Source organism: Rhea pennata, chromosome 26 (assembly GCF_028389875.1).
Source record: "Rhea pennata isolate bPtePen1 chromosome 26, bPtePen1.pri, whole genome shotgun sequence".
NCBI lineage: Eukaryota > Metazoa > Chordata > Aves > Rheiformes > Rheidae > Rhea > Rhea pennata.
The window spans coordinates 1,369,400-1,626,443 of record NC_084688.1 but is presented as its reverse complement, the minus strand read 5'-3'; the positions used below and the strand labels follow the sequence as shown (position 1 = coordinate 1,626,443).

Below are 257,044 nucleotides of genomic sequence, written 5' to 3'. Positions count from 1 at the left end.
GCCGGCATCGGGCAAAGGCACCCCGGGGCGCCGGCCTTCGCGCCCGGCGAGGAGCACGAGGAGGAGGAGGAGGAGGAGGAGGAAGGCCGGGTGCTCGCGGCAGCCCTCGAGGGCCGTGCCGCCCGCGCCAGCCCTGAGCGCCGGACGAGACCGGGGGCGTTCCGGGCGTTTTCCCAAGCCCGCGCGCTGCCTCGCCGGCGCGGGGAGGCACCTGGGGTTACCGTGCCCGGCCGCCGCGGCAGCACCGGGGCCGAGGCCCAGGGTCGCCCAGCGCCGCCAGCCCCAGCACGCTTCCCCCTGGCTGCCGTCGTGCCGGCTGCCCCGCGGTGCCCGGCGCTGCGCTCGCGCCAGCGGGATCCTGCACCCAAGGGCCGTGGGGAAACTGAGGCACGGGGCTGCAGCCATGTCCCCCTGTCCCCGTGTCCTCGTGCTGGCCCGTGCGGGGCTTCGGCGGTGCCAGGCGCCGCGGCGGCGTGGTCGCCTCCCCGCTCCTTTGCGCCCCGCCGGCCCCGGCACAGATGTTCCCGCGGGCAGCGGGGGGGCCACGGCAGAGCGCCCGGATGCCCCGGGAGCGGGGCGGCAGCGCGGCGCGCGCGGGCGCCTGGCGCGGCCCCCGGCTCGCGCCGCAGCTGCGCCCGCCCGGGGGGAAGGGCCCGCGCCTGCACGTCCTCACCTGCCATTTAATTGGATGTATTTTTAATTAATGGTGCCTCTGGGAGCAGCATGAGACAACATGATCTCTGAAGAGGGGCAGGGGAGGAATTGGGGAAGGAGCAGGATTGGACCGCGGGGTGCACTTACCAGGCAAGCGCTGCCATCAATCACCCGCTACTTTCGGCGCTGGACTTCTGCCCGGCGCCCGAGGAGGCAGAGCCGGGGCGGCGGCGGGCAGGCGAGCGCCGAGCAGCGCGGCCGCGGCGGCGGCTTCGCACCGGCGCCGCCGGCCGCCTCCCGGCCCCGCCGCGGCCGGCGGCTCCGCGGGCTGGGCCCCGCGCCCCGGCCTGTGCCGGCAGCGCTTCCCGCCCGGCCGCGGCCGCCGCGGCGCCGGACCGAGGGCGGCACAGCTGGCTCGGCCGCCGCAGCCCCCGGGGGTGCCCGGCCGGGCTCCCCGGCGCGGGGGCAGCTGCCCGGCCGGCGGGGGGGCCGCGGGGCGCCGGCGCGCCCGCGCCAGGTGCCGGCTGCGCAATGTAGGGCAGGCATTAATATTTAGTGCTGCCGGGGGGCTGCGGCGGCGCCGCAGCTGCCTCCTGCGCTGGAATGCGACCCGCGGGCCCCGGCCACCGCCGCTGCCACCGCACGCCCCACAGCCGCCCCACGGCGCAGGGCTGCGGGCACCTGGCTGGGGCACCGGCGGGGCACGGGAACGGGGTGCAGCCGGGGCGCGGGAACGGGGTGCAGCCGGGGCGCAGGAACGGGGTGCAGCTGGGGCGCAGGAACGGGGTGCAGCCGGGGCGCAGGAACGCGGCACCATCCGGGCGCGGGAACGGGGTGCAGCCGGGGCGCGGGAACGGGGTGCAGGCGGGGCGTGGGAACAGGGTGCGGCCCGGGTGCGGGAACGGGGCACCATCTGGGCACAGGAACAGGGTGCAGCCAAAGCGCGGGAACGGGGCACCGCAGCCGCTCTCGCACCCGGCAGGAGCCGCGAGGCGCCCCCGGCGTCGCTCCGCGGCCCGGCACGTGCCCCCGCGCGCAGCTCTGGGCGGTTCCGTCGGGAAAGGCGGCGCTGCCTCGAGGCCGGCGCCGCGCCGAGCGGCGACCTCGCGCCCTCCTGCTGCCGCGGCCCCGGCCGGCGCAGCGGGCGCCGCGGCTCCTTGCAATTTCAGCGTGTTTCAGCTTCCCTAGGAGGGTTTTTCCTGCGCGGGGGCCCGGCGGTGCCGGGCGGCGGCGGAGCCCGCTGCTGACATCCCCTCGGCCCCGCTCCGGGGCTGCGGATTTGCATTTCTGCGAGGCGGGAGCCCGGCGCCAGCCCGGCCCGGCCGGCGACGCCGCCGCTCTGCGGCCGCCCGGCCTCGCCGCGGCCCGTGGCCCGGCCGGCCGGCGGCGGCGCGCCCCCCGGCCCGGGGCGTGCGGTGCCCGCGCGCGTGTGGGTTTATTAGCGTTATTTCAGCATTGTGATGCAGAGAGAGTAAGTGTAACAGCTGCTCCTTGCTCGCAGTGTTTATTGTTACCTAGAGACAGCCCGCTGGCTGCGGCCCAGCTTCCCCCCGCAGCCCCGCGCTCCCCGCACTCTGATGCAAAATTTATAGCACGCCTGTCCCACCGCTTTAACTCTCTGCCTCCCAGCCGGCGAGGGAGCGGGCGCCGGACCCCGCGCCGGCGCCGCCCTCGGGGCTCGCGCCGCGGGCCGGGCCGTGCTGAGGGCCGAGTCGGGCTTCGTGCAGCGCCACGGCGTGCCCCACCGCGGGCCGGGCGACGCCACGCCGTGCAACGCCGCGCCGTGCCATGCCGCGCCGTGCCGCGCAAGGCTGTGCAACGGTGCGCCATGCAGAGCCACGTCGTGGCGTGCAGTGCCGCACTGTGCAGCGCTGCACCACATGCCATGCTGTGCAACGCTGTGCCGTGCAATGCCGTGCCGTGCAATGCCGTGCCATGCAATGCCGTGCCATGCAATTGTGTGCCGTGCAATGCTGTGCCATGCAATGCTGTGCCGTGCAGTATTGTGCCATACAACAACATGCCATGCCATGCAACGCCATGCCATGCAATGCCATGCCGTGCAATACCGTGCCATGCAGTACTGTGCTGAACAAGAACATGCCATGCCGTGCAATGCCATGCCGCGCAATGCCGTGCCCTGCAATGCCACGCTGTGCTGTGCTGTCACGCAGTGCTGTGTTGTGCAACAGCACACCATGCTTTGCAATGCCGTGCCGTGCCGTGCCATGCCACGGTGTGCTGTGCCATGCAACACCGTGCTGTACCACACCATGGGGGCTGCCAAAGCAGCCCGGGGAGAGCGGGGCCGTCACCGGGGAGTCTGTATCCATGGCACGGCTAATCCGGCAGCCGGGCACCTCGCCAGCCGAGCTGCCACCCGTCCCCAGCGCCAGCCCGAGCTTCCAGCCCGGCTGCCTGCGGGAGGGGACGCAGCCCCGGCTGCCCCGTGCCTCGGTTTCCCCTCTCTGTGTGCACCAGGTGAGCGGCCCCAGCCCAGCACCGGGGGCTCAGCACCGTCCCATCCCTTCCCAGTGGGGGTTTTCCCGGGACATGACTCCCCAGCTGAGGCGGCGGTGGCTGGATGCTGCACCCTGGGGTGCCTGCCAGGACGGGTCCCCTGCACCCCAGGGTGCTGCGTGTCCCCTCCTTCGTCCCCAGCCCCCAGCGTGAGGGGACATGAGCGATTTCACGCAAAACACGGAGGATTCGGGTTCGCGGCCGCCGGCGGAGCCGAGCCGAGGCCGCGCGGGCCTGCGGCGGGGCCGCTCCTCCGCTCCCGCGCTCCTTCCTTCCTCGGCCTCCCTCCTCCCCGCCGCTCTCCCTCTATCTCTCAGCAAGTTTTTTATGTGATTACAGGCACTGCATGGTAATTAGTGCTAAACTCATTTGCACAACTACAGTTAATTGGCTACAACAATTAATTAATGTGTTGGAAATTTGGCACTGGAAAAAAAAAGTTTGTCATCAGGAGAGCGGGGGGGCCGGGGGCGGCGGGAAGCGCGGGGCCGCGCCGCCCCGCCTGCCGCCACCCCGGCTCCCCGCCGCCCCAAACTTTCCTGCTCGCCGCAAACCCTCCCGCTTCCTCCTCTCTCCTCCGCTTTGTTTTTGCCTTTTCTTCTCCCCTTTATTTCTTTTTTTTTTTTTGCATCTTCCTTTTCCTTTCTTTCTTTCTTTTTTTTACAACTTAAGCAAACTCATTTCCCTGATAAAATATAGCATGACTAATGACTGAAGCATGTAAAAATCATTGGGAAAATGTCCTTGGAAGACGAATGCATTTTCAGCAGAATAATTAACTTAATTAACAAATTCACATGCATATTCATCAGGCTATTAATGTCTTCTCAGCTCAGCTTGACGAACATTGCGGTAATAACCATCTCATTTGCATACTGCATTCTACTGCTATCCAAAAAAAAAAAAAAAGGGAGGAAAAAAGGGGAAGAGCCACGCGGAGCCCCCGTGTTGCGCCCGTTCCCGCACCCGTTCCCGCGCCCGGCCCCACGCCCGGGCCGGCGGTGCCCCCCGCGCCCCCCGCGCCGCCGCCACCTTCCGCGGCTCCCCCCCCCCTCCGCCGCCGCCGCCAGGCTGCATCAGCGCCGAGTTGCCGGTTCCCCCCCGCGCTCTGCGGAGCAATCGCTGGAAGCAGCAAGGTGTGACGCCGGCGCCAGGCAGGCCTGGCAGCGCGCAGCCTGCGGAAACGGCGCGGCGCGGGCAGATGAAGAGGGATGGAGCGGAGGGTGCCGGCGCTGCGAGCGCGGCGGCGCGGCGAGAGGGAGGGAGCGAAACCCGCAGCAGCTGTCGGCCTAATTCCGCTAACGCTCTGCTTGTGGTCGTATTAGAAAAACAGATTAGGCACCTCGGCGACAGTCATTTATTCCTGACATACGTTAATATCCTATATCTTAATCCGCCCGGCAGGTGGACGGCGGCGCCGGGCGGCGGTGCCGGGGGCGCCGGGCCCGGAGGGCTGCGGGAGGGGCCCAGGCGTCCGGGCTGCCCCCTCCGGCCCCCGCGAGACTCGGGTGTCCCCACTGCTGCCTCTCTGCCCAGCGCAGGCTCCGCCCACCCGGCCACACCCCACCTTGCTCCACCCACCCGGCCACGCCCCTCCCACCTGGCAGCCCCCGTTTGGCTCCACCCACTTATGCCACGCCCTTTCAGGCTCCACCCAGTTCTGTCCTGTCTGGCCCCACCCAGTCTGGCTCCGCCCACTCTGCCTGGCTCCACCCAGCCCTGCTCCACCCTGCCTAGCCCCGCCCACCCATACACTTGGCCCCATCCTGTTTGGCTCCACCCCCCTATGCTACGCCCTGTGAGGCCCCACCCACTTCTGCCCTGGCTGGCTCCACCCAACCTGGCCCCACCCAGTCTGCCTCCACCACCTGCCTGACCCCGCCCACCCCGGCCCCCCTCAGATTGGCTCCACCCCCCACCCACCCCACCTGACTCCACCCAACCTGGCTCCGCCCACCCTCCTATGACTCCGCCCAGTCCTGCCCCACCCGGCAAGGCTCTGCCCACTTCTGCCTGCCCCGCCCCCTGCCCCGCCCCTCGCCGGGTGCCGGATTTGGGAGGTGGTGCCCCACGTTCCCGGGGTGCAGCCCTGCGCGTGTGCAACGGGCAGGCGGTGGGCGAGCACATGTGTGCAAGGGCACGCGTGGCGGGTGAGCGTGCACACGCGCGGCGGGAGAGCGTGCACGCGTGAGCATTCATGCCTCCGCGAGCGTGCACACACCCACAAGCACACACATCCCTGTGAGCGTGCACACCTCCATGAGCATGCACACACCTGCCAAGCACACACACCCGCAAGCATGCACATCCCTGTGAGCGTGCACACCTCCATGAGCGTGCACACACCTGCCAAGCACACACACCCGCAAGCATGCACACCCCTGCGAGCGTGCACACCTCCACGAGCGTGCACATACCCCAAGCACACACACCCCTGTGAGCGTGCATACTTCCATGAGCGTGCACACACCCACAAGCATGCACACACCCGCAAGCATACACACCCCTGCAAGCGTGCACACCCCTGCAAGCACGCACACCCCTGCGAGCGTGCACGCTTCCGCGAGTGCGCGCTCTCCACACACACCCCTGCCAAGTGCGCCAGCCCCGCGCGCGTGCAGGCGCTGGGAGTGTGCACACACCAGCCGTCCACACCCCGTGCGAGCACGCGCGCCGTTTCCAGCCCGGGCCAGCACGCGCACGCTGCGAGCGTGCACGCGGCCGCCCACGCGCCGAGGCCCCGTGTGCCGCCCGCCGCCGCCGGCCCCGCTGCCAGGGCTCCTGACTTTCTTTTATTCATTTGTTGTTTTTTGCTGGCAAAAAAGCTGTCGGAGGATGGCTGCTGCCAAAAACATCCCCACATCTTGGCCTGCCACCCAGCCGCATGCTAATGTGGAAATTTAAAGCGGCTCTTCGGCTGAAATCGGAATTTTAAATGAGAGCGAGTGCACAGAAGGGAGGCAGGCGGGAGCCCGCGGCGGCCCCGGCGCACCACCCCGCCAGCCTGGGGCCCCACGGGTGCCCCCGCACCAGGGCCGCGGCTCCCCGGGGGCGCCAGGCCTCGCGGGCCTGGGAGGGGGCCGCCCTGACCCACCACTGCCACGGGGCCGGGCCCTGAGGACACCCGAGGGTGTTCTAGGTCACCCAACAGGGGCTTCGAGATCACCCTGTGGGTGCTTGGGGTCACCAAGGGAGGAAGGTGTCACCCAATGGGGGTCACACATGAGGAGGGTCTAGGTCCCCCAATGGGGTTCTAGGTGGCCTAATGGCTATGTTACATAGAGGGTCCCTAGGTCACACAGTGGGGCTCTAGGTCACACAAGGGGTGTTCTAGGTCACACAAGGGGTGTTCTAGGTCCCCCAGCAGGGGTTGTTCCAGAGCACACTGTGGGCAATGCTTTCTAGGTTGGGCTACGAAAGGCCTTAGCTCGCCGTGCCCAAAGGTGGGTCCTAGCCCCGTTCACGGAGGAGCAGGTCCGTGGTGATGTTTCGGACGGATGGACAGAGACTGATGGACAAATTCATGGACAGATGGATGGACAGAAGGAAGGATAGATAGATGGAATGGATAGATGGATGGGAAGATGGATGGATGCATGGATGGACAGACAGATGGAAGGATGGACGGACGCTTCTATGGATACATGGATGGACAGGCGGATGGCTGGGCGAATGGACGGATAGATGGAAGGACACATGCATGGACGGACAGACGGACGGATGAACACGCCCACGGCTGGGCAGGTGCCGGGAGGGGCAGACGCAGGGACGCACGGACGGGCCGGCGGCGTTCCTTGGCCGGGGGCCAGCAGAAGCGGCCTTGGGCCACCCGGCCCGGCGCTGGGGGGGGACAGTCCCAGCCGCAGCCCCAGGCACCAGGGACGGACCTCAGCCAATCCCGCGCTGCCCCTACGGCCGGCCAATCCCTGGGCAGGGCTCATGCCGTAGCCAATCTCACCTCACGGCAGGTGCTGCTGACCAATCAGAGATGGCCCCGCCCCCTGCCCCGCCCACTCCGGGGTATTTAGCCCCTCCCCAGCCGGGAGCCCTGCCGGGGGGGGGGCAGTGGGAGGCTGGGGGGTGGCGGCGGTGGCGGCCGAGCGGTGGCTCCGGGGCTGCTGTCGCCCGCGGGATCCGGGCTCCGTTTTCGGGCAAACCCCGGCGGAGGGGTGACGTGTCGGCCGGGCTTTTCCCCGGGTCGCGGGGATCCCCCAGCGCCTTTGCTCGCGGCTTGGAGGTGCAGCCGGGACCCGCGGCCCCGGGCGCCGGCTCGGGGACCGCGACCGGGCGTGCGGACGAAAGCTGAGCTCTTCCCCCATGCAGCAACGGGGAAACTGAGGCACGGAGCCGTGTGCCGTCGCAGAGCCTGCTGCAGGCCGGGGGGCGAGGGGCCCCTGCCCCATCCCCAGGAGCAGCCAGCAGCATCCTCGGATGCTCGCCCCACGGCGGGAATAGAAAAATGCCCAAAAGAGGGGAAATCTGCTGGGAAGGGGGGGGCTGCAGGGTGAAGGTCGGGTGAAGGGCGCCGGCGGGTGCCGGCACGCGGAGGGGTGGCCGCGGAGCTGCGCGGGGCGGGGGATAACGCAGCGCGACGTGCCAGCTGCATCCGGAGAAAGGCAAATAATTCAGCAGCACAAACCGGAGAGAAACCAGCCCTCGGAGCCACGTGCCAAAATACCAGCAGTAAAGTAGTTAAATTAATCCAGCGCGCGAGCGAGGGAGCCTGCGAGAGCCGGCTTGGGCCCCAATCCAAAGGAGTTAATGTCCCACAGTATGATCGATTAGTTGTCAGATGTGATTTCAAACCAATACAAGATGAATAGCATAATTTTCCTTCTCTCATTTTAGACAGAATTAAGAATCCATTAGCTAACACAAATTTTTGGCAACTTTAATAAAAAGCTCCAATATACATTTGTAGCAAACGCTCCCCAAGGTATCTGCGAGGATGCAAATAACTTCGCTCACCCCCCGCCGGCGGCGGCTCGCGCTCGCCCCGGCCGCCGCGGCGATGCCCGTGCCCAGGGCGCTGCCGCCTGCGCCCGCCGCCGCAGGAGGGGCTTCTTCAGCAGGAGGGAGCAGAGCGCCGACCCCCCTCCCCGGCCCTGAGCCCCGCCAGGGCTTGGCGCCACACGTGCAACGAGCCGGGCGGTCTCAGCGGGCAGCGAGGGCTCGGGCGGCGAGCGGGGGGCGCCGGGGCGGGCGCCGGGGTGGGCTCGGGCGGCCGCGGCAGGCAGGGCCGGCCGCGCCGGGGACTAGTCAAGGACAAACGGCGCACAAGCTGCCGCCGCCCGCGTGCCCGCAGGCGCCGGGGCCGCCTTGCCAGCCGAGCCGTGGCCATTACGGCTGCGCGCGCCAGCTGGGGCCGCCCGAGCCCCCGTCCCCGGGGAGCCCGCGGGGAGGCTCGGGGGGGGGGGGCCTGGGCACCGAGCCACCGCCGGCGCCGGGAAGGGGTCGGGGGGCCGGGCTGCCTGGCAGGTCGCGGCGGGGAGGAAGGTCCCGGCCGCGCTGGGAGTCGGCGGCCGGGCAGAGGGACCCTCCGGAGCAGCCGCAGGGAGCTCGGCGCCGGCTGAGCCCCCCGAGGGCACCGGGAGGGTCCCCAGGGCTGCCCCGGCCCAGCGCGGCGGGGCGAAGGCGAGCACGAGCTCCCCGCTGCGCCGCGGCCGGCAGCCCCCCGCAGCACGGCCGGCTCGGAGGCCGCCGCCACCGATGGATCTGGAAAGAGCAGGCAAATTCCTGGTGGACGAGCCCAGGGATGGCCCCAGGCCGGTGCCGGAGGCCGGGACGCCGTCGCCAGGGGCCCGCCAGCCCCGACGTGCCACTTTCTGTCTCAGGCCCTGCTCCGGGTGCTGGTGGGGCCGGGGGCTCGGGGCAGTGGGATTTTGGCGAGCCCCAGCGATGGCCGTGTCCCCCCCGGCCTCGGGCCCTGCTGCGACCCGAGCCAGGGAGCACCCACACGCACCGGAGGCACCTCGCAGCCCCCTTGTCCCAGGAGAAACGGGCCAGACTCCATTTGTTTTCCCCATTTTGGAGGCTCGAGGCCACCCCTCCTCCCCGCTTTCACTGCCGGATCTCTGGATTTTAGGCACCAAATGGGGCTGAATTAGGATTATTATCACAGCTGTTCTAAATGTAATTAGTTTTGCTCTGAACTTGTTTGCTTTGCCGGGATTATGGTGCAATCCAGCCGATCTGCCCGGCACTAACTTGAGAAAGGCTTTAATTACTCTAATAAAGCGGATGCTGGGTTAATTTGATGATTCCAAAGGTGTGTTTTTCAATTACATTTAACAAAAAGATTTATAGTGGAGTAAAATTTAATTAGGAGCGTGCAAGAGGGCCAGGCCAGCCATGCTGCCGCTCGTGGCCGGCGGCCGCGGCGCTGGAGCCCCGGCCCTGGGTGCAGGCAGCCGCGGCACAGGGCGACGGCTCTGCCCGGCAGCTGAGCTCCCTGCTCCGGGCACCCGCGCCAGCTCCATCCTCGGGCACGGGAGCCTCGAGCCTGGCTGGCAGACAAGCCCACTCTACCATCCCGTGGACGTGGGGGAGTTTTCACCTTGCTGGGGCGGTGCAAACCTGCCCGGACGCTGCTGCCAGAGCGACGTGCCGGGACGGGATGGCCCTGTGCTCGCCCCAGGCACCTGCACAGCTCGCCCAGCCTCGCCAGGAGGCGGATCGAGAAGTTTCTCCTCTCTGAATTTCCTCTTCCTCCTTCCTTTTTTTCCTCCAAGGTGGCACAGGAGGCTCCAGGATGGGGAAACATCCACACTGGGCTGGGCCCCTGGGCAGGCACCCGCTGCCAGGCTCGCTGGGCTGAGCCACGGCACCAGCCCCTGGGGACGGGGACGGGACTGGTGCCCCTGGGGACGGGGACGGGACGGGGACAGGGACAGGGCCACGGGAACGGCCACCCCTGCCGGAGGGGGGATGGTGGCGACAGGGAGCTGCTTCCGCTGTGCTCAGCTCCGGGGCTGGATCCGACCCCGCTCATCCCCCCACCCCACCCTGGAGCAGAGCTTTCCCCACCTGCCTGTTCCCTGCCCTGACCATCCCCGCAGTGACAACCCCATCCACCTCCTTTGCCCAGGACACAGGGGCAGGAGCCCTGGTGTCCTCTTGTCCCGGGCAGGGGCCTGGCAGCCCTGCTGCACCCCGGGGCGGGCGGTTCGGGGGCAGCTTGGGGGCCGCAGGGCCCCTCCGTCCTGCCGCAGCCGTGCCGGGCGCGCGGGATGCATCAACCAGAGCTCCTGTCTCATCACTGTCAGGATCCAATCAAAGCAGATGGGTTACAGCTGTGAGTACCAGCATGAGGAACAGGCTGTCGGAGTCGCTGGGGAGGGAGAGGGGGGACAGGGAGAGGAGGGGACGGGGGGGGCAGCACGCAGGAGCTCCTTCCACCGAATCCAGACCTCCACCGAGCCCGGCCGTACCGGAGCTGCCAAGAGAAATGGGCAGATTATGGGATGAACGCAGGCCAAGCTAGGGCTGCCGATGCAGCGGCTGTAAATCAGCTTTTAAGTAGCAACAAAATGGACATTTCCCATATGAAATGCGCGCTGCCTGCCACGGAGCGGGAGGGGATGGGCGCCGGCGCCGGGGGATTGCCGGGCAGCGGGCCGGCGTGGCATCTCCGAAGGGGCTGCACAGCCGGCGCCGGGCTCGGGGCACGCGCCGGAGGGGCGCGAGGAGGGCTTTGATCCTTCCCTCCAGCAAGAGAAACCCTCCAGGCCAGGGCCTGATCCAGAGTGGCCTCAGAGCACGTTTACACTGCCAGGAGCTGGAGCAAGGGGCGGCTCTTTCCAACCCGGAGTGACGGCAGGTGGGAGGAGGGTGGCAGGATGAGGCAGAAGGAGGGAAGGGGCCTCGGGGGCTGTGCAAGCCCCGGCGTGGCGAGCTGGCAGCCCAGGCACCCGGGTGCCGCGGGAATCCATGGAGCAGCGGGACCCGGCTGCCGCCGGATGCTCAGGTGGAGACCACCTGCCTCCCGCGCTCCTGGCCGGGGCGGCGCTGGCTCTGCGGACCCGGCCGTCCTGGGTTGGGCCCTAGCTGGGTTTTGCCCCTCTCTGTCCCCAGGGCTTGGGGAGGGCTAGGCAGGAGGTGTCCCCATCTGCTGGTGTCGGGGCCGCAGCCCCCAGCCCCCCAGGCTGCTCCGAATCAGAGCCAGGTGAGGGGGCATCAGGGGGACCCAAGGGTGCATGTGTGCGTGTGCCTGCATGCACACACCGGAGTAGCCCAGCCCGGAGCAGAGATTGGACCCCAGCCCTGGGCAGCCCCCATTCTGCTGGGGGGTCTCTGCCTGCCCCCCGTGTCGTGCTCTCCCGTCTCTCAGCCCGGGGGTCCCGTGCCAGGTGCGAGAGTGAGCACACCGGGGGGGGGGGGGGGGGAGGGGTTGTGCATGTGTGTTTAAGCCTTTATCCAAATGAAACTGGTAATGGCGAGGCCACCCAGTAACCAGATCTGGTGGCTGCAAGCCCCATCCACTAACCTTCAGGGCACCTGCCAAGCGTGCGCGTGTGCGCGTGCCTGTGTGTGCAGCAATCCTCCCCTCTGCACACACACAGCCTCGCACCCCCACACACACCTCCACAGATTTCCGTCCATCTATGCATCCTTCCCCCAGCCCCGGCCTGGCCCAGCGGGGTGCGGGCTCCCCCTCTCGCCCCCGGCCTCGGCCTGGCCCCCATCCCCACGGGGACCCCATGGCCCAGCGCGCTGCCCTGGTGGGTTCAGTGCCGGTGCCTGGCGCAGTATCTCCTTCAAGAGCAGATGTCCTGGAATCCGCGATGTGCCACCGTGCCCATCCTGCTCGGTCCGGCCATGGACGGGGGCGGATGTGGCCTCCGAGGGATCAAGCCTGTGCCCAGGGCTGGAGATAAACGGGAAAGGGGCTCCTACCCCCAGCGAGTGGGGATAAATGGGGTCTGGGACTGCTGCATGGTGCAGGCAGGCAGGTGTCGTGTCCCCCCCCCCCCCCCCCGGGGGCTCTGGGCACGGGGATGTGGCAGGGAGATGACAGCACCCTGCTAAAACACATGGCACTGTGCGCCCACCAGGAGCAGCGACATTGGGCCACATGGAGCAGGACAGAGGGGCCAGACTGGGCCGAACTGGGTTGAGACACGACACCAGGCCGTGTCCTTGGTCCCTGCAGAGCGGCAGGCACTTGGCTGAATAGAGCCACACACAGGGGTGCAGAGCTGGGGCTGTGTGATGGCCACCCCCCTCCACCGAGCCGAGCTGAGCCGGGCCGAGCTGGGCCAGTCCTACCCCCCCACACACACCCCGGCCCACACCGTGAAGCCGGGCCAAGCCCCCTCCCCACTGCACCGGGCCAGCCGCCTCCTGCCCAGGGCCGGGCCGGGCCGGGCCGGGCCGGGGTTTTTCCGGGCAAGGCTGCCAGGCTGTGCAGCATTCCGGAGTACCAGGCATTTGCTCGGCGCTCCGTGCCAGCAGGCATTGGCAGGTTTGGAGCTTCACAGCGATTCCAGGCACAGATGTCCTTGTTTTAACTCCTCTGCGATGAATCCTGTCAGGCCGCGGCTGGGGGAGGGGGCGGCTCCGCATCCCCGGTGCGGCGGCAACACCCGCTGCCAGCCCGGCCCGCCCCAGCCCCGGCCCCAGCCCCGGCCCCGGCCCCGGCCCCGGCCCGCCCCGCAGGGACCCCGGCAAGGGAAAAAAGAAATAAAATAAAATAAAAATAAAATAAAATAAAATAAAATATATAACAAAAATAAAATAAGATAAAATAAAATTAAATTAAATTAAATTAAATTAAATACAGGAAGTTTTCCCGTTCAAACAAAGCCAGGCGCAGCCCCGCCGCCCCAGCCGCACGGGTCGGGTCTCCACACACACGTCCCGGGTCCCCCCGGGGCTCCCCCTGCCCCGGCTCCAGCCCCAGGCCGAGCTGGCCTGGCCACGGCGGCAGAACCGGGCCGGGATCTGCAGCGCGGCGAGCTCCCAGCGCCGGGAGCATCCGTTTTTTATGGTATCTGCAATTTTGGCAGAAATCTGTCTTTAATTTAGCTGTCCATATAAAAATCCGCACTGTATAATAATGAACAGATGCCATGAAATTTAAACTGAAGCAATGACTCCTCCTCCCCCCCCCGGGCTGGCACTCGCCGGTGGCAGAGGCGACCCGGCGCCTGGCGCTCGCCCCTCGCCCCCGCCGCGCTCCGCCCGCGCCGGCAGCGGGGCGGGGGGGGGCCGGGAGCCGGAGATCGGGCCCGGGCGGAGCGGGGCGGCTCGATCCCGGGACCGAAGGGGACATGGGGGGAGAAATCGCCCCCCTTCTCCCGCTCCGATCCTGCCTGGAAATTGCTGGGCTGAGCCCAGCCATTTGGGAGGCGAAATGTGCCGGTGCGCGGTGCCCTCAGCCCGCGCTCCCCGCCCCGGCCCTGCCGCCCTCCGCCGCTGCGGCCAGCGCCTTCACCCATCCCTTGTCCCCCCGTCCCCGCGTCCCTCCGTCCCCGACTCTCTGCGCACCCGGCCCCTCCCGAGCCGCCCGGTTTCATACGAATCCTCCCTGCCCTGCGGCGACTTTGACCCCACGATCACACGAAATCTCAGCGGCTCCCGGCGGGGTAGCGGTGGCAGTTCCCCACCGCCTGCCTTCCCCCGGCGGCGACGAGCGCACGGCTGCTGCGCACCATGCCCGCGGGTGCGGGCTGGGCACCGGAGCCGCGCACCGGGGCCGTACAAACAGAGCCGGGCAAGGGAGCTTTGCACCGGAGCCGGGCACCGGGGCCGTGCTAACAGAGCCGGGCACGGGAGCTTTGCACCGGAGCCGGGCACCGGGGCCGTGCAAACAGAGCCGGGCACGGGAGCTTTGCACCGGAGCCGCGCACCGGGGCCGTGCTAACAGAGCCGGGCACGGGAGCTTTACACCGGAGCCGGGCACCGGGGCCGTGCTAACAGAGCCGGGCACGGGAGCTTCGCACCGGAGCCGGGCACCGGAGCCGTGCAAACAGAGCCGGGCACGGGAGCTTTGCGCCGGAGCCGGGCACCGGGGCCGTGCAAACGGAGCCGGGCACGGGAGCTTTGCGCCGGGGCCTTGCCCCGTGTGCGGGTCCGCATTGCGGGGCCGTCTCGTCCCCGTTGCACTCGGGCAAACGTTTGCAGCGTCTCGCTTCGGCGGAGCCGGGCGGGCGCTGGGGAACCAAAATAACAGGAATTTAAAATATGACCTAACGCCGCGAAATCGCGGCGTTAAAGCGGGACAAACCCGTTGCCCGTTCCGCGAGGCAGCGGGCGGGGAGCGCGGCTCCGCCGGTACCGAGCCCTTCCCGAGCGAGGCGCCGGTGGCGAGCAGATGTCTCCGGCTCGGCGGGGGCCGCCAGCCCTGCCCGCACGGCTCCGCCGCCTGGCAGCCGGCCTGGCACGGCCTCCCCGAAGACGGCGCGCTCCCCTCCGCTCCTCTCCCCCTTCGTCCTTCCTTTCTCCCTCCATCTCATCCCCATAGCGGAGACTGACCCGTCCTTCGCCGCCGTCTCTCCGGGTCACGTTCCCGGTGCCACCAGCCGCGGATCCCGGGCGAGGGGCCGCGCTTCGCCCCCTTCCTCTTCCCCCTGAAAAAGCCCCAGACACCAGAGGCTTTTTCCCCAGAGAAATCGTTCCCTTCCCGGGGAAGGAGACTCGGGCTGGCGCCGTCGGAAGAGGCAGTTTCGCCCCTTTGCGGAAAGGGCGAGTGCTTGGACAGGGCGACCCGGCGGGGCAGAGACCGCCGCGACTCGGTCTCGATCCCGATCTCGGTCCCGACCGCGGCCTCGATTAGGCCGAGCGGGCCCCGGCCCCGAGGGGCCTGATCCCGCCGCCGCGGCTCGGCGGCGTCCGCGGGGCCAGGGTGACCGCGGGCCCGGCTCCTTCTCCCTGTACCTGCTCTCCCTTCCCGGGGCCGAGCCCCGCGCGTCGGGGCAGAGCTGGAGCGATTTTCCGACGGGCCTTTTTCAGCCATGCCGCCGAGGCGGCCTGCAGCCCGCTCCGTGCCGCCCGACGACACCGGCCCCCGGGCCTGGCCGGGCTGCGGTGGGCGACCCTGTCCCAATCCGCGCTCCCAAACAATTGTGTTTTTCCCCCAAAGCTCTTCCCGGTGCTCCGGCGAGGGCGGACCGGACCGGGGTGTGGGGCACCACGTACACTCCAGGCCCGCGCAGCTCCGGTGCCCGCAGCCCTCGGTGAACCGGAGGCTAGAGTGGGGGGCTCGGGCGGGGGGGGGGACGGGCCCGGGGCTTGGCGAGCCCCGGCGGCGGGGAGCGAGCCCCGGCGGGAGGCGGCGGGGCCGCGCGGCCGCTCAGCACCGCGCGCGGCGGACAGCTCCGCCCGGCCGGCGGCACCGGGGCGCGGCCGCCGCCGCGGCTCCGGTCCCGGTGCCTTTATGGGCGGGGGGCGAAGGGGGGGGACACGCCGCCTCCGCCGTCCCCGGGGGGACACCCGTGGGGCAGCGCCGCGTTATATCAGCGCCGCCGCAGCGCGGGCCGCGCACTCGGCGGCGGCGGGCGCGGAGCCGCCGGCGGGACGCCCCGGCGCCGCGGGGGGCTGCGGCGGGCGGCAGCGGCGCCCGGCGCAGGGCGCGGGTCGGGCCGGCCGCCCCCGGGGCCCCGGCGAGCGGGTCGCAAGGAAAGCGGAGAACACGGCGGAGTCAACATTTAATATTTATTAATCGCCGTCGTAGGACGCTCGTTAATTACAGGTTTGACTCAAATCACAACCGACCGCGGCTCGTAGCACGTCCGAGAAGTCCTGGCGGTGCCTTGCGCTGCCGGGGCCGCCCCGGCGGAGACCGCCGCCGCGGGGGGCTGCGAGCGTCCAGCGGGCCGGGCCGGCCCCGGGGGACCGATGCATGCAGTGTCGCCGGGCCTCCCGGCCCAGCGCGCCCGCGCTCCGCGCACCGGCGCCGCCGCCAAGCAGTGTCCGCGACGGCGGGGACGGCGCGCCCGGGCGCGGCTCCCGGCGCGGCCCCGCCGGGGCGCGGGGGGGGCTCTTGCATATCGTTGGCCATAAATATTTATTAATCGAAATGAAACGGAACAGAAACACGAAAGCACTTCTGGTGTCGGACAGGCGGGTCCCCTTTGCTACAACTGTTTTTTTTTTTTGTTTTTGTTTTTTTCAGGTTTTTTGCAAAACTTTTTTTTTTTCGTTTTTAAAACATTTCTCAGAAATTCTCCTCCTCCCTGTTCTCTAAAAATGCTGGTTTGTCTAAGGTGGTGCGGGCAGGTTCAAAAATAACGTTATCTCTGGTTTACCGGCGTCTCCTGACCGAAGGAATGCATCAAAACTGGGACAAATACAAACGAAACTGGCTCGGCCCGCCCGCCGGGGCCCGGGAGCCTAGCCGGGCCGGGGCGTCCCGGGCCGCCCCGCCGGGAGCCCGCCAGGCCCGGGGCCGCGGCCCCGCTCCCGCTTGCATAGCTGCGGGCTGCCCTGCCGTGCACGGCCCCGGCTCCGCCAGCTCGGGAAAACCGGGGCAGTTCTGCAATTTTTTTTCTTTTTTTTTTCTTTTTTTTTTTTCCGTTTCAAGTTTTTAAAACAGGTAAAAAATGTCCTGACACACGCGCTGCGAGAGGAGCTCCCGGGCACCGGGGGCGGAGAGCCCCGGCGCCGGGGGACCGGGAGCGGGGCCGGGGCCGGGGCCCCCCAAAGCAAAGTGCATCTCTGAGCGTCCGCCGGGCCGTGCCTGCTTGCATAGATAGAAATATTGGTATCTCCGTTTCGCCTCTTTATTGCTTCGGAAAGTTTCGCTCCGCGCCGCAGCGCGGGTCTCCTCTCGCTCCCACGGGCCGGGGGCAGCGGGTCTCCAATGCTCGGGGGGGGGGCTCACGGCGCCGAAAGGAAGAAACGGCCCCCAAACGGTGGGGAATTTAAAAAATAAAATAAAATAAATAAAATAAAAAGCAAACGACGCGGCCCGACCCAGCGCCCCGGGCCGGACGGGGCTCCCGGGCGCGTCACCACTGGGCCCCGCCGCTGGCCGGGAGGAGCCGAGGGCAGCGCTCGGCGCGACTCCCCCCTCGGAGAGAAAAATAAAAATAATTTTTTTAAAAAAAGCACTTTGTCCCCACGGGGCCCGGGGACCCGCCGCCGGGGCCGGGTCCCCATATTGCACCAAAGCCCGCGGCGGAGTCCCGGGGGCCCGGCGGGGGCGGCGGGGCGGGGGCGGCCGCGTGTGCCGGCGGCGGGGGGTTAATTGTGGAAGAAGGCGTTGAGCTCCTCGTACATGGGGCCCCGCTCGTGCGGGAGGTGCATGTCGTAGGGGAAGATGTTCTCGGAGTGGACCCCCCCGCGCATCCCCGACGAGCCGAAGACCAGGTTGTGGCCGGAGGGCCGGGAGCCGGGCAGGGCCGAGTAGTGCATAGAGTAGTGGTAGCTTTTCTCGTGGTCGGGGGAAGAGTCTTGCTTGAGGGAGAAGTTGCCGTTAATGCACAGCGGGGGGCTGAGCCCGCCGTCGTACTCCGAGCTGTTGTAGTCGGGGGACGCGTTGCCGTAGAGGCTCTCGTAGGCGGAGGCGCAGTAGGCGTGTGTCCTTAGCCCGTGGGAGCCGGGCCCGGCGGCGGGCGGGCACTGCGCCGCGGCCAGCCGCGAGCAGGGGTAGGGGTAGGGGTGCACGGCGAAGGAGGCGTTGGGGCCGTGGTAGCGACCCGCCTCCTGGCCCTGCTCCGTGAGGAAGTTGCGGGAGTTGAGCTGCAGGCAGCCGGCCACCAGGTTGGTGGTGGGCTGCGAGAGCCCCTTGCACAGAGTCTGCACGTAGGAGACCAGGTCGGGCCGCTTGCCCGAGCGCAGGATCTCGGAGAGGGCCCAGATGTAGTTCTTGGCCAGGCGCAGCGTCTCGATCTTGGAGAGCTTCTGGGTCTTGGAGTAGCAGGGCACGACCTTGCGCAGGTTGTCCAGGGCCGCGTTGAGGTCGTGCATGCGGTTGCGCTCCCGGGCGTTCGCCTTCTGCCGCCGCAGCTTGGAGCGCTCCAGCCGCGCCTTGGTCATCTTGCGCTTCTTGGGGCCGCGCTTCTTGGGCCGGTCGCCCTCCGCCTCCTCCAGGCCTTCCTCCTCCTCCTCCTCCTCCTCCTCGTCCCCTCCTAGCTCCCCTTCCTCCTTGCTCTCCCCCAGGGAGCCCTCGGGCTGCTCCTCCGGCAGGGCGCAGCCCTTACCCTTCCTCTCCTCCTTGTCACTCCGGGCATCGTCCTCGCACTCCTCGGCCCAGCTGGAGAATTTCTGAACTTCGGGGATGAGGCTGGGCTCGCTGAAAAGTCGCGTCAACATGATGGCTGGAGCGGGGGCAAAGAGCGCAGCGTTACCCGCGGCGGACGGCGCCCGGCCCGGCCCGGCCCCGCTCGCCCCGGCCCCGGAGCGGCTCTGCGGGGCTGCGGGCGCCGCGGCCCCGGGGTCCCTCCTGGCGGGGGCGGTGCTCCCGGGCTCCGAACGGCGGCCCTGGCGGCCCCTCGCCCCGGGGAAGCCGCGGGGGCCGATGGCCTCGCCGCTGCGCCGCCGGCTCGGCCCGGGGGCCGTTTCCCCGGGCGGCGGCAGGGCCCCGCGGCCCCGGAGCGGTGGAGAGCCGGGGGCGGCGCGGGCAGAGCCGCCGCTCTCGTTTTCCCAAGAAAACGGGATGCGCCGTTCCCAAAATGCGACGAAAACGAATTGGCCGCGGCGCCGCCCGCCGCCGCGGCCCGCCCGGGCTCGCCGGCCCGGGGGGCGCCGGGGCACCCTCGGGGCAGGGCGCCGCGGCCCCCCCACCCCGGGCTCCCCGCGGCCGCGACCCCCGCCCCGCTCCTCCTCGCAGGTTTCAGGCCGCGCTCCCGCAGCTCCAGCCCCCCCACTCCGCCGCCGCTCGGGCTCCGGCCCGGCTCGGCGCCCCCGCCCCGGTGCCCATCGGGCCGGGCCCGGCGCCGCGGGCCCCTCTTGGACACCTCCAACTTTTCCCCGCCGCGGGCGCGGATCGGCCCCGGCCGCGGCTCCGCCAGCGCCGTCCCGGGGCCGGGGCAGCGAGCAGCGGCCGTCGCCCCCGCCGCCGCCCCGGCGCGGTCAGCGCAGCCCCCCCCACCCCCCACCCCCGCCGCCCCGGCGGCGGCGGAGCGCGGCCCGCGGGATGCGGCGGCAGCAAAGGGCGGCGGCGGCGGCCGGGGACCCCGCCGGGCGCGGCGGCGGCGGGGTCGCCCCCGGGGCTGGGCGCCGCGGCGGGGCCGGGGCAGGGGGCTCCGCCCGGGGCGGCGGCCGGGGGCGCCGCGGGGGCGCGGGGAGGCGGCTCGACCGGGCCGGGGCCCCCGGCGGCGGCGGCGCCGCGGCTCCGCGCCGATTTCGTTGGTGTGGAGCGGCCGGCGCTGCCCGCTCCGGCCCGCCGGGACCGCGCCTCTGCGGGCGCCCCCGGCGCGGCCAGGCGCGGGGGGGCCGGGGCAGCCCCGGGCGCCGCGGGGCTGCGCAGGGAAAAGCGCTTCGCGGGGCCGGGCGGCACTGGGGGAAGCCGGGGAGGCAGAGGAGCAAGAGAAGGGGAAAAAAGGGCGAGACATGGAGGAGAAACAAAATCAACATGGAAGTTGCTTTTTCTCCATTCAAGTTTCCTTCGCTGCCCTCCCCAGCCCTCCACTTCTTACATAACTCACCTTCGGCGCTGACTGGAGGAATTCTTATTTCATTGTTCCCAGCATCTTCTGGGACTAGGACGCGGCTCCTTGAGGTGCTCCAGCCTCCTGCAGTCCTCTATCCAAAAGGAGGCGAGAGTGGCATCTCTACCCAGCAAAGGGGGTACCAGCTCTGCTGCCAGTGCCATATGGTTGGCACGTCATGCGCGAGAGCTATCACATGAGAGCTAATGATTGACATGCGCTTGCATTCAGGGAGATTTGTCTCTCTGGGGAAGGAGGACTCGCCATCTGTCACTCTGTACTCAAAAAAAAAAAAAACCCTTCCAAATCTACAGATCTGCCTACACGCCGCAAAATGGGACCTGGGCGAGATGAACACGATAGCAGGGCTCGGGCTGAACAATGGAGCGAGCGGGCAGGGCGGCGGGGGAGCCGTGCCACCCTGGGCCGGCCTGCACGTGCCGGGGGCAGCCGGGGCAGGCGCTGGGGCATGGGGGGGGACGCCGCGGGGACCTCGCCGCGAGCTGGCATCTGCGCCACGCTGAAAAATAGCACAGCAGCTCACCCGAGTCCTTCCCCACCCTTCGGCACCAGCCAAGTGGGGCTGGCTGCAGCGTGGAGGGCCTGGCGTGGGCTGGGGTCCGGCTGGGGCCCAGCCGGGGCAGGGGCTGGTGGGTGCCTGGGAGGTGGCAGTGGCTTTGGCAGAGCCTGCCAGGGCTGCGTTTGCACATACAGGGTCGGCGATAGCTCCCCAGTGGCTCAGGGGAGGGTGGGTGGCTGCAGGGCCCCCGGTTCACACCGCGAGGAAGGCACAGGGCCCCCTTGGTCTCCCAGAGGCATGATTCACGGACACCGTCCCTTTCCTGCTCCCCCTCGCTGGCACAGTCACGCCAGCCTTTCTCTGCAAACCCACCCAGCACAGCCCTGCACACACAAGCGCATCCCAGCCCTTGGCACGCCTGTACATGCGCGCGCGCGCATGCACGCCCTCTCCCTGGCGCACGCAGCAGTCCAAGCTGAGACCCCGAGAGCGCGGGTCCAGCAACGGTCTTGTCCCTGAAGAAGAGGCCAGGCGATGCCAGTGTGGCCGGCACGCTGCCACCCTGCTCCGCCGCCCGGGAGGCCTTTGTCTGCCGGGCGCATCCCTCGCCCGCTGGCCCCGCACACCCACGGTTACCCGCTGTACCCAGGTGAGCCTCCCCATCCCCCTGCTCACTCCGGCTCGCCCGCTGAGCCGAGTGTGCCAGCCAGACTTACTGCTGCTGCAATTTCGGTTGTGTTTGCAAACTTGCAGTGGGTAATAGCAGGATAAGAAGAAAGCCCTTAATGGGGCCACATTAGCATGCGGCTCGCTCCAGCCCTGTCATTCCAGCAGGGGAAGAGCCCCCGGTGCAGGCCCAGGGCCCAGCCGCATGCAGGGATGGGCCTGGCATGGCGCTGGGTGCCCACATGGGCCTTGCTCCTTGGCCAGGTGGGAGCTTGTGAGCCCTCTACACATTTCGTCGGGGTCTGCATGTCGTGTTTAGGCTCAGAGCCACCCCTTTCTCATGCACCAAGTGTGGGAAGCAGCTCAGCTGGATAGGTGCAACTGGGTTAACTGGGCAGAGGCTTGGAGGGACCTGTGCCTTCTCCCACCCTCCCAGGATGAGCTCCTCTTGGCTCGGATGCTTGACATATCCCAGGAGAGCAGTGGGAGCTGGAAGCCCTCTATCCTGTGCAGAGCAGCTCCTGTCTGGGCGGCCCTGCGCACTGCTCCTGGCTGCAGCCAGCCTGCCCTCTGCAACAGAGACATTCCTGGTTTTCTGGCCATGTCGGGTCTCCCGTGGATTCTATCCCATTGCATGGAGCCCTCCCCTGGGGCCAGCTCTGGGATGCATACAGGAAAAGGAGCAGCTGGGTGCAGAGGCCACATGCATGGCTCTGTGCCCCCAACATGTCCAGGTACAGGTCGCGGGCAGCCCAGGGCTGGCGGAGGGTGATGGCGGTGTGGCATTGGCACAGCCACGACAGCGACACTGGCCAGAGCCCCTCCGTTGAAGGGCTCTGCCTGCACGCAGACAAAGGGCTCACCTCGCCCCGCCGCCGGGTCGTTTGCCAGCGGCAGTGTCTCCTGCTCCCTCGGTGCAGGTGACAGGGCCGGCACGTGACAGAGGGACCTCCGCCGAGGGCGAGCTGTCCCCCACCGTGTGCACACTCCCACTGCCGAAATCTCGGGCTGTCACTCAAGCCTGTGGCCAAGCAGATGGCACCTGGGCTGGCACCAGGCTGCAGGAGGCAGGGCCCACCCTGGCAGCCCTGGCGCCTGGCCGGGGCAGCCCCGACCTCCCCCCCATGCCTGCCACCCCTGTGTGGTGCCTGGCTGAGGGGACTGCTGGTAAAATCACTGCTCGGGCATCGTTTCCTGGGAAATCTCCCAGCACGGCACAGCCCTTCCCCAGCAACATGAATTCAGCTCCCTCTGTTGTTATCGTCTTCATTTTGCAGGCGGATCATCTCTGGGCAGCACCGTGCCCTTGTGGAGCCGGGAGGAGCCCGGGCACCCTGCCTGTGGGCCCTCACCTGAATACCTCCAGCCCCTGGAGGAGCCCCGGGGGTCTCCCACCAGTGCTCTGGGTAAGTCTCCTCTCCCTGGAACCGCTGTCACCCTCCAGCTGGCTCTGTGCTGGCTGCGGGGAGCACAAGCCCTTCGCAGCGAGGATGGGCACAGCCTGGCAGGGCCGCACTGGCCAGGCAACACTGCTGGCAACAGGGGAAGCAAAACCCCCAGCTTGGGCCCTGACAGGACAGCGATGGCCTGGGTGGCCTTGAAGCAGCAGGAAACAAAATGGAAAAGCGAGAGGGAAGCTAACAGTCCAGCGGGGTGCAGGACGGAGTGAGGGCCAGGACCCGAGCTGTGCATGCAGGCAGGTTACGTGGGAATGGGGGAACTGGAGCCAAGGGCCGCTGCTGGGGTAGCATGGCTGCCCGAGTCTGGGCAGCAAGACATGCAGGCCCGCATGGGGATGAGAGGATGGGGACGAGAGGAACCTGCGCACCCTGAAACAGGCACATCTTTTAAAGCCTAATTAGCAGCAGGCGGGTGGCAAGGGCTGGGAGCTGGGCTTGCGCCTCATCAGCATGCACAGCCGCTTGGAGAGAGAAGAAAGTGGAGACATGAAAAAGGAAGAGCAGATGAAAGGGGAGTAGGGAGATGAAAACCAAAACTGCCTGCTTAATTGTGCCGGGGCCAGTGCGGCGCTGGAGGCCCCGGGCCCGGTCTGCGCTGGGACACAGCCCTCTGTGCCAGCGGTGCAGGCACTGCCAGAGAGAAGGAGGGATCCCTGATGCTGATGGGTGCCGAGGCCACTCTGAGGCTAGTGAAGGTGGCAGAGCCGAGCCAAGTGCCCAACATCCAGCATGCTCCCAAAGGCTCTGCAGCATGGCCACAGTGCTGGATCGGTGCGAGCAGGATCCAGCCTCACGTGCTGTGCAAGTGGGGCAGCTGGGGATGGCAAGGTGGGGATTAATCCCGGTACTGATGTGGCTGCAGCTGGGGCTGTGCCCAAGCAGGGCTAAAGCAGCAGGCCCAGGCAGAGGAGCTGGGTGCTCTGGGTGCAGGTGAGTGGTTTGGAGTGTTTCTCCGTCTAGGGTGCCTGGGAGGAGCTGGGTGCGTTTCTCTCCCCACTGGGAGTCTGGAGTGGCTGGGTGCTCTGTGGGGCTGGTGCTGTGGCTGGGGCTCCCTGAGCCCACTGAGCTGGTCCCTGCAGTGGCTGCGGCATGGCCAGTGCGCGGTCGCCCTGGCTGCATCGCCACCGAGGCCAGCAGCTTGTCAGCAGGGAGTTTTGCTAGTGAATGGGGCTCTTTCCTCCCCCGAAAGGCAACCTCCATGTCCCTTACCCTGCCTCCTGCAGCATGGCACCCCTCCGCAGGGGGAGGGCTGCTCCTGTTGTCCCCTTCCCGCAGGGCCTGGCTGCAGCAGCCAGGTGTCTCGGCCCCCACGCTCCGGAGATGCTCAGCCAGGGAAGCCAGCTGGTGGGGGGGGATGTGCAGGGAGCAGGAGGGACCAAAACAGGGTGGGGGGGGGGGCAGAGCTGGGATGCAAGTGGGTGCTGGAGGTGGGAGCTGGGCGTGGGGTCACGCCAGCGCCTGGGAGCCAGCTGGGCTCAGAGCCACTGCCAGGGGGCCTGAATGAGCTGAGTTTGCCGGGGCTCAGCCAGCTGCCATGTCCCCAGCATGGTGCCTGCTCATGGCTCTTGAGCTGGCTGCTTTCAAGAGGCTGTGCAGCCCTGTGGTTTGGGGTGGGTTGTGGGTCACGGGTTGTGGGTCGTTGAGCCCCATGGGCAACCTGAGGCCCAAGTGGAGCCGGCTCAGGGCCTGCCCTGCCGCATCTCCTGGCAAGCGGTGGGGGGGGGAGGTGGGGGCCGCGCTGCCAGATGGAGCCGGCGCCATGCTGCAATATTTCTGGGAGGTGAAGGCTGGGGAGAGATGGATGCAGCAATGTGCACGCCAGAGCCACCGCCAGGGAAAATGTCAGCGGCAGGGAGGAGAGCACAGGGGAGCAGCAGTGAGCACATGCTGGCACCTCCAGCGAGTGTACCCGGCCACGAGCACCGGCACCCGGAGTGGTCGTCCAGCACGGGATCTGTCCCATTAAACTCCGCTGTTCCTGGCCACCTCTGAAATCACTGGGTGAGCAGGTGCCAGTCTCAGGGACGGGGGCAGCAATCAGGGACAGGGACATAGGGTCTCTGGTCTGCCTTGCCCCATCCCTGGTCCCTGTGGCCATGTCCCTGATGGGCTCCATGGTGGGGACTGCAGGGCCCTGGGATGGCTAGAGAGCAGAGGACAAGGAAGCTGATGGTGGAGGGAAACAGAGGCACAGAGGGAGGGAGCAGTGCTGAGTCAGATGGGGTTAGGGCTCAGCTGGAGCCCACTCTGGGTGCTGGGGGGCTTTTAGCAAATTCCCTTTCCTTTTGCAAAGAAAGAGGCTCTGATTGCAGTGCCCATCCCTGCCCCAGCAGCATGGGCTGCCTGGATGCTGTTCCCGGGATATGAGTGCAAACAGGGTCCAGCGGGGACGGGGCAGGAGTGCGACGGGATGCTGGGGCCACACGAAGCCCTGGCTGCTACGTCAGTGAGAACGAAGCTCCCTCCTCTTCCTCCGCGCCAGGGCCTGGTGTCCCGCTCCCCTCCCACCCACGCTGCCAATCACAGCCCGCCCCGCAGATTGGGAAACACTTTCTAAGAGCTTGAATTAGGCAGAGAACAGCTGGGAAGTGTCCGATGGCAAACTCTGCCGGTGCCGCCCGCGGGGCTGCGGGCGGAGGGCTGCGGGGCAGCCAGGGCCCCCAGCACTGCCCCGTACCTGGCCGAGGGGAGGGGCGGGGGCAGCCCCTCTCCCAGAGGGGCGCAGGGTGGCTCTGCTCTGCGGAGTGGGAGGTGCCAGAGGGCATGTTGCTGTCACTTGTGAGGTCATAAGGTGCCCCTGTGATGTCACAGCGGGCTGCGACATCACAGCAGCTGGGCTGTGACGTCATAGAGCAGCCGGTCGGCCCAGCGTGGGGGCGAAGGGGAGGGGGGAGAAGGGCGGGATGTGGAGCTGTGGGGCCCTCGAGGGGCCGTGGGGTCAGTCCTGGGCCGTGGGGCTGACGGGGGCTGCCGCTCCCTGCCAGCCCGGGGCATGCTGGGGACCCCCTCCCCCGCTGCTGGGGGGCTTTGGGGACCCCCCACACCAAGGCCTTTGGGACCCTCCATCTAGCATCCCAGGGTTGCTAGATCTTTGGGGACTCGTCATCCTGGGGTGCTTTGGGGGTCCTGTCTCCTGTCGTGGAGTGCTTTGGGGACCCCCATCCAGCATCGTGGGGTGCTTTGGGGACCCCCATGCTGAGGTACATGGGGGGGTCCCACATACCAGTACCCCACGCCATCGAGGGGCACCTGGCTTTGGGATGGAGAGGGTGAGGATGGAGGGGGAGTCGCCATGGCGACATGGCGCCGATGACAACAGTCGCCATGGCGAGGCTGCGTGGCCCGGCCCGTTGCCATGGCAATGCGCCTGGCACGGTGAGTCGCCATGGAGATGGCCCGTGGTTGGAGCGGTCCCCACGGCGGGGCCGCGGGGCGGGCAGGCCCAGGCGCCCGCGGCCACAGCAGCCACAGTGGCCGCGCGGTGGCCGCGCCAGAGCTGCTGCTGCCGCGTGCCCGCCGCGTGCCCGCCACCGCCGCGCCGGGGAAGTTCATTTGCACGAGGCTTTTCCACTCCAGTTCACACTAACATCTGACAAGCCCAACTTCTCATTTTCAGAGTAATCACTCCACTGCACTAATTGCACATGCAAATATGCAAATTCGTATTAATTAATTACTATACTAATTAGTTCTGTGGTATTTGCGAGTAATAAATCATTCGGAGGGAGCGGGAAGCTGGAGACCTGGCCCATTTACACTTCGCATAAAATTTTAATAGGCGCTCCGGCTGATCCGGGACAGCCGCGCCGCGCCGCGCTTAAAGGGCCAGTGCTGTGCGGCACGGCCTGGCCACACTCCCGGCCTCGGCAGCACCAGCGCCAGCGAGGGGGAAAGGAGAAAGAGGGCAGAGCAGGGCTGGGGAAGGAGCAGAGAAAAGGGAAATGAGAGTGATGGAAAGTTAAAAAAAGCAAATATAGAGAAGCTGGAGGAGGGCGGTTTGGAGGTGCCCAGTGTCATCGGTCCCCAGTGCTGGTGCTGGTGGGGCAAAGCAGCCCCAGGTCTTTAAGCAAGAGCCTCTGCCTGCAACAGCACCTATGAGCACCGTGGGGAAACCAAGGCACGGAGCAAAGCTCCTGGCACTGGCTGCTGACCCGGGAGTCCTGGCCGTGGGCAGTGCCTCGGTTTCCCTGCCAGGCCCTGCCTGCCAGCTCCTGCCCCCACGGCGCCTCTCCCAGCACCACTGCAGCCATTCCCCCACCACCACCTTTGGGGATTTTGCAAGCCTTTAATTGTCGTAAGCACAGATTAATTAAGCAGCGATAAACACAAACCCATGCATTATTGATGAATAAGGGTGAGTTCAGGTTGGTGCAAACGTTGTAATTAAATATAAACCTCAAGCTGCCCATTGTTAACTTACAAATTACATTACTATTGCGACATGTGTTGGTGCACCCGCTGCCAGGCAGGGGTGCATGCCCAAGGACTGTGGCCCTGCTTGCGGGGCGCTGGGACACACAGCGGGGAGAGGGGCATCCGGCCACCCACGCTCTGGGGCTCTGTGCTCTCTGCATCCCATCATCGGGGCCAGGCCCTTCCCCTCTGCGGCCGGCCCAGAGCTGCACTGCCTTGAGGATGCTCTGCTGGGCAGGACCATCGGCAGCACCTGCCAGTCCCTGTCTCCAGGGAATGGTGTCATCACAACCTCTCCTTGGCCCCGTCCCAACATCATCCCTTGGTCTCCGTTAGGGGAGGCAATGGGCCCTGTGCTGGCCACAGGCTTCAGGTCCTGCGAGCCCCGCTGTGATGGGGACACACACACAGCCTGTGCATGCACACACCATGCACACCTCCAGGCACACGCATGCACTGTGCATGTGAACACACACCCCCTGTGCATGCACACACCTCGCACGGCACCAGGCACACATATGCACACACATGCACACGTCCTAGACATGCCAGCCTTGCTGCACACATGAGCACACACACTGCTGTGCACACGCATACCATGCACACCTCCAGGTACACGTACACACTGTACACACCTCTGGGCATGCATGCACACCTCCCTCCCCCACCCTGGGTGCGCACACACTGTGCACAGCTCTGGGCACATGCACAGCCCCACGCACACGTGTGCAGGTTCCCACAGCACAAGCACCTGCTGAAACATCTTTTGCTGTGCCAGGGCAGCTTCCCACCCCAGGGGCTCATGGCCCCACATCTCTGCAGTGGCTGGACTGGCTCAGGGGCTGAAGCCTGGGCTTGGGTGCCCTGTTGAGGCCAGCCCTGGTCCAGGGCTGCAGGTTTCCCTAGCACCCCACGGGCACCGAGCCACCCAGCCCGGGGAACCTTCCCAGGCGCCTGCCAGCCCATATGTTCTTCACTTTATAGATTTGCATTTGAAAGTCCCTTCACTGGGATCCCTCCTGCCACCAGAGGGAAGTGCCACCCCCTCCTGCAGGGATAGGGATGGCATCAGCAAACCCCTTCCCTCACCTGCACCTGGCTCAGCGCCACTGAGGATACTGTGGCCCAGCCTTGTGCTGCAGCCACTGTGTGCCCTGCACACAGCTGGGGATGCCTGGCATGGCCACCCACGTCCATGGGATGGCAACGGCCCTGGCCCCTGCCCATGACATGGGAAAAGCCACAACAATAGTCCCGAAATCACAGAGATGCTGGAGGAGAGAGATCGCGAGAGCCGCGAGCCCGGCTCGATTAATCTGCTCGTATCCGTGATCCCAGAGTGCCCCTCTCCTGAGCGGAGGGGTAGTGGATTTGGCAGCTGTTAGCTATTTATTAACCAGTCATGGTTAAATTGGTTTATAAATTAACAGATGTTTTAACTTTATTCTTTCTTCTGGGAATGGAGGCAGCAAACTGGTCTGTGCTGGCGGCTCGGCGCAAGCTGGGCGCGGAGCCGGCCGCCCACCCTGGGAAGGTTTCAGCATGGAGGGATGGGGTGGCCATGGCCATGGGGCCCCTCACATGCCCAGGGGGTGCTGGGGGTCAGCATGTCCTGTCGGGAACCATGGACCCCACCACAGGTCCCCTGGGATCGCCCCCGGGCGGGCAGGACCTGGGCTTCGGGCCGCTGGCAGGGTGTGTGCGGTGGGTGGGTAAACTGAGGCATAGCTGGCACCCAGTGACATCCCCCAGCAAAGGGGTTATCCTTCCTTTCCTGCTCCCCTGCACCCCACTCCCTCCTCGGGACCCAGGTGTCCAGGTTTGCCCCCTCCTATAGCCACACACTTCCCTCACCCCAGTTTTAACCTCCCACACCCTGCACCCTCCGCATGGCCTGGATGAGCCAGGCATCTGGGACCCCCCAGGCCAACGTGGTGCCCGGGACGGGGCGCATCGTCCCCGGGGTCTGCAGCCCCCACGCTGGCACTGCCTGGCACGGGGCTTGGAGTGAGCCGGCGGCTGTGGTGTGCCAAGCCGCGGCAGCTCCAGCCCGGCTTGGCTCCGTCGCCCCGTGCCAAGGGCAGGAGCCGCCGGCCAGGCCGGGGCGGCCGCGCGGGGCCGTGCCAAGCCGGGCGCCGCCGTGCCAAGCCGGGCGCCGCCGTGCCAGCCGGGCTGGGGCTGACATCTGCCGGCGGCGCGCTGCAACGCCGGCCGCCCCGGCGGGTGGCACCGGGCACGGGCGCTGCCAGGCCCCGGCCGGCCGGGGGCTCGGGCACGCCGCCCCCCGCCCGTCCTGCTGCCTCACGGGGCCCCCCGGGGCGGGGGGGGGAACAGGGACATGGAGCCCCATTGCACAGGGCACATGGGGAAGCCCACCCCCCCCCCACGGTGTGCCAGGCGTATAGGGACATGTCCCCCAATCCTGCTGGGGGGGGCAGAGACAGGGCCCCCCGTGCCACGTTGTGTCAGGGGTCCATGTCCATGGATCCCCCCCATCCTGCCAGGGACATGGGGACACAGAGCCTCCTCCCCATTCTCTAGGGAGACAGACACATGCTGGGGTACAGGGACAGGCCCCCAGGATGCTCCAAGGACAGGGAGAAAGCTCCCTCCCATCCTGGGGGGGGGGTCAGAGCCCCCCATCCCGCGGGACCGGAGCCAGGACGTGCCCCCCCCCCCCCCCGCCGCGCGCTGCTCGGTGCCTCAATTTCCCCGTTGCACGGAGAGGGGGTGCAGGGGCCCACGCTGCCGGGGGCCTGGCAGCAGGGCTGTGCGGGGCACTGTGCCAGCCGGGGGGGGGGCAGGCCTCCCCAGAGCTCCCCCTTCGGCTCCTTTAGGAGAGGGGGTAGCCCCCAGCTCCGCCTTCCCTGCCGCAGCCCCCCGGGCTCGTCGCTGGAGGAGGCTCCTGGCTGGGAAGGGGTTAAACGCGCCCCCGCCGCTCCCGCGCGCGCCCCCGCGCTCGCCCCCGCGGCACCGCCTCGGCTCCCGCGGGAGCACCCGCCCCGGGGCCTGCCACCGCCCCCCCCAGTGACCCCCGCGGCAGGGGACCCAGGCGTCCGGGCCTCCCCCTGCACCCTGCCCGGTGAGGAGGAAGGTGATGGCTGGGAGGAAGGCGGTGTCCAGGTTGGGGGGCACCGGGGGGGCCTTTGCCCCCCCCTTGCGGAGCCCCCCCCATCCAAGCCACGCCGCCCATGACCCCACCCACCTCTGCCCAGGCCCCGCCCCTGCCCCAGGCCCCGCCCACCTAGCACTCACCTGTGGGACCGGGCCACCGCGTCCCCGCACCCTCCGTCCCCGTGGTGCCCTGGCCCCAGGGTGCCCCCTCCCCACGGTGCTTTGTCCCCGTGGTGCCCTGGCCCCACGACACTGCATCCCCTCAGCGCCCCATCCCCGTGGTGACCTGGGGATGGTATCTCGTCCCCACGCTGCCCCGTGGCCATGCCACCCTGTCCCTGCAGCGTCCCATCCCCGTGCTGCCCCGTGCCCACGGTGCCCCATCCCCGTGCTGCCCCATGCCCATGCCACCCTGTCCCTGCAGCGTCCCATCCCCGTGCTGCCCCGTGCCCACGGTGCCCCATCCCTGTGCTGCCCCACGCCCATGCCACCCTGTCCCTGCAGCATCCCATCCCCGTGCTGCCCCGTGCCCATGGTGCCCCGTCCCCGTGCTGCCCCATGCCCATGCCACCCTGTCCCTGAAGCATCCCACCCCCTGCTGCCCCGTGCCCACGGTGCCCCATCCCCGTGCTGCCCCATGCCCATGCCACCCTGTCCCTGCAGCGTCCCACCCCCTGCTGCCCGGTGCTCATGGTGCCCCGGCGCACGGGGCCCGGCCCAGAGGCCCCATCCTCTCTCCGGCAGCAGGCTCCCAGCTCCGCGGCGCGCGCTGGCGGGGGGCGAGGCAGTGAGCGCCGCTCCCCCAAACTGCGCTGCTATTTTTACTCTCTCTGCAGGAGGATTCGCCTGCCGCGCAGAGCTGCAGCCCCCGCGGCACGGGCACGGGCACGGGCGCCTCTGCCCCCGCATGCGTGGCACGCGGGGCTCCGCAGCGGGCTGGCCCCAGCCGGGGGCATGGGAAGGCAGCCCCGACCTCTTCCTGTGCACTGCTAGTGTGCCGCACACGCGTGCAACATGCTGGTGCACATGGGTGCAACATGCAACATGTGTGCAACAGGCATGTGCCAAGGATGGGGCTCAGGCGCATCTGCCTGTGCCGTGATGGGATACAGGGTCCTGTGGGGCGCTGGGCCTCGCGCGGAGGCAGCAGCGGCACTGGGGGGCCGCGGGCGGGAGGCTGCTGGGGCTGCTCGGCTGCCGCAGCATGGGGAGGGGGCCGCGGCCACCCCCTTGCACGGCGCCCTTGCGAGAAGCACAGGAAGGCGCCTGGCAGCGCCAACCAGCCCGGGAACCTGTTGCCATAACAACCCCGGGCCCCGCACGCGGGGGCGGCACTGGGAGCCCCCCTCCCCGCCTGCCAGGACCCCCTGGCTCCCAGGGGGTCCTCGAGGATGGAGGCTCCCCTTGCAGCCCCTTGCACAGCCTGGCACGGGGGTGTGCACTGCTGCGCGGCGCCGTGCAGAGCTGCGCACGGCCCCGTGGAGTCATGCGGAGCCGCGGAGGGCTGTGTTCTGCCGTGCAGAGCCATGCTCTGCCGTGTGCACCCGTGCTTTGCCATGCACCACTGTGCTTTGCCGTGCACGGGCAGGCTTTCCTGGGCTTTGCCATGCAGAGCTGTGTTTTGCCATGCAGACGCCATGCAGAGCTGGGCTTTGCCATGCAGACCCGTGCTTTGCCGTGCAGAGCTGTGTTTTGCCACGCAGACGCCGTGCAGAGCTGGGCTTTGCCATGCAGACCTGTGCTTTGCCGTGCAGAGCTGTGTTTTGCCACGCAGACGCCGTGCAGAGCTGGGCTTTGCCATGCAGACCCGTGCTTTGCCGTGCAGAGCTGTGTTTTGCCATGCAGACGCCGTGCAGAGCCATGCAGACCTGTGCTTTGCCGTGCAGAGCTGTGTTTTGCCACACAGACGCCGTGCAGAGCCGGGCTTTGCCATGTGGAGCCACGTTTTGCCCTGCGCAGTGGTGCTTTGCCACGTGCAGCCGTGCAAAGCCGTGCAGAGCGGTGCTTTGCCGTGTTTTCCCATGCAGAGCCGTGCAGACCTGTGCTTCTCCGTGCTTTGCTCTGCCGGGCTGAACGGGCCCAGTGGCATGGTGCCACTCAGGTAAATATTTTGCTGGAACCGTGGCTTCTGGCCCGGGGCCACCCGCAGCCGTTGGAGCACCCGAGGATCCGGGGGCTGGTGCCGGCCCCTGCCCCCTTGTCCGTGCGGCTCCTGGCGGCCTAACGACACTGCTGGGGTTGGTGTCCCCTCCAGTGGGGACAACCCAGTGGGGGGACACGGGGCAGCGCCCGGCCTCCTGCCGCCGCTGACATGCACAGCGCCGTGCACTGGGGCCGCGTCGGGCTCGGTGCTGGCGGCTGGAGTGGTGCCAGGACGGGGCGGGCACTCGCCTTCTGCTCCCACAGCTCTGCCAAAGTCGGCAAAGTTTTAAAAGCAGAGTTGGAGGTGCCACCCACCGCCTGCTCCCACCGGGGCTGGGCCGATCCCCTCCCGTACGCTCCTCCAGTGAGAAAGTTTGCTTTCGGTGGAAATTTCCACGGGGAAAATCGCAGAGACGGGAGCGCGCCTCGAGGTGGCCGCACGGTGCCCGGCCACCGGGACACCCCGTGCTCCCGGCAGCCCAAGGACAGCAGGACATTTGGGGGACCTCGTGCCTGCAGGTCTGTCCCCACAAACGTCCGCTGTGTCCCTGCGCGGGCAGGCGGGCTGGCCTGGCCGACACCGGGGGCAGGAGCAGGGGCTCGAGGGCCCCGAGCCAGCTGGGGGGTTTCTCCCAGCTGTTCCCCCCCCCCCCCCAGGGTCCCATGCACCAGCACGAACTGCCCGGACATGGCCCAAAAGCAGGAGCTTGCCCCCAGCCTGCCCTGCCGGTCCCTGCCGGGGAATCCGGGGCCCGGAGGTGGCTGCGGAGCCCAGCGCCCCGCGTCCCGGGCGGCTGCGCCGTCCTGCCTGCTGCCACCACCGCGCGGGCGCCCGCCTGCCCAGCGGGGAAGGGGTTAACGGGGGCCCGGCAGGTTCGTTCAAAACCCCCCTAATCAGCTCCCCGAGGGCTCATTAGCGAGGCCTCAGCCCCCCTGCCCGCGGGATGAATAATTCAGCGCGCCCGTAGGAGACGTGTCCTCCCTCCCTCTCCTTCCTCCTCCTCCTCCTCCTCCTCACCGGCGCTGCTTTCCCCAGCTCCCTGCGCTCAGTCCGCGCCGTGCCGAGCCCGGGCGCTGCCGAACTCCGCAGGGCGCGCGGTAGGTAGGAGCGCAGCGAGCCCGGCCCCGCCGAGCCCCCGCCATGGACCCCAAGGACCGCAAGAAGATCCAGTTCTCGGTGCCGGCGCCCCCCAGTCAGCTGGACCCCCGCGCTGTGGAGCTGGTGAGGGCGGCCGTCGGGGTGGCCGTCGGGGCAGCCCCCGGCCCCCTGGGCACCACCGGTACCCGCCTGCGCCCTGCGGGGATGGGACAGGGGACGGGGGACAGCAGGGAGGGATGTGGCAGGGAACAGAAGGGAGGGAGGACAGAGGGGACAGGGCTGGACAGTGGGACAGGATGGGACAGGGACAGACAGGGACAGGGCAGGGGTACTCCAAGGTCCCCGTGCGAGCTGCGGTCCCATGGCAAAGGTGAGTCATGCGGGGAAAGGACAAGACAGAGGGACAGGAGGTGACAGGACAGGGGGACAGCAGGGAAAAGCACGGGGGGGGCAGGACAGAGGGACGGGAGGGAAGGGATGGGGCAGTGCAGGATGGGGGGACGGTGCCAATGCACCGCAGCGGAGCTGCCTCTGCCCAGCCTGGGGCTGCGGCTGCCCACGGCGGACCAGGGGCTGGGGGGAGCCGGGGTCCGGCCGCGGCCGCCCCACGGGGCGCTGCGCCTTTCGGCAGCGCTCGCCCCGTCCCTGCCGGTGCACCCGCACGCCCGTGCACCCGGCGCCCGGGAAGGGCTGGGGCAGCCTGGCCCCGGGCGCGCGGTGACGTCCCGCTCGCGCAGATCCGCCGGCGGAGGCCCACGCCGGCCATGCTCTTCCAGCTTTCCGAGCACTCGTCCCCAGGTGAGCCACCCGTGCCGTGCAGGACGGGACATGGTGGAAGGGATGGGACACGGTGGCAGGGGACGTGCTGGCAACATGACTTGGTGCTGGGGTGGGACATGGTGACAGGGATGTGCCAGGGACGGGAGATGGTGTCAGAGGTGGGACATGGTGGCAGAGCCAGGATGTGGTGGCAGGGACGGGACATGGTGGCAGGGGATGCGCTGGCGATGGGACTTGGTGCTGGGGTGGGACATGGTGATGGGGATGTGCCAGGGATGGGACACGATGGCAGAGCCAGGATGTGGTGGCAGGGACGGGAAGTCACAGCAGGGACAGGACATGGTGGCAGGGATGGAACATGGGGGCAGGGAGGGGACATGGTGGCAGGGACAGGAGGTCCCAACAGGGATGGGACATGGTGGCAGGGATGGGACGCAGTGGCACCTCCTGGAGGGTGGGGTAAATCCCTGGGGATGGTGTTGGTGGGGATTTGCCTGGCCCTCGGGCACCCATGGGTGCCCACGGTTGCCCTCGGGGCCCCGATCCTGCTCACTTGCTCTCTCCCCCGCCGGCACCGCGGCCCACAGAGGAGGAGTCCCTGCCCTACCAGGTGAGCGGGCGTCGGGGGCCGGCACTGCCGCCGGGACGGGCACCGGGGTGCCGCCGCCATGGTTATCGGGTGGCCCCGGCCCGGCCTGGCCCTGGCGCTTATCGGTTTTCCCTGTCTCCTCCCTGCCCTGGGGCACCAGCACCATGGGGACAGAGATGGGGACGGGGACATGGACGGGCGGTGGGATTTGGTGGCGGTGCAAGCCCCCTCGGGACGGGGGGACGGTGACGGTGGGCACGGGGCTCAGCCGCCCCACCCTCGTCCCGAACCAGCCCCAGCCCCAGGGATCCCCTCCCCGAGTGCAGCCCCACGGGGTCCCTGTCACGGGGTCCCCATCACAGGGACGTCTCCGGAGGGTCCACCAGGCTGGGGCCCCATTGCAGGGTCCCCATCACGGGGACGTCCTCGGGGAGTCCCAAGGCTGGGTCCCCATCCCGGCACCCCCATTCCTGGACCCAGGGGTGCCGGGCCCCGTCTCCGCGGAGCCAGACCCAGTCACCCCGGGGGCCGCGGTCGCCGCCCCGTGCGGGGGGATGCCCGGGACCCCCGGCCGCGGGCACGGCCCGACCTCCGCGCCCTCCTCCGCAGCGAGCGTCCGGCGAGGGCTGCCTGCTTAAACCAAAGAGGACCAACCCGTGTGCCTACACGCCGCCCTCGCTCAAAGGTACCGGCCGGGCCGGCTGCACCCGCCGCGCGGCGCCCATGCGGGGGGCCGGGAGCCCCCCGTGCGCGGCGCGTGGGGAAGCTGGGGCCGGGCGGGCGCTGAGCCTGCAGCAGGGCCCGGCGCTGACGGCACCGCGCGGCGCAGCCGTGCAGCGCATCGTGCAGTCCCACCTGGAGAGCGGCCTGGCCGGCGGCGACAGCTCCGACGGCGAGGCCGACGACGGCGAGCACGACCTGGCCCGCGCCTGCGACCCCGACAGCGCCCTCGAGCCCGGTGAGAGCGACGGGCGCTGGGGGCCGGGGCTGCCGGAGCCTGGAGCCACGGGGCCGGGGCTGCCAGAGCCCGGGGACACGGGGACGTGGGGAGGGGGCTGCCAGAGCCCAGGGACACAGGGAAGGGGCTGCCAGAGCCCGGGGACACGGGGACGTGGGGAGGGGGCTGCTGGAGCCTGGGGACACGGGGACGTGGGGAGGGGGCTGCCGGAGCCTGGAGCCACGGGGCCGGGGCTGCCAGAGCCCAGGGACACGGGGACGTAGGGAGGGGGCTGCCGGAGCCCAGGGACACAGAGAAGGGGCTGCCAGAGCCCGGGGACACGGGGACGTGGGGAGGGGGCTGCTAAAGCCTGGGGACACGGGGACGTGGGGAGGGGGCTGCCGGAGCCTGGGAAACAAGGACGTAGGGAGGGGGCTGCTGGAGCCTGGGGGACGTGGGGACATGGGGATGGGCTGCCTAGGGACATGGAGGACAGGGGTGCTGGAGCCCAGGGGACACGGGGACACAGGGAGGGGGCTGCCGGAGCCCAGGGGACATGGGGACGTAGGGAGGGGGCTGCCGGAGCCCGGGGGACACGGGGACACAGGGAGGGGGCTGCCGGAGCCCAGGGGACATGGGGACGTGGGGAGGGGGCTGCTGGAGCCCGGGGGACACGGGGACACAGGGAGGGGGCTGCCGGAGCCCGGGGGACACGGGGACACGGGAAAGGGCTGCTGCAGCCCAGAGGACACAGGGATGGGCTGCCAGCGCGTGGGGGGGGGGGGGCGCAGAGGCGGGTGCCAGCGCTGCCAGCCCCCCCCCCCCCCCGGTGCCGCGGGGGGTCCCGGGGGTGCCGCCGCCGCCGCCGCCTCACCACCGCCTCCCGCGAAGCCCCCGGGAGCCAGGCCCGGGCCGAGCCGCGGCTCTTCCCCGCCGCCGCCAAGGCGCACAAGCGGAGAGGTAACGGGGGGGGGGCCGGGCCGGGGGGCGGCGGCGGCGGGGTCGCCCCCCGGGCCCGTCCCCACGGCGCCCACGCCGCCAGGGGGGCAGAAGGTGTCCTTCGTCGGCGGCATAGACGAGCGCGACGAGGACGTGAAGGCGCTGACGGGGTCGGAGACCCCCGAGGGCGGCGCCGAGCAGGAGCCGGGCCGGGAGCCGGAGGAGCCCCGCGGCGGCGGTACGGGCCCGGGCCGCCCCGACGGGCCCCGGCGGCGCCGCGGCTGCAGCCCCACGAGGCGGCCGAGTCCGGCGCGCGTCCGCCCGTCCGTCCGCCCGCTGAGCGTGTCCGTCCGCCCGCAGAGCGCAGCAAGGAGCGCAGACACGTCGGCTTCGCCGAGGCGCCGCCGCGCCCCGGGGGCGCCTTCCCGCTGGGCACCAGCTAGCCGCGACGGGGCCCCGGGAGGGCCCGGCCGGCCCGGCCCGCCCCGTCCAGCCCCGCCGCCCGCCGCAGCCCCGCTTCGCCCGGCTCCGTGTGTGTGTGCGTGTGCATGGGCCCCCGCGCCCCCCGGGCCGCCCCGCGCCCCCCCGGCCCCGCATCCAGCATCGCCGCGCAATAAACCGCTGTACAGAGAGGCTCGGCCGCTGTCGGGGGGCGGGGCCGGGGCCCAGGCGTCCGGGGGTGGCAGGGGGCGCGGGTGGGGCAGGCGGGGGCTGTGGGGTGCGACACAGGTGCCTGGGGGCTAGAGCCGGGGCAGAGGGCTGTGACCCCCATGTCCGGGAGGTGGCAGCCGGGGAGACGTGGGGCAGGGGCTGTGGGGCGGGACCCCATGTCCGGGAGGTGGCAGCCGGGGAGACGTGGGGCAGGGGCTGTGGGGCAGGACCCCCATGTCCGGGAGGTGGCAGCCGGGGAGATGTGGGGCAGAGGCTGTGGGGCGGGACCCCCATGTCCGGGAGGTGGCAGCCGGGGAGACGTGGGGCAGGGGCTGTGGGGTGGGACCCCCATGTCCGGGAGGTGGCAGCCGGGGAGACGTGGGGCAGGGGCTGTGGGGTGGGACCCCCATGTCCGGGAGGTGGCAGCTGGGGAGATGTGGGGCAGAGGCTGTGGGGTGGAACCCCCATGTCCGGGAGGTGGCAGCCGGGGAGATGTGGGGCAGAGGCTGTGGGGTGGGACCCCCATGTTCAGGAGGTGCTAGCCGGGGAGATGTGGGGCAGAGGCTGTGGGGTGGGACCCCCATGTCCGGGAGGTGGCAGCCGGGGAGACGTGGGGCAGGGGCTGTGGGGTGGGACCCCCATGTCTGGGAGGAGGTAGCTGGGGAGATGTGGGGCAGAGGCTGTGGGGTGGAACCCCCATGTCCGGGAGGTGACAGCCGGGGAGACGTGGGGCAGGGGCTGTGGGGTGGGACCCCCATGTCCGGGAGGAGGTAGCTGGGGAGATGTGGGGCAGGGGCTGTGGGGTGGGACCCCCATGTCCAGGAGGTGGCAGCCGGGGAGACGTGGGGCAGAGGCTGTGGGGTGGAACCCCCATGTTCGGGAGGTGGCAGCCGGGGAGATGTGGGGCAGAGGCTGTGGGGTGGGACCCCCATGTCTGGGAGGAGGTAGCTGGGGAGATGTGGGGCAGAGGCTGTGGGGTGGGACCCCCATGTCTGGGAGGAGGTAGCTGGGGAGATGTGGGGCAGAGGCTGTGGGGTGGAACCCCCATGTCCGGGAGGAGGTAGCTGGGGAGATGTGGGGCAGAGGCTGTGGGGTGGAACCCCCATGTCCGGGAGGAGGTAGCTGGGGAGACGTGGGGCAGAGGCTGTGGGGTGGAACCCCCATGTCCGGGAGGTGGCAGCCGGGGAGACGTGGGGCAGAGGCTGTGGGGTGGAACCCCCATGTCCGGGAGGTGGCAGCCGGGGAGATGTGGGGCAGGGGCTGTGGGGTGGGACCGCCATGTCCGGGAGGTGGCAGCCGGGGAGATGTGGGGCAGGGGCTGTGGGGTGGAACCCCCATGTTCGGGAGGTGGCAGCCGGGGAGATGTGGGGCAGGGGCTGTGGGGTGGGACCCCCATGTCTGGGAGGAGGTAGCTGGGGAGATGTGGGGCAGAGGCTGTGGGGTGGAACCTCCATGTTCAGGAGGTGCTAGCCGGGGAGATGTGGGGCAGGGGCTGTGGGGTGGGACCCCTATGTCCAGGAGGTGGCAGCTGGGGAGATGTGGGGCAGGGGCTGTGGGGTGGGACCCCCATGTCCGGGAGGTGGCAGCCGGGGAGACGTGGGGCAGGGGCTGTGGGGTGGAACCCACACATCATCCCCCCCGCCATGAGTAACAGTCTCTCCCAGCCCCACATTTCCCCCCTCCCTGCTGTGGGGAACGGTTTCTCCCTTCACCCCACATCACCCCCTTTGGGGGGAATGGCCTCTTACAGCCCCACATCACCCGCCCCCCCCCAGTGGGGAATTTTCCCTCCAAGCCCCACATTTCCCCCATGAGGAAGGGTCTCTTCCAGCCCCACATTCCCCCCTCCATGTGGAATAGTCCCTCCCAGTCCCCTCCATGGGGAATGGTCTCTTCCAGCCCCACATTACCTCCCCCCGGTGGGGAATGGTCCCTCCCAGCCCCACATTTCCCCCTCCCAGCAATGGTTTTTCCCTTCGCCCCCCCCCCCCCCCCCCCCCCCCCACGGGGGGGCTCCAATGGTCGGTGCCAGGCTCAGCCGCGCTCCGGAGTTTCGCTTCCGGTGTCAGAGGTGGCGGCGGGGCCGGAAGCGGCTCGCGCCGGGGTCTACTTCCGGCGGGGACCTGGCCCCGGGGCCGCCAGCAGGTACCGCGGGCCGCGCCGGGGCCGGGGAGGCGGCGGCGGCGGCGGCAGCGGCCGCCTGGGTGCGGGCCCGAGGGGGCCCGGGCTGCCGCGGGCGGGGGGGTCCCGGCGGCAACCGGGCACGGCCGGGACCGCGGCGGGGTGGCTGCGCGGCGAGGCGCGGCCCCCCCGGGCCTGCCCTGCCCTGCGGAGCCGGCGAGGCCGCGGCGGGCGCAGCATCCGCGCGGGGACTCGGCTGCGCTTCGTGCTCGGCCGCTCGGGCGTCCGCGCCGACGGTTTTGCCCGACGGTGGGGTTTGGGGTCGGGGGCAGGAAGCGGCTGCTGATAGCACCGAGGCCCTGGTTTAAATCAGGGCTCCCTGCGGCTGCCTTATGCCCTAATTCGCCACGGGCACCGCTGCCTTTAAATGGTTTAGGACTATCTGATGGGCACTGCAGGCGCTGGTGACGATGAGCAGGAGTCCGGCTCGCTGGGGGCAAGGCAAATGCGCTGCGCGGGCGGCAAACGCCCGTTAGGAGCTTACAGAGATACGCGCAGCTAAAAGCTTTGCCTCGGTTTAATAGCAATAATAATACTTTTCCGTTCAGGGTGCTTTGGTGAATGTTAACCAATTAAGCCTTGCAGCCCTTCCTGGGAAGAGGTGCTGTCTGTTTATAGCTGGAAACGTGAAGGCACACAGGGACAGAGAGATTTGCTTAAGGTCACGGCGGATTATCTGGGGGCGTGGGACTAGCTCTCTGCTCGATGCGTTTGCAAACACTGACCTGAATGGCCAAGTCCAGAATATCCTCAGGGCCCACCGTGACTTCCAGTACTCATAAAGCTGTGCTGTAAACTTCCCTTTATAACTTGGAGGGCTGCTGGCCGCGCAACCTTGGATGGGTTACTGAATTATGCTATTTTTAGAGGCTCATGTTGCAAAACATTTTAAGACCCTGAACTATGCAGACGGACGAGAGGGTGAGCGCCAGCTCTGCAGGGCCAGCCGCTGAGGCCTGGGTGCTCTTTCTTTGCTCTCTGTCTTCCTGGACAGCAGCAGCACGAGGATGGTCGCTCTTGGGTGGCGGTAGAAAGCGTGCGTTTTGGGCTGGCAGCTGCAGGGTGCTGCGTGCACCGCGGTTACGGCTGACGTACCCTGCCTGCACAGGGCACTCGCTGCCTATGGAGTCGAGCGCGTCGCCTCTGAGGATGCTCTTAACTGCAAAGTCTCTTCCTTCCTTTTCTCCGCGCTGTAGGTAACTGTCATCTTTCAAGTTGCGGCTTGAGCAATAATAAGATCCCAGCTCCAGGCCTTGCCCCCATCTGCCCTCATCATCCTGCCTGCGTGCTCCGTGCACGTAATTGTCACAAATACACCCCCACGCCTGCGCTGCTGGGGTCTCTGCAGAGACCTCGAATGTTATTTTTTTCCTTTGAGTGGGCTGACTGCCCGGCGAGCTCGTGTGCGGCGCTGAGGAGCCGTCACCTCTGCGGTTTGAGCTGAGGCCAGCCCTGCCCTTTGCGGACGGGCGCGAGGCAGGATGCTCCTTGAACCGTGGCGCAGCAGTGCTGCGATGCTGGCAGCGGTCACTGCCCTCTGCAAGCTGTTATCTCTGCTCTGATAAAAGCGGTATGAAGTTTTTCATGTGGTTGTAAATCTGTTTTGTCTGGAGCACATATGTCCTGTTCCTCACTGCGGCACCTCAGAAAACCCCTTGGCACTTGCTGTGCAGGAACTAAGTGAGAATTTGCTGAGATTTAAGTGACAGTACAATGAGATTGGGCCAGAGTTTAGTACTTTATTAATACAGTTCTGAGGGTAGCAGAGAGATCAAAGGCTCTCAAAAGAGCAGCACGTAAAGTAAACCCGCAGTCTTGGCTGGGCTGTGAGTAAGAATCTGTGATTACAGTTAGATGAAAGGAAAAGGGACCGTGCATAATGTGGGATCAGCCCAGGGTGTGCGCAGTCCCTGGGACCTGGCATCGGATCCTCTGTTTTCCTTCATGGCTGCCTGATCCTTGTGGTTTTACAGTACCTGCTGCGTCCCTTTCTCTGCCCAAACTCCTTAGGGCAGCAGCAGACCAAAGTGGGGGAAACCATCCTTCCCTGGCAACATGTTGTTTTGAAGGCCAGAAGCTTTCTGTGGTGACATTTCCTGTGCTTCACTCAGGACAAACTTTTCTTCTGATCTTTGCACAAGGCCCTGAGAATCTCCCTATTACGACTGCTTTATAAACCTGAGCTGGCAGCTGCTGGTGACTGCTAATAAAAACAGTGACTAATTACATCAGACCTCGAGCCTTCCTCGCACGCTTGTGAGACCCTGAGTTGCCAGCCTGCGTGCCGGAGTCTCGCAGCTGCTCTCGGGGGCAGGAGGCTTCCTGAATATTCAGGCAGGCAGTGCTTTTCGCTGGCTTCCCAGGCACGGGGATGGCAGACGATGTCTGACACCAGCCGTGGGCTCCATGGTGGGGTGCGTGTGGAAAAGAGGGGCTGAGGAGGGAGAGGGACGGGCCCAGAGATGCCATGTGGCTGTGGGGCAGGGGCTGGAAGATGGGGTGAATCAGGGGTTTGGGTAACTGGGTCATTGCCAAAGTGTTCTGAAAATTACTTTGATGGTGTGAAGTGCTAATAAGGAGGACGTTTTGGTGGGAGCGTTAGCCTGGGTGGCCGTGGCTGTAACCTGGATGCAGAGAGGTGGCGACTGTGGGTGAAGATGGCGCGTGGGTCTGGCTCCCTTGCAGTGTGGGGTGTGCTCTGCCAGCTGTGGGGCCGCTCCCTGGGCCCCTCACAGCAGGGGTTGTTCATCTGAGCTGTGCTGAGCTGCTGCCCTTGCACCTGGGGAAGGCAGGATGTGGCTCTGGGCAGTCCTGGGCAGCAGCTGAGCTGTGCCAGCGCTCACGGCTTGGGGCGAGTGGGGCTGGGAAGGTCCCACAGCACAGGAGGGGAAATGCAGGGCATTGCAGTGATCCATATCACTTTGAGAGATGCTTGCAGACTGCTCCACTGCATCCCAAAGTCCCCAAAATATCCTTGAGATGCCTACTGGCCTTGTGGTTTGGATCAGTTCCTAACGTAGCCTGGGCAGGACGGACGCTGGCACTGCTGGGAATGCCAGGGCTGTTCTGCTTTGTCACCTGGGCTCAACTGTAGGAGGAAGCTGGGGCTTGGAGGAGTGGAAATGACCCCTCTATGGCAGCACTACTCAGAAGAGCAGCTGAGTTGGCATGTGACCCAACCACAACTGGATTTTTTTGAACGCCCTCTGACAGAGAGTGGGAGCGCACAGCTCAGCGGTCCCTCGGGAGTGCTTTCTCCAGCCTGACACATCGCACGAGAGCGAGCAGAAGAGCAGCTCAGAGAAGAGAAGGCTTAACGCTGCCTGCTTCCCGGGATGCAGCGAGCTTGCAGCTGAACTGCTCCTGCCCTCGGCATACCAAATGTCAAGTCGCTCCAAAGCCAAGAGCCCGCTTCCCTCTGACTCCCGAGGGCACAGTTTACAAATGGAAAGGCTGGGAGGGGGCAAAGGGATTGCAATGAAAATAGCCATGTGGCTGGGAGCAGTCTGCGCAGGGTGGGAGGAGAAGCTGGGGCTGGGGGAGAGCCAGGGCACTGCTCGGGAGCAAGCAGGGTAGCAAAGCTGGGGCGTGCTGCCTTTTTGGGGCCGTGCGAGGAGGCAGGGACGAGTGAAAACACGATCGAACTGGGACCTGTATGTGATCTGAGCACGCTGACGGGGTCCTGCAGCGATCCGGCTTCTAACCACCATGAAACTGGCTGACACAGATGGCCCTGCCCAACGCAGGGGGAACAAGCAAGCGTCCGAAGGGTGCTGTGAGCTGGCAGTGGGAGAGGAGCAGTTAGGGGGAAAAGCACCCTCTGCCCAAACTGAAATCGCAGGAAGATTGGCCTAGGGACCACTCACCACCTGCTGTTGTTCCGTGTCCTTGTTGGCTCAAAGGAAGTGTTGCCCTTTCCACACAGCTGTCCAAGAAGCAGAATTTCCCTGTTTCTGCCTCGGGAAGTGGAGAGGGAGGTGAGCTTCCCTGGGCTTTCCGCAGACACACCTTATAACCGCTCTCGCTTGGGTACAGTATTTGGGCAGTGGGTTGTTCTCGGCAAGTCTCCCGCCAGACCATTTGAAAGAGGAGCAGTTCAGTCCTCCTCTGCGTTGTGGCTGTTTTATAACAGCCTCTGCCTTTCAGCCCACTTCGTCTGTTTGCTTTGTCATTTGGGGGCAAGGCCTGGCGTGCCGTGGGCGCTGCCAGAAGCCACCGTGTAATGTGGCCAGGACGGTGACCTTTCTAAGTGTAGGCATGGGCTTGAATTAGCCCTGGAAGGTGCTTTAAGGAAAGCTACAAACTGGCACTCTTCAAATTGCTCCCAGACTGTGCAGGGAAAAAATCACGCTGCGGAGGTCTGCGCCGTGCCTTTGTAATGGAGAGCGTGGCTTAAAGCAGTGTTTGTGAAGTGCTGCGCTGCTTATGGTGATCAGAAATGCAACTGCTGTATGTTAACAAAACTACTTCGCCATGGTGCTGAAAGGTGCCGGTTGTGAATGTTATAGAGCCTGTTGAGCCCTTTGCTAAAGAAGTTGGAGTTACTTCATATTTTTAGTGAGATCTAACGTCTAATTGAGTATTTACCTTCTCGCTTTAAAGGTGCCTCTGCCCTCTAGGAAACTCGGACATGTGCTAGCAGCTGGCAAAACATCTGTAGCTGGTGCCTTTAAAAGGATCCTTCTCTAATATTCTCTAGGCATTTTATCTTCTGATGCGGCATTTGGTGCAAAGCCTGTAACTATCAAAAGAGGTGACATGAGAATTAACTGTTAAAGTAATCGTATGATCTGAGAAGACGCATTAATAGGAAGTCGGGGGCGCGGGAGACAAGGAGAAGCTATGTCACAAGATGGAAAGGCTTCTTACTGTAAGACATGTCATTAACATGCAAACGTGTGCTAATGAGAAGCCTGTGATCTGAATCCGTAAGAAGAGTGGAAGGAGAGGACGCTGCTGGCGTTGTGCAGGCTGGCCTGGCCTTCTGCAGGGGTGGCTCGCGCCTCAGCGCCGGTCCCGGCTCTGTTTTGACACCAGCGTCCTTTGGGATGGGGCTGCGTGGGGCGCGCTTCGCCGCCCGGACCTGGGCGGCAGCGCGCGCTGCGTGTTTGCACTTGGCGTTCTCTCAGGATTTCATCCCATACTTAGCCTGCTTCTTTACGTGTTTGCTTCCCACTCGGCTTCTCGGGCCTGCTCGCTGCCGGGGGGAGAGCGAGGCGTAAGCGCGGTGCGCTGCCTCGTGGCGCCGCTCCTCGCGCCGGGCCCTGCCAGGCGAGCTCGGGAGCGGGAGCTGCGGTCGCCGAGGGGGCAGGCGAGACGCTGCCTTTTCTCCCGGCAGTCTGTCCGTCTCTGTCGGCCCTCCTGGAGCTGTTAGGCAGCTCCGAGCAGCCCTGGGCGGTGGGTGCGCCGGCGCGGTGGGGACAGTCCTGCCCTGCGGCGGGGTGGCAGCCGCGGTGCCTTCGCGGGCGCTCCGAGGCCTTCTCGTGCCTTGGGGCTGCAGTGTGCCCAGCGCAAGAGCTGCTTTGTGGGCATGACGGTGCCGGGGTCTCAGTAGCAGGGGAGAGGCCAGGCAGGGAGAGCTGTCGGGGAGCGCACAGACGCATCATCTGCTGATAGGGAGCCTCTTAGCTGCATCCCCTCTAGGGGACAAGGTTAAGGGAGAGCCAGTGACCAGTTCATGCTCAAAACAGGGAGCTTAAGCAGCAAGAAGAAATCAAATATTCCCTCAGAGACTTCAGAGGTCCCTTTTTCAATCAGAAGAGCCCTGGTGGGTCCCTGGTGTGGGTGCCCCCCAGATGGTGTTATCACTGTCCCGGGACTCCCTGCAGGCAGCGTGCGCTGCTGCCTCGTCCCTGCTGAACTCTGCGCTTCCCCCGTCGGTCGTGTCCAGCCTTGGAGCAGCAGCGCTCCAGGGCCCCCGAAAGCAGAGCAGCGGCCCAGCCACAGGCTGCAGAGGATGTCTGAATGCATAATACAACACCAGGATGCTCAATAATTTATCTATCACCCAGAAAAAGGCATGTTCAAACACGCTCGGGCCCAGCCACTGCTCTTTCTGCTCTGACCTTCTCCCTGTCTGGTGGAGCAGTCCCGGCCCACAGGGCGCCCCGGGAGGCCGGGCCTGCCTGCAGGGCTGCTGAGCTCGCTCCCTGGTAGGGATCTGAGATTTCCTTTCTAAAAGGAACTGAGCAAAGTTGGGCATTTCGTGTTTCAGAACTAACATCCAGGTAGCTCCCAAGGCATGAAGCAATCCAATCTCTCCGTATCTCTTTCCACCTAGGCTTAAAATGTTTCTGTAAAATCCCCACTCTGTCCCACTGTACCTCTCTCTTACTACTCTGAAGGCAAAATCCGTCTCACTAGTTCTTTCCCAGAAGTTGCTTATCAACATGTTTGTTCCAGGACAGGCACACTACTGAAACACCATTAAATTTCATCCGGAAATTTGGATTTTAATAACCGATTGTTTTAGCTGTGCCATGGGAGCTGTGCACTTCGTAAGTGCTCGCACTGAGCACCCCGGCTGGCTGCTTCCCACCCCGTATCCCTGCCGCCGCGGAGCAGCGTTAGTGCCATTTCAGCAGCTGTCTGGGGAATGGGGCCGGGCAGTCTTGCAGGGTGATTTTAAAGCGCTCTGAAGTTGTGGGGGGCTGTGTAAGTGCAAAGTGGTGTTTGAGTGAAGAACGCGGTGACACTCTGCCGGAGAGAAGGAGGCAGCGTGTGCGTGAGGTGATGCATTATTCAGTGCTCACAGATGTCTTCAACTTTTCTCAGTTTGAGACGGGCCGCTCGCGCAGAGCAGCGAAGGGCCGTGGTCGTTGCTGCTTATCCAAAGTGACATGTCTTCCAGCTCCTTCCGAAGTGCCTCCGAGAAAGAGTAGCAGTGATTTGACAGGAGTCCAGCTTTGTTCCCTTTCCAGCCCCGGCGCTCCCCAGGGACTGGCATGCAGAGCCGCTTACGCAGGGACACAAAATTGTGGTTACGGATCGAGCTGCGGTCAGGGCCAGTTCTTGCAATTGCTCAGAGCTGGAAAGGACTCGGCAGCATCTCTGGCCTCCCCTGGCCCTGTGGGCTCCCCCTTCCTGCAGGTCTGGCTGCAGTCTCGGGGCTTTTTTTCCTCAAGACGGGGCTTGGCTGCAGCCTCTGGGTTTCAAGTGAGATTTGCCTTAGACAAACCTAATCTCACTCAGATCCTGGAGGAAGCAGAATTGCTGGGACAGTGGCAGTGGTTAATACAGCAATGAGTCCAGCTCCTTGAAAGCAGTATGTCCTTGAGCATGAGTATTTTGGAAAGAGTATGTTCATAATTATGCATTTGCTGTGGGTCAGTCGGAGATGGCAAAGCCTGGGACCGACAAATCCCTGGTTTGACCTGTTCTGGCATCCTCCTTCCTTGTTCGTCTCGTGTGTGTGTGCCTGGTTGCACGGTTCATTAGCAGAGTTGCCTCTGTGTGTGTTGCTGACGGAGGGGAAATTTTTAATACAATGACTGGCAAGGCTGCTTGAAAGCAAGCTTCAGACCTTAACACCTCGTTCACACCCGACCTGCTCACGTGGCTGCCCAAATTCCCGGTACTGCCAGCCCACAGTGGCTGTGACAAAAAGCAGCAGTTTCCCTTTCTGCTTTCCCGTTGCACCACTTGGCATTTGGCTGGAGCTGGGCAGCTCGGAGAGGGTGTAAGAACCCGCTCCCTGTCGGTGAAGGGAGCAGACTCTGCTCTCGGCTGCGTGGGTGGAGAAGAGGTTGCTCCACAGCACAGGATGATCAGATCCTGGTATTTTGTGGTTTGAATGATGCAAAGTGTCGAGCCCCTGTGAAGTTCGCATCCATCCCTATAGATGAGGCTGTTGCAGGGAGGGGAAGTGCCAAAGGCTCCAGTGATCCCAAGAACAGCTCCTTTTTGATACTTGGACCTCTGCAAAAACACCCTGAGGCCCCTTTCCCTGCTGCCATGGCATCTCCGTGGGGTTTGCCATCTGCTGCTTTGACCGCTGGCTGTAGCTGCCAGCTTGGCTTTCCATGCTGAGAGCATGTTCTGGGTGACTGACTTTGGATTGAAATGACACTTTCTAGCAACTTCATGGACCCTCCTGCACCTCTGAGCCTTTTGTGGCCCATTCTTCTTTGCCTGCAGCAAGCGTGAGGGAAGGGAGTCTGTGCCTGTGCTGATGAACATGGTGTACAGGAGGAAGATGGGGCAGGAGGGAGAGCCCTAGATGCGTTTACTTCTGAGAGGAGGTTCTCTGGTAACCTAAGGGACAGTGTTAGCCATTTCCCCCAGCATTTATTTAGAATAGACAGGATTTGGCTGATTTGGTAATAGGAATATTTGCCCTCAAAGGCGAGAGGAGGAGAATGGATACTGAGTGCCTGCTTCCTTTTTGCACTTACATGCTTCTAGCTGACAAGAGTAGTGGTCAGTTGGGGTTGGGTGTTTCGGTCAAGCGAGACGTAAGGATTTGTCTCTGCTAATTTTGATGTCTGAGGGTCCCCTTCATGTCTCCTCACAGGTGATGCACTGATCAGCTCACAGATGTTGCCCCAATTGATGTAGGACCCAAGTTGCTTGGGCCAAGGATGAGCAAGCCGACAGACTTGCAGCACAACTTGGAACGAAGCCTCCCAGCCATAGCATCCATCAGCACTTCATTTTCGCAGAGCCAAGGCTTTTCTCCGTATTGTTATTTCTCTCCAGAGAAGAGGAAAGCCATCTCAGACGTAAGGAGGACCTTCTGCCTCTTCGTCACCTTTGATCTGCTCTTCATCTCTCTGCTGTGGATAATTGAACTGAATGTAAGTCAGGGGAAGCAAATGCATGGTGTCTTTCCCTTCTTAACATTACGCTTTTTGAATTCAAGTCCATCTGCACTAATGGCTCTGTTTTAGAAGTCCTGGGCCCAGTCGTTGTGTGTTCTTCTTAATGTTCTGCTGATTTGCACCAGCTGAGAAAACAGTGCACAGTTAGTATGAACTGAAGTCCGGCTCATTTCCTGCAACCAGGCTGTGTTGTGGCTGTCCAGAGTCGTTAACAGCATTACATGTAACGTTTTATGTCAATAGTGTAACAAGATCTATGGCCAGTGGAATCCTTATGTTGAACAGTTGGCAAAATTTCTCTCCTGCTCCCCTGGCCTTAAGTGAAGCTTCCTTCTGCATTTGCCAAGCAGCTGCCAGCTTTGCTGGAGTTTCTTGCTCTCAGAGAATTGGTGGAGTGAGGTGGGATGCATAGATAGACCTTCCTCTCAGCCACCCAGCTGCTGGCCAAAACCAAAAATGAATTTGAGTTTTGGTCCCAACATACTGTTACTAATCTCAGCTTCTGAAAACCAGTGATGCAGCTCAGCTGTCAGGGTGGACTAGCAAAGGACAACCCCAAGTGGTTTTGGTCCTCTCTGATGCTGCTGTCACACCTGTGCTGGGGTGCTGCATTTGCTCAGTGTGTGAACTCTTGCAGTGAACAGGGAAGTCCACTTTATTCACTTCTATCCCATCAGGTTACTCCCCGGACTGTTTGTGTGTGGGGGCGGGGGGGATTTTTTGTTTATTTGGGTTTTTTTTCCTGATCCGGTCCTGGCTAGTTCCAGCTGTGTTGATGACGGGTTTCAGGCTGCAGGTACTGCATGTCCTACAATGAAAGAACCTGAGCAGAAAGGCAAGATGAACAGATAGACCCCACCGCTTCTGCATGCAGCCTTCCTGGTGTCTGGCCTTTATTTATCAGAACTGGATCCTGTGCTCGCTTTAGCGGCTGTTATCTCTATCCTGTTTATCTCATGCAGTGTCTGCACTTAATAGATTGTCTCAGCCAGCAGTTTGCTTGCCTTGCCCATTGCAAACAGCAGCACAGCGTCGAGAGTTTGAAGAGACCCCCACCCCCTTTGCAGCTAGGAAAAAGCAGCTCTCAGCCAGCATTCCAGCGATGCCGATGGTGTCGTGCACACCCAGCTTGGACCCCAGCCTCATGCTCTTGTCTCTGTTGTTCTCTGGCAGGGTACTTGTCTACAAATCAGAAAATCCAGCCCTAGAGAAATAACGTAGTAGCTTGGTCACCAGGGTAATTTTGAGCGTAGGTCTTGCAGGTAACCATTAATAAGTGACTAACGAGTGATATTTGGGCCTTAAGCAGAGATGTTGCATGTTTAAGGCTTTTAGGACAGCTTATTTGCCTAGTTAAGAAGAGCAACAAGTTTATGTCGTGACTAATGCTTTTTTTTTTATCTAATGGCTCCCTTTGCTGCAAGATAAGCTGAGCAAATCAGCCCTTGTTAAATGCCTGCTGCCTGCAAACTATAATTCTGTGAGCTTGCTCCTCTCAGAGATAGAGATGCCTCAGACAGTTCTTGCTCATTCAGGGTAATGACATTTGTTTAAACTGAAATGCAGCCCAGAAATTTTAATCCAAAGCCCTCGTTGTGCTCATTCCTCGGGTAACATCTCATATTGGGAAGACCTTTTCAGTGGCAGCTCAGCAAAGCTGGCTGGCTTGAGTCCTGTTGCCACAGATCAGATAAAGCAATAGTGCAGAACTGCTTTGCCCCCCTCTCCCTGAATATTAAGCACCAGCCCTGACCTAGAGGGACCACTTCCTGATGGCTGCCTCTTCTGTCCTTGGACTGTCTGACAAGAGGGTGCCAGGACACCAGGCTGCCAAGAACTGGCCTGAGATCCACCAACTTGTTTCTCACAGATCATCAAACAGCTGTCAGCATATACCAGCTTCCATGCCAGCTGGGCTGTGTTCAAACCAATAGCCTAAAGGTGAAACATTTGTTCCAGTTACCTGAGCCATCCACTTCCTCATAAACGGCAGTTCCAAGCTCCAGAGAACAGGATTTATGGTGTCAAAAGTACCAGGGCTGTCAGACCCCACGTTTTTTAGGGGTGATGCAAGAGAGCACTTCTGTGAGCCTTTTCCACACTCCCATACAGTATGTGATTTTGCCTCTTTTAGATTTCCTTGCAGTCTCTGTGTATGTGTGCAGGTCTCTAGTCTTCCTCTGCTCCCTGTTCCCCTTTGCCAATACTTTCAAACCTGCTGATTGACTTCCTCTGTTAGATTTCCCGGAGGCGATTCAGTACTGCTGTGTTCCTGCTAGCTGTAGGGAGCCAGCTGGCCTGGAAGAAAGGTGAGGGGACCCCTTAGTGCCTTGTGCAAAGAGGATGATTGCAGCTTAAATTCCACCGTGTTGTTGAGTGACCTCTTGAGAATCTGTGCAGGAGAGATGTTTTGAATGTCCAGCTCTGGGAGAAGCTTTGCTCAGCGGCTGCATTACTGAAGTTGCTAAAGAAGCTATTTCCTACGGCTTTTTTTGCTCTGCGTTTCTTCCCATATAGCTTCACTCTGGTGCCTGAAACTACTTGTGAAAGTGGTGGGCACAGGTGGGAGATGTTGTCTGACCGACCTGCAAGGAATCAAGGGCCTTAGACTGTGAGGGTTGAGATCCAATGGCAGTGGGTGTGCCGGGCCAAAGGAGTTGTTTTCAGTGTTAGAAAGCCTCCACGTAGAGGTGTTTAGTGTACCTATGTGCTGCTGCAGCTCTAGCTTCCTGATTCGTACTCTTTTGTGTGAAACAGAGGGTGAAATGGACTGTGGTATCCTCCCATGGCTCTGTGTTTGCAGATGAGCCCACGTCATGCTTGCAGCAGGCATTTATAAGCCTGATGCATAACCTGACCTGAGAGTAACCTTTGGACACTGTTTGGTCAGGTTTTTCCTTTCATTAGTTTCTTATCATTGCACTCAATGGCATTTTCTCATTTCCTGTCTCCCATTCAGACCAAGGATGGCATTCAGAAGAACCTGGAGAATGAAATCATCGAGTACAGTTTTAAGACTTCTTTCTTTGATATATTTGTGAGTATCCCAGATTGCCACAGGTGAGGAAATAGCCCTTAAGTAAAGAGTGGTGCAGCAGTAGCAGTGCAGGGAGAGTGCAGGCCCCAGAGAGCTGGGGCCTTCCTGCAGCCTTGCTGCTGGCCAGGCTCAGTGAAATTGGGCAGGTCACAGCCCATGCTGTTGCACTGTTGACCTGGTCTGTCTGGGTGGAGAGATCTCATGTCTCTGTCCACACAGCACCTGGCCCAAGGGCAAGCATAGTGACTAGTATCAATGGCTTTTGTTTTCAAAGGTCTTGGCTTTCTTTCGATTTTTTGTGCTGCTGCTGGCCTATGCAATCCTGAAACTGCGCCACTGGTGGGTCATAGCGGTAAGAGGGCAAATTTCTGCTGTTCTGTTTTTAGTTCTCTCTCTCTGCCTAGAGTTTTCAGGGGTCTGAGATATGTAATTTTATTTTTCAGGTCACTACATTGGTATCCAGTGCCTTCCTGATTGTGAAGGTCATCCTCTCCGAGGTTGGTTTCCTTGAGCTCACAGGGGATTGCTTTGTGATTACTTGATGCTGTTATTTTCCATTTTGCGTAAACTCCCTGTGGTTTTTGCTCTCTTCCACCCAGCTTCTGACCAAAGGGGCTTTCGGCTATTTACTTCCTATCGTCTCGTTTGTCATTGCTTGGCTGGAGACTTGGTTCCTGGATTTTAAAGTCCTAACTCAGGAAGCTGAAGAGGAACGGTGTAAGTACTTTGCTCCTCTCTGGTAGGAGTTGGCAGATTAAACTACCAGGCCTGGGGTTTCCGCTGCTTTGGCAGCACCTTGACAGATATGACATTTATGGGGAAGTGATCTCCATGCTGGCTGTGACGGTAAGTGCCTGACTCAATTTTGTTATGGTATATAAGTCCCTTCAGGGGAAGAAAATACCAGATTATAAAAAGCATCTTTTAATTGAGTGGAGAAAAGCATGCCAAATTCCCCAATGTCTGAATACTGAAGCCAGACATATTGGAAATAGAGCTCACCTCCGCATCAGGGAGAATTTTGAAACATTGGGACTAGTGCCAACAGGACTGTTGAACTCTCCATCTCTTGATATCTGTCTTTGGATTTGAGTTGGAGACCTTTAAGAAAGGTGTGCTTTAGTCAAAAGCATATTAAAGGGGCTCAGTGTGGGTTATGATGGGTGAAATTTTACGGTCCTTGATTGTTGAGGTCACACTAAAGGGAGGTTGAGTCTTTCTGACCTTATGCTTTATGAATTACAGTGAATTTCTGAGCACCTGTAACTTCCAAGATCCTTCTGGGGAGTTGATGCTCAGCCTGGACTAACACAACTGCCCATTCCTAAAGCAGAAGTGCTTATTACAGGCAAAGGAGTTTTTCTTTCTCCTAGTCTTAACTGACAAAAGAAAACTGGGAAATAGCACATAAACTAAGAAGTATTTGTCAAATGAGACTCGATCAAAAATGCATTGACTGAGTGGAAAACACCAGAGGATGTTTGGGTCTTGCAAGGAGGCTTTAAGATGAAAAATGATCAAGTGTTTAATGCCTCTATTGGATTAGGCTCAGGTTCCAAATTGCTTCCAGGGGAAGCTCTTATTTAATTAGATGCTTAATCGCTTTTGGATTTGACAGGCAAAAGAGCCCATTGATCTCCATGCAGATAAAATGTCTCAAACAAAAGATGAGGCAATAGGAGCTGAAAAGCTTGTGGGTTGGCTGGTGTTAGTGTGGAAAGACCAGCTGTGTCTGGAAGAAAGTGGCTGTGAGGGTGGTTAGATTGGCATGGATTTGGTGGAGAAAAGGACAGAGACCGCAGGACCTCGTGGTGTTGAGGTGTTGGACATTGTGTATGTGAAACTCTCGTGCTTTGGTTCTCAGGGTACCTGGCAGCCCAGGCTGCAGCAGCTCGAGGCCCCCTGCTCTACCCTGGAGCCCTTTCGGATGGGCAGTTTTACTCCCCACCAGAGTCCTTCGCAGGTAACGAGTTTTTGTTTCCCTTCTGCCATAACCTTTCTGAGAGCTGGGCTGAGTTGTCTGCCGAGCTTGTTCCCCTTACAACCTTCCTGCAGGGTCTCCTCACCCCTGTTATTGCCTCCTCTCTGAGCTCTATCTCGTTAGCCGAGCCCTTGGCAGCAGCGGGTGGCAGAGCCTCCAAGAACTGACACTGCAAAACAAGCTCCCTGCTCCTTGTATGGCGTGTGTGCCTGGGCAGAGGAGGCAAGACCGTGCTGTCTCACCACTTCTGTGCCATCTGCAGAGTGGAATCAAACTTAGCTCTACGTGCCCAGCTTCAGCCAAGTGGGAAAACTGGAGCATTTTGTGGTTTTAAGATTAAAACCGCTTAGTTGTGGCTAAAGTTCTTGAAAAGTGTTGCCCTCGGAGGAGGGCACAGGGACAAGTCACCACAAGCAAGTAAGGATAAGAGTTGGCAGTGTGCCACTGCCCTGTAATACTGCCTCCTGCATGCTCCAGAGATCTCCCCAACTCAAGAGTGGGGAGACATCGGCTGGAGCAGTTGTCTTGGAGTAGCTGATGCGCAGTTTGTCCCCAGCTGGGGAGCAGAGCAGTGGGTGTCAGCCTGCTGTGGAGCAGAGGTGTGTGGGGCAGCGTTTGGGGTGTCAGGCCTTTGGATGAGTTGGAGTCACCCCTGCTGACAGTCTTCCCATCAGATAAGGTGCAGGGATCTGATGTTGTCCGTCCCCCACGAGAAGGTCAAAGAAAGACTGGACAAGCAGGATCCTCAGCTCCCTCCATTAATTGTGTGCTTCCCCTAGGATCGGACGAGTCGGATGAGGAGGGCACAGGAAGGAAAGCGTTGACAGCACAGGTAAACAGCACAGGCAGATGCTGCCTATCCCTGTCCCATCTGGCTGATCCAACGCTGTGGGCTGTTGAGGGTACCTGACAATCCTGTGGCCCCATTGGGGTGTTGTATCTGCAAAGGGACAGAAGTCTGTGTCCCTTGTTTCACAACCTTTTGTCCTGAGGGAACCTGGCTGATGTGCTCTGCCTTGGCCCTCAGCACCGGGCTGTTCTCTACATCCTGGGACCAATGGCTAGTTGTGGCTGCAGCAGGAGGAGGCCATTTGGGGGCCTTAATCTACTTCTTCAGGGTCTTGGGCCCTCCTCTGCAACATCCCACAGAGATGCGATTCTGGCTCTATCTCCTGCCTGTCTTCTTCCTCCCCTTCCCTCTTCGGTTCCTGGTTATGTGGTCGCGTACCTAAAGGGGTATCGTCTCAATCATCCTAGCCGAATTCTAGCAAGTGAGGCAGTCTTTCATCGCTCTGAGGTCTGGCTGGGCTCAGGCTTCTTTGTGCTGTTTTCCAAGTGGTTCTGTTGCTGTACAGCTCCAGATCTGACGCTTCAACAGAAAGAAGCTCAGCACATATCATAGCCCTTTTCCTGCTGGAAACCCTTACACGAAGGCAGGAGAAACACTGGTAGACACAGCTGGTGTGTGGATACAAGCCAGGGCGGGGAGCATGACTTCAAGCTCCAAAATGAGGCCTCTGTGACCTGAATTAAGAGATTTCTGCAGCGTGGTGGTGGGAGTTATCCCTTTTTCTCTGCCAGCCCTGGGCGGGAGAGCAAGTCTTGCACACTTCAGGCTTACAGCGAATCCAGCTAGTGAAATGCTCCTTTCTCTCCTAGGAGAAGGAATATGTCCGACAAGGCAAAGAAGCAATGGAAGTTGTGGACCAAATCCTAGCCCAGGAAGAGAACTGGAAGTTTGAGAAAAACAATGCAAGTGTGCCCCCACCCCACCTCACCGGCAGCACTGCCTGCAGAAAGCACGGATGGCTTAGCAAAAACTGGAGGACGAATGAGGCTTTTGAAACCTCCTTGCGACATGAAAAATTAACAAGCGTTACAATTACCTGATTGAATTAGGAATCTATTCCAGTTCAGATAAATGTAAAATCCCCTCTTATTTAATTAGACATTTAATTACCTTCCTGTTTGACAGGAGAGAGCCCATCACTCCTCCCTCTAGGCAGCAGGTGGGCAGGGTGGACAGCTCACCTTGGGTAGCTGTTAGGATGGGGAGCTGCACTTGATGGCGTGGGGAGGAGTGGAGGCACGCTGGCCAGTGCAGCAGCGCGGGAGAGCCCCACTGCTGCAGCTTTTGTCCGTCCTCCACAGCAAGAAGCTTTTGAGCGTGCTCAGGTCTGGGGAGACTCCGGCCAAGTTGGAGTCTGGCCTCTTCGGTCTGTTTTGGTCCACATGGGAGCCAGAGTGTGCAGGGCACAGGCTGTTCCTCCCGTCCCATCCCAGAAAGCTGCTCATATGTCCCCTTTCTCAGGAAAGGGACCTTGTGGGTGGTGGAGTGTGAATGGGGACATCACCCTGCATTGCAGCCTCCAACTGTCATTTTGCAGGTGGCACCTCTTTCTTCGGAAGGCATAGAGGTGCACAAAGCAAAGCAGGCACTGCACTGCCTCTCTCCTCATTCCACTGCCCGTTCCCTGAGCTGCAGTAGAGTTTTCAGGGGGTAGGGGAGTGTCTAGAGCTCCTTTCTCTCTCTGAAGGGTGGAGAAAGGGGCAGTCTCTCTGCCCCCTAGAACCAATTTTGCTTTCTGCTTGGGGGCCCACAGCATGATTGAGGTGAGAGTCCTGCAAACTGCAGTCTCATCTGGTGTTTAAAATTCCCCTGTCAAGTGATCCATTGTTTGATGCCAAACTATCTGGGCAGATTGTTTTCTTTATCCAAAGGGGGATGGATTTAAATAGACTAATCAGAGTTTAACACAGGGCTAATGATGAAAGGTTATCATCTGTCCATCCCTAACCCCTCCAGGGAGTCTTCTCTCAGATGTAGGTAACAACAGCAGTGCTGGCAAACTATCCCCTCTCTCTTATGGTGATGTTGGTAGCTTGCTACAAAGAGAGTTTGACCTTGAAAGGAGTTTGAGGCTGGCTTGAGATAGATTCTTTCCCTGTCTCATCACACTGCTACCTCTCTCAGTGTTGTTTTGTTTATGGAAATTTGTGCATGTGCGTCTGAAATGTGTTCAGTGCAGTTCCAGGACTGGGGCTTGCTGACTTGTATGGGGGAACTGGGAACAGTTCAGGGCTGAAGATGGTCCTTCAGAATGACATGTGAGGCAGTCTGGCTCCTGAAGCCGTAGCACAGTGTTTGAAGACTAGCAGACTTTATCCTGGAGAGGAGCATTTAATTTTCTTTTGCCAGAATAAAAGTAACCCTCTCATTTCTTGCACAGGAGTTTGGTGATGTTGTTTACACTTTTGAAATACCTTTCCATGGCAAGACCTTTATTTTAAAGGTAAGAACCTTTCTGAATCAATTCTTTAATCTGTGTGTAACAGGCCAAAACAGACTGCTCTGCCTGGAACCACAATTCAGTTGAGGTTTCACACGCTCTCCTGGCTCTGTCAGGACAGGTCAGTCTGCAGAGCACATTCTGTTTACTTGAGGCAGATGAACTACACTGCACGCTCTAGGGAATCTCTCCAGGAAAACCCTTTGGCTGGCGGACAACCTCCCCAGCAAATATGCTGGGCCCCTGTCTCTGCTGGTAGAAGTGGGAGCAGGTGATTGCAAGACTCGCTTCCAACCCCAGCATCTAGGACTAATCTGACCAAGGAGGCTAATTGCAACTAATTGCCAGCAAGACCAGGGCTGAGAGTGCGTCTGCTGCTGCCTGGCATTGAGAAGAGCTTCTCGAAAGTGCCTCGCTCTGTGCCCTCTCGCTGGAGTGGCTTGGCTGTAAACCATGCTTTAATGAAGCATTGGTGCTGCGGTGGCTTTTCTTTGTTCCAGTGCATATGTTGCCTTGCTGGCAGGAGCTGCCGATGGAGCAGCTCTGTATTCGAGAGGAAAAGCTGGATGGTCCCACTTTACTGCATTAACCATTTGCCTCTGAAGATCCTCTGTCCCACGGGGATGTGGAGGAATGAATGTTGCCTATGCTGAAGCTCAGAGTAGCTTTTCAACCGCTTACCAGACCAATTGCACACACACCAGAACTACTGATAAACTGGGATGAGGGTGGAAGAACAGCCAGCCTGGGTCAGCCCCAAGGTCTGTCTGACTCGGCACGTTGCAGCCTGATGCTTACTCCTTCTTATACCTGGTGTAACAACCCTTCCACCCAGCACACTGCACAGATCACAGCAGGCAGCAATTTAGCGGTCGCCTAAACCTGAGGTCCAGTCTGTCTTTTCTGACTCCCCGTTTGCCCTCTCAGCTCTTGGGAACGAGGCCGCTGTGGCAGTGGGGCAGCTGAGCTCAGGGTAAAGATGTGCTGAGGAAGCAACCTTGGCTTTGCATGCGCTCGAGCCGGGCCAGCCTCGCTGCTCCCCACCTCTTTTATCCCAGTTGTTCTTTGTGATCTGTCCTGCGCTCCTTAATAATAATCTTACCAAAGGGGAGCAGGGGACTAGTTAACTGCTCTGGCTCTGTCCTCAGGCTTTCCTGCAGTGCTCTGCTGAAACAGTTTACCAGGAGGTTATTCTCCAGCCTGAGAAGATGATCCTGTGGAACAGAACAGTGGCAGCTTGCCAGGTGAGCGTGCTGGACAAAGATGGCTTAATCACAGGAGCTCCTTGAAGCGGAGAGTTGGAGCTTCCAGGTCCAACACCGGCTGTCAGTGGTGCCCAGGCCCTACTGGAGCTTAGCTGGATCTGAATCACTGAGGCGTTAAATCTCTGCCATTCATCCGTACGATCCGAGTGCTCTACGGTAGCCAGCTGCGTGGATGTGCCCATCCAAAAGCCCATGAGGTGGGCAGGGAGATGGGCCAGCGGCTGAGCCAAGCCTGCTTTTGCTCAGTACAGTTTGGGCGTTGTGTGCTGTTGGTGTGGCAAGGATCCGAAGGCAGCGCCTGTGCCCTCCTCAGAGGGGCCAGCGCCGGGCCGGGAGACAAACCCGTGTGTGTGCTCGAGGAGAGCTCTCCCTCCAGCCCCAGAGCCTCAGATCAGCTATTAAAGATGCTCTGGCTGCTTTGAGCCCTGGTGCTGTTTTAAGGGAGGGGCTTTATCTCCATGCTGAGCTGCAGGTACAGCAGTCTGAGGAAATCTCTTTCAGATCCTGCAGCGGGTTGAAGACAATACGATCGTTTCGTACGACGTAGCAGCTGGGGCCGCAGGCGGCGTTGTTTCTCCCAGGTCAGTTTGTTCCACTGTCTATTTTGTAGTGAGTCCCTGAGTATCATCCTAAAATATGGAGAGAAACATCAGACTGTCGTGGGAACGCTCTGCCCCAGCAGTGCCACTGTTTGCTCTGTGGGCTGTCCCAGTATCAAAGAGGCAGGGCGGGCTAGTGGTGTGGGTAACGCTCCCGGAGGCAGTGAGCCCCCAGAGTGACCTCCAGAGGTTTCTGGCAGGAGTCTCGGAACTCAGGATCCGTCAGGGTCAGTTAGTCCGTCTCCCTGACAGCGGTGCTACGCTCCGTTTTGTCCATGTGCTGACATACAAAGGTACAGCCTTTCCCGGCAGTCCGGAGTGTCTGATCTGCTCCATCAAAGTCCTCTGCACATTTTAAAGCTGTCAGTATTCTTCCTTTGCTTAGGGACTTCGTGAACGTGCGTCGTATCGAGAGAAGAAGAGACAGGTACATTTCCTCAGGGATATCGACCACGCACAGCCTGAAGCCTCCACTCTCCAAATATGTCAGGTAAGAGGTAGATTCTATTTTTCAGCTGGTATTTGACACACACACTTTGCTTAAGTTTAGGGCAAAGAGCCACTTAAATGAAAACCCTGCTGCCTTTCTGGCACGGTTTGGAGGAAGCTGATCTATTTGTGGAACTAAACCTTGCTTCTCTTGTTCTTCTTCCTTTGTTAGAGAAACTCTCTGTGCTGTTAAGTGTTGCTCGGGCGTTTCCCAGCTCTCTGCTCAGGGGAGTGGAGGTGCCAACCAATAACAGCACAAACCCTAACCGAATCCGCATCCTGTTTATGTAACAGTTAATTCCCAAACAGGGACGGTTGCCATTTCTGAGGGGCAGTAAACAGCTGACTCTGTCTTTCTCTGAGCCTCTCAAATGCCTTTTGCTTCTCGTAAGCCAGTCACTTACTGATTTTAAAGGCTGAGGACATGGAGAGATGGTCCCATGGGTGAAACAAGCAACTTTAAGATGGACTGACCAAAAGTATTGTCAGGTCTTTGGCCTCTCCCCTTCCAAAGGGACAATCAGTCGATGCTGGATCTCTGATGGATCTCATCAAACAAGGACTCCTTGTTACTGTCTGCTCCGGTGCCTGGGGCTCAGCTGTGCCACTTCTCTCACTGACTTTGTTTTTCCTAATAATCTGGTTAAAGTAATTGACATTTTAACTCAGAGCCGTTATAGCTGCCTCAGTCTATTTAGGAGCTGGGGACTTCAGGGTCTAGAAAATCTTTTTACAAATGTATGCAGCAAAAATAGTTTGTGTTCCTGAACAGGGAAGGGAAATCTGTATTTGGGCTGTGTGTGTGAGCAGAGCTTTTGTCTCTGAAACACATCAGATGGTGCCAGTAAGAATCTGGGGGATGTGAGGACAAGGCTTTCTGTGCTGAGCCAGTCCTGACTGCCAAAGCTTTCCTTGGGCGCTCGGCATTCCTGCGACCTTCTACCAGGCAGGGCCTTGGAAGCCCCCCCTTAGTGAGGAGCTGGTGTTGGCTGGACTGGCACAATTCGGAGGCAGAGGCTGCTTTGTGCCCTGCGGCAGCCCTGGCACCTCCATTGCCAAGGCACCTGTGGGAAACCTGCCTTGCCATGTTTGCTCGTGTGTCTGCAGCCAAACCAGATACCTTCCTGGGCACTCTGCACATCTGTTCTTACCCTGCTGGGCTCCAGCCCTTGCTGCCAGGCAGTGGGGATGGCTGTTACAAGAGCTAATGCGGGATCGATGCGATGCACCCCAAAGTGTTAGAGAATCGCTTTTCAGCCAGCCTGCCAGCCCCTAGTCAGACTTTGTGCTGCTGTTTCTCTGTAGGGGTGAGAATGGGCCTGGAGGATTCATCGTGCTGAAGTGTCCAAGCAACCCCAGGGTCTGCACCTTCATCTGGATTCTCAACACGGACCTGAAGGTAAATTGACTTCCTTGCTGAGCGCTGTGGCTGTGTCCTCCCCGTAGCAGAGCTGCTTGCAGCACAGGCAGAGTTAATCAGCATGCTCTGAAGTCCCCCACGTAGCATAGGACGCGTGCTGAGGACCTGCTCTGTACCCCTGGGTGGACAGTACAGGGGCTGCAATCCTGTTGGCCACTTCCGAAAGCAGCCAGCGATTAGTCACGGTCATTATCAAAAGCAGCCCTAAAGGGACTAGAGTTTTGCTGGTAGATGTTAAGCAGTATCTGAAAATCATCCTCATTCCCCATGGAGTTACTGCAGTTTGAGGTCTGGAAACTGTTCCTTACCTGGCAGAGATCTTGGTTATGGGTTTCACATCTCTGTGTACAGGGCTAGGGGAGAGGCGATTTTTATCCTCTCTGGGGACCAAAAATAGTTGGGCATGTGAGGCTGGCTGGCTGTTTGCTGCTCCTAGGAACCTGCTGAAGGGATGATTCACTCGCCCTTGCACGCCCTGCTACTCGCCCTGTACCTCAGTACAAACACAGCCACCCGAGGAGCGCGCGGGGCTGGTGCCTGCTTGCAGGGAAAGGCGCTTTGGCTGTAAAGATGACCCAGATCCGGAGTTATTTGTGGAGCTGCATGTTGAGTCCTTGCTGGTGGCCTGGACAAGGCAGTGTACGACGGGAGCCGGGGTCAGGCGGATCGGATTGGGGTAGAGGCGCTGGGTAGAGCTGGCCTGTTTTCTTCCTCCGCTGAATTGCGCCGAGGTTGACGTGGAAACCGTGCTGCAGCAGCGAGCACAAAGGCTCCATTCATCAGCTCTGCCTGCAAAGCTGCGCGGCCCCCTCCCCTCCCACGTCCCTCCCCTCCCACAAGGAGATCAAGCTACTGCGTTGCTTGTAAAATGGTTTGAAAAGGATTTGCAAAAGCTCTTGCCTTGGCAGCCCCTCGACTGGGAACTGAAAGTACGGGAAGAGCAGAGAGCAGCCGCACCTCGGCCTCGCTGCCCCTTGTGCTGCTTGGCGCGGGGCTTCGCAGCGGAGGTGGTCTTCCTTCGTGGATCCGGCTCCGATGCCTCTTCTGCCCCTCCACTAACCGGCTGGTTCAGAGGGATAGGGAGCCCCTTTGGTTGTGCTAGGTGGGGCTCGGAAAGGTACTACCTTCCCTCCGCTTCCCAGGCCGGAGAGCGCTCGCCCACTGCCTGCCTTCTGCTGCTGGAAGAAATGCCGTAGCAGACGAGCTATTAATAACCTGCCTGTTAGCTGCTTCCACCATCTTCCTGAAGTGCTCTGCTAGTGCCCAGACCCCTCTTATGTGCTGTCCTGCTATTTCCTTTGGCCCTGAAGAAATATTTATAGCACATGGCTCATCCCTTCCTGCAACGAAAGGCGAGAATTACGCTCGTGTGTGTATTTGTGTCTGTGCTGCAGCTTCACCCCGGGGTTGCTTCAGAGAGACATCTGAAATGGCCCCTGGACCAACAGTTTCCCAGTCTCCCACCCGCGTATTGCAGAGGAAAGCCCCCTCCGGGAGAGGCCTTTGCCTTGGGCCCTGCTGAAGGGGGCCGGGGAGACCCTGGGGTCGGACCCAGGCCCTGCTCTGCTGCAGCCAGGGACCGATCTCCTCCCACCCTGAGTCCAAGAGGGATTTTGTCATGTGCCTGCTGGTCTTGTGTCCTGGGGCAGGGGCAGCCGGCCAGCCCGGCCCTCCCTGCCTGAGCTAAATGCTGTGACCTGGGAATTTATTTCTGCCGCGGGACCCTGTGCAAACCCCATGAACGTACTCCCAGCCCTGCGTGCACGCTCTTCCCCCACGGAGGGAAGAAGTGTGGGGGGGTTATGCATCTTGTGTAATAGAGCACGGGATGAGGTGGTTCAGGTTGAGGCGTGCAGGGTTTTCTAGAGAAATTAAAACGTGTTGCAGTTACTCCCCCGGAGCAAGCAGAAGCTCCTCAAAAGCTGCCGCTCCCCGCCGCGGCGCTCTCGCATCCCTCGGCCGGGCCTGTCCCCTCCGCGCGGACACCGCGGGGTCGGGAAGGCGGCCAGCCCTGCGCTGTTCGCAGCGAACGCGGGCTGGGGAGCGGAGGGCCCGGCTCTGGGAGTGAAAGCCGAGCAGCCCTGGGCAGGCTGCCCGGGGCAGAGGCTGGGCTCGCGCGTGGTTTCGTGCGTGGGCCTCGGTGCAGCTGCGTTCAGGAAACCCCCGCTGGAGGTGAAGGCGTTAGTACGCTTGTGGCAAGCTTCAGCAGCTCTGGCGTGTAATTGAGGGGGGCTGCGCGCACCCACCGCGCCCGGCCGCTGCTGCGGGGGTGACGCCTCTGCGCTGCGGTGCGACGAGCGCTGCCTCGGTCTGCTACGTCTCTGTGCCTCTCCGCAGGGTCGCCTTCCCCGTTACCTTATCCACCAGAGCCTGGCGGCCACCATGTTCGAGTTCGCCTTCCACCTCCGCCAGCGCGTCGGCGAGCTCTCGAGCAAACCGTGAGCAGCGGGGAGCTGCCCTGGCCGGACATTCCTCTGCCCTACGTCTGCGGCGGCCGGAGACCAGGGAGCAGCCTCGTGCGGGCCGGGGAGAGCCTCGCCGAGACCCCGCGGCGGCGGCTGCCCCGTGCTAACCGAGCCGAGGCCGCGGCGCCCGCGGGCGCCCGCCTCCCTCTCCTGCTGTGGCTCCACCGAACCGGGGCCCCGGAAACCACTGACACTGTGCTGCGTGCCAAACCCCTGCCCTCCCGGGGCGCCGGGCTCTGCCCCCCACCGGCGTCCGGCCTCTCCCCTTCCCCTCGCGATGAGCCATGAACCGGGGGCCGAGCCGAGGAGCAGGTGAGGGGGTGGCATCCGTCCTGCCGTCACAGTCGGTCCCGCAGCGTCACAGCTGCCCTGGGCGTCCCCCAGGGTGGGCTCCAGCCAAGGCAAGGGCAGCCCCCCCCTCGTCGGGGCCTGGCCCAGCACCTCCTTCCTCTGCGGTCGCAGGATGGGCAGCTGGGGCTGATACCCCTCCCTGAGCCCCCCAGCCCACCCGATCCCCCGGCGCGGGGTGCAGCGCCGAGGACCGTGCCGCGGGCACAGCGGCTCCCCGCGGAGGCAGAGCGCAGTTCGCCTTAAGCAGAGACTTTTCTCCTCTTTTTTTTTTTTTTTTTTTTTTTTTGGAGGGAGGGGGGAAGGGGGCTGCGGGGGCGGCTGCAGCTTCTTTCTACCTGTGTGCGCCAGTGCCGTGTTCTGCGCTATAAAGGGAAGCAGCGCGAAGCCGCCCGCACGCGGGGGCCCGCGCCGGCAGCGCTGCCGGGAGGCGGGGGGAGCGCCCGCGGCGGCCCTGCGGCCTGGGGTCCGCCCGCCCGCCCCCCGGGGGAATAAAAAGCCTCGTGCTCCTCGCGGCCTCTTGCTTTCCGTGTGCGACCTTTGTAACCCGATCGAATAAAAGCAGCGGGGGGAGCGAGCCCGGCCGGCGCGGGCCCCCCTGCGCCCTCCGGCCCGCGTGGGCCACGCGAGCCCTCTCCCCTCGGGCTGCCTCCGAAGCATCCCGGGGGCGCCCCGAAGATCCCCCTCTCCCCCCAGTTCAGAGAAGCGGGGTGCGAGCCCGGGGCTCGGCCAGCTCCGAGGACGAAGTTTGGGCGCTGGGTGCCCGAGCGCCGGGGCCACGTGAGCCCTGGCCCTGCGGGCGCCCGTCTGTCCGCAGCCCCCATCTGTCGGGGCCGGTCCTGCCAGAAAGGCCCCGAGCGCCCCGGCCCCGCGGGACCCTGCTGGCTGCCAGCTCGCCCGCTCCGGCCCGGCCCCGCGTGGGCCCTGGTGGCGGGGGCTCGGCAGGGCCGGGGGGGGACGCACGTGTGTGTCCCCCCCGCCTGCCCCGAGAGGGCCCTTGGCACCCGGCGGTGCCAGCGACACGTCCCAAAAATAGCGGCGGCGGAGGCCATATAAGCGGGGCAGGCGGCAGCGGGGCAGGCGACGCCGGAGCCGAGCCGCGGGCCGGGGGCATGTGGGGGCCCAGCGTGGTGGTGCGCAGCGGGGGGCTGCTCTCGGGCGCCCACCTGGGCTGCCGCGTGCGGGAGGAGGACGTGGGGCGCCACGAGTCCTTCAGCGCAGATTGGCTCGACCTGGTGCTCAGCACCCGGCCTGAGGAGGGGTGAGCGGCGGTGGCGGCGGGGGGCCAGGGGGGTCCCGGGGCTGGGAGAGGGTCCCCATAGGTTAGACGCACTGAGGGGGGCTCTGGGGCTTTCCCAAGGGTCCCATGGGGCTCTGGGGTTGTGGGAAGGGTCATGGGGCTGGGGGTCGGGGGAGGTCCCCAAGGGTCCCCGTGGGGCTGGGTGAGCTGTGCGAGTCTCTGACGTTCCCGTGGGGGGTCCCTGTGGGGCTGTGCAGCGTGTGGGAGTCTCCAGGGTCCCCGTGGGGCAGTGGCAGGATGTGTTGGGGGGGGATCTTTGGGGTCTCCATGGGTCAATGAGGGGTGGAGGAGTCCCCATGGGGTGGTGTGGGATATGGGGGTCTCTAGGGTCCCCATGGGGCTGGGGGGGAAGTGGGGATGCGTGGGTCCTATGGCGCTGTGTGGGATATGGGGGTCTCTAGGGTCCCCATGGGGCTGGGGGGGAAGTGGGGATGCGTGGGTCCTATGGCGCTGTGTGGGATATGGCGTGGGAATCTCTGGGGTCTCCAGGGGGCTGTGGGGTCCCTTTGGGGCAATGTGGGATGCGGGGGTCTTTGGGGTCCCCATGGGGTGGTGTGGGATGTGGGGGTCTCCGGGGTCCCCATGGGGTGGTGCGGGATGCGGGGGTCTCCGGGGTCCCCATGGGGCAGGAGGGGACTTTGAGGATCCCCGTGGGCCAGTGAGGGACAGGGGAGGATCTCTGGGTCCCTGCGGGGCAGTGCAGGACGCGGGGGGCTCGGGGGGCTCCGAGCCCCCCCGAGCAGCCCCCCGAGCTGCCTGCGCGCAGGTGGTGCCGGCGGGAGGTGGACGAGCAGCGCCGGGAGACGCTGGAGCAGCGCGGGGAGACGCGGGTGCTGGAGCAGCGCTCGCCCTGGGGGCTGGTGCGCGCCGGGCACCTGGGGCAGCCGCTGGCCCAGCACCTCCTGCCCTACGCCCGCACCCTGCCGCTGCCCCTCTTCGCGCCCCCCGACCTGCGCGGCGCCAAGCCCGGCGTCCCCCGCACCCTCTCCCGCTCCCTCTCGCACGAGGCCCAGCGGGGCTGAGGGGCCCCGGCGTCCGGGCCGCGGGCAGGGGGCTGCAGCAGGCGCTGGGCTGGGCTCTAGTTTGCTAGCAGGGGGGTGAGCAGGTCGGCGACGGAGGCGGGGGGCAGAGGGGGCCCGGACTCCTGGGCCCGTTCTGCAGCCCCGGAGAAGCAACGCGGGTGGATGGAGAGCAGTGGGCGGGGGGAGGCCGGGGGGGGGGGGACTCCTGGGTCGTCCCCCCCCGGGGCAGCGATGGCGGGGGCTGGGAGGGGGACGAGGCGCCGGGGGCAGAGCCGTGCCCGACCGTGACTCTGCTCCCCGGCGGGCGCCGGCGGGGGGGGGTCCCGGGGCCCGTGGGGGCCGAGGCGGGTTTCTGTGCGTGGATTTTTTTACTGATTTGACGTTCTTTGTACTGCAATAAACCGTCCAGCCTTGCCCTGCGGCTCCGCAGCTCCCAGGGGCTCTGGGGGGGGGGGGGGGGTGCCAGCGCGCCCGGGCTGCCCCAGCCCACCCCATCCCCCCTCACCAGGGCTGCGGGGGGGGGCACCATGCTCGGGACAGGGGCAGGATTTAGGGGGTGAGGGTGGGTTTGACAACCCCCCCCGCACCCAGGCACCCCATTGGGCTTTGAACTGGGGAAACTGAGGCACAGCCTGTTGCCTGCAGCTGGAGGGACCCAGGAGCCCCGGGGGGGATTTGGAAAGGGGGGGGTATTTGCCCGAGGGGGGCGGAATTTGCTTATATAATGCCCCCCCCCCCCTTGCCAGCCTGACCTGTCCCTGTGCCCGGGGTGGCCCCAGTGCCAGCACCCAGATTAGCTGTTCCCTCCTGGCCGGATCCCGCTGTCCCTGGGTCCCCGCCAGCCCCTGTCCCCTCCCTGTCCCCGGCCTTGTCCCACTCCCCATCCCCATCCCCACATGCTGCCCATGAGGCCTCGGCACCTTCATCCCAGTGTCAGGGGCTAAATCTGACCCACCGTGTCCCCACTGGTGTCGGACGTGGCTTTGGGGGCCCTTAGCCCCTTCCCCGTGCCCAGCCCGAGTGGGTCCCATCCTGCTCCCAGCAGGTGGTGCCAGGCCCTGCCGCGGGCTGAGGCCCAACACGCTCAGCTCATTGGTGACATCTGCACAAGGGAGCAGTGATGGGGGGTGTCATTCCCCCCCCCCCAAATCTATGGGGCCAGACCCACGGCTCAGCCGGGAGCCGCCAGCGCTGCTCAGCACAGAGCGGCCGCGTGGGGCCGGATCCGGCGCCGCCGGAGCCCAGCCCGCGCCCCCGGCCCCGGGGCTGACGCTAACCAGGTTAGCCGGGATGGACGGCCGCGATCGCGGCGGCGCCGGGCTCGGCCGTGCCTCCCCGCCGGCCCCCCCCCCGGCCCCGGCCGCGGCTATAAGGCAGCGGCGGTGGCTGCGGCGGGACCCGCAGCCCCTCGCCATGAGCAGCCTGGCCGCGGTGCGCGCGGGCTACGAGGGCTTCGACCCCCGCGCCTACCTGCAGAACAACTACGTGCCGCCGCGCGCCGACTTCTCCTCGGAGGCGAGCGTGGTGCCCTGGAAGCTGCGGTGCCTGGCCGAGACCTTCGCCGGCGGTGAGGGAGGCGCCGACGGGCTGGGCGAGACCCCGGGCACCCGGCTCCCCCCTGCCCACCCTGCTGCTCCCCACCTGGGTGTCTGGCTCCCCTCTTCCCTCCCCCCCCCCCCCCCCGCAATGGGACCCTGGCGTCCGGACCCCCCCCCCTCCCCAGGGTGCCCGGCTGGGTGAGGGACCCCGGCGTCCTGCCCCCCCCCCAGGTGAGATCCGCGGGCGGACGCTCATCGACGTGGGCTCGGGCCCCACCATCTACCAGCTGCTCAGCGCCTGCGACCACTTCGAGGAGATCGTGGCCACCGACTACCTGGCGGTGAACCGGGAGGAGCTGCGGCGCTGGGCGCGGGGCGAGCCCGGCACCTTCGACTGGAGCCCCTTCATCCGGCACGTCTGCAAGATCGAGGGCCGAGGGTAGGCACGGCGCGGGCACGGGACCCCCAGCCCAGCCCCTGCCCACACATCCCGGGGGGCTCCTGACCCCACATCCCTGCAGAGCATAACCCTGCATCCCGGGGGGGGGGGGGGGGGGTCCCGGTCCCACATCCTCGTAGGTGCTGGGCTGATCCCTGCAGGGACCCAGCCCACATCCCCCTGGGACTGCAGCCCAAATCCCATGGGTGCTGGGCTGAACCCCATGGGATCCCAGCCCCACATCCCCCTGGGACTGCAGCCCAAATCCCATGGGTGCTGGGCTGAACCCCATGGGATCCCAGCCCCACATCCCCCTGGGACTGCAGCCCAAATCCCATGGGAGCTGGGCTGAACCCCATGGGATCCCAGCCCCACATCCCCCTGGGACTGCAGCCCAAATCCCATGGGTGCTGGGCTGAACCCCATGGGATCCCAGCCCCACATCCCTGCACGACTGCAGCCCCACAGCCTCCCAGATGCCGGGCTGTCCCCTGCAGGATTGCAGCCCCACATCCCTGTGCAATCCCAGCCCCACATCCTGTGGGTGCCAGGCTGACCCCCATGGGACCACTGCCTCACCCTGCTGCAGGACCACAGCCCCACGGGTGCCAGGCCGGTCCCCACGGGATCGCCTCCCCGCGGGCGCAGGCCGAGCCCCAGGGCTGACGCCCGCGTCCCCGCAGGGAGCACTGGCAGGACAAGGAGCGGCGGCTGCGGGGGCGGCTCCGCCGGATCCTGCCCATCGACGTGCACCAGCCGGACCCGCTGGGCGCCCCGCTGCGCCCGCCGGCCGACGCGCTGCTCTCCGCCTTCTGCCTGGAGGCCGTGAGCCCCGATCGGGCCAGCTTCGCCCGGGCGCTGGCCCACGTGGGCTCGCTGCTGCGCCCGGGCGGCCACGCGCTGCTGCTGGGCGCCCTCGGCGAGTCCTTCTACCTGGCGGGCGCCGCGCGCCTGCCCGTGGTGCCGCTGGCCGAGGACGACGTCCGCGGCGCCCTGGCCGGGGCCGGCTTCGCCCTCCGCGATTTCCGCTCCTACCTCATGCCGCCCGCCCTCAAGACCGGCGTGGACGACGTGGCCGGCGTCTTCTTCGCCCACGCGCAGAAGCCGCCGGAGGCCTGAGCCCCCCCCGGCCTGTCCCTGAGCCCCCGGCCAGCCCCGATGGCGCCCTGCCAAAGCTGGATTTCGGAAAGCTGCTCCTGAGCCCCCCCCACCCCATCCCCAGTGCCCCCCACGCTGCCCCCCAATAAACCTTGAGCTGCAGAGCACGGTGTGAGGCGGCTGCAGGCGGCGCGGTGAGCCGGGCCCGGGGGAGAGGGGAGGCGCACGGCAGGGCAGGCACGGGGCACACAGTGGGGCAGCACGGTGGGCATGCAGAGAGGGTGGGGGCACACCAAGGGTGGGTGTGGGGCACGCCCTGGGGCATGATGTGCGTGGGCTACCCCCCAGGGTGGATATGGGGCAGCCAGTGGGGCAGGCGTGGGGTGCAGTGCAGGGTGGATATGGGGCACACTGTGGGGTGACAGCAGGGGGTCTGGGGCACAGTGCATGTGCAGGCATTGCGTGGCAGGGGGGTGTAAGGGGCCTGGGCGCGCAGTGGGGCTGGGCGAGGGTGCCCCACGGCAGGGCCGCGGAGCGAGGCGGTGGCAGGGCAGTGGCCAGGCACTGGCGTAGATTAAAAACCAGCTTTATTCAGAGCCCACGACACACAGGGGTGAAGGGGGGGTTGTGGGGGGTCCTGGGGGGCACAGCCCCTCCCCAGGGCGCCCCAGGGACCATGGATGAGCAAAAGCACCCTGTCAGCCCCACACATTACACCAACAGCCCGGACCCCACGTCAGGCAGGGGCTGAGCCCCCGAAGGCGGAGCAGCACCCACCCACACGGGCACCCCGAGCACCCCCGGGCGCGTACGCGGCGCACGCGTGTGCCGGGGCGCAGGCACCATCGGGCACAAGCACTGCGCAGCCCCGTGGGGCACACACCCGCCCCCCGCCCCGTCCCCCCGCTGCGCCGCCGGCCCCGACAGCCATTGCCACCTCGCGGGCTGTGGGGCTCCGCGGCAGCGGCGGCCGCCGGCGCGGCGCGGGCAGCAAGCCGGGGCGGGCCGGGGATGCCCAGCGAGAGCAAAGTCAACCTCGGAAGGCAGCGGAAGGCAGGAGCCCGCGGCCCGGGGACCGAGGGGGCCGGGCGGCGGGGCTCCGCTTGGCACACGGCGGGGCGGCGCCCCAGGGAGGCCTCCGCGGGCAGCGGCCGGGGGGCTGCTCTTCCCCCCGCGCCGCTAGTCTGCTTTGAAGAGGTCCGAGTTGGCCTTCAGGAGGTAGAGGCTGTCGTCCACGAGGAAGCTGCGGAGAGGAGGGGGAGAGGCGGGCGGCTGCCAGGGGCTGCGAGGAGGGTCGGGGGTGCCGGGGCTGCGGCTCGGCCCCAGCCCGCTGCCCCCCGCGGCCGTGGGGAAAAGCCCCGGAGCCGGGGCTGGAGGCCGGGATGTGCCCTGGCAGGGCACGGCTGCACCCTCCGGCCCCAGCGCCGGCTGCAGGGGCTTCAGTAGCGACACGGGGGTCCCCCAACTCCCCCCAGGGAACACGGCCAAATCTCAGGGCTTTCTGGCTCCCAGGGATCGGCAGCAGGGTGCCCCAGCACCCCATGGGCAAGAGAGGGGCACCCATCTGGGAGAGAGGGGGGTCCAGTCCCCCGCGAAGGGGGTGGGCCAGGGCACTGACCTGTAGAAGAGCACGTTGAGGGGGATGGTGCTGATGTGCCACATGGCGTGGGCGTCCAGCACCCAGAAGAGCGGGGGGAAGTCGAGGAGCTCGAGCAGGGCGAGGGCCTGCAGGAGCAGCACCACCACGGCGCACTTCCAGACGTGGGGCAGGCGCGGGCGGTTCTGCACGCACCACCACAGCCACCAGAAGAGGTTGAGGAGGCCTGGGGAGCACCGGGGAGACAGGAGCACCCGCTTGGCACAGGCTGGACCCGCTGGCACGGCCCTCCCACGCCGGCTCCCGGGATCACCCTCTGACCCACAGCCACCACCGTCTTCTCCCCACCGCAGGCGGACGGATGCGCGTCGGGGCCTCACCGATCGTCACGTTCGCGGCCATGTTGTAGCCGTAGTCAAACTGGACGAGCGTCAGGTAGGAGATGTGGCAGGTGAGGAAGAGGAGGAGGAAGGCCCTGAAGATGCTGATTAAGGCTGGCCGCTTCAGGCCCAGCGTCCTGGGGGACAAGGAGGAAGTTTGGGGTTTGTGCAGCTCCGGGCAGGGCTGGGGACGCAATGGGCACAGCGCCCGGCCTGCCCCACGGCGAGGCTCCTCGCCGGCCCCAGCAGCGTCCCCCGGAGCCGGGACGCGAGCGGGGCGCTGGCTGCGGAGGGTGAGCGGAGCACGGGCACAAGCCCGGCGCCACAGCTCACCTGACACAGCACAGGTAGATGGAGTGCAGGACGACGGCCGAAGCGCAGAAGTAATCCAGCTTCTGCGAGACACGAGGCCAGGTTGGGAGTGCAGAGAGCAGGGATAACACAGACGGCGTCCAGAGGGTCAAGAGCTTTCAGGACAAACTCAGCAAGGTCCAGAGGTGAGAAAGTCCCTCCAGACCCAGGCAGGAACAACCAGACCCCAGGGCAGGTGTGGGGACAGAGGGTGACGAAGCCGCAGGACACGCTGCGGCACGTCAGGAAGGGGCAGCCCCACAGCCACCGGCGCCAGCTCCGCAGGGTGACACTCACCTCCGTTACAGCTGTGTCCTTCGTATGGAAAACAGTGGACCAGAACCAGGCGTTTAAGGAGACCTAGGGGAGGAGGTGGCTGGTTAGACAGGGAAATCTCAGGCTGGGGCAATCACGACCTGGGAGTCTCGAGAGAAGAACCAGAGCGGCAGCATCCTCTCAATCCCCACTTAAACCCCGCAAGCCCTTTGCTCAGCGGAGGCTCTCCTGGGGCACGCACGGCATCCCAGGACCCCTCGCTGCTCGCTGCCCCGTTGCCAACAGCTTTGATCGACTCCCTGCCCGACCGGCAAACGTCAGGCTCAGCCGGCGACAGCAGCGCAGCTCGCGGCACCCACCGAGAGCGGGTACGCTCCGACGCCAAAGCCCGGCCGCAGGGCCGCGAGAATCGGTGTGGCTACACTTAATCACCTTGTTAACCGCGGCACGCTGCGCGGCGAAAGATTAAACAGCCAATGCTATTAGCTAAGTGCCAATTACTAGTTTCAATCACGTTCCCCCTAACCAGCTTGTCAGTCTCATTATCAAACAAGAGTGCCCCGAAAATTGGATCTGCAGACGCGAGCTGCCGGGGCAGGCGGCAGCTAATGGAGCTGTGCAGGGTTTGCTGATCAGCTGTTTATTTAAAAGCCCCTGAGACTGCTCTCTGGCAGAGGATGCCCAGGCAAGCGCTGCCTGCCCAGCGCCGCGCTCAGCGCAGAACCTCCTCCTCCGCCACTCGCGCACCGGCTGCGGCTGCTCGGGCAGTTGCACCGCTGCCGGCACCAACTGGGAACCGGCGTCAGCTCTCTCACGTAGCCGACCCGGGCGGGAAGACAACACGCCGTGGTGGGGTCACAGGGCTCGTTTTGTGCCTGGGTGGTTTTATAAGCAGCAACACCCCTGACAACGACCTGAGCAGCAAGCAGCCAAACCCCGCGCCCCAAGGCTCCAGACAGCTCCTGCGGGGCGAGGAAAGCGGCTCCCACCCACGCACAGGTCTGTATTGAGCGGCAGCGATTTCCCCCTGCCCTGGCACAGGGAGTTTACTGCAGGCAAGAGGCACTGAACGCTCACGGCCCAGCGAGAAGCCCCTGCACAAAGCCTGTCCCCTCGGCCTGCCGAAGCCAGCAAGGGCAGTGAAGGAGGGAGGCTGTCCCCCAGAAGGACAGCTCTGTGGAGCGCAGGGACGGTGCCGTCCATGGGGAGGGCAGAGACGAGGCAGCTCCGGGAGCAAGGGCAGGAGCAGAGGGCAATCGCACAACTCACATCAACCAGCCCCAGACCCCTGTGGGCAGGAAGCCGGGCAGCAAACGTGAACCAAGACTGGGGGGTCCAGCCACCCCCCTACACAGGCTGGCTGAGAGCCAGAGCCACAGCAGATGGGAACAGGGCCACGAGACAGGGCTCCCCCGCAGCCCTCCGGGACCCCACGGAGCACATCCTGCTGCTCCGGGGCACCCAAGCTGGCTCAGAGGACTGATCCCTCTCGCGGGAGCAACGTATCAGTCACCACTGACCAGAGAGCCCCTCAGCTTGCTGGACCCTGAAATAACCCCGGAGGGTCCCTGGGAGAAGGGGGCGATGGCACAGGCTAACAGGGGACCCCCGGAGCAGCAGTGAGAGAGCAGGGAACGGCTCCTCGCTGCAGCCCTGCCCTCCCTGGGCAGCCCCACAGCGAAGGCGCCTGTGCGAGCGCAGCTCACCCAGGCGAAGGTGATGCACGTGTGGTACATGGGCGAGGAGGGCGGGACGGAGGCTTTGTAGCGGTGCAGCATCACAAAGCTGGCGAGTCCGTTGAGGAAGGAGGCGAAGGCAGACGCGGGCTCCTGGAAGAACAGGAAGCGAGAGAAGGGCCACTAGAACAGAAAACAGGAAGGAGACGGATGACAGACACGTTAGCTGCGTGGACCGCACCGTTCTGCTGGACACGGCGCCCAGCAGTTGCTGGGCACAGCCCTCACGGACGGAGGAGCCGGGTGCTGGCTGGGTGTTAGCACCCTCGTCGCGGGGCTCTGCCCGGGGGGCTCAGGCAGCCGCTGCCGGAATGGCCCGAGGCGGCTGGAGCGTGCCTGGCACCCTGGGCAGAGGGAGGACCGGGCAGCTCAGAGGCCAAAGGGATGGGGCAGGGGAGGACAGGCCGGTGCGCGGGGCCGCCCCAGGCCTCGGGGACACGTCTCCCTCACAAGCACACGGTGCTGGGTGCCGACCCGGCTCACCTTGCCGTGGAACTGAGGCACTTTGTAGCCGCCCTGGACGTAGGCCCGCACCGTGAGCCACATGCACTCGTACTTGCAGTCATCTCGGCAGGTCCAGCCTGCAGCGGAGGGAGAGGAGCTGGCGGCCAGCACAGGCCTCCGAGGATGGGCAGGGGTCTCTCAGGGGCTCGGCACTTCCTGGGTGCCCCATCCCCAGTCACAGAGCCCACTCCAGTCAATCCCAGTGCAGACCCCGGTGTTTCCATTAGGCAGAACAGTCTGAACACCCCAGCACCTAGGGGTGCTGGGGCCCAGATCGGGGCAAAGAGGAGCCCACTAGGGTTTGCCCTGCCCAGTTGGGGGGATGTCCACTGTGCTGGGCACAGGCAGGGCCAGTGCCTGGGCTCCAGTCTTCCCCAGTGTCCCCCAGCATGGCCCCGCACCCCCCTATACAGCTGAGTGTCCTTCCAGAGCGGCGGTTCAGCTCAGCCCAGCACAGCCCCAGTACAGCCCATTAACACCTACCAGGGCACAGAACTCCTCAGCATGGCCCAGTGTCCCTCAGCATGGCCCAGTTACCTCCAGTACGGCCCAGTGTCCCGCACAGGGGCCTAGCGAACCCAGCATGCTTCCAGTATGGTCCAGTGATACCCAGTATGGCCCCATGACCCCCAGCATGCTTCCAGTACAGTCCAGTGATATCCAGTATGGCCCCATGATCCCCAGCATGCCTCCAGGATGGCCCAGTGTCTCCCAGCATGGCCCAGTGTTCCCCAGAATGGCCCAGTACGGCCGCAGCACGATCCAGAGCCCTCCCAGTACGGCCTGGTCCGGCCCCAGAGCCCCGGGGCCGCTCACCCGCCCGGGGCGGTGTTGTAGGCGGGGCTCCAGAGGGGCGTGGCCTCGTCAGGGGGCGTGGCCTCCCCGCGCCCAGCCAACGGGTGCGCGGGGCGGGCCCGGCCGTACCTGTGAGGCTCATGTAGAGCGGCTGGCGGGCGCGGAAGTGCCGCAGCGCCGCCCCCGAGCAGTTGCGCCGCTCGCAGCGGGCCAGGCAGTCCCGGTACAGGGGCTCCCGGTCGCCCTGCGAGCCGCGAGCAGGGCCCGGCGCCGCCGCCGCCCCCAGCAGCAGCAGGAGCGCGGCCCGAGCGGCGCCCCGAGCCGCCATCGCCGCCCGGCCCCGCTTCCGGCCGCTGCCCCGGAAACGCCACTGCGCCGCGGAGCACCACGGGATATAGCGCCCCCGCCGGCCGGGGAGCATAAGGGATACAGCGCCCCCAGTGGCCGAGGAGCATCACGGGATATAGCGCCCCCCAATGGCCGGGGAGCATAAGGGATACAGCGCCCCCAGTGCATCACGGGATATCGCTCCCCTCAGTGGTCGAGGGGCATCAGGGGCTATAGCGCCCCACTGCGGCCGAGGAGGATCACGGGATATAGCGCCCCCCCCCCCTCAATGGCCCGGGGAGCATCACGGGATATAACGTCCCACCCAGAGGCTCATGGGACGGCGCCGGGGGTCAGAGGAGCCCTGGGCCTGGTGGCACCCGCCGCCCCCTCAGCGAGGGCCCTTCCCCGGGAGCCCCTTCCCCGGGAGCCCCTTCCCCGGGAGCCCCTTCCCCGGGAGCCCCTTCCCGCGCAGCTCCGGGGGCTCGGCGCCCTGAATGGCGCCCCTCCTCCAGCCCGCCGGGCCGGGCCGCCCCCTCGGCCCAGAGCTCCGCCCGCGGCCCACCACCGACCCGACGTGCTGGGGCCGCCCCCTGCCCCAGGGCCGCCCCCTGCCCCACACCCCCGCGCTGTCCCTGCGCTGCAGCCCTGCCCCACGCCCCAGCGCTGCCCCAGAGCTCGGCGCTGTCCCCGTACCCCTGCGCTGCCCCATAGCTCGGCGCTGTCCCCGTACCCCAGCGCTGCCCCATAGCTCGACGCTGACCCCGTACCCCTGCGCTGCCCCATAGCTCGACGCTGTCCCCGTACCCCAGCGCTGCCCCATAGCTCGGCGCTGTCCCCGTACCCCTGCGCTGCCCCATAGCTCGGCGCTGTCCCCGTACCCCAGCGCTGCCCCATAGCTCGACGCTGTCCCCGTACCCCTGCGCTGCCCCATAGCTCGACGCTGTCCCCGTACCCCAGCGCTGCCCCATAGCTCGGCGCTGTCCCCGTACCCCTGCGCTGCCCCATAGCTCGACGCTGTCCCCGTACCCCAGCGCTGCCCCATAGCTCGGCGCTGTCCCCGTACCCCTGCGCTGCCCCATAGCTCGACGCTGTCCCCGTACCCCTGCGCTGCCCCATAGCTCGGCGCTGTTCCCGTACCCCAGCGCTGTCCCATAGCTCGGCGCTGTTCCCGTACCCCTGCGCTGCCCCATAGCTCGACGCTGTCCCCGTACCCCTGCGCTGCCCCATAGCTCGGCGCTGTCCCCGTACCCCTGCGCTGCCCCATAGCTCGGCGCTGTCCCCGTACCCCTGCGCTGTCCCCGTACCCCAGCGCTGCCCCATAGCTCCGCGCTGTCCCCGTACCCCAGCGCTGTCCCCGTACCCCTGCGCTGCCCCATAGCTCGGCGCTGTCCCCGTACCCCAGCGCTGTCCCCGTACCCCAGCGCTGCCCCATAGCTCCGCGCTGTTCCCGTACCCCAGCGCTGTCCCCGTACCCCTGCGCTGCCCCATAGCTCGGCTCTGTCCCCGTACCCCAGCGCTGCCCCATAGCTCGGCGCTGTCCCCGTTCCCCGGCGCTGTCCCCGTACCCCTGCGCTGCCCCATAGCTCGGCGCTGTCCCCGTACCCCAGCGCCGTCCCCGCGTCCCACTCCCCCCGCCCTGCCCCACACTCCCGCGCCCCCCCCCCACTCCGGGCGGGGGGTCCCGGCGGGACCCGCGGCGGCGGCGGCGGGAGCGCGCGCGGGGGCGGCGGGAGCGCGCGGCGCGCCCTGGCCCGGGGCCGGGGCCGGGAGCGCGGCGCGGCCCCGCGAGGCGGAGCCCGGGAGCGCGGCGGGCGGCGGCGGCTCCGCGCCGCAAACTTTCCCGGAGCGGCCGGCGCGGGGCCATGGGCCGCGGCCCGCGCTGAGCACCATGATCGCCGCGGGCGGCGGCTGCTGCCTCGGCACCGGGCTGCTCCTGGCCGCCCTCTGCTCCGCCGCCGCCGCCGAAGGTGGGTGCCGGGGCCGCCGGGGCCCCCTCCCCGCCCCCCCCCCCCCCCGCCCCGGGTGGCACCGGGACTGGGCGCAAAGTTGCGGAGGGATCGGGGGCACCGCGGGGCCGCTCGGTTTGTGCGGGGGGTTCCCGGTAGGGGGGGGGGGGCGAAAACCCCCCGCCCCGGGGGGAGGGGGGCGAGACCGGAGCCCTCCCCCCGCCGGTACCACCGCCCTCCCCGGGGGGGGGGGGGGGCGAGACCAGACTCACCCCCGACGGTACCAACCCCCACCCCGGGGGGGGGGGAGGGCGAAGCTGGACCCCCCCCCCCGCCGGTACCACCCCCATCCCCGTCTCCCCCCCCCCCCTTCGAGGGTCCCGGGGCCGAAGCTCGGGCGCAGCGGCGGGGGGGGCTCGGGGGCCCCCTCGGCGCGGGCACGTGGCGGCGGCGGGCGTCGAGGGGCGCAGGCGGGAGCCGCCCGGCAGCCCCGGGCCGCCCTTCGCCCCCGCCCGCCGCGGGGCCTTGAGCTTCGTCCTCCCGGAGCGGGGAGGCCGCGGCGGGGGGGGGGACACGACGACGCCGACGCCGGGGGCAGGTGGCCGCTGGCGGGCAGCTGCCGGGCACCGGGCGGCTGTCAGTCAGCCGCGGCGGCGGCGGCGGCGGGGACGCCGGCGGGGAGCTCCCCACGGCCGCCGCCGGGCCTCGGCTTCCCCACGCGGGGCGGACGGGGGCCCATGCCGGTGCCCCGGGCCGGTGCCCCGGGCCGGGCGGTTGCTAGGAGACGGCAGCGGCCATGGCGGGCCTGCGGCCTGGCCGGGTCGGACGGCCCCCCCCTACCCCGCCGCTGCCGCGCCGCACCGGGGAAACCGAGGCACGGCGGCGGCGGCCCTGCGTCAGCTCCCCAAACACGCCCGACCTGAAAAGTCGGTTCCTGGCGGGCCGGGCCGCGGCCGCGGGGCCCCCCGTGCCGCCCCGCCGGCCGTGACTCACCCGCCCGGCCCAGGGCGGGCACCCGTGACACGACGGCGCCAGGTCTCAGCTCGCCCCCGGCGCCGTTGCCCTTGGCGGTGGTGCTGGGGGAGGATCCCCCCAGCCGTTCCCCCCGCCTCGCGCACGCACGCCAATCCGTGGGGCTGTGTGTGGCAGGAATCCCGGCTGGCTCGGGGAGGGGGCTGGCGGCCTCCGGCGAGGCCGTCCGGGGGCTCCTGGCATCCGCCGCCGCTCAACAATCGGGTCTTGTCTCGGCGCTCCCCCCTCCCGCCGGCGTGGGCAGAGCCTTGCCGCTCCCGCCCGGCCCCCGGCGAATCCCGGGATCCGCGGGAACGCCGGCGCGGGCGGCCTGGGGGACGCCAACCGCAGCCCGGCCCCCGCCAGGGCTTGGGTGCGCGCCGCGGCGGCCTCCCGCCTCGCCGTCCCCACCTTCCCAGGCCGGTTTCCCAGGCTGGCCCAGCCCCAGGGTGGTGCCAGGGGCCGCCCCAGGGTGCTGTGGCCCCGCGCTCGCCCTGGGGCCGGGCCGGGCCGCCCCACGCGGCCCCGGGGACGCGCGAAGGGGCCGGAGGCGCGACGGACGGCCCGCCTGCCCCACGCCGCCGTGCGAGCGGCCCCGCCGGAAGCCCATAGGAAGCTGTTGGAAGCAGCTCCGGAGGTTCTCGGCGGTGGCGGCCTCCGCGGCATTTCCTGCGGAGGCCGGCGCTCCGGGCTCGGCTTCCCGCGGGGCTGCTTCGGGGTGTCCCCCCGCCAACAGTGCCAGCGCCGCGCTGACGTCCCGCTCTGTCCCCGCAGTGTGCACCGGCACCGACATGAAGCTGCTGCGTCCCTCCAGCCCCGAGAGCCACTACGAGACCCTGCGGCACCTCTACCAGGGCTGCCGCGTGGTGCAGGGCAACCTGGAGCTCACCTACCTGGCCCCCGATGCTGACACCACCTTCCTCAAGGTGAGCGGGCTGGGGACACCCCGAGGTGGCCGGGGACGCCCCGAGGCAGTGGCACGGCCGGGGACCCCCCCGGGGGGCCACGCCGGAGGCCCTCACGCGCCGCCCCTCCGTCCCCAGGACATCAAGGAGGTGCAGGGTTACGTGCTCATCGCCGAGAACCAGGTGAGCCGCCTGGAGCTGCAGAGCCTGCGCATCATCCGGGGCACGCAGCTCTTCGAGGAGCGCTACGCCCTGGCCGTGCTGGGCAACGCCGGCCCCGCGGGCGCTCCGGGGCTCCGCCAGCTCGGCATGAGGCACCTCACAGGTGGGTGCTGGGTGCCTCACCGGGCCTGGGTGCTTGGGGGTGCCGGGGGGTGCTGGTCCCTGCTTGGGGCTGAATGCTCGGGCTGGGCATCCCTGCCTGAGACTGGGTGTCCCCATGGGGCTACCAGTCCCCTCTGGTCCCTTGTCCAGGATTGAGTGTCCCCGTGGAGCTGCGGGTCCCCACCTGGGGCTGGGTATCCCCGTTGGCCCCTGCCCAGGGATGGGTTTCCCCATGGGGCTGCCAGCCGCCCGGTGGTCCCTGTCCGGAACAGTGAGTGTCCCCACAAAGATGCTCGTCCCCCCTGGTCCTTGCTGATCCCTGTGTGGGGCTAGGTGTCCCTGTAGGGCTGGGTTTCCCCACGGGGATAGGTGTCCCCTCTGGGTCGCCTGGGCTGGGTCTCCCCATGAAGCTGATGGTCCCCGGGTGTCCCCACGGCGCTGTCAGTACCCCGCTGGTCCCTGCCCAGGGCTGGGTGTCCCCGCAGGGCTGGCTGCCCCTGCGGGGCGGGCGCTGGGGCCGGGTGCTCACGCCGGTGGCGGTGCCCGCACAGAGATCCTGAAGGGTGGGGTGCGCATCGAGAGGAACCCCCAGCTCTGCTTCCAGGAGACCATCCTCTGGGCCGACATCCTGCACCGGCACAACGAGCTCCGTGGCGAGACCCACGTGGAGAGCACCCGCAGCCGCAGCTGTGAGCCCCACGCCGGGCCGGGAGGGGGGGAACGGGGCGGGCAGGGGTCCTACCTGCTGGGAGCTGCGGCATCGCCGGGGTGCTGTTCCCACGGGGTGCCTGGGGCAGGATGCGGAGGCCGCTCATGTTCCCCCGCCTCGGCCAGGTCCTGACTGCCGGGAGCTGTGCACGGAGGGGCACTGCTGGGGCGATGGGCCGCAGGACTGCCAGACACGTGAGTATGGCGCCTGGAGCCAGCCCTGGCTGCGGGAACCCCCAAAATCCCTGCCCCTGGGACCCTCCACTCAGCTGAACCGAATCCCTGCCCTGTGCATCCCTAAAACCTCTGCCTTGGGGATCCCCACCTTCCTCCACAAATCCCTGCCACAGAGACCCCCGAATTCCCTGCCCCATGAGTGCCCCATTTACCCCCCAAAGATTTCAGGGCCCCCCACTGATCCCTGAGCCCAGGACCCCCCTTCCCCCCCAGGTCCCTGTGCCCCCCAGCTCCAACATGGCGGGGCAGGGGAATCCCTGGGCCGGGGTGGGTCTGGCAGACCAGCACCTAGGGTGAGGCTGGGGTGGGGGATCCAGTCCTATGGCCTCAACTCCTGGCAAAGGGTGGAGGGCCCCCAACGTCCCTCCTCTCACTAGGGGAAGCCCAAGGGGGTCCCTGTCCCCACCGTGTCCTTCTTCTCCCCCCTAGTGACCAACAGCATCTGCCACGGGTGCCCCCGCTGCAAGGGCACGAAGCCGACGGACTGCTGCCACGAGCAGTGTGCCGCAGGCTGCACCGGCCCCAAGCACTCCGACTGCCTGGTGGGCACCGGGGCTGGGGGGGCGCGGGGCTGGCAGGGGGCTCCTGGGGAGCAGGCTGGGGGTTATTAGAGGTCTCTGGGGCAAAAGGTCTCACTGTAGCCCCTCATGCCCCAGGCTTGCCTGAACTTCAACCGGAGCGGGATCTGCGAGCTGCACTGTCCCCCCCTTGTCATCTACAACTCGGACACCTTCGAGTCGGTGCCCAACCGCGACGGGCGCTACACCTTCGGCGCCAGCTGCGTGAGCCAGTGCCCCTGTGAGTCCTGCACCGCGCCGGGCGCCGAGCGTGGCTGCGCCGGCCCCCAGCCCTGACCGCCAAGCCCTCCCGCCTTGCCCTAGATAACTACCTGGCGACGGAGGTGGGCTCCTGCACCCTCGTGTGCCCCCAGAACAGCCAGGAGGTGAGCGTCAACAACGTGCAGAAGTGCGAGAAGTGCAGCAAGCCCTGCCCGGAAGGTAAACAGCCTGCGGGGCGCCTGGGCACGGCTCAGGGGACAGCCCCAGGGGTCTGCCTGCATTAACCTGGGGGGCTCTAGGCTCCCTGAGAGGTCCGGGGAATCCCTGGGGGGCCCAGAAGTGCTGGGAAGGTCCCCTGTGTCCCTGTAGTGCCAAGGGTTGGGCTCTCCAGAAGGAGCAGGGATTCAGCCTTGGGAGGGTCCCTGCAGGGTGTCCCCCACCCTGGGGTGTCCCGTCCCCCACCCAGCCCTGCTCTGCCCCCAGTGTGCTACGGGCTGGGCGTGGATTTCCTCAAGGGCGTCCGGGCCGTGAACGCCTCCAACATCCAGCACTTCGCTGGCTGCACCAAGATCTTCGGCAGCCTGGCCTTCCTGCCCGAGACCTTCGCTGGGTAAGCACCCCGCACCCCGCCGCGTCTCCCTGCGGGGTCTGCCGGGACCCACACCAGGACCTGCCCCCCTCCAACCTCCATCCCATCTCCGCCAGCGATCCCAGTACCAACACGGCGCCCTTGGACCCCAAGCTGCTCTGGACCTTCGAGAGCCTGGAGGAGCTGACAGGTGAGAGTGACAGCACTAAGGACAGGGGCAGCCCGGCACAGGGGGGACGCCCTGGGCAGGCTCAGGGGCGCCCCACCGTGCTGTGACACCGCTCTGCTCCTCACAGGTTTCCTGTACATCGCGGCCTGGCCTCCGAGCCTGCCGGACCTGCGCGTCTTCCAAAACCTGCGCATCATCCGGGGCCGCGTGCTGCACAAGTGAGTGGGCGCAGGGCCGCGCGGGCCCGGGGAGTGAGCGAGCGTGGCCGTGCCCGCTCACCCGGCCCGTGTCTCGCAGTGGGGCCTACTCGCTGACGCTGCAGGACCTGGCCGTGACGGCGCTGGGGCTCCGCTCCCTGCAGGAGATCAGCAGCGGGATGGTGCTCGTCCACCACAACCCCCAGCTCTGCTTCCTCCAGAAGGTTCCCTGGGATAGCATCTTCCGCAACCCCCGCCAGCGCCTCTTCCAGACCCACAACAAACCCCCAGAGCAGTGCGGTAAGGGGGCTGTCCTCCCTCCACTGCGGCCCCGCACGCTGCCCTGCAACCCCTCTGCGCCGCTGGCCCCCAACCTCGGCACCCAGCACCAGAGGAGGGAGTTGAGGGAGAGCCAGCAGCCCCATGGCCCCGGGCAGTAACAGTGCCCCCCTCCAGAGAGCGAGGGGCTGGTTTGCTTCCAGCTCTGTGCCAACGGGCACTGCTGGGGCCCTGGCCCAACCCAGTGCGTCTCCTGCGAGCGGTTCATGCGCGGCCAGGAGTGCGTCGCCTCCTGCAACCTCCTGGATGGGTGAGTACGGGGCTCAGCCTGGCCGGCGGGGAGAAGGGCAGGCCCCCTTCCACCTCCCCGTTGCAGCTGGAGGGGCTGAAGGACTCGTTCCTCGTGCAGAACGGTGCACACTCCTGTCTCCGCACAGAGCTGTCCGGGAACACGCCAATGGGACGCGGTGCCTCCCCTGCCACCCTGAGTGCCAGCCCCAGAACGGCACCGAGACCTGCTTCGGATCAGTGAGGACATGGGCACGGGCTGGGGGCGTCCCCTGTGCAGGGAGGGGCGGCCGTGGCCCCTCTGTGGACGCCAGCGTCCCTCACCGTCCCTCTGCGCAGGAGGCGGACCAGTGCGTGGCCTGCGCCCACTACAAGGACGCCCAGAACTGCGTGCGCAAGTGCCCGAGCGGGGTGAAGGCCGATGCCTCCTTCGTGCCCATCTGGAAGTACCCAGACGAAGACGGCGTCTGCCAGTTCTGCCCCACCAACTGCACGCATTCGTGAGTGCAGGGCCGGCCAAACGCCAGGCACGAGGAGGGAGGCACGGGCAGCTGCTCAGGGGGGCTCTCTGTGTCCCTAGGTGCACGATCCGGGATGAGGATGGCTGCCCTATGGACCAGAAGCCAAGGTACGTGCCCACCTGCCCTGAACCCCACGTCCCACACGTCTTGGATGCTAGGGGGCTCCTCCAGCCAGGAGCCTGCCCCAGACGGGGCAATAGCACAAACAGCATCGTGTCCCCAGGCACCATCCTGGTGCCAGGGGATAGGGCAGGCCAGGCTGCCCCCGTAGCCGCTGTCCCCCTGTCACCTGCTGTCCTGCAGCCAGGTGACATCCATCATTGCTGGCGTGGTGGGGGCCCTGCTGGTTGTCGTCCTCCTGCTCATCACTGTCGTCTGCGTCAAGCGCCGGCGGCAGCAGGAGAGGAAGCACACCATGCGGCGGCTGCTGCAGGAGACGGAGGTGGGGCGCGCAGAGCCGGAGCCCGCAGCTCTCGCAGCGTGGCCTGACCCTGGGACGGCCGGAGCTGGGCGCTGGGGGGAGCCCAGCAGCAGCACCCCTCACCCATCTGTGCCCCACAGCTGGTGGAGCCACTGACACCCAGCGGGGCCCTGCCTAACCAGGCCCAGATGCGGATCCTCAAAGAGACGGAGCTCAAGAAAGTGAAGGTTTTGGGCTCCGGTGCCTTCGGCACCGTCTACAAGGTGAGGGGCAGGTGGCACCGCCTGTCCATCCCCATCTTCATCCCTGCTCTGCACTCCCTTACCAGCTCCCCCCCTCCAGGGCATCTGGATCCCTGATGGGGAGAGCGTGAAGATCCCCGTGGCCATCAAGGTGTTGCGGGAGAACACGTCACCCAAAGCCAACAAAGAGATCCTGGACGTGAGTGGTGCAGGCGGGTGGGCAGCGGCAGCCAGCGCTGTCCTCGCAGCTCCCCACCCAGCCCAGTCTCCCTTGCCGCTTGCAGGAGGCCTATGTGATGGCGGGGGTGGGCAGCCCCTACGTGTCCCGGCTGCTGGGCATCTGCCTCACCTCCACGGTGCAGCTGGTGACGCAGCTGATGCCCTACGGCTGCCTCCTGGACTACGTGCGGGAGAACAAGGACCGCATCGGCTCCCAGGACCTGCTCAACTGGTGTGTGCAGATCGCCAAGGTAGGATGGGGGATCCAGAGGGACCTGGTGGGGGGGATACGGCCTGGGCACCAGGGGCCTGGGCCAGCCTGATGCCTGTTGCCCCCAGGGGATGAGCTACCTGGAGGAGGTGCGGCTGGTGCACCGGGACCTGGCTGCTCGCAACGTCCTTGTCAAGAGCCCCAACCACGTCAAAATCACCGACTTTGGGCTGGCCCGGCTGCTCGACATCGACGAGACCGAGTACCACGCCGACGGCGGCAAGGTGGGGGGCCGGGGGATGCGGGGACCATGCCCTGGGGGGCAAAGTGGTGGGGACCAGGGACCGCGTCTCCCCTGGAGCTGCGTCCCCTGGGGATGGCCAGACCCCGCACGCCTGCTCACCTGTCTCTGTCCACCCAGGTCCCCATCAAGTGGATGGCGCTGGAGTCCATCCTCCGCCGGCGGTTCACGCACCAGAGCGACGTCTGGAGCTACGGTACGTCGAGCTGGCCCCAGCCCTGGGCATGGTGCCGAGGGCAGCACGCTGCGGGGCCAAAGGCATCGCTCACCCCCAGCTTCCCCCCCGGCAGGCGTCACCGTGTGGGAGCTGATGACGTTTGGGGCGAAGCCGTACGATGGGATCCCTGCCCGGGAGATCCCCGACCTGCTGGAGAAGGGCGAGAGGCTGCCGCAGCCGCCCATCTGCACCATCGACGTCTACATGATCATGGTGAAATGTACGGGGCGGGGGGGGACGCGGCCCGGGGCCCCGGGACGGGGCACCACAGGGACATTCATCCCAGCAGGGAGGGGCCGGTGCCTGGGGGCACCAGCCCTCACAGCACCCGCTTCTGCCCTAGGCTGGATGATCGACTCCGAGTGCCGGCCCAAGTTTCGCGAGCTGGTCACCGAGTTCTCCCGCATGGCCCGGGACCCCCAGCGCTTCGTGGTCATCCAGGTACGCGGGTCCTCAGGGTGGGGGGCCTGCCCCTCACCGGCTCCTCGGGGCAGGACACGGGCACTGACTGCTCCCCTCGCCCCCAGAACGACATGATCGGGCTGCCCAGCTCCATTGATAGCACCTTCTACCGAGCCCTGCTCGAGGAGGAGGACATGGACGACTTGGTGGATGCTGAGGAGTACCTGGTCCCTCACCAAGGCTTCTTCAGCGCCGAGACCTCCACCACCTACCGCAGCCGCATCTCCTCTACCCGCGTACGTGCTCCCTTGCTGGGCAGGGGCCGGGTGCTGGCACGGGGACGGGCTGTCCCGAGCCCTTGTTCCTGGCAGAGGGTTTGGGTAACCTGCTGCCAACGGTGCCAGGGCACCTCTGGTGCACAAGGGCACGAGCCAGGGCCAGGCAAGGCTGCAGCCATGTGCGTGCTTGGGGAACACTGGGCGCAAAGTCTCTCACGCTGCCCCGAGGGCCCAGCCCGCCTGCAGACCGCAGACCTCCAGCGTCAGCACCGTGGCCTGGGTGGAAACGGCCCTGGCCCTGGCGCCGTGCCTGACTCCTGTACCCTGTCCCGCACCCAGAGCACCGCAGAGAGCCCGGCAGACGGAGAGAGCGAGGACTTGGCCGCCTTCCCCTTCCCACCCCAGAGCGCGGCGGAGGGGCCGGAGAGCCCCGCTCCGGAGGCGCTGGAGGGGGAAGCCGCAGCCAAGGCAGCCTTGCAGAGCCCGCCAGCGCGGGAGCCCAGCACGCCGCAGCGATACAGCGAGGATCCCACGGGGCTGCCGAGCGACGAGAACGAGGGCCTGGAAAACGATGGCTTTGCCCCCCTGTCCCCCTGCGCTGCCATGCCAGGTAGGAAGGGGTGGGAGGGGGCGGCTGAGGGCTCCTCCGGGGGCTGCGCATGTTGGACCAGCCCCTGACGCTCCCCTCGTGCCCACAGAGTACGTGAACCAGGCTGGGGAGCCCCGGTCTCCTCCCCGGCACCCCTGTGCACCACCGTCCCCGCCAGATAAGCCCAAGGGCCACCAAGGCAAGAACGGGCTCATCAAGGAACCAAAGCACCCCTTCGGGGGGCCCTTTGGCCACGCCGTGGAGAACCCCGAGTACCTGGCGCCCCCCTGCCTGCCCGGCCCCGGCCCCTTCAGCCAGGCCTTCGACAACCCCTACTACTGGAACCAGGACCCCTCCAAGGCCGGCGGTGCCGAGGCCAGCACCGACGTGACGCCCACAGCCGAGAACCCCGAGTACCTCGGCCTCGCCGACGCCGTCACACGGCCCACGGACGCGGCCGTGTAGGGCCGGGCCACGGCGACCCCCCTTCACTGAGGCAGCTCGGGGAGGGATGGTGTGCAGCGGCCCACGAACACAGGGCTGGGCTGGGCTGGGCGGCGCCCGCGCCAGCGCGGCGGGGCTGGCAGAGCCCAGGACCTGCGGGACGGAGCGCGGCAGTGCCTGCGGGGCCGAATGCCCCCCGTGAGCCGGGGGATGGAGCTCAGGCTGTGAGGGGGAGCAGCACAGGGCGCTCTGCCCTGCAGCCAGGACCAGGGCCAGCCCCGCTCCAGCACAGCCTTCCCTTGCCGCCTGCAAGCGCTGAAAAGCTTCAAGCCCACAGGGCCCAGGACCCTTCACACCTGTGCAGCGCGCGTGTCCCGGAGAAGGACAAGGGAAGCCAGAGGCAGCAACGTCCCAGGACACAGCTGAGCAGCCCTCCGCCGGGGCTCCGGAGCTGCCTCTGCCGACGGGAGCCAGTGCTCACAGCACCAGCAGCCGGGGAGCAGCGACCCAGCAGGAGCTGGCTGGGTACACACACACCTCCTCGCCGCTGTGCTATTTATTGCTGTTTTCTACACCTGCTGCTTCCCTCCCCAGCCCCTTTGGGCTCCCTATCTAGCTAACAGCACACATCCCCCTGCCCCAGCAGCACCCCAAAGACTTCATTACTGCTCACATCTCCAGACCTGTCCCAGTTGGATCCGTGCCGGGAACCTTGCTCACATCACCCTCCCCACCCCGGAGCCCGGGCCAGGCCGGGACACACAGACTTGCACTGAGACCAGGGTGACACAGCCGCCAGGCCTCTGCGTTGGCCCAGACACCTGCTGGATTATTTTGAAGCCGACTGTATCACACCTAGGTGTATATTTGATAATTGTACATTGTTTTTCTACTTTGCTTGTCTGCCTGGTTCCCCCCATTCTCCGGCGTCTGCCCTTTCCCATCGGCAGCTGACATGGGACTGGGGAGCCGTTCCCGTTTCCCAGGGACCAGAGCTTCCCTTCGCCCTGGCCCCACTGGGCTCAGCTCCCACCCAGGGAGGTAAGAGAGGGCAGGACCCACTTACCTGGTGGTAAAGTAAGAGTCTTAAACCCGCCCAGCTGCTGGCCCAGTGCAGGGCAGCTGGGAGACAGGGCCTGATGTAACCCTGCTTGTACCCGCCTCCCCTCCCCCCCCCGCCCGGGGGACACAGCCGAAGGAGGGCCATGTTCTCCTCTGTCCTTTATTCAGCACCAGGTCACTGGGTTTATACACAGTATAGAATAAATAGGGTGCCCCACCCTCAGCTTGGCACGCAGGCTCCGCGCCAGGGGAGCGGCACCGCCAGCCCCCCCACGCTGGCACTCCCCTGGCACAGCCACACTCCCCCCAGGCTTGGCTGCCCCGTGGCAAAGGGCAGGGTCACAACAGGCGGAGAGCAAGAGCTGAGTGCGAGCGCCTGAGAAAGGGGAGGAGGGGGAAGTGTACGGCTGGTAAATAAACCTCTCGGCTCTGGGGACAGAGCCAAGCAGGGGTTCCCAGGCCCAGACGGGGCAGCCAGTCCCCACTGCCTTTGCACCAGTTTAAACAGTGACAGGAGGGACTTTAATCATTAACAAATCATGCCAAAGTTTACAGAAAGTAAGTGGTTTTCCTCTGCATTAATCTCCTGGAAGGTCTGAATCTGCAAAACCCCCTGCGTACACCACACTTGGCTCCCCTGAGGGCTGTGCAGAGCGTTCACGGGCCCCACGGCACAGGGGGCACGCGAGGGTTTGTTGAACTCCCTCAAGACTCCAGCAGTTATGGGAGGAAAACCCTTCCGTGCGCCCGCCCTGCCCCGCTGGGCCCTCTAAGGAGCCCGAGCCCGGAGAGAGGAAAGGGAATGGCAAAGGCAGGCAGGGAAGCGCTCTCCCCGCCTCGGGGGAAGCTAAGCGGTACCACGGTTACACCCTTCAGCGGGCCAGGACTGATGGGGACGCGCCACCCCGGTGCTGCGCCTGGCTACAGCCACGCGGCTGTAACCACCGCGGTCAGCAAGAGCTGCCGCCTGAGGCGACGGCTGCCACGGCAGGGCTGGCCCGGCCCCCCCAGGCAGCGGCCTTCCCGGGGGGCTCCCCACGTGCCCGCGTTCCCCGACGACGTCCCCAGCCGCGCAGGGAGCTAAGGGAGGCGGAGAGGAGCGAAACGTGGGAGGGTCCGGGGGGGCCGGCAGGCACTGGGAGGTCCCAGCTTAGCACAGGGACGTGGCCAGGGCTACAGGATGACGCACGGCGGGCGGCTGTTGGTGATTTTCTCGAGCGGTTCCCCATTCCTCGCTCTGCGAATCGCTTCGATCAGCTGAGGAGACAGAGGCGAAGGGGTCGCGCCCACCAGCGCGGGCCGCGTCGCGGTCCGGCGCCGTGCGGGGCGCCGCGCCGCTCTGCAGCGCTCACACGTAACAAGGGTGAAGGCGAGACAGCGCCACGGGCCCGAAGCACAGCGACGCCCCATCAGCCACGGCACTGACAGCCAGGCTTTAAGGAGAGGAGCGGAGCCCCCAGAACCTGCCCCGCTTCCCCCGCGCGAGCGGCAGGCCAGGCTCGCGCTGAGGGCGGCTGCTGCCCGGGGAAGGCAGGTGGGACCGAAGCGTGGCAGGAGCACGACGCTTCCCCACCCCCCGAGCTCTGCAGAACTCGTGGGCGATGAAACAGAGACACTGAGAAGCCTCAACGGGGAAAAAAAAAAAAACGGCCACAGGAGACCTGGCTGCCAAAACAAGCCTCCCTCTAGGGCCTGTCGAACCCGGCTGACACAAGGACCTGGCTGGGCCCCGGTACTTACGTCTTTCTCGTAGGGAAAGCCTCCATTCTCCAGCTTGGAGAAGACCAGCTGCCCATTAATTTCAATCTCGAAGGCACCTTAAAAATATGCAAAGCCAAGCTGTAAACCCTGCTGCTGCCCGTGCCATGCTGTTAAATCCCAAACCAGCCACGCAATCATTCCTGTCATGGCAACGAGCGCCGGAGAGGCGGAAACACGGCGGCTGGGTCCGGGTTATCTCCAGAGCTGCCCGAACGTAGCCTGTGTGGCACGACTGGGCCAGCAGGCACTCGGAGCACGGCCAGAAGAGATGCGGAGGCTTCTGGAGGCTTCTGCCCTGCTCTTGGCAGACTCTAAAAGCCTCTGTGTCCGCAAAGACGCCGGTGAGGGGCTGGGACAGCCCTTGTGACGTGCAGCTGTCACACAAGCAACGCACAAACTGCCCCAGGAGCCTCGATGCACAGCCCAAAATCACAGACTCATCCAGACCGCGAGCTTTAAACCCGCTCAGCCCCTCCACCCTCCCTGCACGTTCCTGAGGAACGGCGCTGAGTTTCCCCATGCTGCAACGGGGCCAGGCCCGGGCCTCACCTGTGCCCCCGAGCCTGGACTCGATCTCAATGTCGGGATACTCCTCCTTCACCGCGCTCGCCAGCTCCTGGTACGTTGCCTCGAACCCACAGGGCTCGCTGGATGCAGGGGGAGAAGCAGGTCAGGAATAGGGGCAGGCAGGTCACTGGGGGGCCAAGGGGTGAGATAGCACCCCTCACCCTGACACCCCCAGACCCAACACCCTCCTTCCAGCCCCCTCAACCAACGCGGCCCCCCAGCACTGCCGGTTCCCCCCACATCCCTGTGTCCCCTCCCCAAATGCCTCCACCTTCTCAGCCTCTCCCCACTCCTAAAACACCTCTCAGCCCCCAAGTCCCTCTGCGCTCCCTCACCCGCCCTCCTCCAGCCCGGCTACCGGCTCCCCGCCGCCTCTCCTGCACCCTCCAGCCCCCCGAAAAGCCCTGCGGTCGCCTGCAGGCCCCGTCCCCGCCCAGCTCCCCCGGTTCCTGCCCCGAAAGGCCCCTCTCCGCCCCGGCCTGCCCCGCCGCCGGCGCCAGCCCCGGGGGAAGGTGGCCGCGGGCCCCGACAGGGCGCACGGCACGGCACGGCCCTCACCAGTACTCTACCACGATGCGGACCCGGTGCTCGGGCCCGGCGGCAGCCGCCGCCGCCGCCTCGGCCTCGGGCCCGGGCCCGGCCCCGGCCCCGGCCCCGCCGCTCATCGCCACCGGCCGCCCGCTGCCGGCTGCCGCTCGCTTCCGGGTGCCGCCCACGTGAGCGCGGCGCTTCCGGCCCCGCTGCCCCGCCGCCTCGTCTGCTCGGCGCCCGCCGCGCCCGCCCCCTGCCGGCGGGAGGAGCGCGCAGCAGCGGCGCCGCCGCGCCGGCCGACGGGGACCCCGCGGGGGCGCCGCGGCACCCACGGGAGCCCCGTAGCGCCCGTGCGAGTCCCACGGCACCCGCGGGAGCGCCACAGCACCCGTGCGAGCCCTGTAACACCCAAAGGAGCCCCACGGCACCTGTGGGAGCCCCACAGCATCCGTTGGAGCCCCACAGCATCCGTTGGAGCCCCACAGTACCCATGGGAGCCCCATGGCACCCACGAGTGTCCCATAGCACCCATGGGAGCCCCACAGCACATGTGGAAGCTCCATAGCCCACATGGGAGCCCTGCAGCACCTATGGAACCCCCATAGCACTTGTGAGAGCTCTGTAGCACCCACGGGAGCCCCACAGCACCCATGGGACCCCCATAGCACTTGTCGGAGCCCCATAGCACCCACAGGAGCCCCACAGCACCTGCTGGAGCCCCATGGCACCTGGCACCTTATGGGGCCCCCACGTCCCTGGTGGGAACCTCACAGGCAGCCCCATGCCTGCCCCGCGGCCCCCCACCTCACAGCCCCCCACATCTCCAGCCTCCCCACTGCATGGCACCCCACATGCCATGGGGCCTGCCCCAGCCCCGGACTGTCCCCAGGGCCCCTCCAGCTGCACCCACACTCCCCCCACCCGCCCAGCACCCCGGGGCGCCTGGACACCTGGGTCCCCCCTCAGCTTCCCCGTGGGCCCTGCTGCCCCGGGGCATTGTGGGAAACTCCCCATCGCCCGGCGGGGCTGCGAGGCCGTGGGGCCAGGGTGGGCAGGGGCCCCTAGCGTGGTGCCCCACGGCGGGCGCCCCACGGCGCGGCGGCCGCAGCGTGATGTCAGGCGGGGGCGGGAGCTGGCACAGGTAGATAAAGGCCGGGGAAAACAGGAATCCCCGGCGCGGCGCGGCACGGCACGGCACGGCACGGCGGGCGTCTGCAGGTAGGAGCCAGGCCGGGGGGGCCCTGCGTGGGGCTGCAGCGCCCCCAACACCCCCGACACCGGGGCCCCGCTCTGCCAGCCTCCCGTCCCTGACGCTCCTTGCTCCCTGCTCTTCCTCCTCTTCCTCCTCCTCCTCTTCCACCTGGCTCGGCCTTGCTGCCGCCGTGCCCTGGCACCGCGACGCCCCCCGGCCCCATCGCTCCCACGGCCCTGAACCCCCGGCATGGGGCCTCACTGGCTCCTGAACTCTGCCCCATAACCCCATGGCTTGGTCCCTGCCCCATAGCTCCACGGCCTGGTCCCCTGCCCCATGACCCTGAGAGCCCTGGTCCCCCGCCACCCTACGGTCCTGGTCCCCTGCCCCGTAACTCCGTGGCCCTGGTCCCTTGTCCCATAGTCCTAACAGCCCTGGTTTCCTGCCCTACAACTGTGGTGACCCTGGTCCCCTGCCCCATGGCCCTGGTGGCCCCTGGGCCATCATTAACCCGATAACCCCATGGCCTGGGCCCCTGCCCCACGGCCGTGGTGGCCCTGGTCCCTTACCCCATAGCCCCATTGGCCCTGGTCCCCTGTGTGTCCCAACCCCAGGGTGCCCCGTGTCCCCCCACCGACACCACCGTCACAGCTGTACGGCCAGGGCCGGCATCCAGGTGGCCCGAGGCCACGGTGAGGGGCTGGCAGGTCAGCAGCAGGACAGTGCCACTCCCTGCGGGGTCTCCCCCCGCCCTGCACCCTGACCCCCCGGCTCAGCCAGGGCACCCCCAGCACCGAGGGCCAGCGGGCGCCGTCAGCCCGGCCGGGACAGGCCGGGGCCGGGGGCATCGCCCCGTCGTCCCCAGCGCGGCCCTGCCGTGTGCACCAGCCCCGGCCGCCTCGGCCCCCGCGGACTTGGACCCGAGCTCGCGGCGCCGTGGGGCCCGCGGGAGGCGGCGGCCGTGGGGCCGCCTGCGGGCGTGAATGATTAAACTGGCAGCCAGGCCTGCGGTGCGGGGCCAGAGGAGCCCTTCGGGACGGGACGGGACGGGACGGGACGGGGGTCCGTGACCGCCTGGTGCCGCAGCCCGGCGGTGGCTCGGTGCCGACACCTGCGCCTGCACCCGCTGCCGGAAAGAGTCTGCCTGGTTTGGGGCCAAAACGACGGGAGCGTCGGGATGGAGCCGCGGGGCCCCGGCAGCCAGCCCGGGCAGGGGCCGCGTGGGCGGCGCGGACGCGGGCGAGGGTGCTGGCGCGGCGCGCTGCGGCGCGGGAGGTCTGCGCCCCGCGGGGCCGGCGCGGCCGCCCGGCCGGCTCGGGGCCGTTCCCACGGCGGGCGCCGGCTCCGCGCCCCCAGCCCCGCGGCGCTGCCGGCCCCGGCCCGGATGCCAGCGCGGTGAGGTGGAGCTGGGAGCGGCCGCCAGAACTGGTTTGGCCGGTGAGGAGGTGTCTGGGCTGGGCTCCGAGACGCTCCGCTTCCTCCTGCCGCCACCGCCCGCCTGGCACCGCTCCGCTCCGCACGGCTCGGCTCCGCTCGGCTCGGCTCGGCTCTGCCTGGCACCGCTCCGCTCAGCTGCACTGGTACCGCTCCACTCCACTTAGTTTGGCTCGGCTCAGCCCAGCCCGGCTCAGCCCAGCTCGGCTCAGCTTAGTACTGCTGTGCTCTGCTTGGCCCGGCTCGGCTTGACTCGGCTCCACCTGGCTCAGCCCAGCTCGGCTTCACCTGGCACCGCTCCGCTCGGCTCAGCCCGGCCCCACTCTGCTTGGCTCGGCTCAGCCCGGCTCGGCTCAGCCCAGTTGAGCTCGGCTCAGCCCAGTGCAGCGTGGCTCAGCTCTCCTCGGTCTGGCTCAGCCAGGCACAGTTCAGCCCGGCTCGGCTCAGCCCAGTTGAGCTCGGCTCAGCCCAGTGCAGCGCGGCTCAGCTCCCCTCGGTCTGGCTCAGCCAGGCACAGTTCAGCCCGGCTCGGCTCAGCCCAGTTGAGCTCGGCTCAGCCCCAGTTCGGCTCAGCCCGGCTCGGGCCGGTGCCGGAGCCGGAGGCACTGGGGCTCTCGGCGGCGGTGTGGGGGGACGCGTGCCGCGGGGCCGGGCCGGGCGAGGCGCGGGCGGGCGGGCGGGCGGGCGGCGAGGCTCCGGGCTCTCGCAGCGCAGCCGCCCCCCCGGGGCCGCCGGGCTCCATTCCCAGCGCCCCGATCCAGACCAGGGTTTCCCGGCCGCCCAGCCAGGTGCTCCGCGTCCACCCAGGCACCTGGGCGCGGGGCACCCGCAGCCCGCAAGAGCCAGCCTGGATCGCTGCAGCGCGGCGGGAGCGGGCTCCCCCGGGCAGGCCCACTCCTGCCACGAGCTGGCTGGGTCTCAGCTGGGATGGGGATGTGCTGGGCAAGGGGTGGGGGCGGTCGCCCTGCCCCTCTGCTCCCCCATTTGCTATGGGGGGCCTGATCCAGAGACCGAGTCACAGCGTAGGAGCCGGCAGGCTGACCCTGGAGCACAGGGGGGGCAGATCTCTGCCGCCTGCCACGGCGCCGGGGCACAGCGCCACGGACACCCCCAGCCTCAGCCTCCCGCGCCGCCCCCGGGCGCCCTGCCTGGGTGCAGAGCCGGGAACATGGGCCCGAGCGGGCTGGGGGCACCGGTGCCCATTGCAGCCAGGGCAGGAACGAGCTGCGGGGGGCAGGAGGGGCCGTGCTGAGTCACCTCGCCGCGCGCTGACTCACCGCTTGTCTGGGCCCAGGCGGGGGCCGGGGTGGGCTGCCCGGGGCAGCGGCGGGGCCGGCACGGGGGCCAGCGGCGTGGCGGGGCCCCCGCCAGCTCCTGGGGTGCCTGTGGCCTCCATGCACGCAGCCCCAAACCCCAGAGCCTGCCCCCCCCGCCCCCCAAAGCTGGCACGAGGACCCAGGTGTCCGGGCCCAGGCAGGGCTGGGGGCAGCGTTCAGCTGCAGGACCCCCCCCCTCTGCCCACAGATAATGCCATGGATGAGGGGGCTCAGCCGAGCAGCCCCCTGGAGCCCCCCGGGGCGGGCAGCGAGGAGGAGGAGGGGGCCGCCGGCCCGCCCCCCACGCACGGCCTCTGCCCCGGCGAGCGGGACGCGGGCGAGGGGCCGCCCGCCGCCGACGTCAAGCGCTCCCAGCCCCTCTTCATCCACGCCGGCAGGTGGGTGGGGGGTCCCGGATGCCTGGGTCCACCCAGGGGCATGGGAGGGGGTGAGCGGGGGGGGGTGAGCAGGGCGAGGGGGCAGGCGCGGGTCGGGGGGCCGGGAGCCGCCGCGGCCGGGGCGCTCTCAGCCCCTCTGTGCCCGCAGCCGGAAGCCGGCGCCGGAGGAGCCGCGCGCCTCGTCGCTGCCCTGCATCCCCAACCCCTTCCCCGAGCTCTGCAGCCCCTCCAACTCCCCCATCCTCAGCAGCCCCACCGGGGGGCAGGGGCCCCCCCGTGAAGGCGCCTCCCACGTGAGTGTCCCGGGCACCCTGCGGACGGGGCTGGGGGGGGGGGTTTGGCTGTGTCGGGGTCCTCCGACAGCCCAGCACCGGGTCCCCTCCCGGCTGCGATCTGGGGGAGGCCGGCGCTGGGGCTGAGGCCTGGCGCACTCGTCACAGTGGCCCCAGGCCTTGCCGTGGCGGGGATGGACCATGGGGGAGCTGGGGGAGGGATTGGGCGCCCCCCCCCAGTGCTGCTGGCACTGGGCACATCCTGGCTCCCATTTTCACCCTCGGGAAGGGGTGGGAAATGGGGAAGGGGGGCCCTGGCGTCCTGGGGACAAAACCAGTCCTGGTGCCACCCATGGCCCACAGAAGGGCTGTGCCCATGTGACCCCCCCCCGGGACCCCCCGGCTGTGCCGTCCCCGCAGGAGAGGGGCTGGGAGGAGGCGGCTGGGGGGGGCGCTGGGGGCGGGGGTCCGCGGCCGAGGCCGCGGGGGTCGCTGAGGACGCCCCCGGCGCGGGCGCGCAGGTGGTGAAGGTGTTCAGCGAGGATGGCGCGTGCCGCTCGCTGGAGGCGGCGGCGGGCACGACGGCGCGGCAGCTCTGCGAGACGCTGGTGCGGCGGGCGCACGCGCTGCAGGACCACAGCTGGGCCCTGGTGGAGCTGCACCCGCACCTGGCCCTGGGTGAGCACGGCGGCGGCGGCGGCGGGCGCCGCGCGAGCCCCCCGGCCCGGCCCGGCCCGGCCCGGCCCGGCCCGGCCGCCGGCGCTGAGCCCCGCGCCGTGCCCCGCAGAGCGGTGCCTGGAGGACCACGAGTCGGTGGTGGAGGTGCAGGGCGCCTGGCCCCCGGGCGCCGAGAGCCGCCTCGTCTTCCGCAAGAACTTCGCCAAGTACGAGCTCTTCAAGAGCAACGGGGTAAGCGGCCGCAGGAGCGGACGCCGCGGGCACCGGAGGGGGGTCTGGACCCCCCCCCCCGGGGACCTGGACACCCTACGGGCACCTGGGCGCCCCACCAAGACCAGGTCGCCCAACAGGCACCCAGGCACCCCATGGGGAGAGGGACACCCGACGGGGACTAGGATGCCCCATGGGAACTGGGATGCCCCACGGGGACCTGGCCACCCCGGGGGGCCCAGGGCGCCCCATGGAGACTCTGAGGCCCATGCGGGCTGGGACACCCCATGAGGAGCAGAGTGTCCCGGGGGGACCTGGAGAACCCCCCGGAACCTGGGCATCCCGCAGGGACCAGGATGCCCCATGGGGACCGGGCTCCCCGCAGGGACCCCAAATGCCCCGTCCGTCTCCGCTGACGCCCCTGCCCCCCCCAGCAGTCCCTCTTCCCCGAGGTGATGGTGGCCGGCTGCCTGGAGGTGAACAAGAGCATGGCGCACTCGGAGCTCATCCAGGTACGGGGCTGCGGCGCCGCGGGGCACCCCGGGGAGCCGCGCGCAGGCCGCGCCGTCACCCCTCGTCCCTCCCCAGAACTTCCTCAACTCCGGGAGCTGCCCCGAGGTCCAGGGCTTCCTGCACCTGCGGGAGGCCGGCCGCAAGGTCTGGAAGCGATTCCACTTCTCCCTGCGCCGCTCGGGGCTCTACTACTCCACCAAGGGCACGTCCAAGGTGAGGCGGCGGCGCGGCGCGGCCCGGCACGGCCCGGCACGGCCCGGCACGGCGCGGCACGGCCCGGCCCGGGGGGCTGCGCTGCCCGCGGCGCCCGCCCGACGCCCCCTCCCCGGCCCCCCAGGACCCCCGGCACCTGCAGTACTTCGCCGACCTCACCGAGTCCAACGTCTACTACGTGACGCAGGGCAAGAAGCGCTACGGGACGCCCACCGAGTTCGGCTTCTGCATCAAGGTGGGGCTCGCTCTGCCCCCCGGGGCGCCGGGCCCCCCCCCGCCTGCCCGGCTCCCCTCCGCGCCCCGGGAGCTGGCACGAGGCGCCGGCCCCGGCCCCGGCCCCGGCTCCGGCCCCGGCGGGTTTCGGCCCAGCTCCTCCGGGGGGTCGCGGGTGCGCCCACGCCGGGGGACGGGGCCCCCCGTGACGCCGCCGGCCCTTTCGGCAGCCCTGCAAGGCGCGGAGCGGCACCAAGGGCCTGAAGCTGCTGTGCAGCGAGGACGAGCAGAGCCGGACGTGCTGGATGGCGGCTTTCCGCCTCTTCAAGGTGCGCCCGGCGCCGGGCCGGCCGGAGCCGCCGCCGGCCCCGCGCCGGGAAGGGCCCCGTCCCCGCGGGGCGCCGGGCGGCCGTCCCCGCGCCGTCCCCGAGCGATGCGGCCAGGCGTCCCCGTCCCTGCTGCGGGGGGACCTGGCTGCGTGTCCCCATCCCCGTCCCTGGGGGATGCCGGACAGGAGCCCCGGTGCCCGTGCGGGGCAGAACCCCCCCGCGGGGACGCCCCGGCCCACGGCGCTCTCCCCCCCCCCCCCCCCCCCCCCGCAGTACGGCATGCAGCTCTACCGCAACTACCAGCAGGCGCAGGCCCGGCTCGGCCAGCCCCCCTGGACCGGCCCCACGCCCCTGGTGAGTGCCCGGCCCGGCCCGCGGCGCCGCCGGCCCCCCCGGCGCCAACGCCCCCCCCCCCCCCCCCCCCGGGTGCTGCCCCCGCCCCCGGCGCTGCCGGACCCCCCGGCGCTGCCGGCGCGGCTCCCCGCCGCCCCCCCCCAGCTCTCCCGCCGCCCCGCAGCGGAGCGTGTCGGACAATGCGCTGGTGGCCATGGACTTCTCGGGGTGCACGGGCCGGGTGATCGAGAACCCCAGCGAGGTGCTGACGGCCGCCCTGGAGGAGGCGCAAGCCTGGAGGGTGAGTGCGGGGCGACGAGGGGGACCCCCCCCCGCCCCCGGCGCGTGCGGCGGCCCCCGCGCCCCCGCTGACGCCCGCTCCTTGCTTTGCACGGCCAGAAGAAGACGACGCACCGGCACAGCCTGCCGGCGGCCTGCCAGACCTCCCCGCTCAGCACCGGTGAGCAGCGCCCGGCCCCGGCGGCCCCGGCGGCCGCGGGCGCCCGTGCCGGGGCGCCGGGCTGCGCCGAGGCCCCCGCGCGTAAAGCCCATCTCCCCGCAGCCATCCACCGCACCCAGCCCTGGTTCCACGGGCGCATCTCCCGCGAGGACACCCAGCGGCTCATCGGCCGGCAGGGCCTGGTGGATGGGTACGAAGCCGGGGGGCTACGGGACCCTGGGGGCTAGGGGACCCTGGGGGCTACGGGACCCTGGGACTCCCAGGGATATGGGGCCCCTGGGGGCTACGGGACGCTGGGGCTTGCCAGGGGATTCGGGACCCCGGGGGGGGGGTATGCAATGGCCGAGGCTGCAGGGGGACGTCGGACCCTCCCTGGGGCTCAGGGCCGGGGGTACTGGACCCCAGGGTTGGGGTCTGGGGCTCGCAGGGGACCCCCTGGGGACAGGACGAGCCAGGAGACGCCCCAACACCCAACAACGAGCGCAACCCCGGCCGCACTCGCAGCCCGCCGGAGGCACCCAGGGGGCGTCCCGGCCTGGCCGGGGGGCTCGGTGGGCGCCCGGGGACGGGGGACGCGCGGTGACGCCGCTCTGGGGCTCGCAGCGTCTTCCTGGTGCGGGAGAGCCAGCGCAACCCCAAGGGCTTCGTGCTGTCCCTGTGCCACCTGCAGAAGGTCAAGCACTATCTCATCCTGCCGGTGAGTGGCCGTGGCCGGGCTGGGGGTCCGGGGGCCGGGCCGGGGGTCCGGGGGCCTGGCCGGCGGTGCGGCCTGACGCCCGCCGTCCCTGCAGAGCGAGGAGGAGGGCCGGCTCTACTTCACCATGGATGACGGGCAGACCCGCTTCGCCGACCTCATCCAGCTGGTGGAGTTTCACCAGATCAACCGGGGCATCCTGCCCTGCAAGCTCCGGCACTACTGCACCTGCGTGGCCCTCTGAGCCTGGCATGGCACGGCACGGCTAGAACGGCATGGCCGGCACGGCATGGCCAACGTGACATGGTCCTGCATGGACGGTGTGGGCCTGCACAGCATGGCCAGCACGGCATGGCCAATGTGACATGGTCCTGCATGGATGGCATGGGCCTGTATGAATGGCATGGTCCTGCACAGCATGACCGGCACGGCATGGCCAACGTGACATGGTCCTGCGTGGGTGTCATGGGCCTGCACAGATGGCATGGTCCTGCATGGCATGGCCGGCACGGCATGGCCAACGTGACATGGTCCTGCATGGATGGCATGGTCCTGCATGGCATGGCCGGCACGGCATGGCCAACGTGACATGGTCCTGCATGGATGGCATGGGCCTGCATGGATGGCATGGTCCTGCATGGCATGGCCAGCATGGCATGGCCAACGTGACATGGTCCTGCATGGATGGCATGGGCCTGCACGGATGGCATGGTCCTGCATGGTATGGCCGGCACAGCATGGCCAACGTGACATGGTCCTGCGTGGGTGTCATGGGCCTGCACAGATGGCATGGTCCTGCATGGCATGGCCGGCACGGCATGGCCAACGTGACATGGTCCTGCATGGATGGCATGGGCCTGCATGGATGGCATGGTCCTGCATGGCATGGCCAGCATGGCATGGCCAACGTGACATGGTCCTGCATGGATGGCATGGGCCTGCACGGATGGCATGGTCCTGCACGGTATGGCCGGCACAGCATGGCCAACGTGACATGGGCCTGCACGGATGGCATGGGCCTGCACGGCATGGCCAACATGACATGGTCCTGCATGGATGGCATGGGCTTGCACAGATGGCATGGTCCTGCACGGCATGGCCAACGTGAAATGGTCCTGCACGGATGGCATGGGCCTGCACGGCATGGCCAACATGACATGGTCCTGCATGGATGACATGGGCCTGCACGGCATGGCCAACATGACATGGTCCTGCATGGATGGCATGGGCCTGCACGGATGGCATGGTCCTGCACGGCATGGCCAACATGACATGGTCCTGCATGGATGGCATGGGCTTGCACAGATGGCATGGTCCTGCACAGCATGGCCGGCACGGCATGGCCAACGTGACATGGTCCTGCATGGATGGCGTGGGCCTGCACGGCATGGCCAGCACGGCATGGCCAATGTGACATGGTCCTGCATGGATGGCATGGGCCTGCACGGATGGCATGGTCCTGCACAGCATGGCTGGCACGGCATGGCCAACGTGACATGGTCCTTTACGGATGGCATGGGCCTGCACGGCATGGCCAATGTGACATGGTCCTGCATGGATGGCGTGGGACAGCGTGGGCAGCACGACGTGGCAGAGCAGGGCCAGCATGGCACAGCCAGCACAGCATGGCTGGGCATGGTCCTGCACGGCACAGCCAGCATGGTCCTGCGTGGTCCTGCAGAGCACAACTGGGCACAGCCAGCACGGCTCAGCCGCACGGGTTGGCACAGCCGGCACGGCGGAGGGTGGGGGGCACCGGCCACCGCGTCCCCTGCCCGGCCTGCGCGCCCCCCCGGGGCCGCTCCAACTGTGACGTGTTTTATACGAGCGAGAATAAAGGTTATTTTTGCAGAGCTCCCCGTTCGGCGCCATCCGGAGCCAGGGAAAGGCCGGACGGCGCCCTGGGGGCGGGAGGGCGCCCGGCCCCAGCCCCGGCCCGGCCGAGCGGGCGCCGCGCTGCTCCCGGCCGCGGGTGCCCCGGCGGCCCCGGTGCCCCCTCCCCGCCGAGCCGGGGCCGCGTGGCAGCGTCCCCGTGTCCCCGCCGTGTCCCCGCGCAAAGGCGCCTCCGTGCGCCCCACGCAGCCCCGCCGCCCCCCGGCACCCCGTGGCCGTGAAGCCGGCGCGGGAACACGCCGCGGCGCTTCGGGGTGAGCGGGGCCGGGGCGCGGTGCGGCGCGGTGCAGCCTCACGGGCACCCACTTCTTCGGCCTCGCCGAGGAGGTGCTGCCCGACATGAAGCGGCGCCGCGGCGGCCACATCGTGGTCAGCAGCAGCAGCATGGGGCTGCAGGGTGCGGCGGCCCGTCCGCCTGTCCGCCCGTCCGCCCGTCCGTCCGTCCTCGGCGCCACCTCGGCTCACCGCCCCCGCCGCTCGCCCAGGCGTCGTCTTCACCGACCTCTACGCCGCCTCCAAGTTCGCCGTGGAGGGTTTCTGCGAGAGCCTGGTGGTGCGAGCCCTGCGCCCCAGCACGGCGCGAGCCCCGCGGGCGCCACGGCCCGCCGCGCCGGGCTCCCAGCGCCGCCGCCGGCGGCAGGATCAGCCCGGCGGGGCCGGGGCCGGTGACGACGGCGTTCGAGGCGAAGGTCCGCGCGGAGGCCGAGCGCGCCGGCCCCTCGCAGGCCGACGCCGAGACGGCCGACAGCTTCACCCGGCTCTACCCGGCGCGCGCCCGCGCCGCCGTCGCCAGCCTGGGCCAGAGCGCCGCGGAGGTGGCCGCGGTGCCGGCCCCGGCGCCCTCGCTGGCCGAGGAGCCCGTCAGCCCTCACGACGGGGCACGTCCCCAGCGGCCGCCCGCCCGCCGGCGTTCCCCCTCGCAGGCTGCGACGGGCCGGGGCCGAGCCCTGCTGGGGACGGGGACGGGGACGGGGATGGAATGGGGATGGGGATGGGATGAGATGGGGATGGGATGGGGACAGGGATGGGGATGGGCGTGGAATGGAATGGGGATGGGGACAAGGATGGGAACGGGATGGGGACGGGGACAGGGATGGGGACGGGGACAGGGATGGGGATGGGATGGGGATGGGGACAGGGATGGGGATGGGGATGGGGATGAGATGGGGATGGGATGGGGACAGGGATAAGGATGGGGAAGGGATGGGGACGGGGATGGGAATGGGGATGGGGATGGAGATGGGTGAGGAGGGGGATGGGGACAGGATGGGGATGGGGATGGGGATGGGGATGAGGATGAGGATGAGGATGGGAATGGGATGGGATGGGAATGGGCATGGAGAAAGTGATGGACGGGCAAGGAAAGGATGTGGATGGGAACGGGGACAGGGCTGGAGATTGAGATGCGATGGGGATGGGGATAAGGCCAGGGATGGGGATGGGGGGGACAGGGTGAGGGATGGGGCTGGGAACGGGGACAGGGATGGAGAAGGGGATGGAGGGAGGGGGACAGGGCTGGGGGTCGGCAGTGGGGCTGGAGGCTGGGACCGGCTGGGGATGGGGACAGCGGCTGGGATGGGGATGGAGAAGGGGACGGGAACAGGGATGGGCAAAGAGATGGGGAAGAGGACGGGGGCGGCAGTGGGGACGGAGACGGGAAGGGGGTTGGGGCCGGGGCCGGGGCGGTGACGGCCCCGTTTGCAGCACACGCTGCGGGTGATCGAGGCGCCCCGGCCGCCCTTCCGGCACCGGACCGGCGCGGCGTGCGCGCCGGCCGCCTGCTCCGCTGGGAAGCCCGCACGGCGCAGCAGGGCGCCCGGCTCCTCGGCCTCCGGTAGCGGCCGCCCGCCGCGCCGGCGCCGCCGGCGGCACCGCTGCAGCCGCCCCGCCGCTCCGGGCGCCTCTGCCGCCCCCCGCCCGGACGCCTGGGCCCCTCTCGCAGCGGGAGGGCGGGGGGTGCAAGGGGAGGATCCTGGGGTCCCCCCCCCCACCCCGCACTGGGCCGGGTCCCCGGGGAGGCCGGCGTGGGAGCGGGCGCTTGGAGGCGAGCGGGACCCGCGTGGGGTTTCACTTCCTGCTCCCGGCCCGAAATAGCGCCGGCGGCGGGCTGCATTAAAATCGGGAGGGGTATTTTTAACCAGCACCGGGTGAAAAGGTGCAGCGGCTTCCTCCGAGAGCGCGGCGGCCGTGACGGGGCTGGGAAGGGCTGGCAGCTGCCCCCGCGCCCCCCCGCGCCGCCCCGGCCCCCACGCGCCCGCAGCAGCCCCGGCGGGTGCGCAGGGGGCCGGAGCCGGGGGCAGGGCGCAAAGGGTGCACGGTGGGGTCAAGGAGTGCGTGGTGGGTGCAGGGGGCTGGTGCAGGGCGCGGGGGCCGGTGCAGGATGGGTGCAGAGGGCACAGGGATCGCCGCAGGGCGGACGGCGGGTGCAGCCGGCGCGGCGAGCGCTGGGTGCAGGGATAGAGGCAGGATGCAGGGGCGGGAGGTGTGGGGCGGGTGCTGGGTGCAGGGACAGACGCAGGGTGGGTGCAGGGTGCATAGCGGGTGCTCAGTGCGAGGATTGATGCAGGGTGCAGGCTGCTGGGCGCAGGGATCAGTGCAGGGATCAGCGCACGTGGCGCGCCGGGCAGGAGGGATCTTCTTGCAAAAATCTCCCCCCCCGCCTCGCCGCCCCGGCACGAGTTACTGCCAACGTGGGGCCGACGGCCCTCGTGGGCATGGCAACGGCGCGGCACCTGCGGCCGCGCGGGGCCGACATCAAAGCGCCGCGCGCAGACGCGGCCTCCCCCCCGCTGCGGTTTCTGCCGATTTGACTAACTTTCTCCGCTCCGGGGGGCAGGCGAGGGGGGCGGCGGGGCCCGGCGAGCCGCCGCCGAGCCGGGGGGGGGGCCCCTGCCGCTGGCTGCAAAGCGGAGACCCCCCCCCCCGGGGCGGCCGCTCAGCGGGGTGGGGGGGGGGGGCCGGGCCCCGGTGGCCCCCACAGCCCCACTGGCGCCCCGCCGCCCCCCTGCCGCACCCCGGAGCGGCGGCCTCGGCAGCGCCGCGGCCAAGCCAAGCACCAAGCTGGCCCGGGCCAGCCGCGGGGCTCCCGCCGGGCCACCGCCGGGGCTCGCAGGCGGCGGGCTGCCACCTGGGCCACGCTGGCGGCCCCGACATCAGCTCCGGCCAAAAAGCATCGCCGCCCGGCCCAGGAGCACCAGCTCCGGCCAAGGTTGTCTCTGGCCAAGGAGCATCACTGCACGGCCCAGGAGCATCGTTCCCAGGCCACGAGCATCGTTCCCGGGCCACGAGCATCGTTCCTGGGCCACAAGCATCGTTCCCGGGCCACGAGCATCGTTCCCAGGCCACGAGCATCATTCCTGGGCCACAAGCATCGTTCCCGGGCCACGAGCATCGTTCCCGGGCCACGAGCATCGTTCCTGGCCTGGAAGCTCCAGCTCTGGCCTGGGAGCATCATCCCCGGCTCAGGAGCGTCGTCTCCGGCCCGGGAGCGTCGGCTGCAAGGAGGGCGCCGGGCCGGAGGCTCTGCCCACGGGGCCGGAGGCGCCGCCGGCTCTGCGGCGGTTCCGCCGAGCCCGAGCGGCTGCAGGGACTTTCCTTCCCCGGCGAGCCTGCGGGGCCCCTCGGCGGGCGCGCGCCGCGCTCTCGCTCCCCGGAGGGTTTCGCTAGCGGCCCAGGTGCGCGGCGCTGCCGCTATGCAAATGGGAGGCCAGATATAACCCCGCCGCGGGGAACGTCTCGGCGGCGCAGCCGGCCGGGCGGCGGCGCCCCGCTCCCCGGGGCGCTCGCTTCCGCGCGGCCAAGCGCGGCGGAGGCGGCACCAGGCGTGACCTGCACCCGCTGCCCCCGGCGCGGCGGCAGCCAGCCCGGCCCGGCCCGGCCCGGCCCGGCCTCGGGCCGCCTGCGTGAGCCGCCGGGCCCGGCGCCCTCCTCGCGCGGCGGCGGGAGCCCCGCGGAGCCGCCCGCGCAGGAGCCCCGCGGCACGGCGCGCCGCGGCGTGACTCAGGCGCCGGTGGGGAACGGGGACGACGAGGAGGTGGTGACGGTGACTCAGTTCTCCCTCGCCCGCTTTTCTCGCCGCAGCCGCTCGCCCGCGGCCCCGCCGGCCTCGGAGGAGACGGCGGCTCCGGACGGCGCCCGAGCCGCTCAGCGGCGCAGCTTAGCGCCGGGCGGCTTTGCGGGAACGTTCGCGCCTCGCAGGAGGCGTCTCAACGCGACGGGCGAAGCGAGCTCCTCCGCGCCGTCGCAGCCTGCCGGGAGACAAGAATCTCCCCGTCATAACACGCCCCGAACCCTCCTGCGAGGCCGACGCGCGAAGGGTTTCTGGTCCCAAGCACAGGAATGCCGAGCGCCCGCAGCCAGGGACGGGGCTCGCCCCCGGCACCCTCCTCCGGCACCCAGCGGGTTAACCCGCTCCAGGCCCTGGCAGCGGGGCAGAGTGGTTAAAACAATTCTTCCCAAGTTTCACAGCAAGGGGGAAAATAATTTTTGCTGCTTGTCTTTAATCGAGAGGCTAGGAAGGAAACGAAGGCAAAAGGAAAAGAACAGGGATCCTCCCTTTTTGTGCTGTTTTCTGCCGCTGGCTCCCACCTCGGAGGGCCCGGCCCGGGCGCACCGACCCCTCCGGGGAGGGCCCGTGGAGCGGGCGCCCGCGCTGCCGAAGCGCTGCCGCGCTGCCGAAGCGCCGCCGCGTCGCCCTGCCGAGCGCTCCTCCGCCCGGAGCCGCCGGCGCGCGGCCCGGGGCAGCGCCCCGCCGGCGAGGACGCGCTGCGTTTCTAAGAGCCGTGTCATTCGGACGCGCCAGGCATCCCCACCGACGCCGGGAATCCCGGCTGCGAACGCAGCCACGAGCGTTCCCCGCCGCCGCGTCTCAGCACGCAGCCAAGGCCGCCACGAGCTCACACCTCGGGGCTCCCTGCTCCCCCGCGCTTCTGCCAAAGCCTGGTTTCGCTATTACTGCTTTCAGCAACACCAAGCCGAAGAGGACGGCGTATCTCGGCGCGCCGCAGCGAGCGAGCGAGCGCCACGGTCCGACCCCGGCGCCTCCCGGCCCGTCCGTGCAGGCTCCCCGGGGCGCCGAGGGGAAGCGCCTCCGCCTCCGGCGGGCGGCCGGGGCTGGACGCCTGCCCCCGGCTCGCAGGGGGCCGAGGAAGGCGCCCTGCCGCCCCCGGGGCGGAGGAGGACCGTATCGTTCATCTATTAACCAGAGCTGAACGCTGATACCACTTCTCAGCAGTTAGAAGAGCAGACCATGTTATCTCCAAATCTCGGAGTGCAGCAGCGCTCCACCAAGAAACTAGCTGGTGTTCTGCTAACCACAGCCGCCGTGATCAGCTCGGCAGCTCTGAGTGGAGCAGCTACATGCTGGTCACAGGTTTCATCACATCTTTTTGATTTACAGATCTAAAAAGTGATAGATTCAAGCCTAAGGAACAGCAGCTCCCAGTCCCTGGAATTCAGGGTCTTCTCTGAACATGTTTCTGTCAAATAAACAGAATTTGCCGTTCACTTTTCAGACCTGAGCATTATCAGCATCTGTGTGTTTCGAGCTTTAAGGAACAAGCTTTGGCCTTGCAAGAGCAGTGAAGCACAGCACATCAACACAGCAGCTGAGATTCCTGTAACAATTACGTACATGAAATAATTTACTGAAATTCAAAGAATTTCAAAAAGGATTTCAAATAAATTTCAAAGGAAATAGATATTTCAAGAAGATTTTAACACAAAAGACTTGTTTCTTAACGCTAAAACCCAGTCTCCTAAGTGTCATCTGAGTTGCACAGTCTGAATATAATTCATCAATAAATAAATAAACGAAGTGAAACAGAAGAAACAGGTGGCTAGAGCGCGTTTAAGAGAAAGACCTAAACAGAAGTTTGTTCCATATCAAAAATCAGCCGATTCAGGAGCGGAATAAATCAGACCAACGGCAATTAGTGAGGGGCTTCGTTTTCCTTTTTCCTGACCAGATTGGCAAAGCCCTTCGCCCGAGCCCCCAGAGCCGGCGGGCCCGACGGGCCCCAGACCGCACACGGTACGCGTTAGACGAAGGGGCGCTGCCAAACCGGCCTCCCGCCGCCCACCGCGGCGCCGCTGCGGTTTGGTCCAGGAGGAAGGCTGCTCGCTCCCCGGGGAGCGCTGCAAGCTCCAGCCTCTCCCCCAGGACTCAAAGGGAGGCGAGCGGCCACCAGCGTGAAAGGGGCTGGTCCCGGCCCACGAGATCCCGGCACTGCGGGGGGCTGGCGCGCCTGACTCGCCATCCCTGCTCCCAAGGCAGGATTAAGACAGTCCCCGGCCCCGGTTTGGGTAGCTGCTGGCACACGCTCGTGAAATGTTTTGTGAGCATTACACAGCACATAAACAGCACACATATAAACACATTGTTTTAATAAACGACTGGGTTGAAATTCAACAACGTGATTATTCTACAGCAGGGCTGTAACAGCGTGATCACTCATTAACTCCAGACAGTACTTTCGGTTCAGCATGTCTTAAAAACATTACTTTGCCCAAGCTGTGGTGGGAAAACGGTGCCTTCTAGGGCAGATGCTGTGAAAACCTTGATCTTTCCTTTCAAAAACCTGGCAGTATTGCTCACATTGAACTTTCTGGAGGCTCAGTGGTTGACTGCTCACTTTATCTGGGAAGCAATAGCAGTAGGTGGCTGAAACCCTGCCTGGCATTAAGTGAAGAGTGGGAGAGCAAACGCTGAAGAGTATTTTCAAGGATTCGGTAGTGGTGTGAGAAAGAAACTGGTGGTGTTGCACAACATGTATTCAGCAATCTGAGGAGCTTCCTGTGCAAACAACAGTTACATTTTACTATGTGCAATTTTATTAATTTCTGTTGAACCATGAGGAGCATTTTCACCAATCACGATGCATACATAACTCAGTTGCTTTCCCCAAGAAAATGCAGCGCTCTTTCTATGAGACATGGAATTATTTAACAATTTACACTAAATGAAACAGGAAACTGGCTTAAGCCACTCCAGGTCTAGACTATTGCTCAAAAGATCCTCAGATGATCGGGTTAAACCATTTGTGAAGCTGCAACCTCAGAAGTCACTCAAAAGAAGGATTTTTTTGTCATGCTGTGGCAATGGGTATTTATTAGGGAGAAGAACAAACATCTAACTAATATGTGCCTCATCGTGAGAAAACGGCCATTGGAAAAGATTTTAAAACTATTTTATACCTATGCACATAATAATGAACAAGTTAGCAAAATAATTTTCCTTACTCACCTCCCAAAGATAAGCAGAATCTAGCACTTCTATAGTACTTTAGATATCAAAGCACTTTTGTAAACTAATTTATCCTTCTTCATATTCCTACCAGAAAAATGAATGAAATTCTACCTTAAAAAAAATCAAGGAGAGAGAAAGTGTCTGGTCTAAGGTAAAAAAAAGAGCCCAAGTCTGAAGCAGAAATGGAATTCAGTATCCCTTGCCACTTCATTCAGATCTTTATGCCCCAGCCTTACTTCAAAGAAACATATTGAACACTATGAATATTGGCTGGCACAATAACATTCAAAAAGTACAAAACAAATGTTGATATCAAAATATACAATGGATGCAAAAAGTCCATCAAAATACACCTAACTCTACATTACAAAAAAAAAACAAAAAAAAAAAAAACAAAACAAAAAAAAAAACTTGTAAAGAATAAACATACACTCAGCAAAATTGTTATCAAATTCATATCTTCAGCACAGTGACTAATAATACAGCTGCAGAACAATGATTAGATTAAAAGAACTATTTTTAAAACCAGCTTCAAAGTAATTGTAAATACTCATTTTGCAAAACAGCACATTTCACTCAGAGGGATATCCCCGCGTAAAACCAGACAGCGTGATTGAATTGTCAGCTCCCACACATTCACCTATGAAGATTCTCACGGTATCTACTGCCAGGACATGGTGACTCCTGCTCCGAGTCCAACACATGCTCTACTCTGCCAACGGGCACTTCGCTTTCACATTGCCATTTTAGAGCTGATCACGGACTGGATGGAACAACTGCACGTTCTGCTGCTTAACTTGAGCAAGAGCCAGGCAGGGACACAAGTCACAGCACAGTCTCGTTCTCTTACTAAGCACCCATTAGAAAGAAGCACTTCCCATCAACAAAAATCAGGATTTTCCCCAGACTGCTGGACAAGTCAACCAATGAGTTCATTGGGTATTCCAAAATGTATACAATTTAAAACCCCACCCCCCAAATAGGTCTTATTTCTTATTTTGCTTATATTACTAAGATGTTTGTGGGGAATGACTTTTAAGAAAGTGAACAGAGAGGTAAGAAAAATGAAAGTGTGGTGGGACCACATGCTCTTTAAGGCTCAGGGGAAAACCATTAAAAATGAGTTAATACACCCTCCCCAAATATATGTTTTCTGTGTTTCAGTGATTAGCCATTTTAAGACCATAGGAATCGAAACAGTGAGAAAACGCTCTTCCTATGCACTTCTGACTATACATCTGCTCAACCAGACAAAATGGCAGTAGAGAATAAAACACTTCCGTGCTGAATTAAAGCAAACACTATAGAAACAAACGCGTGTTAAAAATTAAAAACATCTTAAATTGCTATTAATTTTCACAAAAATAAGTTCATATAAAATCTCTCTCTCTACTTCTGGTACTTATACAGTACCACTCACCACAGCAGCTAGACATAGATGCTACAGAACAATGAATTATTTGTAAAACACAAAAAAAAAACAAAAAAAACCAAGAAAAACAACAAAACCATCCCTCTGACATTGATCGTTTAAAAACTGACATAGAAAAATATTCAAGAAATTTCTTTATACTAATTAAACAAACAACCCTCCCCCCAATCTAAAACAAATCCTTTGATCTCAGAAAAATCAATCCTTTTATTTCAGTACTACTCTGTGTTCTCCTCGCGCTATATGTGAGGAAAACTCGTATCGGTCATGGCTTCTGTACCCACACATGTTGCACTCGAAAGGATCACGGAATCCATGGCAGCCCATATGGATGGTGAACATCACATAATCCAAAAAGAGGACGCGACAATGGTCGCACCGGTAGACCCCGATAGCTTCCCCTTCCTTATTGATGACCTTAAAGGCATCACGTGGGCATATGGCAGGTGGCTTGATTATGTCATACGGCCTTGGAAAATCCTTCAAGGATTGGAGGCCATTACGGGCTTGAGGGGGGATCATTTGGCTTTGATGGAAGGTGTGATTCTGCCGTTCCTCATGGTTGCTGTCAGTATCTGTGGAGTCTTGGCCACTGTTGTTTGGGGAAAGGCCTCTATCAGAAGACAAACTTTTGTCTCTTAGGTGGGTATGGCTCTTTTCTGCATCTTGTGAGTTGCCGTTTGGCATTTCAGAGCGGGTCAGTGGTATGGGATACAAACTGCTTATGACAGGGACCATTTCCGAAGTGGGAGCTGGCGGTGTCTGCACAAGAGGACGCAAGGCTTCGGCCCCAAGGTAGGTGATTGCATTATTTATGGCCTGGTCCATCATGCGTCCTTGCATTATGTCACTCTCCTTTTCATACATGAAACTTGAATTATAATTAACATCAAAATTATGTCGTTTCTCACCTGCAAGAGAGCAAAAGTATTAAATTATCAAGTTGGTTAAAGAAGTATTTAAATTCTGTGATGTTCTTCCAGTAGTCTGGTGGTAGTTTCTGGAAAGTAGAAAGATATGGAATGTTCTCTGTGGAAAATAAGCCATTTGTACATTTTTTTAAAGCCCAAGACTGCTGAAAACAAAAAAATCTAATAGACAAGGTAGTGACTACTTATTGGCCAAACCATCATTAATTTTTCTTATTACTGTGAGATCTAAGAGAAAGATTATCATCAAGAAAAGCTTCCATAGATTAATTTCTCTCATCCTTTTTTCTAGGAAAAGGTAAATGATCCTTAATGAAAAAAGAAGAGCAAAACATATTTCTCTTTGGGTGTGCCAGGACTGAATATTCTAGATGAGACAGAGTGGGAGGAGAGCTAAGAAACTGCACATTCTGCACATGTCTCTTCAAACAAGGGATAAGGCAAGGAAGGGTACTGAATGTAGCACACTGGAACTAGTTTTCTACATGCCAGGTCCAAGGAGGAAAAAAAAAATGCACCCCAAAAGGGCCAAAGTCACTTTTTTTTGCGAATGTCTAGAAATAAATAACTGAATTCTGTGGTTACAAAAAACTTAAAATTGTTCATAGCTTAAAAAAAAAATCAGAACAACTGTTCCACGTGCAAGTGACTTACAAACATCAGATCCACTAATCTTTTAGTTACGGTAACTTGAGTAGTACAGATGTTTATCAGTCACCTGTCAACACCATGACTCAATGTATATGAAACTCATCAAGTTTCACTGTAGAGGCAGAAAACCAGGAGCTCACGTTTCTTTCTTCTAAAACACTCAAAAAGGTTAGTGAACCACAAAAGTGTAACTGCTTCCAACCCTCAACAAAACTTGTGATCCAGCCTTACACAGAAGGAAACAACGATATAGCATATTTGAATGACTCGTAAAACCAGCTCCAGGCAAGTGAAAGATGCAATCAAATTTGAAATTTTAAAAAATGTAACAAAAGCAAAAATATACAGGAAGCCCTGTACATTTTGGGTTAAAACTCAGGGGTTACTAAGATAAGACACAAAACCCACAATCTGTAATCACCAAGGATCTCAAACTATTTTTCCCACTATCTTGGTGGCTTTTTAAAATCCCCACTATAGCTTATTCCGTCTCCCTTAAATTATCAGCTATATCAAGTTCAACGCAAATACCCCTTTTCACTCTCCTGACATACATTAATGTGTCACATTGCTGTATCCCTTTAAAAGGCCACTACATTGCACATCAGAAGCAGACTCATTTTAAGAGAGGGCAAGCAACCATGTTTTAAAGCAGACTGTGAAATTTCCAAGATACTTTGAGAAGAAAGAAGTATTAAAGAATGACATCTTTCTCTCTCCATTGTCTCAGTAGAGAGCTCAGGGTAAATAGGCTTCCAATTCAGATACCTTAAGTTGCCCATATTTAGGCAGAATGAGCCTGCATGCAAGTGTCACAGAAAGTTCTAAGGATAAGACCAGAATGTCTAACTACAGAGTGGTATCATGATCAGGTGGAAAAGGGGCTGTTTTTGATTCCCACCTCCCCACCGTAAGTCAAACACTGCAAAGTTTTCCATGGAAAAAGATTAAAAGTCAGATCAGTACTTCACTCAATAAACACAGCAATCAATGATTTAGAGGAAGGGAGCATATAGGGACTGGGGAATGAATAAGATGTGCCCCAAGCAGTTGATGATGTTTTATCTTTGTAGCTGGCAGGACAATGATTACATGAGTATGTTCTACTCTGAATTATAGACCATTCAGAGTTAAGCTACTATCTGTAGCACAGGAAGCACCACAAAGTTATTGCAAAACACTAAATTAAGAACTTAAGTTACAGAATCTTCTACTGTTCACTTACAAAGCAGTCCACTGGTTAGCTGAAACATCTTTTCTCTCCAGTTTCTTTTTTTGGTCTCAACGCAATGCAAGAGCGCTCCCCTTCAAAATTCACACATGAGTCCTAGCGTATGACACATACTCATGTGCTGCTCAGTGATGCTTCACTTACTCTAAAATGTATGCAGACTTTTGCAACCTGATGAAGTGTGGACACTGGAAACTGGGAGTGAACCTACTTCCTGTTGCTGTACTAACCAAAGCAGACAATTTCTCATTAGACTCTCCACATGGTGAGATAATGGTGTCTGCTAATGTGTCAGAACTGTACTAGCATTTTCACTGCTATGAGAAATAGATTTTTAATACTGCTCTCAACGAGAACTTTTTTTTAAATGGAAAGTAGTAGAAGGCCAGACGCTTAGCTAGTGTAAACTAGCAGAAACACATTGACTGCGACAGTTCCTTTGACTTGTATGAACTGAAGACCTAGCTCCAAGAGTGTTTTATACAGCAGTGAAACAGCACCAGCACACCCATTCGGAACAACTAGTTTAACTCAAAGGAGCACCTGCCCAGCTATGTGTATATCAGAGAGTATCCATTCTGCTGCACTATTTTTTATCTCTTTATTGCTTGATGGAGGAAGTGCAAAGAGCCAGGCTTGGTACATTTCATCCACACATATGCAGAACAGAAATCCACAGCAAAATAGCATACACAAATGGTAAACTTCCATTCAAATCCTTGTTCTCACTTAACTCATGGAAAAGCCAAATATACAATCTTTGCAAGAGAAGCCCTCAAAGAAGAGCCTACCACAGAGGCTGAAAGCCAAGCGTACATTCTGCTTGTCTGTGTCCTTAATTGAGAATTATACACTTGCATACTAAGAAAATATTATTTACATAAAGTAGCTACTGAAGATGAATATGTGAGAAATAAAGTGGGCAACAGCTGAATGTAGGAACTTCTGTAGAATCACAAAATAATAAAGTTATTTTTTTCTGCTCAATAGACTTTCATCATGATGAGCCAAAGATGGCCTGTCAGTGTAGATCTCTTTATCCCTTCTTCCTGACATAATGAAAAAATAGCACCCATTCTGAGAACTCCATTTCCCAAGAAATCACAAAGCTCTCCTGGCAGATTTTCACTCCCACACATACAGCTCAGAAAGTCACAAAAGTCAAATCAAGGTCGGACTGATTGCTGCTGCAAACTTGCTTCCCAGGGATAAAAGGGACCAAGTGAGTCACTTCTTCACACGTTACCTAACAAGAACATGCCAACAACACAGGTTTTAGAAAACAAGAAAGTTTCAGAAATCAGGTATTTTATGCCTTTAAGTAAATGGCAACAGTTCCTCCAAATTTTCCCCCAAAACTTTTGCATGACACAGTATCAGTTCATGCGATCTACAGGCAATATTATTGAGCACTATCAACTACTGATCAAAAAAGGGATCTATTCCATACAGTAAGGAGAATGCTGTTAAAACAATTAAGCAAAACATTAGCAGTTACACTGAGTAGTTTTGCCTTGCTGCAGATGTGTTTAATAAATGTAAAAGGATCAAATGGATATTCACTGTAAAACAAGATGTGTGAAGCTGCTCTCAGCAACTTAAAAAAGGAAGCTAAAGATTTTCAAAACATTTGCATTAGTATTACTTTTTGAATCACAACATGACATGTAAGGTCTAAGTCACACAGTCAACAGTTTCAATATTAGGTACCAAAAGGTACTAATATGGAGTGTGCTGGTATTACTTCACTCCTGTATGAAAAGGGGGCCTTTTAAAACTTATACTGACATCTAAATAAAAATTATAATTTTTCATAGATGATAAAAGTCCAGTAAGCCACTAAGATCTACATTACCTTTAAAAAGTAAGTCTTTCTTATGTACTTATGAATTTAGCAGCATACCTTTACCTAGGTTTGAACCTTAGCCCCAGAAGTTCAAGAAAGATTCTCAGAATCTCCCTCTGCCAGGGTGGGTCAGTCCAACGAGCAGCTGATCCCTGTCTGCACGCTCAGCCCCACATTTCTCCCCTCCCCAGTAATGTGTGTGAACATAGTTACCACAGAGGCTGCTATTCTGAAGACAAAATTTATATTAAGAAAAGAGTCCAGTACCATATATATCCATCCAGAATATTACAAATAAGACATTACTAGTACTAATATTATATAACTGCTAAGTATGACAATACTTAGATGACAATAAATTCCAAAATTATAGTTGCATTTTCTTTTCATAAAGGGCAAGATAATGAAATACAACCAGCCAACAGGATCAGTCATCCACCAAAATATAGAACCTCCCAGTAAGCTCAACATTACATAAAAATTAAACTGATGAGCACTTTTAATTAAAATAAAGCCCCTTTATTTTCCTATTATGACACGCAACAGATTTAGTTACATAAAACTATGGATTAGTATATCCATTTCAAATAGCTTCTTGGCAAAAATAAAATAAGTTCCAAATATTCTAATTTTTAAAGGAATACTGGAAATCTTAATCATATCAGTGGTCATTTTTTTCTGATAAATTACTAGATATAATTTTAAACACTGAGACTGAAGTGAAATAAAAAACATACAAATTAGTTACAGAAAGCAGTAAGTTTGCTAAACTAATATGCAAGATTCACAACATGTAACTGATTGTATACAGTTAAATGCAAGGAAAATGTTATGGAAGCATCTTGTAGCTTAAATTGTCACAAGAAAGGATGTGATATTTTCCATCATATTCAAAATCAGCAGATGACTAAAAAAACTCCAGTTTTCTGTCTTTAGGCCTCATTCCGTATATGCGTGCTACAAGTACCGTCAGCTCCTGCAGACTAGACAGGGTAGTGATAGCACACAGCACTTAACAGCATTAAGCCTTTTGGTTCTTTTCCTGTAAAGAACCTAACAACCTAGCAAAGAACCTAGCAGAAATACATAACTGCAGAAAACAGCGCATGAAAGCTTACAAAACGTATGTATATACTGTCTGTACAAACAAAGTAGAGTAGTAGCTTGTACCCAGTTCTCTAATCTATTTTTTATTTTAATTGAACACCTACAACAAATCAGCAAAAACATCAGAAAATTAAAGTTACTTTGTTTACATCCCATTTATTAGATTGGATTATAAACTTGAAAAGGATATTTAAAATAAGCAGTGGCATTGTACTGTAGGTTACCAACTTTGACATATTTAACTGTTGCACAAGAAAAGGCTTTTTGTTCTTACCAATAAATTTCTGAGGCATTGAGCTTTTTCGCTTTGCCACGTTGCTTGCTAGCCTGTCCAGCACAAGGGCTCTTTCACTCCCCATCTCTGCCTTGATGTGCCTTGCCTCCACGTTTGCTAGTTTGGAAAATGTGAAAAGAAAAAAACACGTAGGTGAAAAGGAAAAAAAAAACAAAACAAAAAAAAAAAAAAAAGGAAGAAATGAATGGTTTAATCTCCGGAGTTTGCCACATTGGCTGGGAGGAAACAGTTTGGAGATCTGATGTAAACTTGTTTTGTTGCTTTTTCTGTTGTTGCTTTTTGCATCTTGGGCACCAGTTGCGGTCGGTGGAACCAAGCACAGAAACACACACTGATCTTGCAGTCCTGAGCTCGTGCAAGGAGAGCACAAACCATACAAAACCAATATCTTCATTAGCAAGAGGAAGTGTAAAATAAACAGGCTGGACGGGTTGGTTACAAAATGTAGATGGAGATACAACCTCTGTTAGCCTTTCTTTTTGATTCTGAGTAAGGCTGTGTGACACCTGCAGACTGACATAGTTCTCCAAAACTTCAATATGAGACATTCAGTTCCTTTGTTATACTTAATATCAGACACACAGAGATGTCTTCTTAATTGAGCACTAAGAAACTCTTACAAAAATATACCAAAATGCCATTAAAATAAAACTATAACCTTTCAGTATTCACTAACCCATTTGTTTTAAGTCTCGTTATCACTTCTTCAGTCTTTTTCCAGTTGCTACAGCGAAGCAAGTTGAGAATATATTCCCTTCAGCACATTTGTAAGCATTTGTATTAGGTATTTTAAATCTTGTTAAAAGATCCTGAATTTCTAACTTTAGAAATACTGTATGCACAGTAGGATCTTTCACTTAGGCTAAGCTATCAACTGTTTTAAGCACCTTACCATTTTCCAGAGTTCTTCTTTAGCTCTGTTACCCAGTGCCCATCATCTCACGGAAATTACTGCATGCTCTCAATCTCATGGAGGCTGCACAGGCTTTTGAGCTGGATCAGCCAAGCTGAAAAGGGCTGCCACCTCATCTCACAACTGCCAGACTAATACTGAATATAACCGCTGCAGCTCCCCTCCACCCCAAACTTGCTCCCCTCAAGAACAACTATCAGTAGCAGTAGCGGCAGCAACCTTTTATATAGAAGTAGCAGTAAGAATTGCAAGATTAGGGACAACTGTGCTGAAAACTCTACAGACATACTAGGAGACTGCCCATGTCTGTAGAAGTTTGCTATCTAAGTAAATGGTAAATGAGGATGAGGAAGGAAAATTCACCTTTCCAAAGTAAAACACAGAAGGTTGAATTTCATGGCAAAAGAATCCTGGCTGCTGTGCTATTGTACTGTTGCACATGGATACTTTAACTATATGAAACAGTCTACATAACACAGAAGTAATACCAGAAGAAAATGATACACTTTGGCATCACTGCAGACCTGCTAAATACAGCTTTGTAAAGTATTGGACTTTAAGTTTGCTGAGTACAGCAGGTGATAAAAATGTAATATCACCTTTCCATAGCTTACGTGCAGCATTTCCCTATCATTTCAAGATAAATTAGTCCTTACTTCTTGTTACTGTTACTGACATTAGACAAGTTTCAGTCAGTACAAACCATGATTCAAACTCCAGCCATAACTATTTGTTAATATTTGTACAATATTTTGAAAATGTAAAGTGCTTCACAAGTGCTCAATGCAAACTAGCTATGAATATGACTTAGGATGGATGGGAGAGCAGGGCTCAATTCAGTACTATGTTAATCTGGTTTCAGGAAGCTGTAACCTCATAATATACTTAATAACCAGACTCAAAGAGCGCATGCACACTCAATGCTTTAAAGATAACAATATCATGCTTTTCTGTTATGATTTTTATTCCAAATTACTCTAAAATGTTTAGAAACACACACATATATATAAAGAAGACATAATTTCACCAACTGCTAAAATGCAACTGCTTCTAGCCTGAAATAGTACCAAGACACTACCTAACAGTTTTCACAAAGTGAGGCAAAATATCATATTCAATTGAAAGTATAAGGAAAAGTTAGGTAGGTAGAACTTCAAATTTTGTCCAGAAACTCTTGTGAATATTGTTCTCAGGTTAACTGCAGGATTTCTATTTAAATTTCATGCTCCAAAAACTGGAATATTCAACATTTCACAATACGTGAGAGTCTGGTACTAATTCAAAGGCAAAGATATCTACCCTGAATACGCAGTACTACTTCTGAACACTTTAGATTATATTTACATAACTCTAGTTTAGGGTTTGAACCATCCCAAATCCAGTAAGCTTGTAATTTTGGCAGGATCCTTGTACAAGCCATTAATAGTAGTAACTTAAAAAAACTGACAACCCACAACTACTCTGAACAAGATAATAATATAAGCAGTGTTATATATCCAAAAACTTTTATTGTAAATGAAAAAGCAAAGCAAAAAAACAGAATACATCTGTCAAAATAGAAAGGCCTTGGTCTCTGCCATTTATTGCTTTGCTTTTCTTATTTTTTCCTTCTAGTTCCTCTTTTTTCTTCTCAATCTTTAACTTCAAGAGCCATTGTTCTGTAAAACTTTGTTTTCATTTCACATGCTCAGAATCCTTATCTTCTGACAAAACTCAAAGAGTGGGGTTTCTGTACGTCATCTTAGCCAGCCTTAGAAACACACTGGAAGTTACATGTAGCATCTCAGTGTCCTACTTGTCTTGTCAATGTTATTTATGTGCCACCCAGGGAACTTTATTACATTAGTGTCAAAAGGGCAGACAAGTGGCTTCCTGCAGAGGTAACAATAGTTACTGTCTCTTTAGTAATCTCTTCTGAGTAAAGATTATTGACCTACATAATATGTTCTGAGACATCTGTAAATACCAATCTCCTAGCTTGATGTCTGTCTACCATTTCATTTTAAAGCTAAGGGTCTTTCCTTTCACATTAAGATTTTCTACTGCTTGTCAATGGCCATTTTTTTCTAAAGAAAAAACCTCTATTTATGGATCACAAAAGATCTTTGATAATGTCTTCCTAATATAGCTTTAGGCAAACATAATCTACTTCCATTGAGACATGGATAGTTGAACAGTGCTCCCTCCCACAACATTGCTCTTCCTACCCAGAAGCTAATTTAAAATAATCTCCTCCACTTTTTTCTTATGGACCATTTATTAAGCAATTCAGGAATAATATTTAATTTGGAAGCACTTTTTATCACTCAAAATTCACTAAAGACTTCTTGAAGAAAGAAAGAAACACTTAACTCCTATCTGCCTCTTCAATTACTTTACCCACTAGATTTCATTATATACTATGCCATTTAAGTTAAAGAATAATTACCTAAATATATCATGCATTGGCCATATGACAGCTAAGAAACATCTGATTTTAAAACAGCAACCTTCTAAAAACAAATTTCAGGCTGGTCTGATAGAAATGGTCAAGTGCTTTGCCCAAAACTACACTTAGAATAACTGAATAGTGAAAAAGGAAATCTAGACTTCCAAAGCATTTAACTTGTTTCAGCCTGTGATCTTGAAGTCCCCGACAAGCTAAATACTTCTGATGGACAAAAGCGTTGCATGATCAAAAGACGGTGGTCAAAAGCTGCGTGGTCAAAACACAACAAAAACTTTAAGGATGCTGAAGGAAGCACTGCTGACTAAATAAATTACCCTCTTTCCTCACGATCAGACTTGATCAATACGCTTACATGGGCCACTGGCAGTTATATGGAAAGTCAAGCTCCTAACCATGGTATTTTACACAATAGTAGGACAGGGTTCAGTTCTGATGCCCTGACCACTTTCAATCTTGGGCCGCTATCGCCTACTTACCTCATAACAGCAACTGGTTATGGTTTTTACTGTTTTACTGATTACCAGCTGAGAATTCTCTGCAGGGCATCTGAGTCTTGCTGCTCCCCTCAGTAGCATGCACATTTCAGTTGCAATCTTTTGTGTATAGAACATTTTCAGAAGAAATTTTTTATGAAAGTATGATTTATCTATTTTGAATAGCTATCTGTGTTTTGCGGTAATCATTAAATGACAAGCCACCTCATAAAACAATGTTGTCAACTAGCCATAATGCCATGCTGCAGATGTACAGAAAGTGGGTAGTTTTCTTCCAGCCCAGAATGTGAATAGACGATCATTTAGCCTATACTAAATTGTTTCCACAGTGCGGTTTCTATCACATCATAACTGTGAGTATAATTTTTAGAAGTGCAGGCATCGTTAACAAAACCCTAAAGTACAAAGCAGAGCTCAAATTAGAGGCATTGCTTCCTGTAGCATCTATGTGTGGTCATTAAATAATGGAGAGTGGAACACAAAGGTGGGTTATTGTGCAATGAGAACAATGTGACCAGCGATTGTTATCAGGGACAGAGCAATGTTCTAACAATATTGCTACATACAATCTTCTTCAGTATTTCCATCTTGCTACATTTGAAACATGCATACCTCATGCTAAAAAGCAATCATCATGGTAACTATGGTCTAGATACTTTTCAATATTTGAATTAATTATTGGATGGCATGCAGAGCATACATTTAAAGATGACCCCATATGGAAAGGTTGCAATGACTTCAGAAAAGAGGACTGAAGTTCAAAATGACAAAGGTAAGCAGGAAAGTGGTCAAAAATCAAAAAAATGATGTTCACTAAAGACAAGATCAAAATGCTACCCTTAGCAGAAAAAAAAACAAAAAACAAAAAACAAATGCACCAAAGGAGCTCTTGAGATCCTTTCCAGCCTTACTTTTCTATGATTCTGTGATGTAATATAGTGCTGATATCAGAGAATTGAATGGAAATGCCTCAGCAAGATTGGAGTTCCTGTTTTTAATAAAACTTACTACTCCACTAACAACACTGCAGTATTTTTAAAGTGTGAAGGTCTTAAAGGTATAGGGCACAGCCACATTGCGCTGAACTGGAAATTTACATTTCCTTTGTGACCAGTTTAAGGCATACTACACTACTTTAGTAAGTGCTACATTGCAGATTCTGGATAAGTGAAATGTTGCTACCCTGAAATGAATATAAACTATGAGAATCATTTAAAAGCAGAAATCTATATTAGATATCATGTTTTCCATTTTCTTGTGGTGGACATCTCAAAATGATTGCCATCATGGGAGTTTATACTGTAACATAAAACCACAAATACAGTATGTATGAGTTCTCATGAAAATCAAAATTTGCTGATGCTCAGATCACCAGTGACTTTTACTAATGCTCTAAAAAACATTACTTGCTGAAAACACTCCATGAAAAACTAAAAAAAACCCCTAACTTAATTAAATCATTGTTTCTTTTTAGCATTTTTTGTATGTGTATGTGTCAAAGTCTGATACCTCAACCTACTCCACACATGTAACAACTCTTGCACCCACATAGCTATCATATATTAATGGATCTGCACATTGTTTTTTGGGCCTGGTTTATGATGATGCCTGCAGATTTTCTGCTTGATAATCAGATCAGTAAATACAATTTTGTTATTATTAAAAGGGTCTTAGTTAACACTTTAACACTTAGTTAACACTTAGTTAACATCTTTCTAAAATTCATTTTACATGTTTTCTTCTTGGAAATTTCAGTCTAACTTTTTGCTTGAGAAGAAAATTCTATTTGAAATTCAGAATCAAAAATAGGAAGCTTGACACTTCACAGGTTTTTTTAAGGCTATATAGCAAAAAAATAGGAATCTGAATTCTGAAGTTGTAGTCTTTCTTCTGTTATGGATCAGCTGTATTATCGTTAGGCAAGTCACAACCTTTCCGTGACTCTCTGAATGGGAAAGTTATTCTTTCCTGACTCATGGCATATTGTGGGACTTAAATCAAACAAGTTGATTTTAGAATTTGAAATATTCCAGTGAAGAAGACTCAAAAAAGATAGCAGTTATTTTTTCACTGAAATGTTTTCAGAAATCCAGCACTGAGACTGGGGAAAGGAAAATAAAGCATGAAGACTATGTGTTTTGATTCATCTTGCCTTCGTCCTTTTTCAAAAGCAGCCCTACACCCAAGAAGCCCTTTCTCTCTGATCTATCAATGATCTTCAGGATCATACTACATTTCCATGCCACTAAAACTTCTGTAAATTCTAACTGATTCTGACCAACAGTTCTTACTCTAAAGAAAAGGAAGCATCAAGTGGACTGATGCGTGTGAACAACTGCTGATAACAATTATGTGCATCAACTCATCCAATAAAATAAACCTTATAATAGCATTAATATAGGAATAATTTAACCTATGTTGAGTGTCACCTACAGAAATGCTGCATACAAGGTATTTCAGATATTTTATTCAAAGTAACTATGAAATAAAAAAGTGATTAAAATAAAAGCATTCTTTAGCTAGCTGCCTGAGGGATGCGTTAAACCAGGCCCCTTTACAAGACATTGCTGCCCCTTAGGTTACTGAAAACGACAGTAATAAAAACTGTTCTCAAGCTATAAATTAACAGCTTACCAGATGCCCGTTTCTAAGCACTGTAATGTACAAAAAAAAAAAAAAAAAAAAAAAAAGCCCTCACTCCAATGTACCAATGTAATGTGATAAACTTACCAGTCTCGCACATGCCAGCATTCTGCAAATAAGTACGGCACCGCTCCTTGTGCTCCTCTAGTGAGCTTCTTTGTTTGTAGCTTCTTCCACAAAACTCACATTTGTATGGCTTCTCCACTAGAAAAACAAGAGAGCAGAATAAAATAACCACAAGAGACTAATAAAACATCATCTTTCTGACATTCAAGTGTATAGTTACTGATAAGATAACATTAGGCTTAGAGAATGCTTAAAATTTCTATAAAGTTTATAAGCATTTTAATTATCACAAAATTAGGTTACTTAAGGGTGAAATCCACCAGACACATAGGGTTTCTGCAAGGCCCTCTTCATTCTCTAAGTTCAGCACCACAAAAGAAGAGGACTTAGAATTAGACACTGTTCCCAGGAGCTCAGGTTCCTAGCGCCCTTCTCCAGTTGACTACTTTTCCCAGCATAACTTCCCTAGGGAAGACTAACTGTAACACCCCAAACAAGAACTGCAGCTCTCATAACTGCCTGACCGAGGTCTGTCTATACAGGATTTTTCAAGGATTTCATGAAACCAATCAAGTTAAACCAAACCAAGATATTTTGCAAGTGTTCTCATTTCATTTCTAACATCATTTATTGTACAGCAAACATATTCCTAATTACTTTAAGCTAAAAACAAATCTGTTTGAAACTGAAGAAAAGATGTCCACACAGCCTTTCCTGGTGTCTTACATAAAAAAGACCAAAACACTCCCTAAATTATCTCATTACTCTTTTGTGCACAGACATTCCCTAACACATAAAGGCACATTATAACTCCCAAATCTGTACAGTGCAAATATGGCTATCCTTACATTGCATACTCTGCAAAAGACCACACTCTCTACTGCTAGTGCAACTGATCATTTATGATATACTTAAGGAGATTTTTTTGTAGCTTTTAATAAGCCAGCTCCTAAAAGCTTTAGTCACAGTAACCACCTGACGTGTTTGAAGCATGTTTTTATCTCAATGTTGATGAGGGACAGCTACCATTGCTGTGCTGGGTCTTAGTCAAATTAGAATCTTATTTATCCACTTTTAACTTTGATTCTTTGTGGGGTTAAAATTTTTTTTCTGAAGTGCAGTGCAGAGATAATATAGAAAAAATGCTTTCTTTCTAAACCTCTGTATAAAACAGGACATACAAAAGAGTAAGCACAATCTAGCTGTTAAAGAACAAGATTAACTGTGATGAGTCGATTTACACCTGGCTTGTTATTCAAGTCACCTCAGCTCTATGCCTCCATTTCTCCCATCTGTAAAATGGATGCAATACACTAACAGTCTTGAAAAAAATTAGCATTTGTTAAGCATGTTAAGATATTCAGATGAAAGGCACTACCACAACAGTGAGGTATTAACAGGCAATAGAGCAATGCTGGTTTTGACTGTGTTCCTAGAGCTATCCTAATACCTCAGGACTGGAATGGAAGAAAGTCCCAGCGAAGCATGTCTCAGCTACTGCACAAATTCAGAGATTGCTAGCTTAGCTATCTCCATTCAATTGCAAACACCGAAGAGTTATATTGTGCAAATATCAAGGCTAGGCCTTTTCTCACAGCACTCAGCTCTTGACAATAGGTCTCCCTATGCCCTCTATCTGCGTTAACATCAAAGAGCAGAGCCAATCCCAAGATAGTTCTATCAATACAGTAGGTAGAATGAGGGATCACTGATACTTGTCAGCTGTTCAGAACTAGATTGGCTCATCAGACTTTGCTGACTGACCTTTTATTTTCCACATCTAGTGTCCTAGTGACACACATTTAAAACACATGAAGTGTCTTTGAAGTCACTTACCAGAATGTGTCCTTAAGTGACCTGTTAGCGCATCCCTCCTTTGGCAGGCATAACTGCAAAGATGACATTTAAAAGGTTTTTCCCCTGTATGTAGTTTAATGTGGCGGAGGAGGTTACCCTTCTGAGTAAAGGAAGCTCCGCACTGATTACACTGGAATGGCCGTTCACCTTAAAATGACATACAAAAAAGGACATTTAATGGTTATGTGGATATCATACTATCCTCATACCCTTTTCTTTTTAGAAGAGGAAAAAATGAAATACTGGATCAATTTCTTTCTGTAGAAATATATACAGCCCTTCCACTGACTTCAGTGGGAGTTACATGCAGCTCTGGTGTCAGAGCATCTCATAATATATGTTCAACTATGGAAAACACCATACAGATTTTCCGTGGAAATAAGTGATCTGCAAGATGCTGATTCAAACATACTAGCGATTAAAAAAAAAAAAAAACGACAAAAAAACACCTCACCTTACTGAAGGTCTAACCTAAGATGCTTGTGCATTTATTGCCAAATTATAACACAAAGAGAAATACAACGCACAGACTGGAAATGGTAGTACAAAAAACAACCTAACTTCTGTTTTGTGGCTGAAATACTCAAGTGACAATAGTGCCTTTCATCCAAAATTCTTAAAATGCTTCACAAACATGCTTTTACTTACATTCAACTCCGGTAAGACAAAAGGTGAGTAAAGCAAGGCACAGAAAAATTAACAACTTGCTTAAAGATCACAGGTGGAGTGAGGGACAGAATGAAGAAATCTTGAGTTTGGTATCCTTCTTTTAAACAAATAGTTTATATTACAAACCACTCTTTCAGTATTTAGTTATTGCAAGAATAATATAAGGATATTTACCAGTGTGGCTACGCTTATGAACCATCAAGACATTGAGGCTAATGCAGGCTAATCCACAGATATCACAATTCATTTTTCCACTAGCTGGCCTGATGTTGTCATATGAACCAGAATGTCTTTCCAGTTTAATGCTTTCATATTCATTATATTCTCTGGGATAGGTGTAAGGTATTTCAGATTCTTCTGCATTTTCCATATGCTCTGAATTTAAAGCATTCTCCTCTCTTTCACTGTATTCACCTTTCACTTTAACCACATCATCTGCAGGTAAAACAAAGCACAGAAGTGAAAAAAGCTTATCTTAGACACCATGAAGTATCTTAAAAAAAATCACAGCAAATTACACAACATTACATTAAAAATCACCCTACAAGTTTTACTTAAACTCACAGAGATTAAAAAAAAAAATACAGTTGAGACATGAATCTTCATGGGTCATATCTATTTGATAATAGTCGTAAAGAGAAAACTTTTAAAAATATTTTCCTGCCTGTTGATTAGAAGGAAATTATCCAGATTATGAAAGTATAATGCAGTACATAGTTCTACTATTGCAATAGCAGGGTACTGGTCAGGATTCAAAAGAAAATACTTATTCACACACTTCACAAATAGCCACAATTAGAAATTAGTGTCATGGAATGTTGCTGTGAATTCAGAATACAGAAGGCCGCAAATAAAAAGGGATTTTTATACATTCATGTGAAACCTGTGGTGCTTGGAGCATGGATACAAAAACGTCTGATCCAGCATAAGACTTCCAGTGTTCCCATGGCATTGCATAGTAAAGAGAGCCCTTTTTACCTTGATTGTCATCAGTAAACCTAATCAATAATTTAATTTTCACTTTCCATTGTAATTTTTATCCAAAGATCTCAAATGTTTGAGGAGCATCCAATAATATTGATACCCATATTGTAAGAATACTATTTGAATAAAATGAGGCAAAAGCACAGTAAAGATTTCCTAATAGATAAATTTGTACCAAGAATGTTACAGGATTTGTCCAAAGTCATGTTGCAAGCGTGTGGTAAAGAATCACAAGCAACCCGAAGACCAATATGGAAGGCCTGCTGGATTTCCTTCTACTAAATACCTTTGAGTAGGTTCCTGGACCTGTAGCAGCTTCCAGAGAAAACCGGAAATCAAAGACCTTTTGGGTTAATGTAATTTCGCAACAAGATGGGAATGGAACAAGTAGCTAATAATTTACTAACAATAATGTTCCCACATAAAAATATAAGCAAAGCTGATGATTCCTGACTTACATGGCTGAATTTCTTTTCCATATTAACTCTACCATTACTAGCACTTGCATTAAAACCTTACCAATTGACAGGACAGATATTTTCAGCTTAAGGATGATTTTTCTTTGTAGACAGGAGCTGGTTTGTGCCTGAAACTTGAGTTATGCCTCAAGCTATCAAGTGAAGAAAAGTACTAAGAGATAAAATACAGAGTTTCCTGTTTGAAAGTATTGTTCTTCTGGCCACCTGCTCTTCTCTCAAACTGAGGGTTAGACAGTTAAATATGGCACTTAATCACTTGTCCTTTCTCCAAAGTACAGAACATGGACTACTGAATATGTATTAGCTCAGGTTCTGAGTAATAAACCACATCAAATGCAGAGAACAAACACTGGGTGATAGTGAAAATGAGATGGCAACATAAAAGCAGCACTGAAAAATAAAAATCTGGCAACACTTTCATGAAATCAAAATTTTCAGCTATAGGTTGGGGATAAAAATCATTTCTTTTTCCTCAGTGTTTGCACCAAGTCCAGCCAATCTACCCGAGTTCAGGCTAAAGTTGTCTGGAAGAAACAACTAGCTGATAATTGCTTCATCCTATGGAAGAATCCATGGTACTGTGAAAAACTCTGAGACTCCTTTTAGTGCTTAACCCAGACGATGTTGTCCAAAGAAAGCTGTTTTTTCCCCCATAATGTGTATTTTTTATCCCCCTATGATAGACATTTCTTAGAATTCAACATTAGAGTTGGCTGTCCAGATCCCAGAAGGACTTGTGCAGGCTTTGATGTTTGCTCAGAGTCACATGGACGCCTAGATTCACCTATAAATGCAGCATTCTTCTCTGCATCTGCTTCAGTACTAGCCTTGCTTCACATCCTAACTTCTACTTCCACTGAAACAGGTTTTCCTCTATTCATAGCTTCTGCTTCCAACTTTTTGTCTCAGGGTGTTTGGGTGATCCTGCTCTCAAAACTCTAAAGTTAGGCATCCACTTCCATCATTTCAAGGAAAATTTATTGCCAGTTACTGAAAGAAGCTTTCAACAGAATCTCTTTTCCAAAATAACATGCTTTCTTTTTTCTAAAAAGGAGGTAGTTCCAAAATAATTTGTCACATCCTGCACAGAATGTTAAAAGGAAATACACATTGCAGCTGCACCTTGTTGGTACTTTCAGAAATGATTTCAATTCCCACTTTCTATTTAACGTCTCACCTTTCATCTGTATTAAGTGCAATTGTTTAACAGTGGAGGACTAGTTGTAACCTCCAATTGAGAGGACTTCTCTACCGTTTTCTACTGTTTCTCACCACAAGTTCATGGTTCACAACTTTTCACTCTTTTACAGAGTTATGTCAGTGCTCATGTAGTTCAGTATGAATGTCATCTTGATTTCCACCTGGCAAGCACTTGCTGACTGGCATAAACTGGGGAAGCCATCCTACAGTTCTGCTGTGGAAAACAACTACCTTTGCATTTTCCATATTGTATTCTGACTGCTGGCAATGTTTTTGTTTTCTTATAGTAAGTGAGAAGGATGCACCTGAGTTCTGATCAAGGCTTTTCCACCACTGCCTCCCCCCCACAACCATCACCACCACTCCAGCTGTCGGTGCTATCCCACCAAAGCTCGAGTGCTTTTCAGTTTGCATGTAGGCGTTTAAAGAACCTCAACGGAAAAAATCAACTTCTGATGACTGAAAACAGCAGACAGCAGAAGCTATTAGGGAAGAAGCTTTTTCATAAAGAAAATGGTAGAGTAGAAAAGTGGAATTCTTCTAACCCTGCACACCTATAGTTCAGAGCCTACTGATTCTACCAGGCCTTTCTGACCTGTTGAGAGAAGACAATGACACAAAAGAAAGCTCTGGTATAAAGTAGTCCAAGAAAAAGATGGCTCAGTACCATCAGCCTATAATTAACCAAGTGCAAAGTTCTGAAGCAATCTGATTTCATTTTTTGTCCCAGGCTTTTGCTTTGTATACTGGCATACACAGGGAACACTGAGATCAAGAGAATGCCAGAGGTGTAGAAAAGTTTGTATCTATCACTTAAAAAGCACATCAACATATTCTGACGAGATTAGTGAGCTTCCAGGCTGGTCCTCCTTAATCAAGGGGGAGGCAGCTGTCACATCACCTTGAAAAGGGAAATTTAAGGGAAGAGCACCACAGTTATCCCTAACAATACTATCAAGGCTCCCTGGGTTGAAAAGAGAATTGTTATCATCTCTCCTGTGTTAGTAAAGTGAAGAAGTTAAAAGAGGAAAAATTATTCATGTGTCCACCACAGGTAACTACTTTTCTGGAAGCTGTTCATGAAGGTAATATACATCGCAGAAAAAGATTTGTAGATTTTACACAACAAAGTATTAGCTTGATGCATTAAGGCTGATGCACATGGTTTCATTTCCTGGGGAGATGATTGTAAGATGAAAGACACACTCCAGAGTAATACTTTTGTTTCACCTGAAACACTGTAAAAACAATGGGTTCTGGAAAAGATCCAAAATAAAGATGTGGTGGCAACTTCAGACTGAGTCACCACAATAACAGTGCATGTATATGTTCTATAAAATGCAAGAATAAAAAAAGAAGTCAGCAACAGCAAATAATTAAGAGAAGCTGGAGTATTATCTTAGTGATTCTCTCTAAGAGGAAATCTCAGAAGGAAAAAACCCCAGTTGCTATATTTAATCCAAGACCTGCTATCAAATATAAAGAAAAGAATGCAAGTTTTGTGCTGTTGTTAAGCAAAGTTTGCTGGTAGTGTTATGAAAAGCACAAAGAATAAAAACCAAAAGCCATTAAAGACAACAGCACAAAAGGGTGATGTTGCTCAAGTGTTTTACAAGGAGTGGGGTCATAATCATGAAATCCTCAGCACATGCAAAAAGTCAACTGGATAACAAAGAAACTTAATCATCTTAATGTGGCATTTTAATGATGCTGCTGATTTGCTATGCCAATTCAGAGATAATGAGCCCCTAATGCTACAGATGTTCAGCCAGACTAAAGGAAGAAAAAAAGGAAAAAAAAGAAAAGCTTTTCTTGTATGCCATTTCCTAACTATCCAATTAAACAAATTGTGAAAGCATATAAATAGTTTACCGGGTTTTGACAGCTGTTAATAGGATTCAGATGCTTAGACTACTGAAGAACAAGAAGGGAGTCTTATTTATGCGTGTACTGAAGAATTCTTGTGACAACCTGAATTTGACAGGTATTAACTGATGAATCATCACAGCTTATCTCCACAAATTGTCCCTAGAAATAGTAGTACGAGTAAAAAAACTATTAACATACACATACTAGTTTTCGTCCCTTCATAGAATGTGAGATTCCTTTGCCAAAATCAGCTTGAAATAAAACTATTGTACACTGCAAAACTGAAAAAGTCAGTGGAGTTTCCAAACTAAAGTCAAAATCCTGCACATTTATGAGAAATAACATATACAATGGAATTAACACAATGTGTGGGAGAGATATGTCATGAAATAAAAGAAAAAAAAAAACTTAATGACTACTTAGTGATGTTTGCAATTCATCCAGCCAAAACTGTAAGTCGAAAATCAACGCTTTACCTAAGTTACTTTTTTTTTTTTTTGCTTGATCTATCTATATTGAAAACTTGGAGACTGTAAGTAATGGAGACGTAAAAGCATCAAGGTTATAATATGTGAAGTGTCACAATAACAATGTGAGTTTTTTTTTTTGTTTTTTTTTTTTTTTTTTTAAGAGGGGCAAAACTGTCAGAGGCAAAGCAACTTTTCTCTTTATCATTCTTCTAATACCACTGTAGACATCAGTTGTAGGGAAGAGAAAGGAGTTCAAGACTTTAGCTCAATCAGATCTTGTTTCTTCCACTGATTCCAGTGACAAGATCAGTTTATGACAATGGCAGAAATGCTGTTATGAGATCATTTGTTTGATAAGAAAGGAAGAAGCAATCTCCGAATATCAGTTTTAACTTAGATAGCAGTGGCAAACAGTAGCAAAGATAGAGTGGCATGCTGTCCTTCATAGCTAAAAATACACGTGTATTCCCTCCTATTACAAGAGTGGATGAGACTGGAGTTTGTCAAACTTCAGCATCCTTATAGTTGAAATGCCCTTCTTGTGCCATTCGTTATAGGCCAAAGCAGATTCTTCTGCAGTGAAAATCTCAAGTACTGCACTCATTAGGTTTATTCTACATGGCACTGGAAATCTGTAGATTTTGTTTCCTTGGCTTACTGAAAAATATTACTTGGAAGCACTGGCTTTTTGTTTTTATTTTATTTCTATCTTTGTCTCTTCCAGTATTTTTAACTTCTTAGTACTATTGGTCTGTATCCATGTTCTACAAAAACAGATATCCATTTTGTTTAGACACTGTATAAAATATACTTGAAGGGTAATTCCTAAATGAACCAGTGCAAGTTAGCACCTGGTGGAAATTTTACTTCTAAAAATAGGAAAGAAACTCTCATAATTTCCCTTCATGGAATGCATGCTCTATGATAATTAGACTCCTTGTTTTTATTGTTACTTGAAACAAAATAGAAACAAATCACATTGAAATGCAGCACTGAGAACTGCTAAAAAATCAGGCATCATTTTCCAAGCATTTGGATGTGTATCTTCTAATTTATTAATACTAGTGTCTTTCTATAATCAAAAAAGAATAAAATTTATGTTGTTATACAATTAATTTTAAAAATAAAAGATAAAAATAAAAATCACACATCATGTGCCCCAAACTCATGTGAGCCAGAAAACTTGAATTAAAATTAACTGCTTCTTAAAGTATTTTATCCAAAGGTATACAGGTTTTTTTTCCTATACAGATCTATCTTCCTATATAGATCTGCAATTTCATATCTGATATTTCCCATCTATTATCAACTGTTTGTCCTTCAATAAGAATCTAGCATTTTTTAGGACTTCCTCTTAAAATATGTTAAAATGATATTTAACAGAAACACTGATAAAGGAAAGCTGTATCCAAAATTGAGTGCTACCAGAACTGGAATTAAACAGGATAATTGTACAGCAGCAACAAGCAGTGTTAGGCCATGGTCTAGGGAAGGAAATGAAAAATAATGCATCTAATTGACACTACAAAAAGAATTCGGTGGAGCTGAATATTATTAGCTGAGACAGCTAATGATATTCATGAATATGACTGCAGACTAGAAAACTATAGTTAGTACTATGCTAAAGTTATTGTGGATTTTTTTTTTATTATTACAAAAAGTGTCAATTGCTTTGCCTTTTTTTCCTTAACTGCCCATATCCTTTAGTATTACACAGGAGCACAGAGTAATACTCAATCAGACAGAAAGGCATCCCATGTTCCATGGCCTGCAGTGCCCAGGTTTTTCCATACGCCCTCCCAGATGAATTTTGCTTCATTTATGACACCTGTTAACATTACCCTTTCAAATCTTAGTATCTTATCTTTAAAGTCTCCTTCTTAAAAAAAAAGACATACACAGAACAAGATGGAGCTGTATGAGTTCCCTTCTGTTACAGTTAAGATTACATCAGTCATAGAAAACATTTCTAAAATTACAATTCCTAAAGTCCAGAAAGCCTGATACAATCACAACTGTTAAATCAGACTTCAATTAGACAGTTAATCAGAGAACATCTGGACCTAACAGTCAGACTGAAAAAGGCCACATGTTAAATTCAGATAATCACCTTCATTAGTTATATCAAGGGACCTATTACTAATACGACCACTCAGGCATGATCATCTCTGGTCAACTGCTTTTTCAAATGAGCTTCAAATCTGAGAAGTTGAAAGTATAGCTTTATTTAGCCTTTTTGAATTCATTTTCCAAAAGCCTTAATTACAATGGAATAAACTATTGTCATGCGTTTCATACTAGAAAACAAATATGGGGTAAAGAGGAAATTTGGAATAAAAACAGGGAAATCTGTTTGTCATAAATATCAGTGGAATTTTAAAATCCATAAGCTGAAGTCAGGAGCTTGGTTTTTTAAGATGTTGCTTAAAAACTAAAACATCACAATCTTCATAAAGTTAAATGTATCCATTTCACTCAACCATAAAAGAATTTCTAGTACTAAATATTCCAGATTTAGAGGCTTGAATTTTAGGTCACAAATCTACCCTCTCCAACTTTATATTTTTATAATTAAATATTTATTTATTATTTTTAGCATGGTCTTCTACAGAGGCTTATTCATTCAGTCTCTATTCTTTTAGTAACATTCAGACCTAAATGCTAAATTCAATCTTATCTGGCAGAAGGGCAAGTTTCTCAAAATTACTCAATTTTGACAACTGGCCTGCTCAACAGATGGCCCAGGAGTACATGCAGCTCTTGAAACCACTCCTGGAGGTGGTGCTCCAGCATCAGGAGAAATTGTGTTTGGTGCATTTGGCAGGTGAGATACAACAACATACTGTTCAACAACAATACATGCAATTCCAGGCTAGCCAGCTGGCTCCTCAGCACCGCTACAGCACTCTATTAAATAAAGTTTATAATGGCTCCTGCATAGCAGCAGAGGGAACAAAAATAGGAATAGAAACTGGAGCATGTGAATGTAGCATAATGTAAATTGGTGCTGAGAATATGGAAAACTAGCTTGAAGTACCAGAAGTAAAATATGGTGTTGAGCTCACACTGCAACTCTGCATAACTCAATTCAAAGTCAACATGACACAACTCCTCTGAAAATCAAGCTTCATTAGTTCCAACCTTCATTAGCTTCAACGCTCACAGAACCACTTGTTGCATTTCAACTGAGCTTTGACTCTTCTGGATTTATTTCTGCTTTCCAACTGTTCCAGCAGCACAAACAATAGTAGACCTACCCCTTAAACTCACACCTTTTGTGCCAAATGTGTAGACTAGTCTGGAGGCAAAACACTAGTCATCTTAATTTCTTCTTTCCATCAACCTATGTTTCCAAAAATGGACTAGTTTCTACAGTGACATGTGATCTGACTTCCTAGGGCCACTTTCTCACCTCCATTCTTTTACTTCTGTGTGCTGTACAGGGAAAAATAAATAAATAAATAGATAAATAAATCCAGTTACCCTGGTCTAGATTTTACTTTAATGTCAAAGGAATAAATATTTCTCCCTTTTATTTCAATGAATTATTTTGTATGAATCTGCAAGTTACACATCGTAGCACAAGTGAAAAAAGGTGCTTTAAAAGCTATAGAAAGAAATCTGTAATCTATTGAAAGTCACTATGTATCCATTCCCCTTCTGAGCTTTGTCTTGTTTGATAGCTGACACTGACTGTCAGATGTCTCAAAAGCAACCCATTCTATTTTCCTGCTAACTATGATGGGTGAAACAGGATAAGGAAATAACTGCACTTTTCTGACTATTTCAGAGCACTCAGAATATCCGACTTCCCATATCTTTCAGCCTTGGGTGCTCTGGGCTACCAAAAATGCAGGATAATCCAAGCTGATGTCAATCATTTACAAGCTGTAGTGACACTAACTCATGTTGATGTCACTGAACATGCTTGGCAGCATTCCTGCTGTTGACATTACAGTACTGTAGAGCTAAAACAAAGTCAAGAGGATCTTTTGTTGATAACATTAAGATACAACTTTCAGCTCATACATAGCCACCAAAGCACAGAGACTTGACATACTTAAGCAGTATAGACTCCTTGCCTGGTTTTAACACTTACAGAAATCCCCTGTTAAGTGAACTTCTGCAGCAAAGTACTGCTGATGTTGTGAGATAACCTCTGAGTCCCATGAGCGGTAGGGCTCGATCTGGGCTTGGGAGATGTAATATTCTGATAAAAAACGACACTTCCTTTTCAAGCAGATAAGTGCGTGTGCTAACAGCACCACTGGAACCTCAGTGCATGCTGAAGCGAGGGTTTGTCAGCCTCTCCTGTCTCACTCCAGCCTTTTAACCGCCCCCTTTCACACACCTAAATGCAGCAGCAATTAGCATCCATAAACCACAAATGTGGCTTCTATTTCTTTTTATTTCACAACCATGAAAGCTAGCTAACATTCATAACACTGAAAAAGTTGTCTGCCTCAACAGATGAGGGAATTAAGACATAATTAAACACTTGTACTTGACAGTGACTCCCATGGGAAATAATGCATTTTTTTTAATTTAATTTTTAAATTAAGGACTCTTCAGCTTTGGCCACTCAAGGTTGCAGTGGTGGGTGTACATAAAGAAGCAAGGGAAATCAAAATCCTTCCTGGGGTATCTGTTTCATTACTTGTCTCTTTTCTGACTAGATACAGGAAGCACCATGGGAACAGTGTATCTTTATGGTTGTGCACAGGCACACAGCATGTGCACCACAGCATGCAGCTTAACTCCCTTGGGGCAAAAAAAAAGGCTTTTGTTTTTTTTTATTCTCCATCAAGCTTTTAATTAACATATTATTATAGTCTTCTAACTGTTTCCCCTATACTTAGTGATCACCATAGTCGAAGCCCTTCTAGAAGGGGCATAATGATAACGACAGGTTGAATTGAGCTCATTGAAAGGAATCTTAATCTATCAGTTATGACACAGACAGAATGAACAAAACAGCAGCCAGTGTGTTTGCATGCACACAGAAAAGTACAAATTTGAAACTGTTAGCTGCAAAAGTGCATTTTTTCCACCAAAAGAGCACCATTCCTAAAGACATTTTGATGCTATACATTAGTTTATTTACTACCTTTATGAAGTTTCTATAGCCTTTTGACAGGATTGCAGTATCCTTTTCTGCAGACCTAACATAAAAGGCTCCACAAAACTCGAGTTAGACAGCATCTAGATTTGACCAGTTTCCATCTTCTGTTCAAAGCCTCAGAGTAAATTCCCAGGGTGTGTTAAGTGACACCCATTAATAATGCCAAGAGTCACAGAAAAGCAGTATGAGTACCACTTAGTATGAATGCTTAACCATGAAACATGGAAAAAACAGACATAATCTTATTGACGAAAAATATTGTTATAGACATATTAAGGTGAGGGAAAGCAGACTATCAAATGCTTCATCTCACTATTCAAGACAATGGCCTCATGCTCTTATGATAGCCCACAGTAGATGAAACAAACCCTGCGGACATGGATCACACATAGCTTCAGGATAAAAAAGAATTTTCTGTATAGTATGCTATCATCAATGATGAATTGTGAAAGTACAAATAATGAAGTTCTGGAATTGTTCACTCCAAAAGGAAGGGATTGTGGATACTATGACTAATGAGAACTACGTATAAACTCTTCTGTTTGTTTCTTTCTTTCTTTAAATTTAACATATAATGAGCATATTAGTGGATCAAAGCAAGATATACACAAATTTACAAAATGGTTCACCTGGCAAAGCCAGGTCAAATGTCAGAATTTTTCAATAGCCATACTTTTCAGGTGTAGGAAGAAGGCAATTAACTTTCAAATAGCTTTCATCGATACTGATATTTCTATTCTGGGATTCTGGAAAACACTATATATTCACTTTTACGAGGGTTACCTTGCTTTCTAGAGTAAGCAAAGTGTAATTCATCTGCACAAGTTAAGATTCTACAATGCAGACATTTTACTGAGCTACACTTCATTGACAATAAAAGGAGTCCTCATAAGAAACACCTATTTTGGGGACACAAGACAATTCATCCTAAGCCAGGCACCCAAATTAGTGCACACTATTTCTCTCCATTGACTGTCAAGGCCGGAGACTAGTTCAGTTACAGGTACCTACAGCATCAGTGTCTAAGCAAGAAGAATTTAACACTCAGCATGATCTCTTTCACGACTGCAGGACTTTCTTCAGCTTTTGTATCATTTCGTGCTTTGTGCTTTATATAAGTTTTATTTTTAATAATTTAGAATTTCAAAATTGGAATATTGTGTTTTAATCCAAGATTAAATCATAACATTTATGCGGTGGGAACAAATAAGGCTAGCTGGGTGACAAAACAGAAAGAATCCTTTAGTGATTTACGCAATATGTAAACCCTACCTCAGAAAACTACTATCCAAAGACACAGACGTAATTTGCCTTGACACTAGTATACTTCCATGGACATGTTGTACTTCAGAGACAACATGAAACTGGTAAAATCATGTATGTCCTTTCCTCAGTATATATACCACATCCTCTACCAGGCAGCATTTTTCACTGTTTGTGGTTGAGAACTGGCATAAATGAACACACTCAGTTCACTGGCAGGAATGTTTATTAATGCTGTGATTTCAGTTTATGAGCTCCTACATCAAGGAAGAAATTCAAGGCCTCTTGCTCTGCACATTTGCAATATACCTGTATGAACTCTGGACTCCAAGGTCCTGTAAGGCTGCTGAGAGTGCAGGATATGCTTCTTTTATCTATTCACTTAAGTGGTCCTAAGAGTTTTTTAAAGATGCACAGAAGGATACATTCATGTAGGTTCTCTTTTAAAATAAAAATAGTATATATTGTTTTAATGTTTTACTTTTATCTTCCTTAAGAGATGAATAAAAAGTGTTTACTCTTTGAATTACACCATAAATATGGGGAGCTGACCAACTTTTTCTTCCTCCATAGTTTGAAGTAGGGGATTACCTCTACATTTTTAATTGTACACGGCTGAATTGTTCTATGAATTTAAATAACCTGTCTTATCTTTCCAAGAGAGAAAATAAATTTGTCTGATTATTTTTAGATGTCAGAGTAGCTTAATAATACTGATAAACAAGTGCTGTCCTAACATATGCATTTGTCATAGGCAAACTACTTATTCCTCCAACAAAAATTTTAGTCAATTCGTTTCAATAATAAGAGATTACTTTTGGGAGAATGAGTCCATATGCAGTTCACTACCCGCATATCAGATGAATTGGTTTATTCCACATCTTTCTATCTGAAGCTTTTTCATATCTCCAAATCTTATATTCACAATGACATAAAACATACTTTATCCCCTCTGTTGTGATCCAATAAGTACATAGTACATTAAAAACTCTAATGGAAAGAAACACTTTTCTTAAAGAGTCTGTATGCTATGATGCACATTAAAAGAGCTCATCACACCTGTACATCTTTTTAAAACCGTATTTCATAGATACTATATAAATGACTTATTTAATGCATGAGAGGTTCCCTGATAGAAAATAGCTGCTCCTCTCTGTGTTATAAAGGAATAAATGTTAAAATGCTCTAAACTGTAATCGTATCTTTATTCCTTTCACAGACATGCAGGCAAAAGGGAGTCATGATCCAGAATGAACTTTTTGGTCATTATCATAGCATAACCAGATGAGTAAAAGAGGACAAAATGTAACTATTAACTTTCATCATTCAATCCCCACTTTACCTGCTGCTTCTTCATTAGACTCATTGCGTTCCTTCATTTCCTCCACATTATCCACACCTTCCATTTCCTGGGAATTGTTCAAATTACAGTCTTTCAAAACCTCCTGTCCTTCTGAAAAAAAGGGAATTGTTGAAAATAATTAACAATTTATGCTACAAGAACATTTCCAGGCAATTACCTCAAAGTATGTGCAAACCTCCCAATATTATTCGCAATTCTCATAATGATCTTTCTATAAATATATTAGATTGCAATTTGTCTGAAGGGATTTGCTTAGATCTCCAAGAAGTGTACAAAAACTCTTACACAGAGTATGCATCTTTAAATAACTCTTCAGCTTTTGCTTAGATTTAATTATTCTGGAGATTGCTCTGAGAACAGAACGGGAATTAATTAAATATGTGTAAATGTGTGTCTTATTTATTCCAATAACTGCTGATAACAGGTAAGCAAGCAAGCTCTTCAAAGCATGCAAGAGGAATCAAAACTTTACTTTGTTCAGTTGGGGCAAAATGTTAATCACTAGCCACAGTCCAAGAACCTGCTGAAGCATGTGTTTAATTTGAAGCCGCTTTGAATGCAACTGGACTTTTAGGCTTATTTTGTTTTTAAACATCAATATTATCAGAAAGTTTTCTACTCATCACTGCAGCAGCAGTGTGTCCCAGTATTCCAAGCCTCTTATCTGAAGGAAACCCATAGCTGAAGATATAATAAAATTTGAGTGAAATTTTTCAACCAAAACGTCTTTCCTAAAATAGTATTATACTGATCAACACAACATTTTTCATATTCCTGTAAATTTCAACTATTGTTGAAAAAGATAAAATTGACAGAATGTTTTCTTCAAGCAATTCTGCCAACTTTTAAAATTCAAAGCAACATTTAAAATTGTTTTCACTTTCTGAACACTTGGATAATAAAACAGACATTTCTTCTCAAGCTAAATATTATATTGAATCGGAAACTTTTATTTTTGATTAGCTAAAAGGCAAAACACTTGTCTAGCACACACAAAGGTCTATTTTCAGCTTTTGAAAAATGCAATCAACCAAAATTATTCTTGCATCTCTAAGAAACCTTACATCTTTATTCTGAAAACATTCCTTTCCTACCATACAGTCTTGTTTTCTTTAGTATCATTTTTCGATCTTATACTGAACTTGCATTCTTTTCTTTCAATTCTGGAATATAACTTTTTCCTTTAATGTCCATCTTCACATTTATGACTGTTATTCAGTTTTCTAGGAGTCTGAACAAGCTGCAATTCTTGTATTTTTCTCCATTTAAAATTATTATTTTCAGGAGAGGAGGGAAAAAAACAGAACTCAAAAAGTATAGTACCTGCAGCCATTGGCTGTTCCTGAGAATTACTTAGATCCATACCTGTCTCTGAATCTGCAAAAGACAGAGAAAAGTAGTCTGAATTGCTTAACATTTAAAACCATTTATGATACAATAGTATTCTAATCTTATGTATTCCTTTTTTCCTGACATCAAACAAGACTGAAAAAGCAAAATCCTAAAAGAAATACCTGCTAAATAATTGTTACATTTAATTGTACAGTTTCTTTGCATCTTGAGCACTGCCATGTGTCCTGAAAAAAGAACCAATGTTATTCTCTTAACTTCTGCAAATTATAGAACAAAATAACTTACATTTTCTATTTAACACCATCTTCCACCCTCTAAGCACACTATATGATAGTAAATCTATATGGTGTGAATTTCTACAGAGCATCAAGTGCAAGACATTTCTAAATCTCTTTTTACTAAGGCTACATGATTTTAAGGGGAATGCAAATTTAATTCCCCTTTAGAAATTCTGACAGGGATCATACAGCAAGAATTTTAAAAATCTGTAGAGGACTGCATAAGAGGCCTTGTTTCCAGAAGTGCTGCATACTCAGTAGCCCTCTTCTAAGTCAACACAAACTGCAGACGTTTACATCTCCCACTCTACTGCCTAAATTTAGGTTGTCGAATCTAATGGAGGTTCAGATCTGGCCCATCCAGATAAGTCTTTACTTGATGCCTCGCTGTCATGAGGTTTCATTGAGAGCAGGGTTAATTTTCTTAACAGTATCACAGCTTCCTTCTTCCTTTCTCCCCCTCACTTTTTTGTCCCCCCCCCCCTTTTTTATATATATTTAACATATCAAAAAATACATTATCATCTTTGTACATAAATAATAGCTCCAGGACTCAAACACACATACAGTGGCCATGAGGTGTTAACCACTAGTGACATTTCCCCGTAATTATCTCTACCGCCACTTCACTTCATATGGAACATTTCTGTGGTCTCTGCAACATCCAAATATAAAACTCTATTAACTATAAAGTAAAAAAAGCCTATTATCAGATGAGGCTACTCCAAAAATTCTGCACAAATAGAAATTGGGCTGATTCAACAAAATAAAAGCAAGCTCAGATAAGAAAAAAGCAACAGATCTGTCCAACAAAGGTTTTTTAAATGTCTGGCTATATAGTCTCCAAAATGCAAACATTCATCTTCTATTTTTCGAAAATGGGGCTAAGAGTTACATTATGTATGTAGTTCTCATTACTCTTAACTCACTATCAGCAAACAGCAGCATGAAAAAAAATGCATTTAAGAATGGGCTTTATTAATGATTTAAGCCATCCAGCACTGTTCTAAACTCTTTAGAGTGTAACTCCTGACTACAGAAGAGTTGTTAAGCTATCATTAGCACTTAGGAAGTGTATCCTAATATTAAATCAGAGTTCCTATCCTTTCATGAATATTGAGCATGAATGAAGTTTTTGCATTATGCCTCTTTTATTAGAACTAAGCATGTCACATTAACTTGTGTCATAAACAGAGCCATAGAGTTGAATAAAAAACAATGTTCAAATATTTAATAAGTCTGTATTTAAAAACAAATAAATAAATAAATGACGAACTCCACAGTTATGGCTTTTTATTTATCTTTGTTTCATTTTATCATCCTGGGAAGAATAAGGTACAAAGAAACAAATGGACCAATTTATACCACAAATACTGATTGGAAAATACCAGTCAGTATATGGCAAATGAGCAAAAATCTCCTTAATACTAATTTTATTTTACATCAATAAACAGATATTAAAATTACACAAATCCTTGTGATTATGCAAATGATTAATCTTTGGGCAAGAGAATCCAATGTTCATTATTCTGAAATATTTGAACTCCATTTTAATTACATGCAAAAGTTTTGTGCAGGAGCCTCATTTGACTGATAAAAGACTGTTAACTGGTTAAAGCTGCAGGACTTTGTAAAAAGGATGTATTCCACATGTGTGCCGGTGTGATTTTATAATTCCATCACAATTCTGTGCTTCCAAGGGTTGTTAGGAGGTCTTGAAAAGAAAAATTGAAGTCCCACAGATACTGTTTTAAATTAAGATAAACTTGCATCTACTTCTGTATCAATATATTGTTTTAGAAACCATTGCATTCAAACCAGGACTTCTCCCTAGCACATAGTCATTCCATTACAGATGCACACATTGCTATAGATTGTTCAGTAAATTGTATCACCACAAGCTACTGTATTTTAGGACTCAAAGCAACACCATTACTTGTCAATAAACTTTTCTTTCACAAGCACATCTTTGAACTATAACTGCAGCATAATTGCTATAGAATAGTACTGCATGAACCATGCAATGCCATAACAGGATTTGTTTAGCCAGTTCGCAGACACACGTCTAGCTAACGTAGAGCATGCCTCCACTAATTTATCTATATTTTGCTGAGCATTACAAATTCCTATCAAGATGGGCTTCTGGGCAGCACAAACCCTCTAAAAAGACAAGAATAATGACATAATGTGTAACATTTTCCCATCGACAAACATGTCAGTCTTCATATTGCTTTTAAACATATTATATCCACGCCTCTGTACCTCGTTTCTTTATAAGTCTTCTTTCAAAGAAGCTTCTTACAACCTTAGTGGTCTCTTAGTATTTAACCTCAGATCTCTTTTCTTAGGAAAGTATTTTAAGCCAAAACCTTCTCTGTGTCACATAAATGTGCTAGAAGGACAGAGTCTGGGAAGTTTCCACCCCCATTCTATACAAATAATAAGACCATACTTTTACCTAACGTTCAGAAAAGCACAAACAGGGAAATCACTTACTTAATACGTTAGTCTTCCCAAACTTCAAAGAGATCCACTGACTAGGGTGCATGGAAAGAATCTACTTGTCTTACATGTATATTGCAGCTGACGCACGATGATCATTTACAAAGCAGAAGTAAAATTCACATGTTTTGAAACCTATCCTTAACCATCCTGTGTTCTACACCAATAGCCAAAGTGAGCAAAAATATTCAAATAGCTTGTTGAAGAAGTGTTATGGCATTTTAATACATAATTGTATTAATATTTTACTCTGGCATTTGATGAGTTAATAGAAGCAACAAAACTAACTGCATTTTAACCAAAATTTGCATTTTTGAAATAAACTATACCACTAATATCCTTTTAATATCAATACAGTAGAAGGCAGTGGAACAAGAGGCAAAGCTTGAATTATTATGGTCTTATCTGTTTGCCTCCAAAGCAAAAATCAGAACACTGCTATTGTATTACCAGCTGTATTTTTTGATCCAACAGCATTCCAAAGGTCAAGTCTTTTCAAATTCCATTCACAATTAGCCCTGCTATCACTGCATGTAAAGCAAATATGCTAGTTTCCTTGTCTTCACATGGTCTTAAGCCAAAATAAAAATATAATAATCTGGGCCTCTGTCCTACAGTCAGACCCACAGACTATCACTAAATCCCCACAGCAGAACCCAATGTCTTTGTTATGTGCAGTGGTCAAACTCTTTTGCCTCAGTACATTTTTCATCTCCAAACTATGTTATATTCTTAACAAGAGAAAGCGCATCTAATTTTCTGACTCAATGGCTTTCTTTGGAATTTACAATCTCAATAGCTTCCTGAATAAAGTATCCAGGGGCCTGCTTCATCTTTTATGAAATAAAAGTTAACAAAAAAAAAAAAAAAAACCAAAAAAAAACCCAAAACTTTCAGATTATATCATTGTTCCTAATAACATTTTTCTCATGATCTCAGAGAACTGTTATTAGTTTTATTTCATTTTAAAACATTCTTGTTTCTATTACTATTCACTTTCCTTTAATGACTGAAATATTTCAAGTTTCAGAGTAGTTTATCATATTAAAAAAAAATAAAATGTTTCCTACTATTTCCATTCTAGTACGCTCTGAAATGCAAGATGCATTTTAAAAAAAGGCTTGAAAATCCTAAGCATAGCAATATTCAGATGTTCTTTCAGCCAACGTATTTCTCAGAAATAAACACTTTGTGCTTTTAGTAATAGGGCCTCTAATACTCCATTACTCTTATGTACCACATACTGTTTTAAATGGTATAGGCACCATTTGGGGAAGAAATGCTGATCAGCAATATGTAACTAACAGTAACATTTTGATTTTCACAAAACAACATAATCTGTTCTAGCTGTAGGATGTGATCTAAAAAAAAAAAAAAAAAAAGAAAAAAAAAAAGAAAATGGAATATCTTTTAGTAACTCAACATATTCATGCCAGCATAAAAAGTGGAAATGATAGCATATGGTCAGATGCCTGCGATCTCTGGCAAAATAATCTACTCATACAGAGATGGGATCAAGTAAATATTGCACATTCTGGCTTACCGGACTCAGCTCTCAAACACCTACTCTTGCAAGTATTAATTATCCAGTCAGTAACCTGAAACTCCTCACACTGAGCACAGTGAAAAAATCAAGGAAACAAATCTTGCTCCTTTTTCTCAATGGCAAATTTCCCCTTTAATTCAATGGAACTACAATTTTATCCAAGACCTATGAAAACAGAGACATATAGCAGTCACTGTATCCAAAGATGATACAGTATAACACCATCTTTTACATTAACTTCATCCCCAAACATAACAAGTCTTATTACACTTAGACACATTAACTGCTTTTTATAAGCCCCACACGCAGCACTCAAACTTGAAGGGTAACTCCCACATTAACTTTTAAGTTCCTATTAAGAAATAGGAAGATGAAAGGGTGATTAAAAAAAAAAAAAAAAAAAAAAAAAAACTTTAGAATGGCAGAAATACGCTTATTTTCTCAGAGACTAAAGTTACTGGCACACCTGAAGAGCTTTAATCTCCCACAAAAGATGTACCTGGGTCCCAACTTGATTGACTACAAAAATTTAATTGCATTTAAGTACCAAACAGCTACCATGCCCATTATTTCAGAACATTCTTTACAGCTCTCAAGCTGCAATACTCTGATTTAAGTCAGATTGTATTTAAATAATTATCTTTATAGAAACAAATGTTTTAAAATCCTTTGACAAAGAGATTATCTTTAAAAAAAACAGACAAATGAATCTAACTTAAAATAAAAAACACTTCAACTTAGTGAGACAAGGCAGAATCTACACTCGAGCCTTTAAAATGATTTAAAATAGCATAGTAAGAATATCTACCTCGAAATAATAAATGAGTGCCACTCCATGAAGCTTTTTATCAGGCTTGTTAAGTTATAGTAATTTTGCCTTTCTACAGAAGCTAATTATCCTGTAGCCTAAGATTAACTTGCAACACGCTTTTTACTGGCTCTGAAAGTTGCATGCAGTTTCTACTAGCAAAAGAAACCAACACGCCCTTTAATTCGTTAAAATCTAGAATATGAACAGTAGATAAAGCAGGCTCTAAGCCCAACTTCATCATACATGTTGTGATGTTTCTGAAATTAAACACACACATAAAAAAGCCTCGTTCGTTTCCTGTTTAATTGCAACGTGCAATTAGATTTCTCCTCCAGAGGCTGCAATCTGTTTGCAAAAAGCGTTGAAGAAGGAGCAGCTTAGGACTAAAGGCGAGGTCGAACACGGTGCAGCCGCTACAAGCGCACCGAAGAGGGTCACCGGGGAGGAGCGGGGGCTCCGCGAGCGGCAGCTCCTTCCCCCCGGGGAAGAAGCGGGGTCGTTTCTCACCTTCCATGCTCCGGCTGCGGCTCCCGGCTCCACGTGCCCGCCCGGGCTCGGGGACTGTCAGAGCGGGCGGCGGGAGCTCCCCGGCCTCTCCTCCCGCCCGCCACGGGCACCGTGACATCCGGCCCCGCGCCGCGCCGGCGCTCGGCGGGCGGAGAGCGGCGCCGGGCGGCGGAGAGCGGCGCCGCCGCCGGCCCCCCGCGGCCGCGCTCCGGAGGCGGCAGGAGACCGTCCTCGCCGGAGCTCGCCATAGCCGAGTGGGGGCTTTTCGATGGGCTCAGCTAGCAGCGCTTCGCCTCGCACGCACGTGCGAGCTGCGCTGCCCCCCTGGAAGGGAAAGCGGTGGGGGGCGAAGCGTGCGTTTTTGGGGGTGAGGAAGGCCCAGCCATTTCGTAAGTAGCGCAATTATCATCAGGTGTTGAAGAACGCCTTCAAAACATGAGATCTATACTGGTCCTGGCATGTCATTGCCTTCTAGCACTTGTGTGGCAAAGCCCCGTGTGCCCTACCTGTAGCCAAGACACCTCCAGTAGAAATCCCGAGGTGGTATCAGTGTACAGCACTGAAAAACGACGCAGACAGAAGGCGAATGTTGGGGAGGGAGAGTAGGGCATACTCCTATTTTTGCACAAAACACTAAAGGAAAAAAAAAAGAAAAGAAAGAAACCCTGGTCTCTGGAAAAAAAAAAAAACATCCCAACAAGCTTCATAGGCCCTGTCAGAAATGGCTTCTTGACATGCCCTCATAAAGAAGCCATAATAGGTTCCCTAAACAGGCACAACCAGGATTAGGGACCAGGTAGACTGCAGAGAGGGAAATCATGAAATGAGGGTGACACTTCTTTAGAGGCTGCATCAGCAAGAGAGAGGCACTTAGTTTTGAGTGTCCCGACTCTCAGAGCTGTAACACACCGAGGCTTCTAAAAAGAACCAAAAATACATAATCTCAGGCTTTTCTGTGTCTCAGCACTGCCAAGTGTGTCCTGTTTGTTGAGGCTGAGAGGTTCCTTCACTGTCATAAGAGTGGGAATCAAACAGCAGTTCTTTAAATGGCTTGCTGGACAGCCTCACAAGGATTCCCCCATACCTTGTGGTTCAGACCCACTCTCATGTTCATTGCCAAGGAAGTCAGAGGATCCCACAGATTCCCAGATGCATGTCCCAGGTGAACAGCTGTCTTCAACACAAATCTCCACTTGCATACCTATCAGACAGAAAGAGCGTCCTCCATTTCCTCTGACTTCCCTGAGCACTGTCGTGTGGGAAGCCATTTGACAAGCCCTTCCGTGAAGGGATTGCCAGTGACATAAATGGGTCCATAATGTATTGTAGAAGTCCAGTCAAAAATACTGCATAGCATTTTGGGGAGTTTTTCATCTTCAAAGCCCGTAACAAGTCCTAATACCCAAAATACTGCTTGAAAGCTAAATATGATTTAATTCAGGTCATTCAAAGGACAATAGCCAGTCATATAAAGAGTTTAACAGGGTGATCCAACTATTTTGTGTTGGCAGATTTCTTATTTTTTTATACAATGTAGAGCACAGTAGTTTAAGATTTTGAATTTGTATGGCAATAGAGTGCTATGATGCCGCCACACATAAAAGAACAATGTCTTTTCTATATACTTAATTTCCTTTGTGTGTAATTTGTCATGGTTCTATTTACACACCATGTAAATATGGCAATGGGGTCTCACAACTGTTACACGAATGCAGCTTTCTTTGCATTGTTTTTTTCATAAGTGATACTCCTCAGACTGTACATTAAAATTAGATGACTGAAATAACACTAGGTTTTATTTTAATCTTATAGAGCTAGTTGTTTTTCTTAAACGAAATAGCTTTGCTATATAAAAGAAAATCAATTTACAAAACTGTTTAATAAATTCAAGCAAAAATTAATTTCATTAGAAAAAGATTTTGAAGCTTGTTAAATGATCATTTTTGCACATCTAGTAAAAGTCTGAAGGGAAGCTTCATCTACCCTAGGAAGTTTGAGGTGTTCCAGACCAATGTACTCTTTAATTTATAGGGTAGCTAAGAAATAGTCTTTAAAAAAACAAACAAAGCCCAGAGATATTTACCAAGAAAAGGTCTAAGAAAGATTCTAGTTGGCCTAGATATCAAATCAGTACAAATCAGCAGAGAACATCAGTACAGAACAGTCAGTACCTGGCATGCTTTGACCTCAACATATAATGTGCCTGCAGCTTTAGACTCTGGTGAGCCAAAGAGACAACAGAGAGGGGGGAGGGGGGAAAAGAAAAAAAATCAAAACCAAAATGCTTTATATTAAAGGCTCACTGATGGTTTTCATTATGACTTTAGTCAGGTGTACTTCTGGACCCTTGAAGTTATTTTTGCATCTCTTTATTACAGTTTTCTACTTTTTTTATTATATCAGGTTTGGGGTTTGGGGTTTTGTTTTGCTTTGTTTTGTTTTGTTTTGACTTGCAGTTCATTTATAGTTTTAAAACTGACAAATGAATGCTGTGGAGTAAGAAGATTGATGGAGACTTAATGCATATTGTTCCTTGAATATATACATTTCCACAAAGGGGTCCTACAGAAATCAGTAAGAATACTCATGTAGCTGCAAACTCTAGATGTTAATAAAATGGGAAATTAAATATTGATGTTACCTGATCATTTGGAAGATATAAAACTGGATAGTGTGAATGTCTATTACCAAGGCTCTAGTGTGTGATAACTAGACAACATGGAGAAATGATTCTCATACTTACTTTCTGTGTCATCTCAAAGACGGCTCCTTAAGTTGGTGCTTTTCCATCACATCCAAAAAGATTCTGTGAACGTAATGTTAAAAAAAAAAAAAAATCCAGACTGCTATTCTGAATAATCCTGTATTTCTCCTTTCTGAACTAGTTATGTTTTTTGATTTGGTTTGGTTTGGTTTGGTCTGAAGTAAGAAGAAAGATTCTTGATCTCATGAAACCTACTGGAAGCTCTGGAACCTCCTGCCTTGATGATTAAAAACTTTCTGTTTTCCAGCCCACAATTATTCATAGCCATTTGTTCTTATAGCCAGATTTGATGGTTATTTTCCCCTTACATATTTACCACCATATAATTAGAGAATTGATCTCTGCTTTTATTTCAAAGGCAGAAATCAAAAAAGGATGTATTAAATAGCCTATCAAAAATTGCAATGCATTCACAGCAGCCTTCCTTTGCATTGTCCCTGCTTTAGATCTTTCAACTTGGAGACAAAGTTTGCCTTGCATTCCAGATAATGCCTTTCCAGAGCCTTGTACTACTGGAAATATCCCTGCATAATACCTAGGATAAAATATTTGCCTTTTTCATGATCAAATCTGTAGTCATGTCACAATCAACAAGTTTACTATAGATTTTTTTTCCTCTTTTCCCTTTTTTTAACTAATAGGGCTTCTAGTCACTGGCAAAAATACCTGGTAATTCATAAAGACATGACTTCACATTTTGCCTATTAACCCTCTCCCACATACACACATACATTTCTATTACTCTATTCTTTAAGTTTTTTTTTGTCTGAGGTTCACAAACCTATAGTGACAATTTAACAGCCTGTAACTTAGAAATATCATATACTTTGAAAGGAATGAGTCATTTGATTAACACCGCAGACCTCGAGCCTAAGTACTTAGAGATCCGAAACTGCAGAAAAGCTTCATAGTAAAGATACTATTTTACAATAATTAACGAGTTGGATAATGAGGGGCTGGGTAGGACAGTTAAGTTACAGTAGGGTATAAACATCCTTTGGAACAGAGGATGTTCAGACTCAGATATGACTAGTTTATAGCAGATACGTTAAGAACTGAATCATTTTGCCTACATGGCATAAGCATAAAATGTTAACTTTGAGTAAAACTGAAAACACCCAACACAGGGGAATGCTGGACCTTCTTGAGGTGGTCCTAATAACAAACTCTTCAACAACTCAAGGATTTAAAAAATGAGAACTCCGAATTTCTTACACCTTAACCAGACAGTTGAGACATAGTATCTTGGTCTAATGAAGTGTAGGATACTGCTCCCCTACAAAGAGAGAGAAGTGAAATCATGAGGCAGTACACCAACTCAGTAGCGCAAGGGGTTACAAAAGACATAAAACGAGAGGGTGACTAGTTTAAACTACTAACAGGCTCGCATGAAACTGTTTTCTACCTATTTTCCTTCAATAATTTAACGTCTTTGAGATCTTTTTATTTTTGTATGCCTTATTAAAGAAAATCCATAACTTAAATTCATAACTTCATTTAATAACTTTTACATGTAAGCACTGAATTATAACTTTTACCACTATGTACAAAAACAACTGTAATTTCCACATTGGTTGAGTCTGTATATGCTAATGCAAATACTATTAAATCGTTTTTTGACACAGGCATGATCTGAGGCTATAATGTAAATACGATGTAGCTAACTACCAAAGGCTTGACCACAGTTTTTGATCTTGAGCATCTCATAATTTCCACTGTGGTCAAATACAAGTACCTTTAACACCATCTTCATGTATGTTTTCTATATGCTATTGTAAAATTCTAGAAGCACAGTATTTTTACTTTCAGGAGTTTAAAATTTTTAAGTAAGTCTTCTAAACTTCTAAAACATGCAACTGGCTCAGAAACCACAAAGTATTTAAACAAATGTGGCATTCTGTTCTGTTTTTGAGCCGACAGGATATGCCCAGGTCTTATTTTCTGTCTTTCTTCACAGTGAGTGGTAGGAATGTTTTTTGTTTTTAAGCTCAAAGTAGATCTCCCGTAACAACCTGCTCCAGAAACCAGCACTTTAAGAATAGGCTGGTGTGCAAAGCTTGCAGTTACCTTGTCAAAGTTAGCAGTATTCACAGCGTGGAGACACCAGCCAGGACGTCACTGTGGTTATAGGGCAGTTTCTGTGTGTGTGGAGCGGAGATGCAGGCCACAGCCAATACCTGCACCTATTTCCCCCCCCCCTATAGTTTCCAGCTGTGTGGGCTAGGAAAGGAAACAGCGCTTCTGAGCACTTACATACAAAAATAGATTTCACTGCACGCTCTGGAAGAGCGATGTGGAAGTTTTCCTTCCACGGGACCCCTGGGAGGGCAGCTAGCGCCCACAAAGTGGGGCCACCCTTCACTAGCCCTGGAGGACTATGGGGCGCGAAGCAAAAAATAAATATTAAACAAATAAAATAAAATAAAATAGTAATAATCGGGGAGAGGGTGTGGGTGAGGTGCGCAGAAAAGCAAAGCAGCGTCGGAGTGAGCCGGGGACCCCCGAGGCGCTTTGTTTTCCTATCCGAAGGGCTCGGCTCGGGCCCAAACCCCCGCCCCGCCAGCGGCTGCCTGCGCCCCCTCAGGAAAGGGCGGGAAGGCGGAGGGCGCGCGGAAAGGGCGGGAAGGGCCGTTAGCGCCCCCTCAACCCCCCCACCCCCCTCGCGCGCGCGCGCGCGGCGCCGGGGGAGGCGGGAAAGGCGGTTGGCGTGTGGCGGCGGCGGCCGTTGGCGCTCGGCGCGGGGGCGGCGGCGGCTCCCCGGCCCTCTCGCCATGCCCGAGCCGCAGCTCTTCCCTGCCTGGGGCCTCCTAGGGATGGCGGTGGTGGTAGCGCCTGCCTTGGCCCAAGGTAAGGCGGGAGGGAGCGGAAGGACCGCGGAGGGGGGAAGGGGAGGAAGCGCCTCTTCGCCTAGCGGTCAGCAGACAGCAGTTGTCACAGTCCTCTGCTGGACTTTCCTTCAGCACCGGGGGGGAGATCAGAACCCCTTTTCGGGCAGGAAGGTGTGGATCCTGCCAGCGACATCGCCCCGGGAAGGCAGGGTCCGAAGGGGCTATCCTAGCCTGCCAGCCTGGCCTGAAAATGCCTCAGAAGTCAGCGCAGAAACACCGGCGTGATGATTTTCACGCCTCTGGGTCTCTCTTGACAGGAACCCACGGACTTGGACAACTCCACACCAGTTCCCAGAAGGCAAAGTCTGGCTTTTAGCCTCAAAGGCTCAGAAACCTGCCCTGTCTGTGATGAACACCTTGCAGCCACCCTACTTCTCAAGGGTCTCTTCTAGAGTCCCTGCGAAGACCCTTGGCTTTCTAGTTAGCTTTTGTAACTACTTTTTTTCCACTTTTTTTTTTTAATTTTTTTTTGAAAGAGAAAGGCTCAGCTAATTTACAGTCTGCTATAGTCAAGATAGGTGTGCAGCCCTGGCACTAAAGCAACTTGTCAGCAACACATGGGAGCCCTCTTTTTAAGAAAAGGGGGAGGAATAAAAGAGAGGAGAAGGAATCTTCCTAAAACAAAATCAGAGGGCTAAAAATGTCTGTGCTTAGATTTCTCCTTATAATTTTGTAAGCCCTTTTCTCTACAGTGAGAGCTGTAACTGAGAAAGAATATTCTGTTGATGTATCTAGAAAGAATCATATTTATGGCAACATCAAACGAGAAGGTAAATTTGCTTTTTTATATTTTAGTCTTGTTAGACTTTTCAAATGGAATTTAAGTACAATGATAATGCGTGTAAACAATGCTACATGTGGAAGTGATATGAAATCTCTTATACTAAACCTTCAACTCATATACAAGTATGTATGTGAGCAGCTAGAGAAAGCATATCTCTGATGATGTGTGTAAACATGTAATTTTCCTATTTTATTCCAGTTCTTTTTTTCTTCCAACTGGTTTGTCATCATAACTGAATTAATATAACATTTTTATTCCACAAGAACTTTACTATCATGTTTCATCTGACTATTAAAGTTGTATGAATAGATTTAGGTGAGCAAATTGAGTTTTTGATGTGATGTTAAATACCTCTTAATGGAAACATTGAATCCTAGATTGTTAATGTCTTTTTAAAGAATAATAGAGCAATGGACAATTTATACCATTTATAAGTATCGTCATTTTAATGACAATTCTTAGTACCTAGTTTAGCTAAATTTGGTGCTGGAGACTCCAGAATACTATTGTAATGGTATACAGTAATTGAGGTTATGATTTTAGAAATACATTTCTCCTGTGGTTCTACATCAAGCACTTGTGAGCATTTAATATCAGAACAAGGGCTGTCCAGTCAGCAGCTCAGCTGCAGATTCAAAGTCTGGTATTTGTTATTTTGAAACTTGAGCCGTGAGGGACTAAATGTTCTTCTGCATGTAGTCAGCACCAGCCACATCATGGACAGTTCCGTAAGAGTGGTAATAGCAAATACAGATCAAAGATTGATATAATGCTAAATTCATTTTCCATGTTGGGGCTTTGAAAGCATAAAATTAAATGTATCTTTGAAACAGGTATTTTGTTCACTTCATTCCAGATAAACATATCAGGTCATTTACCTTATTCTCTTGTATTGCAGTTAATGTATATGTTAAAGTATTTACAAATAGCCCATTTCTAGTATGTATGGATTTAGCCCTTTCTCAAGAAGAGGTAATAGATCCCAGCTATTTGTGGATTGGTCCAGATGGAAAAAATTTGGAAGGTTAGTTACTTTGTCCTGACTACAACTTATTTGCATTCTTCCTACTGTAGCCATTTTTTACAGTTACTCGTATGTTTTCTACAGTTCTCTTTCACATGTTAGAAACAGCCTTTTCCTCGTGGGGGCAGGGGGTGGGAATTGGGAAAACATGCCAAGATGGAAAGCGGAAACGGTTTCTCCACTATTTACAAAGGAAAGAAAAGTCAACCACAAATGGCTAAATTGATTTCTGTATGTGAAATACATTTTCCATTGTTTCTGTTGATGTCATCTTGCGTCAGCCCAGCTGAAGGGTCCAAAGAGTCATGTGGTCTTTTGCCATTTTTTCCACAAGCTCTGACATTTAGACCATGTTTCCTTTCTCCCTCCAAATTTTCAAATTCTTGTGATAAAAGGAAACTTTAATGATAGGCTGTTTCAGACCAACATGAATCAGTATATAGTTATGTACAAAAGCAAGATATCTCATCTTTAAGTGTTCTAAATGAGTAGAGCATCAGAAAGCAAATATTTCCAGTAATAAGTATTTCCTGTTTCTATTTTAGGGCAAATATATGTGAATCTTACAGAAACAGGAAAGCTGATGGTGGTAGGTTTTAAGGAGTCTATGTCTGGAGCCTACACTTGCACTCTTTCTCACAAAATCATTGAAACTGATACACAGGATGAGACAGAAATGTTTGAGGCATACAAATTTATGGTATATGGTAAGATCACCAGTTTACTAGTGAGCTAATACATACAGCTTTTGTTGTTTGGTGGTTTTATGAAGTGTGCGTTTATTTCAACATTTGATAAATTGAATTAGCTAACATTTTATCTCAGAGAAAACTATTCTGTCAAATACCTTCCAAGTTTTGGAAAAAGTTTAAATAACAGCTACAAAGAACACATGGTGACCCGAAGAATGAAGTAATCTCTACCCTTGACAAGAACAAGGTCAACTACAATAATTCCAGTGAGACTCAAGATCAAAAAAAGGAAACTCGGGTCCAAGCAGTCTCCTTCCAGAGAAAGGAGTGAACTGAGAACATATGCTTGTGCAGAGCAAGCCTTCCGACCCAATTGTTTGAGCTGTGCACTTAGACATTCTTCCACCATTTGTAACAATGGTTCACGAATATCACTTCTCTACCCATCAAATAACATATCTAAAAGTGATTAAAAAGGAAACACATTCCCTTTTTTTTCCAAATCATTTTTACAACATTCACTCCCAAATTGCAGTTGCAAATGATTTTTTCATAATTCCAATACATTTTAGTAACTAAGTTCATAGATTCTAAAATGGCCTTTCTAGGTCTGTGTTTATTTTAGTATTTGTTATTTTTCTGTTTTAATATTTGGGAGCAGAGCTTCACAACTTAAACATTCAAGATTTCTTTATATTTCAACTATACGTTGAACTAAATGTCTCTTACTATGCAAGTCAGATAAAGGATAAATCTGCTCCATTATGGTTAATGAATAAACTTTATTTACTTGTTTACTTCTAAATAAAAAGCTCATATTTAAGATGTAAAGTGCAGTGATATAGGTAAGATACTGTGTAAGATACAGTCTGTGCTTACATTGCTGTACTCATTCACAAACCATTTTTTTTAAGCATACAGGGAACCTGACTATGCATACAAGATATCTGTTCGCTTTACTACAAAGGGATGCAAGCTAATAGCTAATGACCAGTTCTTTCAGGAACTGAAGAAAATCTTGGATAATATAATCTCTGATCTGGCATGCCATGTCATAGACCCATCATATAAATGCCATTCTGTCAAGAGACCAAAGCACAGCCTCCTGCATGAGCTATTTGTTACTTTTCAAGGTAACAGATTTCAATGTTTGTTTGGGAGGGATCCTTTTATTTTAAAAGCAATCAAGGAATAGCATAAACATCTGAAATTATAATCATGAAATATACCTTCCAAAGCTGTTTCCATGCTCTCTTTTGGACTCTGTCTTTTTTCTTAGTAGCCCACAGATGGAGCTAAAATGCAGCGTATATGTTGAGCTTGTAATATTGTACTACCTAACCTTAGTAACTAATGTTACTTTTTAAGGTGTATAGTTTGAAAGGATTGCTGAAAGGAGAAAATTGATAACGTGTCATGATTCTTCACTAATGCAATTGTAAAAAGAAAATGGTCAGAGTCATTTTCCATTATTTGATTTTTAATAGTCTGTGACCTCTGTGGTTTTGCTTGATTCTAGGAAATTGCACAGAGATTAAAAGCAAGAGCTTCAGAGTTCCCTTATGGTAATACCAGTGTGGCTGTATTGCCTTGCAAAACAGGTTAAATCAACCCTGATGACTGCCCTAATTTAGAGATATTGTGTCACTGATGAAAGGAAATGGTTCACAAGTATTTTGACCACATTTTCTCCTGTCTATGTTCTCATCATGTGCCAAGAGGAACCCATCCCAATGGGTTATGGAAGTTTTGTGGCCATTTTACATCAAATAAAATGAATGTTCAGCACAAATCAAAGACCAAAAGCTTTAAAGTTCAGATACAACTTTAGTCCTTTCTGTAACCTGAGGGTACTATGTGAGAATTTAATTCCTCTCTCCCTGTCTTCTCATTCTTATCCATTATTTTTATTGGGTATACCTCGGTGACTCTTACTGGAACAGTGCAATTAAGTGGATAGAAATCACCAGAACTATTTTATGTTTTCTTTAGCAGTTGCTCTTATTTTTCAAATTCAAATGCATCCAGTTAAAGGAAGTTTCAAAATGTGAACACTATCTTGACTAGGGACGGTGATAGATGTAAGAAAGTTACTGTTCTGCACAAATTAGAGGCAGAACTGAGGTACTACAGTAAGGTAAAATGAGTACCATACCATGCTAAAAACAATAATAAATATTATTTGCTTGCCAATGTTTTCCAAGATTAACCTTGAAGATACATATTACAGATACATACATTGTAATGTATTCTTCAAGTTATGTACATGAACATATCTTTTTTTCCTCCCCCATAGTAAATCCTTTTGCACCAGGATGGGAAGAAGTTTGCAACCAGCTTCCTTATGATTGTGAAGATGCAACAAACATGAGAGTTCAAGAGGTTGTGTCAGCTGCCTTTTGTCTTCTCTGCATATTAAACACGAATTTCTACTTTAACATCTACAGATTTGACTCATAATAAGCTTTCCCCCAATTTTTTTGGAATTAATAGTACTGTAAATGATGCTTCATGAATTTCTATTAATTCAGTCCAAGATGGAAAATTGTTTAAAAGTCAAGTTGATCCAAAATTTGTTGAAGGAGGAAATAAAAGAAAGATCAAGTCTTTTTCTATTCACTTCATAAAATAAGTAAGATTAAGATAAGATTAGTATATTAGTATACTGTACTTCAACTCCTATAAATATTTGCATTATGATTTGGTAAATGGAATAATAGTTTAAAAGAAATCTGCTGTAGCTGATTTCTAGAATCTAATATCTCTACCTTCTTAATGTGTGTGTATATATATATATCTATATATATATATCATCAACTGCATACTGGGTCTGATTCTAGGCCCTCTGAAGCTGCAGGAAGACTCCAGTTAAGGTGACAGGTTAGTGTATGTGGGGTCAGGAATATAAAGTACTTGCTGGTAGTCAGATTTTATTTTTTCTTGATTAAGAATATCTTTTTACTCTTCTAATGTTTCTAAATTTTAGGCAAGAGATCGTATTGAAGAGTTTTTTAATAAACAGGCATATGCTTTGAAGCATGACTTTCAAACTCTTCCTACAATACACTATGTGGACCACAGTTTTGAAGTTACTCGCATTGACAGCTGTCGACCAGGTTTTGGGAAAAACGATATCACCCACAATGACTGCGCTAGTTGCTGTGGTAAATATAAGATACATTAATTATAAATTTGGGGTATTAGCCCTGATCACAGCTCCCTCTGAGGAGCATTTTTTAAATAACACTTTCGTATAGATGTATATTTCCATTCATCTTTTGGAAAGACATTCAAATTGCAGATAAGAACTGGTAGAAATGGAAAAGCAAGCTGGTAGTTTTGAAACATTTGTTACTGCATTAGGAGACAAAACTATTTCCAAATAGAGTAAGTAGAAGCAGTGAAGTGTCTTCTTCCAGGTCATTGGTCAGTGACAGTATTCAAGATATAGGATAAATAAGAAAACTTTACCTTAATGGTACTGCTGCTGAAAAATGTTCTGTTATTTTAAAAGATCTGCTTAGCAGTACCTAGTTCTGGATTTAGAGTTATTGAAGGAAAGGCATTCTCAGTAGAGATCTAGAAGAACATCTCATTTACAGTGTTCTGTAGGCATATAGTATTGTCCAATGGCCATGGTCCCTGTCTGAGGTAAAGGGAAGCTGACAAAAATACTGTAAATGTGTTTTATTTGCAGTGGTTTGTGATCCTGGAACATACAGTCCTAACAATGAAGTGACCTGCCGAACTTGTGTAAGAACTCAAATCAAACAGTATGGAGCAAAATCTTGCTAATAGACTTAGAAAAATAAAATTGGAAACTGAAGAGAAGTTGTGAAAGCATTTTTTGTGATACCCCTTTTCTTTTTAATTACCAATTCTGGAAACCTACCTTTATTGTTGAACAACAGCCAGACTCCATCATTCAAAGCCTTATGTTTTCTGTAATCAGGGACCACTTAAATTATATATATATATATGTATGTGTAAAAAAGTGTTCATGCAAAGTAAAGTAATTCAATGCAAAAAAATATATATATATATAAAGAAAATTATGAAATTTGCCATGTGGCTTTTAGAGAGGAAAAAAAAAAAGCCTGGTTCTCAGTGGTGACACCAAACAAGCCACAGCTGAGCACTGTAGTTTGCTCAGAAAACATTAAGGAGCTATAAACAGTTCAGAGGAAGATGGGATATAGTTGTAGGGGAATTATACATATAATGACATATAATTATATATTAATATCTGCTAGAGTTACTCTTGCCAGTTGAAAGTATTCAATCTTAATGATTTAAAAAATATTAGTTGCACTTCCCTTTGTTTTTGCCTATTTTTGACAAAGAAAAACAATTCCTCTGTGTCAGAAACGTTGCAGCCTGCACTGTGCGAAGCTGGACGATACGATAGACGGAACCTCCGTACCCATCCACGGAGAGCTTTCCATACTGCCGCCGCCAGTGGGAGCTCTGCTCACGATCACCTAACGAGAGTGGGAAGTGAGGTCTTAGATTCTCAAGCAGGTCCCTAAGAGGTAGGTTTAGTAACAAATCCTGCAGTCCAGTGGTTGGAAAATTTGGAATAGTTAGAAAACTTACAGAGCCTGTCTTTAAAGACCGTTGTCTACTGCTTCCAGCAGAGAAGCACGCGCTTCTGGAACTTCATTTTTCTTAAATCTCTGTAAGCTGTTCTCTTGCCTAGTCATTTTTGGGAAGACGTGAGGCAACCCTTCCCCTCTCCTCGGTCTTTGGAAGCGCGGCTGGCCAGGGCCTTCCCTCGTGCGAGGCCGCACGCTGCGCCCGCCGCCAGCCTGGCTGGAGGGATTCTGCGCCCAGCTGCCCGTGCGCGCGGAGCTCCAAGAGCTGCCCCCGCCCCCTTGCACAGGGCGAGCTCTTGCTTTTTGCACTGAGATGTCAGTGCAGCGTTAAGCCAAGCAAGAAGGAACACCTCCATCGCAACTTCCCATGGCATCTAGATATGCCTTGGTGGGTAATCATCCAAAAATCGACCCTATTCAACCCAGTTTAACTTATCTAGCTTGACAGGAACACAGCAGGAGATGGTACGGGCACAGACCATGCTCCAAGCTTTTCATATTCATTACTTATGAAATGCTGATGAATAAAATGTACTGTAACAAGAGCATTTAAACTGCCTGTAGGCTGATTATCCTCGCTGCCAACTGGCCATTTTGTGCAGCAGGCTTATACAGATTAAACAGACGGGCGCTCTGCATTCACTCCGTGCATTTCTTGGCCTATTTCACAGCAATATCTCGCAGAGGAATGCCACACGCGTAAATTAGACGGGGGGAAGAAAAGCAGTTGGTAGATACTGAATGTAATGGCTAACGAGTCACAAATGGACACTTACCTGCTTCTCCCTCCTCTCTTTTTTTTTTTCTTATTTATTTATTTTATTTTAAAGGGGGGAAAAGTTGTAGCTAGCTCTTTTAGTGCCCCAAGTTTTTCAGTGGAGCTTAAAAAGAAATAGAAAAATGGGTCAAACGTTTCAGCATTGTGCCAGCGCTGGCGGCATCAGGTTGCAGAGGAACACGCGCCACGGCTTCCACCGGCCTGTCGCGAAAAACTCCAGTGCGAAACGCGTCGGCTCTGACATTTCCCACGCGTAAACTCTTTATCCAGGCTGAGCATCGACTCTCCCACTGCCCGTAATCCCCTAAAAACGGCTAGATCTTTCATTTATGATACATCACCACTCCTCCCAAGCCGATGGATCGCTGCCGCAGCTCAGCTTTCGCCGGTGGCTGTAACCGGCTCCCAGGTCTCCTCGCCTGGTTCCCGCCACCGCGAGCGAGCGCTGCAGCGCGGCTCAGCCTCCCCGGGCGCTCGGCCTCGGGCGGCGAGGCTTTCCTCAGCCTCGCGGGGCCGAGCAAGGCCCCTCGGGCAGCGCTGAGTTCTCACAAACAGCAAACTGGAAACTCCCGGCCCCTTTCTTTGCCCCTTGGAGGACACGCTCCGCTCCGAGCAGCGCACAAGTACTTGCAGGAGCCGTGACGCACTGCTTTAACGTCAGAGCTGGATTTTCCCAGCCGGGACACAACGGTTCAGGAACACTTTGCAAACGCACTGGAGTACTCACTGCAGAGCCCGGCACTGCGGGCCACACAGACGGCACGGCCGTCGGGGGAAGCGTCTTCCCGCCCCTCACCACGGTGCTTCCATTCATCTGCGAGCGCGCTAGTCCTCTAAATCATCTGGAGCGGGATTGGGATAGGTCACACAGCTCTCCGAGACAGCGGAGTTACGTGCTGCAGCTTGCAGCTGGCTTCTGCAGGCCAGAAACACAGCAGCTTCCAGCAGGTCACCTGTAAAGGGGCTCTGCGAGGAGGAGGAGGAGGAGGAGAAGGAAGAGGAAGAGGAGGAGGAGGAGGGCTGGGCAGATTGATGCCTCTGGGGCAACTCATCACACCTGGTCTCGAGCCTGCTCTTGGGTCGGGGGTGACCAAGGAAACACCTGGTGCAACCTGGGCGGGGGACTTAGCCGGGTCTTGGGCGCCCAGCACCCTAAAGCGCAGCTTCCTGCAGGCCACGAGTCCACGGTGCCGCTTTTGCTCCTTTTTCCAGGGTCCAAATAACCCTGAGAACCGCCCACGCCTGGGCTCAGGGGTGTCAGGGCATCCCCAGGTGCAGCTTTGGGCTGCGGAGACGACCTAAACCAGGGCCGCTGCAATCCCGTGTGCTGCTGCGCGGTCTCCCGGGAAGCCGGGCTGCACAAAAAGGGGATTAGTCACTTTGCCGAGGCAAAGCCGGCGCCTGGGAAGCGGGAAGCCGGCGCGAAACACAGCGTCTGCTCGGGTGCAGCAGCCGCAGCGCGTTCCTCGGTGGGCCCGATCATTTATATAAAATTAAGTATATTTTCAACTGCTCTGCTGAACTGGAACCAGAAAAAAAAAAAAAAAAGAAAGAAAGAAAGAAAAAAGAAAAAGAAATAAAAAAGAAAGAAAGAAAGGGCCCGCGCTGCTTTCTGGCATCTAAATCCCGGCCTGGACAGAGGCCGCGGGGAGGCCGGCGGGTGCCAGCGCCCGGGAACTGGCGGGTGCCGGGGCCGGCACCGGGGCCGGGAGCGCACCCAGAAAGGCGGCTTTTCTCTCCGGCACAGAAGGCTTCACAAATCCCCTGCAGGCTGCCTGTCACTTTATTAATAGGCATAATCTCTTCTAAAAATATACGTGAGTGTGTGTGTGTGTGTGTGTGTGTGTGTGTGTATACATACATCCATCTATATATATATATATATATATATGTATATACATGTCAGAGAAATGCTTTCCGGCTCGTGCAGCCCGGCGGCGGGGAGGCGACCTCGGGGCCGAGCCCTCGGCGGAAAGCACCGGGGCAAATCGCACGGTTTTAGGCGCTGCTCTGATTTCCCACCCCCTGAAGCTGCCTTTCCCCATGCAGAATTCCAGTGGCCACATTTTACGGACGACTCCGCTCCTGTAACAGGCAACATCATAGGATTAATGAATCCTTTGCAGGCAGTGAATAAGTATGATTCATTATTGGCAGCAATGCCACTGTAAATGGATTTTTTTGTGGTGAAAATAAATAAATAAGCCTGCGTAACTGAAGGACTGTTGATGAAGTGTAGACCAGCTTTAATCACAGTGTAATTGCTGCCATCAGTTCTAATTATTTATAAATATTTTTATAATTGTGGAAATTAAACAATTAGACATCCTTCCTTTCCTCTTCTAAATCTAATCCTGTGAAAGTGCAGGATGCAGTCTGGGGCCAGGAGCGCCGAGCACGTCCCACTTACCGGCTGGAAAATAGATCGCTTTGCCCCCTCTCCAAAACGCAGGCCGTGCGAGCCGCGCGGGCAGCTGCCGCGGGGGCGGACTAGAGGGGATGCACGCGTTTCCGTGCGTGAAGGCGCAGGGGTTTCCGCGGCCGAGGCGCCCCGGGGGCCGCAGGGCTCTGCCGCTCCCCGGAGCCCCCCGGCGATGCCGCGTGCCCGCCGGAGCCGCCGCTCCGAAAGCTGCGTTTTGGCGTCTTTTCCCTCCCCGCCTGCAGCTCCCGGGGCCGCGTTTGCCCCAGGGGCCGCGGAAGGGGGGGGGCCGCTCGCTCCCGGCCTCGCGCCCGGCGAAGGCCGCCCGGCGCCGCTGCTCCACCGGAGAACGTCCGAAAATCGCCAGGGAAGCTGCAGGCACCGGGACGGCGCCAGTACGGCTGGAGGGGCCCTGAGCAGAGCCCTGGGCTGCCGGGGCCCCGTCCTGCTTCCCGCTGGCACCCACATCCCACCAGCACCCACATCCCACCCGCACCGCATCCTGCCAGCACCACATCCCACCAGCACCCGCATCCTGCCAGCACCCGCATCCCACTGGTACCGCACCCCACCAGCACCCGCATCCCACCCGCACCCGCATCCCGCCCGCACCACATCCCGCTGGCACCCGCATCCCACCGGCACCCGCATCCCGCCAGCACCCGCATCCCACTGTCACCGCACCCCACCGGCACCCGCATCCCGCCAGCACCCGCATCCCACTGTCACCGCATCCCACCTGCACCCGCATCCCACCGGCACCCGCTCCCTCTGCCCAGTCCGGGTCAGCGCCAGCCGCAAGGCTGCTGGAGCGCCGGGAGCAAACCTGGCCCCGGCCGGGCCCGGCGCAGCGCTTCGCCGGCCGCCCGAGCAGCGCCGGCGGAAACCGAGCCGCGGCGCGTTCATTAATTCGAGGCGGAGGTTGGGTTACCGGCGGGACCGAGGGATCCTGTTTCCAGCAGCGTCGCCCTTGGGTGGCCGGGAGCCGGGAGCGCCGCGCACGGCACGCACCAGACGGACGCCAAAGTAAAAGCCGACTTTATTGTTGTATAAAGAACGGAAAAAGTCCCTTAAAGGAAAACGCGCGCCGGGTCGGAGGGTCGCGGGCGTCCGGCGGCGCGGGGAGGGTGCCCGGAGCCGGGCGCGGGGCTGGAAGGTGTTTGCGCGTCGCCGAGCGCCGGTGCCGCGTCCGCGCTGTAGGCACTTGTGGAAGGGCGCGAGGCGCCGCGCCGCCGGCTCCGTCCTCCCGGCGCCGGGAGGGAAGTGATCAGAGAGGGGCCCGAGCGCGGCCCGGCCGAGCGCCACGGCCGCCCGGCCCGGCCCGGCCCGGCCCGGCGGGCGTTCAAGCAGCTTTGGTCGGTGCTCTTGGTGAATTAAGGCAACTTAGCTCCAGTTGGTTGGAGAAAGGACAAAACCGGCCGAACCAGCGGGCTCGGGCTCGGCCTGAAGGCTCGGGGTCCGCTCCGGCTTCGCCGAGCGCCGCCAGCGCGGCTCGGCGGGGCCGCGGCTCGGGCCCCTCTCCGACCGCACACGCTCCGACCTCTCGTCCGGCTGCCCCGGTGCATCCCCGGGGCCGGGCCGGGCTCCGGGCATGCGGCACCTCCCGGCGCGGCGCCGCGGGCTGCCCTCGCTGCCGCACCGCCGCCGCCGCCGGGCCCTGCCTGCACGGAGCCGGAGCGTCCCGCCGGCGGCCAAGGGAAAGCCAGGGAGGGACTAAAACACCGATTTCATTAATGCCCCGAGGGATTTCTGCAAAAGAAACAGAACAGTTTAAAATGAAGAGTAAATGTGCAGGAGGCGCAGGCGGAGCGGCGGGCGCGCGTTCGCGGGGGCGCGCGCGGCTGAAGCCCGCGGGCGGCCGCCCCGGCCGCTCTCGGCTGCGCTCGTCGACTGCTCGTCGCTCCCCGCTGCAGCCGCTTCGTCTCGCGCTGCGCCAGACCCGGGACCTCCCGATCCCGCTCCCGCTCCGGCTCCCGCTCCCACAACCAGGCCTCGTTTCCCCGCAGAGAACGGAACAAACCCACTGTTATTACTGTGCGACGACAACGGTTAGTAACAGCTTCTACAGCCACGGCGAAGCCGCGAGCAGCCGCCCCGCGGGCTCCGCGGGTCCCCGCGCCCGCCGTGACGCCGGTCCCTCACACCACGGTGCTGATGGTGGACGACTCCTCCGACCTCCGCTGCTTGCTGGGCAAGGACTTGAGATACTCCAGGTGCCGCCGGGCATCCTCCTGGTTCTGCCGCACGTAGTAGACCAGGTAGGAGATCACCATGGCGAACCAGCCGAACATGGTGACCAGCATCGCGATGTCCGTGGTCTTTTTGTACACGTTGCAGAAGTCCGTGTCCGCAATCACTTGCAGGAAGGATTTGCCCACGTGCTCCTCCTGCGCGGAGGAGTCGCACACGATGCCGCCCGACGAGCCCGCTGCCAGATCCACCGTCCGGATCAGCTCCTGCAGCCGGCAGTCGCACAGCCAGGGGTTGTTGGAGAGGTTGACCTTGGCCTTCAGGTTGCTAAAGGCATCCTTGCTGACCGACACCAGCTTGTTGGAAGACAAGTCCAGCGAGTGCAAGTGATCCGCCAGGCCCCGGAAAGCCCCGCTCTCAACGCTGGCGATGGCGTTGTGGGACAGGTCCAGCTCCAGCAAGAGCGGCAGGTCCCGAAAGGCGTCGCGCGGCAGGAAGGGGATTCGGTTGGAGTCCAGGTAGAGCTTGTTGGTGTCGTTGGGTATGTCCCTAGGGACCTCGGTCAGCCGAGCGTGGCTGCACCGGAAGGTCTTGAGTCCCTCCTCTTCCGAGGGGTAGCAGCCCCTCGGGAAGGCGGCAGCCGAGCGGAGGCAGGAGGCCGCGAGCAGGAAGCTCGGGAGGAGCAGCCACATGGCAACGGAGCGGAGGAGGAACCGGTCTGCCGGAGGCATGGCGCCGCGTGTGCATAATCACGCGGCCGCTGTGGCCCTCGGCGGCGCTGCCTGGACTCGGCGCATCTGAGACAGAGAGAGACGGCAAGGGGACAGCGTCAGGCCGGCGGCGCCGAGGAGCAGCCGAGGGGCTGCGCCCGCCCGGGAGCCCCCGCCGCCTGCCTCCCCGGTGGAGCAGGGGCGCAGGCCGGGCTCGCGGCTTCCCGCCCGGCGCGAGGAGCCCCGGGAGGCCGAGCGAAGGCGGATCTCCCGTGCCGTAGCAAACGGCCGCGGCGAGGTCCCCACCTCGCCAAGGTCACCGGGAGCTCGCGGCTCGCCCGGGGCAGGCCGGGACATCCCGCGGAGCGGCCCCGGGGCGCAGTGCTGGGCAAGCCCCGAGCCCGGGCGCACAGCCCCAGCAGGGCAGGCTCGCGGCGCGGCACGGCGCGGCGGGCAAATGGGGCCGGCAGCAGGCACCCCAACGCGCCCCGTTGCCCTCCAGCTGCGCCTGCAGCCAGTGCCCCGGGAGGACGCAGACACAAGCCAATTTTTTCTTTCCGTGGGGTGTCCGCTTTTGGCCAGGGACTGGCGCGGGCGGATGTTTGGGCTCTGCTGTTCCCGGCCCCTGCGGGGTCCCGCTCCAGCCCCAGGGCTGGGCTGCCCACACCACCTTGTAACCATGGTCCCCATCCAGCCCTTTATTCCGGAGGGGAAGAACGTCACCAGGAAAGAAACAAAAACAGAAAAAGGAAATTCACTTGAGCTGAGCTTTTAATAAGTTCCCAGGGTGGTGGTAGCAGATAAGGGCCACGTCCGAGACGTTCCCCTGCTTTCCCAGCCGCAGCTCCCGCCACATCAAGGGGCCCGTGACCATCTCCGGCGTGACCACAGCAGGACGCAGAAACTCTCCCTGGTCATCTCACGATTAAAGAAATGGGCACAGAGGGGCAGCGCCGCGGCGCCCGCTCGACGCAACGCTCTGCGAGACGCCCTGCGGCTGGGCTGCGGGAAGCCCGCCGGGTGCGCAGGTATCTCCTGGGCAGGGGTCCCCGCGGCCCCCAGCACAGGTCCCGCGGACGCCCCCGCTCAGCCGGCAGCAGCCTGCCAGGAAGCGAGCAGCCTGGCCCCCGGCACGGCAGCCCCTGCTCCCTTCTTCAGCTTGAATTTCTCTGTGCCCGTTAGCGCCGCCCGGCACGACAGCTCCCAGCTCCATAACCGCCCGTCCCCGTACGTCCCTCCCCAGGCAGTCCCGGGGGGCATCACCGCTCCCCACGGCCTCTGCAGAGCCACCCGGGCCTCGACGGGTGCCCGCGGCACTGCGAGGAGGCTCCAGGGCCCGCGGGGGGACAGGGGCCGTGAGCCAAGCACGGGGCTCCCTCCGCTCGCTGCTTGATGCTGCAGCTCAGCCTGGGCGCACCAAATCCTCCAAGGTCACGCCGGCAGCGGCGGTGGGGCCGAGCTCCGCGCATGTCGCTCCCGACGGCCTGCGGGACCTCAGGCTGGGCTCTCTGAGTGGCTCTGGGTCCCCTTGGTACCGAAGAGGGGAGGACCAGGGCTCGGAGCCGCCAAAGGGCACCCTGGAAACCCGCGGCAGAGCAGGCGGGGGCAGCTCTGCCCGGGCTGGGCAGCACGTGCCCTTTTGGCCCAGGGTCGCGGTGAGCCGTGCCTGGCACAGGCGGACGTGGACGTGCCGCCTGGCACCAGGCAGGGCACATCGCTGTCCCGGCCCGGCCGCGGGGACCCGGCCCCACGGCAGCTCCTCCCGCGCAGCCGGGGGTCCAGACCCCCCCAGCTCCGGCAGAACGACCGAGGGCGAACGCTGCCCCTCGGCACCAAGCGAACATGCGCCGCGGCACCGCTGCGAGCGGATCTGGCTGGGCCGGGACCCGGCGGCCCAGGAAAGTGGGGGGGGGGCGTCCGCAGCGCCCCACGGGGCTGGGGGACCCCGCCGGGGGGCTGCTGCTCCCAGGGGCCCCAAGACGGGCTCGGACGGTTACCGGCCCCGGCGCCAGCGGGTACCCACCGCGGAGAGGACGGAGCGGCCCGGCCCCCCCGCAGCCCCGAGGCAGGACGCGGGGGTCCCTCGGCGAGGGCCGCCCGCAGCGGGGCTGCGCGGAGCCGCCGAGCGCGGCCGAGGATGCCCGGGCTTCCCCCCGCCGGCGCTGCGGGCCGAGGGAAGCCCCGGTAATTCCCCGGGGGAGGCGCGGCGCGGCGCTGCCGGGACCCCCCCGCCTCCCTCCCGCCCTGCCCGCCGCCGCCGCCGCCGCCGCCGCCGCCGGGGGTGCGGGCCGGGGGGGGTCCCGGTGCGGACTCACCTGCCGTGCGCAGCCCCGCGGCGACGGAGCGGCCCCGCGCCCCGGGCCGGAGCGGCCGCGCCCCGCGCAGCGCGGCGGGCCCGGAGCCGGCGGCGGCGGCGGGGCCGGTGGGCGGGATCCGCCGCCCGGGCCTCCCCGGGGCTCCCCGCCCCCGGCCCGCCCCGCCGGGGGGGCGCCGGGAGGGGGGCTGTGCAGCGCCGAGCACCCCCTCTCCTCGCACCTGGGTCCTTGCCGGGCGCCCCGAGGGGCGAGGGGCTGCCGGCACCCCCAGACCAGCGGCTCGGGGCAGGGAGCCGAGGCCGCCGGAGCGATCGGCCCCCCCGGGGAGCTGAGCGCAGCCCCGGGCACCTCCGCGCCACCCCCCCCAGCCGCTGCCCTGGGCTCTTGTCCCGCCGGTGACCGGCCTCGGCCCCCGGCCCCCCGTTGCCGCCCGCACTGCCCCGGCCGGGGTGCGCGGCGCTGCCCCGGCGCCAGGCTCTGCCCTCCCGCGGCTGCCCCGGGCCCTGCGGCTGCTCCGCGCTCCCCGGCCCCCCGGGCTCCTTCCCCGGGCGGCGGCCGTCCCGGAGCCCCGGGGCGAGCAGCAGCCCTCCCTCCTGCCGGGGCCGAGCCGGGCCGAGCCGGGCCGAGCCGGGGCCGGGCCCTCCTGCCCGCTGCCCTGGCACGGGCACGCGAGGCCGCGCCACCCCCCCCCCCCCCCCCCCGCCCGGCGCCGGGATCGGTTACTCGGGGGAAACCCGAGCCGCGGCGGGGAGCAAGCCGGCCAGAGCCTCCGCGGAGCCCGGGGGAGGCGGCCCGGGCACCCCAGGGCGGCCCGCGAGCTGCAGCGGGGCCAGCCCCGGGCCCCGGGCCCCGGCCGCGGCGTTACGGGGTGGCCGGAGCAGCCCCCGCCTCCAGCCAGCAGCTCCCCGTTGCGCCCGGGAGGCGGGATTTAGCAGGGGTCCCCGGGGGCGGCCCGGGGGTCCTCGGGACTCGCCCCCGCCCCGGGACCCCGGCAGGCCCCGGCTCAGGACCATGGAGAGCGGCCGCCGTTACCGGGCCCGGCCTGGCCCCCGGCCCGGGGGCGGCCGGGCTGGCGGGAGCCGGCGGCGCGGGGCCGGCGCCGGCCCGGGGCCCGGGGCCCGGCCAGGCCCCCCTGCCGCTCCGGGCTGGGGCCCGCTCCCTGGAGCCGGGGGGTCTCGCCCCGGCCGAGGGGGCCGCGGCGACGCGGGAGCGGGCCGTGCCCTCGCCGTGCTGCCCCAAGGACGTTCGCAGCCGCCCGCGCCCCGTAACCTGCTTCTCCTTGGAGGCACGGCCCAGCCCGGCGCCCTTATGTTCCCCCGCTGCTCAGAGACGATAAACTGTTTACGAGGCGCCTGGCCTGGATCTCGGATCAATTAGGAGAACAAAACCTGACGGGAGAGAGGCGCAGCCAGGCCCCGAGCGAGGCAGGGCTGGAGCCGGGCGCAGCCCTGGGCACGGCGCTTCCCGACGCTCTCCCGGGACCCCCGCGCTGCCCCTCACTAACCAGCCGCGGTACGGGCCCCGCTGAGACCCCCAGCCCTCTGCCCTGGCCCAGCGCCCGCCAGCACCACATCCCCTTGGAGCAGCGCTGCTGGGCACCGGGGACCCCCACTCCCGCACTCGGGCCCAGCTGAGGGCAGAGCCGGGCGCGCGGTGCCGCAGGAGCACAGCCGGGCGCAGCGCCGGGCAGCGTGGGGCCATGCCGCCGGCGAGGGTCTGTGCACGCGGGGGGACCGGTCCTCATCCCCGCACTGAGGGCCGGCGTTCAAGCGAAGCCCTGGGGCCGGCTCTCAGGGTAGCCCAGCCAGCCGGCCCATTGCTGGAGCCAGGGCGGAGGCCGGGTTTGGGCAGGGCGCCGCGCAGGCGGGGTGCTCCGCGACGAGGTGCCGGCAGCGGGCGAGCTGCAGTTCGCTCTTGGCCACCTTTGCTTAGGGATTTCACCAGCAGGACGTGCCCTGGGTCTGCCGCGTCCGCAGCCCAGGGACGGCATTGGCCCACGGGGCTGTCCGTGGGCTCCGAGGCTGGAGGTCTCCAGGCAGTGCGCACCCATCCGTCCCCCCCGGGCTGCAGAGCGGAGCGGCCCTCGAGCCCTCATCAGAGGTCCCAGCGCTGCCGGGGAGCGCGCGAAGGTGCTGCTACGGCAGCGCAGGGCTGGCTCCGGAGACGACACAGCCACCGGCAGCGCGGCCGCGGCTCGCGGGCGTCGGGGAGCTCAGGCAGCCCGGCAGACGCTGGCGGGCACCTGCGTTCCCGGTGAGACCTGGGGAGCTTGGTCTGCTCATGCTGCGACCCGGAGAGGCAGCAGAGTCAGGGCAGCAGGTCAGTGGCACGTGCCCACGCAGGGCCTTTGCGCAGCCGGCACTCACGGGGGTCCCGGGGCTGGGGGCACCCAGCCTCCCCCGGCCCCGTGGAGCCACAGCGGCTGCCTGACAACCTGGAGCCTGCAGTGCAGCACGACCCCGCACCGGGAGCCTCCAGCTGCAACCGCAGCAGGGCCGGCTAAAAATAGCCAGCACCGGCTCCTCGCTGCCACCGCCGTGCTAAATATAGCCCAGTATTGACTCGGCAGCAGGACCGAGAGCCCAGGAGAGCAGGAGGGAGCACGGCCATCCTCATCCTCATCCGAGAGCGAGCGAGGCCTGGCAAACCACGCGGGACCGGCCCTGCGGAGAGCAGGGGGAGCTGCAGTCACGGCAGCCGTGGGCCCGGCCCGTGGAGCGGGAGGGGGCCGGATCCCCCCCGGGGAACCCCTCCTGCCCCCGGATGCCCGGGTTCCTGGGGTGGGTGAATCTGGGCTGGGGAGCCGAGGGAGCAGGTCCCCTCACCGCGCTCACACGCCGACAGCGAGAGAGGCTGCCTGCTGCATCATTGAAAGGGATTAATATTTATGGGGATATAAAAATAGCTGTCGCATTGAGCTTCCCCCTCACGTGCAGAGTCAGCGGGGTGCAGGGAAGCTGCTAAATTAGATGTCACCGTGCAGAGGGATCTGCTCAGTCAGGCAGGAGCAGGGATAAAAATAGACCGTGCCGTGCGTGCGTGTCTCTCCTGCAAAGCAGGGCCAGCTCCCGCGGGATCCCCCGCCTCCGCTCGCCGGCATCCCCGCACCGCGCCTCGCCATCCCAGCTCCCGCGGGATCCCCCGCCTCCGCTCGCCGGCATCCCCGCGCCTCACCCTGCCGTCCCTGCGAGGGCACCCCGGCGGGAGAGGGCAGGGATCGGGCTCTCCTGCCCCGCCGGAGGGTCTCGGCCTGGCAGCTGGACCAGCAGGGCTTTAACCGTGCCCGCGCATCCTCTGCCCCACCGTGCCTGGCCCCTGCCAAGGCCCTCCAGCAGCAGCTGCCACGGGGAGATCTCTGGCTCCGGGAAGCAACCTCCATGCCAGCAGCACGAGGCCAGCGTGTGACAAGCAGGCAGCCCCAGCCCTGGCAGCCGGCAGGGTCTCGGCACCCCAGCCTGGCCCAGCCGGCACACAACCACCCGCCGGGTCAGCTCAGGCCTAGAGCCGCGGCACTGAATCCAGACGGGGCCATGTGCAGTGAGCACTGGAAACCCACCCGGGCTAAAGCGAAACTCCAGAGCGGCTGGGCAGAGCGGCCGCAGAGGGAACCGGTAGAGCTGTGAGCGGCCCTATAAAGCCGGGGGAGCTCTGGGCAACCCCGGCCGCGCCGCTCGGGCGATGTGCGCACGGAGAGAGCAGCTCAGCAGCGCAGCGCGGGCGCTCACGGGGCAGCGGAGCCCGTGCTCCTGCCGGGGCTCAGGTTCGGGACCCCCACGGGACCCGGCAGCACAGCAGCTCCTGGCCGGGTGGTTTCCAGCACAAAGCCGCGTCGCCATTCAGCGTCGGCGCTGCACCCTCTGCCGCTCCTCGGAGGAAGAGCTCGCGGCTGCCGGCGCACACAAAGCCCTGCACAGATGGCTGCGCACACCGAGGGGCCGTGGCAGCACCACGCTATCAGCTTTGATCGTGGTGCAAACAAAGACGGGGCCAGATGGTCTCCCCGACGCACAAGCGGAGGAATCCAGAGCTCCCAGCCCCCGCCCGTGGCCCCAGCGTCCCAGCGGTGCGCACCGCCTGCTTGCACACACTACTCACACGTGTGTGCTGCTGTGGGGCTGAGGTTTCCCAGCGGGAAGAGCTCCAGTGGCAGCAGGGCAGGGAAGCGACCCTCGCCGAGCCGGGTGTAAGCGCCCCGCTGAACGTGAGCCTCGCAGCGCGCACAGCTGGGGCAGAGGCGTTCCTGCCAGCCGGAGCGTTTCACTGGGGCTGCTCCTCCACAGCACCCCGGCTCGCGGACCGCCGAGGGGCCAGGCTGGCGCTGCTGCCAGAGCAGCCACAACACGCGGCGGGGGGAGAGGGGCACTTCCCTTCAAGACCTCCTCCTCCTAGAGGGTTTCCTTTGGGACCCCAGCTCGGATCCCTGCTCCTAGAGGGTTTCCCTGGAGACCCCAGCTCAGATCCCTGCTCCTAGAGGGTTTCCCTGGAGACCCCAACTCAGATCCCTGCTCCTAGAGGGTTTCCCTGGAGACCCCAGCTCAGATCCCTGCTCCTAGCAAGGGTTTCCCTGGAGACCCCAGCTCAGATCCCTGCTCCTAGCAAGGGTTTCCCTGGAGACCCCAGCTCAGATCCCTGCTCCTAGGAGGGTTTCCCTGGAGACCCCAGCTCAGATCCCTGCTCCTAGAGGGTTTCCCTGGAGACCCCAGCTCAGATCCCTGCTCCTAGAGGGTTTCCCTGGAGACCCCAGCTCAGATCCCTACTCCTAGCAAAGGTTTCCCTGGAGACCCCAGCTCAGATCCCTGCTCCTAGAGGGTTTCCCTGGAGACCCCAGCTCAGATCTCTGCACCTAGAGGGTTTCCCTGGAGACCCCAGCTCAGATCCCCGCTCCTAGAGGGTTTCCCTGGAGACCCCAGCTCAGATCCCTGCTCCTAGAGGGTTTCCCTGGAGACCCCAGCTCAGATCCCTGCTCCTAGAGGGTTTCCCTGGAGACCCCAGCTCAGATCCCTGCTCCTAGAGGGTTTCCCTGGAGACCCCAGCTCAGATCCCTGCTCCTAGGAGGGTTTCCCTGGAGACCCCAGCTCAGATCCCTGCTCCTAGAGGGTTTCCCTGGAGACCCCAGCTCAGATCCCTGCTCCTAGCAAAGGTTTCCCTGGAGACCCCAGCTCAGATCCCTGCTCCTAGAGGGTTTCCCTGGAGATCCCAGCTCAGATCCCTACTCCTAGCAAGGGTTTCCCTGGAGACCCCAGCTCAGATCCCTGCTCCTAGAGGGTTTCCCTGGAGACCCCAGCTCGGATCCCTGCTCCTAGCAAGGGTTTCCCTGGAGACCCCAGCTCAGATCCCCGCTCCTAGAGGGTTTCCCTGGAGATCCCAGCTCAGATCCCTGCTCCTAGCAAGGGTTTCCCTGGAGACCCCTGCTCGGATCCCCGCTCCTAGAGGGTTTCCCTGGAGACCCCAACTCAGATCCCTGCTCCTAGAGGGTTTCCCTGGAGACCCCCGCTCGGATCCCTGCTCCTAGCAAGGGTTTCCCTGGAGACCCCAGCTCAGATCCCTGCTCCTAGCAAGGGTTTCCCTGGAGACCCCCGCTCAGATCCCTGCTCCTAGAGGGTTTCCCTGGAGACCCCAGCTCAGATCCCTGCTCCTAGAGGGTTTCCCTGGAGACCCCAGCTCGGATCTCTGCTCCTAGCAAGGGTTTCCCTGGAGACCCCAGCTCAGATCCCTGCTCCTAGCAAGGGTTTCCCTGGAGACCCCAGCTCAGATCCCTGCTCCTAGACGGTTTCCCTGGAGATCCCAGCTCAGATCCCTGCTCCTAGCAAGGGTTTCCCTGGAGACCCCAGCTCGGATCCCTGCTCCTAGAGGGTTTCCCTGGAGACCCCCGCTCGGATCTCTGCTCCTAGCAAGGGTTTCCCTGGAGACCCCTGCTCGGATCCCCGCTCCTAGAGGGTTTCCCTGGAGACCCCAGCTCAGATCCCTGCTCCTAGAGGGTTTCCCTGGAGACCCCAGCTCGGATCCCTACTCCTAGAGGGTTTCCCTGGAGATCCCAGCTCAGATCCCTGCTCCTAGAGGGTTTCCCTGGAGACCCCAGCTCAGATCCCTGCTCCTAGAGGGTTTCCCTGGAGACCCCAGCTCAGATCCCTGCTCCTAGAGGGTTTCCCTGGAGATCCCAGCTCAGATCCCTGCTCCTAGCAAGGGTTTCCCGGGAGACCCCTGCTCGGATCCCCGCTCCTAGAGGGTTTCCCTGGAGACCCCAGCTCGGATCCCTGCTCCTAGAAGGTTTCCCTGGAGATCCCAGCTCAGATCCCTGCTCCTAGCAAGGGTTTCCCTGGAGACCCCTGCTCGGATCCCCGCTCCTAGAGTGTTTCCCTGGAGACCCCAGCTCAGATCCCTGCTCCTAGAGGGTTTCCCTGGAGACCCCCGCTCGGATCCCTGCTCCTAGAGAGTTTCCCTGGAGATCCCCGCTCGGATCCCTGCTCCTAGAGGGTTTCCCTGGAGACCCCCGCTCAGATCCCTGCTCCTAGAGGGTTTCCCTGGAGACCCCAGCTCAGATCCCTGCTCCTAGAGGGTTTCCCTGGAGATCCCAGCTCAGATCCCTGCTCCTAGCAAGGGTTTCCCGGGAGACCCCTGCTCGGATCCCTGCTCCTAGAGGGTTTCCCTGGAGACCCCAGCTCAGATCCCTGCTCCTAGAGGGTTTCCCTGGAGACCCCAGCTCGGATCCCCGCTCCTAGCAAGGGTTTCCCTGGAGACCCCAGCTCAGATCCCTGCTCCTAGAGGGTTTCCCTGGAGACCCCCGCTCGGATCCCTGCCACTCGGAGGGCTCCACCACCGCTGACCACAGCGGCAGCGCACCGTGCCCGGCCCGCCGCCACCGCCGCCGGTGGCTCGGGGAGCGCCGGCCGCTCGCTCGGGACTACAGCTCCCGGCGTGCCGCGGCGGCGGGGCGGGCCGCGCCGTGCCGTGCCGTGCCGTGCCGTGCCGTGCCGCGCCGCGGCGCCCGCCGGGAGCGCAGCCGGGGCGGCGGGGCGCACCGGGGAGCGCCGGCCCGCCGCGCCGAGCGGAGCGGCGCCCTGCAGCGGTGAGTGCGGGCCGGCGCGGCGCCCCGGGCCCCGCCACCCCTGCGCGGGCCGGGGGGGCGGGGGAGGCGCGGCGCCCCCGCCGCTCGGGGCCGGCCCGGGTTACGGCGCCGGCGCCTCCCCGCGCTCGGCGGAGCGGGGGCAGGTGGCGCCGAGCCGATCCCCGCCACCAGCCCCAGCCCCAGCCCCAGCCCCGCCGCCTCCCTCCCCGGGCCCGCAGCGGGAGGGCTCCGGGCCCCGAGAGCGGGGCAGCGGGGCGGACACCCCCGCAGCCCGCAGGCTCGGGCGGGGGCAGCCGCCGCGGCTCCTCCGCTGCCCCGGGGGCTGCGGGGCGGCCCGGGGCCGGGGGCGCGGAGGAGCGTGGCGGGGCCCCGGCGCTCGGGCGGCGGCAGCGCGGCCGTTCCGGGCCGGGCGCTCGTTCCCCTTTCGCCGGCCTCGCGAGCGGCGCTGGAAGGGCCCTGGGGCATAGGTCCCTCCACGCAGTTGCTCCGTGTCGCCCGTGCTTCTTTGGGGCGGGGGCCCGGCCTTTGGTTTTAGTCATACGGGGTCCGGGACACGGGGGATCCTGAGCCTACGTCCATGTGAGCCTAGAAAAATCTAACTTGTAGAGTTCTCTTCATGTCTAAACTTCCCTTCTAAATTTAGCAGACAAGGTTGAAAGGGAAGTAGAGATCCAGCTGCTCACATTATCATCTGGGATTGCTCATGTTTCTGCTGCCTGCATTAATTTGGCCTCATTGCCATCTCCGGTCCCTAGAGTCGGGCCTCAGCTCCGGAGCCCCTGTTTTGCAGCCCTGCCTCATTTCTATGCTGTAGGCTCTCATATTGCTGCTGCAAGCCGTCTTGGCTTTGTGAGGAGGGAATGGGCAGCTTTGGGGGCTCAGACTTGCTAAATTCTATCAGTGACTCCAGGTAGGACTGGAATACAAAGGAATGCTGCACTAGTCTAATATAATCAGCCAGACCTGTCACCCATCAGCTCCCTTTAAATACAGCAATGTTCACTAAAATCTTTGGTGTACTTGAGACTCCAGTTCAAACACTGATGCCATCTCACAAAGAAGGGTTTAAAATATTTATTTGCTTGGGAAAGGGCGATTGCGATTGCTGCCCGAGATAGTGATCTCGGCTCCTCAGCTGCTCAGTCGGATCATAGTCGCTTCTGTTCTGGGAACATTAGAAAGATCGACCAAGATAAGCACCTATTGCACTAGTTGCATCTATAGTGAAAGTTCCTGCGCAAGCATATCTCAGTCCAGCGAGCAGCAGAGGAGCTAGGAGGCTGCGTGCAAAGGGAAGTGGCCAGCTGCCCGGGCTCAGGCAGACGGTGCAGGGCTCAGGCCGCCGCTCTGGGCCCCGCGGTGAGTTGCTGCCTGGAGGTGCCCCCGGGGATATGACCGAGGGAAGAGTGATGTCACTGGCACGCATTTATTGGGGACAGGAACAGACAGACGGTGGTTATGTACCTCTGGGAGCAAGAAAAGGTGAGGAAGAACTCTACCTTGAGGTGTTAGTAGCACAATTTTTGCCAGAGATTGAGAGTTTGCCAGCAGCTGCCTGGTGACAAAGCAAGTGCCAAACTCTTGGTGCTGTTTTGTTCCCCCTTTTCTTAGAAGAGGGGAGGTGCTGTCACGTGAGGTGCTGAACTGACGGCCCTGCCAATGCTTGCTCTGAACCCCAGAACAAAAGCCTTGCTTTCCCCAAAAAGTTGTGGGGTGCCTAAGACCAAGAGGGAGCTCGTGCAGCGGTGGGTGGGAATGCAAGGGAAGTCAGTAGACTGAGTTGCAAAGGACTGGGCAGACAGGAAAGGTTCAGCTCCTCTACGGCAACGTTTTGTTTGTGTCTGACCACAGTTACGACTTTTCCCCTCCTTGGATGGACACTGTCCAACGTCAATGCAGTCCTGACCTTCACACTCAGTCTGATGAAACATTAAAGCTTTTCTGTCCCAAAAAACTGCTGCACAACTGGGAAAGCGCAGCTTAGCCGCCATCTGCTCTAGGGGTGGAGTTGGAGTTCCTCCTGCTTTTGTGTTTTGCCTTGTTTTTCCTGCAGGTGAACAAATCCCCAGTGTAAAATTAGAAAGCAAATACCATGAGGTCTGGGATGGGGGTAGGGATCTGAGCTTTAAGAGCTCAGACTCTCAGCTAGGCTTTTGCAATAATGTGCAAAGCTCTATGTGCAATCTAAAGTGTGTGAGCAAAGAGCTTGTGCAAGGGCTGCAAACATCGATCAAGAAATAGAAAAGATTCACAGATGAAATATTTTTAAACTGGGGGAGGACAGAATTAGAGAAGCATGCAAAATTATCCTAATCATATGACCTAATGCTTGACCTCCCCCAAAGCTCTCTTGCAAGAACAAATTAACATTTATGCTATCTATACTAGTTTCATCTGTATAATCCTCATTTGTATAGGCAAGAAAACTGAGGTATGGGGAGGGGAATTGCTCCAACTACAGCTTCTAAGTTTGGTCATTCTTCTTCTTTGTCACCCAGCTTCAGACTTGCAACTGCCCTAGTTTGTAGATGGGACCAAGTAGAATCTGCTCATCATTTTTTGAAAATCAGACTAGTGATTGTCCTCAAATGGAAATTCCACTTTATTACTAAATGTCCTTGTTGCACCTCTAAACATCAGGTTTGTTAACTTCAGCAGTCTTTGGATAACAGCATGATTTCAAAAAAAAGAAGGGGAGCCAGAAGGGCCACTGAGAGATGACCTAGTCAACCTCCAATTCCAAAGAGAAATTTTAGTATTTTTTTGCATTTTTTATGAAACATGATTTTAAAACATCCAATGAAGGAGACTGATCACTTTCCATAGGCAATCCATCCCAACATCACACTGTCTTTTTGCTTTATAAAGCTGCTCTGAATCTCCATTGTGCAGTTAACTCCACTACAACAATTTATCCCTTTCTCTTCGCAGCTATCTGTAAGGATTTGAAAACTATTCATCACATCTCTCTTGAGTGTTCTCTAGACTAAACAACCCATTTCCTTCAGTCTGTCCTTGCAGGTCATGTTTTTCCTCACCTCTCTTCATTCGCGTTGCTTTCCCCTGGACTCTATCCAGCTGCTCCTAGAACTGGACTGTGTTCTGGCTGAGGAGTTAACAATATCTAGGAGAATAATTTCATATGTCTGGCAAACAGTACTCCTGTTTATACGTTCCACACTGGTGTTTGCCTTCTTTTGCAACAACACGACATTTTTGAAGCACTCGTTATGCTTCACTGCAACTCCTAGATTTTCTTTTGAAAACCTTTAGGAATTGCACCAGATTTAAGATGGGGTTTAGTTTCTCAGCTAGGATTGGAGTGCTGAACTTTTTGGCTCCAAGTCCTGTTTTCAGAACAAGCTTCAACCTTCACCTGCAATCTCCAGCAGCTGATATCCTTTGACCCAGGAGACAAGTGAAAAGAAGCCAAGCAATCTGCAAACCTGCAGTCTGTGTTTTGGTAGTGAAACAAAAGCCTTCTCCAGAAATAAACAACCTGATGCCTGAGTAGGAGAGGTGGGTGAGCATCTGTTCTGCTCACCTAGCAGCTCTATCTCGCAACAGCTGCCTGCAACACTGAGTAACAGCCGCAAGTGCAGCTGAGAGAGGCTTGAAAGTTATACTGTGCATACCAGGCGCTGCAGAATCAAGTATTTGCTTTGTGTACTAGCTCTGGGCAGGGACGGGAAAGAGCACCCGTTTCTGAAAGAAGCCAGACCCAGCACTCTATAAGGAAACTCAGAACAGCTGGCAGTGACATACAGAGCATAATGTTAGATCTGGCTGGGACTCGCCTCCAGAGACCAAAGACTGTGAGAGCTAGAGAGAACAGCAACTCAGTCTTCCAGCTGTGGGAACCAAAGCAGCAAAAACACAAGGCCTAGACATCAGAGGGAGGAGGGGAAAGCCCTTGCCTTGCTGGTCATCTGTACAACAAGGAAAACAGTGCATTATCTAATGACGCTGCTCTTCTCTGGGACATGGGCAAAGATGATTTTATGGAAGGTTTTCCCTCATCTCAATGTAAAAGTATTCTACTTTTCAGTTATTTCCCCACTGTGCTATTTCTTGTAATCCCTGAAAACTGCTATGCCAGACACCTTGTCTTTCTGCTAGTGCTAGTTATCACGGCAGCAATATAAAAACCCATTCTGATACCTGCATTGTCCATAGTCCCAGGGCACCATTCCAAAGACTGGTGTTGCTACCTGTTTGCTATCTGAAAGGATAATGCTGTCTTGCTTCTTCCTCCTGGGATTGTTCAGAAAAATTTCTCTGTGCATTTCTCCTCCATGGCATCTATTCCTTCCAGGTAGAACAAGAGCTGTCTGCAGCTCTTGCTACTAAAATATACTCCCAATAGTCTTCCTTGTTATCTCCAACTTATTTTCTGCTGCTAAAGAAGAATCTCTCTCCTTCCCAATGCAGAACTTTTTGTTACTCTTTTCTTAAGTCTTAAATTGGAAGGCAAAACATGTAACCTAGACAAGGAGACCAGCAATCTCCTAGAGCTATGCAGAACCCTAATAAATCAGTGGAAGCAATGGAGAGTTCTGTCATTATATAGCTGTTATACCTTTATTCTGCAAAGACTCGTGCTTTTTTTCTGAGTTTAAGGTGTGCTGAACCTATAAACATATAAGTAGCTTCATGTGTAAGTGCTTCCATGATTAACGCTGTCAGGGTGACTTTGAAAGTGCTTCAAATATTTGTCTGAGTTTTCTCAGGCAATCGTGGGATTGAACCTTGACATCTTGGTTCCAAGAAGACATTTCAGCAGATCACAAGTAGCTCCTGTCACAGACAAGCTTCCCACACATTATTCCCAAATCCCAGCTGTTCCTGGATTTAGCTTCCTCTCAGAAATGTCAGCTCTACAAATGGAAATAATAAGTTGCAGAGAAGTGAACTGACTTGTGATTTTTATAGCAACCGCAACAGAACTCAGGTTTGCTTAACAGCAGAGTGCTCCACCCAAGCTACTCTTAGCTGAGTAACGTAGAGAGATTACCAAAATCTAAGTACTAACTTGGCTCTGGTTTAGTTTCAGGAGTGCCTGATTAACATAAAAGCCAACATGAATGTAGGAACAGCGCACAGCGAGGTGAACCCCAACACCCGTGTCATGAACAGCCGGGGCATCTGGTTATCCTACGTCCTTGGAATTGGCCTGCTGCACGTCGTACTCCTGAGTATCCCCTTCTTCAGTGTTCCTGTGGTTTGGACTCTTACTAACATCATTCACAACATGGTAAGGGAATGGCACGGTTGGCTTGATTTCCTGGGGCATGCAGATGTGAGTCTCTCAGCACCAGCTGTTCTTGTGAGAGATCGAGTAAGATCCTGTTGAAACTATTTCTTTTTCTGCATTTCCAAAGACATGGGCTGGCTTACTCAACCTCCACTCCTCACATTGCACCTTTGCCTCTAGGTCATATATTAAAATCAGCTCAGGTGCTGATGAGGCACCGAACATCTGGTAAGGTTGCTCAGAGGGGACGCTGAACTGATTTGCCTGCATGGCAGGTCCCTTTGCTGTGTCCACCTTAACAGAGGTGTAGAGGTAACAGAGGAATAGATTTTACAGGCCCCAGAAGCTAGCATGGCAGCTTTCACTTTGGTTGATACAATAAAACTGAATTGGCCTCAGAGTAAAAAACAAGATTAAAAATCAAACCAATCTGTTCACCTTAAAATGAAAGATTAGTTCAGGAACAGATTTGCTTCTTCTGAGGATCAGGTACCTAAATGAATGTTCATCTGTGTCAGGCTAGATCTGTACAGGTGTGCACAGCCTGACAGATGTGCGTGCTGCAGCCAGGAACACAGTCTACCAAGGCTATTTGTGATGCCAGGATCTGCTCTGTTTATACAGTGATGTCCTTTGCTGTGCCCTGGAAAAGCTGCAGTCACTCAGTAAAACCTTTCCTAGCGAGTAGAGGAAAAACCGTGGTCTGTTTAATGGCTCACTTCTATGCCTCTGCCATTCTCTTGTGCAAGTCTTAACATGCTTGCGTTCTAGAGCTAAGAGCAGACCTCCAGGCAGCAATTCACCCTCCAGCAAGAGAGCCATATTACTTCACACAGATGCAGCAATAGATTTTGTATCCTTTATTTTAAATAGCATCTCAGGCTAAGACTAGGAGTCAGAAATGCCCCACTTATTGGGGACCCTCATGCTTGTTATCCATGTCTCTAGGAAAAACAAGACAAAACAAACCCCCCCTCACCCCACCCCCCACACAACTGGAGCTGTTGGGGGCTGAGTTCTGCACAAATGCTGCCTCCTTTTCATCCAGATCCTCTTCTCCTCCCTTCCCTGGGTCTTGTGCCCCTCCTGGGACCAGAAAGGAGTTTAAAAGGCCAGCAATAACCACATTTAACGAACATGCCTAACTTAGCCAGACAGTTGCTGCTTATCTGTAACTCATGTTCCGCTTCAAGAAGTTAACTTGTAATTAGAATAGAAACAGACCCTTTTTACCTACAAGTCTACCAACACCTTTTAAAAGCATTTATCATTGCTGTTTCATGGTACAACGAGCCTGTGCTAATATCCCAGTCCCAGAGATCCAAACGCTGTCATGTTGTTTATGCCCAGGAGCTGACTGAGAGGCCTCCAGTGCTAACAGCTAAGTTTGAGCCAGCCCCAGGCGGCAGTCTTCCTCCTTAGCTTTGCGGCTGCATTAGCTGCTGTCAGCGAGAGGACGCTTTCCAGGGACGGTAACGTGTCCCTCTAGCGGAACAGCGTGCCGGTGCAAGCTGCCAGTCTGACCTCTCCTTCACAACTGTCCTGTTCTTGCTGAAGCTGAACTCTCTCTGGTGGTGTGCTTCAGGCTGCATTTGTATTTGCTACAGAGTATGTACATCTTCCTACATACCGTGAAAGGAACGCCTTTTGAGACCCCAGATCAAGGGAAGGCTCGGCTGCTCACGCACTGGGAGCAGATGGACTACGGCGTGCAGTTCACAGCATCGCGCAAGTTCCTGACCATCATGCCCATTGTACTGTGAGTACTTCAGGGCAGTTAAGCTTCTCACGTGCCTGTACTAATCAATGCTGCTGTTGAACGTGCTGCCTTGGGAAAAGAAAACACTGTACCACCCTCAAAAAAAACAAAACAAAACAACACAACAACTCTTTTCCACTCCCTTCTCCAGTTCTGCTTTTAAAGCAATATACTAACAAATGTATTTAGCTAGTATAATTGATATGTATAGGACTAGTATAACGTGCTTACGCCAATACTCTTCCTGGCCACTGTCAGACTAAATGTTTCGGAGAACAGTCTCCAGCTTGCTTTGGGGTCCTCTGCAACCTGAGTTAATGCTCATAAAGTACTTCTAGATAGATCAGTACAGATCTATGCTGTTCTATGGTCCAGTACGCTGTGCATTGCTGGGCTATTAGTGAACATGTTTTCATAGACTCTAATAATACTTAAGAGCCTGTTGTGGACTAGAATCCTATGATAATAGCTGCCGAATAGGAATGAAACAAAAGTATGGGTCTTGTCCCAGAGGAGGTCAGCTATAGGCTTAGGAAAACAGGTATATGAAAGAATGGAGAACCTGAGGAAAAAAAAATGCGATCACTACAGTGAGAAGTGATCTTGCCCTGCCTGGTTTCTGCATGATATTGTCTGTTTTTCTGACTCAAAGACACAGAAGACAGTATCAGACTGTTTTTAATGCTGAAGAGGCTGGAAGGACAGTTGGAAGCTATTCTTCCCTCCTTCAAGAGAGAGAAAACCAAAGAAAGGAAACTAATGAGCAGTGTTTCTGCCCCCAAATCTATGGTTTGTCAAATCCAGGGTCTTCCCCCCATGTTCCTAAGCCAGTTATTGCATCCATATAGAAGGTCTGGTTTTGTGGGGCAATTCACCCAAGGAGCGAGGGAAGCTATAACTGATCGTTTATTTGAAGGTATCTTTATGCTTCTGGGAGCCATAAGGAAGACTGGAAACCATAGCTGCTGTAATTCATCTTCCTCTTTTTGTTCCCCTCCTTTCCAGGTATTTTCTAACGAGCTTTTACACAAAGTATGACCGGATACACTTCATAATCAACACCATCTCTCTTATGAGTGTCCTGATTCCCAAACTGCCCCAGTTTCATGGAGTCCGGATCTTTGGGATCAACAAGTACTGAACTGCTTGGATGGAATGAATTGAAGAGGAGCAGGGGAGAGGGGGAAATTCCTTCTCTTTAGTCCTGTTTTCTTCACCCTCATGCACACTGGGATATAGTTTCATGGCGGCTGTTTAAATGCAGTATCCAATAGACATATACCGCATGCTGGATCCTCATGCCCAATAAATCTAAACAAGCTCCAGAGTAGAGTTTAGTGCAGAGCAGGATACATGATGCTGGATTTCTTTTATTCCAGTGTCATCAAGTAGATGCAGATACACTGAGACTTCAAGGTACAAAGATGATGAATTCTGGGGAGATTTTCATCTATCCCAGAGACTGAATGAAAAGTACAGGGATGAGGGGAAAAGCTTCTAGTGCTGGTACTATTGCTGTGGTAAATGCACTTTAGAATATGTTTCCCTTTCTGAAGCTAGGTGCTTTAAGCGATATGTGGGGAAATTCAAAGGGATACAGCCAGACTTTCCCAATACTTGATTGTTTTTAGGGTAAGGATTTCATATTTGGGTGGGGAGTGAGGGAGAAGAAAATGACAGATTTTTATTTTAAAACCTTTATCCCACTGAGAAAGGAAATTCTTTTACTGAGAAGAATACAGGAAGGAACGACCTGCAGTTTGACAGAGTTTTCAGTTTTCTATGGTACCATTCATGTAGTTCAGGGGAAAAGTCCTAATCAGACCCTAAATCATGCTGGTTATTTTCAGCTCATACCAGAATCTGAGTAACTTTGCTCCCCACCCTAAACAACCCATTTTAAAGCACTCTTGAGCACTACCTGACTGCTCACTGTGAGCGTCTGGATTAAGGGGCAGGGTGCAAGTTATTCTAATGATCAACTAGAAGTGTCACTGAGCTACTTGGTACATGGAGATTGTATAAGGATGCCAGAAACTGAAGACTGACAGGTATAGGCCAAATGAGACACAGATGGCTGCTTGATACAGGCAGTTAATGGCTGTGATTGGAATTTTTCTCCTCCAGCCAGCAACTTGGCCTCCCAGGTTTATGTACGTTACCAACATCTGCCAGTTCTCCAGTTAGCTGTGGACTTAACTCAGCATCTCACTTCTCACCAGGGAAAGTGTTTGATTTCTGACTTAACCTGGAAGTTTGTCCTCTATGCACAATGTCTTGCCAAAGTACTGCAGCAGCATCCCCTGGCCCTCAAATGACCACTGGAAAGGTAAGGGAGCTGTAGGACAGCTGTACTAACAAATAGCACCAGCAGCAGACAGCTAACTGAATTGACCAACAGAAGAATGTAATAGGTCACTGAAGATAACTGATGATTTAGTACAGAAATAGTATTAAGCTTTCTCCCCATAAAATTATCCACCTAAATAAAATAGGTTTGCAGGTTTAGATCTCCTGGTTGAGAGGTCTTTCTATTGTTCACAAAGCAGTAGGTTTTTATTTTGGGTTGTGTGCTGGTTGAAATGTGTTATTCCTCATGCTTCCCCCGGAAAGCCTGTATTTTTGTTGTCTTAGTGCTTATATTATCTCACATTTTTGACAACAATATAAACATTTTAAATATGGTATTTTTGTTCCTGCATTAGCCAAGTATAGCCATAGAGGTCAGTGGGCAACAGAGTGAATACTGATGACTTGATGGTCTCAGCAAAGGATAGAGACAGAAGAACTTCAAGTTTGCATATAAGGTCTAGTAATACTCCATGCATAATTTTGGGCAAGCTGTTTTACTTCTGTCTCAGATTTACTGTCAGACTGCTGTAGAGAAAGGAAAAAAAAAAAAAACTTATATGTGTCTCAGAGGGCTGTTGTAATACCTAGAGAAGCATTATCCAACATGTTTGAAATGGAAATATTTTAAGTGAAAAGGAAGCTCTTGAGAAGATAGACAGAAGAGTGAGTCTGGCTTGATACCTGAGCGCTATTCTCCAGCAAGGGAGTTTGACAGATGTCTAACTTGGTTTGTTTTTTTAAAAAAAACCTTTTAACCACAATGACATAGAGATTGCTGCTTTAGTTAAGGTACTATATACCCTAAAGCTAATATACTCTTTAAGCTACTCGACAATGACTTTTTAAATAAAATATTGTTTTCAAATTAGAGCTAGTTCTTCAATCAGCTAAGTATCTTTGATACTGTTGATTTCTTAGTCATTTTAATGTCTTGAATGCCTGTAGAAGGACTGCTACCTTCACATTTGTAGAGTCTTTTCTTAACAGGATGGCAAAGTCAATATCTATGATGTAGACTGTATGGTGCTTAACAAATCTGAATGTCTGACAGCTCATGGAATGTGCATGCTATTGGCAAATCTTCTCCAGAGGAAAGAGCACAATTCAGTTACTTAGGTAGAACTGGGGGAGAGGGGGGGAGATATCCACTTATCTGCAACAAAAACAATTGATTTACCAAGGATACTTTTGCTTAAAAACAGTATTCCAACAGATATATGTACTTCTGCAAGTACATGCACATTACACAAAATGAGATCAATTTTGACATTCTCAGCAGAATGAAGTTAAGGGTCAGATTTTCATAATGAAATACAGCGCTGTAGCTTCTTTGAAGGCCTTGCTGTTACAACAGCTGAGGATCTGAACATACATTATTTGTACTCTTAATTGACACTATGGACATTTGATTCTATTTTGCTGAATTAAAGATTTACTGCAAAACAATAGAATGGGATTACAAGCTTCTTAAAAGAGCATTTCCTAAAGCCTAAAATTTCTTGTTAGACAAAGCCTTAATTATAATAGCAAACTTTTCTGATTTACTTTGTTCACACTGAAATGAATTAAAATAGCCATTACACATATATATTTGAAGTTACATGGCAAATTACATTCTTTACAACATAGGCACAACATTTTTGCCATGGAATATCTGAAAGTTAACTTGGACTCATACAGTTAGTCCAATAAAGTGAAGTATAAATGAAAACAGGAGAAATATGGAAAAGAGTAAAAACTGAAGAAACATTTCATTTTAATTTCATAGTATGTTAAGTATCTAGATAAGGAAGATCCTATCAGATCAATAATTGTTCAAATAGCTATTAATCTTAAGATGCCATCTTCAGGGTAAGTATGACAACTAATAAAAATGGAAAACAAGCCACAGATTAATTTTAATTAAGCCACAGTTGCAATTGCTACTTGCTAGGTGTACGCAAGTTAGGTTTAACTTAGAGCTCTGGTACTGCTGGTTGAGCCACCTTCATACACAAGTTTTGTGGCTGGCTCCTTCCTGTCAGTGTCAAGGACAACAAGCTATACCTGACCTAACTTCTTGTTAACTATCTCCACTGCAACAGTGTGAAAATAACAGAGTTTTGGGTCTCCTGGAACTCTGCACCAAAACTACTTCTGTTTTAATCTTTGTTTTATAGAAACAAGAGTTTAGTCCTAAGGCTAATCATGGACACAAAAAAGTTAAAGAGGATAATCAAAACACTAAAACTCCTATGGGATAAGTCACTTCAAAGAAAAGGAACATCAGGATAAAAGACAGGATGAGGGACCTTCAGACACTACTGTATTTGCAGCTAGCATAGCAGTGATACAAGAGTGAAGCCTACCTTTTGCATAGAGAACCAGAATGTGAGTGAAAAGACTGTCCATTAATTCTTCTAGACCACAGGATCTTCTCCAAGTACCTGCCTGAAAGAGAGAGCTGATTGTTACTGATTTTAAATGAGATTTTGATCACAACACAGGTGACATTTTCTGCTAAGCTTTGTACTGGCTCCCTGCACAGTGACTAGGGTAAGCTTCAGCTGGAGAATTAAAGGCAGACTCCATTGTGTGACTGAGAAACAAAGAATGGACAAGTATGTACTTAAAAATGCTTTTCATTTTTGTTTTGCTGTGGATGGAGAAAGGAAAGTTTTTGAAAAGCACCACTAGATGAGTTCACAGGCACTGGCAAAAACCATCCCTTTGCCCAATCTTGTGGGCAAAAGCTGCTCTACGCTGTTGTTAAGACTATGTACTTACTCAGTACAAAAATCATTGCACCAGGGAAAGTCACAAAACAATCAAGTATTACCAGCTTCCTGTTTCTGAATTAGGGATCATGTCTTGCAATTCATTTAATACAGCTAACGAGATGTCATGGAGCCCAACACTTTGCAGGAGAAAGCCTTTTAAAAAAAAATAATAATAATACCCTGAGATCCAGGGCTACTTAATTTCAGAGTATTTTTCTTTTTTTATTATTATTTTTAATAAAAGCATGGTACTGGCCCTTGAAAAAGGGACAGCAGCTGGGTTATCATTGTTAACACATTAATATTTCCTGTTATGACTTACATTGCTTTATCATTGCCCACAATATGTATTTTAAGCATGCAAGTGTGTGTATGTATGTATGTATGTATGTATCCATCCTCCCTGGATCAATTTAAGCAAGCTAAATTAGTTTTTTATGGAACATTTTCACATTGTACATAGTTTTAGGGTTTTTTTCCAGTAGCCCTCCTTTTTGCTGTGTATACAAAAGTCTCATCTAGAGAACTTTCTAAACTAAAGTGTGAATATTTTTATTACTCCTTTGTACAGCATTCTAAGAGAAACTAATAAAGCAAGTATTCGTGTAAAAACTTGTATGTTGTTCCCTGAATTTTGTATGGACAGGTTTTGCTGTTAAACAAGGGTGGCAAATGAGTAACATGACATGACAACTGCAAGGCCACCAAATCCTAAACTGCAGTAAAGCAGAAAGCTTGCGGCCTACTACACGAATCCTAGAAGGGTACCACACTGGTAAACCACACAAACTCCTGCCTAGTGACAATGGAGGACAACACACGGCAACGTATGTGCATCACTGTTCACCTGGAGACACAGACAAGAATAAAAGTCACACAGGCACAGCACTTTGTTGTCCTTGGTGCGCTTCTCCTTGCATAGCTGGTGTTCAGGCTTTTAAAAGCAAAGTGTAGAAATTATGTAACATCTTATAGAAAATCCCAAGAACTGGTTTATGACAGCATTCATACCTGTAACACACATACATTGTCCAGAGATTTAAATTCAATGATTAATAACATAAGGCAGCTAGTTAATAAAAGTACTCCCAGTAATATAGTATCATTTCCCTTGTCTACAACACACCTAATCATTTCCCTCTGAGAGTTTTAGTGAAATGCTCTAAAATCATAATGCATTAATCCTCATCCTAGTAGATAAAAAGTGCAATACAACTGAAAATTAAAACTAGGCTAGAAATGAAACTAATCTTACAGTATAAGAAGAATTAATCTGTGGAACCACTTCAGGTTATCCACATTCACTCTAACAGATCATGACAACACCACACATCGATGACAAATAACTTTTTGGAGGAAGAATTACATAAACAGTAACCGATTTCCCTAATATAGCACATACTTCCGGATATGTGAAATATTTCCCCACCCCTGCTGATTTAAAGAGGCAATACCACTTACAAAGCACAGCAGATTGCACACACATTTGCACCGATCAGTAGATAAGAAGAGAAGCCACTTCACGGTGTAAACAGGTAAGTAAGTTTTTGTAAGCTTTCAGTACAGGAAGAGGGCTGAACAAACTGTTAAGAGTAGCTTCTTAGTTTTAATCTGTTTTGAAGTCTGCTGAGAGAACGAGTTCTCTATATACTACTAAAATGACTCCATGTTAACCACAGAATAGGACTACTTCTCCCTCTCCATTTCATACAATATTCCATCCTTTGTGATGTGTTGGTCTTTACAAATTTTAAAGAATCAAATCTAGTAAGTTTGTTTTTCAGATCGCTAAGGGACATTAAGCAAGATAAAGGGAGGAATGATTTCCCCACATCCCCCAGTATGGTGGGAATTGCTAATCTGAACTGTAAATGGGCATCAGCTTCTCTTCCTTTCTCTAAAAAAATCTGATAAAGTAGGGTACAGATGAGGGGAAAAAGCCTGCACACTCTGCTCCTCAGTGAGTACAGTAACCTTTTAAATTTGTAAATCAAAGATTTTCTTCATCAAGCCTTACAAATGTTGCTGGAAAGAAACGAAACTAAATGCTTTGAGGATACTGTGTGAACACGTTGTTTGTCTTTTTGCCTCTCAAACATCCAACTTTGAGGGGGACATACAGGTAGAGAACTAGAACACATCCAAGCAGCTGTGTTGGAACGCATATGCTTGGGGGGGGAAAAGGAGGGGGCATAGATACAGATGAAATGCATCCAAAATGCTGAAGAAAGTTTTGGCATAGAACAAGCTGTCCTACCTTTTCCTGTAAGTCATTATTCTCCTCCCAACACTCAGTTTCTCATTGCAAGACTTCAACAAAATCACTTTTCTAATACTTTAGAATTGTCATTTCCAAATAAATCATTCTTATCTGTCAGGCATCAAGATATAAGGGGGTAAAATGCAGAAGTAGTACTTGCACAGGAACTAAGAATCATCCTCTGCAAATTGCTAGTTCATTGTGGCAGGAAATTGCTCAAACTTTTTTCTTTTTAAACGTTTAATGGCGTGAACACATTAGAGATTAAAATGCTTAGGACAACAGTAACTGAAATACAAGGCTAAGTAGCCATATTTAGTTCTAGTAATGAAAATGATTCAGGTGTGTGCTGGTATATGAAACAAATAAAATTTTAATTGAAACTGTACTAATAGATTCCAGTGCTGAAGATCAGCACCCTCAGAAACTGTGTTCTCAATCTACAAACATTCTACACAAAGACTGGAAATTGCAACAAAAATGAGATAAGCCTCAACAAGTCTAATTTGTAAACTATGACTCCTATTTCTAGTTCTCCAAGAACCTCCCTGTAAATAATCTAGGATAAATTGTGTCCTTGTACAAATGTGGGCTTATTGGATGTTATCCTTTCTGAAACATCCTCAATAATTAAAAGTGCCAGATACTTTTCTACAACCTCCTATTCGTATTTCAAGTAATTTTACTTAATTTGTCTTTACCTCTTCCCTAAGGCACTTCTTTTTGGTTCAAAGTTTTATCAAGCTGCAGCAGAATGTTTAAAAAAGTTACCCAATCCATAGCAAAGCAGATGGATCCAAAAGGAGAAGTGATTCCAGTTTACAGCATCCTAGACCAAGAACATTTCAGACTCTTCTGCCTAGTTAGAAGAAAAGGAAAAACCATGTTCTGCCCAACTCCTGGCTACCGAAGAACAGAGTATAGTCTCTATGATGTGTTGCTACATGAAGACGACAAAGTAAGTGCAGGTAATATCCAGATTTATCATTCTTAAATTTACAGTTTCCATAGACAAAACATTTGTATCATCCTGTTTTCTCTCAGTGGCTACCATGCTCCACTTGTGTGCATGAATTATAGTACTGAGTCTGTGTAATTACATTTAAGCAAATATATCAAATTATTTCAGGGGCCCTCATTCCCACTGAAGACGTTCAAGATTCAAGCCAAGTTGTATTTACACACCACGTCGATGGCAGAGTTGAAGGGAAACTTCACCTTCCTGTTAACTCTGCAAACACAGAAGTACACGGATCTACCCATTGGTCCAAAGAGGGGTCCATCAAACTGGAAAAAAAGTACATACCAGTAGCAAAATTTGAGTCACTAAAAACAGAAAGGTAAGGCAGACAGGAATGGAGAATATATGCTTTGGTCATACTCTATTACTTTATGCCAGATCACACAATTTGTTTTTAGCAGCCAAAAACAAGATTAAAACCGGAGACTACATATTTTGCCTAACTAGGCATACTACTAAAGGACTGGAAAGAGATGCTAAGGCCCCTTACATAGGTTTGTAATGCTCATAGATTTCTTTGTTCTTGAAGTGGAAACACCTCAGTGTGAGTCAAGCTATCTTTTCTCATGTTTTATACCTGGAAGGGAACACACAAATCAGGAACACACCACCTATGTCTGCCAGAACATGTCCGCCTCTGCCATTTTTCTCCTGAGGTCCCTGTCAGATGCAGAGGGAAATATATTGTGGACAGCAGAAACTGCAGCTCATTTTCTGCCACCTTTTTTTTTTTCCCCAGAAGCCCCTTACATATTGTGACATTTACATACACTCTCATAATGGGAGAAAGGACACAAACATAAGCCTCTAAACAGGCTCTAGGTATTTTTGGTATAACTCACAGAATAAGAACAATAGACACTTAGCACATTGCATCCTTTTTCTCCTTTAGAAAAATCAATATGAATCACTCCTTCATTGAACAATTAAAGAAAAGGCAACAGAATTTGTATGTGGTTTATGAATCAGTAGAAGCCTCAGAGGAGACCAGCTATGAGGAAACCAATAGGACAGAAGGGAGCTTCATGGCCCAACTTTATGCCAAGTTCAGCACAAAGGTTTGATTTGTCTAAAACTTTAGCAGCCAATCTTTTTAGAACATCTGCATGCCATTTGGGTCTAGTAACACATTTTTCATTGATCAGGGCACCAGAGACTGCAAACAAAGCATAACTATACCCAAAGGCTGCATCATAGCATTCAGACCAATGCAGCTGACTATTCAAGATGGATCATGGGGTAAGTAGCTTTCAGGAACTTCCAGCTCTTCCATTTAGCAAACAATGCAGTAGAGCAAAAGCATTTCCTAAAATATCATGCAGTCTAATGCCCTCCCCCCCCCCCAACAGTTCATGTGAAAGAAAATAAACATATGCAATACTAATTGCAGAAATCAAGTGGGAAAAGACACTACATAGTAAGTTAAAAGAGCTACTTGGGAAAGGGGTGCAGTCATGCTTTTTTGGTAAGGAAACACACTTGTAAGGAAATCTCAGCTATAGATTTCATGAACTGCAAAGACAACTCCTGTTGAAAGACTGTGTAGAGGGCAAAAATTCTTCTTTTCTATAGGATAAAATAGCTTGGGTAAAAACAGGGTGGCTGAACCTTCAATAGGAAGCCTGGTGTAAGAGGCTAGTGTTGGACAGGTAGAGAAAGAAAGGATGAACATCCACGAAACCTGCTGCAGAAGACAGATGCATTGGAGAACAGTGGAAATAATATCACAGTCTGACCTACAAATACCACAGGAAATTCGTAACTGGGATACTAATATCTTCAGACAAAAAACAAAACAAAACAAACTATCCAACTTCAAGTATTTTCTAAATTAACAATTCCTTTTTTATTCTCTTGCAGGTATTTACCATTTTCCAGAAGATAATATACAAACATTTGCATCTGATGGCAAGCAATATATTTTAATATTTTCATTTGCATTACTTTTATCCCTTTTGGCTAAGCTGAAACTTCTCAAGATAAACACATCACCAAAGCAATGCATTTGCTGTGGGCTACTGCCCATCACCTGAGCCAGAACAACTGTCTATAAGGAAGTATACTCAAGTTATCTATTATTTACTTTAAAAAATATTAATCTAAATGTTTCAAACTAATTTTAGGGATGCCGGTGGACCTGTTTAAAAGCAATATGTTTTAACTCTTTTCTGGTTTTCAGGCTTCTCATGTGGAAAATCAGAAGCACTAGAGAAGGAAGTTAAAGCAAAATATCAGATTTTCTCCAAGTTGTCTGTGGATCTGTGTGTCATATTTTTAAAATCCATCAAAGCTGTGATGAGAAACAGAAACCTCTTTCAAGAACTGACCCAGAAAGTAAGCAAAGTTGTTCTCACTGCCAGAATTCATAGGTACAAAGACTTCCACTATCATGTCTGCACCCAAGAGTCATCTCCTATGCCACGACTATCAATCCAAATTACTCCTCAGCATATTCATCTGGTCTTAATCACCACACAGAGAGACAAGGTGCTCAGGACAGAGTGGTCTGAGGAAATACGTCCTCAATATAGCTTAGCGGGCCTCTCTCTCACCTCAGCTTTTACAATTTTTTTTTTTTTAAGAACACAGAAGGGCTCTTTATCTGAAGGTATCAACAAATCACTTAAATCCAGCATTCTGAATTTAATGTTTGAATGCCATACTTCACTAAAGCCTCAATTAGAGCCTCATAAAGAGCTCACGGATAGGAATCCCATATTACATGGCTGTTCATACGTCTACTTCTGTAGTTACATTGCAGTGCACTATCAGCAGCCTCTTCTCTTAAATCCTGAAATTTCTTTCTCTGATCCCTCCCCAGATGGAAGCTGTTCTTGACGAACCTGATAACTGTGACCTGAAAACAGAGAGCCCAGACTTAAAAGACCTGCTGTACAGTTTACAGGATTCTCCGAAAGGTCTTCTCCTTAAGCTTGCAGAAGCAATTAACTACACCCTTTACGCTTTAGATGGTAAGGTTTTCTGGTCATTCTAATAGAGAAATCTAGTAGTATCCAAATATTCTGAAAGCATTCCTGTCTAAGGCTAATAGAATACAAAAAACTTGCGGAAAGTGAAATACTTGCAAAAGAACAGCCTAAAATAATTTCTTATATTCTGGAAGCTGAAGAAAGGTTTGACGAGGGCACAAACCTGTCCATTACAGCTGCTGTTTAGCAACAGCTTGGGGGTCACAGTGCAGTACCTCCTTGGAGCATTATACTGAATTACTGGGAATATAGAGGGATCCTTGAACAAAGCAAAGGAGGACTTGAAATACCAATTAAAACATAGCTAAAGATGGGAAGATTACATTACAGAAACAAGAGTACCAATTCTAGGATTCTTTTCCTAAGGCTGCCAAAACACATGGTTTGAACATCCCCTCAACTCTCCCATCCCCATGATCTCTACTACTCAATATTATCATAATCTGTAAATTAAAATAATACTTTCATTCAGTTCACAGGGAGATTGCATGATTAATTTAGTATACAACGTCTGAAGAACTTTTGATCAAACAGGTGTGCCACGCTGACTGTTGATGTTCATTATCTGGCCAATTGTCTCTGAAACAAATCAGGGGTGGGGGGGTTGTTTTTCAGTATTTTGGGTTTTTTTTCTTTTACTTTGTTTTTGGCTATAAAACCATTTCAATTCTCCAGAATTAACAGAGGATCAGCTGCTGCTATTGCTAGAGTCTTTGGAAGAGAAGATTGTGACCCAACAACTTAGGCTGGTGAGAAACCACACATCACCTACTTGTCTCAAAATGAAAGTGGGGTTTTTGCTTGGTTGGTTGGGGTTTGTTTTTTTTTTTGTTTGTTTTTACTTTGTTACTTCAACAAGCAACATTTAGATTATGACATAAGTAGCAGTATCACAACTTAAGGTAACATTGGGAAAAAAGAAAAAAAGAATTACTACAGACTTCAGACTTGGCAGGGATCAAAACACTCACTTCGAGAGAAATCACACAATACAAGAAGGCCTAAGTTTTCTAACATCTATTTTGAAGATAAATACTAAACTGGATGCAGCTGAGTATCATTTTCAGGTATATTCTCTCCCTCTCTTCTGGAAAGAAAGGTACTTTGTCATTTGAGTTTACCAGAGTTGAAAGTACCCCCTTGACCAGCAATTAGGAGAGAGAGAATGCTGCTGTAAAATTTGTTAGCTTTTTAGGCTTCAGATTTCCAAGCATAGTACCATTTTGATTTCCTAGACATAACTAATTCACAAGAAACTGAAAATTGAGTACATGAGTACGATAATCTTTCTGGATGAAAAGTGTCATGTATAAATGTGCATTACTCAGCAAACCTGCAAGATGCTAAAGCATTTCACATGTCAATGCCATTATTTATTCACTGAGTGACTTCCAGTGACAGGTGGCACAGTCTTACTGCAGCACCGACTGAAGTTTCAAAATACTGACTTTGCTGTTTTTGTTGTTGTGAAGGTCAAGAGCATCTTGGAACACAGTATAGAAAACACGAAGGGCTGTTTCAGCGTGGATGCCAGTCTGCTCTCCTTCTCACAAGAGAAGGAATTAAAAATAACCACTGTAATGTTAGAAATGAGTGGAGTGAAGATTCAGAAAAACGGATCTGCTGAATGTGAGCTAGAAGCCTTCTCATCTCTAGCAGCCCTGTATGCATCTCTGTATGTGCTAGATCTTCTGAATACATTAGACTAGACTACACTTTTCTTCCTGTTAGGAATGGTTTAAAGGGAATAGCTTGAGGATATATTTGCAAGTCTGTTATTGTAAGATAGTTTCTCTCTCCAGGCTTCACTCCTATCTAGGCAAGACATTATAACCACTCAGTCTTGTTTCTAAATGAGTGGGAAAAGCAGAGTCTTAAAGCAGCATATCTGCTTATGGAAGACAGAAACTAAAATGGTATCTTCATCACATATCCCATGAGTGATGCCGAAGAATAGATTATGACAGCTTTATAATACATTCAGCATTCCCCTTACAACTTCTGGGCTAAATCAGGGAAAGAAACATGACTAGTATTCAAGCAGATACTGTTACCTACTCACAGGATGAGTTTTAAAACTATCAGAAAACATTAGCTAGGTTAGATATCAAAAAGAGTATATTTGTTTCTACAACCACCTCAATGGAAGGAGCCATTCATGTACTTTAGAATAAAAACACTTTAGAATAAAAAGAAGTCACAGATCCCAAAAGTACAAGAGTGAGGTTATCCTGTCCTATTCCTCCTTCTCCTCTAGACATATTAGCATTCTGCAGGCCGCTTTAATATCTCTTCTTCAGCAAACATTGTATCAGCAATTCTCTTCACTCATACAGATAACCCTTTTCCCCTAGCAGTAAAGATATTATAAATACTGCAGTATCAGTGTAACTTTCTATGTATCATAGCCTGTCACAGATTTTCTTTTACCAGTAGATGGCTCATGCTAGAGCAGATCTTAGATGCTGTCTCTGTCCAAAAATGGGTGTTCTCCTATTACTCCAATGCCACATTTTTAGAACAATTACATGTATTCTTTAAACAACAGCTGTTCAGTAGACAGTTCACAGGCTAAACCCAGCCTGCTAAACAGTTCTGGGGCAAATGAAACTAGCTCCCACCACCTCAAATGCAATTTTGCATTTTGACCAGCCAGCTCTTGAGTAACTTCCTCCATTATAGCCCAGCACCTACATACTAGAGAAACTAGAAAATCCTTTTTATAAGGTCATTAGAGAACACAATAAATAATAGCAGACAGCACAGCTGGTCTGCCCCCATTTTTCTATAAAAAACAGAAAATAATTGTGAAATCAGTTGAGTTTTTAACTCTTTTAGAGCAGGCATAACAAATGTTCTGGTTACTACAACAGAAATAAAGAGAATAATTTCTTACAGAGTATCTGGATGTTCTTAAAGGCAATTTTTTTATTCATATTTGTAGCACAGTTCAAGATGACTGAGACTCAGCTACGCCACAACTCTTACCTGGGCAGCCACAGGGGCCAGGCCACATGCCTAACAGGAGCCCGGCCTGAGGCAGCAGAGCCAGGGCTGCGGGCCCCGAGCCCGCGCAGAGGGGCGGGAAGGAGCACGGAGAGCTCTCCCGGGAGGGGAGGGAGAGGGAGGCCCGGGGCTGCGGCGGGACCGGGCCCGTGGGCTCGCCCGCAGCTAACGGCCCTCGCACCTCGCCTCAGCGCGGCAGGCGAGAAACGCGCATGCGCCAAGCGTAAATCACCCGAGCGCCTGCCGAAAACACCCGAGCGGGCAGGCGGGAGGAGCCGAGCGGCTGCCGGAAATACCCGAGCGGGAGGGCGGAAGGAGCCGAGCGCTTGCCGGAAATACCCGAGCGGGAGGGCGGAAGGAGCCGAGCTCCTGCCGGAAACACCCGAGCGGGCAGGCGCGCGGAAGGAGCCGAGCGGCTGCCTCGGGGGCGCCGAGCGAGAGGAGCGTTCGCTCGCTCGACGCTCGGCCGCGCGGGCCTGGCGGTGGCGGTGGGCGCGCAGCTGGCCGCGCCTGGGCGGCTCCCGGCGTGCCCCGCGGTTGCTGCAGTGTCACGGCCGGCCCGGCCATGAAGCAGGAGGGCGCGTCCCGCCGGCGCGGCGACAAGGCCAAGGCGCCCCCCGACGGGCCGCCGCCCGCGCCCCCCGACGTGGAGATGCAGGAGGAAACGGCGGCGGCGGCGGCCGCCGAGGACCGGCAGCCGCAGCCGCAGCGCGAGCTCGACGCCGTCACGCTGGAGGGTGAGCGGAGGCGGGAGGGGGCCCCGCGCTAAGGCCGGCCCCCGGGGGAGGGTAACCAGGGGGGGGGTCTCTGAGGAAGGAGGGTAACCAGGGGGTATCTGAGGGGGGAGGTAGCTGGGGAGGAGGTCTCTGAGGACAGAGAGTAACCAGGGGATGTCTGAGGGGGGAGGCAGCTGGGGGAGTCTCTGAGGAAGGAGGGTGACCGGCGGTATCTGAGGGGGGAGGCAGCTGGGGGGGTCTCTGAGGAAGGAGGGTGACCAGGGGGTATCTGAGGGGGGAGGCAGCTGGGGGGGTCTCTGAGGAAGGAGGGTGACCAGGGGATGTCTGAGAGGGGAGGCAGCTGGGGGGGTCTCTGGGAAGAAGAAGGATAACTCGAGGGGTCTCTGGGGGGAGGGTAGCTGCAGAGCATCCATGTGGGTGACGGGAGCTGGGGGGGGGGTCCTCATAGGGGGAGGTAGTTGCAGAGAAGCTCCTGTAGGAAATGGGGGCTGTAGGGAGGATCCCTGTGGGAAGAAAGAGCCAAGAGGAGCTTTGGAGAGTTCCTGGGGGGATCTGTGTAGGGAGCATTGTGGGGGAGGGAAGATGGGGAAGGGTGCATGGGGGGGAGGGGCTGTAAAAGGAGGGGAACTGGGGGTGTCTGTGGGGGAAGGGAGCTGTGGGGAATAGGTGATGGGGATCCCTGTAAGGGAAAGGAAGTTAGGGAGAGTCCCTGTGAGAGACTGCAGCGAGAGATGGATAGGGGCAGGGAAAATTGGGGAATGCTGTATGTGGATGCTGGGGGGGGGGAACCCATGGATTGTGGGGTAATTCAGGTGGGAAGGGGCCTCTGGAAGTGTCCAGTCCAGCTCCTGCCCAGAGCAGAGTCAGCCAGAGGGCCAGACCCGGTCGCTCAGGACGCGAAGGCCGCACACGTGAGGTCTGTCTTGAAAACGTATCCAAAGAGCGGAGGGAGACGGAGCCAGCAGAGGCGGGATGGAGCAGCCCTCTTACCTGGCGCGAGCCTCGTGGCCGCCCTCGCTCTGGGAGACGCCGGGCTAACCCGTCGCCTCTGCTCCTGCAGACATCAAAGAGCACGTGAAGCAGCTTGAGAAGGCAGTGTCAGGGAAGGAGCCACGCTACGTCCTGCGTGCCTTGCGGGCTCTGCCCTCCACCTCCCGCCGACTCAACTCTAACGTGCTCCACAAAGCCATCAACGGCTTCTTCACCTCCAACAGCACCACGCGGGACTTTCTCCTCAGCTTCCTGGAGGAGGTGAGGCCGCGCGGGATGGGGGCAGGCAACTGGCTGTGGAGAGACTGCAGTAAGGAGCATTTGGGGTGCTCCTGCGGGGCAGGGGAGTGTCGGGAACAGCAAGGGCTTGGGACAGAAAGCCCCGCTGGCCAGGAGCAGGTGTGAAATGAGGCGGATCACCGCGGTCCCCAGCAGGGAGGGGGCTGTGTTGCCAGCAGCCCAGGCCGGCCCCAGTGTTGCACCCTCAGCAGAGCTGCTGGTGGCCACAGGCCTGGGAACCAGCCTCGCCTGAGGCGCTTCCCGCTGGCGGTGGCGTGAGGGTCTGGCCCCGGAGACCCCGGGAGGGCAGTGGCGGGCTGAGCCCGGGACAGAGCGTGTCTCTTCCCGCAGTCCATGGACACAGAAGCAGAGCTGCAGTTTCGCCCACGTACGGGGAAGGCCGCCTCAGCCCCTCTCTTGCCAGAAGTGGAGACCTACCTCCAGCTGCTCCTTGTAATCTACCTGATGAACAGCAAGCGATACCCAGAGGTGAGGTTCCCCGGGCTGCCTCACTGCCCACCCCAAACCTGAGCTCTTCAGGTGGCACTCCTGCACCAGGCCAGGACCTGGGGCTGGAGAGCCCCGGTGGCCTGCCTGTCTCATTGCCTTTGTCTCAGCTGTTTGGAGGAGCTCTGCCAGAAGGCAGCCTCCAGCGCTAGCCCTCACCGCTGCCGCTCTCAGCCAAGGCATTCCCACAACCCTGTCTGTCTCCCAGCTCTTCCTGGGCAGCAGCTCATCTGTTCTGATCTCTGTTCCCCTCCTGCAGGCCCAGAAAGTGTCTGATGACCTGATGCAGAAGATCAGTTCCCAAAACCGCCGTGCCCTTGATTTGGTGGTGGCTAAATGTTATTATTACCACTCACGCATCTATGAGTTCCTGAATAAACTTGATGTGGTCAGGAGGTAGGAATGGCCCTCCACGGTGGTCTTGCGCACAGGTTCTCCTTGAGCCTGGCTCTGCGAGTCTGGGTGAGCCAGGCTGTTTCTTCCCTTCCCTTCCCTGACACTCTTTCCCTTCCCTGCGCTGAAGCTTCCTGCATGCCCGGCTGCGGACAGCCACGCTACGCCACGATGCAGACGGGCAGGCCACCCTCCTGAATCTGCTGCTGAGGAACTACCTTCACTACAACCTCTACGACCAAGCAGAAAAGCTCGTCTCCAAGTCTGTGTTTCCCGAGCAGGCCAACAACAACGAGTGGGCACGGTACCTCTATTACACAGGTGAGATGCAGAGGGTCCCGTGTGCTGCTGGCAGCTTGGGGTGCATGTGAGATTTGGGTCTCTAGTCCCCTAGAGAATCTGTCTGAGCAGTTGGGCGTTGGGTCTTCAAGTCTGGATTTGAAGCCCCAGCCAGGTGGATCCAGCTGGATTAACTCAGTGGCTTTTCCAAATGCCTCCTGCCCCATGTGAACCCTCTCCCAGGGCGCATCAAGGCCATTCAGCTGGAGTATTCGGAGGCGCGGAGGACCATGACGAACGCCTTGCGGAAGGCACCGCAGCACACGGCTGTTGGCTTCAAACAGACGGTGAGCGAGCGCGGGAAGTACGTGAGCACTCAGGAGTGTCGGTTCCTCGCTCGTTCTGGGTCAGGGCTGCAGCAGGGCAGGTCTTACCACCTTGCTGGTCCCCCTCCGTTGTGCTCCCACGGCGAAGCTGTGTCTGAGTTTTAGCCCCAGCCTGGGCTCTTCAGGGACTCACAGTCTCTTTCTGCTTAAGGTGCACAAGCTACTCATCGTGGTGGAACTGCTGCTAGGGGAGATCCCGGACAGGCTCCAGTTCAGACAGCCCTCTCTCAAGCGGTCGCTCATGCCCTACTTCCTCCTGACTCAGGGTACGACGGGCCGTTCCTGCCCGTGCTCGGTTCCTCGCAGAGCTGCAGCACTGCTGTGTCTTGGCACAATGTCCCCCGCTTCAAGGGAGCGGGAAGCCGTGGGGTGGGGGGAGAGCAACGGAGGTGTCTCTGTGGCCTCAAAGGGACCCAGCTTCGAGACTGCTCTTGACACCTCAGCCTTAGAGCCTTCCCTGATTTACACGTCCTCTCCTCCTTTATCTGCCTGCTCCAGCTGTCAGGACTGGGAACCTGGCCAAGTTCAACCAGGTCCTCGACCAGTTCGGGGACAAGTTCCAGGCTGATGGCACCTACACCCTGATCATTCGCTTGAGGCACAACGTCATCAAGACAGGTAGGAGGTTGCTGCTGTGGTGTTTGGGGGCTGTGTCACAGCTCGTGCCGCAGGCTGGGCTGGCAGCTGGGTGTCACCTTGTGCACCGGAGACTGTGGCTGCCCGGCAGGAGAGGGCTCAGCTCTCGTTGTCCTCATCTCAGGTGTCCGTATGATCAGCCTCTCCTACTCTCGCATTTCCCTGGCTGATATTGCCCAGAAGCTGCAGCTGGACAGCCCGGAGGATGCGGAGTTCATCGTTGCCAAGGTAGCTGCGTATGAAATCTCATACGGCTGAATGACTTCTGAGTCCTGACACCTGTCTGCAGCTCCTGGTTCTCGCAGATGGCTTTACGCTGCTGCCAGGCTGCTTCCACCCCTTCCTGGGGACTTCTAGATCACCAAGTCACATCTCTGTGCGCTGTCTCCTGAGTGTTCCTGTTGCAGCAACCAACTCCCTTCACTCTAAATTGCTGCCTCAGCCCTTGGAGACAGCGGGTGCTCTGATCACATGCCCTCCGGCTTGCAGGCCATCCGGGACGGCGTGATTGAGGCCAGCATTAACCACGAGAAGGGTTATGTCCAGTCAAAAGAAATGATTGACATCTACTCGACCCGGGAGCCCCAGCTGGCATTTCACCAGCGCATCTCTTTTTGCCTCGACATCCACAACATGTCCGTCAAGGTGAGTGCAGCAACTCGGGCACCTCACGTTGGTCCCTGGCCAATGCACTGGTGGGGCCTTGTCAAGTGAGAAGTCGTGCTGGGCCACACTGGGAGGCTGCCAGCATGTCAGGGGGACCCACAGGGCTTCTCTGCAGAGCTGGAAGGAACAGGTCTCTGTCGCAGACAGGTTTCAGAACCAGCTAGTGCACCTTGTTGCCTTCCCGGGTTCAGCCCTGATGGAGAAAACAGCTTCAGCGAAGGCTGGGACGGAGCTGGCTGGAAGATGGTGGCTTTCTGACTGGCAGAAGGGGGCAGCGGCGCAGAGCCGAAACCTCTCTGCTCACAGCTTCTTGTCTCCCTTGTTTCTCCAGGCCATGAGGTTCCCACCCAAATCTTACAACAAGGACTTGGAATCTGCAGAGGTGAGATCTCACCCATGCCTCTGTTGCCCTCTGGCTCTTCTGTCCACGTGCTGGCAGAAGGCTTGCTCATGCTGCAGCCCAGCAGTCACCAAGGCCAGTGGAAGGACCTGCACCCCGTGCCCTGATTGAGACCAACTTCTGCCTTTGCTTTCCAGGAGCGCCGGGAGCGCGAGCAGCAGGACCTGGAGTTTGCGAAGGAGATGGCGGAGGACGATGATGACGGTTTCCCGTGACCCTCTGGCCTGGCTGTACTTTTTTATTTGTCCCTAGGGAAGATGCTGTCTGAGCGGAGCTGCCTCACGTGGCCCTGGTCCCCGATCTGCCTTTCTTTTATAAATACCTGCATGTCTGTACCGGGGGAGGGGGACACGTGGCTTCCCTGGACCTTCAGCCACAGGGCCTGCTCCCCCGTCGCCCTTGCCACCCACGGAGGGAACCCCCTTCCCCAGTAAACAAACGTTCTTTTAAGGTTGCTTGTGGTCAAAGTCGTTGCTGAGCCCTACGCAGAGGCGGGCAAGGGCCCATGAATTGGGAGCTCCACAGGAAGCGGGGCCAGGGTGGGCAGGGGTCGGTATTAGGGCTCCACGGGGACTGTGGTCGCCCCCGGCTCTCACAACAATAATGGGGTCAGACTTTGTTAAGCTTCAATTATGACTTTTAAAATAAAAGTTGGAAAAACACCAGCCTGCCCTGTTCTGGCGTGGGTTTGTTGTCACGTCTGTGGGTTGAGCCGCTGGAGGCCTGGAAGAGCGGTTTCGGGGGAAAGCTGGTGCCCTCCTCCCCTCTCCCGAGCCACAGACCGGAGCTGATGAGTGGAGCTGTGCAGCCAAGGCAGGGCCAGGCCCGGCAGGATCCCGTCCCCGGGGCTGCGGCACCCGCTCCGGAGCAGGCCAGGATGGATCCGGGAGAGGCCTGGGGCGGTGGGGATGGGGACCCCGGGGTGCGGGACCCAGCACAGTCACGGGGTTGAGGCGAGGGTGCCCGCGGCGCGCTGCCAGCCGCGCTGACAGACACCAGCCGTCGGGATCCCGTTTCCCGAAAGCCGCTTTGTTCTGCAGCTGCAAGCAAAGGGCCAGGGCAGGAATTACCGGGATTAGCGGCCCTGCGTACGCAGCAGCGCTGCCGGCGCGGGGAGGGGCTGAGCCCCACGTCCCCCTCCTGCCCTTTGCAGGGAAAGGCACCGGGGCTGCTCCAGGCAGGTCTCTCTCGGCGCCCCACAGCCGCTGGCGCGGGGGGTAAGGGCCAGGGCCCCCCCAGGGCCTGCCCCGTCTCTCCAAGGGGTTCGTGCCCTCGAGCCGGACCCAGCCCTGCCGCGCTGGGGGCCTCTGCGCCGCTCGGGGCAGCGACGGGGACGAGGGAGACATGCAGCACCGCGGCAGGGTCCTGCCAGCAACTGGGCCCAGCTGGGCTCATCCTCTGGGGAAATCTGGGAATCTCCCGGCGCTCCCAAGCTGGGCCGGTGGCCAAGGGCCGCGCGGGTCAGGAGCGGGGCAGCCCCAGCCCGATGGATACGGCTCGTCCGTCCCCTGGGGACGTCGGAGGATCAGACCCTGCGGCCGGGATGGAGCAGGGAAGGGGACAGCCCCAGCCCGACACAGCCACCGGAGCTGGCACGAGGGACACCCCGGGAACAGCAGCTTCCTCGCGGCTGAGCCGGAGGGTCCCCGCCAAGGCCGCCGAGAGGAAGGGCGGCCACGAGGCAGAACCGCAGCGGGGCGGGTGGCCGGGCAGTTCCCGCGGCCGGGCCGTGGCAGCTCCGGCCCCGGGGCGAATTGTGCTGGCCCAGCGCTCCCGCCCGCGCCTCGCCACCCACAAGTTTCGGGTTCGGACACCACTTCCTTCTTCGGAAAGCCAGCGCGGGCTCTCAGCCCCGCTCGGCACTGATTCACCGTCCTCCCTGCACCAGCCCCGATTCCTGAAAGCACCAACCTGCTGAGACGGCAGCTCTGCGCAGCTCGGGGGAAAGGGGTGATCCCTGGAGCACGCCAGCAGGTCACGCCGCCCCCCCTTCCATGGCCACCCTGGTCCAGGTGGGCCCTGCTTGCCCCGGCTCCAGGGAGGGCAAAGGCAGAGCTGGAAGAGGAAAATTTCTCCCAGGAAGTCCCACAAACAGGCTCTACTGCTGCCATCCTTTCACACAGCCTGAGGGCAGAAAACGTAGTACTTCCAGGTCCGGGAAGGGGAAAGTCATCGTTAGGTTTCAGAGTTAACACCTGTCTCGTGCCAGGCAAGGCCCCAGATGGTGCTCACAGCTGGGCTGCGCCTTTCCAGGTGTTTCCTTTCACCTAGCCGGAGGGTGGAGCAGCTCCAAGGCTCGGGAGCGGCGCGGCGCGGCGAGGGCTTCCCGCCCCGCGCGGCCTGCGGGAGGGAGGCGATGTGACCGAGGGCGCCGGGGGGACAAGGGGGGGCACCGGGCAGGGTGAGGCCCCTCCGCACCCCGGCTCGATCCTGCTGGGATCCCGGCGGCCCCTTTCCCGGGTCTCGGGCCGCCACGGAGCCGGTGCCTCCCCGCGGCCCGTGCTGGGCGGCAGCCAGCGCCCCTGGCCCCGGCTCAGCAAACAGCCCTGGGAGCCCTCGCAGGACCCGGCCGGAGCCAAAATCCCACGTCAGCGCCCCGGGGCGGCCGGGAGCAGCCGGGCTCGCTCCGGGCCGCGGCCCCGGGGCTTTGCCAGCGGCCGCTCCTGCAAAGGGCTGGCAGGGACGGGGGGGGGGGGTCTCACCATGGAGGTCACGCCCGCCCTGACGCCAGGGTGAGGGGCTCGGGCGGCCGTGAGCTGCACGAGGAGGCAGGTGACGAGGCTGCGCAAAGCCGCCGGCTCGGCTCCAGCTCCCGCGGGCCGGCGTTGCCGGCGGCGGGTTAATGAATCACCGAGCACCGGCCCGGAGCGCCCGGCTCCGGCGGCGGGTGCCCGCGGCGCAGAGGGGCCGCCGGCCCGCGGGCGCCAGGAAAGCCCCCGAGCGGGAGCGGGAGCGCGGCGGCAGCGCGGGCCGGCGGCCGGCAGCGCCCGGGATTTGCATATCGGTGATTAAGACAATGAGGCAATCGGCACTGTTGCCACATCGGTGTGAATCCCCGGAGCCGGCTATAAAATGCCCTAATCGATGAGGCCGCGCAGAGCCAGGGCAGCCGCAAGCTGGGCCGGGCCCGGGGGCGCTCGCCGAGAGGACGGGACGCCGAGACGCGCGCCGCCATGTGCTCCCTCGCCCGTGAGTACTCCCAGCACCCTGCGCCCAGCACCCCTGCGCCCCGAGCACCCCTGCGCCCCAAGCACCCAGAGCACAGCAGCGCCCTGCACCAAGCACCCTGCACCCAGGGCACCTGCAGCACCCCCAGCACCCCCAGCGCCCAGCCCAGCGCCCCATGGGCCCCACAGGGCTGGGGTGGGGGGGAGAGGGGACGCCGCTGTCACCAGCCCCCCCCCAATCCGGGGGCACCTCTGCCCCTTCCCTCCGGCGCCGCGGCCCCAGGGGGGACTTGCCCGAGCGCGGTGCAGCCAGGGAAGGGGGGACGACGACCCGCCGGCGGGCGCTGAGCCGCCCGCTCTGCCCGCAGAGGTGCTGGCGGTGGTGCTGGGCGCGGCGCTGTGCCCGGCGCTGCGCGGGGCGCCGCTGCCCGAGTTCTCCGGCGACGAGGACTTCCAGCTCTTCCTGCGCAAAAACCTCGAGTTCACCCGCAAGCTCAAGGGGGACGTGGCCGCGCTGCAGCGCGCCGTGGTGAGTGCCGGGCGCCGGCGAGGCGCGGGGAGGGCCGCGGGGGTCCCGCGCGGCTGCGGCCGCCCTCACGCCGTCCCCTCCTCGGCCGCAGTGCGACACCTTCCAGCTGTGCGAGGAGGAAGAGCTGCTGCTGGTGCGGCAGCAGCTGGGCATCGCCCAGGCGCCCCTGGAGCAGTGCCACGGCCGGAGCTTCCAGGCGGTGAGTGCGGGGCCGGCGCGGCTCAGCCCGCCCGCGCCGCGGCCCAGCGGCCTCGGCCGTGCCGGCCGCCCCGCGCCGCTCGCGCCCACCCGCGCCGTGCGCCCGCAGGAAGCCTGCTTCGGCCAGATCCGCGAGGGCCTCCGGGGCTACGGCGGCGCCCTGGCCTCCGTCCTGGAGCTGCTGCCCGCCCACGCCGGCCTCGTGGAGAGGCTGCAGCTCGACGCCGCCAACCTCTCCTCCAACATCCAGCAGCAGGTGAGCAGGGACGCGGGGCTCAGCACCCTCGGTGGCACCGCGGGGACGTGGGGCTCGGCCCCCTCGGTGGCACTGCGGGGAGGACATGGGGCTCAGCACCCTCGGTGGCACCGCGGGAACGTGGGGCTCGGCAACGCTGGTGGCACCGCGGGGAGGACACGGGGCTTGGCACTGCTGGTGGCACCGCGGGGACGCGGGGCTCAGCACCCTCGGTGGCACTGCAGGGACGTGGGGCTCGGCACCGCTGGTGGCACCGCGGGGAGGACACGGGGCTCGGCACTGCTGGTGGCACCGCGGGAACGTGGGGCTCAGCACCGCTGGTGGCACTGCGGGGAGGACACGGAGCTCAGCACCACTGGTGGCACCGCGGGGACGTGGGGCTCGGCACCCTCGGTGGCACCGCGGGCACCGGGAGGGCTCGGGGCTCAGCACTCCCGGTGGCACCACGGCGTTCCCGGGCAGAGGGACCCCTCCGGCCCGGGGACGCCCCTGACGCCCCCCGCCCGGCTCTAGATGGAGGACCTGGGCCTGGCCACGGTGACGTACCCCGCCGAGGGCCGCGGCGCCCTGCCCGCCTTCTCCTCCAGCTTCCACCACCAGGTCGGCGGCTTCTTCATCCTGGCCAACTTCCAGCGGTTCCTGGAGACGGCGTACCGGGCGCTGCGGCACCTGGCCCGGCGCTGAGGCCCCCCGCGCCCCCACAGCCCCCCCTTTCTGCTTATTTAATATTTATCGCTATTTAACGTGGCCCGGCTCTGCCCCGGGACGCCGTCGCCGGGCGGCCCCCGGGCGCAGCATCAGCCTTGTTTAATATTTAAACAAAAGCGTATCTCTGCTACGAGGTTCGGGGGAGCCGGGCCGGGCACCGCGGCTCGGCCGTGCCCGCGCCGGCCCGGCTTCCCCGCCGCCCCGGCGGCTGCTGCCTGCCCCGGGGAAGCCGCCTCCGTCCGCGGAGGAAGCCGCTTAAGAGCGGCGGCTCCCTGCGCGGGTTACGGCCCCGCGGGGCCGCGCTTGGCGGGTGTTATTTCTATTACACATATTTACATTAATTAATATTTATTAGCCATCAGGTCCGGAGCGGGCGGGAGGGGAGGCTGGAGGTGCCCCCGGCTCCGGCCCCGCTGCCGCTGCCTCCGGGAAGCGGCTTTTCCCGGGGAAGGGCCGCGGTGCCGCTTCGCCCCCTCCCCGCAGCCGAACTCCCCGTATTTATTGCAGTTTAACTTATTCGCCCCAGCTCCGGGGCCGGGAGGGCGTCCGCCCGCTCCGGCCCTGCCGTGGCGAGCGGGGCCCGGCGCGGCCCCGGCTCCATCCCGGTGTGTTTTGTACTGGTATTTATTACTGCGCCTGGGTTAGCCCCAGATAAACACAGGGTATTTTTTTTTATACGCAATAAAAACAGAAATAAACTCTATTTTTGCTCCAGAGCCTGGGCTGTTTGCGTTCCTGCTCTCTCCCGCCGGCCCGCGGGCGAAGGGGCCGCGGCGGCCGAGCCACGCGGAGCCCGCAAGGGCCGGGGCCGCCCGGCGCCCCGCGGCCCGGGGGCGGCAGCTTCCTCCCGCGGCGCCGCTTGGGCAAGCGTCGATTCCTAGAAAGCGCCGGGGCCCGCCCGCGCTGGCGGCAGCTCCGCGGCCGGGGCACCGCGAGCCCCCGGCCCGGCCGAGCCCCCCCGGGGCTTCGCCCCCGGCGGCGCAGAGCCGGCCTGCGCCCGGGAGGGGAAGCGCCGGTGTGACGAGCGCTCAGGGCTCTGCGCGGCGCCGGCCTGGGCACGAGCCCTCGCCGGGGCTGGCGGCGATGCCCGGGCCAGCCCTGGCTGCCCTCCGCTTTCCAACCTGCGAAGCGCTGCCGGGCAGTGACGCAGCAGCACCGCCGGCCCCTGCAATTCCTCTTTCGCTCCTGCCACAAGGGGATTTTGCCCCAGAGCTGCCCAGGGACGAAGCCGGTGATGCCAAGCTGCCGGGGGCCTCCCGGAGCTGCTCGGCAGCGGGAAAACCGGGGCAGACAGCTGGATGCGCGGAGGCGCACGCGGCAGAGCCGGGAACCTGGCCGCGGCACAGCCCCTGCGTCGCGGCACAGCCCCGGCACCCACCACGCCGGCCCCCGGCCAGCCCACGCGGGCAGCCCCTGGTCTCTGCCCTATTCCCGCGCGGGGCGTTCGGCCACCGCAGCCCGGCCCCGGGCTCCCAGCGTCGCACCAGCCTGCGCTTCCTCCCGCCCGTCCCGCGCTCGCACCCTGCGACTGCAGCGGCCGCGCTCGGCACGCAGGGGCAGCCGGAGCCGCGCTCCAGGCGGTGCCAGGCCCCTTCTCCCACATTTCCCCCCCCCCCCGCCCGCCCCGTTTCCCAAGCCCGGAGGGGGCCCGGGGAAGGGCTCCCGTCGCTGCCGCGGGGAAGCCGCTGCCCGTGTTTGTTTTGGTGTGCGCCCTCCCTGCGCCGGCTTTCCCGGGAACAAACAGCGGGAAGCGTTGCGCCTTCCTGCCCCGGCTTATCAGCACTTACAGGAAACCCCTTCTCCCGCTCCAGCCCCTTCCAGGAAGGTGAAGCGCTGGCACCGGACAAGGGCCAATGCCGAGCCCAGAGCGGCCACGCGGCCCCAGCGCAGCAGGCAAATATTGACAGAGCTGGGAAGGCCGCGGGCACCCGGCTCTGCTCTTTGCTCGGAGCTAACGGTAAAGAGCTGCCCTCGCCCGCGGCGGCCCCGCCACCAGCCCGCACCGGGCACCGGGCGGGCAGCGAGGCGCCCGGGCCGTCCCCGCTCGCGCTGGGGGGACGCAGGAGCAAGGCAGCCCTGCATCACCGCCCGGCCACCCTTCCCTCCGCCACCGGCCACCCGGCCTCGCTCCGGCCTCGGAGGAGAGCACCCGGATCCTGCTGACCCACACTGGCGTAGGAGACGCAGCCCGGAGCCAGCCCTGGCCTGAGAAGCGTAAGGCAGGTACGGGGTGACGCAGCACCCGCCCTGGCACCCTTTCCCCCTTTTGCATGAGTCAAACAGAAATTGTGAATGGAAGGAGCAGAGGGGAAGCCGCCCCCAGCGCTGCCACCCCCTCAGGAAAGGGCTTTCGTGACATTTCCAGGCAGATTCATCGCAAAAGCAGCTGACTGGGCGCGAGCTCGGCCCCACGGAGCAGCCGCTCCCAGGGGGAGGCTGGCGCGGCCCAGTGGTGCTGAGGCCCGTTACTCACCAGCCGCCGGTGCCGTGCCTGGATCCGGGGCCGTGGAGTGAACTCACGCTCACGTGGAGGAATTTCCAACATGAATTTGCCTGTATTTTACAGCCGGGCAGGAAAGCATCGCTGCTCCACCCAGCCGCACACCTGCAGCCGGCGGGCCGGGCGCAGAGCGTCGCCCGCTCGGCTCCGGGCACCGCGCCGCCTTCCCGAGCTGGGCCGGGGCCGGTGGGTTCAACCCCCCAGGAGGGATGTTGCAGCCGTGTGAACTCGTCCACGCCCAGATTTCCCTTCCCGTTAGAGTTTTAATTAAATGCAGACCAGCACACAGGGGGGTAGGGCCCAGGATCACCTGCAAGGCTGGAGGGCAGGAGGGCAGCAAACGCTGCGGGAGCATCCAGGACGCATCCTCCAACCTGTCCGTTCCCTCCCGGCCCACGGCAGCGCAGGGACTGCCGGAGCTGGAGGCCGTATCTGAATCATCACAGCTTACAGCTGCCACTCAGCCCTCTGCCCATGACTCATCTGCCCCCTCCTCGACCCTGTGCCCCAGGTGCCCCGTGACAAGCAGCCCCACGGCCACTATGTGCTCCTAAAACCACATCTTGGGCTCAGACCTGTCTGACCACGGCCTTCGCACCACGGTTAGGGATCTCCCTGCTCTCCCCTGCCCAGCGTTGGTCTTGGCCACCCTCTCCCCATGCCCCAGCTAAGTCCTGGCTTGGTCTCTGCCCCTGCCCAAGCCCCATGGGCAGCTCACCTGGAGACGGGGCTGTCGGGAGCCACAGGGTCCTGGGCTGCAGTCAGAAAACTGAACAGAAATGAGGCAAAGCCCAGCTCTATGAAAGGACTGAATTAATTAGAATTAAAAAAAAAAAAAAAAAGCGGCAGCTTTGTCTCAGTCTCTGAATATCCAGCACGAGGCAGTGAGGTAAGAGCATCACCAGGAGGCTGAACGCAGAGGGAAGTTGCCCCTGCTGCCGCTGGCAATGCCCTTGGGCGCAGCCAGGCCAAGTCGGCGGTGACGGAGAGGCTTTTCCGGGCGCCCGTGCCCCAGCCCAGCCTCCAGACTGCTATGGCTGGGCCGCGGCGGCGGCCGCTGGCGTTTCCCGGCGGCTGCTCCGCAGCCCTCTCCCGCGCAGCCGGAGGGGGGTGCCGTGCTCACAAGGCGGCGATGGCCTTCGCAGCGACGCGGCGACCCAGCGGCAGGCTGAGATCTGTGATGGCCAGGACAATTTTGGGACTGGACATGGTGGATACTTTCACCAGCTCCGAAACCTGCCCAGAGAGAGGAAACAGTTGACTCATGACAACACTGGAGACATCAGAGCCGGGCAGCGGCTCAAACCAGGGCTACGAGGATGACCAAGGGGGCTGGGGAATGCAACCACAGAAACTTGAGCCTGAAATACCATGTCAGTGCAACTGTCCTGGAGACAGCAACCCTGGGGCAATCCCTGAGTGCAAGCAGGGCCCAAAACCGCAGGGAGCTGGTGGCAGAGCTGAGGCTGAAACTTGGTCTGTCAGCACTGAACCACGAGAGCTCACACACAGCAGGGAAGTAGCTGGAGAAGGAACTGCCCTGGTCTGCCCCAGGATCCCGTCATGCAAAACCAGCACCTCCAAGCCAGTCCCAGCACTCTCCTGCCCCTGCACCCACACTAATCCTGCTAGTGGAGCATCGTGTACAACCCCATAGCCCCACGTTGCTCTTATGAGAGGGGCAGCTTCTCAGGGGGCAGTCCCGTCCCCCTAAAACGCCTGCCTCCATCCTGTGGGAGTAGCATCTGGCAATGGGAGAAGCGGCTGCTCCGCAGCCCTCTCCTGCGCAGGACAGCAGCTGTGTCTCAGCTGCAGGACTCACCATGGTGAAGGGCATGAACTGGAGGATGCTGCCACGGCTGCCCTGCTCCAGGCAGTCCACACACTCCTCCATGAACCACTGGACAAACTGGGTGTGGGTGCCGGCCGTCTTGGCCCCCAGAATGGAAGAGATGAGCAGGAAGAGGTTTGCTGTGGAGACAGGGAAATGTCAGAAACCAGGTGAGTTCAGAGAGGACCTCTGTTAGCCCTCTCGGGCATGCTGCCTGGGCCGACCCCACGGCCGCGGCCAGGCCCTGCCGCTGGCGACCCCGCCGTTACCTAGCACTCTGTTCAGCGGGTCCCTCATGCTGACGGTGTGAAGCTGGGAGGCGGAGAGCGAACTGCTCATCGAGCGATCTGACGGGGAAGAAAACGTGTCAGACTGGGCACAGGCTGCAACGGCCCCCCTCAGCCGTGCCAAGGTGCCCACCCTGGCCAACGCCGGCCATCTGAGCTCTCCGAGGCCCCAGGAGGGGACGGAGAGATTTGGAGCGTGGTCCCCAGCACTCTCCACACCCAGCCAATCTGAACGAGTACCATCCTCGCTGCTTGGACATGCCAGATGCACGCAGCACGGAAATACTCTCCGTGTTTGTCACCATCCCTCTCAGCTGGGGTGCAAGCAAGCAGCCCTGGCAGCGCGGGACAGGCCTACGCGTGCCAGTCCGAGGCATGACGAAGCACAACAGCCCAAGGAGGGCTGCACATGCCGCTGCTCCAAAGATGTGTCACTGGGCTTCACTCTTGCACAAGACAGACATATTCCAAGTCTGACCAAGTTTAATGACATCTCCAAGGGACAGGCATCAGTGAGACTGTGCGAGGACACCTCCCTGTTACTTCGCATTTGGATTTAATTGCAACAATGACTCGTTACTGACACCCCGCAATGGCACGAGCAGCTTAACGCAATGCCACAGTCAAGACAGGGAGCGAACAGCGCTCCGCCGAGCTGAAGTAATGCACAAGCTATACATGCTATGCATACTGCTCACAGCAGAGCCAGCTGGGTGGAGCGAGCCAGATGTTCCACAGCTGCGCCGCAGAACTGGGAAGTCACTCTTGGAGAAGGATTTAGCTATTGGAGTTGAGACATGACCAGTGGACTAGTAGTAAACCTTGGGAAGGCTGGGGATCTATCTTAGCCTATCTGAGCCCGCCAGACTCGGCCTGAGGGACACCGCCTTGTCCTGGGGGCTCCTGGAGGAGAGGAGTTGGTGCCATCTCCTCTCCAACAGGCCGGGGAGGCCCCCTGTGCAGACTCGCCCTACAGAGACATTGAAATCAGCAGGACCCACCTTGTGCTGCTCTGAGGATGCCCGCTAAAAAAAGAAAGCCCTCCCCCACTTTTCTCATGGAATTACTGAATTACGTAGCTAGCTCAGGAAGCAGGATTTCCAAATCATCGCAGTGGACAGACCAAAAAAGTCCTGAATGTCACTAGAAAGAGGTGGAAACTGCACCAAGAGTTTAAAAAAAGATAGTGAAATAAAGGGAAACCCCCAAATTTCAACAGTAATGAAACCAACAAAAACCACAGGTTGATGTATATGTTGAAAAACATCTACCAAGTTAGACTAAGGGCACTGGAAGAAACAATGACCAGGGAGCATCCTGACTCACTGCCCAGGAGTCCAAACATATTTTAGAGCTGCAACAGCCCACTGCATCGCATCCCCCATTGCAGGGGAGAGTCAAGGACCCTCTTCCTGCCTGCTGTACTTCCTGCCAGTGCTGTTGCAACTCGAAGCATCCGCGCTCCAGCAATACGGAGACGTGACTTCAGGGACTCATCAGCTCCATTTGCTGCCTTGTTAACAACACTGGAATTTCAGGATTTAATCAGAGACACAGCGAGAACGTCACCTCCAGCCCTTCAGCTTTCTGGTCCCACATGGAGTGATCGTGAACAACAGGGCTTGAACTACACCTCCTGGAGACCCTTGTGCACCAGGCGCTGCCTGAGGTGGTAACATAACATCACTTTTCCTAAAGACCTTTTCGTCACAGAAACTAAATTCTTTAGCCTTTTCTCAGCGCAAAAACTCCATGGGAACTCAGGAAAACTCTCTCACTTGAGAAGATTTAGAGATCTTCTCAAAACACCCTGTTACTGTCAAACGCTACTGCGGGTCTCCGAGTACTCACAGAAAAGGGGCTGCGAGACACGCTATTTCCCAGGGCTGCGAAAACAAGCGCTGAGCTCTAAGCCAGTGCTGCCTGCCTCCCGGTGCCACACGACACCTGCAGCCAGGCCTGGAAAGGTGAGGCCACGCAGAGGGGAGTGGAGAGCCCTCCCTGCCACATCCAAGAGCCAGGAGCACTTGGCCAGCTCAGGAAGGAAAATGCTTTTTGTGCTAACATACATTTCACACCCACAAGCGAGTGGCGAGGCAGGACCGCGCCTTCTCCAGGAGCAGCCCTCCACGCCTGCACTTACTGGGGCTGGAGAGGATGTTTGCGTCTTCCTCGTTGGAGCTCAGCAGGCGCATGAGCTTGGAGGGCTGCGTGTCGTCCAGTGGGAACAGGCTGATGTAATCCTGGGAGGGAAGGGGGCAGAGAGGGATCAGACCCACTAGCCCCTCTGCGTGGGCCACACCAGGGTCCCCCGCTCGCCAGGCACGCGGGGCGGACAGCCCACCGCAGGCTCCGCGCAGCGCCATGGCCCACGACTGGGATCTCCGGTCACACCACGGTGACTCAGCCTGGGCCATGCAGTCCATCTCGTTACGTTCCCCCTTCTCCGGGGAAAGGGCAGGGGACAGCACGCCGGACAGCCCAGGGAGACTGGGCAGGGAGTCCAGCCTCAGCTACAGCACGTTCAAGCCCGCCACTTCCCGCAAACGCTGCCCATTCGGGCAGGCAAAGAGCCTCCGACCAACCGCCCCCTCCGCACCAGACACACCTCAATATCCTCTCGGTGTCTCTTCTTCTGCCTGGCAGACGCCTGGCCCTTGTTGTGGGAGGAATAGGAGCTCAGGGCACACCAGACGGAGAGCCTAGCGACAGGAAGGGGGAGCTGCAGAGGTGCTGTCACAGCCCACCCAGATCTCAGGACGGGAGCCCGGCAGGTTTTGAGGGAAGACGCAGAGCCCAGAGCATGCATCAGGATGGGACGTGGCAGGTCCCTCCTCAGTGAGGGGTGACAGCCAGCAGCGAATGGGACCCAGGACACCAGCGCATCTGTTCCCACCACCACTGTGTGCGAGCCCAAGTAGGAGCCAGGCTGCCGGGCCCTGGCCTGGGACACTTCATCTGCCCCTCAGCATGGAGAGTCTCCCAGCTCCACAAACTGGACCCCCACCCCAAAGGCCCAGCAGGACGGGGGCCTTACTTGGCCAAGGCCTTGCCTGGTGGGTCCATGAGGGTGTGCCACTTGGAGGAATCAGTGAGCAGGTTGGGCAGGATGTGGCCCAGTAGGGTCAGCGTCAGCTGCTGCATGTCCAGGCAGAAGATGGCATAGAGCAGCTCCACAGCCCGCAGCGTGTGCTCCTTCCGCGTCTCCTTCAGCAGCTCCTGGAAGCACAGGGCCAGGCTGAGGGACGCACGGGCGCAGCTTGGCCTGTCCCGCTCATCTCCAGTGCCTGTGACTGTCACAGGAGACGCAGCCTAACCACAGCCAGCACTCCCGGGTCCCACTCCAGCCCTGGCAGGAAGGGTGTGCTGGGAGCACAGACTAGTCCCAGCACTCATGGGCTCAACTCTCAGCAGCAGCACCAGGGGGGTCGCGGCCACCTCCCACCTCGGCCCAGCGCAGCCTCCTCCACCCCGTACCTTGACCAGGTTGTTGCAGAACCAGTAGACGCCGCCCATGTGCAGCAGCGTGTCGAAGATGTGGATGGAGCGGCTGTCAACCCAGCCCTTCTCCAGCACCTTGGTGAACACACTCGTCAGCACCTCCTTGATGGGCTTCTTAGGGGGCAGGAGGTTCCAGTAGGGGATGGTGTCCATGCCCGTGGAGGGGAACTTGATCTGTGTGGCCGTCTGCTGCAGGACATCAGCACACATGTGCTCCAGGATGGAGCTCATGATCACCACACTGCAGCAGAGAGAGAAAGGGGTCACTCAGGTCCTCGGAGGCAGAGGGAAGGCAAAAAAGGCCACAATACAGGGCTCTGCATGCCACAAGGCCTGGACTCACCGCTCGTTGTAGAACTGCAGCGTGTTCTCGCCATACAGGGGGGTTGCCAGTTGCCGGATCATTTGCAGGGACTTCTCCCGCTCATCCAAGCCCAGCATACGGACATGGGCCACCAGCCAGGCCACCGCGCACACTGCCATGCTGCACACCTTCCCCTTGATGTTGTCTGTGATTTTCTAAGGGAGGAGATGCCAGTTGTGAAGTAACCAGTAGGTTCTGCAGCAACATTTGGGGCAGGAGGATGGGAGTCTTGACCCTGCCAACACCCTGCTCTGCCCCATGCCGTCATCCCACCAGGCCTACCTGGATGGACTCAAAGGTGAGCACGCTGTTTTCCCAGGCGTTGAGGATCTCCAGGATGGCAGCCGAGATGCTCAGACATGCCTCATGCCACTTCATTTGTCTGCCAGAGAAAAGAGAGGTGGAGAGGTTCAGATGCTCGCTTAGAGCGACCACGTGCCCAGGGAGAGGGGATGACTCTCCCCAGCCCCGGGGATCACTGCGGCCCAGCAGGGCCAGGCGCGCGGGAAGTCCCTTGAGCTCTTACACCAGCTTCATCTCGGAGGAGTTGTTCAGGAGGGCGACCAGGGACTCCACCTTGGTGGAGTCGGGGCGGAAGCAGGGGTGGTCGGGGTTGAGGATCTTGCCCTCCTCAGGCATGCAGGTCAGCATCCAGGTCTCAAAGAAGGGCACCTCGCCTGCCGGGCTCGACTCCGTCAGGATCACCTGGAAGGGGACCCGGCCCAGGGGCAGCGCTGCACCTGCGGGCACCCTGCCCGGGGACCCCCGCCCTGCGGCCTGCCCCCCACCCGAGGGGGCTCATGGCTGGGGGAACAGCGCCGCCCCGTGGCCCGCACTGAGAGGTTGATCTCTGGCCCTGCTCAGTCACCCAGTAAGGCACTGGTCACTCCCCAGGAAGGCACTGGTTTCCCGCCTGTGGGCTGTGGTTTGCCCCTCTCCCGTGGGACTCTCCGGAGAGGGGGGGAGCAGCCTGTCCTGGAGCAGTGTTCCCACTTTGACAGGCTGCACCAGGCATCCCCGGGGAGACACCGGGACAGGGCCAGTCCCGAGGGGCTGCGAGCGCTGCAGCAGGTCACCGTATCCTGCCTGGAAAGGGCCACTTGCTCCTCACCAGCCACCGTGGGGCCCAGAGGCTGCTGTGCCCTGTGCCCAGACACCCTGGCAGCGGGGCAGAGCTGAGTGCAGGCTACCCGGCCACAGGGCCAAGGGGCCCACAGCTTTGCAGGGATGGGGCGCAGCCTGGGGACGGGGTGCACAGCCCAGCTGGTAGCCAGCTGGAAAGGGTCCTGAGGGGGATATGAGCTGGGAATCCTGCACACTGCTTCCTCCCTTCAGCCTCTGTAACCCAAGGGATGCTATTTTTGTCAAAAGAGAAATGCTTTGCACATCTGTTCAGCAACAGCTGGTCAGGAAAGTCTCCCCGGGCTGGGCTGGGGGCTGAGACCTCACCAGACAGCCCCGAGCACATCTGGCTCTGAGCTGCCTCTGGCCACGCTGCACCAGCCTCCCCCCTCCCAGCTCCCTGGGTCCGGGTGGGCAGGTCCCTGCCACGTTTCTCTCCCTCTCAGCGTTCCCGCTGTTTCGGTATCGTTTTGCCTCTCAACACACACACAGATGTTGAAACCTGGAAAATTTTCATGCAATCAAAGTGCTGCTTCCTGAGTGGAGCTGCAAGTTCCTCCTTTCAGGAGGGAGGGGTGACGTTCAGCCTTGGCTGCACATGCCCCCCGACCAGCAAACGCTGGCCTCTACCCACACCCAAGCGGTGCGGGATCGGAGTGCAAGGCTGGGAAAAGCCTGGCAAGATCAGAGCCGGCCAGGCTAGCCCCCGACCGGGTACGTACGCAGCGTTCCCACCGACGGCACGGTACTGCACACGCTGTACAGCACAGAAAGGGACAAAGTAGGAGAGTAAGCAAACGCGCTCAGGAATGCTGCAGCCATCCCTGCTCCCTCGCCTGGTGCGGACAGGCCCTGTGCGGGCTGATTTCTTGTCGTACCAGGGGAAATGCACGGGGCGCTTCACCCACGTGCAGCAGGATGCTGCCGGAAGGGCGGCCGCGGGGGCCGCGAGGCCCAGGGCCGGCAGCGCTGGCAGCTCGGTCCCAGCCAGCGGGCCGCGTTGGCCACTAGAGGAGGCTGGCAGGCTGCAGCACGCTGCTCTCGCAGGGTCAGAGTCCCATCCCTGCCCGGACCAGCTGGGATCAGGGTCTCGCTCCCGCCCTTTCCCCTCCAGAGGGAAGGCAGGTTATTACCTCTGAGCCATAGGTCTGGGCCACGTGGCACAGCATCAGGAAAGAGATGTCAAAGAGCAGGGCTCGGACCGAGGCTGCTTTGGCTGAGGGAAGAGAAACAACGGCTTCAGGCATCTCCAGCCTCAGCGCGAGCGGGGCCAGCGGAAGCCCTGCGAGCAGCGGGCTGGGACCCTGCTTCTTCACGAGAGCTCTCCTGAACCCAAAGCCCCCCAAAGTGCTTGTGCGCGAGCGAGGATGCCAGGGAACGTGCCGACAGCCTCCTTCACCCCAGTCTGCCTCAGCCCAGCCCCCCAAAGCAGCTTTGGCTTCCCATCCCGCAGCCTCAGCCCAGCCCTGGGCTCCCCCCGCGCTGCGGAAGGTCAGAGCACTCGGCATGTTTAATCACATGCAAACGCAGTCAGAATCCTTATCTTGGGCTCTGTGCTGACACATCACCCCTTCCAGGGAGGGAGCCGGGGCAGGGCCGGCCTTGAGAGGCCCCGGGGGCTGGGCTGGGGAGGAGGGAGCCTTTCCCCTGCAAGCAGAGAGCACCCCGTGCTGGGGATGGGCGTACACCAGGCACGAGGGTAGCGGGTGCCCAGGGCCCACATCCCTGCTGGCAGCCAGCCACGTGCCCACGCGCCGGGCACCCCGCCGGCAGCCCCCAGCCTGGCACGGCACAGTTCAGCTCTCGTCCCAGCGCGGCAGCCAGCCCCAGCTACCCCTGCTGCCAGCCGGGCCGCTCCAGGCCCCGTCCCAGAACGTGGCAGCGGGGGAAGCGCAGCTCAGACCGCCCCACACGCGGACGCGCACGCACTTACAGCCTTCTCCGCTGATGTGCTTCGTGAATTCGTTCAGCCTGGAGGGGGCAGAGAGAGCCACAGTGAAGCATTATCATCGCCGCCGCAGCGCAACAGAGGCCTCCTCCCACTCCCAGGACGGCAGAGGAGCTGCCTCTTCCCATATCCCCCTCTCCTGCCTACCCCCAGGGCGCTGCCATTCCCACCCGGCACAGGCCCGGCAGGAGGGAGGGAGCAAGGCGTGCAGGGGACCCAAGGGGGGCCCAGCTCCGCAAACACCCTCTGGCACAGCAGTGATGAGCTGCCTCCTCACTCAGCCTCTGCTCCTCTGCAGCAAAACCGGTCCAGCAACACTTCCCCCACCCACCCACCCAACTGGTCCAGTGTCGAGCACAGGCCTCTGGCAGGGCCAGCGCCGCGTGGGAATTTCTGAGCGTGACCCTCTTCATACCGCAGCACATAAAGCCCGACCAGAGCACACGCCAGGGCCACACCGTGGCCTGCTGAACAGCCGGGCGCCCAGCGAGGCCTGCACAGTTCGAGCTGCCCCCAGGCTCCCTGCTTCAAGAAGCACGTCGCACCACTCCCGCGCGTGCTGAGACTTGAGCCATAACCAGGCCACGGGCATCTGGGGACTACAGGCGCGCGCACACGCACACGCACACTCACACAGAACAAGTGCCCCGGATCCGAGACCGTGCTGCTGCTTTCAGCACGCAACCCTCAAAATCAACCCAATCCGTTCGGACGCTCTGCGCTGTTCACGCAGGCGTGCAGGGGGAAGGCTGCTGTGGGGCACAGCCCCCCCAGCGCTCTGCTGAATCTGGCGCTGCTCCGGCACGGGGGTCTAGTGCCAGTGCCACCAGCCCTTGGGGACAGTGCCACCTGAGTGCACACTCACTTGATGAATTTCCGAGCAAAGGATTTCAGCTTGCCCGTTGCTGCTGCCGCTGCCAGCAGCAGATCCAGGCTCTTCCCAGACAGCATGTGGCCCAAGACCCCCAGCAAGCCCTCAGGGGATTTGGAGTGATCTGCATCCATGGTCTACCGAAAAAACACAGGGAAGGAAAATCAGGGGAAACGGGTATTAGAGCAGCAGTGAAACTGCGGATGTGGGGGCAGTGCTGGTCGGCTGCCAACAGCATCCCACGAGGCCTCTGCAAGGACGGACCCAGGCGGCTTGGAGCGATGGGGAGAGCGCCGCCGGCTCTGCAGGCACTGCGGGGCACGCCGGCGTAGCCGCGAAGCAGAGCGCGGTTGTCACCGCCCCGGAGAGCCGCGGCACGAAGGGCAGCACGACCCGCAGCAAATCATCCTCTCACGCTCTGCAGCGGCAAGGCAACCAGAGCGACGCGGGGACAGGAGGAGTCCCCTGGGCACCGGGGAGACGCACACGGGGACACGTGGGGGAGCGGCCGAGAGGAAGACGGGCCGAGCTGGCCAGGCGCAGGCTGCTGGCTCGGACAAGGCAACGTGCCGCCTGACGGCTCCTCCATCTTCCTAGGAAGGGGCAGGAGGCTCCCTGTGTCCACGCGGAGCACCTGGCCTGCCTTGCCTACCAACAAGGTTGGCAGTGATTCCACCACAGCACCGGGGGAGATCCAGCATCTTCCAGCCACTCCCCGGCTGCCTGGGAAGACCAGTGCTGCTGGAAGCCCAGCCCAGCCTGCCTGGCACGGAGGCGCGAAGAGACTCACCTTCAGGATATTGGTGACAGTCGGCTCAGCTCTCAGAATGAGCCCGGGGTTGGGCTGGATGTTGGCGTTTTCTGCTGATTTCAAGCGCGGAGCATGTTCCCTGTCTGCCGTCCTGGGGGATGCGCAAGACGGGTGTCACGAGCAGGAATTCCTCACCCCGCCGCTCTCCTCCCCAAGGCTCAGCCACCTCCCACACTTCCACAACCAGGGCCACAGCACCACCATCCCTGAGGGAACCAGCACCCACTGCCTCCCTGTCCTCCCTGCGGAGCCCAGACTGCCACTGCAGGCCACTCTGAGAGGACACTGCCATTCTCAGTCTTGTCCCTCCAGGCCAGCGTGTCCCAGCAGTGAGACGCAGCACTCCAACCCCACTTGGTTACTCAGGCCCTCTCCTTCAAGCGGGCTGTACCGTTTGGCGATCAGGTTGGTCATGTTGGCCTCCGAGAGCAGCCCCTGCTTGCTGCACTCCTGCAGGAGCAGACTCGTGCAGTCGCAGCTGAAACGCAGACAGGAGCGTCAGGCTGAGGGATCCCTGAGCAGCACCCTGCTCTCTGCAGAGAGGTTGGGGGATCCTGTGGTGCAGACCAGCCATGGCCACCACATGCTCCCGGCACTGTGGGTCAGCCACTGGCACTGTGGACACTCACTTGCATCGCTGATCTGCTTTGTCAAGCAGAGGGGTCAGCTTCAGCAGGAACTCGAAGGCACAGTTCACATCCTCAGTGAAGTCCTGCCGTGCACAAAGCCGAGCACTCAGCTGGGAACAGCTGCTACAGGAGCTGACACAAACCCCCTTTCTCCCCTCCCACTCCGTCTTGCCCGTTAAAAGAAAGTTGACGGGACACAGACCATTCCCTACCCCAGCCGCCCCCATGCAGCTTTGGCATGACACCAGCACCACCGTGACAAACACGATTCACTTGTGCAAACAACACTGCAAACAGCTCCAATCAACAGCCCTTACAGCTCACCTTCTCCCCTTGGGGATACTTCTTGAGTTTAACCAGCACCTGGGGGATCTGAAAGAAGCGGGGCACAGATGTGACTGACAAGGCAAAGCCGTTTCTGCAGTGAGGGCCCCCCAGCAACACAGGCAGTTGGACTCCAAGTGCAGAACTCCTGCAATCACCAGTTGCTCTCCCAGCCCAGAGGAAGGAGCATTTCACAAGCAACCTATGTGCCCTGGGTGCTTTGTCCCACCACTTCCCCTCTGAAGAGTCCTTCAACCGTCACAAGGAGCAGCAGGGCACAGCCACCTCGTAACGGCCGGGCAGCGGCCTGGGCTGCAGAGGAGCGGGGCGCAGGACAGAGCACGTCTCAGGCCTGAAATTACACCCAGATGCCCTTTGCCTGGTACAAAGACAAGAAGCAAAGGAGACTGTTCTGGGGCTGCCCACTGCTGAGCCGTTGGTAATGTAGGACCAAAGGTTGCTGTGGCATCCTTCAAAGGCCATGATTTTCTGAACAACATCCCGGGAAAGCCACTCTGGGGAACAAAATGGGGCTGGGCTGAAAAGACATCCCAGGCAGCAAAGCTGATGCTCAGCGGGTTGTACGAGAGCTGCCTGCAGGCTCTGCCATCTCACACGCTGTCCAGATGGGGTGTGAGGAGGACCCTGAGGGGCACGCAGGGGAGAGGAGAACTAATTGCTCTGCCAGGCTCGGCACTCAGCAGGGACCAGGGCGTTGGGGGAAAAGGCAGTGACAGGCCCTGGGCAAGAGCATCAACACTTCCCAGGGGGACTAGTGCCTACCTTCAGGAAGGTGAAGGCTGTCCACTTCAGCTCCTCCGTGCCCTCAGGGGACTCGATGAGGCCCACGAAACAGGCCTTCCAGATCTCCAGCACGAAGAGTGGGGAGGGGATGCGCTGCAGGGCACACAGCAAAGACCCTGCGTGAGGGCACCACGCGGTCGAACCCTCCCAGGCCGCCAAGTGCCATAAGAGCAATAAAGCGACTCCCCCAGCCACAGCCAAGCCCAGAATCTCCTGCAAGGACCAACTACAAGGACAAAAGCTCCCCCTGTACCAATGGGCTTGTGCTGCTCCCAGCGGCTCTGCCCATATCCACGAACCAGGATCGCACAACACGCAGAGCTGCAGCGAGGCCCTGGCCCACATCCCCCAGGCCACCCAGAGCACGACCACGAGGCGCCACTTGTGTACCTGCATCCTCTTCACCATCATCAGCTGCTCCACCAGTGGCTGGGTCTCTCCCGTGAGGTTCATGGTCCCCTCCAGCAGCACCACAGCATGCACAGTGGGGAAGCCAGTCTTGTTCAGCTGCTCGGTGTGGACGGAGAGCATGGTGGGGATGCTGGGCAGGACGAAACAGCACAGGGTCGCAGGAGCATTGCAGGGATAGACTCTTGCTCTGCCTATCCCATCCTCCCTTCCCAGCCAGGCCCCAGATCTCTGCTGTCTTGCCTCCACTGGCTGCTCCAGGGCAGGAGAGCTTGTAGCCAGGGACTGTCCTCTGGCTGAAGGCATGGCCGAGTCCCCCCATGGGCCCTGGAAGCACCTCCTGGAGGGATCCAGGATAGGGACAGCAGCGCTGGCCACAGCAGAACAGCTCAGTGTGCCCCTGCAGACAAGGTCTGGGACAAATGGCAAGGGGCCACTGGAGGAATGGTCCTCAGGCAAGACTGCCTTGCAGCAGGTCACTGCCACTCCTGTCCTCCTCCTACCCCATGGCGTCTTGCTAGCCCTTGGCCACCTCAGGAGTCAGATCTGGGAAGCGCAGGAAAGCAAGGAGCCAGAGTGCAGGCAGCAGGAGGCTCTCGGGCCCCCAGAGCAGGGCTCAGACCCACTTTACCCTTGGAGCACATGAAGACAGCAGCACGCAGCTACCTCTTGATGAGGGAGATGCAGTCATCAGCCTGGCTTCGCAGTGGGGAGTTGCTGAGGCTGTTCAGGTTCTCCCCCAGCTTGATGAGGGACTGCTCCACAGCACTCCACGAGGCTGAGGAGGGAGGACAGGCTTTTAGTGGTGGGGGGGATGGGGGACATAAACGTGGCAAGGACCCAGCAGGCTGGCTCAAGGGCCCGCGGTAGCACTGCACGCCTGCCGAGGCTGGGGCTCCTTGCCAGGCCTCGCAGTGAGCGGACGTCAGCTCCTGTTGCATCTTCATAGCTGTGGGGTGCCCAACTCCCCAGGGTGCCTTTGCAAACCCAAGCTGAGGGTGTGCACACCACCAAGCAGCTCCTGCTCTGGGCTCAGCCTGGCACAGCTTTCTGGCGAGGTACATGGACAGACTGAGGGTGCAGGGCTGTGCCAGGCAGGCTGGTGGAGCGCAGGATCCACTCCTCGCCCAGGAACAGCTCACGCAGCCTTCGCATTAATTCTGCTCCTCTTCCAAGGGCAGTGTGAAAGGGAGGGGGTAGAGGGTGGCACAGAGCCAAGGAGGAGATGGTTACAGCAACAGGGCTGTAAGATAGATGGGCTTGGAGCTGCAGGGACAATGCGGCAGGATCTGGGCAGGGGGGAGGGAGAGGTGGCTATGACATCTCCCTGGGGCCGGCAGCGACTCGGAGGAGGCAGTGACAGCTGCCACGAGCTGCGCGTGCTGAAGGGCAGGGCACGGCCACGAAGCCTGGGCAGGGGCAGCGACGTACATGTCTCCTCCAGCTTCGCGATGTGGATCAGGGCTCGGTTCTTGGTGCTGCCGAGCATTTTCTCCAGTCGCTCGAGACACATCTTCAACTGGCTCTCAGCTGCCGCCTGCTCCAGCATCTCCTTCACCTTCTCGGCGTAGAAGGCCGCACAGCGCAGAAGCCAGTTGAGGGCACTCATCAGGGCCCTGCAGAGGCCGATGCATTCCTCTGCTTTGCCGTGGCAGCTGCGAAGGGGAGAGGAAGGGGACTGCACTCATCGCAGGCCGAGCTATTGCTCCCATTTTACACATGAGAAACTGAGGCACAGAGACATGGCAGCCTGGGGAACCGTGCACCAGCCCAGCGTGCCTGCCAGCTCCTCTGCTGCATGTCTCAATCTGCTCAGCCTGTGAACACTCCCCCCCCCAACACCAAGGCAAATAAAGTCTTCCCAGAGCAGACTCCTCTCTGGCCACTCAACTACAGGGAAACTTTCCAAGCCTCTAATCAAATTATCTTGCTAAGAGAGGCTCAGCATTGATCAATGTGCTGCGAGAGGTGAACGCTTTCCCTTCCTGATGCACAAATCATTGGGGCCAGAAGTTTTGATCAAATTAAGCACAGGATCAGATTAGGCAGGGACTGGATTAAGTGGCTGGCTCTGCAGTTGGCCAGCAACAGCTCCTTGTCAACATCTGTGACTGATACATATTCATTGCTGCCGCTTCATTTCATGTAATTGAAGAGCTGCTACCTTCAGCCTTCCTCCTCCTCCTGTTTGCCCCCTGCGTGCTCTCTACTCAGCCTCTCAGAAGAGGCTGTCAGGGGTTAACAGGAAGATTTCTGGGCTTTCTAAAAAAGTTTTTGTGGCCTGAATTGTCTGGGCTCCCCTGGGTCCTGCAACACCAGCGGAAGAGCATGAAGCAAAACAAGGCAGCTGCGTCGAGCGCCTGGGGCAGCGCAGGCAGGACTGAGCGCTGGCAGACGGGAACACGTAGCCCGGGCCCTGGGAAGCCAGAGAGGCCTCACAAGTAACAAAACGTGGAGAGCACAGAAACCCTCAGGCCACCGGGCTTATGCCCACCTCTCTCTACCTGAGCCAGGCAGGAACATCACCAGGAAAGCCCTTATCACAGAATGACTGCATTTCTTGCAGCTTCAAACGAAGCTGACAGGGTTTGGGGTTCCCTAGCCCTCTGCTTTGACTGTCCTGGCACTCGTGTGGCATCCTCCGCCCAGGAGGCATGAAGGGGGCCCAGCAGCACAGGAACAAACACGGAGCCAGAGGGAGAACCTGCCTCCCTGTGCCAGGGCGAGCTCCTCGGGCTCGGCAGTGCCCTCTCGCCCCGCCTGAGCTTCGGGCTCCCGGTCCCGCCGCAGCCTGGGGACGAGGCGGCAGGGCTGCAACGGGCTGCTCCGTACCTGAGGCGATCGCAGAACATGTCCATTATCTCCAGCAGCGACTGGACGCACAGGTCTCGGGAGAAGTCATCAAACTACAACAGGGGAACAAGGAGGGATTTCAGATGGGGGGTCTCAGGCTCCAGCAGCTCCAAAAACAAGTGAAACCCCCTTCCCGAAGGGCTGGGCCAGGCACCAGCAGCCGCAGCACACTGCCGCCCTGGCAGCTGCTCAGCAGCCACTCCAACGGGAACTAGCTCGGGGCTGTCCAACGGCTGGGTCGTGCCCTCCCGGGGTCACGGCAGGCAACTGGGCCACGGCAACGGGGACAAGGCTGAGTTTTCTAAACAACCTTGCAGAAGGCCGCAGCCGAGAGTGCGGCGGGGGGGGGGGGGCAGAGCTCAGTTTCAGGCCCCTCTGCGCCCCGTGGGCTCCGTTGACAGGGCGGTGGCTTGGCGCCAGCCCGCGTGCCCACCCCTGGCTCGGCGAGGTTGGCAGCGGCCGCGCGCGCTGACAGCCTGCCTGGCCGCAGGGCCCGCAGGGTGGTGGGCAGCAGAAGCGCTGCTCCCCGCCCCCTCGACAGGGAAGGCTGCAGAGCAGATGGGGCCGCCCCACCGGGCCGGAGCTAGCCCGCGGGTCTCCTCGCGGCCCACGCTGATCTGAAGGAGGAAACCTCGGCTGTCAAGGTCAGCTGTCTGTCCGCCCCGCCAGAACGGGCGGCGACGCGTGACCGAGGGAGCGGCGCCAAACCCGCGCCGTTCGGAGCGCGCCCGCCGCAGCGCTCCGCGTCGGCCGGCCCTGCGCTGCCTCTCCCTCCCCCCGGAGCTTGGCGGCCCCCCCGGCTCGGTGCCGAGGCCCCCCGTCCTCGCTGGGGCTTAGTGGTGTGTTTACAGCACAGCTCCCTGCAGACCGAAGGCCGCTGCACCGTGCCCAGCCTGCCTGCAGCACCCCAAAACGACCCCGGCATCCCGTCACTACAGCACCCTTCTGTTCCCAACCTCACTAAATACATGGAGGTGGGAGGAAAGAAATGCTCCTGACTTTGAATCAGAGGCTGCCCTGATAAAGCTATCGCCCAGGGAGGGCGGGGGGCCTGACGCAGCCCGCACGGGGCCACTCGCTCCCTTCAGAGCGGCCATGCTGTGCCCCGGAGGCGCACGGAGGCAGCTCTGCCCCCAGCTCCAGAGGGCTCGTCCCCAGACGGGGGGAAACGCGGGGATGTCGAGCGCCCGCGGGGATGTGGTCCACAAAGCCAGGCAGGCAAACACAGCTACGCAGCCCAGCACTGGCAGCGCTCCCTCAGGAGTGGCGCGGCTTTTCCAAAGCCAGCTCTGGATTCCCACAGCGCCGCCAGCACCGCCGGCCGCAGAAGGATGTGGTTTCCGGCAGCCAGAGCGCGGTTTACACGCACGGTGCTGCGGGGCAGGAGCCTGCCAGGCCCTACACAACAGAGGGACGAGGCGTTCGCAGCTGCAGCACACACAACACTGAGCACGACCGTCCCAAAATGAGAGTGGGACCCCGTCAGGAAGGGCGAGGGCCTGTCCCCAACAGGACACGAAAGGGCTCATTGCTAATCTGCGCTGTCCAACCACTGCTGACTCAGCAGAGGATGTCATTTTCCACTTGACCTACATTTGGTGAGAGTTCTGGGGAGGGAAATGGATATGTGGATCACAGGTAGAGAGAAAAACCTCAGACAGCAGCTGTCAGAGCCGTACCTTGCTGATGGCCGTCAGCACCGTGGAATAAGACACCATCTAAGAACAAAACACAAACCAAAACAAACCCGGCAGAGCAGCGTGTTAGTAGGTGATGCTCGTAAGCGCGGCGCCCGTTGCTGAGGAACGGCAAGGTCAGGGCATGGCCTCGCTGCCTGTCATCGCGGATGGGGCTGGGGAACTGACCCGGCACAAATCCAAACAGACATTTTTAGGTGATTGCTGATTTGTTTCGCACAAACTTTAAACAATATTAAACGCTATGCTCAGAAAGTGCGGGGCTTAGAGCAACTGCAGAGGCTCTCAGCAGGCAAGAATTTCTACTCTGTCTACGTGCAGCTGGGCAGCGGATGGACACCATTTACAGACAGGTCCCTGCCTTGGGCATGCGCCACGCACAGAGCCCACCACCCGCCCCGGCCTGGGGGCAGACGTGATGCTTCCGAGGTGCAGAGGGGAGATTTGGAGTGTCTAGCTGCCACCAATTCCACACCCCATTTTCTTTGCCTGCCTGCTACTAGGGACTGCAAGATAACACTCAGCAGTGTCTGCAGCACACAAAGAGGGTTATTACCTGCGAACTGATAGCATATTTCAGGTAGGACAAGATGAGTGGGTTCGGTGATGGCCCGATCATCGCCTGTTCGAGAAGAGCCTCTGCAAGCAAAGGAGAGGGGCCAGGAGGTCCCAGGTCAGCAAACACATGACTTGTGGACATACACACACACACAGTGCTCTCATTTTTTGTCTCATTCCACAGGGAAGGTGGCAAAGACAAACTGTACTAACCACGAAGACTTTGCACAAAGCTTCCCTGAATCCCATAACTTTCTAATCCCAGCAGCAAAAGCTGCTTTATAATTTAGGAAGCACAAGTAGCCTCCTACTAACTCAGCTCTCCTAGGGCCCCAGGCCCCAAACAGCACCTGATGCTCTCCAAACATGTTCCCCTTCCTCCCACAAACTGCACAGGAGGCTCTGGCACCTACCACTGAGTGACTTTTGCTCTGGCACCTGGGGCTGAATTCGAGGCAAAGAGCCCCTCTGCTGAGATCAGCTCTGCATGTCTGGCACTCCCTCCCGCTGGCTGCCTGCCAGCGCTGGCCTTTAGAAGCTGGAGGGGCTCTGCCCGTCCTATCTGCTCAGCCAAGCCTTTAATTGACCATTTGAACTATGGCAGAGTGCAGGAACCACCTCGCAAAAGCAGGCCCCAGGCTGCAGCATGGGCTGCAAGTAGGTCAACGCACCCAGATGCGAGAGGAAGCGGCCGCTTAGAAAACCGTCTCCCCCGAAGAAAACACGGAGCAGCCGTGGCTGGATCACAGCCACGGAAGCAAAAGGCACCCGGGATCTCAAACGGAGACTCAGACCACGTCCAAAAGCATTGTAGCTCAAAGACAGAAGGTGGATGGCAACCTTCCCCCTTCCCATCCCCGTCTAATCAGGGAGTGTCAACACGAGCCAGCCACATGCTGTTACCCACTGCAGACGTGTCAGCACAGATTTGCTGGGCACCGCCGTGATTCTGGCAGCTCGTGCCAGATTCTCCTCCTTTGTAGTCTGAACCTGCAACACACGAGCTGGGAAAGGCTCTGCGCGAGGGCTGTGGCGAGAGGGGCTTAGAAAGAAAGCAGTGCTACGAACACAGCGGTTGTTACAGCCGTCCCAGACTTCGGGAACACCCTCCCTGCGTGCTCACAACCTGCCGGCCCTCACACAACACTCGCGCTGCCCAGGAAGGCCCGGCAACGCCAACATCCCCCAACAAGCAGTTCCTGAGGCAGCAGGGCCAAACAGACCTGCTCCCCCCCCCTCCCTGCAGGGCAGCTGCCCTCCAGCTCAGGCTTGGCTAAAGAGCCTTTAGGCATAATCGCACACACCACACACGGATTCAGTGAGGTCGGAAGGGACCTCTGGAGATCACCTGGTCCAACCTCCCGAAGGCCTCCTGGTGCTCGTTCCACTGGGCCTTGAGCCCAGCACCTTCTGCACGTAAAGCAGATGTGACAACCACTACACTATGGAATTTCGGCTGAAGCACTAAGAGGTGGTCAGGAGAAACCTGCTTTCACCGAAATTACAGGCATTGATTATCTCTAACCATTTGACCGGGCTTTAGCTGGTGGAAAGCAGCCACTCTGCTCCCAGGGCTGCGCAGGCAGGCCCACAGCGAGCACCCCACAGGCCTTGCCGCCTCAGCAGACTGACCTGGAGATGATCCTGCCCGGGCGAGGCAAAGGGCTGCAGCGCTGGAAACAGGCACCCGGGAGCCCCAGGAACCAGCTGGCCGGCAGCAAGGCCAACCCTCGAACCCCCCTCCCCAGTGCCAGCTCAGCCCCCAGCCCCACTGCGCATCCTCCAGCGCCAAGACCGCAGCGCTCTGCTCCCACGGCCATGCCAGCCGCCCTGAGCTAAACTATTTCCCCACAGCTGCCCCACAGCTCCAGGGTGACTGACACAGGCCTCCTCAAGCTCCAGGTAGCCCTGGGACCCTGCAAGGAGCCCCCACAGTTGGGGACTGAGCTGGCTGCAGGGATGTGGCTTGAAAGAACCTGCCCTCAGGAGCTGGGGCTGGGCCAGAGCTGGAAAAAAAGCAGTGGTAGGACAGAGCAAGGGGAAAAGGTCAGCTAGGAAAAGGTCTCTCCTCTCAGCGCAGCGAGGAGCAGTTCCCTGCCTGCCTCGGGGCTGTTTCCCTTTAAATCCCCCACTACAGCAATCCTTGAGCAGCGCTTCATGTTTATTTATCCAGGGCCTGCAAACACACGCTTACTGCACAGAGGAAAAAAAAAAAAAAAACCCACCCTAGCAACAAGTTTCTATAATTGGCATAAAAGCTTGGCAAATCTTTAAACCAACGCAACTCAGCAGGTACCAGCATTTGGCAGGATTTGTGTCAAACGTCCTTGAATAGGGACAGGAAAAGAAAATCTAATAAAAAGGGGAGGGCAGGAGGGTGGGGGCGGCGGCGGGGGGAGGCTTTCAGGATTCAGAGGGACGCCGGGCTCCGGCTGGAAACCCACCCCCCCCCCGGCGAGGGGGACGGGCCGTTACCCCCCCCCCTCCTTGGCAGGGGGGAAACTGAGGCAGGAGGAAGGAGCCGGGTGGGGATGGGGGGGGGGCCCGGGCAGGGCAGGGCAGGGCAGGGCGGCCGCGGCCCCCCCTCACCTGCCAGGTTGAGGATGTCCCAGGTGGCGCCGCGGGGGAAGAAGCGCTTCATGTTGATGGCCCACTGGAAGTCGCTCCAGCGCTCCTTCCAGGCCTGCAGCAGGGCCTGCTTCAGGTTGACCACCTTCATGGCGGCGCGGCCTCGGCCCCGCGCCCCGCGGCGGCCCCCGCCTCGGCCGCCGCCGCCGCCGCCTCGGGGCCCGGTCGCGCCCCCCGCGGGGCCCGGTCCCGCCGCCGCCGCTCCCAGCAAGGCCCCGGCCCCGCAGCGCGGCCCTCAGCCCCTGGGCACCGCCATGTCGGCACCCGGCAGCAAGCCGCGCGCTGATTGGGCGGCGCGGCGCGGCGCCTGCTGGGAGTTGTAGTTCGAGGGCGGAGATGGGCGCGCGCGCGCGCGTGTGTGTGCAAAGGGTGGCGTGCGTGCAAATGCGTGTGCGCGAATAGCTGCGTCCCGGTACGTGCGTGCAAAAAGGCGTGCGAAAATGCTTCCGTTCGAACGCTTGTGTGCAGATGTGCGTGCGCAAATACGTGCGCGTGCAAATACACGTCCGCGTGCAAACACGAGTGCAAAGATGCGCGCAAGCGCGTGTGTAAACGCGTGTGTGCAAATGCCGTCTATGCGCGAATGCGGGCAAATGCACATGCTCAAACGCACGTTTGCAAAAACAGGCGGGCAAACGCGTGTGCGCACCCACGTGTGTGTGCGCCGGGGTGCGTGCAGAGGTGCAGGCCCCCGGAAGAGCGTGGGTGTGCTGGCACGCGTGGGCGTGGAGGGGCAGGCGCGCGCGGCCGGGCGCGGGGCGGTGGATGCAGGCGCGTGCCCGCGCGTGGCAGCGCGTGCGCGGTCCCGCAGGGCAGCGCTGCCGGGGTGCGCGCGGACACGCGTGGGCCCGTGGCGGGGCCCTGCCGGCGGGGCGGCCCCGCGGGGCGCGGCAGGACGCGGCTCCCCGGGGCTCCCCTCGCGGTGCCGCGGCCGCGCGTGGCCGCCCACGGGCGGCCCCGCCCCACGCCGCTGTCCGAGGTGCTGAAGGGCGCCGGGGCAGCCACGGGGGGGCGTGGGCGGCCTCGGGGCAGCCCGGCGGGGGCGGGTGGGGCCCCACGGGAGAGGGCTCGGGCGGGAGCCCCAGGGCGTGGGGGAGCACCGGGGAGCCCCACGGGGGACAGTGCGCGTGGGAGCCCCCGCGGGGGTCTCGGGCCCCTCGGTTCCCGTGTCTCAGCCCCGGGGCCGGGGCGCGCCGGCGGCTGCAAGTCCCGCGGCGCCGGAGCCGGGACCAGGCGCGGAGGCGCTGCGCAGCCGGCGGGGGCCGCCGGCAGCCGGGGGGGCCCCGGCCCCTATTCATGAGGACGGATTTCCTGTGCCGGGGGCGGGGGACGGTCCCCGGCAGCTGGCGAGGGGTAACCGGACACTGCGCGGCCGCGGGTTCGAGTCCCGGGCCCCAGCGGGGAGGGGAGCGGGGGCACGGCGAGGCCAGGACGAGCCCCCCCGGCAAAGGGCCCCACAAGGCGCCCTCGGCTGCCCCAGATCGTCTGGCTGGGCTCCAGTGGGGCTGAGAGCAGCGTGGGGCAGCGGGGGGGGGGGGGAGCCCAGACCACCACCCCCCCAGGCCGGCTGGGAACGGAGCCCCCCGCCCGGCGCGGGGGCGGCCGGCGCCCGGGAAGGCGCCGCGGGCTCGGCGAGCTCCCGGCGCGGCGGCCCGGTTTGGCAGGGCGCCGCGGCCCAGCTGCCTCCAGCCCCCCGGGGCCAGGGGCTGCCGGAAGGGGCCGCGGCCGTTCCCAGCGCCCCGCAGCCGGGGGGGGGGGGGGCGCCCTGCCCACCGGGGGAACCCGGGCGCCCCGACCCCCCTCCGGGACGTGCTCATCCCTGCTCCGAGCCGGGGGGGGGGCAGACGGGGCCCGTTCCCACCCGCCTGCGTCTGCCTGTTGGTATTTTATTGGGTGTGAAGGATTTTATTCCCATGATGGGTTCCCAGCAGGAAGCCGGAGGTGGGGGGGGGGGGAGCCAGGCTGGAGATGGGGGATGCTCCCACCGCCCCAGGGCCACCCGGACCCTGGTCCGTGTCCCCCCCCCCAGGCGGCACAAGCTCGGTTCCCGCGGGCCGCTTCCCGCGCTGCCCGTGCGGCATCGCCTCCTTCCCAAGGCAGCCGGGCCCCGGAGGCAGCGGCAGCAGCCCCGGGGCGAAGCTGGGCTGCCCGGGGGGGGGGGGGGGGGCAGGGCCCAGGCGGGGTCCCCCGCGGGCTCGGTGGCGCCCACGGCACGTTGCCTCGGCCCCGCGGCCGTGCCGCCAGGCCCGGGCTATATATAGCCGCTCCGCTCCGCGCCGCAGAGCAGCGGGATGAATTTTAATGAGCTCGTTCCGGCCGACTGCGTCTTGCCGGGAGCGGACGCAGCCCCACCGCGGCCCCCCGGCTCCCGGCCGGCCGCGGGCGCTCGGACCGAGCCTGTGGCGCCGGGCGAGCGCCCGTGCACGGCCGTCGGCCCGCAGGACGCCTGGGTCCTCTGCCAGCGCTGGGGGGAGACAGGGGCACCTCCGGGCTCCCGCCCTGCCTCAGTTTCCCCTCCGAGGGGGTCTCGGCGCCCCCCGAGCCAGCGGGGCCGCGGGGGGACCCGGGGACACGGCGTTTTGCTGAGGTTGCCGGGCCGGGCCGGCCCCGGGAGGCAGGATGAACTCAGCCCTGGCTGCGTCCTTATCGCGGGCAGACGGCGCGTGCGGCGGGGAAGGGCGGCCGCCGCCGCCGCCGCGTGTTTGCGGAGGATAAAGTGTACAGTACAGCGAGGGCAGGGGGCCGGGGCCGGGGCGGGCGCGCGGCCGCCCCTTCCCCCTGCCACGCTGGCTCCGCGCGGCCGCCGGCTGGGGGTGGGGCCGCGGCCAGAGCCGAGGAGCCCCGGGGGTGCCGGGCACCCGCCGCCGGCCGGCCGGCCGGGACCGAGCACCAGGCAGGGGGCAACGCGCCCCGGGGCGGGGGGTGAGTCTGCCCTGGGCACCACCGTGCCCTGGGTACCGCCGTGCCCTGGGTACCGCCATCCTCTGGGTACCGCCGTCCCCTGGGTGCTGCCATGCCCTGGGTACCACCATGCCCATCCAGGTACCACCATCCTCTGGGTACCACCATCCTCCAGGTTTCACCATGCCCTGGGTACCACCATGTCCCAGGTATCACCATCCCCTGGGCACTACCGTGTCCCATCCCCTGGGGACCATCCTGCCGTGGGTACCACCATCCTCCAGGTAGCATTGTGCGCCAGATACCACCATCCCTGGGGTACCGCTATCCCCTGGTTACTGCCACACCCAGGGAAGCACCATCCCTTGCTTACCACCGTCCCCAGGGTACCGCTATCCCATGGTTACTGCCACACCCAGGGAAGCACCATCCTGTGGGTACCACCATCCCCGGGGTTACACCATCCCTTGGGTACCACCATTCCCTGGGTAGCACTGGCGTGTGCCCCAGATACCACCGTCCCATGGGAACCACAGTGCTCTGGGTACCCCTGTCCCTTGGATACCCCCCCCCCGGGGATGACTGTCCCCTGTGTACCCCCATCCCCGGTACTGCCCTCCCCTCGGTGCTACCACCCCCTGGGTGCCGCCATCCCCTGGGTGCTCTCGTCCCCTGAGTGCCCCCATCCCCCGGCTATGGCTGTTCCCTGGGTACCCCCATCCCGGCAGGGTACACCCGTCCCACGGGTACCACTGTGCTGCCGTGGCAAGCCGGGAAGGGGTGGGCCACAGTGCTGGGAGGGGCCCGGGATCCCACGGTGGGGGCGGGCAGGCAGAGATCCCGGGGGAGATCCCGGGGGTCCCGCCGGGGCGGCCGCGGCCCCCGGCCTCGGGAATGAGGCGCTGGCCCTTTAAGAGCCGAGCATGATGGGAGTTGTAGTTCGGGGGGAGGGGGCGAGCGCAAGGCCTGCTGGGAAGGAGGTGGGGTGGGAAAGGCGGGCTGGGGTGCAGCGAGGGGGGGGCCGGCCCCTATTGCACCCCAGGGCCCCCCTGCTGCGCCCGAGGGCCCCTCGCCACCCCCGACCCTACGGCCTGCCCCACAGCAGGGGGCCTGTCCTGGGCCCCCCTGCCCCACAGCGGGGTCCCTGCCCCGGGACCCCCTGCCCCACGTCAGGGTCTCTGCCCCGGGCCCTACGGCCTGCCCCACAGCGGGGAGCCTGTCCCGGCCCCCCTGCCCCACATCAGGGTCTCTGCCCCGGGCCCTACAGCCTGCCCCACAGCAGGGGGCCTGTCCCGGGACGCCCTGCCCCACAGCGGGGTCCCTGTCCCGGCCCCCCTGCCCCACAGCAGGGTCTCTGCCCTGGGCCCCTCTGACCCACAGCGGGGGGCCTGTCCTGGGCCCCCCTGCCCCACAGCAGGGTCACTGCCCTGGCCCCCCCCCCGACCCACAGCGGGGGGCCTGTCCCAGGCCCCCCTGCCCCACAGCAGGGTCTCTGCCCCGGCCCCCCCGACCCACAGCGGGGGGCCTGTCCCGGGCCCCCCTGCCCCACGGCAAGATCTCTCTGCCCTGGCAGAACCAGGTGCCAGTGGGTGCTGGGGGCCCCGTGCGGGGGTCCAGGCCGTGCCTCGGCGGGCACCCACGGGGGCACGGCCATGGGGCCGGGCGCTCGCCCCACTCCGCTCGCCCAAGCTCCCGGGATTCCCGGCACGGCCTCCAGCGCGGAGCACCCCGACCCCCGGCGACGCGACGCCGTGGGGCTGGCCGGGGGGCAGCGCAGGGCCCAGCCCCGGCATCTCCCCCCTCCCAGTGTCCTGGCCCTGCTGGCTCCCCTGGGCCACCCCCCCCCCCGGCACCACCCCCCACCCCACATGGGCTCCGTCCTCGTCCCCCCCATGGCACCGTCCCTGTCCCGCCACAGGCACCGTGCCCCCCACCCCACAGAGCATCATCCGTGTCCCCCCACGGGCACCGTCCCTGTCCCCCCACGGGCACCGTGCCCCCCACCCCACAGAGCATCATCCGTGTCCCCCCACAGGCACCGTCCCTGTCCCCCCACGGGCACCGTGCCCCCCACCCCACAGAGCATCATCCGTGTCCCCCCACGGGCACCGTCCCTGTCCCCCCACGGGCACCGTGCCCCCCACCCCACAGAGCATCATCCGTGTCCCCCCACAGGCACCGTGCCCCCCACCCCCAGGAGCATCATCCCTGTCCCCCCACAGGCACCGTACCCCCCACCCCCCGGAGCATCACCCTTGGCCCCCCACGGGCACCACCCCTGTCCCCCCACGGGCACTGTGCCCCCCAACCCCCGGAGCATCACCCTTGGCCCCCCACGGGCACCATCCCTGTCCCCCCACGGGCACTGTGCCCCCCAACCCCCGGAGCATCACCCTTGGCCCCCCACGGGCACCATCCCTGTCCCCCCACGGGCACCGTGCCCCCCACCCCCCGGAGCATCACCCTTGGCCCCCCACGGGCACCACCCCTGTCCCCCCACGGGCACCGTGCCCCCCACCCCTCCCGTGGGTGTCGTCCCCCTGCTGCCCCCATCGCGGCTCCGCTGGGGCCCCGCGGGCCGGGGGGTCCCGGAGCCCCGCGGGGGGTGGGGTGGGGCGGGCCCCGAGGGCGCGCCCGCGGGGGGGTGGGGGGGGCGCGCGATGGGGGTGGGCGCGCGGGGCGGGGGCGCGCGGGGCGGGGGCGCGCGGGGCGGGGGCGCGCAGGCGGCGGCGGGTGCAGGGAGCGGCCGCGGCCGGCGGAGGGGGCTGCGGGCGCGGCGGAGCGGGCGGCGCGGCGGGGCCGGGGGAGGAGCCAGGCGCCGTCGGCCGCCGCCGCCGCCGCCGCCGCTGCGCCCCGCTCGGCTCCGCTCCGCTCCGCTCGGCTCCGCTCCGCGCCCCGCGCCGCGCCGCGCACCCCCGGCCGCCCCGGCCCGCGCCGCCGCCGCCGCCGCCCAGGTACCGCCCCGACCGGGGGGCCCCGCCGCACCCCCCCGGCCCCGCTCGGGCCCCGTTGTTTACCGTGGGCCCGGACCTCCCCCCCTCCCCGCAGCGGGCGCGCGGCGCTGAGCCCGGGCGCAATTCGGTGCTTGCAAGGGGCGGGGGGAGGTGCAGCGGCGGGCCCGGGGGGCGGGGGGGGTCCCGGCGTGCGGGGTCCCGGCGTGCGGAGCGGCGGCGCCGCCGCGGGGGGGGGGGGGGGAACGGAGAAATATTTTTCTCGAAAAATACGCGGAGGGGGAGGCGGGGGCGGCCGCGCCCGGGGGGCTCCGTTCGCGCCGGGCTCCGCCGCCGCCCGGGGCCGCCGCGGCGGCCGGGGACGGCCGGGCCCCGGTGGGGGGGGGGGGTTGGGGGGCGCTGCCCGCCGCAGCGGAGCGCGGCACCGGGCCGGGCCGGACCGGGGCAGCGGCGGGAGCGGGAGCGCGGCGGGGCCCAGCGCGGCGGCGGGGCCGCGGCCGTGCCCCGTGGCCGTCCCCGCCCCGCGCCCCGCTCTTGGCAGGCGGCGTCAGGAATGCGTTTAATTTTTTTTTTTTTTTTTGCTGGAAGGAAAGCGCCTTTTTTTGTTTGTTTTGCTGCTTTTCGGTGGGGCGGGGGCGAGGCCGGGCCGGGGGGCATCCCCGGGGGCCGGGGAGAGGGGGGACGCGGCGGGCTCGGCGCCCGCCGCGGAGCCGGGCGCGGGGGGCGGCGGGCACCGGCCGCTCCCGACCCGCCGCGGCCCGGCGGGATCCCGCTACGCCGGCGGGGGAAGCCGCGGCGGAGCGCCGGGGCGCCCCGTCCAAGGTCACCCGAGGTGCCCGGCGGGCCGGGCAGCGGCGGCTCCGCCGTCGTGCAGCGCCAGGGCCCGGCGCGTGCCAGGCGGCGGCGGCGGCGGCGCCTCGCTCCCCCGCCGGCCCGCGGCGGCGGCGGCGGGACCGGCCCCGCCGGGCCGCGGAGCTGCCTCGCCCCGCGCGCAGCCGCCGGGCCCCGGCGGAGCCGGTTTGCGGGAGGCGCCCGCGCCGCCGCCGCCGCCTGCCCCGCTCCTCTGCGCCGCCCGGGGGTCTTGGCGCAGGGTGGGGAGCGCGCCAGGAGCCGCCGGCTCGGCTCGGCTCGGCTCGGCTCGGCTCCCCTCGCTGCTCCGCGGCGCTGGCGTGTGCCTGCACGTGCCCCCGTGCAACCAGCGCGGGGCCTTGCACGCGCGTGTGCGCCCCCGTGCACGGCCACCTGCCGGGGGCACGGCCGGAGCCCCCCGCGCCGCCGCCGTGACCTCTGCAGCGCGCCGGCCGTGCGGCCCGGCGCCCCGCGGGGACGGCGCCTGCAGGGCCCCGGCGTGCCCGGCGCGGACGCGGGGTGCCCGGCACGGTTATGGGCTGCCCAGCGCAGATGTAGGGTGCCCAGCTCGGTTATGGGGTGCCCGGCACCCTCCCGTCTGCGCCGTGGGGCAGCGCCCGGCGCGGGGCCGGACTCACGCCAAGGGCCGCGCGCCCCGGTGCCCCCCCCGGCTGTGGGGTGCTGGAGGGCCGCGGCGCCCGTCCCTGCCCGGGTGCGGGGTGGGGGCCGGGGGCTGCAGCCCCGGGAAGTCGCCCCCTCCCCGCTCCGCCACGCACTTTCCCGGGGCTGCCGGGAAAGCCTGGAGCCGGCGCGTGCCGGACCGGACGGGACGGGACGGGGCGGCCGGCGGGCCCGGCCCTGCGGGACCCCCGGCAGCCGTGGGGCCCGGGGGTGGTGTTTAGTGCTGGGGAGGCGGGGCCGGGACGCCTGGGTCCCCTCGCGGGCGCTGGAGGAGGAGGAGGAGGGGGCGCCGAGGCCGAAGGCGGGCACAGGCTGGACGCCGGGGTGCCGGACGGCAGGGCACGGCCGCACCGGCCCCCCGCGCGTGGCACCGGGGGCTGTCAAGGGAGCCGGGCTCTGCGGCACTGTGCTGGCGCCCGCTGCCCCCCGGGTGCCGTGGGGGTGTCCTGGCAGCGCGGGGGCCCAGGAGTCCTGGCTTCCCCCGCCCCCTCCCACGGCGAAGCCCCCGCTGCTCTCCCCGATTTAGAAACGTCCCGCTCTCCGTGCCAGGCCCCCCCTCCCCCAGGCGCGCTGAGAATAGCTCCCTGGCGCCCGGCTTCTCCCGGCACCCGCGGCTCGCCCCGGGGGCCCGGGGCCCGCGGCTCGCCCCGGGCCGAGGCGGGGGTCCGGCACCGACGCAGGATGGGGGCGGCCGCGGGGGGCACGGGCATCCGGCGCGGGCGCCCAGCCGCATCCTGCCACGCCGGCGTGCAAGGGCCCCGGCGGGGGGGCGGCGAGGCGGCTCCCGCGCCACGCGCCCGCCCGCCTGGCGCCGGCCGCGCAGCACTTCCCCCTCGGATGGGGAAACTGAGGCTGATCCCAAGGCGTCTGGTGGCACCCGGCTCCGGCGGGACGCGGGGCTGCTCCCTCGTCCCGCCGTCACCGCGGGTCCGACGCTGCGGCGCGGGAGCCGTCGGTCACGACGGTGCTGCGCAGTGCTGCCGGGGTTTGCGGTAGGATCGGGCCGCCCCAGCCCTGCGGTTCGGGGTGCCGGCGGGGTCCGGGGTGCCCCGGGGTCGCCCTGGCCCTGATGTCAGGCGCATGGCATCCCCCGGCACGCACGGGCTGCCCAGCTGCCGCCGCATGCCTGGGATTCCTGCGGCCTTGAGTCACGCGCAGCCGCGCGGCCCCGCTGCCATGGGTGCCCTGGTGCCGGCCGGGCACCGCTGGGCACGGGCACCGTGCCGGGACACACACACAGCGCCAGGCACCGCTGGGCGCGTTGCGCAGCGCTGGGATGCACACGCAGTGCCGTGTACTGCTGGTGCATTGCACCGGGATGCAGGGACAGCGTCGGGCACCACTGGGTGCGCTGCACCGAGCTGGGATGCAGGCACAGCGCCGGGCACCGCCAAGTGCAAGGCACAGCGCCGGGCACCGCTGGGTGCGCTGCACCAAGCTGGGATGCAGGCACTGCACCGGGCACCGCCAAGTGCAAGGCACAGCGCCAGGCACCGCCGGGTGCATTGCACTGTGCCAGGATGTAGGCACAGTGCCGGGCACCGCTGGGAGCGTTGCACAGCGCCGGGATGCAGGCACAACACCGGGCACTGCCGGGTGCATTGCACTGCACAGCGCCGGGCACCGCTGGAAGCGTTACACCGTGCCGGGATGCAGGCACAGCGCTGGGCATCGCTGGGTGCATTGCGCTGTGCTGGGATCTGGGCACTGCTGGGTGCATTGTGCCGCACTGGGATGCAGGCGCAGCGCTGGGCACTGCCGGGTGCGTTGCACCGCACCGGGCACCGCTGGGTGTGTTGCGCCGTGCTGGTATGCAGGCACAGCGCTGGGCACCGCCGGGTGCGTTGCTCCGCACGGGAGCACGGGCACGGTGCCAGGCGCAGCTGGCTGCATCGCGCCGGGCGAGCAGGGCGTACGCGGCGCGGTTTGGTGGCCTGGCCCGGGCGCCGCGGCCGGTGCCCCTTGCCCATCCCTGCCGGGCTCCCGTGGCCTTTTGCTCCTGCCAGATGTTGCAGCTGCGGCTGCTGCCGCAGAGCCGCGGGGCTGCCTGTCCCAGCACCGCGTCCCGCCGCGGAGCTCGGCCCCGGCAGGTCCCCGCCGTGCCCGGCGGTGCCCGGCGGGCGCCTGCTCGCCACGCCCCTCCCCCAGCCTGCGCTAATCGCGCTAATTGGCACCTTGCTAAAGCGCTTAGGCCCTCACCTCCCTGACCCAGATAGCAGCTGGGCCGGGGGGAGGGGGCGCCCGGATGCCTGGGACCCCCGGAGCCCATCTGGCCGGGGCGTGCGGGGCTGGGCCGGGCCGGGCCGGGCGCGGGGTGCCGGCGGCTCCCGGCCCGGCCCGGCCGTGCCGCCCGCCCAGCCCTGGACTTTGCCCCCGGGTTGTTTTCCAGCTCCTGCAATCGCCCGACTCAGCAGAAAGCGCGTCGGGGTCCCGCGGGTGCCTGCGGCGAGCGGGGCCGGGGGCGACGCCGGCCCCACCGGAGCTCCCGGGCCGGCGGCTCGGGGCGCCTGGCATCGCCGCGGCTCCAGGAGTGCCGCGGGGGGCTGAGACCCGACGGGACTCATTGCACGCGGCCCCTGCCACTGGCTGTGGGCAGCGGCAGATGGTGCTGGGGTGCAGGGCCCGCGGTGCGCCGAGGAGGAGGGGAGCGGCCGCGCTGCAGCGCGCGCGCCCCTGGCCCGCGGGGACCCTCGAGCGCGGCGGCCCGCCCGCCACGCGGGACCGCGGCGGTGCCCGGCCTCGGGGCGGCCGAGCGGCCCGCGGCGGCGCTGCACCGCGCCTTCCCGGGCATCGGCCGGCGCCGCACGCGCGCCGAGCGGGTCGGGGCTCTGCCGCCGGGGATCGGGGCCGCGCCGGGGCCGGGGGCCGGCCGGGGGGGCCGGGTGCCCGCGGGGCGGCGGGCCCGCGCGCGGCCCTGGCGCCCTGCCAGTGCCTATACTTGGAAGTCTCCGCGCGCCGTTCCCATATGGAACAAACATTTGCTGCAGCCCCCGGCCGCGCTGCGCCGGCTCTATAGGTACCGCCCGCGGCCGGGCCCAAAGCCCGGCCTGGAGCGCCGCGTGGGGAGCCGCGGCCCCCTCCTGGGCACGGCGCCGCCGGGGGCGAGGGGCCCAGGCGTCCGGGCCGCTGCGCCGTGCCTCGGGCCCCCCGCGTGCGCGCAGCCCCCCGCGTGCCCGCGCCGTCGTGCGAGCCGCGGTGCAGCCGTGGCGTGCGAGCCGCCGCGCGCTCCCGCGTGCGATGCCCTCGCGCGTCGCGCGGGTCGGGGCGCCCGGCGCCGGCTGTGCTGGCACGGCCCCGGGGCAGCCCCACGGCGCGGCCGGGCTTCCCCGCCTGGCGGGGGGCCAGCGAGTGGGGCGGGGGGAGCCCCGCGGCAGCGCGCCGCGGGGCCCGGCGCGGGCAGGGGCGCCCGCGGAGCGGTGCCCGGCCGCCACCGCCGCCGCGCTTTAAATCCGCCGGAGGAATTTCTGCCGCGGCCAAGACAAACGTGACCTACTTTCCGCCCGTCCCCGCACGGAGCCGGAGGAGCCCGCGGGCCGGGCCCGGCGCCCGGCGCGGCCCCGCGCTCCCCCCCTGCCGCGGCCCCTGCCTGCCTCAGTTTCCCCGCCGGGGCTGGGCGCCGCTGCCGGCGCCGCGGCCCCACCGCCGCCTCTCTGCCGCAGGAGAGCTCGTCCCCGAGGGAAGGCACCGCCGGCGCCCGGCCCCCGGCGCCCCCCGCCGCCGTAAGTCTCGGGCAGCGGGGCGCGGGGCGAGGCGAGCGCGCCGGGGCTCGGCCGGGCCGGCGCGCGGCGCTGAGCCGGCGCCGGCGCCTTCCCTCCGCAGGCTGGGCGCGGGATGCTGCGCGGAGCTGAGCACTGAGGCGGGCGCCATGGGGCGCGTGTCGTAGCCCCCCGCCGCGGCCCCCCGCGCCCGGCGCCGCTGGCGGAGCCCCCTCGGACGGTGCCGCGCGCTCCTTGATGGAATTGCGGTGAATGGAACAGAAGCCCAGCACCCTGGACCCGCTGTCGGAGCCAGAGGACACCCGGTGAGGCCCCCGCCGGAGCGCCGCGGCCCGGCCCGGCCCGGATGTGCCCCCTGCACGCCTGCGCCCCTTGCACACTCATAGCCCGTGCAGACCCCTGCCCCCGGCACGCCTGCACCCCGCGCACGCCCCTTGCGCGCTCATAGCCCATGCAGACCCCTGCGTCCCGGCACGCCTGCACCCTGTGCACGCCCCTTGCACGCTCGTAGCCCATGCAGACCCCTGCACGCCTGCGCCCCCTGCACGCCCCTTGCACACTCATAGCCCGTGCAGACCGCTGCCCCCTGTACGCCTGTGCCCCACGCACGCCCCTTGCACTCTTGTAGCCCATGCAGACCCCTGCACGCCTGCGCCTTGTGCATGCCCCTTGCACACTCGTAGCCCATGCAGACCCCCGCCCCCTGTACGCCTGTGCCCCATGCATGCCCCTTGCACGCTCATAGCCCATGCAGACCCCTGCGCCATGCATGCCCTATGCACACCCGCACCCCATGCATGCCGCTTGCACGCTCGTAGCCGGTGCAGACCTCTGCCCCATGCACACCCACACCCCGTGCATGCCCGTTACGTTCTTGTAGCCCATGCAAACCCATGCACTGTGCATGCCTGTGCTCCATGCAGAACCCTGCCCCATGCGTGTCCCAAGCGTGCCTGTGCTGCACAGGTGCCCCTTGCGTGCCCAAAGCCCATGCAAGCCCATGCCCCACATGTGCCTGTGCTGTGCCCTAAGCATGCCCGTGCCCCATGTGGGCCCTGTGCGTGCCAGTGTCCCATGCATGCCCCACACATGCTTGTAGCCCATGCATGCCTGCAGCCAATGCAAACCCACACACTGTCGTGCCCCGTGTGCCACGCTCCGTGCACGCCCTGCGCCAGCCCCTGCCCTGTCCATGCCCAAAGCCCATGCCAGACTATGCCCTGTGTGCATGTCCCAAGCCCACGTGTGCCCCATGTGTGTGCATACCCTGTGCATGCCCCGTGCGCATGTGTGCCCCATGTGCATGTGTGTCCCATGCATGTGCATACCCTGTGCGTGCCCCATGCGCATGTCCCATGAATGTGCATACCCTGTGCATGCCCCATGTGCGTGTGTGCCCTACGCGTGTGCACACCCTGTGCATGCCCCATGCGTGTGCGTGCCCCCTATGCATCTGTGCCCCATGCACGTGTATACCCTATGCGTGTGCATGCCCCATGTGCATGTGTGCCCCATGCATGTGCATGCCCTGTTCATGCCCCATGCGTGTGCATACCCTGTGCATGCCCCCAGCACGTGCGTGCCCCAAGCGTGCCCGTGCCCCGTGCAAGCCCAAGCTCCCCGGCGGCGCGGTGCCTGCGGAGGGGGAGGGCACCCAGCAGGGCCCAGGCGTCCGGGGGCCCCGGCGGCGGGGCCTCCCCTGCCCGGCCCCGCGGGCGCTCCGCCAGCGCCGGGGCTATTTCGGGAGCGCTGCCCGGAGACGCACGTGCCCGGGGGGGGGCCCGGCCGGGGTCACCTTGGGCGCCCGCCGCCCCCCGGACGCCTGGGCCCCCCCGGCCCCGCCCGGCCGGGCCAGGCGCCGCCGCCAATGGGCTGGTGCCGTGCGGCTGAGGCGCGGACCCCCGGCCGCGCCCATTGGCCGGGCGCCGTGATGTCACTTCCCCGCTGAGCCAAAAGGACATTTTGTCTTTGACTGTAAATGAGCCCCTCCCCCCGCCGCCCCTCCCCCCGCCCGGCCCCTCCCCCACTGCTCCCCCTCCCCCCTGCGCTTCCCCTCCCCTCCCCCACCCCCCGCCGGATGCCGGGGCAGTCGGGGGTCCCAGGCCCGGCCGGCCCACGCGTGTCCCCCTGCACACGTGCCACCACCGGGCCGGGGGCTTGCACACGCGTGCACACGCATGAACACGCGGGGCGAGGGCAGCCCGTGTCATTGGCGCTGGCAGGGCCCCAGGGACATGGGGTGCGGGGACTTGGTTGCGTGCGGACACGGAGTACATGGGGAAAGGGGGTGCACAGGGACAGGGGGTGCATAGGGACATGGGGACACAGGGTGCAGGGACATGGGGTGCGCAGGGACATGGGGACACAGGGTGCAGGGATGTGGGGTGCACTGGGACGCAGGGTGCGGGGACGTGGGGTGCACAGGGTGCACAGGGACATGGGGTGCACAGGGACGTGGGGAGAACGAGGACGCAGGGTGAAGGGACATGGGGTGCATGGGGTGCACAGGGACAGAGGGTGCAGGGACGTGGGGTGCACTGGGACGCAGGGTGCAGGGACGTGGGGTGCACGTGGTGCGCAGGGACATGGGGACACAGGGTGCAGGGACGTGGGGGGCGCAGGGACATGGGGTGCACGGGGATGCAGGGTGCAGGACATGGGGTGCACAGGGTGCACAGGGACGTGGGGACACGGTGCAGGGACGTGGGGGGGCGCAGGGACATGGGGTGCACGGGGACGCAGGGTGCAGGGACGTGGGGTGCATGAGGATGCAGGGTGCAGGGACATGGGGTGCACGGGGTGCACAGGGACGTTGGGGACACAGTGCAGGGACGTGGGGGGCGCAGGGACATGGGGTGCACGGGGACGCAGGGTGCAGGACATGGGGTGCATGGGGACGCAGGGTGCAGGGACGTGGGGTGCACGGGGTGCACAGGGACGTGGGGACACGGTGCAGGGACGTGGGGGGCGCAGGGACGTGGGGACATGGGGCGCCCCCCGGCTCACGGCGCGTCTCCCCGCAGGTGGCTGGATGGGAAGCGCAAAAGAAAGAGCAGCCAATGTTTGGTGAAGAGCAGCATGTCAGGTACCGCCCCAGCCGGGCCCGGGGCCCCCCGCCCCAACGGGCCCCCCGCCCCAACGGGCGCCCCACGGTCCCCCAGCACCCCGCGGCCCTGCTGGGCGCCCCACGGTCCCCCAGGACCCCCCACCCTGCTGGGCGCCCCACATCCCTGCAGGGCGCCCCACGGTCCCCCAGAACTCCCTGCCCCAATGAGCACCCCACATCCCTGCAGGGTGCCCCACAGTCCCCAAGAAGCTCCTGCCCTGCTGGGTCCCCTGGGCACCCCATATCCTTGATGGGTGCCCCACATCTGTGCTAGCTCCCTTGGGCACCCTCATCCCTGCTGCATCCCCCCGGCACCCCAGTGTCTCCTGGGCACCCCACATCCCTGCTGGGTCCCCAGACGGCCCCGTGCACCCCACATCGCTGCAGGGCACCCATGTCCCGCGTGGGTTGGGGCGGGGGGGCTGTAGGTGTCAGCAGCACCCAGGTACCCACAATACGGCGTCCCGGCCGGGCGCGGACCCCGCGCAGCACCCAGCGCCGCGGCCGGGCACCCCGGCCCTGCCCCATTCCCCAGCGGGGAGCGGCCGGCTCCGGCGGGATCCGGGTGGGAGGAGGGGCCGGCTGGTGGGACCCAGGCGTCCGGGCCCCTCCCCCCCCCCCACCCGGACCCACCGCGCACCCCTCCCCTCCTAGGGCGGGGGAGAGCCCAGGCGTCCGGGCTCCCGGATGCGCCGGCGGGGTGCAGGACCGCGGGCGCCCAGGCTCTGCCCAGGGTGGGGGCGCGGGACGCGGGGCCCGGGCGCCTGCGGGCGCTCCGTGCCTCAGTTTCCCCCCGGCAGTGGTGGTGGGGACGCTGGGCCGTCGCGCGGCGGGGGCTGCTCCGGGTTGACCGGGGAGGGGGTTACCCGCCACGGGGGGCACGGGGCAGCCCCCGGCGGGGCGCGCGGCGGCCTGACACCCCCCCTTTCCCCCCCCCCAGGGTACATCCCTAGTTACCTGGACAAAGATGAACAGTGCGTGGTGTGCGGGGACAAGGCCACGGGCTACCACTACCGCTGCATCACCTGCGAGGGCTGCAAGGTGAGGGGGCCGCGGCCGGGCCGGGCCGGGCCGGGCCGGGCGGCGCCGCCGGGGCTCACCGGGCCCGGCGCCCTCGCCGCTCCGCAGGGCTTTTTCCGGCGGACCATCCAGAAGAACCTGCACCCCACCTACTCCTGCAAGTACGATGGCTGCTGCGTCATCGACAAGATCACCCGCAACCAGTGCCAGCTCTGCCGCTTCAAGAAGTGCATCTCCGTGGGCATGGCCATGGACCGTGAGTGCGGGGCCCCCGGCGCGGGACGGGGCCCCCGGCGCGGGACGGGGCCCGGCGTGGCCACCGCTGCGGCCGGCGGTGCCACGGGGCCGAGCAGGGTGGCCAGTGTGGCTAGCGGAGCCGTGGGGCCGGGCGGGAGGCTGGGGCGGGTGGCGGAGCCATGGGGCCGGGCGGGAGGCTGGGGCGGGTGGCGGAGCCGTGGGGCCAGGCGGGTGGCCGGGGCGGGTGGCGGAGCCGTGGGGCCAGGCGGGAGGCTGGGCGGCAGACAAAGCTGTGGGGCTGGGGCCGGCGGGGCGGCGGACAGAGCCATGGGACTGGAGCTGGCGTGGGGTGGCAGGTGGAGCCGTGGGGCCGGGGCTGGCAGGGGGCAGGTGGTGGAGCCGTGGGGCTGGGGCAGGTGGCGGAGCCGTGGGGCCGGGGCCAGTGGGGGGCAGGTGGCGGAGCCGTGGGGGGGTGGCGGAGCCGTGGGGCCGGGGCCGTGGGGCCGGGGTCAGCATGGGGCGGGTGACGGAGCCGTGGGGCCGGGGCCGACGGGGTCAGGTGGCAGAGCCATGGGGGGGTGGCGGAGCCGTGGGGCCGGGGCCAGCGGGGGGCAGGTGGCGAAGCCGTGGGGGGGTGGCGGAGCCGTGGGGCCGGGGCCGTGGGGCCGGGGCCGGTGGGGGGCAGGTGGCGGAGCCGTGGGGGGGTGGCGGAGCCGTGGGGCCGGGGCCGTGGGGCCGGGGCCGGCGGGGGGCAGGTGGCGGAGCCGTGGGGGGGTGGCGGAGCCGTGGGGCCGGGGCCGTGGGGCTGGGGCCGGCGGGGGGCAGGTGGCGGAGCCATGGGGGGGTGGCGGAGCCGTGGGGCCGGGGCCAGCGGGGGGCAGGTGGCGGAGCCGTGGGGGGGGTGGCGGAGCCGTGGGGCCGGGGCCGTGGGGCGGGGGCCCGGCGCCGCTGAGCGCCGCCCCGGCGCAGTGGTGCTGGACGACTCGAAGCGCGTAGCCAAGCGGAAGCTCATCGAGGAGAACCGGGAGCGGCGGCGCAAGGAGGAGATGATCAAGTCGCTGCAGCACCGGCCGGAGCCCAGCGCCGAGGAGTGGGAGCTCATCCACGTGGTGACCGAGGCGCACCGCAGCACCAACGCCCAGGGCAGCCACTGGAAGCAGAAGCGGAAATTCCTGGTGAGCGCCGGGGCCCGCGAGCCCCACGCCCGCCGTGGGGCGGCCTCGAGCGCGGGGCGCCCGTCCCCGCCGGGCAGCGGTGACCCGAGGGGCCGGCCGCGCCGTGGGGCGGCTGCCGTCGCGTGGGGGGGGACGGGGGGACGGGCTGGCCCCGTGCCCGCTGCGCCGCCGGGCGCGCGGCTCCCTCTCCTGGCTGCTGCCCCGCGCCCGGGACCCCCGGGCGGGCGGGCGGCGTGGGGCTGCAGTGCCCCGGTTCCCCCTGCGCTGGGGGCCCGGTTCCCCCCCGCGCCCCGGTTCCCCCTGCGCCGGGGGCCCGATTCCCCCCCGCACCCCGGTTCCCCCTGCGCCGGGGGCCCGGTTCCCCCCCGCGCCCCGGTTCCCCCTGCGCCGGGGGCCCGGTTCCCCCCCGCGCCCCGGTTCCCCTCCGCGCCCCAGTTCTCCCCGTGCCAGGGGCCCGGTTTCCCCCCGCACCCAGTTCCCCCCTGTGCCCCAGTTCTCCCCGTGCCAGGGGCCCGGTTCCCCCCCGTGCCCCAGTTCCCCCCCATAACAGGGGCCCGATTCTCCCCCTGTACCCTGGCTCCCCCCACGCCCCGGTTCCCCTGCGCTGGGGGCCTGGTTCCCCCCTTGGTCGCCGGTCCCCGGTCCCCCCCGGTCCCCGGTCCCCCCCCCGGTCCCCCGTGCGCCCCGGTCCCCCCCGTCCCCGCGCGCCGGCGCTCACGGCCGCCCGCTCCTCCGCGGCAGCCCGAGGACATCGGCCAGTCGCCCATGGCCTCCATGCCCGACGGGGACAAAGTCGACCTGGAGGCGTTCAGCGAGTTTACAAAAATCATCACGCCGGCCATCACCCGCGTGGTCGACTTTGCCAAAAAGCTGCCCATGTTCTCGGAGGTAGGGGGGGCCCCGGGGGCGCGGGGGGCCGCGCCGGGGCCGCCGCCTGACGCCTGTGCCGCAGCTGCCTTGCGAAGACCAGATCATCCTGCTGAAGGGCTGCTGCATGGAGATCATGTCGCTGCGGGCGGCCGTGCGCTACGACCCCGAGAGCGAGACGCTGACGCTCAGCGGCGAGATGGCCGTCAAGCGGGAGCAGCTCAAGAACGGCGGCCTCGGCGTCGTCTCCGACGCCATCTTCGACCTGGGCAAGTCCCTGTCTGCCTTCAACCTGGACGACACCGAGGTGGCCCTGCTCCAGGCCGTGCTGCTCATGTCCTCAGGTGCTGAGCCGCGGGGGACGGGGCCGCGGGGCGGCACCGCCGGGCCCCGGCCCGGGAGCCGCGCTGGGGACGTGGGGCGGCACCCTGGGGAGCCGCGGTGGGCACGTGGGGCGGCACTGCCAGGAGCCGTGGTGGGGACGTGGGGTGGCACCCTGGGGAGCCGCGCTGGGGACGTGGGGCAGCACCCTGGGGAGCCGCGGTGGGGACGTGGGGTGGCACCCTGGGGAGCCGTGGTGGGGACGTGGGGCGGCACTGCCAGGAGCCGTGGTGGGGACGTGGGGTGGCACCCTGGGGAGCCGCGGTGGGGACGTGGGGCGGCACTGCCAGGAGCCGTGGTGGGGACGTGGGGTGGCACCTTGGGGAGCCATGGTGGGGACGTGGGGCGGCACCCTGGGGAGCCGTGGTGGGCACGTGGGGCGGCACCCTGGGGAGCCGCGGTGGGGACGTGGGGCGGCACCCTGGGGAGCCGTGGTGGGGACGTGGGGCGGCACCTTGGGGAGCCGTGGTGGGGACGTGGGGCGGCACCCTGGGGAGCCGTGGTGGGGACGTGGGGCGGCACCTTGGGGAGCCGTGGTGGGGACGTGGGGCAGCACCCTGGGGAGCCGCGGTGGGGACATGGGGCGGCACCCTGGGGAGCCGTGGTGGGGACGTGGGGCGGCACTGCCAGGAGCTGTGGTGGGGACGTGGGGCGGCACCCTGGGGAGCCGTGGTGGGGACGTGGGACAGCACCCTGGGGAGCCGCGGTGGGGACATGGGGCGGCACCCTGGGGAGCCGTGGTGGGGACGTGGGGCGGCACTGCCAGGAGCTGTGGTGGGGACGTGGGGTGGCACCTTGGGGAGCCGTGGTGGGGACGTGGGGCAGCACCCTGGGGAGCCGTGGTGGGGACGTGGGGTGGCACCTTGGGGAGCCGTGGTGGGGACGTGGGGCGGCACCGTGGGGAGCCGTGGTGGGGACGTGGGGCGGCACTGCCAGGAGCTGTGGTGGGGACGTGGGGTGGCACCTTGGGGAGCCGTGGTGGGGACGTGGGGCAGCACCCTGGGGAGCCGTGGTGGGGACGTGGGGTGGCACCTTGGGGAGCCGTGGTGGGGACGTGGGGCGGCACCCTGGGGAGCCATGGTGGGGACGTGGGGCGGCACCCTGGTGGTCAGAGCCCTGGGGAGCTGTGCAGAGCTGTAGGGGGGCATAGGGGGTGGGCACCCCGTACCCAGAGCCCTGGGATGTGCAGACCCTGGGGGCCCTGGGGGCTGTGAGATCCCGGGTGGCACCGTGACGCCCACGGCTGGGGAGCTGGATGGGGACGTCCCGGGTGGCACCGTGATGCCCAGGGGGGGACGTCCCGGGTGGCGCCGCGATGCCCAGGGGGGGACGTCCCGGGTGGCACCGCGATGCCCGGACAGGAATGTCCCGGGTGGCACCGTGATGCCCGGACGGGGACGTCCCGGGCGGCGCCGCGATGCCCGGACGGGGACGGCGTGCCCTCCGGACACGGCGCCCTCCGGACACGCGTGCCCGCGGCCCGCAGACCGCACGGGGCTGATCTGCGTGGACAAGATCGAGAAGTGCCAGGAGACGTACCTGCTGGCGTTCGAGCACTACATCAACTACCGCAAACACAACATTCCCCACTTCTGGCCCAAGCTGCTGATGAAGGTGACGGATCTGCGCATGATCGGGGCCTGCCACGCCAGCCGCTTCCTGCACATGAAGGTGGAGTGCCCCACCGAGCTCTTCCCGCCCCTCTTCCTCGAGGTCTTCGAGGACCAGGAGGTGTAGGGCGGCCGGCGCCCCGCGCCCCCCGCGCCCCCGCGCGCTTGCTTCCCCGCTCCGCTTCCCCCCCCCCCCCGTTTTTTGTTTTTTTTTTTTTCTTTCTCTGCCCGCGGCCCGCGGGCGAGGGCGGGCGGCGCTGCGGCCCGGGGGGGCGGCGCGGGGCGGGAGGGGGCCGCCGCCGCCGCCCCGGGGCCCCCCGCGCCCCCCGCACCCCGGCCCGGCGCCCCCCCCGCGCCGGCACCTCCCTCGCCCCAGGACTTGACAAATTTTGTTTGTTTGCACAGGGAAGGGCCCCGACGGTCGAGCGTTTCCTTTATTGTTCTTCTCTTCTTAGATTATTATTTTTTAAGCATTTATTTCCCTCCCTGAGAGGCTAAAATATTAAACTAACTGCACTTTGGAAGGAGAGAGGAGAGGAGAGAGGAGGACGGGGGCTCCGGGGCTGCACAGGGAGGCGCTGCCGGGGCGGCGGGGGCCGCCGAGGCCGCATGCACTTTTGGCCTGGCAGTGGCGCGCAGGGTGCATGGCGCCGGGGGGCTGGGGACCCCGGGGTGCAGGGGCACCCGGCCACCGCGGGGGGCTGGGGACGGGCGCCCTGGCGTTGCACCGTGCCAGGGCGCCTGGGGGTTGCACCGGGGCGCTGCACCGTGCCGGCACGTTGCACCGTGCCGGGGCGCCCTGCAGTTGTGCCGGGGCGTTGCACCGTGCCAGGGTGCCCTGGCATCGCACCGTGCCTGCGCGTTGCACCGTGCTAAGGCACCCTGGGGGTGCACCAGGGTGTTGCACCGTGCCAGGGCGTCCCAGCATTTTACCGTGCCAGCACATTGCAGCGTGCCACGGCACTCTGGGGTTGCACCAAGGCGTTGCATCGTGCCAGGGTGCCGCGGCGTGCCAGCACATTGCAGCGTGCCGGCATGCCCCGGGGTTGTGCCGGGGCGTTGCATCATGCTGGGGTGTTGCATTGTGCCAGGGTGCTCTGGCATTGCTCCGTGCCAGCACGTTGCACCGTGCTGGGGCACCCCGGGGTTGCACCGAGGTGTTGCACAGTGCCAGGGTGCCCCGGCATTGCACCATGCCGGCGCGTTGCCCCGTGCCGGGGCGCCCTGGGGTTGCACCAGGGTGCTGCATTGCGTTAGGGCGTTGCACCGTGCCAGGGCACCGCCGTGCGTGGGGGGCCCCAGCCCGTCCCGCGGGGACCAGGGACCCCCCCACGGCACGTCTCTGCTTCGCCCTCTACCTCTCGGCCGCGCGGTCCCGGCTGCCCCCCGCAAGCCGCTTTGTTTCGGGGCTTTGGTTTTCTCTGTCTTTTTTCGGGGCTGAGAGGAGGCGATTTTGTGCCAAGCGCCGGCAGCAGGGGCGCGTCGTGGCCGGGGGGGTTGCGAGGCCCCGCCGCGGCCGCCCCCCCCAGCAAACACCCCCCAACACACACCTTTTCCGTTGTTTTTCGTTATGTTTTTTTTTTTTCTTCTCGTCGTCGTCGTTTTATTTGTTCTGTTTTCCGTCAAAAGTTGCAATGGCCCCGGGGCAGCGGGCGCAGGGCGGGCGCCCGCCGCACTGCACTACTGGCGGGGCCGCGGCGGGCGCCCGGAGCCGCCGGCGCCCCGCAGCGCGTTTGTCACCTTTTCCCCCCCGATTTAGGTTTGTGAATTTTCTTCTTACCTCAGGCGGGAGGCCGAGGGCGGAGGGCGGGGGCGGCGCACCAGCGGGCCGGCGAGGCAGGCAGGCTGCCAGAGCCCATCTAAGCTAATATATATATATATATACATACATATATATATATATATATATATAAAATCTATAAAATATATAATTTTTGTAATTAAAAAAAAATCTTTTTACGGGTCGTTTAAAAGCAGAAATCCCAACACGAAACACTTCCTCGCCCGGTGCCCGGCGGCGGCGCTCGCGGCCCCGAGGCCGGGCTGGGGGCCGGGGCAGCGGGGCCGTGTCGGGGCGCTGGAGCGGGGACGCGGGCGGTGGCACCAGCGGGTGCCGCCCCGGCCCGGGAGGGGACGCGGTGCCCTCGGCTCCCGCCGCGGGGTTTGGTTCGTGGTTGGTGCAAAAATGTCTTACGCTCTCGCCGCGGGCTCTGCTGGGCGCCGGGTGCGGGTCGTGCAAGGGGCGCCGGGCAGCGCCATCGCCCGCCCGCCTGCGAATCCCGGCGCGTCCTTGGCCAGGCGCTCGGTGCTGCGCGGGCCCTGCCCTGCCCTGCCCTGCCCTGCGCGCGCCGGGGCCCCCACGCCACGCCAGGCCTTAACACGGTGCCTTTGGGGCTGCGGGGCCGGGAGCTGGCGGGGCGCACGATGCTCGAGCAGCGCGCGCGCGCAGTGTCGGTGCAACGCGCGTGCGATAGGCGTGCAGACCCGGCGCGGCGCGCGTGCACAGCTGCTGCAGTGCCCGGGCAGTGCGCACGCAGGGTCAGTGCAAGGCGCGGGCGATGCCCGTTCAGTGCCGGTGCAGCGCACGCACAAAGGCGGTGCGGGACCCGCGCGCTGCCCGTGCAGTGCGCACGCAGTGCTGCTGCAACGCTCTTGCAGTGCCAGTGCCAAGGTGGTGCCGCGCCGGTGCGGTGCCCGGGCAGCCCCTGCGCGCGCGGCTCCGTGGCCGTGCCGGGGCGCGGGGCAGGAGAGCCGTCACGGGACGTGTCTTAGGCAGGAAGCGTGTCCCCGGCCGGATGCCTGGGCCCCCCCGGGGCAGCGCGGCGCTGGGCAGGGGGGGTAGCGCGTCCCGGGGGGGGAGCACAGCCCGGTCCCCTCTCCCGTCCCCCCCGTCCCCGCTCGTGTCCCCGCTCGTTCTCACCGTGCCGGGCCGCGGGGGTGCCCCCGCGCTCGTGAGCATGCACTCGCACTCACACTCGCTCGTCCGCGCACGCCCGGCGCCCCGGGCCGCTCCGTCTCGTCTCCGTCTCGCCGTCGCACGTCCAGCGTCGCCCGCGGCCCCGGCGTGGCGCCCCGGGAGGGGGGACGGGGCCCGCGTGTCGTGTCCCCCCCCCCCCCCGCACATACCTCAAGGCTCCCGGTGCCGGCGCGGCCCCGCGGCGGGCGGGGGGCCGGGCCCCACGGCGCGGCCCCGCGGGGGCCCCCGTACTATGCATCGAGCCCCGCGGGGGCCGGCAGGGAGTCGCTGAATGTACGCCGGGGCCGGGGGGCCGGGGGGGCCGGGGCAGGCGCTGCTGATTTACGTGACAATCACAAGTCTGTGACGTGCGATTTTAAACCCTTTTGTGTTTTGGTCAGGATTTTAAAGAAAGATATTTTTATGGTAATTGTTGCTGGTCTATTTTACTATATATTTATGTAATAAATATATGATGAAAAAAAAAAAAAAACCAAACCCACCCACACAGCTCGGCTGGCCTCCGGCCTCTGCTTTCCACCGCTGGCCGGGGGGCGGCGGGGGGCGGCGGCGGGTTCCCCCCCCAGCCCGGCGCCGCGGGGCCGGGGGGGCCCAGGCGTCCGGCGGCACCGCGCGGGCGCCCCCGGCGCTGCAGCCTGGGTGCCGGCGGGGGCCCCGGCGTCCGGGGGGCCCCGGCGTCCGGGGGCTACTGGGCGTCGATGCGGAAGGAGAGGAGCTTCTCGGAATGCAGGTTGTTGAGGGTGCGCAGGTCCGGCAGCTTGAGCAGCAGCTTGGTGAAGCGCGACGTCTCGGCCGGGTGCGTCTTGAGCACCAGCGCGCGCAGGGCGCGGATCAGCGTCTCCTGCAGCTGCTCCACCGACGCCGCGTCCTCCGTGCCCGAGCGGTCTGCGGGGACGGCGCCGTGAGGCCGGCGGCCCCCCGCGCCGCCGCGGCCCCCCGTGCCGCCCCCGCGCCGGCCCCACCTGCCGAGACCAGCACCACGGCGGTGAAGAGCCCCAGCTCCTCGTCGCTGAGCTCCAGGGCGCTGAGCTTCTCGCTGAACTCGAACATGGAGCTGAGCAGGTCGCCCATGCCCATGCCCCAGAGCTCCTCGAGGCTGTACTTCGTCCGGCTCATGAACGTCACCGTCTGCTCCTTCACGTTGAACAGCGAGGCGAAGCGCACCATCAGCACCTGCGGAGCAGCGCCGCGTGAGGGGCCGCGCGTCCCGGCCCGCCGTGCAATGCTGCACGGTGCCGGGCCACGCTGCGCCGTGCCGGGCCGCGCCATGCAGCTCTGCACCGCGCCGGCTGCATCACGCAGTGCTGCACGGTGCTGTGCCACGCTGCACTGTGCCAGGCCGTGGCGGGCAATGCTGCACCACGCCGGCTGCATCACGCAGTGCTGCACGGTGCTGTGCCACGCTGCACTGTGCCAGGCCGTGGCGTGCAATGCTGCACCGTGCCGGCTGCATCGTGCAATGCTGCACCGTGCTGTGCCACGCTGCACTGTGCCAGGCCGTGGCGGGCAATGCTGCACCGTGCCGGCTGCATCGTGCAATGCTGCACCGTGCTGTGCCACGCTGCACTGTGCCAGGCCGTGGCGGGCAATGCTGCACCGTGCCGGCTGCATCGTGCAATGCTGCACCGTGCTGTGCCACGCTGCACTGTGCCAGGCCGTGGCGGGCAATGCTGCACCGTGCCGGCTGCATCGTGCAATGCTGCACCGTGCTGCGCTGCTTCGGGCCGTGCAATGCTGCATCGGGCCTTTCCATGCCATACCGCGCCGTGGCACGCTGCTGCGCCGTGGCACGCTGCTGTGCCACGCGGTGCTGTGCTGCAGCGTGCCGTGCTGCACTGTGCCACGCTGGCAGCCCCACCACCCCCCCAACATCTCAGCCGCCCCCCGGACCTACCTCAAAGGTGCCGGCCTTGAGCAGGGTGACCTGGTCGTGCTGGGACAGGGCCTGGAAGCCGGGAATGTGCTTGGCGAACTCCACCACCTCGCGGACGGCCGGCGTGAAGCTCAGGGAGAAGTCCTCCCAGATCTCCTGCACCGTGCGCCCGCTGCGCCCGGGCGGGTGCGTGTTCATGGGGCAGGCCTGCGGGCGACGCGCTGCCGTGAGCCCCGCGCGCCCGGCGCGGGGCGGGGGGGCTCCGCGGCCGCGGCGCTGGCGCTCACCGGCAGCAGCTCCGGCGGGCGGCGGGGCCAGGGGCAGCCCGGCGGCGGGGGGCCGGCGGCGGCGGGGCAGAGCCGCGGCGCGGGGGGACCCGGCGGCCAGGCCGGGGGGCCGGCGGGGGGCCCGTCCCAGCGCGGGACGCCGCTCTCGCAGGCCGGGGGGGGGCCCAGCTTGTCGTGGGCGTAGACGAAGATCTCCCTGTGCGCCTTGGCCACCTGGGCGATGACGTCCTCGGTGGCCCCCCCGGGGCTGGGCGACCGCGGCGGCGTCAGCTGCTGGGGGAACTGGGAGAAGCAGGCGGGGGGGGCGGGCGGCGGCGGGCCGGGGGGCGGTGCGCGGCCCCCGCCGGGCACTGGGCCCTCGCCGGCGCTCGGCCCGCTCGGCGGGGCGCTGCCCAGGCCGTTCATGGCGCTCTGCATCTCCGCCAGCATCCGCTGCTTCTCCCGCTTGGGGATGCGCCCGAAGCGCACGGCTGCGGGGGGACACGGGCGTCAGCGCCTCCCGGCTACCGCCTCCCTCACCCCCCCCCAACGCGCCAGCGGGATGCGGGTCCGGGGGTGGGGGGGGGCCTGGAGCACCGCCGCGTCCCCCGTCCCGCCTGCGAGGGTGCGCGCAGCCGCGAGCACAAGGGAGGGATGGGGGTGTACAGCATGCAACTGGGCAAGCAAGCCTGCACAGCGTGCAAATGTGCAAGCAAGCATGCACAGCCTGCAAGAGCGCTAGTGTGCAGTGTGCAAGTAAGCATGCACAGCCTGGAAGAGTGCAAGCAATTGTGCAGTGTAAGTGCGCAAGTAAGTGTGCGAGCAAGCCTATAGAGTGTGCAAGTGCACAAGCTAGTGTGCAGAGTGTAAGTGTGCAAGCAAGCCTGCACAGTGTGCAAGTAAGCATGCACAGCCTGGAAGAGCGCAAGCAACTGTGCAGAGTGCAAGTGCGCAAGTAAGTCTCCGAGCAAGCCTGTGTGCAAGTGTGCAAGCTAGTGTGCACAGTGTAAGTGCGCAAGCAAGCGTGCACAGTGTGCAACTGCGGAAGTGTGCAAGCATGCACAGCCTGGAAGAGCGCAATTGTATGCAGAGTGTAAGTGCGCAAGTGTGCAAGCTAGTATGCACAGCCTGCAAGAGCGCAAGCTAGTGTGCACAGAGCGTAAGTGTGCCAGCAAGCATGCAAGCAAGCCTGCACAGTGTGCAAGTGCACAAGCGTGCAAGCAAGCACATACAGCGTGCAAGTTGCAAGGAAGCGTGCACAGCACGCAAGCGCACGAGTGCAAGCAGGGGTCGGGTGGTAGGGGGCCCGCGCGGCGTGGTGCGGCGCGGCGCGCGCGGCCCGGGCGCTCACCGTCGCGGGACATGCCGACCAGCAAGCACTTCTTGAAGCGGCACTGCTGGCAGCGGTTGCGGTTGATGCGGACGATGGAGCAGTTCTCGTTCTTGAGGCACTTCTTGTACTGGATGTTCTGCTGGATGCTGCGGCGGAAGAAGCCCTGCGGGGAGGCGGGGGTGAGGGGGGCCGGGGGGCGCCGCGGCCGCCCCCCCCGGCCCCCTCCGCGGGCGGCCCCGCTACCTTGCAGCCCTCGCAGGCGTGGACGCCGTAGTGGAAGCCGGAGGCGACGTCCCCGCACACCTTGCAGAGCAGCACCATGCCGTTGAGCTCTGCGGGCAGACGGCGGTGAGCGGCGCCCGGGGGGGCCCGCGGCGCCCGGCCCCGCCGCCCCGCCCGCCCCGCTCACTCGTGATGGAGCCGCCGGCCTTGCTGGGGGAGCCGCGGCGCCGCTCGTCCGCCGGTGCCGGCTGCGCCCCGGCGAAGCTCCCCGGGGAGCCGTACGAGGAGGAGCAGGAGGAGGAGGAGGAGGAGGAGGAGGAGGAGGAGGAGGAGGAGGAGGAAGGGGAGCCGTCCTCACGGGAGCCCAGCGAGCCGCCGCCGTAGCTCCGGGCATCCTGGAGGGAGCCGGTGGGCGACGGGGGGAAGTAGGCGGGGAAGGGCTGGGAGCCGCCGCTGGAGCCGTCGCTGCACAGGGAGACGGGGCTGGTGCGGCTGGGCGACGAGCCGCTGGAGCCCACGTAGCTGATCACGCCGCCTGCGGGCACGGCGCGGCGTCAGGCGGCCCCACGGGCGGCGGGGCCACGCGCGAGGCGGCCGCGGCGCCCCGGAAACGCCGCGGGGAGGGACGCGGGGCGGCGGCGGGAGGCGCGCGGGCTCCTGCCGCTCCCCGCGGCGGCGCGGGGCCCCCCCGACCCAGCGTCCAACACCGATCCGCACTGCCCGCGCCGCCCCACCCGTGGGCACCGTGGGCAGCCCCGGGCAAGGGCCAGCACCGCGGGGGGGGGGGACTGACCCCCCCAAGCAGCCGGAGCCCCCCCCTTCTCTTGGGCCCCCAAGTGCCCCCCCCCCCGGGACACCGAAGCGCCGGGACCCCGGGGGATCCCCGGTCCCAGAGCACCGGGACACGGGTGGGGGACCCCGCGGGGGGGGGAGGGGGTCGGGGGGGGGATCCCCGGCCGCAGTGCGCCGGGACCCCGCGCGGTCCCTGAAGCACGAGGGGGGCCGTGAGGCGCCGGGAGCCCGGCGCAGCGCTCGGGGCGGCGGAGCCGCCGGCGGCCCCGGTCGCGCACCCCCCCCCCCCCCCCCCCCCCCCCCCCCCCGCCGCGCTCCCCCCCGCGCTCCCGCGGCCTCACGCCGCCGCGCCACGTGCTCGGCCTGCACGTGGCCGCCCCCGGGCCCGCCCCTCACGCTTTGCCCCGCCCCCGCCTCCCCATTGGCCGCCCGCGCCGCCCGGCCCCGCCCCCGGTTTCCCCGCACCCCCCTCCACCTCGCCCCGGGGACCCGTTGCCCCGGCGATGGCGTCACCACGCCCCGCCCCCTCTGCCCCGCCCCCCCACCCCCTCGCCGCCGTTTAAAAGGGCGAGTGGAACGCGGCGTCCCCGCTTCCGGGTGTGACGTCGCGGAGAGGGGGAGGGGGAGAAGCGATGATGTAATGAGGCGCCGGCGACCAATGGGCGGGGGCGGGGCGGGGCTGCGGGGAAAACAAACTCCGCACGTGGCAGCGCCGGGGAGGGGCCACGTGACGGGGGGGGGGGGGGGGGGGGGAACTGCGCCGCGGCGGCCCAGGGGGCCCCCCCCGGGGTCACCCCCGCCCGGGCCCGGCGCGCGTGACGCTTCCCCCCCCCCCCCGGCCCGCCGCGCGCTCCCGGTGCGCACCCGCGCGCGACGTCCCCCCCCCCGCCCGCCCACCCGCCCCGGTGTGCGGGACTGCGCGGGGCCGCCGTGTCTCCCCCGCCGCTGCCCCGGTGTGCGGGACAGCGCGGGGCCGCCACGTATCCCGGCTCCCCCGCCCCGGTGTGCGGGACTCCGCCGCGCCCCGGTTCACCCTCCCCCCTCCCGCCGCCCCGCTGTCCTCTGCTCCCGCTGCCCGGACCCTTACCCCGCCGTGCAGCACCGCCCGGTGCCGGTGCCGGTGCGCCGCAGCTCCGTGCCCGGTGCGCATCCCCCCCCGATCCGCTGTCCGGACCCCTCCACCCCCCCGGGCCCCGGCGCGCAGACCGCGGCCGCGCTCCGGGGCGCAGCAGCGGCTGCTCCCGGTGCGGGGACCCTCCCGGGGGGGCGCGGGAGCGCGGGGCCGGCCGGCGGGGCGGGGGGCTGCGGCGGGGCACTGACCTGTGCTGCCGGTGTCGGGGGCGGCCATCGTGGGGCTGGCAGCCGGCTGTCACGGCTCCGCGCGCCGAGCCGCGCCGCGCGAAACCGAGCCGTGCAAAAACCGAGCCGCGCAAAAGAAAAAAAAAAAAAAAAAGGAGAGAGAAAAAAAAAACCCCAAACCCGAACCGTGCCAAAAACCCGAGCGGGGCCGAAGCGAACCGTGCCAAAACCCCGAGCGGGGCCGAAGCGAGCCGTGCCGCGCCCGCCCGGCAGGGCTGTTGTGCGCCCGCCGCCCGCCCCGCCGCCCAGCCCGGCACCGGCCGCGGCTGCGCACTGGGCCGCACGCGGCGCCGCCGCCTCCCCCATGTGATGCCCGGGGAGAGCCTCGTGCCCCAGTGACACACTTTCCGCCGGCGGCCCCGGCGCCCGGCCCGGCGGCGCCGCGCCCCCCGCCCGCCGCCCGCCCGGCCCCGGCAGCCCCGCGGGCGCCCGGGCAGCGCCGGCGCTGCGGGCTCCCGGCACGGCCCGGCCCCCGGGCTGCACCGTGCCCGGCACCGGGGGCGCCCGGGAGGGCAGTGCACGGCCCCCGGGCTGCACCGTGCCCGGCACCGGGGCCGCCCGGGAGGGTAGTGCCCGGCCCCCGGGCTGCACCGTGCCCGGCACCGGGGGTGCCCGGGAGGGTAGTGCACGGCCCCCGGGCTGCACCGTGCCCGGCACCGGGGGCGCCCGGGAGGGCAGTGCCGGCACCGGGGAAGCACTCGGGAGGGCAGTGCCCGGCCCCCGGGCTGCACCGTGCCCGGCACCGGGGGCGGTCGAGAGGGCAGTGCCCGGCCCCCGGGCTGCACCGTGCCCGGCACCGGGGAAGCACTCGGGAGGGCAGTGCCCGGCCCCCGGGCTGCACCGTGCCCGGCACCGGGGGCGGTCGAGAGGGCAGTGCCCGGCCCCCAGGCTGCACCGTGCCCAGCACCGGGGGGGGCACCTGAAGGGCACTGCACAGCCCATGGGGGGCACCGGCACTGCATGGTCCCAGCACTGCGGGGCACCCGGAGGGCACTGCACAGCCCGTGGGGGGCACCGTGTCCAGCACTGGGGACACCCGGGAGGGCAGTGCACGGCCCCCAGGACTTCCCAAGCACGGGGGGTGCTTGCAGAGGGCATTGCACAGCTCCAGGGATGACCTGGCACGGCGGCCAGCACTAGGGGCACTTGGCGTGGCATCACATGGGGACACCCAGACCTGGCACTGGTGCAGCAGGACCCGCTGCCCTGGGGACACCTGTGCACGCAGCGTGGTGCGACACTCCCCGCACTGGGAGGAAGCCCTGGGCACAGCCTGGCACCGCACCGTGCAGCTGGCACGGCTGTGCCCACCCCGCGCAGCGCAGCAGGACCCCCCAGTGCCGCCCTGCCAGCCCCAGGCTGTCCCCGTGCCGCCGTGCCCTGCCAGGGCCCAGACGTGCTCGGCACCGGAAGCCCACCCGAGCTGTTCCCGCGGGGCCGGCGGCGCCGGGCGCAGCGTGCCGCTTGGGATGCAGCGGGGACCCGACCTTGGGCTTCCCCCGCTGCCCCCAGGGAGGCCCTGGGGCCAGTGGCACCGTCCACCCCGGTGTCCCACTGCCGGAAGCCGGCGGTGCCCCGCGCGCCTCGGCCCGCAGCCTCGCTCGGAGCCACGTTCCTCTCCCGGCACGTTCCTGGGCCCCGGCAATTAGCCGTGACTCAGCCGCTGCTCTTAATTCAGGAAACAGCCCTGCATGGGGCACCGCTGCGGCTCGGGGAGCCGAGGCAGGGAGGCTCCATGGAGGCTCTGCGGAGGCAGGAAGGCTCCATGGAGGCACCGAGGCTCTGCAGAGGCTCCATGGAGGCAGGGAGCTCCGCGGAGGCTCTGCAGAGGCAGGGAGGCTCAATGGAGGCTCCACAGAGGCAGGGAGGCTCCACGGAGGTAGCAAGGCTCCACGGAGGCAGGGAGGCTCAATGGAGGCAGGGAGGCTCCATGGAGGCTCCACAGAGGCAGGGAGGCTCCACGGAGGCTCTGCGGAGGCTCCACGGAGGCAGGGAGGCTCAATGGAGGCAGGGAGGCTCCACGGAGGCTCTGCGGAGGCTCCACGGAGGCAGGGAGGCTCCACGGAGGTAGCAAGGCTCCACGGAGGCAGGGAGGCTCAATGGAGGCAGGGAGGCTCCACGGAGGCAGGGAGGCTCCACGGAGGCAGCAAGGCTCCACGGAGGCAGGGAGGCTCAATGGAGGCAGGGAGGCTCCATGGAGGCTCCACGGAGGCAGGGAGGCTCAATGGAGGCAGGGAGGCTCCACGGAGGCAGGGAGGCTCGGGGCGAGAGCAGGGCTCGCAGCAGGGAGCCCCAAACGCCTCAGGCTGGGCACCGCGTGCCCGCCGTGCCCCGGTGCTGGCCGGGCCGTGGCCCCAGCGCTGCCGCGGGCCCCGCGGGGCCGGGCGAGCGTGCCTCGGCGTTCCCGTCCCGCTTGTTTACCCGGCGCCCGGCTCCTGGAAGCTAATCTGCAGCGCGGCCGGGGGCATTCCTGCGCCCGTGCGAGGCCGGCACGTGCCTGCGCGCTCGGGCGCCGGGTGAGTCTCGCCCTGGGAGCGGCGGGGGGACGCGCGGGGCCCTGCCCTGCGCCGCCCGCCCT

The 257,044-nt window shown here is 59.4% G+C and overlaps 20 protein-coding genes across 26 annotated transcripts; 13 read left to right on the top strand and 7 right to left on the bottom strand.

Annotated features, from left to right (window-relative positions):
* Positions 1–17,358: 17,358 nt before the first annotated feature.
* On the bottom strand, positions 17,359–18,429 carry NEUROD2 (neuronal differentiation 2). The gene has a single exon (XM_062595765.1). It carries the CDS (start codon positions 18,427–18,429, stop codon positions 17,359–17,361), a length of 1,071 nt encoding a protein of 356 aa, XP_062451749.1.
* A 14,748-nt stretch (positions 18,430–33,177) lies between these two features.
* Positions 33,178–36,868, top strand: PPP1R1B (protein phosphatase 1 regulatory inhibitor subunit 1B). Its single transcript, XM_062595349.1, has 8 exons — positions 33,178–33,303; positions 33,918–33,978; positions 34,548–34,570; positions 35,159–35,234; positions 35,379–35,507; positions 36,378–36,446; positions 36,529–36,663; positions 36,786–36,868. The coding sequence occupies exons 1-8, from the start codon at positions 33,223–33,225 to the stop codon at positions 36,866–36,868; spliced, it is 657 nt and encodes a 218-aa protein (XP_062451333.1). The 5' UTR covers positions 33,178–33,222.
* Positions 36,869–39,151: 2,283 nt separating this feature from the next.
* Positions 39,152–63,488, top strand: STARD3 (StAR related lipid transfer domain containing 3). The gene is made up of 15 exons (XM_062595733.1): positions 39,152–39,221; positions 47,770–48,052; positions 51,036–51,113; positions 51,388–51,465; positions 51,557–51,610; positions 51,713–51,830; positions 52,978–53,076; positions 53,874–53,926; positions 54,754–54,846; positions 56,325–56,387; positions 57,533–57,628; positions 58,151–58,230; positions 58,634–58,738; positions 60,043–60,136; positions 62,495–63,488. The coding sequence occupies exons 2-15, from the start codon at positions 47,837–47,839 to the stop codon at positions 62,597–62,599; spliced, it is 1,332 nt and encodes a 443-aa protein (XP_062451717.1). The 5' UTR covers positions 39,152–39,221; positions 47,770–47,836; the 3' UTR covers positions 62,600–63,488.
* Positions 63,489–64,041: 553 nt separating this feature from the next.
* TCAP (titin-cap) lies at positions 64,042–65,707 on the top strand. The gene is made up of 2 exons (XM_062595679.1): positions 64,042–64,231; positions 65,037–65,707. The coding sequence occupies exons 1-2, from the start codon at positions 64,083–64,085 to the stop codon at positions 65,290–65,292; spliced, it is 405 nt and encodes a 134-aa protein (XP_062451663.1). The 5' UTR covers positions 64,042–64,082; the 3' UTR covers positions 65,293–65,707.
* Positions 65,708–66,687: 980 nt separating this feature from the next.
* PNMT (phenylethanolamine N-methyltransferase) lies at positions 66,688–68,529 on the top strand. The gene is made up of 3 exons (XM_062595769.1): positions 66,688–66,859; positions 67,062–67,269; positions 67,953–68,529. The coding sequence occupies exons 1-3, from the start codon at positions 66,706–66,708 to the stop codon at positions 68,386–68,388; spliced, it is 798 nt and encodes a 265-aa protein (XP_062451753.1). The 5' UTR covers positions 66,688–66,705; the 3' UTR covers positions 68,389–68,529.
* Positions 68,530–68,937: 408 nt separating this feature from the next.
* PGAP3 (post-GPI attachment to proteins phospholipase 3) lies at positions 68,938–74,334 on the bottom strand. Of its 3 annotated transcripts, none has more exons than XM_062595646.1 (8): positions 74,136–74,334; positions 73,191–73,288; positions 72,678–72,830; positions 70,993–71,055; positions 70,678–70,811; positions 70,345–70,481; positions 69,986–70,190; positions 68,938–69,610 (listed from the first exon to the last, which is right to left on the bottom strand). In XM_062595646.1, the coding sequence occupies exons 1-8, from the start codon at positions 74,332–74,334 to the stop codon at positions 69,547–69,549; spliced, it is 1,053 nt and encodes a 350-aa protein (XP_062451630.1). In that variant the 3' UTR covers positions 68,938–69,546. The 3 variants fall into 3 exon arrangements, with proteins under 3 accessions (XP_062451630.1, XP_062451632.1, XP_062451631.1); XM_062595648.1 differs by having other exon boundaries at positions 70,678–70,739; XM_062595647.1 differs by having other exon boundaries at positions 72,678–72,800.
* A 1,870-nt stretch (positions 74,335–76,204) lies between these two features.
* Positions 76,205–86,505, top strand: ERBB2 (erb-b2 receptor tyrosine kinase 2). 4 transcript variants are annotated; one of them, XM_062595527.1, is made up of 27 exons: positions 76,205–76,303; positions 78,068–78,219; positions 78,337–78,523; positions 79,074–79,211; positions 79,357–79,425; positions 79,897–80,009; positions 80,124–80,265; positions 80,349–80,465; positions 80,730–80,856; positions 80,952–81,025; positions 81,132–81,222; positions 81,302–81,501; positions 81,658–81,790; positions 81,918–82,008; positions 82,108–82,268; positions 82,349–82,396; positions 82,593–82,731; positions 82,893–82,973; positions 83,053–83,151; positions 83,237–83,422; positions 83,511–83,666; positions 83,804–83,879; positions 83,974–84,120; positions 84,244–84,341; positions 84,428–84,598; positions 84,920–85,190; positions 85,279–86,505. In XM_062595527.1, the coding sequence occupies exons 1-27, from the start codon at positions 76,225–76,227 to the stop codon at positions 85,632–85,634; spliced, it is 3,702 nt and encodes a 1,233-aa protein (XP_062451511.1). In that variant the 5' UTR covers positions 76,205–76,224; the 3' UTR covers positions 85,635–86,505. The 4 variants fall into 4 exon arrangements, with proteins under 4 accessions (XP_062451511.1, XP_062451510.1, XP_062451509.1 ...); XM_062595526.1 differs by having other exon boundaries at positions 82,851–82,973; XM_062595525.1 differs by having other exon boundaries at positions 81,918–82,268.
* A 312-nt stretch (positions 86,506–86,817) lies between these two features.
* MIEN1 (migration and invasion enhancer 1) lies at positions 86,818–89,668 on the bottom strand. The gene is made up of 4 exons (XM_062595597.1): positions 89,562–89,668; positions 88,986–89,083; positions 88,416–88,492; positions 86,818–87,932 (listed from the first exon to the last, which is right to left on the bottom strand). Exons 1-4 carry the CDS (start codon positions 89,666–89,668, stop codon positions 87,849–87,851), a joined length of 366 nt encoding a protein of 121 aa, XP_062451581.1. The 3' UTR covers positions 86,818–87,848.
* Positions 89,669–93,692: 4,024 nt separating this feature from the next.
* On the top strand, positions 93,693–99,642 carry GRB7 (growth factor receptor bound protein 7). Its single transcript, XM_062595348.1, has 14 exons — positions 93,693–93,874; positions 94,023–94,167; positions 94,668–94,824; positions 94,934–95,055; positions 95,469–95,546; positions 95,623–95,760; positions 95,885–95,995; positions 96,204–96,302; positions 96,576–96,656; positions 96,820–96,936; positions 97,035–97,095; positions 97,198–97,285; positions 97,699–97,792; positions 97,887–99,642. The coding sequence occupies exons 1-14, from the start codon at positions 93,693–93,695 to the stop codon at positions 98,031–98,033; spliced, it is 1,620 nt and encodes a 539-aa protein (XP_062451332.1). The 3' UTR covers positions 98,034–99,642.
* Positions 98,885–101,520, top strand: LOC134151062 (retinol dehydrogenase 8-like). Its single transcript, XM_062595347.1, is given in 6 exon segments — positions 98,885–99,030; positions 99,973–100,079; positions 100,168–100,261; positions 100,323–100,506; positions 101,387–101,444; positions 101,447–101,520. Coding segments are annotated over 6 exon segments (663 nt in total).
* A 7,047-nt stretch (positions 101,521–108,567) lies between these two features.
* Positions 108,568–140,613, bottom strand: IKZF3 (IKAROS family zinc finger 3). The gene is given in 11 exon segments (XM_062595613.1): positions 108,568–109,271; positions 114,399–114,515; positions 121,006–121,122; positions 122,821–122,988; positions 123,685–123,945; positions 136,240–136,350; positions 137,584–137,637; positions 140,388–140,457; positions 140,460–140,524; positions 140,527–140,571; positions 140,574–140,613. Coding segments are annotated over 11 exon segments (1,752 nt in total).
* An 8,179-nt stretch (positions 140,614–148,792) lies between these two features.
* ZPBP2 (zona pellucida binding protein 2) lies at positions 148,793–155,204 on the top strand. The gene is made up of 8 exons (XM_062595346.1): positions 148,793–148,868; positions 149,602–149,679; positions 150,592–150,717; positions 151,263–151,424; positions 152,324–152,542; positions 153,706–153,791; positions 154,396–154,573; positions 155,107–155,204. Exons 1-8 carry the CDS (start codon positions 148,793–148,795, stop codon positions 155,202–155,204), a joined length of 1,023 nt encoding a protein of 340 aa, XP_062451330.1.
* A 5,322-nt stretch (positions 155,205–160,526) lies between these two features.
* Positions 160,527–164,473, bottom strand: LRRC3C (leucine rich repeat containing 3C). Its single transcript, XM_062595734.1, has 2 exons — positions 164,417–164,473; positions 160,527–162,188 (listed from the first exon to the last, which is right to left on the bottom strand). The coding sequence occupies exon 2, from the start codon at positions 162,120–162,122 to the stop codon at positions 161,340–161,342; it is 783 nt and encodes a 260-aa protein (XP_062451718.1). The 5' UTR covers positions 162,123–162,188; positions 164,417–164,473; the 3' UTR covers positions 160,527–161,339.
* A 6,933-nt stretch (positions 164,474–171,406) lies between these two features.
* On the top strand, positions 171,407–184,218 carry ORMDL3 (ORMDL sphingolipid biosynthesis regulator 3). Its single transcript, XM_062595705.1, has 4 exons — positions 171,407–171,482; positions 176,530–176,736; positions 178,344–178,495; positions 179,501–184,218. Exons 2-4 carry the CDS (start codon positions 176,563–176,565, stop codon positions 179,634–179,636), a joined length of 462 nt encoding a protein of 153 aa, XP_062451689.1. The 5' UTR covers positions 171,407–171,482; positions 176,530–176,562; the 3' UTR covers positions 179,637–184,218.
* An 841-nt stretch (positions 184,219–185,059) lies between these two features.
* On the top strand, positions 185,060–192,774 carry GSDMA (gasdermin A). 2 transcript variants are annotated; one of them, XM_062595662.1, is made up of 10 exons: positions 185,060–185,141; positions 186,580–186,834; positions 186,996–187,206; positions 187,780–187,945; positions 188,033–188,126; positions 188,748–188,795; positions 189,067–189,221; positions 189,709–189,859; positions 190,553–190,626; positions 191,350–192,774. In XM_062595662.1, the coding sequence occupies exons 2-10, from the start codon at positions 186,621–186,623 to the stop codon at positions 191,584–191,586; spliced, it is 1,350 nt and encodes a 449-aa protein (XP_062451646.1). In that variant the 5' UTR covers positions 185,060–185,141; positions 186,580–186,620; the 3' UTR covers positions 191,587–192,774. The 2 variants fall into 2 exon arrangements, with proteins under 2 accessions (XP_062451646.1, XP_062451647.1); XM_062595663.1 differs by lacking the exon at positions 188,748–188,795.
* A 646-nt stretch (positions 192,775–193,420) lies between these two features.
* PSMD3 (proteasome 26S subunit, non-ATPase 3) lies at positions 193,421–198,821 on the top strand. The gene is made up of 12 exons (XM_062595642.1): positions 193,421–193,620; positions 194,681–194,871; positions 195,241–195,378; positions 195,656–195,792; positions 195,920–196,110; positions 196,312–196,415; positions 196,606–196,720; positions 196,953–197,072; positions 197,215–197,318; positions 197,580–197,735; positions 198,088–198,138; positions 198,294–198,821. The coding sequence occupies exons 1-12, from the start codon at positions 193,449–193,451 to the stop codon at positions 198,369–198,371; spliced, it is 1,557 nt and encodes a 518-aa protein (XP_062451626.1). The 5' UTR covers positions 193,421–193,448; the 3' UTR covers positions 198,372–198,821.
* Positions 198,822–201,329: 2,508 nt separating this feature from the next.
* On the top strand, positions 201,330–202,990 carry CSF3 (colony stimulating factor 3). The gene is made up of 5 exons (XM_062595345.1): positions 201,330–201,345; positions 201,692–201,852; positions 201,944–202,051; positions 202,160–202,306; positions 202,820–202,990. The coding sequence occupies exons 1-5, from the start codon at positions 201,330–201,332 to the stop codon at positions 202,988–202,990; spliced, it is 603 nt and encodes a 200-aa protein (XP_062451329.1).
* Positions 202,991–206,310: 3,320 nt separating this feature from the next.
* MED24 (mediator complex subunit 24) lies at positions 206,311–226,275 on the bottom strand. The gene is made up of 25 exons (XM_062595753.1): positions 226,112–226,275; positions 223,521–223,603; positions 222,947–222,985; positions 221,247–221,320; positions 219,846–220,069; positions 219,081–219,192; positions 218,397–218,547; positions 217,986–218,099; positions 217,203–217,250; positions 216,879–216,961; positions 216,641–216,727; positions 216,229–216,340; positions 215,433–215,575; positions 214,553–214,590; positions 213,753–213,835; positions 212,024–212,202; positions 211,780–211,879; positions 211,477–211,652; positions 211,110–211,374; positions 210,670–210,851; positions 210,241–210,334; positions 209,776–209,875; positions 207,615–207,692; positions 207,337–207,485; positions 206,311–206,750 (listed from the first exon to the last, which is right to left on the bottom strand). The coding sequence occupies exons 1-25, from the start codon at positions 226,239–226,241 to the stop codon at positions 206,634–206,636; spliced, it is 2,961 nt and encodes a 986-aa protein (XP_062451737.1). The 5' UTR covers positions 226,242–226,275; the 3' UTR covers positions 206,311–206,633.
* A 10,930-nt stretch (positions 226,276–237,205) lies between these two features.
* Positions 237,206–245,927, top strand: THRA (thyroid hormone receptor alpha). The gene is made up of 9 exons (XM_062595522.1): positions 237,206–237,251; positions 237,352–237,553; positions 240,272–240,333; positions 241,295–241,395; positions 241,483–241,630; positions 242,581–242,786; positions 243,528–243,674; positions 243,739–243,997; positions 245,521–245,927. Exons 2-9 carry the CDS (start codon positions 237,501–237,503, stop codon positions 245,769–245,771), a joined length of 1,227 nt encoding a protein of 408 aa, XP_062451506.1. The 5' UTR covers positions 237,206–237,251; positions 237,352–237,500; the 3' UTR covers positions 245,772–245,927.
* Positions 245,928–249,224: 3,297 nt separating this feature from the next.
* Positions 249,225–254,710, bottom strand: NR1D1 (nuclear receptor subfamily 1 group D member 1). Its single transcript, XM_062595521.1, has 8 exons — positions 254,428–254,710; positions 252,503–252,850; positions 252,337–252,425; positions 252,112–252,256; positions 250,782–251,251; positions 250,516–250,701; positions 249,584–249,794; positions 249,225–249,506 (listed from the first exon to the last, which is right to left on the bottom strand). Exons 1-8 carry the CDS (start codon positions 254,453–254,455, stop codon positions 249,307–249,309), a joined length of 1,677 nt encoding a protein of 558 aa, XP_062451505.1. The 5' UTR covers positions 254,456–254,710; the 3' UTR covers positions 249,225–249,306.
* Between the last annotated feature and the right edge of the window lie 2,334 nt (positions 254,711–257,044).

Coding starts and splice junctions, on each gene's coding strand:
- NEUROD2 (XM_062595765.1), bottom strand. CDS start 18,429: ATGTTGACGCGACTTTTCAGCGAGCCCAGCCTCATCCCCGAAGTTCAG.
- PPP1R1B (XM_062595349.1), top strand. CDS start 33,223: ATGGACCCCAAGGACCGCAAGAAGATCCAGTTCTCGGTGCCGGCGCCC. Junction 33,304..33,917: donor ACCCCCGCGCTGTGGAGCTG/GTGAGGGCGGCC, acceptor CCGCTCGCGCAG/ATCCGCCGGCGGAGGCCCAC. Junction 35,508..36,377: donor CGACAGCGCCCTCGAGCCCG/GTGAGAGCGACG, acceptor CCTCCCGCGAAG/CCCCCGGGAGCCAGGCCCGG.
- STARD3 (XM_062595733.1), top strand. CDS start 47,837: ATGAGCAAGCCGACAGACTTGCAGCACAACTTGGAACGAAGCCTCCCA. Junction 48,053..51,035: donor TGTGGATAATTGAACTGAAT/GTAAGTCAGGGG, acceptor TCTCCCATTCAG/ACCAAGGATGGCATTCAGAA. Junction 53,927..54,753: donor GGAAAGCGTTGACAGCACAG/GTAAACAGCACA, acceptor TTTCTCTCCTAG/GAGAAGGAATATGTCCGACA.
- TCAP (XM_062595679.1), top strand. CDS start 64,083: ATGTGGGGGCCCAGCGTGGTGGTGCGCAGCGGGGGGCTGCTCTCGGGC. Junction 64,232..65,036: donor AGCACCCGGCCTGAGGAGGG/GTGAGCGGCGGT, acceptor GCCTGCGCGCAG/GTGGTGCCGGCGGGAGGTGG.
- PNMT (XM_062595769.1), top strand. CDS start 66,706: ATGAGCAGCCTGGCCGCGGTGCGCGCGGGCTACGAGGGCTTCGACCCC. Junction 66,860..67,061: donor GGCCGAGACCTTCGCCGGCG/GTGAGGGAGGCG, acceptor CCCCCCCCCCAG/GTGAGATCCGCGGGCGGACG. Junction 67,270..67,952: donor TGCAAGATCGAGGGCCGAGG/GTAGGCACGGCG, acceptor GCGTCCCCGCAG/GGAGCACTGGCAGGACAAGG.
- PGAP3 (XM_062595646.1), bottom strand. CDS start 74,334: ATGGCGGCTCGGGGCGCCGCTCGGGCCGCGCTCCTGCTGCTGCTGGGG. Junction 73,289..74,135: donor GCTCTACATGAGCCTCACAG/GTACGGCCGGGC, acceptor CCTCCGCTGCAG/GCTGGACCTGCCGAGATGAC. Junction 70,482..70,677: donor ATCTACCTGTGCTGTGTCAG/GTGAGCTGTGGC, acceptor CTTGTCCCCCAG/GACGCTGGGCCTGAAGCGGC.
- ERBB2 (XM_062595524.1), top strand. CDS start 76,225: ATGATCGCCGCGGGCGGCGGCTGCTGCCTCGGCACCGGGCTGCTCCTG. Junction 76,304..78,067: donor CTCCGCCGCCGCCGCCGAAG/GTGGGTGCCGGG, acceptor CTGTCCCCGCAG/TGTGCACCGGCACCGACATG. Junction 78,524..79,073: donor CGGCATGAGGCACCTCACAG/GTGGGTGCTGGG, acceptor GTGCCCGCACAG/AGATCCTGAAGGGTGGGGTG.
- MIEN1 (XM_062595597.1), bottom strand. CDS start 89,668: ATGAGCGGCGGGGCCGGGGCCGGGGCCGGGCCCGGGCCCGAGGCCGAG. Junction 88,493..88,985: donor GTCCAGGCTCGGGGGCACAG/GTGAGGCCCGGG, acceptor CATATTTTTAAG/GTGCCTTCGAGATTGAAATT. Junction 87,933..88,415: donor GCTTTCCCTACGAGAAAGAC/GTAAGTACCGGG, acceptor CTGTCTCCTCAG/CTGATCGAAGCGATTCGCAG.
- GRB7 (XM_062595348.1), top strand. CDS start 93,693: ATGGATGAGGGGGCTCAGCCGAGCAGCCCCCTGGAGCCCCCCGGGGCG. Junction 95,761..95,884: donor CCACCAAGGGCACGTCCAAG/GTGAGGCGGCGG, acceptor CCGGCCCCCCAG/GACCCCCGGCACCTGCAGTA. Junction 96,303..96,575: donor CGGCTTTCCGCCTCTTCAAG/GTGCGCCCGGCG, acceptor CCCCCCCCGCAG/TACGGCATGCAGCTCTACCG.
- ZPBP2 (XM_062595346.1), top strand. CDS start 148,793: ATGCCCGAGCCGCAGCTCTTCCCTGCCTGGGGCCTCCTAGGGATGGCG. Junction 149,680..150,591: donor TGGCAACATCAAACGAGAAG/GTAAATTTGCTT, acceptor CTTGTATTGCAG/TTAATGTATATGTTAAAGTA. Junction 152,543..153,705: donor GCTATTTGTTACTTTTCAAG/GTAACAGATTTC, acceptor CCTCCCCCATAG/TAAATCCTTTTGCACCAGGA.
- LRRC3C (XM_062595734.1), bottom strand. CDS start 162,122: ATGCCTCCGGCAGACCGGTTCCTCCTCCGCTCCGTTGCCATGTGGCTG.
- ORMDL3 (XM_062595705.1), top strand. CDS start 176,563: ATGAATGTAGGAACAGCGCACAGCGAGGTGAACCCCAACACCCGTGTC. Junction 176,737..178,343: donor CTAACATCATTCACAACATG/GTAAGGGAATGG, acceptor TATTTGCTACAG/AGTATGTACATCTTCCTACA. Junction 178,496..179,500: donor ACCATCATGCCCATTGTACT/GTGAGTACTTCA, acceptor CCTCCTTTCCAG/GTATTTTCTAACGAGCTTTT.
- GSDMA (XM_062595662.1), top strand. CDS start 186,621: ATGTTTAAAAAAGTTACCCAATCCATAGCAAAGCAGATGGATCCAAAA. Junction 188,127..188,747: donor TATTCAAGATGGATCATGGG/GTAAGTAGCTTT, acceptor ATTCTCTTGCAG/GTATTTACCATTTTCCAGAA. Junction 188,796..189,066: donor ACAAACATTTGCATCTGATG/GCAAGCAATATA, acceptor TCTGGTTTTCAG/GCTTCTCATGTGGAAAATCA.
- PSMD3 (XM_062595642.1), top strand. CDS start 193,449: ATGAAGCAGGAGGGCGCGTCCCGCCGGCGCGGCGACAAGGCCAAGGCG. Junction 197,073..197,214: donor GCACAACGTCATCAAGACAG/GTAGGAGGTTGC, acceptor TCCTCATCTCAG/GTGTCCGTATGATCAGCCTC. Junction 197,319..197,579: donor CGGAGTTCATCGTTGCCAAG/GTAGCTGCGTAT, acceptor TCCGGCTTGCAG/GCCATCCGGGACGGCGTGAT.
- CSF3 (XM_062595345.1), top strand. Junction 201,853..201,943: donor CCGCGCTGCAGCGCGCCGTG/GTGAGTGCCGGG, acceptor CCTCGGCCGCAG/TGCGACACCTTCCAGCTGTG. Junction 202,307..202,819: donor CCTCCAACATCCAGCAGCAG/GTGAGCAGGGAC, acceptor GCCCGGCTCTAG/ATGGAGGACCTGGGCCTGGC.
- MED24 (XM_062595753.1), bottom strand. CDS start 226,241: ATGAAGGTGGTCAACCTGAAGCAGGCCCTGCTGCAGGCCTGGAAGGAG. Junction 213,836..214,552: donor GCACATCAGCGGAGAAGGCT/GTAAGTGCGTGC, acceptor CTCTTCCCTCAG/CCAAAGCAGCCTCGGTCCGA. Junction 212,203..213,752: donor CCCAGACCTATGGCTCAGAG/GTAATAACCTGC, acceptor GTCCCCTTCCAG/GTGATCCTGACGGAGTCGAG.
- THRA (XM_062595522.1), top strand. CDS start 237,501: ATGGAACAGAAGCCCAGCACCCTGGACCCGCTGTCGGAGCCAGAGGAC. Junction 241,631..242,580: donor CGTGGGCATGGCCATGGACC/GTGAGTGCGGGG, acceptor GCCCCGGCGCAG/TGGTGCTGGACGACTCGAAG. Junction 243,675..243,738: donor AGCTGCCCATGTTCTCGGAG/GTAGGGGGGGCC, acceptor CCTGTGCCGCAG/CTGCCTTGCGAAGACCAGAT.
- NR1D1 (XM_062595521.1), bottom strand. CDS start 254,455: ATGGCCGCCCCCGACACCGGCAGCACAG. Junction 252,851..254,427: donor CCCCGACACCGGCAGCACAG/GTCAGTGCCCCG, acceptor CCGTGCCCGCAG/GCGGCGTGATCAGCTACGTG. Junction 250,702..250,781: donor GCCCGCCGGAGCTGCTGCCG/GTGAGCGCCAGC, acceptor CGTCGCCCGCAG/GCCTGCCCCATGAACACGCA.